The sequence below is a fragment of the Camarhynchus parvulus genome, chromosome 3, assembly GCF_901933205.1.
Source record: "Camarhynchus parvulus chromosome 3, STF_HiC, whole genome shotgun sequence".
NCBI classification, from domain to species: Eukaryota; Metazoa; Chordata; class Aves; order Passeriformes; family Thraupidae; genus Camarhynchus; species Camarhynchus parvulus.
In genome coordinates, this window is record NC_044573.1 from 111,287,638 (window position 1) to 111,515,027 (window position 227,390).

At 46.8% G+C, this 227,390-nt stretch overlaps 4 protein-coding genes across 5 annotated transcripts; 2 read left to right on the forward strand and 2 right to left on the reverse strand.

Moving 5' to 3' along the window:
• Nucleotides 1-2,114: 2,114 nt before the first annotated feature.
• Nucleotides 2,115-103,445, forward strand: ELP3 (elongator acetyltransferase complex subunit 3). Its single transcript, XM_030944790.1, is given in 15 exon segments — nt 2,115-2,178; nt 4,042-4,112; nt 11,901-11,964; nt 14,203-14,271; nt 15,120-15,274; nt 45,955-46,004; nt 46,007-46,042; nt 46,045-46,114; nt 52,267-52,393; nt 76,028-76,221; nt 91,135-91,225; nt 93,969-94,034; nt 100,330-100,557; nt 102,240-102,332; nt 103,359-103,445. Coding segments are annotated over 14 exon segments (1,383 nt in total). The 5' UTR covers nt 2,115-2,178; nt 4,042-4,059.
• A 16,164-nt stretch (nt 103,446-119,609) lies between these two features.
• LOC115901823 (serine/threonine-protein kinase pdik1l-B-like) lies at nt 119,610-136,537 on the reverse strand. The gene is made up of 5 exons (XM_030944791.1): nt 135,943-136,537; nt 130,530-130,595; nt 120,128-120,214; nt 119,980-120,070; nt 119,610-119,806 (listed from the first exon to the last, which is right to left on the reverse strand). Exons 1-5 carry the CDS (start codon nt 136,342-136,344, stop codon nt 119,610-119,612), a joined length of 843 nt encoding a protein of 280 aa, XP_030800651.1. The 5' UTR covers nt 136,345-136,537.
• A 21,808-nt stretch (nt 136,538-158,345) lies between these two features.
• PNOC (prepronociceptin) lies at nt 158,346-172,404 on the forward strand. Of its 2 annotated transcripts, XM_030945691.1 has the most exons (3): nt 158,346-158,465; nt 166,252-166,582; nt 170,724-172,404. In XM_030945691.1, exons 1-3 carry the CDS (start codon nt 158,346-158,348, stop codon nt 170,762-170,764), a joined length of 492 nt encoding a protein of 163 aa, XP_030801551.1. In that variant the 3' UTR covers nt 170,765-172,404. The 2 variants fall into 2 exon arrangements, with proteins under 2 accessions (XP_030801551.1, XP_030801549.1); XM_030945689.1 differs by lacking the exon at nt 170,724-172,404 and having other exon boundaries at nt 166,252-166,807.
• A 10,165-nt stretch (nt 172,405-182,569) lies between these two features.
• ZNF395 (zinc finger protein 395) lies at nt 182,570-189,715 on the reverse strand. The gene is made up of 6 exons (XM_030944792.1): nt 189,660-189,715; nt 188,666-188,764; nt 186,008-186,959; nt 183,402-183,485; nt 182,798-182,907; nt 182,570-182,714 (listed from the first exon to the last, which is right to left on the reverse strand). The coding sequence occupies exons 1-6, from the start codon at nt 189,713-189,715 to the stop codon at nt 182,603-182,605; spliced, it is 1,413 nt and encodes a 470-aa protein (XP_030800652.1). The 3' UTR covers nt 182,570-182,602.
• Nucleotides 189,716-227,390: the final 37,675 nt, after the last annotated feature.

Here is a 227,390-nt window from a genome sequence, read left to right on the forward strand (position 1 = left end):
ATTTGTTCTTTATAGAAATTTCTTCCTCCTTTATTTATTTGGAGTAAGAAATCTTGAATTTGTTGTTTTCAGAGATTTCTTACTCCTGTATTTATTTATGTGAAGTAAAAAAAGCTGAATTTGTTGTTTACAGAAATTTTTTCTTCCTTTATTTATTTATGTGGAGTAGGAAATCCTGAATTTGTTGTTTACAGAAACTTTTTCCTTCTTTATTTATGTGAAGTAAGAAAACCTGAATTTGTTCTTTACAGAAATTTCTTCCTCCTTTATTTATGTGGAGGAAGAAATTTCTATAAAGAACAAATTCAGGATTTCCTACTCCACATAAATAAATTTGTTATTTACAGAAACTTTTTCCTTCTTAATTTATGTGGAGCAGGAAATCCTGAATTTGTTCCTTATTGAAATTTCTTTCTCCATTATTTATTTGGAGTAATAAAACCTGAATTTGTTGTTTACAGAAACTTTTTCCTTCCTCCTTTATTTATTTATATGGAGTAAAAAGTCCTGAATTTGTTCTTTACAGAAAAAATTTCCTTCTTTAATTATGTGGAGTAATAAAACCTGAATTTGTTATTTACAGAAATTTCTCCTTCCATTATTTATGTGGAGCAAGAAAACCTGAATTTATTGTTTATAACAATTTCTTTTTCCTTTATTTATGTGGAGCAAGAAAACCTGAATTTATTGTTTATAAGAAATTTTTTTCTTTATTTATTTACGTGGAGTAGGAAATCCTGAATTTGTTGTTTACAGGAATTTTCTTCCTCCTTATTTATGTCGAGTAAAAAAATCCTGAATTTGTATTTCATAGAAATTTTATTTATGTGGAGTAAGAAATCCTGAATTTGATGTTTACAGGAATTTCTTATTTATTTATGTGGAGTGAGAAAACCTGAATTTGTTCTTTGTGGAAATTTCTTCCTCCTTTATTTATTTGGAGTAATAAAACCTGGATTTTTTTGTTTACAGAAATTTCTTACTCCTTTTATTTATTTATGTGGAGTAAGAAATCCTGAATTTGTTGTTTACAGAAATTCCTTCTTCCTTTATTTCTGTAGAGCAAGAAAACCTGAATTTCCCCCATTTTTCCCATTTTATTGACATAATTATGAACTTTTTCCTGGAAATTCCTGCCAGGAATTCCCTTGGAGGTGAACTCAGCTCCAGGCTGGCTGTGTAGGGTTAAATTAATCACATTAATTAATCACCCCCAGCAATTAACCATCAATCAGGAATTATCCCTGAAAATGGCAGGGATAAGCTCCCAGCAGGAGCTTTGCAAAAGTCAGGAAAAAACCAAATTTAGGGGAAAACACAGAAAATAAAAAACCATTGGCAGCTGTGAGTTGATTTTTGGTGTTTGCACACACACTGCAGCTGGTTGTGGAGCAGAACTGGAGGAGCCTACCTGGATCTGGGTGGCACAGATGGAATGGAGGGCAGATTTTGGTGATTTGGGGTGATTTGGGTGTTTTTTGGTGATTTTGGGTGTTTCTGGTTGCAGGCTGAAGACCAAAACCTGTCCCAGTATGATCAGCTGTGAGTTGATTTTTGGTGTTTCCCCACAAACTGCAGCTGGTTGTGTTTAATTCTTCTGCCTGGATCTGTGTGGCACAGATGGAAAAGAGGACAGATTTGGGTGATTTTGGGTGTTTTTTGGTGATTTTGGGTATTTCTGGTTGCAGGCTGAAGACCAAACCCTCAGCCAGGTACGGGCAGCTGTGAGTTGATTTTTGGTGTTTGCACACAAACTGCAGCTGGTTGTGTTTAATTCTTCTGCCAGGATCTGTGTGGCACAGGTGGAAAAGAGGACAGATTTTGGTGATTTGGGTGTTTTTTGGTGATTTTGGGTGTTTCTGGTTGCAGGCTGAAGACCAAACCCTCAGCCAGGCACGAGCAGCTGTGAGTTGATTTTTGGTGTTTGCACAGACTGTTTGTGTAGCAGAACTGAAGGAACCCGCCAGGATCTCTGTGTCACAGGTGGAAAGGAGGGCAGATTTTGGTGGTTTTTGGTGTTTTGGTTTTTTTGCTGGGTCCCACCCTGCAGCGCTGTGTTCTTCTGCCAGGACTGTGTGGCCGGTGACATCATGCGCGAGCAAACCTCAGCCCCGCCGGCAGTTCCGGAAGGTTCTGCTGCCAAAGCTCAAGGCCAAGCCCATCAGGACGGCCAGTGGGGTGAGACAAAAGGGATCTCCCCTCCTTCCCCCACCCCCTCCCTGCTCCCTGCCCAAAATTTGGGTTAAATCCCCACCCAAAAGCCGTGGTGGCGTTGCCTTTTCAACACAGGGAGAATTTTAGGGGAAAATTCCTTCCTTGGAGGTTTTCCTGTGGTTGCTGCATCCCTGGAGGTGTCCAGGGAAGGGTTGGAGCACCCTGAGATAGTGCAGGGTGTTGGGATTGGGATTTAAGGTCCTTCCAACCCAAAATATCCTGAGATCCCATGAGGAAAAAGGAGAATTGTGTCCTAGTCCCTGTGGGTCTTCTCAGCCGAGCAGTTAAATCAATTTCCTGTAAATCACCTAAATCCTCATATCAGACCCAGATTTGTACTGAAACCCCCTCAATCTCCATATCAGACTCCAGTTTATACTGAAACCACCTAAATCCTCATATCAGACCACAATTTATTCTGAAACCACCTAATTCTTCATATAGACCCAAATTGACACTGAAACCACCCAATTCTTTATATCAGACCCCAATTTATACTGAAATCTCCTAAATCTCCATCTCAGACCTCAATTTATACTGAAACCACCTAATTTTTTATATGAGACCTAATTCTTTATATCAAACCCCAATTTAACACCCCAAAACTGAAACACCTTAACAACAATTTGTATATCAGACCCCAGTTTATACTGAAACCATGTATTTTCATATAGACCCCAAGAACCATGTAATTCTCATATCATTATATCAAATTTAACTAACCACTCACCCCATTTATTCTAAATTTTTTATCAACCAATTTATTCTGAAACCACCTAATTCTTTATATCAGACCCCAGTTTATTCTGAAACCACCTAAATTTCCATATCAGACCCCAATTTATTCTGAAACCACCTAATTCTTTATATCAGACCCCAATTTACACTGAAACCACCTAAATCTCCACATCAGACCCCAATTTACACTGAAACCACTCAATTCTCCATATCAGACCCCAATTTATACTGAAACCACACAATTCTTTATATCAGATCCAATTCTTTATATCAGGCCCCAGTTTACACTGAAACCACCTAAATTTCCACATCAGACCCCAATTTATTCTGAAACCACCAAAATCTCCATATCAGACACCAATTTATACTGAAAACACCTAATTTTTTATATCAGACCTAATTCTTTATATCAGACCCCAATTTACACTGAAACCAGCTGATTCTGTATATCAGACCCCACTTTATACTGAAACCACCTAATTCTCCATATCAGACCCCAATTTATACTGAAACCACCTAATTCTTTATATCAGACCCCAATTTCTTCTGAAACCATCTAATTTTTTATATCAGACCCCAATTTACACTGAAACCACTGAATTCTTTGATATCAGACCCTATTTATACTGGAACCACTTAAATTTCCATATCAAACCCTAATTTATACTGAAACCACCTAATTTTTTCTATTAGACCTAATTCTTTATATCAGACCCCAATTTATACTGAAATCCCCTAATTCTCCATATCAGACCCCAGTTTTTACTAAAACCACATAAATCTCCTTATCAGACCCCAGTTTATACTGAAACCACTCAGTTCTCCATATCAGACCCCCAAAAATTTATCCATTCATTTATTACTTATCCATATTATGAAACCCAAGAACATTAAATAATATTTAATAGAATTCATTAAGCATTCCTATTTCTTTCTGGCTTTGTTTACCCCTTCAAAGCTTAACCCACATTAGTTTTATCACAGAACATCCCTAAAACAACCCCACAGATGCCCCCAGCACCCCCAGCCTTACAAGAAACGGTTGAATTTTGGTAATTTTGGGGGTAATTCCTGCAATTTCCCTGGCAGATCGCCGTGGTGGCCGTGATGTGCAAACCCCACCGGTGTCCCCACATCAACTTCACCGGGAACATCTGTGTGTGAGTACTGGGGGAAGCTCAGGTCTCGGTGGCTGTGCAAACAGAACTTCATTTGTACAAATTACAAACGGAATGGGGCTGCTGGGAACGTGGTTTTTTATTTTCTGAGCTGTTTTGTTTTCCACCATCAGTCCCATCCTGTGGTGATGGCAATGGGAAGATGCCAGCAGCTCACATCCCAGGCAGCGCACAAAGAATTTCATGTTACAGCTCAATTTAAAAGTTTTTTTCCAATATCACACAAAGCAAAAGCACATTGACAGCAGTTCCATCCAACCACTATCAGCACAGGTACCTTTGGTTAAAACAATGAATTATTTTCCTTATTTAGAATCCAATTCCTGCTTGTAATCCTTAAAACACAATGCACAGAGCTCCATTATTAAATTTAAAACTTCCTAATATCTCACCAGATAAACATTTCTTAGGGAATTATTCTAGACCAATATTCTAGATTATTATTGTTCCATTTGTCCTTACTTTTCTACATTTTACATCATTTTTCTGCTGATTTATCTCATGGTGCTGCTTAGCTCTGATCACAATTTTGTTGTTTCTGAGGTTGCTTTTTGCAGCTTTCCCAAAACTCTCTGATTTTATGCATTCCCACACTTTGAGCTGTTTGATTTTCCAGCATCAGTCCCATCCCATGGTTATCACAATGGGAAGATGCCAGCAGCTCACATCCCAGGCTGGAGACAAAGAATTTCATGTTACAACTCAATTTAAAAGTTTTTTGACCAATCACACAAAGCAAAAGCACATTGACAGCAGTTCCATCCAACCACTGTAAGCACAGGTACCTTTGGTTAAAACAATTAATTTATTTTGCTTATTTAGAATCCAATTCCTGCTCGTAATCCTTAAAACACAATGCACAGAGCTCCATTATTAAATTTAAAACTTCCTAATATCTCACCAGATAAACTTTTCTTAGGGAGTTATTCTAGACCAATATTCTAGATTATTATTGTTCCATTTGTCCTTACTTTTCTACATTTTACATCATTTTTCTGCTGATTTATCTCATGGCTGCTGCTGAGCTCCAACCACAGTTCTGAGCTTTCCCAAAACTCTCTGATTTTTGGATTCCCACAATTCCCCTTCTGGGTTCACCTAAAAAGAAACTTTCATAACCATGAGATTTATTCACTATTTTGTATTTCATGGCTTTACTATAAATATTTCTGCTTTTTACTTCCTTGAAGCATCTTTTTGTTTGCACTGATTCTTATATTACAGCCCAGGGTTTTTAATATTGTGAAAGCCCAGTCAGTTCATGTCCATGTAAAATAATTATTATTTCTAGAATAATGAAATGGACCCATCTGACATAGAAATAATATTAAATAAATAAGTAAATAATAATTAAATAATTATTAAATAATAATTAAATAATAATCATTAAATAAATAAATAGTAATCCAATAGATAAATAAAAATAATAATAATAAAAGGGACCTGTCTCACATATAATAATAATATTGAAATGGACCTATCATACATGCAATAAAAATTAATTAAATAAATCATAGTAATAATTAAATAATAATTTAATTAATAATAATAATATGGACCTATCTCACATATAATAACAATAATGAAATGGACCTATCATACATGTAATAATAATTAAATAAATATAAATAAATAATAATGATGATAATTTAATAATAAATAAATAATAATAATGATGACATGGACCTATCTCACATATAATAGTAATGAAATTGACCTATCATACATGTAATAATAATTAATTAAACAAATAATAAGAATAATTAAATAATAATTTCATAATAATAAATTAAGTATAATAATAATGAAATGGACCTATATCATAATTAAATAATTATTAATAATAAGCTACATGTAATAATTATCATGGTAAATACATTAATAATAATGAAATTGACCTATTTTACATGTAATAATAATTAAATGGAGCTGTCTCACATATAGTAGTAATAATAATAATCATTAAATTGACCTATCTTACATATAATAACAATAAATAAATAAATAAATAAATAAATAATTTAAGTTAATAGTAATATTAATTAAATGGACTTACATATAATAATAATTAAATGGACCTACCTTACATATAATAATAATAAAAAATAAATAATAATAAATAATAATTTAATTGGTAATTGCAATAACATAATAATAATAAATGGACTAATAATAATAATAATAATCATAATAATAACATTGACCTATCTTACATATAATAATAATTAAATGGAGCTATCTCACATATAATAATAATAATAATAATTAAATGGACCTATCTTATATATTTTAATAATAACTAACTAACTAAATAATTATTAAATAATAATTAAATAATAAATAAATAATAATCAAGTTAATAATAATAATAATTAAATGGACTTATCTTACATATAATAATTATTAAGTGGACATGCCTTACATATAATAATAATTAAATGGACCTACCTTGCACATAATAATAATAATAATTAAATAATTAAATAATAATGAAATAATAATTAAATTAATAATTAAAGTAATATTATAATAATAATAATAACAACAATAATAATAATATTAATAAAATAAATGCGCCTATCTTAATAATAATAGTAATAATACTATGGAGCTATCTCACATATAACAATGATTAAATGCACCTATCTTAATAATAATAATAATAATAATAATAATAATAATAGTAGTAGTAAAATGGACCTATCTCACATATAATAATAATTAAATGGGTCTGTCTTACATATAACAATAATAATAATAATAATAATAGTAATAATAATAGTAATAATAATAGTAGTAGTAGTAATAATAATAAATGGACCTCTCTCACATATAATAATAATAATAATAAATGGACCTCTCTCACATATAATAATAATAATAATAAATGGACCTCTCTCACAGAGTTCCCTTAGCCAAGGTGCAAAGTTTTATTTTTGGGGTCTGATGAATTCCCTTTTCTCTGCCGTGCTGTCTCCCTGGATTTTTCACATTTCCAGACTCTTTTCCCCCCTGTTTTCTGGGGAAGCTTCACCAGCAGCTTGGGGCTGAATTGTTGTGATTGATTGGAACCAAAACTGAGGAGAGGGAGCGGCCTCGAGCTGCACCAGGGCAGGTTCAGGTTGGATTTGGGAACAATTCCTGCCTGGAATGGTTTCCTAGGGAGCTTTGGAATCCCCATTCCTGAGGAATTCCAGTTCCTGTGGAAGTGGCTGCTGGGGACACAGGTCTGTCTGGGATTCCCTGGCAGGAGGGATTGGGATTTTTCCAGGGAAGAGCCAGAAGTTGTTCCAGGAGAAGTTCAGGTTGGATTTGGGAACAATTCCGTCCCCATTCCCAGAGGAATTCCCAATCCCCATGGAGGTGGCACCTGGGGACACGGATCTGGAATTCCCTGGCAGGAGGGATTGGGATTTCTCCCAAATTGTTCCAGGGGGAGTTCAGGTTGGATTTTGGGAACAATTCCTGCCCAGGGAGGTTGGGAATCCTCATTCCTGAGGAATTCCAAATCCCCATGGAAGTGGCACCTGGGGACATGGATCTGCAATTCCCTGGCAGGAGAAGTTGGGATTTCTCCCAGGGAAGAGCCAGAAGTTCTTCCAGGAGAAGTTCAGGTTGGATTTTGGGAATTCCTTAAGGGAAAGGGCTGTCCAGGGAGGTTGGGAATCTCCATTCCCAGAGGAATTCCAAATCCCTGTGGATGTGGCACTGGGAACGTGGAATTCCGTGGCAGGTGGGATTGGGATTTCTCCCAGATTGTTCCAGGTTAGTTCAGGTTGGATTTTGGGAACAATTCCCTCCCCAGTCCCAGAGGAATTCCAAACCACCTTGGAAGTCCCACCTGGGGACACGGATCTGGAATTCCCTGACAGGTGGGATTGGGATTTCTCCCAAATTGTCCCAGAGAGTTTCAGGTTGGATTTTGGGAACAATTCCTGCCCAGGGAGGGTGGGATTAATTCCTAGTCCCCATGGAAGTGGCACTTGGGGACACGGATCTGGAATTCCCTGATAGGAAAGAACTGGGATTTCTCCCAGATTGTTCCAGGGGGAGTTCAGGTTGGATTTTGGGAACAATTCTGTCCCCATTCCCAGAGGAATTCCCAATCCCCATGGAGGTGGCACCTGGGGACACGGATCTGGAATTCCCTGGCAGGAGGAATTGGGATTTGTCCCAGGAAATGGCCTCAAGTTGTTCCAGGAGAAGTTCAGGTTGGATTTTGGGAACAATTCCCTCCCCATTCCCAGAGGAATTCCAAATCACCTTGGAAGTCCCACCTGGGGACACGGATCTGGAATTCCCTGACAGGAGGGATTGGGATTTGTCCCAGATTGTTCCAGGTTGGATTTTGGGAACAATTCCTTCCCCACTTCTAGAGGAATTCCCAATCCCCATGGAAGTGGCGCTTGGGGACACGGATCTGGGATTCCCTGACAGGAGAAATTGGGATTTCTCCCAAATTGTTCCAGGGGGAGTTCAGGTTGGATTTTGGGAAAAATTCCTGCCCAGGGAGGTTGGGAATCCTCATTCCTGAGGAATTCCAAATCCCTGTGGAAGTGGCACTTGGGGGCGGATCTGGAATTCCCTGGCAGGAGAGAGTTGGGATTTCTCCCAGGGAATAGCCAGAAGTTCTTCCAGGAGAAGTTCAGGTTGGATTTTGGGAATTCCTTAAGGGAAAGGGCTGTCCAGGGTGATTGGGAATCCCCATTCCCAGAGGAATTCCAAATCCCTGTGGATGTGGCACTGGGAACGGGAATTGGAATTCGGGCAGGTGGGATTGGGATTTCTCCCAGATTGTCCCAGGTTAGTTCAGGTTGGATTTTTGGGAACAATTCCTCCCTAGTCCAGAGATTTCCAAACCACCTGGAAGTCCCACCTGGGACACGGATCTGGAATTCCCTGACAGGAGGGATTGGGATTTCTCCCAAATTGTCCCAGAGAGTTTCAGGTTGGATTTAGGGAACAATTCCTGCCCAGGGAGGGTGGGATGAATTCCTGGTCCCCATGGAAGTGGCACTTGGGGACACGGATCTGGAATTCCCTGATAGGAAAGAACTGGGATTTCTCCCAGATTGTTCCAGGTTAGTTCAAGTTGGATTTTGGGAACAATTCCCACCTGGAATGGGTTTTCCATCCCTGGCACAGCTGCCCAGGGAGGTTTGGAATCCCCACTTCCAGAGGAATTCCAAATCCCTGTGGATGTGGCACCTGGGGACACGGATCTGCAATTCCCTGATAGGAAAGAACTGGGATTTCACCCAAATTGTCCCAGGGAAGTTCAGGTTGGATTTTGGGAACAATTCCTGCCTGGGAAGGGTTTTCCATCCCTGGAGAGATCCCAAATCCCTGTGGAGGTGGCACTTGGGGACACAGGGCAGTGCTGGGGCTGGTGGCACCGGGTGCTCTCAGAGATCTTTCCCATCCTTTCTGGGATCCCATCACCCAAAGTTCCTTTTTCCATCATTTCTGAGATCCCATCACCCCAAAGTTCCTTTCCCATCATTTCTGGGATCCCATCACCCCAAAGTTCCTTTTCCCATCATTTCTGGGATCCCATCACCCCAAGGTTCCTTTTCCCATCATTTCTGGGATCCCACCACCCCAAAGTTCCTTTTTCCATCATTTCTGGGATCCCATCACCCCAAAGTTCCTTTTCCCATCATTTCTGGGATCCCATCACCCCAAAGTTCCTTTCCCATCATTTCTGGGATCCCATCACCCCAAAGTTCCTTTTCCCAGCACTCCTGGATAACCCCAGCCCTGCAGGAGCAGCCACACCACACCAAAATCTGATTTCTTTTCACCTTTTCCTCCTTTCATGGCCCAAACCCATCCTTGTGATTATTAATTTATTATTATTTTCTTTATTAATTTATATTGATTTACTCTTAATTTTAATATGTTATTCCCACCCTTGTGATTCTTAATTTATTATTATTTTCTTCATTAATTTCTATCAATTTATTATTAAATTTTTTTGGCCTCCAGCTGCCAAAATCTCCTGGAATCAGCTCAGTTTTATTCAAATTTTAAGATCAAGAACTTGGCTTATTTTGAATTTTCTTCCTCATTTCGACTCCATTCCCTTGAAATCTGATTTTGGTGATGCTTTTCTCATATTTTTATTTATTTCCAAACATTCCCTGCCGTGAATCCATGAAATTTTCCAGGTAATTCTGTGTCTAAACCAGCTTGGACTGCACAAATTGCCAGCAAATGAATGTGGGCGTGGTGATTTAATAATTAATTGATAATTAATTTGATAATGATGGTGGATGATGGGGTGAGCTGGCAGTGAGGAAATAAATCAATGATCAGGGAATAAAATCTCAATTATCCCCAAATCAATCAATCAATGATCAGGGAATAAAATCTCAATTATCCCAAAAATCAATGATCAGGGAATAAAATCTCACTTATCCCCAAATCAATCAATCAATGATCAGGGAATAAAATCTCAATTATCCCCAAACAACAACAGGGAATAAAATCTCAATACAAACAATCAATGATCAGGGAATAAAATAATTATCTGAAAATTAATATCAGGGAATAAAATCTCAATCTGAAATCAATAATAGGGATAAAATTCACTTATCCCAACAAAACAGGAATAAAATCTCAATTATCCCAAAAATCAATCAATAATCAGGGAATAAAATCTCAATTATCCCCAAAATCAATCAATCAATAATCAGGGAATAAAATCTCAATTATCCCCAAAATCAATCAATGATCAGGGAATAAAATCTCAATTATCGAAAAATCAATGATCAGGGAATAAAATCTCAATTATCCCCAAAATCAATCAATGATCAGGGAATAAAATCTCAATTATCCCAAAAAATCAATAATCAGGGAATAAAATCCAATACCGAAAAACAATCAATAATCAGGGAAAAAATCTCATTATAAAATCAATAATCAGGGATAAAATCATATCCAAAACAATCAATCATAATCAGGGATAAAATCTCAATTATCCCCAAAATCAATCAATCAATGATCAGGGGAATAAAACTCAATTATCCCCAAAATAATCTAATGATCAGGGAATAAAATTCAATTATAAAACAAGATCAGGGATAACAAAATAACAAAAACTCCAAACAATCCCCAAAATAAATAAAAATAACATAGGAAAACCAAAAAATAAAAAATAATCCCTAAAATAATGGAATAAAATTCAATTATCCCAAAATCAATAATCAGGGAATAATCAATACCCAAAAATCAATCAATGTCAGGGTAAAATCATCCTAAAAAATAAGGAATAAAAATACACAAGAAGGGAAATAAAGGAAAAAATATATGATCAGGGGATTTAAATAAAAAAAGAAAATCTCAATTATCCCCAAAATCAATCAATGATCAGGGAATAAAATCTCAATTATCCCCAAAATCAATCAATCAATGATCAGGGAATAAAATCTCAATTATCCCCAAAATCAATCAATCAATTATCAGTTTATTAAAGTGATGCTCTTGAGAGAATTCTAGAAAACACTCAAATTATGAAATTATTCTTTTTAAATCAATTAATTTGTGTGTAAATGTTGCCCCAAAACTTTTATGGCTGCTCCCTAAAACATAATGGAACATGCCAGGAATATTTTCATGGATTTTGCTTCCAGAAAGTCTCACTGGCTTGTTTCAGGTCTCATTCTCATTCAAATTCATTCAAAATCATTAAATTTTCAGCTACATGTCACAGCAATTATTGGAATTTTGAGTTTAATTCCTGGGTTTTTCTGGTTTTTTCTCCTTCAGGTACTGCCCAGGGGGCCCTGACTCTGATTTTGAATATTCCACCCAGTCCTACACAGGATATGAGGTTCTGATTTCTTCAGTTTTCTCTATTTTTTGTTTTCTTTTTTTTTTTTTATTTCTTTATTTTTCATTATATTTTTTGTTTTATTTATTTATTTTTTTATTTCTTTATTTTTCATTATTTTTTGTTTTATTTATTTAATTAATTTCTTTATTTTTAATTATTTTTTTGTTTTATTTATTTATTTTATTTCTTTATTTTTCTTTTTTTGTTTGTATTTTTCTTTTATTTATTTATTTTCTTTATTTTTCTTTTTTTGTTTGTATTTTTCATTTATTTATTTATTTTCTTTATTTTTCTTTTTTTTGTTTTATTTCTTTATTTATTTAATTTCTTTATTTTTCATGATACTTTTTGTTTTATTTATTTATTTAATTAATTTCTTTATTTTTCATTATTTTTTGTTTTATTTATTTATTTTTTAATTTCTTAATTTTTCTTTTTTTTTGGTTTTTTTTTATTTATTTATTTATTTATTTATTTTTATTTTCTTTATTTTCTTTTTTTTATTTATTTGTTTATTTATTTTATTTCTTTATTTTTCTTTTTTGTTTTATTTATTTTTATTTTTTTATTTCTTTATTTTTCATTATTTTTTGTTTTATTTATTTATTTATTTAATTTTTTTTTTTTTTTTATTTTTTTTTGTTTTTTTATTTTTTTATTTTTTTTTTTTTTTGTTTTATTTATTTTTATTTCTTTATTTTTCATTATTTTTTTGTTTTATTTATTTATTTAATTTCTTTATTTTCATTTTTTTGTTTTATTTATTTATTTACTTTATTTTTCATTATTTTTTTGTTTTATTTATTTTTTTATTTCTTTATTTTTCTTTTTTTTGTTTTATTTATTTATTTATTTTCTTTATTTTTCATTATTTTATTTATTTTTTTATATTTATTTTATTTCTTTATTTTTCATTATTTTTTGTTTTATTTATTTATTTTATTTTTTTATTTTTTTTTTTTTTTTTTTTTATTTATTTATGTAATTTCTTTATTTTTCATTATTTTTTGTTTTATTTATTTATTTATTTTTTAATTTCTTTATTTTTCATTATTTTTTTGTTTTATTTATTTATTTTTATTTCTTTATTTTTCTTTTTTTTTTTTTTTATTTTTTTTTTTTTTTTTTTTTTTTTTTTTTTTATTTATTTATTTATTTTCTTTATTTTCATTATTTTTTGTTTTATTTATTTATTTATTTAATTTCTTTTTTTTTTCTTTTTTTTGTTTTATTTATTTTTATTTCTTTATTTTTCATTATTTATTTATTTATTTATTTATTTATGTTTATTTCTTTATTTTTCATTATTTTTTGGGGTTTTTCCAGCATTTCCTTAAGCCTGGCTTTGCCTTAGGCTGGGTTTTATTGCTGCTGCTCTCTCCTGTTGCAGGAATAAAACAAAAAATAAAACACAAAAATCAAACCCAAAAAACCCAAAATAAACTTTGATAAACTTCAGCTTCCAAAGCAGCTCAGTTGCAATAATTGCAATAATTAATTCCCATGATTTCATTGTGTTATTTGTAATTATTCCAATGACAAGAATTTGAAATTCAAATTTTAAAAATTGTGTAAGAAAAGCCTTCAAACACAGAGCTATGGAGAGGTTCCTACAGCAGTAAAAAAATAGAAATTTTGATTAAAAAACCTCATTTTTAAATACCTCTGAAATTAAATGAATTCCCTTTTATCTGTGATAAAATGAAAAAATGGGAATTGTCAAGAGAATCCAGGGTACAAAAGGAGCTTGAAAATCTCCTTAAAATATTATTAATAAGCTTCCATCAGCTGCTGATTAAAAAAATGATTTCATTTTTAATTTTAATTGAAGGAATAAGTTGAATTTAGGAAGATGTGAAGCCCAGACTGAGTCTAAGAGTAATTTTAAAAACATTTTGGTAACATTTTTGTGACTCACTGTGGAAGTTTTTTTAGCTTGGAGAACGCTAAAAATATTGGAATAATTTGGAATATTCCAAAATGTTGGAATTTCATTGGAATGCAAACACTAAAAATGGAATAATTGTGGTGATGTTGCAATCTCAGGGTAAAAATGTTGGATTTTTTAAAGGATTTAAGGAGCCAAATTCGTATTTAAAATTTTACAGAATTCTGATTTGTGGGTTTGGTGGTTTTGGGTCAATGAGGATTTGAAGTTTTCAGCATTTTGGGGTTTTTTAAAGTGTTCTTTTTGGGAATAAAAGTTTCTAAAATGGATTTTTGGGTGTTTTTCAGCCAACATCCATGAGGGCCATCCGGGCTCGCTACGATCCCTTCCTGCAGACCAGGCACAGAGTGGAGCAGGTACAATTCCCCTGAAATTTGGGATGCAAAAAAAAATCAGAATTATTTCCATTGCTTGAACTGGTGGGCTGCAGAAATTAAAAATGAAAAAATGAATTAAAAAATCAAAAATTCAAAAATTCAAACATTCAAAAATTCAAAATCAAAAAATTTAAAAATTCAAAAAATTCAAAATTCAAAATTCAAAATTCCAAAATTCCAAAATCAAAAAAAATTTAAAGATTTTAAAATTTAAAATTAAAAAATTCAATTTCTAGAGTTAAATTGATACATTTTCAGCTGTCCAACTCTCATTTCCATGAAAGAAATGGTGAATTTTGAACCTTTCCTAAGGTCTGTGCTGTGCAAAACCTGATTTTTAATAATTATTCCAAAATGATTTTTATTTGGGGGTTTTTTGGAGAGTTGGGTGTGAAAAGTTTCTCAATCCTGTTCTGTTTTGATCAGGTTTTTCTGTATCTCTAAATCCATTGGGAAATTCTCCATGAATTCAGTATTTTCTCCCTCAGGATTTTGAGGATTAAAGGAAATTTTAAGGATTAAAGGAAATTCAAAGAATTTTTTGCCCAATTTAGGTCATTTAAAGTGGAACCTGCCACTCAAATAATTCTGATTTTTCAGGAAAAACCTCTTCAATACCTGCACTAAGTTCTTACAATAAAAAAACAACTTTTGAGGGTTTTTTTACAAAGAAAAGTGATTTTAAAAAACCTTTACAAAACCATCGATTTCACTCATAAAACAACCAAAAAACCCAAATGCAGCTTAAGAAAATCAAGAATTACAGAGAAATCCTTTGGAGAAATCCCTAACTGATGGTTTTTCCTGTGATATTTTGAATTTTTCAGCTGAAGCAGCTGGGCCACAGCGTGGACAAAGTGGAATTCATCGTCATGGGCGGAACGTTCATGGCCTTGCCGGAGGATTACAGAGATTATTTCATCAGGAACCTGCACGACGCCCTGACGGGCCACACGTCCAGCAGCGTGCCAGAGGCTGTCAGGTGAGGAGTTATTCCCAATTTAAATTATTTATTCTTTAAAAACAACGAGGAAAATATTATTTTTTTGAAAATATGTGGTTTTTGAGTACTGAATATTCCAATAACATGGCAGAGGCTGTCAGGTGAGGAGTTATTCCCAATTTAAGTTATTTATTCTTTAAAAACAACGAGGAAAATATTATTTTTTTGAAAATATGTGGTTTTTGAGTACTGAATATTCCAATAACATGGCAGAGGCTGTCAGGTGAGGAGTTATTCCCAGTTTAAATTGTTTATTCTTTGAAAACAATGAGAAAAATTTTTTATTTTTTTAAAAATCTGGTTTTGGGGCACTGAATATGCCAGTAATAGCAGAGGCTGTCAGGTGAGGAGATATCCACAGTTTAAATTATTTATTCTTTAAAAACAACGAGGAAAATCCGATTTTTTGGAGGTTTTTTTGAAAATATCTGGGTTTTGGGCACTGAATATTCCAATAACGTGGCAGAGGCTGTCAGGTGAACAATTATTCCCAGTTTAAATTGTTTATTCTTTGAAAACAATGAGGAAAATATTATTTTTGGAAAAAGTGTGGGTTTTGGGCACTGAATATTCCAACAATGTGGCAGAGGCTGTCAGGAGAGGAATTGTTCCCAGTTTAAATTATTTATTCTTTAAAAATAATGAGAAAAATTCTTTATTTTTTTTTAAATGTGGTTTTCGGGCGCTGAATATTCCAGTAATAGCCGAGGCTGTCAGGTGAGCAATTATCCCCAGTTCAAATTGTTTATTCTTTAAAGACAATGAGGAAAATCCTTATTTTTTTAAAAAGTGTGGGTTTTGGGCATTGAATATTCCAATAACATGGCAGAGGCTGTCAGGAGAGGAATTATTTCCAGTTTAAATTGTTTATTCTTTAAAAACAATGAGGAAAATATTATTTCTTGAAAAAGTGTGGTTTTTGGGCACTGAATATTCCAACAATGGGACAGAGGCTGGCAGGAGAGGAGATATTCCCAGTTTAAGTTATTTATTCTTTAAAAACAGTGAGGAAAATCCTTATTTTTTTTTAATATGTGTTTTGGGCACTGAATGCTCCAATAACATGGCAGAGGCTGTCAGGTGAGGAATTATTCCCAGTTTAAATTATTTATTCTTTGAAAACAATGAGGAAAATCCGATTTTTTTGGAGGTTTTTTTGAAAATATGTGGGTTTTGAGCACTGAATATTCCAACAACATAGCAGAGCCTGTCAGGAGAGGAATTATTTCCAGTTTAAATTGTTTATTCTTTAAAAACAATGAGGAAAATATTATTTTTTGAAAAAGTTTGGTTTTGAGCACTGAATATTCCAATAACATAGCAGAGGCTGTCAGGTGAGGAGTTATTCCCAGTTCAAATTATTTATTCTTTAAAAACAACGAGGAAAATCCGATTTTTTGGAGGTTTTTTTGAAAATATCTGGGTTTTGGGCACTGAATATTCCAATAATGTGGCAGAGGCTGTCAGGTGAACAGTTATTCCCAATTTAAATTATTTATTCTTTAAAAACAGTGAGGAAAATCCGATTTTTTTGGAGGTTTTTTGAAAACATGTGGTTTTTGAGCACTGACTATTCCAGTAACATAGCAGAGGCTGTCAGGTGAGGAATTGTCTCCAGTTTAAATTGTTTAGTCTTTGAAAACAATGAGGAAAATCCTTATTTTTTTTAATATGTGGGTTTTGGGCACTGAATATTCCAAAAACATGGCAGAGGCATTCAGGTGCGGAATTATTTCCAGTTTAAGTTATTTATTCTTTGAAAACAATGAGGAAAATTCTTTATTTTTTTAAAAATCTGGTTTTGGGGCACTGAATATTCCAATAACATAGCAGAGGCTGTCAGATGAACAATTATTCCCAGTTTAAATTATTTATTCTTTAAAAACAATGAGGAAAATCCTTATTTTTTAAAAAAAGTGTGGGTTTTGGGCACTGAATATTCCAATAATGTGGCAGAGACTGTCAGGTGAGGAGTTATTTCCAGTTTAAATTGTTTATTCTTTGAAAACAATGAGGAAAATCCTTATTTTTTGAAAAAGTTTGGTTTTGAGCAATGAATATTCCAATAACATGGCAGAGACTGTCAGATGAATAATTATTCCCAGTTTAAATTGTTTATTCTTTAAAAATAATGAGAAAAATTCTTTATTTTTTTTTAAATGTGGTTTTTGGGCACTGATAATTCCAATAATAGCAGAGGCTGTCAGGTGAGCAATTATCCCCAGTTCAAATTGTTTATTCTTTAAAGACAATGAGGAAAATCCTTATTTTTTAAAAAGTGTGGTTTTTGGGCACTGAATATTCCAATAACATGGCAGAGGCAGTCAGGAGAGGAATTATTTCCAGTTAAAGTTATTTATTCTTTGAAAACAATGAGGAAAATTCTTTATTTTTTTAAAAATCTGGTTTTGGGGCACTGAATATACCAGTAATAGCAGAGGCTGTCAGGTGAGGAGATATCCACAGTTTAAATTATTTATTCTTTGAAAACAACGAGGAAAATCCTATTTTTTGGAGGTTTTTTTGAAAATATGTGGTTTTTGAGCACTGAATATTCCAACAACATGGCAGAGGCTGTCAGGTGAGCAATTATTTCCAATTTAAATTGTTTATTCTTTAAAATCAATGAGGAAAATCCTATTTTTTTTTTTAAGTGTGGTTTTTGGGCACTGAATATTCCAGTAATAGCAGAGGCTGTCAGGTGAGCAATTATTCCCAGTTCAAATTGTTTATTCTTTGAAAACAATGAGGGAAATCCTTATTTTTTTTTAATATGTGGGTTTTGGGCACTGAATATTCCAAAAACATAGCAGAGGCTGTCAGGTGAGGAATTATTTCCAGTTTAAATTATTTATTCTTTAAAAATAATGAGGAAAATCCTATTTTTTTGAAAATATGTGGTTTTTGAGCACTGAATATTCCAACAATGTGACAGAGGCTGTCAGGAGAGGAGATATTCCCAGTTTAAGTTATTTATTCTTTAAAAACAATGAGGAAAATCCTTATTTTTTTTTAATATGTGGTTTTTGGGCACTGAATATTCCAACAACATAGCAGAGGCAGTCAGATGAACAATTATTCCCAGTTTAAATTGTTTATTCTTTAAAGACAATGAGGGAAATATTATTTTTTTAAAAAAGTGCGGTTTTTGGGCACTGAATATTCCAATAACATGGCAGAGGCTGTCAGGTGAGCAATTGCTCCCAGTTTAAATTGCTTATTCTTTAAAAACAATGAGGAAAATCCTTTTTTGTTTTAAAGATGTGATTTTTGAGCCCTGAATATTTCCAGCTCTGCAGAGCAGCTCCCCGGGAGCGCAGGAAAATCCAAATTTCCCTGATTGTTTTGCCACCCCAGGCAGCTCTGTCACGCTGCACCGCCCTGATCCGGGGCTGTGACGCCTGCCAGGGATTGATTCTTGATTGATTCTTGATTTGGTCTGGATTTATTTTTGATTTCTTGTTGATCTTTTTGTTAATTTTGCCTGCAGCTGGGGAGGGGGAGCTGCTCCTGCCTGGGACGTCAGGAATGACTCAGAGAGCGTCAGAGCTCCGGCCCCTCGCAGCCCCAAAACACCTCCTGGCCTGGCTCCTTCTCAAATTCTCACAGCCTGAGCATTCAGGAGCGAGAAATCCTCAATTTTCAATGCCAAAAAAAAAAAAAAAAAGAAAAATCGAGATTTGATTGTTTTGGAGTTGTTAAATAGCCGAGCGTCCCTTGGCTGTGCTGTTGTGGGTTTTTATTTGTGACATTATCCAGCTCAAGAAAAGTGATTTTAGGGCTGTCACCTCCAAGAGAAATTATTTTAGAGCTGTCACCTCCATCAGAAGTGATTTTAGAAGCGTAATTTCCAGCAGAAATGATTTTAAAACCAATCCTTTGTATCTCGAAGCTGCGACTTCGTTCGCTTTTTCCTCTGGAGGGCACCAAACACTTCAGCTCCTTTTATTTGCTTTATTTATTTTTTTTTTCCCCTCCCACTTCTCCTCGCTCAAAGACCAAACAAAAAGCACCCTGCTGCTCTTTCCAAGTGGGTTTTTATCGAGATAAAAGAAAAAACAAGTCGGGCAAAGAGTTTCTGAAGGACACAGCTCCTCAGGGATGGAGGAGGTTGTCCATTCACATTATTGCTGTGATTCATGCTGTGGGAAGCCCATTTTTTTTTTTTTTTTTTTTTTTTTTCCCTGCTGCAGGTGTCTTAGCTGATTTTATTGGGCCTAAAATAATTTTTCAAGCTGCCTGGCCTTTGCTGGGCAGATAATAAGGGAATTATTTCTGCCACAGCAATTTTAAAGGCAAAGTGACTCCGTGGAGCCAGAGCAGGGTGACAAAAATCCTGCCCTGGCAGCGTGGGGGCTCCTCAGCAGATAAGTCAAGGTTTATATTTTTAACATAAAACTCACTCTGAGTGCCTGGTAAATGGAGTTCTGTGGGAGTTGCTCCAGTTGCATTTGGAGAGGTGGAGAGAACGGGGCTGGAGATGAATCAGAGCTTTTGCTTTTTGTGCTTCTGGAGCTGGGCTGGTGCCCTGGGTCACTGCAGCGCTGCTTGGGATGGGCAGTGACCCTTGAGCTGAGCAGCCAAGGTTGAATTGATTTCTTTGTGTGGCCAGGATTCAGCTCCTTCAGGGGAAAAAACCCTTAAATTGCAGATAAACTGAAGGGAGATGCTGGCAGTGGCCACACGACTGCTGGGGGGATTTGTGGGATGGTCAGAATTGGAAAATCTCCCTGTGCAGGGGCTGCTGTGGGGGTTTTTGGCACCACTCTCATGGCTGGGGAGTTCTGAGGGTGTTTTCCCTGTTGTGAGCTGTGGGATCTGAATGGGATTCTGGAGGATTTATTTCTTGGGCAAATCTTTAAGTTTAGATTTTGTTCAGAGGTTCTTTCATGTGGGAAAGGACCTTCAGAATCCCAGAATCCTGGCATGGTTTGGGTTGGAAGGGACCTTAACTCATCCCTGCCACACACAGGGACATCTTCCACTCTCCCATCTTGCTGCAAACCCCAATTTTCCCCCTTTTCACCCAGCAATTGGTGATTTTTGTCCCAACCCCGTGCTCTGCTGTCACGCTGACACACCGACCTGAGGGATCATCACTCTGCCAACGTCATTTTCCATTTTCTTCTTGTGCTGCTTCATCTCCACCAGCCCTCTGAGGCTCCTGGTGCCAGCTAATCTGATAACAGGGATGTGATCCCAGCACAGCAGCACGACCACAGCTTGCCTTAGAGGTGCATCCTCTCCCTCACTGGGACAGGAGAAAGAAATTATCCCTCAAACCAGCTTGGATGTCGCCTGAATCTCCTGAAATTCTGGTTTTCTTACAGATAAATGGGTGAACTCATCGAGCAGAAGTTTGGTTTTTGCAAAGATAAACAGGGAAACTTCCAGAGGGGAGGAAGGAAATGAATTCCCTGGGTTTTAATATTTCTGCAGCACCTCCCTTTTGGGGTAATAAACAGAAATTCAGACAGAAACCTTTGCTCGAGGTGCTTGGCTGTGCTTGAGAAATGGCTTGGCTGAGGAGCGGGTAAAGAATTGCAGAGCCGGGGGGGATCTTTGTTTCTGAGAGTTCCGAGAAGTTTTAATTTTTCTCACTGAGAGCACCACTTCAGGATTTCTGGGTGCCTGTCAAGCCGGGCTGTGGGCTCGCCGATAAGCTCCCCTTCCTTAGCAGCAGGTTTGCAATTACTGAAATCATTCAGGATTTCACAATCGCCAAAAAAAAAACCTCGCTGCTGGATGGATTTTTTCCTCCCCTTGGAGCAACTCATCTTTCTCCCGGGAGCTGCTCCCATCACGGCCCCGAGTGTGGGGTTGATTGCGGCTCCTTTTTGCTCTTTGCCGAGGACGATGGGAGCAGGAGGAAGGTGCAGCAACGCTCATGCAAACGAGAATCGCTGCTCCTCTCACCTGACCCGTGAGTCATGAGCGGCGCTGGGCTCGCCTGAGTCACCGCGGCAGCGGCGGCAGCAGCTGACTCCTGATGAGGGAGCGGGGCCTGGGGAAGCGCAGCCCTGCACCTCCTGGGAGAGCAGCAGCAGCTCCCGGGCCACCCGGGGGCTCACGGGGGGAAAAAGGGACCCAGGGAGAGCTCAGAGCCTCAAGGGCTCCGGGAGAGCTGGACAGGGCTGGGGACGAGGCGTGGGGGGACAGGGAATGGCTGCACTCCGGGAAAAGCGAGGTTTAGATGGGATTTGGGAAGCGATTCCTGGCTGAATGGCATTCCCAGAGATCCCTGGCAGTGCCCAGGGCCAGGCTGGAGCAGCCTGAGCTCATGGAAGGTGCCTGCAGGTGCTGGGAATTGGATCATCTTGAAGGTCCCTTCCCACCCAAACCGTTCCATGATTTTCCCCACCCAAACCATCCCATGATTTTCATGATTTCTGTGGTTTCAGTGCCTTTCCCCGCTGGGAAAAGTGAGGTTTAGATGGGATTTGGGAAGCGATTCCTGGCTGAATGGCATTCCCAGAGATCCCTGGCAGTGCCCAGGGCCAGGCTGGAGCAGCCTGAGCTCATGGAAGGTTCCTGCAGGTGCTTGGAACCGTCCCTTCCCACCCAAACCATCCCATGATTTTCATGATTTCTGTGATTTCAGTATCTTTAGAGACACAGAAATAATTCATAATTTTTAATTTTTTCCTTCAAGAGCGCGGCGGGTTCTCTGATATTTGATAAGGCTGCATGTGGCAGTTCAAGTCTCTCCTGTACCTGATTTTCCTGACACAACATCCAGGTGCAAATTGGACACAAATATCCCCATGACAGACCCAAAACTGGGCCATCTCAAAAACCTCATTTTCCACATGGAATCCCAGAACCCTCGAGGAGGAATTGCTGCCTTTTTTTCCTCCTGACTCCGCCTTTTCCTTGGATTTCCATCGATTTTCTATGCCAGGAATTCTTTTGTGTTCCAGCATTATCTGTGTCCTCCCTGGAGCTGGGGAGCAGGCAGCACTTATCCACAATTATCCTGGTGGGGAGGGAAGTTTTCCTCCAGCCATCCCAAAAGCCAAATTGATTTTTTTTTTTGGGGGGGAACAGGACAAATCTGAGCTCTGCTGAAAAAGAAAACACAGAGGTTGTAAATAATCAGAGTTTAGGAGCTCGTAATCCATTGAGGGAGAACAACAAACCCTGGCAGTTCCTGCAGTGCTTGCTTTGGGATGTGGAGCTCCAGATTCCTTTTTAAATCCCAGCTGGAAATGTCTCCTGAAGAGGCCAGATCACAGGAAAATGCGATTATCAGGGGATGGGCTTTGTGGAAAGATCATTTTGTAGAAAAGGAAAAGCTTGGAGGATGACAGAGCAGAGAGGTTGTGGAGTCTGGAGATCCTCAAATCCCACCTGGATGTGATCCTGTGCCGCCTGCTCAAGGCTGGGTGGGCTCCAGAGACCTCTCAAACCCAACCATGCTCAGATTTCCACCTTAATTTCAGATATTTCAGCCAGAGAACTCTCCAACCTCAGCCATTCTCAGATTTCCACATGAATTTCAGATATTTCAGCCAGAGAACTCTCCAACCCCAACCATTCTCAGATTTCCACATGAATTTCAGATATTTCAGCCAGAGAACTCTCCAAACCCAGCCATTCTCAGATTCCCACCTTAATTTCAGATATTTCAGCCAGAGAAGTCTCCAAACCCCAGCCATTCTCAGATTTCCACATGAATTTCAGATATTTCAGCCAGAGAACTCTCCAAACTCAACCATTCTCAGATTCCCACATGAATTTCAGATATTTCAGCCAGAGAACTCTCCAACCTCAACCATGCTCAGATTCCCACCTTAATTTCAGATATTTGGGGCCCTTCCCACCCAAACCAGCCTGGAATTTTGGGATTCTGAAGGTTCAGCAACGCCTGAATTTGATTTTTAATATCGAGGAACAAACCTGCTTTTAAAAAATAGTGCTTTACAACGCTGAAGTCTGTTCTAAATAAGATTTTTGGACTTTTTCTGGGAGACAGCTTCCTGCAGGGCAGTCTGGTGCTGCATTTTAACCAAAATTCAGCCTTTTTGCTCAGCTTTTAGGACGGTGTGGAATCCTTGGGGTGACAGATGAGCACGTTGAGCCTGTGCCCGGATTCCCCCGAGCCCGGAGTGAGAAATCCTCCTGGCCAGAGGTCGGAGCAAACCCTTTCCACCTCGAGCCTCCTGCAGGCAGCCACGAAACCGCCCTGCAATTCCGGAGCTCGTTCCACTAATGTCCCTTAATTGAGCTTCCCGAGTTGCTAATTGTGATTCCAACAAAAAAAAACCCCAAAAAAACCCCGAGGCAGGCTTTGAGTCACTGTGCAGTGATTCATGCTGGGGCCATGGAGTGCTCGCTGTTCTCCTTTTTTCTCCTTTTATCTCCCTTGACCCTCTGCTCCAGGTGATGCTCCTCGCCCTTCATCTGCCGCAGCTCACCCAAATCCATGGAATTCTGGATTTAAGGAGCTCCATCTCTGCCCTTGGGGGGAGTGGGAAATCAAACATTGTGTTTGGCACTCAGCTGCCAGCCTCACCCTGCCCTGATGAGTGGGAGCAGTGACAGGGAGGCTCCCGAAGCTCCGGATTGCTGGGCGCAGCTCTGATCCCAGCAGCAGGTTTGGGGTGTGGGCACTCAGCTCTGACCCCAGCAGCAGGTTTGGGGTGTGGGCACTCAGCTCTGATCCCAGCAGCAGGTTTGGGGTGTGGGCGCTCAGCTCTGATCCCAGCAGCAGGTTTGGGGTGTGGGGCACAGCTCTGATCCCAGCAGCAGGTTTGGGGTGTGGGCACTCAGCTCTGATCCCAGCAGCAGGTTTGGGGTGTGGGCACTCAGCTCTGATCCCAGCAGCAGGTTTGGGATGTGGGGCACAGCTCTGATCCCAGCAGCAGGTTTGGGATGTGGGCACGCAGCTCTGATCCCAGCAGCAGGTTTGGGGTGTGGGCACTCAGCTCTGATCCCAGCAGCAGGTTTGGGGTGTGGGGCGCAGCTCTGATCCCAGCAGCAGGTTTGGGATGTGGGCACTCAGCTCTGACCCCAGCAGCAGGTTTGGGGTGTGGGCACTCAGCTCTGATCCCAGCAGCAGGTTTGGGGTGTGGGCACTCAGCTCTGATCCCAGCAGCAGGTTTGGGATGTGGGCACCAGCTCTGATCCCAGCAGCAGGTTTGGGATGTGGGCACTCAGCTCTGATCCCAGCAGCAGGTTTGGGATGTGGGCACTCAGCTCTGATCCCAGCAGCAGGTTTGGGGTGTGGGCACGCAGCTCTGATCCCAGCAGCAGGTTTGGGATGTGGGGCGCAGCTCTGATCCCAGCAGCAGGTTTGGGGTGTGGGCACTCAGCTCTGATCCCAGCAGCAGGTTTGGGATGTGGGCACTCAGCTCTGATCCCAGCAGCAGGTTTGGGGTGTGGGCACTCAGCTCTGATCCCAGCAGCAGGTTTGGGGTGTGGGCACTCAGCTCTGATCCCAGCAGCAGGTTTGGGGTGTGGGGCAGCAGCTCTGATCCCAGCAGCAGGTTTGGGATGTGGGCGCGCAGCTCTGATCCCCGCAGCAGGTTTGGGGTGTGGGCACTCAGCTCTGATCCCAGCAGCAGGTTTGGGATGTGGGGGCTCAGCTCTGATCCCAGCAGCAGGTTTGGGATGTGGGCACTCAGCTCTGATCCCAGCAGCAGATTTGGGGATGTGGGGCACTCAGCTCTGATCCCAGCAGCGGGTTTGGGATGTGGGCACTCAGCTCTGATCCCAGCAGCAGGTTTGGGATGGGGGGCCCCCCGATCCCAGCAGCAGGTTTGGGGTGGGGCGCAGCTCTGATCCCAGCAGCAGGTTTGGGATGTGGGCACTCAGCTCTGATCCCCGCAGCAGGTTTGGGGTGTGGGCACTCAGCTCTGATCCCAGCAGCAGGTTTGGGGTGTGGGCACTCAGCTCTGACCCCGCAGCAGGTTTGGGGTGTGGGCACTCAGCTCTGATCCCAGCAGCAGGTTTGGGATGTGGGGCACAGCTCTGATCCCAGCAGCAGGTTTGGGATGTGGGCACTCAGCTCTGATCCCAGCAGCAGGTTTGGGGTGTGGGCACTCAGCTCTGATCCCAGCAGCAGGTTTGGGATGTGGGCACTCAGCTCTGATCCCAGCAGCAGGTTTGGGATGTGGGGCACAGCTCTGATCCCAGCAGCAGGTTTGGGATGTGGGGCACAGCTCTGATCCCAGCAGCAGGTTTGGGGTGTGGGCACTCAGCTCTGATCCCAGCAGCAGGTTTGGGATGTGGGCACTCAGCTCTGATCCCAGCAGCAGGTTTGGGGTGTGGGCACTCAGCGGCCCCGTGTCCCCCGGCCGCCGTGCCTGGCTCCTGGCAGGGAGGAGGTGTGAAAAACGCCAATCGCTGGGTTTTAAAATGTTAAAAGTTTCATCGTCATCAAATGGTTGTAAAAATAGGAATACAATTAGAGTCGTAATAATTTGGACAATTTGAATTAGGACAATATGAGACAGTAGAGACAAAGAGTTACGGATGTCCGGGTACCTTTTCTGGGAAAAACGGACACGCGTTAACAAAGGATTAACTTTTAAAAACAACAGCCTGTTGCATATTCATGCACCTCATACATGATGCATAAATTCCATTCAAACACAGGATTCTGTCTGGTCATCCCCAACTTCTTCCTTCTAATCCTAACAGCGCCTCGAAGGCGGGAAGAAGTTCATTTCTTCTGATAAGAGAACAAAAAATTCTTTATCTCTGAAAGACTTAGGTGTCCTGGGGCTGCTATCTGGTGCATTCCTTTCTTAAAAAAATCCCACTAACATAGTTCTTATTTTAATACAAAAGTTGCCTTTTAATTACAAGACTATATTTATCATATTACTAAAATGTGAATACTACTAATCAATACATCCAAATACAGACGGGAGTTATCTGCCATGTAGGGCCATATAAATGCACTTTTCACGGAGGGGATAGCAGGAGGCAGCAGCAGCACTGGAAATTGGCTGGATCCATCCGAGCTTGTCTGTCAAATCCCTGCGGACATCCAGCAGGCCAGGCAGGAGATAAGTGGCTGTTGTTTTAGTGCCAGATCGTTTACAGCACAAAATCTGCCCAAATTCCCTTTTGTTCGCAGAGATTTGCAGCCTGGCTCCTAATAATTCTGGAAAAAACAGGCAGATTTTCTTTGTTTCCAAGCTTTGGATGTGCTGAGGCACCGGCACAGAATTCCCAGGCAGGTCGTGGTTGCTCATCCCTGGAAATGTCCAAGGCCAGGTTGGAGCAACCTGGAAGGTGTTGAGGTTGGAACAGGATGAGCTTTGAGGTCCCTTCCCACCCAAACCATTTTATATTTACCATTAAAACCTGTTTATCACTGAGTGTTAGTCCCTAAATGCCTTCAGAAGTCTTGCATTTTATTGCAAGACTTGTGGATATTATAAATATCTAGAATTTATGGATTTTTACCCCAAAGCTGTCTGGCCTTTGTTGCTGCTCATTTCCTAACTTTTAACTGCTGGAGTCGATGTTATTTGGAAGCTCTGTGAGCAAAAAGTCATTTCATCAGATCCTAATCTCGTGGCAGGGAGCTTTCCATCTCCTTTCCTTCCTTCCTCTGCCATGGATGTGCTGAGGCACCGGCACAGAATTCCCAGGCAGGTCGTGGTTCCTCATCCCTGGAAATGTCCAAGGTTGGAGCAACCTGGGGTAGGGGAAGGTGTTGAGGTTGGAACTGGATGAGCTTTGAGATCCCTTCCCACCCAAACAATTTTATTTTAACCTGTTTATCACTGAGTGCTAATCCCTAAATGCCTCCGTAAGTCTTGCAGAATTTATGGATTTTTACCCCAGAGCTGTCTGGCCTTTGTTGCTGCTCATTTCCCAACTTTTAACTGCTGTTCTTTGGAAGCTCTCAGAGCAAAAAGTCATTTCATCAGATCCTAATCTCGTGGCAGGGAGCTTTCCATCTCCTTTCCTTCCTCCCTCAGCCATGGAATGGGATTGCTTATCCCGTTATCTGCCCAATTACTGCGTGGCAAATATTCCAGTTTGGAATGGAACACGTGAAGGAACCAAACCCACACATGGTTTTTGGCCATGTGTGGTTTGGGGTTTCCCACTGGGGATGCTGCAACCAAACCCTTTTTCCTCCAAGAATCCCGAGGTGTTTCCTCAGGAATTGGAGCCACCCCAAAACCGGCAATATTTGTAAATCCACCTTTTTACCCCGCGCTGCTGGAAACAGCGTCAGCCTTAGCGGTCATGACATTGTCAGAGCTAAAGAATGAATTTTTCCTGTAGGTTTTCAGCAAATGACTGCTGAACACCTGCCAGAGGGAATACTTTGCTCCTTCTTGCTGCTGTGCCTGGGTAATTTGGCAAAGCACAACAAGTTCTCCAATGACCTGCACTAAAATGTTAATGGTGGGGTGGGATCCGAGCGGCCAGCGGGGCTTGGTGGCTGGAAATGGAGAAATGGAGATTTTTTTATTCAAGGTTTGGCCACCTGTGTGAGCGAGAACCCGGCCTGGTGCTGATTATAGGGTTTAAATTCCGATTGTGCCGCTGCTCCAGAGGTGATGTCACTGAGAGAATGGGGTTGTGAAAAACGCCAGTCACTTGGTTTTAAAATTGTAAAAGTTTCATAGTCATAAAATGGTTATAAAAATAGGAATACAATTAGAGTCATAATAATTTGGACAATTTGGATTAGGACAGTATGAGACAATAGAGACAAAGAGTTACGGACGTCAGGGTAACTTTTCTTGGCAAAATAAGCCCGAAAAAGGACACACATTAACAAAGGATTAACCCTTAAAAACAACAGCCTGTTGCATATTCATGCACCTCATACATGATGCATAAATTCCATTCAAACACAGGATTCTGTCTGGTCATCATCAACTTCTTCCTCTGAGTCCTGACAGCGCCTTCGAGGCGGGAAGAAGTTCGTTTCTCCTGATAGGAGGGCAATAAATTCATTTCTCTGAAAGATTTAGGTGTCCTGTGGCTGCTATCGGCTGCAAGTCCTTTCTTTACAAAAGAAGTATCCTACATAGCATCGTTTAAATTTTAACATTTTTTATAACCTAAAACTCGATTTAACACACTACTTAAGAGAATGAATCCAGCATTACTTTCTAACACAACACATACAATATTAATTTGAATATTTCCGAAAAGCCAATTATAAAATACACGCATTTTTCACAGGGTGCTGTGCACGAATAACATTTTTTGGGTTAATTCCCTCATTATTTACGCCATCCTGGGGTTAATCCCCTCCTCATTCACACCGCCCCCGCAGCTCGCAGGAGCGGTGCCTGTTGTATTCTGATTTTCCAAGCCGGCACAAACTCAACCACCACCAATTTCTGAGGTGAGAACGATCCGAGGCGATCATGCCATGCCCTGCAGCGCTGACAGGGGACCCGAACTCCCTTTTTCCAGCAGAGATTGCTTTGCAGCCGGGATGGAAATGAGCTGGTGAAATAGGGAAATGTGCTTTATGGTTCCCTCAGCTGCGCTCTGCTCGCCTCATTGACGCTGCAAACCCGGAGCCGCTCGCCTTTCAACGCCGCTAAATTAATTTGAAAGAAAACTCATTTTCTGGTGACATGGTGGGTGCAGTCGGTGTGGAACAAAGGAAAAAAGGAGGTTTGATTTTCATACTTTTGCAGGGGTTTTGTTGCAGCTTTGGGGAGCGCTGTGCCCAGCAGAACAGGAGCAGTTCCCACCTCCCATTTCTGGCTCCTTGAGCTCCTGCCAGTCCTTGCTTTATGGAAGATTCTCCTGTATCTTCCAGAATTTGGTTCCATTCTCTTCTCCAGATCATGGAATCATGGAATAATTAAGTTTAGAAGGGATCTTTTAGGTCATCAAGTCCATCAGCACTAAACCACAGCCGCAATGTGCCACATCATTTCATTGACACTAAATTAATTTGAAAGAAAACTCATTTTCTGGTGACATGGTGGGTGCAATCGGTGTGGAACAAAGGAAAAGAGGAGGTTTAATTTTCATACTTTTGCAGGGGTTTTGTTGAAGCGTTGGGGCTGTTTGGTTTGAAATCCGCGTGGCAGCCCCAGGAGCCTGCGCTTTCCATGGCTCAGGAGTTTGGGAAGTTGGATGCTCCAAAGCTGGAATTGCAGAGCTGGGAGGGTTTGTGCACCTTGGTTTGCTCTCCCTCTGTCTGGGCCTTGGGTTGTGCCACGACCTCGTTTTTAACTCTTTCTGTGCGACCCGAGACAGTTTGTGCGCCGCTCTGAAAGTTCAGCAATCCACGGGAATTTGTTCCTTGGGTAGGAAAATCCTCCCCTTCTTTCTCAGGCGGCTCCGGGGCAGGTGTGGGCTCAGCTGGTGGGTTCAGAGCTCTGCTCAGATGTTCCTGGAGGTGCAGTCAGAGGATCCCACCCGAGCCTTGGCTGCCCTGGGGGCTGGGACAGGAGCAGTTCCCACCTCCACTCCCATTTCTGGCTCCTTGAGCTCCTGCCAATCCTTGTTTTATGGAAGGTGCTCCTCTGTCTTCCAGAGTTTGATTCCATTCTCTGTTCCATATCATGGAATCATGGAATAATTCAAAGGGACCTTTAGGGTCATCAAGTCCAGCAGCACTAAAAAAAAAATACACATCCCCAAAGTGCCACGTCCCCAAAGTGCAACGTCCCCAGTGCCACGTCCCCAAAGTGCCACATCCCCAAAGTGCCACGTCCCCAAAGTGCCACATCCCCAAAGTACCACATCCCCAAAGTGCCACGTCCCCCAAGTGCCGCGTCCCCAAAGTGCCGCGTCCCCAAAGTGCCACACCCAAAGGCCACGCCCCAGTGCCCCCCAAAACCCCCAAAATGCCTCACCCCAAAGTGCCACATCCCCAAAGTGCCACATCCCCAAAGTGCCACGTCCCCAAAGTGCCACGTCCCAAAGGCCACTCCCCAAACCCCCCAGCCTAACGCCCCCAAAGGCCTCCCCAAAGGCCGGCGCCCCATGCCCCCCCCCCACCCAAAGGCCCAAAGTGCCCCCCAACATCCCTGTTTCTGAGCACTTCCAGCATGGTGGTGACTCCCCCACTGTTCCAGCCTTTCTCGGGATGGAATTATTCCCAATATCCAATCTAAACCACCCCTGGCACAACCTGGGGCCGTTCCCTGTCACTTGTTCCTTGGCAGGAGAGGCCAGCACCCACAATTTCAGCTTTTCCCCGCCTCTGGGAAGACCCAGGTGATCCTTGGCTGTCTCCCATCGGTGTGTTTCTGATTAAAACCCTTTCTGTGCCATTTGAGGGAATGTTTCACCTCGTGCCATGGCAGGAAGTTGCTCCTGGGGACAGCACATGGTCCCTGGAGCTGTGAGGGATGGCTGTGCCCGGGGATGATGCAGTTCTGAGCGACTGCAGCAGCTCCAAAGCTGAAATCATTTTGCAAACAATGACTCAACCACCATTAAAAGTTGAGTAAAACCATAAAATCGGCTCGGCCAGGCCCTTCAAGCTCAGCTCCTTCCAGCACCTTGGAGCTCTCCAGGAGGGAGCAGAGGCACCAGGAGCTCCTGCAGCTGCTGGAGCAGCAAACCCAGGAGCGTTTTTGTGGGGAAAACCAGGATTTGCACATTTTTCACTTTCTGGAGCGTGCTCTTTATAGGTGAGGGATTTGCTCTGTCAAGGGATGAGCTAAAGCACAGCTCTCACTGGCACTTCTGGCTGACGGCTGCTTTTTATTAGCTCTCTTTATAATTTTATGGATACAATTCCTTCGTTTCCTCAAAGCAGCAATCAAGCTGTTTTCCTTCCTCGAGCTAAATGTTTTCTCTGGTGGAGTCAGCTGGGGACGAGCTCAATCTCATTTTAGAGGTGGATAAAGAAACTCAGAAGCAAAGGGGCTGGGCTGGACACTTTCATGTATGCAGCAGCACTTTGAGTTTGTGGTGTTTTTCCTCAGGAACAGCTGAGAAGTTGTTTTTAAGAATATGCAGCTTTCCTTAGCATGCAGTGAGTCGATAGCAGAGCTGGAATTGGAGCTGGGTTTTTTCAGTCTCCGTGTCAGTCTCACCCAGCTCCGTCTCTCTCATCAAGCACAACAAGCAAAAACTCGAATTTCAGGGAGGATTTAATAAAAAGAGGTTGTCGTGTCGTTTCTTCCGTAATTTTAGATGTAAGGATTTTTTTTTTTAATCTTTTTTCTTCCTGCGTCCTTTGTTAGCCCACGCCTGCAACTCAGTATTGATTATTCCCTGGGAAACTTGTCTTTATGGTTATGACCTAATGGTTGATTGTATTGATTTGGCAACAGGCAGCAGAATGGGGTTGGTTTGTTTTTTTCAAGTTTTTCCTGAAGTAATTGCACGAAAAAATGAGAAAAATCAAGGATGAATCTTGGCCATCTCGTCATGGAAGTTTTCCACCGGGCTGAGAGTGTCACTGTGGTGAAGAACTGGGAGACCAAAATGAAAAATTGGCTTTAATGCTGCCCAAACCTCCTGCTTTTCACTTAAAGCAAAGAGACACTCGTGGATGTTCATCCTGGATTCCTGCACAGAAATTATTCCTTGCATTTGTCTTCCCTGGCAGGGGGGAGGGCCTGGCACAGTTTTCCCACAAAAGCTGTGGTTGAATTATCCCTAAAAATGTTCCAGGCCAGGCTGGACGGGGTTTGGGGCACCCTGGGACAGTGCAAGGGTGGGAACCTCAGAATGGATGAGGCCTGAAGCGTCTCTGAACTGAGCCACTTGTGCTCGTGCTGGGCTTTTGTTCAGAGGGTTTTTCGGTGGTAGAGTCATTCCTTGGGGTTCAAATGTGGTAAAGACATTGAGAAAGTGAAAAGAACTGGTGTGGTTTAGGTTTAGAATGGATGAGCCCTGAAGTGTATCTGAACTGAGCCCCTTGTGCTCGTGCTGGCCTTTTTTTCAGAGAGTTTTTCAGTGGCAGAGCCATTCCTTGGGGTTCAAATGTGGTAAAGACATTGAGAAAGTGAAAAGAACTGGTGTGGTTTAGGTTTTTTTACCTCAGAGTTGATTGGGCCTGAAGTGTCTCTGAACTGAGCCACTTGTGCTCGTGCTGGGCCTTTTTTCTTGGAGAGGGATTTTGGGTGGCAGAGCCATTCCTGGGGTTAAAATGTGGTAAAAATACTGAGAAAGGGTAGAAAACGGGTGTGTTTTAGAGTTTTTACCTCAGAGTAGATCAGGCCTGAAGCGTCTCTGAACTGAGCCCCTTGTGCTCATGCTGGGCCTTTTTTTCGAGAGGGTTTTTCAGTGATAGAACCATTGCTTGGTGTTAAAACGTGGTAAAGACATGAAAAAACAGAGTAAACAGGTATGTTTTATGGTTTTTTTACTTCAGAATGGATGGGGCCTACAGTGTGTCTAAACTGAGCCAGTTGTTCTCATGCTTTGCCTTTTTTTTACAGATGGATTTTGGGTGGTAGCACTACTCCTTGGGGTTAAAACGTGGTAAAAATATTGAGAAAGAAAGAAAGAAAGAAAATGGGGGTGTTTGATGGGTTAAACTGGGGCAAAAACATTGTGAAAGAGAAGCAAACCCCACGTGTTGTAGGGTTTTTACCTCAGAGTGGATGAGGCCTGAAGTGTGTCTGAACGGAGCCACTTGTGCTCATGCTGGGCCTTTTCTTCTTGGGAGGGATTTTGGGTGGCAGAGCCATTCCTTGGGGTTAAAATGTGGTGAAAATACTGAGAAAGAGAAGAGAAAAGAGAAGGAAATGTGTGTGTTTTATGGTTTTTACCTCAAGAGTGAATTAGGCCTGAAGTGTCTCTGAACTGAGCCACTTGTGCTCATGCTGGGCCTTTTTTCCAAGGGTTTTCAGTGGCAGAGCCATTCCTTGGTGTTAAAATGTGGGGAAAATACTGAGAAAGAGTAGAAATCTGGTGTGGTTTAGGTTTTTTACCTCAGAATGGATCAGGCCTGCAGTGTCTCTGAACTGAGCCCCTTGTGCTCATGCTGGGCCTTTTCTTCTTGGAAGGGATTTCAGGTGACAGAGCCATTGCTTGGGGGTTAAAATGTGGTAAAAATACTGAGAAAGAGAAAAAAACGGGTGTGTTTTATCATTTTTACCTCAAGAGTGAGTTAGGCCTGAAGTGTCTCTCAACTGAGCCACTTGTGCTCATGCTGGGCCTTTTTTCCAAGGCTTTTCAGTGGCAGAGTCATTCCTTGGGGTAAAAATGTGGGGAAAATGCAGAGAAACAGAAGAAAACAAGTGTGGTTTAGGGTTTCTTTACCTCAGAATGGATCAGGCCTGCAGTGTGTCTGAACAGAGCCACTTGTGCTCATGCTGTGTCTTTTCTTCTTGGAAGGGATTTCAGGTGGCAGAGCCATTCCTGGGGTTAAAATGTGGTAAAAACACTGAGAAAGTGAAAATAACTGGTGTGTTGTAGGGTTTTTACTTCAGGTTTTTCCTACAGTGGAAGGGTGGGAACAGGATGAGCTTTAAGGTCCTTTCCAACCCAGACTGCTCTGTGATTGTGTGATTCTGTGAAATCCCCAAATTGTTCCTGGGAAAGGCATTTGGTGGTTCTGTCTGAAACACCAGCACTCCAAACATCTCCAATTTTCTCTCTTTGTGCTCTCATTGCTTTGTTCCCAGCTTTTCCCTCTGCATCACAAGCCAGAAAGTGAGAAATCATCCTGGTTGGGGTTGTTATCCCTCATAAATGGGATTTTTCCCAGTTCAGTGTGGGCTTGGTAGCCTGGCAGGGCTGGTCATTACTTTTAAAAAGAAATCACTTTAGATTTCTTTTTAGTTCGGATTTCTTGGGACAGGGGTGAGTTCTGGGCTTGGCACTGCAGGTTGGGCTTAAAGTGCTTTTCTAGGCTTAAAAAATTCCCAATTCTGGGATTCTGGATCAGGGAGGAGCTTGAAAAATTCCCATTTCTAGGATTCTGAATCAGGGAGGAGCTTAAAAAAATCCCAATTCTAGGATTCTGGATCAGGGAGGAGCTGCAGGTTGGCACAGGAAACCTCACCCTCACCTCTAACAGGCTCAGATCTTCACAGAACTCCAAACTTCTGGTCCTCTGAACCTTTTTTATGGCTTTGTCACATCTTTCAGGGTGATTTTTTTAGTTTATTCTCTTTGGGTGTCATTGCCAAGTGCTGTTAGTGGGAGTTCAGGAGATGGGAAATTTCTGGGAGCAAGGACAGGAGCTTGGGGAAGGCTGGTTGAAACCATCCCATGGTTTTTATGCTTTCCCAAGCTTAAAAAATTCCCAATTCTGTGATTCTGGATCAGGGAGGAGCTTGAAAAATTCCCATTTCTGTGATTCTGGATCAGGGAGGAGCTGCAGGCTGGCACAGGAAACCTCACCCTCACCTCTGACAGGCTCAGATCTTCACAGAACTCCAAACTTCTGGTCCTCTGAACCTTTTTTATGGCTTTGTCACATCTTTCAGGGTGACTTTTTTGGTTTCTTTTCTTTGGGTGTCATTGCCAAGTGCTGCTGGTGGGAGTTCAAGGAGATGGGAAATTTCTGGGAGCACCCTGAAACCATCCCCTGGTTTCATCCCTGATCTCTTTGTCCAAGCTGGGATGATCAGTGGTGTGCTGCATTTCCCATTTCGGAGATGAATTGTTGGGGTTTTTTTCCCTGACATTCACATTTTGATGCGAGATTTAAACTCTGTGCCTCGTGGTGAAGCGAAGCCTGAGCCCCCCTCACCTGATAAATTGAATCTGGGACATTTTACAAGCTCTCTATGTGTTTTCCTCTCCCAGACATATTACAAAATGTGTTTAGCTGATGTGTCAGGGCTCAGTTGTATTTATCAGGACAAGATTTTGTTTTCTTCAGCTGCAAAAAGCCCAGAGCCACCTCCCTTTTTACGTAGATGGAGTACAGAGAGGTTCTTGTTCCCATCGTGTGGCAGATGAATTCCTGCCCTCTGGCTACCAGAAATGCTTTCAACAACACATCGGGCTTGCAGCTTTCTCTGAAGCATTTGATAAATCTCAGGGACTTTGCCTGATTTTCTTAAAACCTGGATTTCTAAAAACCTGCATTTCTTAAAACCCTTCACTGGGTTGTTGGAACAAGAGCGGAGGTTTTGCATGCAGAAATTACTGGAAGATATTAAGAGATGGATTAAATGATCAATTAACACAGCAGAGGGAGGTCATCGCTGGTATCTCTCTGCTGGAACAGGTTGTTTTGACCTGTTGTGAAAGGGCAGGAGAAAATCAGTTTAGATATAAAGCATTGATTATTAAAGAGATTTTTCCTGTTTTTTTTCCTACAGAACAACGATCTCCAAGTTGGCTGATGCCACTGAGGAATAAGATTTTAAAGTTTTAGTTGATAACTGTGAGAAACACAGCCCTAGTGCTTGGTGTTAGTTAAAAAACCAGCTCAGTGTGAGGAATTACAGTGATGGGAATAGAGAGGAAACTGGGAAATGGTGTCGTGGAGCTGCCTCGTTCACAGCTTGAGCCTTGCTCATTTCTTCCCTTTAAAAACCAGGGGGGGAGGAAAATGATGCTGTGGAAGCAGGGAAAAGATATTTGAGAGAGATATAATAGAGATTTATGAGGTCCTGAGTGGCACAGAGAAAAGAAGGATAAATGTTGATTTTTCTCTGACACAACAAGAGCTGTTGGTGAAATGGGAATTAAATCCAAAGGAATAATTTCCTTGTGCAGGCTGAGTGACCAAACACAATTCTTGGGAAAAATATCCAGTGGGAACTGCCTGATCCTGGAAGACACCACAACCACTAAAAACATCAGGGAGTGCAGTTCCAGACTCGGATCTCCCTAAATTTCAGTGTGAGGAATCTGGCACCTCGTGTTGCTGCTGGGAAAAACGTGAAGCTGTAATATCAAAACTGTAATTTGGCTCTGCTCACTGGGAAAAGCAGAGAGCTCACATAAGGGAGGAAGAGATAAGCACTGCCTTGCCTAAATTAGCCTTGTTTGGGTTTTTTTTTCCCCCCTCTAAACATTTATTTTTTTTATGAGGGTGGATAAAAAAAAAAAGAGCTCACAACTCAGCTCCTGTTCCAGCCACGCATTTTCCTTGTTGGAAATATTTCACTCCAGCATATGTTAATTAATCCTGGTGTTTGCAGTTACAGCTGGCTAATAATTTGTTGCTGCAAAAAAAAAAAAAAACCCAAATAATTCTGTAAATTGTTGTTGTTGTGAACTTGATGGATTGGAGCTCAGAAAACACCTCAGGCTCGAAAAACCCAGCAGTGTGAGAAGGTCTTGTCAGGGTTTTTGGTTTTTTTCTGTTCAATGTCCTTTTTTTTTTTTTTGGCTTCCTGAGCTAAGACAGGACCTGCTTGGATGTGTCTGAGAGCAGGCAGTGATTATGGCTTTTGGGATAATTACGCATTTATCAGCCCAGCATGGCAGGAGAGGAGCGTGGCTCTGGCCTGCTTGTCAGGAGTGCCAGGATCCCTCCAGACCTTGCCCAGAGGTCCTTGATGGAAGCTGTGAGGGAAATAAAAATAAACTAAAGCACTCTTCACTCTGCAGCAGCCTCTGTTCCTGCTCCTCGTTACAGCCAGGCGGTTAATTAGTCCATGCAAACATCCTGCCTGGATCAGGCCTGAAGTGGCTCTGAACTCAGCCACTTATGATCGTGCTGGGCAATTTTTCCAAGGATTTTTCAGTGGTAGAGTCATTCCTTGGGGTTAAAATGTGGTGAAAATACTGAGAAATAGAAGAAAACAAGTGTGGTTTAGGGTTTCTTTACCTCAGAATGGATCAGGCCTGCAGTGGCTCTGAACTGAGCCACTTGTACTTGTGCTGGGTGTTTTTTTCAGTGGTAGAACCATTCCTTGGGGTTAAAATGTGGGGAAAATACTGAGAAAGAGGAGAAATCTGGTGTGGTTTAGGTTTTTTACCTCAGAATGGATCAGGCCTGAGGCGTGGCTGAACTGAGTCACTTGTGCTCATTCTGGGCCTTTTCTTATTGGAAGGGATTTCAGGTGGCAGAGCCATTGCTTGGGGTTAAAATGAGGTTAAAATACCAAGAAAGAGAAGGAAAAAGAGAAGGAAACAGGTGTGTTTTATGGTTTTTACCTCAGAATGGATGAGGCCTGCAGTGGCTCTGAACTGAGCCACTTGTGCTCATGCTGGGCCTCTATTCCAAGGGTTTTCAGTGGCAGAGCCATTCCTTGGGGTTAAAATGTGGTAAAAACATTGAGAAAGAGAAGGAATCTGGTGTGTTTTATGGATTAAAATGTGATAAAAACATGGAGAAAGAGAAAATAACTGGTATGTTGTAGGTTTTTTACCTCAGAGTGGATGAGGCCTGAAGTGGCTCTGAAGTGTGACACTTGTGCTCATGCTGGGCATTTTTTCTGAGTCTTTTTGGGTGGCAGAGCCATTCCTTGGGGTTAAAATGTGGTAAAAACACTGAAAAAGAGAAGAAAACTGGTGCATTGTAGGGTTTTTACCTCAGAGTGGATTAGGCCTGAAATGTCTCTGAATTGAGCCACTTGTGCTCGTGCTGGGCCTTTTTTCTGAGGGTTTTTGGGTGGCAGAGCCATTCCTTGGTATTAAAACATGGTAAAAATACTAGGAAAGAGAAGGAAACTGGTGTGTTTTATGGATTAAAATGTGATAAAAACATGGAGAAAGAGAAAATAACTGGTGTGTTGTAGGTTTTTTACCTCAGAATGGATCAGGCCTGAAGTGGCTCTGAACTGAGCCACTTGTGCTCGTGCTGGGCCTTTTTTTCAAAGGAATTTTGGGTGGTAGAGCCATTCCTTGGTGTTAAAACGTGGTAAAGAAATGAAAAAAGAGAGTAAACAGGTATGTTTTAGGGTTTTTTACCTCAGAATGGATTAGGTCTGAAGTGTGTTTGAACGGAGCCACTTCCACTTATGCTTTGCCTTTTTTTCTGATTGTTTTTGTGTGGCAGAGCCATTCCTTGGGGGTTAAAATGTGGTAAAAATACTGAGAAAGAGAAGGAAACTGGTGTGTTTTATGGATCAAAATGTGATAAAAACATGGAGAAAGAGAAAATAATTGGTGTCTTGTAGGTTTTTACCTCAGAGTAGATCAGGCCTGAAGTGTCTCTGAACTGAGCCACTTGTGCTCATGCTGGGCCTTTTTCCAGGGATTTTCACTGTCAGAGCCATTCCTTGGGGTTAATATTTGGTAAAGACATGAAAAAAGAGAGTAAGCAGGTATGGCTTAGGGATTTTTACCTCAGAGTGGATTGGGCCTGATGTGTCTGTGAACGGAGCCAATTGTGCTCATGCTGAGCCTTTTTTTCAGAGGGTTTTTCAGTACTAGAACCATTGCTAGGGGTTAAAATGTGGTGAAAATACTGAGGAAGAGAAGGAAACTGGTTGTTTTATGGATTAAAATGTGATAAAAACATGGAGAAAGAGAAAATAATTGGTGTCTTGTAGGTTTTTACCTCAGAATAGATCAGGCCTGAAGTGTCTCTGAACTGAGCCACTTGTGCTCGTGCTGGGCCTTTTTTTAAAAGGAATTTTGGGTGGTAGAGCCATTCCTTGGTGTTAAAACGTGGTAAAGAAATGAAAAAAGAGAGTAAACAGGTATGTTTTAGGGTTTTTTACCTCAGAATGGATTAGGTCTAAAGTGTGTTTGAACGGAGCCACTTCCACTTATGCTTTGCCTTTTTTTCTGATTGTTTTCGTGTGGCAGAGCCATTCCTTGGGGGTTAAAATGTGGTAAAAACATCGAGAAAGAGTAGAAAACTGGCGTGTTGTAGGTTTTTTTGCCTCAGAAAGAATCCCATTGTGGATTTTGAAACAAGCGACACAGCAGGAGGGAGCAGAATTATCTGTTAGTGGTATCTCATGGAGGAAAAAAAGTTGTTCTCTCTTATCTTTTAGCAGGCATAGATACTGTTACCTTATCAAAATGGTGTTTTAGTCAGTAAATGGCTGTATTTTTAGTAACTTTGTTTCAGGATTTGAAAGCTTGAACCTTGGCTGCTAAGAAACCAAACCGCTCCGTGGTAGTGCCGGTGCCGGTGATAAAGAAAGCGCTGAAATGTTGTAATAAAAATGTTGTAATAAAAAAGGGAGCAGCATAAAGTCGAATAATTGGCGTTTGAGCTTTCAGAAATGCCTGCTCGGGGCAATCATCAAAACCTGCAGCTTTTGAGCCGTGTCAGCTGAGTAAGGTGCCACCTGCTTTGTCAGAATATTCCCTGATTCTGGGTTTATTCACAGGGAATTGTGGCTGCTGGATGAATTCTTGCTGGCTGCCTTTCGCAGGCTGCCCTGTGATAGAGCAGAGGTGGGAAAGATCAAGATCAAGGAGGTAATTTAAGTAATGGGGGAGGATGTGTTACAGGAGATCCTGGTGGTTATAGTGACAGTTTTCCCTTCAGAAACCCGTGGGGTCATTTTGGGGCTGAATTCTACATTTATGGCTGTCACTGAGCAGTGTCTCTGTGTGACACCCAGGCCTGCTGCTGCTGCTGCTGCTGCTGCTGCTGCTGCTGCTCAAGGGCACCAGGAAGGGTTTATTTATGGCATGTGCAATCTCTTTGAGGCGCTGGATCTGCCCAATCTTTGCTCTTCCCCAAGTGAAGACCGGGAACTGCCCAATTTTTTGGGGTGGGTGAGTTGGTTTAGATACCTCTTCGCAATTTTTGGTGTGGCTGAGTTGGTTTAGATCCCTCTTTCGCAATTTTTGGTGTGGCTGAGTTGGTTTAGATCGTGATTTCCAATTTTATGGAATGGCTGAGTTGGTTTAGATCCTGCTTTCCAATTTTTGAGGTGGCTGAGTTGGTTTAGATCCTTCTTTCCTGTTTTTGGGGTGGTTGGGTTGTTTTAGATCCCTTCCAGTTTTATGGGGTGGCTGAGTTGGTTTAGATCCTGCTTTCCAATTTTTTGGGGTGTTGAATTGGTTTAGATCCTGCTTTCCAATTTTATGGGGTGGCTGAGTTGATTTAGATCCTTCTTTCCAATTTTATGAGGTGGATGGGTTGGTTTAGATCCTTCTTTCCAGTTTTTGGGGTGGCTGAGTTGGTTTAGATCCTGCTTTCCAGTTTTTCAGGGTGGATGGGTTGGTTTAGATCCTGCTTTCCAGTTTTTCAGGGCTGGATGGGTTGGTTTAGATCCTTCTTTCCAGTTTTTTGGGCTGGGTGGGCTGGTTTGGATCCTTCTTTCCAAGTTTTTCAGTGGCTGATTTGTTTTAGATCCTTCTTTGCAATTTTTTTGGGGGGTGAGTTGTTTTAGATCCTTCTTTCCCAAACATTTTCTGGCGATCACTTCACTTCTCCCTTTGAGCCTCTTCTTGCAGCCTCTGCTGCTTCCTTCACCTCTTCCTGCTCCTTTTTTTTGCCTTTTTGTGTTCTCTGCTTCTCCAAACCCAGCAAACCAAAGAGGAAGGTTGAAGGTGTAACATTCTCAGAGCTCTCTGTGCTCCTCCTCCAGCTCCACCTGGCTCCTGGCCGTGCCCATCCCGGCCAGGGATTTGGGATTTGGGATTATTTGGGAAGCTGAATAATTGACTCTTGGATCTTCAGGACTCTCAGCTGACGAGGCTTTTGTTGGAGAGCAGAGTTGAATGGAGAGGTTTTGTTAACAGAGCTGGTTTTTCTCTGAGGGAGAAATGTTGGAGATCCTGTGTCTGGTGCAGGAGTAGCTGCAAAAAAAAATGAGTTTATTTGAGAGGCAGCTTGTGATTTAAAGGTCTGCTCCCTGCAGCAGCGTTCTGTGCAAATCCACTCCAGATTTGCCAGTGATTAAAATCAATTATCTCACCTTTATTTCCCTCTGTTTCAGCCAGCGCTGTAATAATCACTGACTTCACAAAAATCCGCCCGCACAAATCTTTTTCGAGGCTTCTGTGGATCTTAATTGGCACGACTTGGCAGCTGCCTCATTTGCATAATGAACCTCTGTGGTCAGGCCATTATTAAAATTGCCCCTCTCTCATCCCGTGCTGTTCTCTTGTCTGGATTCCTGATTATCCCTGGGATGGTGCGGGGCATCCTCAAACTCCAAATCCTTCTGTGCTCCAGGAGGAGAAATAATCCAAAGGGTTTGGTGGTGCTGGAGGAGGGAAAATTCCTCTCCTGTGGAGCCAGGCTGGGAGAGCTGGGAATGTTCACGTGGAAAAGGATCCAGGGAATCCTCAGAGGAACTTCCTGAGCCTAAAGGGGATCCAGGAATTTGGGAAAAGGGGTGGAGGGACAGGACACAGGGAATGGCTTCCCACTGGGAAAGGGGAGCTTGGGAAAGAATTCCTGGCTGAGATTCTGGGATCCAGGACACTCAGGATCCATGCCCAGGGATTTTATGGGATTTGGGGATGGAAAAGGGAAGGGAGACCCTTCCTGGAGTCCTGAATTCCCAGTGAAACCTCTTGATCCCGAAATTCCTTCCCAGAGAGGAGCTGGGATGGGGATGGATCCAGTGCCAGGTTGGGAATGGAGGGAATTCCCTGGGAAAGGGAAAATGGGATTTGGGAAGGAATTCCTGGCTGGGCTGGAATTCCCAGAGGATCCCTGGGAGTGTCCCAGGAAAGACTGGAAAATTCTGGAATTTTAGGGTTGGAATGGGATGGGATTGAAGGTCCATGGATCCCATCCAAAACCATTCCGGGATTCTGGGATCCAGGACACTCAGGATCCATCCCCAGGGATTTTTATGGAATTTGGAGATGGAAAAGAGAAGTGGAGTCCTGAATTCCCAGGGAATTCCCAAAATTCCTCACAGAGAGGAACTGGGATGGGGATGGATCCAAAGCCAGGCTGGGAGAGCTGGGAATGGAGGGAATTCCCTGGGAAAGGGGAAAATGGGATTTGGGAAGGAATTCCTGGGATATCCCGGTGATCCCAAAAATCCCCAAATCCCAGAAAAAGGATCCCAAATCCCCATCCCAAAAATATCCCCAAATCCCATAGAAAATGTCGAATCCCAAAAAAATTCCTAGAAACTTCCCAAAAAAACCCTTTAAATTTGGGAGGAATTTGGGAAGGAATTCCCAGAGAATCCCTGGGAGTGTCCCAGGAAAGGCTGGAAAATCCCGGAATTGTGGGGTGGGAATGGGATGGGATTGAAGCTCCAGGGATCCCATCCCAAAGCCATTCGGGATTCTGGGATCCCGGACACTCAGGATCCATCCGTGAGGGATTTTTATGGGATTTGGGGATGGAAAAGGGAAGGGAGACCCTTCCTGGAGTCCCCAATTCCCAGGGAATTCCCAAAATTCCTTCCCAGAGAAGAGTCAGACTTTGGAATGGGATGGGATTGAAGCTCCACGGATGCCATCCCAATGGACCATTCCGGGATTCTGGGATCCCGGACACTCAGGATCCATCCCAAGGGGTTTTTATGGGATTTGGGGATGGAAAAGAGAAGTGGAATCCTGAATTCCAGTGTTTCCAGCTCACCTCCAGCACTGAAAAATGTGAAAATTGAATACAAAACCAGCATCAGATCGATTTTCTTTTTTTTAATAAAATATCAAATATAATTTAGTTGTACAATGCAGCTTTGTGCTGGGTAATAATCCCCAGTTCAGCTTTTTGCGATAATTCCCTCCAGAACGTGTCAGGTTATGGAAATCCACTTTTAATTCAGCTTTTCATTCCTGTCCGCTTCTGACATTTCTTGTGTTTGCCTTCCAAAGCGATAAAATCCCCGCCTTGCTCGCGGGTCGTGAACGAAACAGATTTTCCTTTTGCAAGTAGGAGAAAGTGTTGAATATCTCTGAATTCAAGAGGGGAGAAAAACCACCACCAAAAAAATCAAATTTCTCTTTCTTTCTTCTGGAAACCACAGGGAATTCATTATTTTTATCTCCCCTCTGTATTTCCACCCTGATTTTTGGTGTTCATAGGAGCAGCTTCCCTTTGGCCCAAGGTAGCTGAAAACTTTTTTTTTTTGTCCTTTTTCACTCCAATTTTGGGGTTTTTTCCCTTTTTTTTTTTGTCCCTTTTTCACTCCAATTTTTGGGTTTTGCCTTTTTTCCTCCAGTTTTGGGTTTTCTTTTTGCTCCAATTTTTGGGGGGTTTTTCGCTCAATTTTTTGGGGTTTTTTTTGTCCTTTTTCACTCCATTTTTTTTTTTTGCCTTTTTTCACTCCAATTTTTTTTTTCCCTTTTTCACTCCAATTTTTGAGGTTTTTTTGCCCTTTTTCACTCCAATTTTTTGGGGGTTTTTTTGCCCTTTTTCACTCCATTTTTGGGGTTTTTTTGCCCTTTTTCCCTCCAATTTTGGGGGTTTTTTGCCCTTTTCACTCCAATTTTTTTTTTTTTTGCCCTTTTTCCCTCCAATTTTTGGATTTTTTTGCCCTTTTTCACTCCATTTTTCTTTTTTTGCCCTTTTTCACTCCAATTTTTGGGGGTTTTTTCCCTTTTCCCTCCTCCCATTTTTGGGGGCTTTTTTTCCCTTTTTCACTCCCAATTTTGGGGTTTTTTGCCCTTTTTCACTCCAATTTTGGGTTTTTTTGCTCTTTTTCCTTTTTGGGTTTTTTTTTTTTTTCCCCAATTTTTGGATTTTTTTGCCTTTTTTCACTCCAGTTTTTGGGGTTTTTTGCCCTTTTTCCCTCCAATTTTTGGGGTTTTTTTTGCCCTTTTTCACTCCAATTTTTTTGCCCTTTTTCACTCCATTTTTGGGGTTTTTTTTGCCCTTTTTCACTTCAATTTTTGGATTTTTTTGGCCTTTTTCACTCCAATTTTTGAGGTTTTTTTGCCCCTTTTCACTCCAATTTTTTCTTTTTTTGCCCTTTTTCACTCCAATTTTTGGGGTTTTTTTGTCCTTTTTCACTCCAATTTTTTTTTTTTGCCTTTTTACTCCAATTTTTGGGGTTTTTTTTGCCCTTTTTCCCTCCAATTTTTGAGGTTTTTTTGCCCCTTTTCACTCCATTTTTTGGGTTTTTTTGCCCTTTTTCACTCCAATTTTTTTTTTGCCCTTTTTCCCTCCAATTTTGGGGGTTTTTTGCCCTTTTTCACTCCAATTTTTTTTTGCCCTTTTTCCCTCCAATTTTTAGGGTTTTTTGCCCTTTTTCACCCCAATTTTTTTTTTTTTTCCCTTTTTCCCTCCAATTTTCATTTTCTCGTTTAATTTTTGCACCTCACGTCTCACCGAGCGGAGCCTGCTGCTCGTGGATCACGTTTGGCGACGTTTGCCCTGACGTGAGGAGCAGTCGCTGCTCTCGCCCTGTCAGATTAGTGAGCCACAAACTCGGAAATGCTTTTATTTGATTCATTTATTCATTTTTCAATTCCTCTTTTGACAGCCTGTCCCCCAAATCTCTCAGTATTTCTATAAATTTCAACACTTCGAAATGAGTTCATATTTTTTTAATGAATTTGAACCCACTTGGGGATTTTTTTTGTTGGTTTTTTTTTTGAAGTTTAAGGGATTTTGATCAGGGATTTTTTTTTTTCCCCTCTCTCACAGGTCACTGATTTCCCGTTTCTCATCAGGAATGGGATTTTTTTTACCAGCTGGAGTAATTAATTAATCTTCGTTAGACCTCCAGAGATAAAAAGCACAAAAGGAGGAAAAAATGTGGGTTTTGTGGGATTCCTTCAGTGAGGCTGGAAAAGGGATTTTTGGTGGGATTTTTCATGGCTATCCTGGCGAATCCCCTCCAGGCTGCCACGGTTCTTTGTGACCCAAAACAACGGCCAGACTGTGTTAATTACAACCCGAATTAATTAACACACCCCAGATTGGATTAATGCGCGTTCCTGTGCGTCGGTTCACCCACGGATCACCAAAACACCGCAGGAGATTTCACCTGTAATCCTTAAAAACTCTCACCTGGAAGATTCCAGAATCCTTTCCTGGGTTCACTTCAAACCCAAAACTGGGTTTTACCCAGGGATGGGTTTTTCTCCGGGGAAGAAAAAAATAATAAATTTTTTTTTCTACAATTAAAAAAAAAAAAACTCAAAAAAAAGAAACCAAAAAAACTTTCCTTAAAAAACAAAAAACAAAAAAGGGTTGAATAAAAAAAAAAAGGATATAATTAAAAAAAAAAAAAAAAAAATAAATTTTTTCCTTTTTTAACTCAAAAACCACAAAAAAAAAAAAAAAAAACACCTTCTAATTTCATTTAAAAAAAAAAAAAAGTGGGTTTTTAAAAAGGGGGGGAATTTTCTGTAAAAGAAAAAAAAAAAAAAAATTAACCTTTAAACTTAAAAAGAAAAAAAAAAACCCTCCAAATTCCCTTAGAACTGGTGGGTTTTAACCAGAAATGGGATTTTTCTCTACAGGTACTCGAAGAAGAATAAATGATAAATTTTACCCTTTAATCCTTAAAACCCTCACCTGGAACACACCAGAAACTTCACCCAAGTTCACTTAAAACCCAAAACTCAATGAATTTTTACTGAGGATGGGATTTTTCCATGCAGTAGAGGAATAAAGGGTAAATTTTAACATTTAATTCCTTAAAAGGACACCAGAAACTCTTCCTGAGTTCACTTAAACCCAAAACTGGTAGAATTTAACCAGAAACGGGGTTTTCCCTGCAGGTACTCTGAGAGAAATAAATGGTAAATTTTACCCTTTAATCCTTAAAAACTCTCACCTGGAGGATTCCAGAAACTCTTCCTGAGTTCACTTCAAACCCAAAACTGGTGGATTTTAACCAGGGATGGGATTTTTCTCTACAGGTACTCGGAGAGGAATAAATGATAAATTTATCCCTCTAATCATTAAAACCCTCATGTGGAACACACCAGAAACTCCTCCCAAGGTTACTTAAAGCCCAGAGCTGCTGGATTTTGAGCAGAGCTGTGTGTTCCTGCAGGTACTCGGAGCGGAGCCTGACGAGGTGCGTGGGGATCACCATCGAGACGCGGCGGACTATTGCCTGCGGCCTCACCTGAGCGCCATGCTGGCTACGGCTGCACGCGCCTGGAGATCGGCGTGCAGAGCGTCTACGAGGACGTGGCCAGGGACACCAACAGGTCAGGGACACATCCCAGGGCACCATTCCAGGGACACCATCCCGGGGCAGGGACACCATCCCAGGGACACCATCCCGGGCCAGGGACACCATTCCAGGGACACCAACAGGGCAGGGACACCATCCCGGGCCAGGGACACCATCCCAGGGACACCATCCCGGGCCAGGGACACCATCCCAGGTCTGGGACACCAACAGGGCAGGGACACATCCCAGGGACACCATTCCAGGGACACCATCCCGGGCCAGGGACACCATCCCAGGGACACCATCCCGGGCCAGGGACACCATTCCAGGGACACCATCCCGGGTCAGGGACACCATTCCAGGTCTGGGACACCAACAGGCCAGGGACACCAACAGGTCAGGGACACCATCCCGGGTCTGGGACACCATCCCAGGGCAGGGACACCAACAGGGCAGGGACACATCCTGGGGCAGGGACACCATCCCAGGGACAGCAACAGGGCAGGGACACCATTCCAGGGGCTCCAACAGGTCAGGGACACATCCCGGGGACACCATCCTGGGTCTGGGACACCATCCTGGGTCTGGGACACCATCCCGGGGCAGGGACACCAACAGTTCTGGGACACATCCCAGGGACACCCAGGGACACCAACAGGTCAGGGGCACCATCCCAGCTGGGCTACGGCTGCACGCGCCTGGAGATCGGCGTGCAGAGCGTCTACGAGGACGTGGCCAGGGACACCAACAGGTCAGGGACACATCCCGGGGACACCATTCCAGGGACACCATCCCGGGGCAGGGACACCATCCCAGGGACACCATCCCAGGGACACCATCCCGGGGCAGGGACACCATTCCAGGGACACCAACAGGGCAGGGACACCATCCCAGGGACACCATCCCGGGGCAGGGACACCAACAGGGCAGGGACACCATCCGGGCCAGGGACACCATCCCAGGTCTGGGACACCAACAGGGCAGGGACACATCCCAGGGACACCATTCCAGGGACACCATCCCGGGGCAGGGACACCATCCCAGGGACACCATCCCGGGGCAGGGACACCATTCCAGGGACACCAACAGGTCAGGGACACATCCCAGGGACACCATTCCAGGGACACCATCCTGGGCCAGGGACACCATTCCAGGGACACCATCCCGGGCCAGGGACACCATCCCAGGACTGGGACACCAACGGGGCAGGGACACCATCCCAGGGACACCATCCCGGGCCAGGGACACCATCCCAGGGACACCATCCCAGGGACACCATCCCGGGCAGGGACACCATTCCAGGGACACCAACAGGGCAGGGACACCATCCCAGGGACACCATCCCGGGGCAGGGACACCAACAGGGCAGGGACACCATCCGGGCCAGGGACACCATCCCAGGGACACCATCCCGGCCAGGGACACCATCCCAGGTCTGGGACACCAACAGGGCAGGGACACATCCCAGGGACACCAACAGGTCAGGGACACCATCCCAGGGACACCATTCCAGGGACACCATCCCGGGGCAGGGACACCATCCCAGGGACACCATCCCGGGGCAGGGACACCATTCCAGGGACACCAACAGGTCAGGGACACATCCCAGGGCCAGGGACACCACGGAGGACACCAGGGACACACCGGGCAGGGACACCACCCAGGCTGGGACACCAACGGCGGCCACACACACAGACACCATGGAGGACACAACACCACCGAGACACAGACACCATCGGCAGGGACACCATCCAGGTCTGGGACACCAACGGGCAGGGACACCATCCCAGGGACACCAACCGGGCCGGGACACATCCCGGGGCAGGGACACCATCGGGCAGGGACACCATCAGGGACACCATCGGGGCAGGGACACCATTCAGACACACATAGGCACATCAGTAGGGACACCATTGCAGGGACACCAGCGGGCAGGGACTACACCGGGCCAGGGACACCAACAGGTCAGGGACACATCCCAGGGACACCATCCCGGGGACACCAACAGGGCAGGGACACCATCCGGGACGACAACAAACAGGGCAGGGACACCAACAGGTCTGGGACACCAACGCAGGGACACCATCCCAGGGCAGGGAATCCATTTTTCCCCTCAATACCCATTTTTAAATCTTAAAATCCATTTTTCCCCAAAAATATCCATTTTTAAAACTTAAAATCCATTTTCCCCAAAAAATCCATTTTTAAATCTTAAAATCCATTTTCCCCTGAAAAAATCCATTTTAAAATCCATTTTTTCCCCAAATACCCATTTTTAAATCTTAAAATCCATTTTTCCCCAAAAAATCCATTTTAAATCTTAAATCCATTTTTCCCCCCAATACCCACTTTTAAATCTTAAAATCCATTTTTCCCCAAATATCCATTTTTAAATCTTAAAACCCATTTTTCCCCCAAAAATCCATTTTATAGTCTTAGACTCCATTTTTTTGCCAAAAAAATCAATTTTCAAATCTTAAAACCCATTTTCCCCCAAATACCCATTTTAAAATTTTAAAATCCATTTTCCCCTGAAAAAATCCATTTTAAAATCCATTTTTCCCCAAATACCCATTTTTAAATCTTAAAACCCATTTTCTTTTCCACCCCAAATTCCATTTTTTCCAGGCTCTTCCCAGAGCTCCTTGCTTTGAATTTTAGAATTCCTAAAAGGCTCCTCAATTTCTCCCAATTTTCAGAGCAGTGACTTGAAACCCACATTAAGAAAAAAAAGGTGATTCATGATTTTTTGGGGTTTTTTCCATTGAAACGACCTCGTTTTGCTCCTGTTGTGCTTTGTGTGTGTGTTGTTGGTTTTTTTTGTATTTTGGGCTCGAAACTTTTTAACATTTCCCCGGTAGCAAAATGTCAGATTCCAAGCAATTAGGGGGAACGTTTGGAAATGACTTTGGATGATGTTCCATAAGTCATTAGTGAGGTTTCTGAGTGCTGTGAGGCAGAAAAATATTCCAGAGCATCAAATAATCGAGTTATTGATGCAGCTCCAATTCCGCTCCTAATAAGAAAATCATTTTTATTTATGAGGCAGAGCTGCCGTTCGCTCCCCTCGGGCCGCTCGAGGTTCCTGAGTGATGCTGTCCTCGAAAACACTGGAATGGTCCTGGGAAAAAATCACCAGTGAAAATAAAAATAAAAATCACCAATAAAAATGGGGTTAAAGCTGCGTCTTCTGGCAGAGAGGGGGGAAAAGATCCTTAAAAAATTTTTAAAAATTAAATTAATTCTGGTAAACGGACACAGGGATGGCCAAAGGGAATTGGGGTTTTTAGGCAGAGGGGTTTGGAGGAGGGGGGGAAAAAAAATCACCTGGAGAGATCATCTGGGAGCCAGGAATTCCAGGGGTGGGGAGGAGTTGGAAAATTGGAAAATTGGAATTGGGAAATGGAATTGGGAAATGGAAATGGAAATGAAATTGGAATTGGAATTCCAGTAGGGAGGAATTGGAAATGGGAATTCGAAATGCAATTGGAATTGGGAAATGGAAATGGAATTGGAAATTGGGGAAATGGAATTGGAAATTGGGGAAATGGAATTGGAAATGGAAATGGAAATGGGAAATGAAATTGGAATTGGAATTCCGATAGGGAGGAATTGGAAATTGGAATTCAAAATGCAGTTGGAATTGGGAATTGGGAAATGGAATTGGAAATTGGGGAAATGGAAATGGGAATTGGAATTGGAATTCCAATAGGGAAGAAATGGAATTGGAATTGGAAATGGAATTGGGAATGGAAATGGAATTGGAATTGGATTTGGATTTGGATTTGTAGTTGGAATTGGAATTGGAATTGGAAATGGGAATTGGAATTGGAATTGGAATAGGAATTGGAATTGGAATTCCAATAGGGAGGAATTGGAATTGGAAATGGAAATTGAATTGGGAAATGGAAATGGAAATGGAAATGCAATTGGAATTCCAATAGGGAGGGAATGGGAATGGGAATTGGAAATGGAATTGGAAATGGAAATGGAAATGGAAATGGAAATGGAATTGGAAATGGGAATTGGGAAGTGGAATTGGAAATGGAAATGGAATTGGAAATGGGAAATGGAATTGGAATTGGAGTTGGAATAGGAATTGGAATTGGAATTCCAATAGGGAGGGATTGGAATTGGGAATTGGAAATGGAACTGGAATTGGAATTGGAAATGGAAATGGAATTCCAATAGGGAAGAATTGGAATTCCAGGAGTTGGGAGGAATTGGAATTGGAATTGGAAATGGAAATGGAAATGGAAATGGAATTGGAAATGGAATTGGAAATGGAAATGGAAATGGAAATGGAATTGGAAATGGAATTGGAGTTGGAATTGGAACTGGAAATTGGAATGGGAAGTGGAAATGGAAATGGAATTGAAATTGGAATTGAAATTGGAATTGGAATTGGAATTGGGAATTAAAAATAGAAATGTAATTGGAATTGGAATTCCAGTAGGAGGAACTGGGAGGAATTGGAATTCCAGGAGCTGGGAGGAGAAGAGCCCCGGGATGCCCAGGAATGTGGGACAGAGCCAGGATTGTGTGGGAAGAATTTTCTCCTGTGGTGGGAGCTCTGGAGCTGGGAGGAAAACGGGATTTTCTCCGGAGCTGTGGGAATTTCGGCCTTTTTTGGGCTCCAAATCCCCCCAGGCTCCTGCAGATCCAGGTTTGGGTTCTGTCAGTGCGGCAGAACATGGAACCCTCGGGAATCCCGAAATCTGGGGAGGTTCACCTTCCTCCAGAAGGGATTTTGGGGTGATTTTGGCTGATTTTCCTCATTCCCATCTCCTTTCCATTCCCATCCTCCTTTCCTGCTGTTTTTATTTCCTGTTGTATTTATATTTTTATTCCTGTTGTATTTATGTTTTTATTCCTGTTTTTTTCTGAGGGACACCAACCTGGATTTCCAACCCATCCCAAAATTTGGGAGGTTCATGTTTCTCCACAAGGGATTTTTGGGTGATTTTGGCTGCTTTTCCTCATTCCCATCCCTTCTCTCCTCTCCTGCTGTTTTTATTTCCTGTTGTATTTATGTTTTCATTCCCCTTTTTTTCTGAGTGACACCAACCTGGATTTCCAAACTGGATTCCAGCAGCTCTCCCAAATTTCTCTTTTTGTCTGGAACACCCAGAGCAGCTCTTTTTCTACAGAATTACCAATTTCAATAATAAAAACCCCTTTTTTAGGCTCCAAATCCCCCCAGGTTCTGCAGATCTGGGGTTTGGATTCTGTCAGTGTGGCAGAACATGGAACCCTCCTGGAATTTCCAACCCATCCCAAAATTTGGGGAGGTTCCTGTTTCTCCACAAGGGATTATGGGGTGATTTTCCTCATTTCCATCCCTTCTCCTTTCCTGCTGTTTTTCTTGTTGTATTTATATTTTATTCCTGTTTTTTTTTTTCTGAGGGACACCAACCTGGATTTCCAACCCATCCCAAAATTTGGGGAGGTTCATGTTTCTCCACAAGGGATTTTGGGGTGATTTTGGCTGATTTTCCTCATTCCCATCTCCTTTCCATTCCCATCCTCCTTTCCTGCTGTTTTTATTTCCTGTTGTATTTATATTTTTATTCCTGTTTTTTTCTGAGGGACACCAACCTGGATTTCCAACCCATCCCAAAATTTGGGGAGGTTCCCGTTTCTCCAGAAGAGATTTTGGGGTGATTTTGGCTGCTTTTCCTCATTCCCATCCCTTCTCCTCTCCTGCTGTTTTTATTCCCCTTTTTTTTCTGAGTGACACCAACCTGGATTTCCAACCCATCCCAAAATTTGGGGAGGTTCATGTTTTTCCAGAAGGGATTTTTGGGTGATTTTCCGATTGGCTGCTTTGCCTTGTTCCCATCCCTTCTCCTTTCCTGCTGTTTTTATTCCCCTTTTTTTTCTGAGTGACACCAACCTGGATTCCAGCAGCTCTCCCAAATTCCTCTCTTTGTCTGGAGCCTTGGGGCACCTTCTCTCCCGAAAAATTAAAATCAAACCAATTTCAGTACCCAACAAAACCAATTTCAATACCCAACAAAACCAATTTCAATACCCAACAAACCCCAATGAATCTCATTTTTCCCTCCATCCACACCCCAGCCTCACCCTCCCAAGGGGGACAATCCCAGCTGGACCCAGAAATGGCTTTTCCTGCTTTTCCTGCTTTTCCTGCCTTTTCCTGACCCTTTGTCCGTCTGTCCCCAGGGGCCACACGGTGAAGGCCGTCTGTGAGTCCTTCCACCTGGCCAAGGATGCTGGCTTCAAGGTCGTGGCCCACATGATGCCAGATTTACCCAACATGGGGCTGGAAAGAGACATGGATCAGTTTTTTGTGAGTATTCATTTTTTTTTTTTAATAAAAAACACCAATTCCCACTTTTTTTTTCCCCATGGAAAACTCCCTGCTCGGTTACCAGATTTGTTTCTAAAGGGCAAACAATTTAAAAATCTTTTTTTTTTGTTTAAAAAAAAAAAAAAGAGATTTGTTGGAGTACTTCATGCAGAAAATGGTATCAGTGTCTCATGCAAGCCTGAGTCACCGGGGTCCCTGTGGGAAACAGCTCTTCCCAAATTTGCTGCTTTTTTTCCAAGGTGCTTTTCCCTCTTGGATTTAGAGCAAGACACAATTCCAAGTTTCAAAACAAAAAAATCCTCTCCGGAAGGTAATTAATTGCAAATTAATTGCAAAATTAGAGAGAGAGTGTGTGTGTGTTTTATAAAAAAAGCATTTTGGCTCGGCGTTGTTTGGTTTCTTTGTCAGTGATGTAGAGGGAAATATCCAATTATTCCTGGGGAAAATTGCAATAAAGAGCAAACGGTGAGCGGTGCAATGATTGAACTACTTTGGGAGATTTTCAGGTTTTGGGATGTTGGTTTTTTTTTTTTCCTTATCTGAGTCAAAATTGGGTGGTTTTGGTTTTTCTTTTTTTAAATAGTGCAGAGATTGGAGTCGTGCTGGAGGAATCCCAGGGGAAGGTTGGGCTGGGTGCTGTCTGCCCCTAAAAAATATCACTGTAATGAAAGATATTGATTAAAAATGCACTTCTGGAAAATGCAGCTGCACAGGGCAGGAGGGGAATCCTGAAACCTGGGCCAGGAACCTTGTTTTGGGGGATTTTGTGCAGAATTCCTTGAGTTTCTCCCAAATAAAATCTCTTGGTTCTTGGCCAAGGTGAGACACTGGTAGTGACGAGCACAAAATTCCAAATTTCTGCTCCAGGGATTATTTTATTATTTATATTTACATTATTTATTTTATTATTTTTATTTTATTTTTTTATTTTATTTAATTTTATTTTATTTTTATTTTATTTTATTTTATTTTATTTTATTTTTATTTTATTTTTATTTTATTTTATTTTATTTTATTTTATTTTATTTTATTTTATTTTATTTTTATTTTATTTTATTTTATTTTATTTTATTTTATTTTAATTTAATTTTTTATTATTTTATTTATATTAATTATCCTGCCCCTGGATGATTTTTTTTTGCCATGCTCTGGGAAATGAAGTGTGGACATGAGAGAGAATTTTTGTGGAATTCTTTGTGATGCAGAACCCAGCAAAATCTTGAATCCTCCTTCCCTTGACATCTCATGGAATTGCAGCTGGAATTCTCTGGGATTGGGCTGGAAGTTGGGCTGGAAAAATGGGAATAATGGCCAAAAATGGGAATAATGACCAAAAAAATGGGAATAATGACCCCAAAAATGGGAAAAGCCAACCCTGGACAGGATTGAACAAAGAGGAGACCAAAATTGAGGTGGAAAGCTGAGAAAGGAGGAATTATTTCAATTTTTTGTAATTAATTTAATAATAATTATCCTTTGCTGCTTATTGGTGATGGTGGTTAAGAATTTCTGCTCCTGGAATTGTTCACTGTTCAGGAAATTTGGGAATCTGTTGGGAAAGTTGAATTTCTGGGCTCTGAGGGGAAGGGTGGTGCCATCCTGGGTTCCATTTGTGCATTAATGACAAATTTCCCAGAAACTGGGGAGGCAGGAGGTGGAAATTCTGGAACTGGGAGATGAGGAGGAGGCTGGAATTGGGAGAGGAGGAATTAAAATAAAAGTGGGGAGAAGAGTTGAGGATGGAAAAGGAGCAGAAGGAACAAAGATCATTGCTCCTGTCTCATCCTCATTTAAATGATTTATAATTCATTTTTAAAGAAATGCAGAGAATAAAATACCAAACCAAATGGATTGATTTGTTTTCTAAGCTCTGGGAAATAGCAGAAATATAATAATCAGAACATAACAGAAATGTATATATAAAAAATTATATATATATAATAAATAAAATAAAATAAAATAAAATAAAATAAAATAAAATAAAATAATATAATATAATATAATATAATATATATTTAATATATATAATAATATTTTTATGAAGAAAAATATTTATATAAATAAATATGAAAAAAATAAGAAAAAAATTAATATAATATAATATAATATAATATAATATAATATAATATAATATAATATAATATAATATAATATAATATAATATAATATAATATAATATAATATAATATAATATAATATAATATAATATAATAATCAGAACAGAAATATCCAGATAAATTCCTAAAATTCCTTAATTCCCAAGGATTCAGTCTCTGTTTCCTGACTTAAAATTTTATATCCTTGTTTTGAGTTGATAAAATTCAAAAAACTCAAAAAATTCAAAATTTCTTTGTGTGTGAATGTTAGTCCAGGCTGGTGAATATTTAACATTTAAACGTTTAAATTTTAAACATTTAAATTTAAATTTTAAATTTTAAATTCTAAAATTTAAACATTAACATTTTAACATTTCTGCTGCATAAAATTAGCGAGGAACCAAGTGGAGGTTGGTTCTTAAAATCCCAGAATCCCGGAACGGTTTGGGATGGGATCCCTGGAGCTTCAATCCCATCCCATTCCCACCCCACAATTCCGGGATTTTCCAGCCTTTCCTGGGACACTCCCAGGGATTCTCTGGGAATTCCTTCCCAAATCCCTCCCAAATTTAAAGGGTTTTTTTGGGATTTTTCCCTTTCCCAGGGAATTCCCTCCATTCCCAGCTCTCCCGGCCTGGGGTTGGATCCATCCCCATCCCAGCTCCTCTCCAGGAAGGAATTTTGGGAATTCCCTGGGAATTCTGGACTCCACTTCTCTTTTCCATCTCCAAATTCCATAAAAATCCCTGGGGATGGATCCTTGATCCCAGAATCCTGGATTTCTGGAGATGGGATCCACGGAGCTTCAATCCCATCCCATTCCAACCCTGACTCCTCCCTGGGAAAAGAAGATTCTGGGAAGGAATTTTGGGATCCAGGGGCTTCCTTGGGAATTGGGGACTCCAGGAAGGGTCTCCCTTCCCTTTCCATCCCCAAATCCCATAAAATTCCTGGGGATGGATCCTGAGTGTCCTGGATCCCAGAATCCCGGAATGGTTTGGGATGGGATCCATGGACCTTCAGTCCCATCCCAATCCCAGGCTGCTCCAGCCTTTCCTTGGACACTCCCAGGGATTCTCTGGGAATTCCAGCCCAGCCAGGAATTCCTTCCCAAATCCCATTTCCCCTTTCCCAGGGAATTCCCTCCATTCCCAGCTCTCCCAGCCTGGCATTGGATCCATCCCCATCCCAGCTCCTCTCTGGGAAGGAATTTTGGGAATTCCCTGGGAATTCGGGACTCCAGGAAGGGTCTCCCTTCCCTTTTCCATCCCAAATCCCATAAAAATCCCTTGGGATGGATTCTGAGTGTCCTGGATCCCAGAATCCCGGAATGGTTTGGGATGGGATCCATGGACCTTCAATCCCATCCCATTCCAACCTTGATCCCAGATTGCTCCGACCTTTTCTGGACACTCCCAGGGATTCTCTGGGAATTCCAGCCCAGCCAGGAATTCCTGTCCAAGATCCCATCTGAATCTCACTTTTCCCAGTGTGCAGCCATTCCCTGTGTCCTGTCCCTCCATCCCTTGTCCCCAGCCCCTCTCCAGCTCTCCTGGAGCCCCTTTGGGCTCTGGAAGGGGCTCTGAGCTCTCCATGGAGCCTTCTCCTCTCCAGGTGAGCATCCCCAGCTCTCCAATTCTTTCTCTTGTTGGGACAACAAACCCTTGGCTTTCCAGAGATCTTTATAAAGCTTCGATTTTGAGGCAGTTCTAATGAAATTTGAACAAAATCATTTCATTTTTTTGAGCCCTCCCCCTCTCCAGCCAATTCCCAGCTCAGCAGAAAGTCGGACACAAAGGAACCCGCTTGACTTCAGAAATCCTGAGCACCCTCGGTTGAAATAACAATAACAATGAATGCAGGGGTTTCTCCTGGGAGGGGAATATCTGCTGATGGTGCCAGGAAAACTCCGGCTGCTTCTTCACTCCGGGCAGGCGGTGACAGCTCCGGGAGGGACAGCGTCCCCTCTGTCCGTCCCTGCTGCCCGATCGATTCCCAGCTCCTGCTGCTGCTGCTGCTGCCGCGGCCGGCCCGAGCCCGGCGCTGCTCTGAGCCCTGGGGGGAGCAGCAGCTGCCTCTGCTCGCAGTAATTCACAGGGTTGGCATAGGGAGCGGTGGGCGCGCTGTCTGTGTCCTTGGGTGTGTTTATTTGTGCACGGAGAGGTCGTGGATTGTATCCCTGAGGGTCCCAGCCCTGTGGGTTCCATCCCTGTGGGTCCCATCCCTGAGGGTCCCATCCCTGTGGATTCCATCCCTGTGGATTCCATTGCTGTGGGTTCCATCCTTGGGAATTCCATCCCAGTAAATCCCATCCCCGAGGATTCCATCCCTGTGGATCTCATCCCTGTGGGTTCGGTCCCCGTGGATCCCATCCCCATGGATCCCATCCCCGGATCCCACCCATGGATCCATCCCCGTGGATCCCATCCCCGTGGATCCCATCCCTGTGGATTCCATCCCTGTGGATTCCATCCCTGTAAATGTCCCAGTCCAGCTTGGACATGACTTGGATCAAGCTGGGATAGTGGAGAGTGTCCCTGCGTGTGGGAATGGGATGAGCTTTAAGGTCCCTTCCAACCCAAATAATTCTGGGATCTTTTGCACTGAGATGTTGTGGGTTCCATCCCTGTGGGTTCCATCCCTGTGGGTTCCATCCCTGTGGATCCCATTCCTGTGGATTCCATCCCTGTGGATCCCATCCCTGTAAATTCCATCCCTATGGATCCCATCCCTGTGGGTCCCATCCCTGTGGGTTCCATCCCTATGGATCCCATCCCTGTGGGTCCCATCCCTGTGGATCCCATCCCTGTGGGTTCATCCCTGGAAGTGTCCCAGGCAGTTTGGATCAAGCTGGGATATGGGAGGCTGCCTGTGGGAATGGGATGAGCTTTAAGTCCCTTCCAACCCAAAATCCTGATCTTTTGCACTGGATGTTGTGGGTTCCATCTCTGTGGGTTCCATCCCTGTGGAACCCATCCCCATGGATCCCATCCCCGTGGATCCCATCCCTGTGGATTCCATCCCTGGGTCCATCCCAATATCCCATCCCTGTGGGTCCCACCTGTGGATCAGTGGTTCCCCAATGAATCCCATCCTGTGGGTCATCCTTTCCCTGAGGGCCCATCCTTAAATCCATCCCTGTGGGTCCATCCCCTGTAGTAAATTCCATCCCTCATCCCCCTGTGGGTCCCATCCCTGTGGGTTCCATCCCTGAGGGTCCCATCCCTGTGGATTCCATCCCTGTGGATCCCATCCCTGTGGGTCCCATCCCTGTGGTTTCCATCCCTGTGGGTTCCATCCCCGTGGATTCAATCCCTGTAAATTCCATCCCTGTGGATCCCATCCCTGTAAATCCCATCCCTGTGGATCCCATTCCTGTGGGTTGCATCCCTGGAAGTGTCCCAGGCCAGTTTGGATCAAGCTGGGATAGTGGAGAGTGTTCCTGCCTGTAGGAATGGGATGAGCTTTAAGGTCCCTTCCAACCCAAATAATTCTGGGATCTTTTGCACTGAGATGTTGTGGGTTCCATCCCTGTGGGATCCCATCCCTGTGGATCCCATCCCTGTGAGTTCCATCCCTGTGGATCCCATCCCTGTGGATCCCATCCCTGTGAATTCCATCCCTGTGGGTCCCATCCCTGTGGGTCCCATCCCTGTGGTTTCCATCCCAATGAATCCCATCCCTGTGGGTTCCATCCCTGTGGATCCCATCCCTGTGGATCCCATCTCTGTAATCTTCCATCCCTGTGGATCCCATCCCTGTGAATTCCATCCCTGTGGGTTCCATCCCTGTGGATTCCATCCCTGTGGATCCCATCCCCGTGGTTTCCATCCCAATGAATCCCATCCCTGTGGGTTCCATCCCTGTAAATTCCATCCCTGTGGGTTCCATCCCTGAGGGTTCCATCCCTGTGAGTTCCATCCCTGTGGATCCCATCCCTGTGGATCCCATCCCTGTGGGTCCCATCCCTGTGGATCCCATCCCCGTGGTTTCCATCCCAATGAATCCCATCCCTGTGGATCCCATCCCTGTGGGTCCCATCCCTGTGGATCCCATCCCCGTGGTTTCCATCCCAATGAATCCCATCCCTGTGGGTTCCATCCCTGTGGATCCCATCCCTGTGGATCCCATCTCTGTAATCTTCCATCCCTGTGGATCCCATCCCTGTGGGTTCCATCCCTGTGGATCCCATCCCTGTGGGTCCCATCCCTGTGGGTCCCATCCCCGTGGGTTCCATCCCTGGAATTGTCCCAGGCCAGCTTGGATCAAGCTGGGATAGTGGAGAATGTCCCTGCCCATAGGAATGGGATGAGCTTTAAGGTCCCTTCCAACCCAAATAATCCTGGGATTCTCCAATTCCATGATTTTTCACAGAAAGTGGCTTTTCCCTGCCTCCACTGCAAACTCTCACTCTGATCCCGTGTCCCACTTCCACTTTGCCTTTTTCTTCCCTCTTCCCCCACCTCGGATTCTTTTTATATCCTTGGAGGATTTCCTTCCTCCTCCAGGTTCTTCCCCACCCCATTCCACACTTGGGAAAACGCTCCAGAAAACCTCAATGACCACAAACGCTCCAAAAAAAAAAACCCCAAACCCCTCCCAAAACCAGGCAGAGCCCAGCAGAGCCTCACCAGGCAGGTGGTAGAGAAGATAATTAGAAAAACGGGCGGGAGAAATCAAGGGCTCAGCGGGAATAATGGAATTGTCACCGGAGCGGACACCTCATCCCAGCTCCGCCCCGGGGAGGGATGAGGCTGCTCTGGGGGGGAAATGCTTGGGAGCATCCGTGAATCACATTTGGCAAGCAGAACTTTGGATTGGAGCAAAAAAAACACCCAAAAAACCCCAAAACAAAACAAAAAAACCCACACACAAAAAAAAACAACAAGAAAACACACACACACACACACAAAAAAACCCAAAACAAAACAAAACCCAAACAACAAAAAAAACCAACCAAAAAACCCAAAATTGGAGAATCCCAGATTTGGCTGCTCTGGGGGGGAATGCTTGGGAGCATCCGTGAATCACATTTGGCAAGAGGAACTTTGGATTGAAGCAAAAAAAAACCCAAACAAACAAAAAAAACCATGCCAAAAAAAAAACCCAAACCCACAAAAAAAACCCCACAAAAAACAACAACAACAAAAAAACCAACCAAAAAACCCAAAATTGGAGAATCCCAGATTTGGCTGCTCTGGGGGAGAATGCTTGGGAGCATCCGTGAATCACATTTGGCAAGGAGAACTTTGGACTGGAGCAAAGAAATGGAAAAAAAAAATTAAAAAACCAAACCAACCAAACAAAAAAAAAAAAAACCCCAAAACAAAACCAACAAAAAAACCCAAAATTGGAGAATCCCAGATTTGGCTGCTCTGGGGGGGGAAATGCTTGGGAGGATCCATGAATCACGTTTGGCAAGCAGAATTTTGTATTGGAGAAAAAAAATAAAATAAATAAAATAAAACTAAAGTAAAATAAAAATTAAAAAATAAAATAAAATAACATAATATAAAATAATATAAAGAGAAAAGAGAAAAGAAAAAGAAGAGAAAAAGAAAAGAAAGAAAAGAAAAGAAAAGAAAAGAAAAGAAAAGAAAAGAAAAGAAAAAAAGAAAAGAAAAGAAAAGAAAAGAAAAGAAAAGAAAAGAAAAGAAAAGAAAAGAAAAGAAAAGAAAAGAAAAGAAAAGAAAAGAGAAAAGAAAGTTAAATAAAATCAAATAAGGTTTTGGGAGGCTGGAGAATTCCCGAGGTGTTAATTCCTCGCTCGGTGGAAATTGGAGAATCCCAGATTTGGCTGCTCTGGGGGAGAAATGCTCAGGAGGATCCGTGAATCACATTAAAAATAACATAAAATAAAATAAAATAAAATAAAATAAAATAATAAAATAAAATAAAATAAAATAAAATAAAATAAAATAAAATCATAATATAAATAAATATTTAAATAAATAGTCAAATGTAAAATAAAATAAATAAAATTATGAGGGTAAAAACACAGGCAGGGCCATTTCATGGGGACGAGTATTTAGCTAAAGAGATTTTTTTATTCCCATCTGCAGAGCTGCTCCTGTGTTCTTTAAATAAAACACAATCACTGAATGAGTTCAGCCTGAAAATTCCTTCTCTTAGTCATGTGTCAAGATGGGATTTTTATATATATATTTTTTTTTTTCTGGAGGAATTGCAAAATAAGCAATTTCCCAGAAATGAGCTAATTTTAGTGCCAGTACTGATGCATCTGGGATCCAAGTGATGCAGAGACCTCCTTGTGTTGAACATGAGGGGGAAAAGGAGGGGGAAATTATCTGAGGAGAAAAAAGAACATGGAATAATCTGAGGGGGAAAAATAGCATTAAATAATCTGAGGGGAAAAATAGCATTAAATTATCTGAGGAGAAAAAAGAACATGGAATAATCTGAGGGGGAAAAATAGCATTAAATTATCTGAAGGGGAAAAAATAGCATTAAATAATCTGAGGGGGAAAATGAGGGTGAAATAATCTGAGGAGAAAAATGAGGGTGAAATAATTTGAGAGAAAAATGAGGGTGAAATAATCTGAGGAAATAATCAGAAGGAATAATTACAGTGAAATTATCTGAGGGGGTAAATGAAAGTGAAATAATTTGAGAGGAAAATGAGGGTGAAATAATCTGAAGGGAATAATTATGGTGAAATTATTTGAGGAGGAAAATGAGGATTAATCTGAGGGGAGAAAATACGGGTGAAATACTATGAGGAGAAAAATGAGGGGGAAATAATCTGAGGAAATAATCAGAAGGAATAATTACAGTGAAATAATCTGAGGGGGAAATGGTGTTGAAATAGTTGGAGAGGAAAATGAGGGTGGAATAATCCAAGGGTGAAATAATCTGAGGAAAAAAATGATGGTGAAATAATCTGAGGGAATAATTATGGTAAAATGATTTGAGGGGGGAAATGAGGATTAAATAATCTGGGGGGGGAAATGAGGGTGAAATAATCTGAGGGGAAAAATCTGAGAGGAAAATGAGCGTGAAATTATCTGAGGGGGAAATTGAAAGTGAAATAATTTGAGAGAAAAATGAGGGTGAAATAATCTGAGGAAATAATCAGAAGGAATAATTACAGTGAAATTATCTGAGGGGGAAAATGAGAGTGAAATAATTTGAGAGGAAAATGAGGGTGAAATAATCTGAAGGGAATAATTATGGTGAAATTATTTGAGGAGGAAAATGAGGATTAATCTGAGGGGAGAAAATACGGGTGAAATACTATGAGGAGAAAAATGAGGGGGAAATAATCAGAGGGATAATTACAGTGAAATAATCTGAGGGGGAAAATGAGAGTGAAATGATTTGAGGGAAAAATGGTGGTGAAATCATTTGAGAGGAAAATGAGGGTGGAATAATCCAAGGGTGAAATAATCTGAGGAAAAAAATGATGGTGAAATAATCTGAAGGGAAAATGAGATTGAAATAATTTGAGGAGAAAATTAAGGTGAAAGAAACTCAGGGGGAAGATGTTGGTGAAATAATCTGAGGGGGAAAATGAGAGTAAAATGATTTGAGGAGAAAAAACAGAGTGAAATAATCTGAGGGGAAAATGAGGGTGAAATAATTTAAGGGTGAAATAATCTGAGAGGGGAAAATTTTGAGAGGAAAATGAGGGTGAAATTATCTGAGGGGAATAATTATGGTGAAATTATTTGAGGGGGAAAAATAAGGTGAAATAATCTGAGGGGGTAATTATGGTGAAATAATCTGAGGGGGAAATGAGGGTGAAATAATCTGAGGGAAAATTAAGGTAGAATAATCTGAGGAGAAAATAAGGATGGAGTAATCTGAAGGTGAAATAATCTGAGGGAATAATTATGTTGAAATGATCTCAGAGAAAATAAGGGTGAAATCATTTGAGGGAAAATGAGGGTGGAATAATCTGAGGGTAAAAAATAAGGTGAAATAATCTGAGAGGAAATGAGGATGAAATAATCTGTGGGGGAAATGAGACAAATAATCTGAGGGGAGAAATGGTGGTGACATAATCTAAGGGAATAATTATGGTGAAATGATCTGAGGGGAAAATGGGGGTGGGATAATCTGAGGGGAAAATGAGGGGAAAATGATCTGAGGGGAAAATAATCTGAGGGGGAAATGAGGGTGAAATTATCTGAGGGGAAAAATGAAGGTGAATAATTGGAGGAAATAATCTGAGGGAAAATGAGGGTGAAATAATCTGAGAGGAAATTGAGGGTGAAATGATCTGAGGGGGAAAATGAGGTTGGAATAATCTGAGGGAATAATTATGGTGAAATTATTTGAGGGGGAAAATGAGGTTGGAATAATCTGAGGGAATAATTATGGTGAAATGATCGGAGGGGGAAATGAGAGTGAAATTATCGGAGGGGGAAATAATCTGAGAGGGAAATGAGGGTTAAATAATCTGAAGGAAAAATGAAGGTGAAATAATCAGAGGGAATAATTATGGTGAAATTATATCAGGAAAAATGAGGATGAAATCATCTGAGGGAAAGTGAGGGTGAAATAATCTGATGGGAAATTGAGGGTGAAATAATCTGAAGGTGAAATAATCTGAGGGAATAATTATGATTAAATTATCTGAGGGGTAACTGAGGGAGAAATTATCTGAGGGGGAAATAAACTGGGAAAAATGAGGGGGAAATAACCCGAGGGAAAATGAGGGTGGAATGATCTGAGGGGAAAATGAGGATGAAATAATCTGAGGGATTCATTATGATTAAATGATCTGAGAGGTAACTGAGGGTGAAATGATCTGAGGGGAAAATAAACTGGGAAAATTAGGGGGAAATAATCTGAGGGATTAATTATGATTAAATTATCTGAGGGGTAACTGAGGGTGAAATGATCTGAGGGGAAAACAAGCTGGGAAAAATGAGGGGGAAATAATCCGAGGGAAAATGAGGGTGGAATGATCTGAGGGGAAAATGAGGATGAGAGAATAGGAGGAAAATGAGGATGAAAGGTTAGGAGGAAAATGAGGTTGAAATAATCTCAGTGTCCTTTGCTTTGTACAAAGTGGGTGACGTTACCGCCAAACATTTCCAGCTGTAAATAAGGAGCTTTTCCTGAGGGCTCTGGTTTGTCTCAAGGAGATGAAATCCATAATGAAACTGAAATATTGCACCTCTATCAGGGGCTTTTAATAACTGTAATAAAAGACAGCTGAAGTGCTGATCTGCATTGATTTTTGCTCCTCTGGGGAGACAGTTCCCTGTGTTTTTAAATAGAGCTCCGAAGTGTTTAGTGAGGTAAACGATTTTCCTTTCAGCTCCTTCTAAACATCTCACTGAAAAGCTGTGATTTGCAGTGGTTTTATATCTGAAAATGTGCCTTTTTCCCTTTTTTTTTCTTCTTTTTTTTTGAGGGCCACATCCATGAGAAGCTGTTTCATGCTCAGTCCTCAAGCTTCTCCTGGAATCTCAGGGAATATTCCTGCCCAAAAGCTGCCTCAGTTCAGAAATTCAGACGCATTGATGGCGCTGTGAGCTCAGAGCAAAGCTGGGGTGATTTTCGTGCCCATGAGGATGGTGGTAGTAAGGAGCAGGCTGTTTCTGGAAACTCTTTTCACCCCCAGTCACTCTCATATTTCTGTGGGTAAATCACCCGGTCTGTGCCCGCTGCTGCACAACTGCGGGCTCAGAAACTTCTAGGGTCGAGCTTGAAATCAGGGAAGGCCAAGGATGGGGTTTTGTTAGCATGGAGATCTTTGGTGTTGCAAAGAGGCAGAAAAATTTGGAATATTGTGGGGAGACCAGGCTGGGAGAGCTGGGAATGTTCACGTGGATCGGGGAGGGATCCAGGGAATCCTTGGAGCTGCTTTGAGGGGCTCCAGGAGAGCTGGAATTTGGGAAAGGGCTGGAGGATCCAGGGAATGGCTCCGAATGGGAAATTGGGGTGGAAATGGGAAATTCCACCCCTCAAAGATGGCTCCGAATGGGAAATTGGGGTGGAAATGGGCAATTCCACCCCTCAAAGATGGCTCCGAATGGGAAATTCCTCCCTGCGAGGGATCGGGGAGGAATTCCCGGAGAAGCTGCGGCTGCCCGTGGATCGCTGGGAATGTCCAAGGCCAGGCTGGAGCAGCCTGGAAAAGGTGTTGGGGTTGGAATGGGATCGTCTTTAAAGTCCCGTCCCACCCAAACCATTCCACGGTGTGGAAAATCTGCCTTCACTCTGCTCTCGCATCGCTGCCTTTGTCTCTGAAAATCGGGATTTTCCCCTCAGGAACCATCAGAGTTCGGACAATGCCAAGCACTGCCCGCCAGCAGCTCCCATTCACAGAAAGCTCCTGCTCGCTGGCAAGGAGCAGCTCAGAGCCTTTCTCCACCCGACCCAGGGGTGATTTCTGCACTTTGCAGCCCCCAGGCCCCGCGGGTTGCTCAGACTCGTTCAGCCGCTCTCAGTTCTGGGGCTTTTTACACCAGAAAAAGTCAGAATTTTTTTTTTCTTTCCTCTTCTTTTTTTTTTTTTTCCATTCACAAATCGGTGTTTTTTTGGTTTTGTGGGTTTTTTTTCACTGAGGCCCCTTGCTGCTGAAGTCAATAATGAACATATGGCTGGGAACAGGCAGAAAAAATAAAGGAATGAAGGGAGAGAGAGTGCAAATTTTCCAGGCAAAGACAGCATCACTCAGTAAAATACCAATTTTAGTGCAGATCACCATCAGCTACCGAGTGGAGAAACCACGAGGGCCAAATTAGATTTTTTGAGGGCTTAATTGTTGGTTGTGCGTGGGTTTGTATTTTTATTTTTGGAAATTCAAAAAGCAGAATGGTTTTACTGCAAGCATTTGGGGGGGTTGTATTTTTATTTTTTAATTCAAAAAGCAGAATGGTTTTGCTGCGAGCATTTGGGGAGGGGTTTATATTTTGATTTTCGAGAATTCAAAAAGCAGAATGGTTTTGCTGTGAGTATTTGATTAAAAAAAAAAAAACAATTTGAGATTGGGGTTGTTTTTATCAAAACCAGGATGGAGTTGCTGTGGATTTTTAGGGAGAGGAGATTTTTGAGGTATCCACACACGTCTGAGAGAATGAAAAATGCTTTATTTCCTGTGCTGAGCCCCAGGGGAACGCTGACCCTCCTAGAAAGGAGAAAAAAACCCAAGAGATGAAAGCAAAGGTGGAACTTGGGAGCAGATTGATGGAGGAATTCTCCCGGGTTTTTCCGGGATGGATGGAGGCAGGCTCGGAGCACCTGCACCGCTGAGCGCAAGCTGGACGCTCTGGGCCTCCAAGGTCAGCCTGGTCCTGCTCCAGCAATTCTCCGGGTTGATTTATCTGCAGCTCTCCTGGGCTGTGTCCCAGCAGGGCCAGGATCTCCTGGTTTGGGAGGGAAGAGCTCCCCAGCAGTGCTGGATCCCGATGTTCCAGGGGCAAGGCTGGGGTGGGAGGCAGGAGCGTCGTTCCTGTGGGGACATTCCTGGGTTTAATGTGGGGAATGTTCCTGGAGCTGGAGCTGGTGGGATTCACCTTGGAGCTTGGGAAAGCTCCCTTTGACCTGTGGCTTTGAGGGGTTTGGGGAAGGGAGGAGGTGGAGAAGCTTCCAAGGTCCTTCACAGAGCAGGGAATCCGCTTTTCTTACCCAAAATATGGGAAATTCTGGAACAATCTGAGGTGTTTCGGGTGTTGGTGACCCTTTTCTGTCACTCTTTCCTTGCTTTGGTTGTTTCCAGGTTGTTCTATCTCCAGCTCTCCTGGGCTGTGTCCCAGCAGGGCCAGGATCTCCTGGTTTGGGAGAGGAGAGCTCCCCAGCAGTGCTGGATCCCGATGTTCCAGGGGGAAACCAACCCTGGAAAGGCTGGGATGGGAGGCAGGAGCATTTCTTCTGGAAGTTTCCTGGTCTGTGGGGACATTCCTGGGTTTAATGTGGGAAATGTTCCTGGAGCTGGAGCTGGAGCTGGTGGGGATTCACCTTGGAGCTTGGGAAAGCTCCCTTTGACCTGTGGCTTTGAGGGGTTTGGGGAGGAAGGGTGGAGAAGCTTCCAAGGTCCTTCACAGAGCAGGGAATCCGCTTTTCTTACCCAAAATATGGGAAATTCCAAAACAATCTGAGATGTTTCGGGTGTTGGTGACCCTTTTCTGTCACTCTTCCCTTGCCTCGGTGGTTTCCATAACGGGAAATGTGGCAGCTTGCCCGTGCCAGGGGCTGGAAGGGTTTTGCTGTCTGGCTGTGGATGGCCAGGAGATCTGCAGCAATTCCCTGGAATATTGTCCTCCCTCCCTTGGTCACGGAACAGTTCACAGGAGAGGGAAATTTTTGGATCTGTGGGAGTTTCTCCCCTCGGTTCCATCCATGGGAGGTTTTACCGGGAGCGCAGACATTGAGAGGGAGCGATTTGGGATTGTGCAGGTTGGGAAAACCCCTGGAGATCATGGAATCCAACCATTCCCAGCACTGCCAGGGCCACCAAGGGTCCATGGATTGAAATCGCTCCAGGGATGGGGGTTCCACCATGGATCCACATCCCCCAAATCCACATGGATGTGAAATCCCTGCAGGGATGGGAGTTCCACCATGGATCCACATCCTTCCAAATCCACATGGATGTGAAATCCCTGCAGGGATGGGAGTTCCACCATGGATCCACATCCCCCAAATCCACATGGATGTGAAATCCCTGCAGGGATGGGAGTTCCACCATGGATCCACATGGATGTGAAATCCCTCCAGGGATGGGGGTTCCACCATGGATCCACATCCCCCAAATCCACATGGATTGAAATCCCTGCAGGGATGGGGGTTCCAGCATGGATCCACATCCCCCAAATCCACATGGATTGAAATCCCTCCAGGGATGGGGGTTCCACCATGGATTCACATCCCCCAAATCCACATGGATGTGAAATCCCTGCAGGGATGGGGGTTCCACCATGGATTCACATCCCCCCAAATCCACATGGATGTGAAATCCTGGTTCCACATCCCCCCAAATCCACGTGGATTTAAATCCTGGATCCACATGGATTTGAAATCCCTCTAAGGATGGGGACTCCACCAAGATCCAAATCCACATGGATTTGAAATCCCTCTAGGATTGGGGACTCCACCACGGATCCACGAGCCCCCAAATCCACATGGATTTGAAATCCCTCCAGGGATGGGGACACCACCGTGGATCCATGTCTCCCCAAATCCACATGGATTAAAATCCCTCCAGGGATGGAGACTCCACCACGGATCCGCATCTCTCCAAATCCATGTGGATTTTCAATCTTCCAGGGATGGGGACTCCACCATGGATCCACATCCTTCCAAATCCACATGGATTTAAATCCTGGATCCATGAGCCCCCAAATCCACATGGATTTAGATCCCTCCAGGAATGGGGACTCCACCAAGATCCACATCCCCCGAAATCCACATGGATGTGAAATCCCTCTGGGGATGGGGACTCCACCAAGACCAAATCCCCCCAAATCCACATGGATTGAAATCCCTCCAGGATTGGGGACTCCACCATGGATCTGCATCTCCCCAAATCCACATGGACTTAAATCCTGGATCCACATCCCCCCAAGTCCACATGGATTTAGATCCCTCCAGGGATGGGGACTCTACCACAGATCCGCGTCCCCCCAAGTCCACATGGATTTAGATCCCTCCAGGGATAGGGACTCCACCAAGGTCCACATCCCCCCAAATCCACGTGGATTTAGATCTCTCCAGGGATGGGGACACCACCATGGATCCTTGTTCCCCCAGATCCACATGGATTGAAATCCCGGATCCACATCCCCCAGATCCACATGGATTTAGACCTATCCAGGGATGGGGACACCACCATGGATCCACGTCTCCCCAAATCCACATGGATTGAAATCCCGGATCCACATCCCCCCAGATCCATGTGGATTTCAATCCTGGATCCGCATCCCCCCAGATCCATGTGGATTTTCAGTCCCTCCAGGGACGGGGACTCCACCACCGCCCAGGGCTGGAACGCCCTTTCCGAGCAGGAATTATTCCCGATACCCAACCTCCACCTCCCCATGCGTAGCTCGAGGCTTTTTCCCCTTTTGTGTCGCACTCCTGGAGGGAATTTTAGCAGGAACATTGGGATGGTCAGGACGCTCTTTGAGGGTGTAAATAAAGCTAAAACGCTACAAACCCAACCTCCCCATAAACCCGCCCCATAAATCCTCCGCTGTTCCGTTCTGAAAACCCCGGCTCGGGGGTGACATCCTTGCGAGATCCCGGAGCCGAGTGACTTTAAAATGTTTTGATTTAAATGATTTCAAGCGTCCATTTCCAGGCCGGCAGGTGCGGAGCGCTGCCCCAGGCCGGGGTGTTGCAGAGGCGCGGCAAAGGCACCCTGGAATCCGCGCTTCTCGGTCACTGGGCCATTGTCTGCGCCGCTGAATGCAGATCCTAATCGTTAGGGGTTTTTAATTAGCCCGGCATTGACGGGGGAGATGCAAATGAGGCCGGGGGAAAATGGAGGCACGAGCTGCTGTTAATGCACGTAATTAAAGCGCTAAGTGATTGTTCCTTCCCCGCCGAGCCGCGAGTGTCACTCAAGGCAGGAGCTTTCAAGCGCTATAAATAATCCGGCTGATGGAGATAAGGGATGGAGCGTGGAGAGCTCAGATAATGCTCGTCTTACTCACACCATTTGAATTTAATCATCTCTTTTCAGGCGGGAGGAGCCCATTCAAGGAGCGGGCTTGAAGGGCGCAGTTCGTCGTCCCAGTGGTTGAATTTTGAATCTCTGGTCATTCAAAAAAAATAGGTTTTTGGTGACCTTTACTCCGAGCGAATCCCGGCGTTTGAGTAAATTGCTTTCAGAAATTGCTGCTTTTATCCCCTTTTTATGTCCTATCTGCTGCAGCAGTTGGGCACCTGGAGAGCGAGGAGATTAGAGGTGGCCAGTGAGTCTCGGGGCTGGGAAATGTTCGAGTGGAATCCCGTGAAATTCACCTTGCTTTGCTCCTTTTGGGATTGTTTTGTTTGGTTTTTTTTGTTTATTTGTTTGTTTTTGTTTTTTGGGGGTTTTTTTTGAAGCTGGTTTCTCATTCATTGCGTGCCCAGCATGGTCAGGAAAATCCGATTATTAAAACCTCCAGGTGGAATCTTGGAATTTTGGCTGATGTTGAATTTGGGGATGGGGCCCAAATCCTTTCCCATGGGTTTTCTGACTTAAAAGGTTTTTGCAAGAGCACAGAAATGGGAAAATATTGAAATTCAGGGTGTCACCTCCTGATTCCATCTCCTGTTAGCTCCTTGGAATGAGAGGATCTTTCCCAGTTCACACAGTTCCAGATTCTGGGGTTATGTTCTAACAGAGACTGACCTTTGCTTTCCTGTAATCCCAGTTTTCCTGGACAACAGCTGCAATGTCACTGGAAGCTTTTGGTGGGAGTTGAAAACAAAAATTTCATTTATTATTTACTGCGGAAAAATCCTCAGGTTTTCTCTAATATCCCATAAATTGGAGAATGTTACAGGGAAATTATATTTTAAGGTTTGAACCTCCAGGTTTGAGTTTCAGCTGATCTGAGCTGACCTTTTTTCACTTTAATTAAATCGAAATTTAAATTTAAACTTTTAATTCAATTGCTGCCACAATCTCTCATATCCTGCCCATTGGCCACACCCCCAAATTTACATTTACCTTCAGTAAATCTTAATTATCTAAAACCCGTTAAACACCTCGAGGGGAGAAAACCTCGAGGAGGATTGGCTTAGCTTTGAAATTGGTGGTGCTTCCATTTGGAATATCCTCAGAAAATATTCCAGTGTATAAATTAATACATAATAATATTCCAATAAATAAATTTATAGCAATATTCCTCCCTGGGTCATCTGTAACCTGTCCCCGCGGAGCAGACGTGGATTAGCCCTGACTCAGCCCGGCGCTGATGGAAAACCTCCGGAGCTGCCATGGATGGTGGCCTCTGGAACAAATGTTCTCGGGATTCAATTTGTCTTGGCAGGAAACAGCTCCGGAGGGTTTTTATCAGCCCCAGACACCTTTTAAGGTGTCTAATTAAAAAAAAAATAAAATAAAATAAACACACAAGAAAAGGCTACGATTCCTCTTAAATCCCGGCACGTGTTGGCATTTTCTACTCCCTTTGTTTCAGGAGAAACTTAATCAAAAGCAGTTTGTGAATGGGGAAAAGTTAAACCTTTAAATATTGGGATTTACAGGGAAAAGGGGCTGGGGAGGAGCGGCTCCCTTATCTCGTTTGAAATTAATGACTTGGGGAATCAGCTCGGGGGAGTTTTGAGGAATTAACAGGGAAATCTGCGTGTTCTTAAAGGCCAGTGGGGAGCAGAATTATCAGAATTATTATTATTGTTATTATTATTCATGCTCGGACGTCAGAGGTGCAGAGGAGCGGAGGGACAGAACTGAGGGTGAGCTGGGCTTTGCTGGCTGCGTGGAAAAAACGGGAATGTTGGTGAATCGTTCCTGTGGAGAAAAACGCCAATCACTTGGTTTTAAAATTTTTAAAGTTTCATAGGAATCAAATGGTTATAAAAATAGGAATACAATTAGAGTCATAATAATGGGGACAATTTGAATTAGGACAATAGGAGACAATAGAGACAAAGAGTTACGGACGTCAGGGTAACTTTTCTGGGCAAAATAAGCCCGAAAAAGGACACACATTAACAAAGGATTAACCCTTAAAAACAACAGCCTGTTGCATATTCATGCACCTCATACATGATGCATAAATTCCATTCAAACACAGGATTCTGTCTGGTCATGTCAGCTTCTTCCTCTGAATCCTAACGGTGCCTTTAAGGTGGGAAAAAGTTCATTTCTTCTGATAAGGGAGCAATAAATTCATTTTCTCTGAAAGATTCAGGGGTCCTGGGGCTGCTGTCTCGCTGTGAGTCCTTTCTTTAAAAAAAGTATCCTACATTTTATTAGTTAGTTTCTATTAGTTAGTTTTTATTATTTTATATATATTTTTATATATTTATATATATATATTTTTATATATGTTATATATATAATATATATTATATATATTATATATATTATATATACTATATATATAAAGGTATAGATATATTATATCTATTATATATATTATATATTATATATTATATTTTATATTTTATATATTATATTTTATATTTTATATTTTATATTTTATATATATTATATATTATATATTATATATTTATTTATATTTATATATAATATATGATTTATATATATTTTAATTTATATATAATTATTATATATAATTTATATATAAAATTTCTTATATTTATATATATTAATATATATATTTAATTTATATATGATTTATATATATTTTAAATATTCTATTTTAGTTATTAGTTATTAGTTTATTAGTTATTTTTATTAATTAGTTTCTATTTTATTTATTATAACCTAAAACTCTATTTATTTAAGAGAATGAATCCAGCATTGCTCTCCAACACAACACATACAATATTCATGTGAATATTTGCCAAAAGCCAATCGTAAAACACGTGCATTTTTCACAGTTCCCGCTTTGGGATGACGGGGAATGTCAACCCAGGCCCTGCTCCTCACCTCAGCTCCTCCATCCTCCCCTGCCAGGACACTCAGCCCGCTCACATCTCCTTCCTTGTCCTCGTTTTCCACCAACCGCCCTCACAAACTGGAATTCAGTTGTTTGGGGTTGGCTGAGGACAGCCAGGATCGTTTTCCTGCCCCTTTGGGAGCTGGATTTGAAGGAGCTGTATTGATCCATCAATCCGGGAGAAGCCTTGGAGCTGCCCCTGGGGCGCTGGAGGTGTGCAGGGAAGGCTGGGTGGAGCGTGGAGCAGCCTGGCCTGGATGGTGGGAGCTGCTGGGGCTGGAATGGGATGAGCTCTGGGATCCCTTCCCACCCCAAGCCCTCGGATCCCACTGACTGTCCTGGCCCCAGCCCTTGTGCTGTCCCCAGGCTGTGTCTGAGGGCTGAGCTGCCTGGAAAATCAGATTGTGCACCTCTCGTTTCCCTGGAGGCTCCAGGCTGGATCCAGGCCTGGTTTAGGCAGGAATCAGCCAGGAAAAACCTGGATTATCACGATCCCTGACCTCCTTCCCATCCTGGAGCCGGGTCTGGTGCGCCTTGGAGCTGAGCTGATCCGCTCTGGGGGTTTGTCCTGGACACGTTTGGGGTTGGGAAGCTCAGAGCTGCTGGGAGAGCTGGGAATGGGCACCTGGAGAAGGGAAGGACCCTCAGAGCCCTTCCAGGGACCTTTCCAGGAGCTTTGGGTGTTCACCTGGACCCTCAGAGCCTTTCCAGGAGCTGGGAATGTTCACCTGGAGAAGAGAAGGATCCATGGAGAGCTCAGAGCCCCTTCCAGGGCCCAAAGGGGCTCCAGGAGAGCCGGAGAGGGACTGGGGACAAGGCATGGAGGGACAGGACACAGGGAATGGCTTCCTGCTGGGAAAAGTGAGATTCAGATGGGATCTTGGACAGGAATTCCTGGCTGGGCTGGAATTCCCAGAGAATCCCTGGGAGTGTCCAAGGAAAGGTCGGAGCAATCTGGGATCAAGGTTGGAATGGGATGGGATTGAAGGTCCATGGATCCCATCCCAAACCGTTCCAGGATTCTGGGATCCAGGACACTCAGGATCCATCCCCACGGATTTTTATGGGATTTGGGGATGGAGAAGGGAAGGGAGACCCTTCCTGGAGTCCCAAATTCCCAGTGAAACCTCTTGATCCTGAAATTCCTTCCCGGAGAGGAGCTGTGGTTGGGATGGATCCAGTGCCAGGTTGGGAATGGAGGGAATTCCCTGGGACAGGGGAGCTTGGGGTGGGATTTGGGAAGGAATTCCTGGCTGGGCTGGAATTCCCAGAGAATCCCTGGGAGTGTCCCAGGAAAAGCTGGAGCGCCCTGGGGTAGTGGGAAGTACTGGGCTTGGAATGGGATGGGATTTGAGGTCCCTTCCCACCCAAACCATTCCATAATTCCATGGTTCCATGATTCCATGACAATTTGTGTGACAGTTTGTCCCAGCAAAGCCCTGGGCAGCAGCTGGTGGGGCCACAGCAGCCACACCTGCTGCAGCTGGGAATTGCTGTTCCTGCAGGAACGCCCTGCTGGAGAGCGGTCGAGTGAGAACCAGGAACAAATCCAGGCTCTGACCCGGGATCCCATCTGAGTAACGAGGCCGAGTCCTGGCTTAAATCCGTTTAATCCTTGCCTGGTTCCTGACTGCACTTTCCCTTTAAATCAATTTAATCCTTGCCTGGTTCCTGATTTCACTTTTCCTTTAAATCAGTTTAATCCTTGCCTGGTTCCTGATTTCACTTTCCCTTTAAATCCATTAAATCCTTGCCTGGCTCCTGATTTTAGTTTTCCTTTAAATCCATTTAATCCTTGCTTGGTTCAGGGTTCCCTGCCTGGCTCCTGATTGCACTTTTTCCTTTAAATCCATTAAATCCTTGCCTGGCTCATGATTTCTCTTTTCCTTTAAATCCATTAAATCCTTGCCTGGCTCATGATTTCTCTTTTCCTTTAAATCCATTAAATCCTTGCCTGGCTCCTGATTTCACTTTCCCTTTAAATCCGTTTAATCCTTGCCTGGTTCCTGATTTCACTTTCCATTTAAATCAATTTAATCTTTGCCTGACTCCTGATTTCACTTTTCCTTTAAATCAATTTAATCCTCGCCTGGTTCCTGATTTCCCTTTTCCTTTAAATCAATTTAATCCTCGCCTGGTTCCTGATTTCACTTTTCCTTTAAATCAGTTTAATCCTTGCTTGGTTCCTGACTTCACTTTTCATTTAAATCCATTAAATCCTTGCCTGGCTCCTGATTTCTCTTTTCCTTTAAATCAATGTAATCCTTGTCTGGCTCCTGATTTATCTTTTCCTTTAAATCCATTAAATCCTCACCTGGCTCCTGATTTCACTTCTCCTTTGTCAGAATGATTTAACTTTAATCATCAATCCCAAAAATTAATCTGCATGAAACCCAACCTGGGCTGTGGGATCCAGGCAGGGAAATCGGAGCCGTCCTTTATCCTGCCATTCTCAGGGCTCGCTCAGAGTGGAGAATAACGCAGAAAAACAGAATAAATCTGTTTTCAACAGAGTTATTAATAACAGAAAAAGAGAATAAATCTGTTTTGAACAGAGTTATTAATAACAGAAAAAGAGAATAAATCTGTTTTAAGCAGAGTTATTAATAACAGAAGAACAGAAGGAATCTGTTTTTGTCCGTTGCTGTTCCAGCGCTGTGTCCCAGACACGCCGATTGATCTCGTCCCCATTGTTCTAACTCCGGGGTCTGGGACAATAAATGCTGCCATATCCACGGGATTCCCACTGGAAAATGCAAGGAAAGCACGGATTGGACTCGTTGTGGTGTTGTCTTTGTTCCTCCTGTGGCTTCCTCTTCAAATCTAGAACAGATTTTATATTTCCAGAAATACTCACAGCTCGCCCTAAGCCAGGAATTCTCAGTAATTCCCAAATTTACAGCCACAAAACCCCTCTGGAAACGAGTCCAGCCAAAGCTCCCAACCCCAGGCAATGTTCCCTTTCCCCTTTATTTTTTTTTACTTTTTTTTTTTGCCTCTTTTTGATCCAACTTGTTGGGGAGGATGATAAATCTATTATTATGATTATATTATTATGATATAATAATTATAGAAATGCATCGTTAAATAACTATAATATACTATTGATATATATTGTAATTAATATAATTATATACATATATAAATATGTTTAATATATTATAAATACAATTAATATATTATATATAATTAATATGTTGTAAATCTAGTTAATATATTATATAAATGCATTGTTATATATTATTGCTATAATTATATGAATATATTATTATGATTAAATCATTATGATATAGCTCTATTAGTCTGATACAATTATATAATTATTACATAATTATAATTATACCATAATATTATCATATTGTAATTATAATATTATAATTATCATAGTATAATTATATCATAATATTATCGTATTATAAATATGATTGCCTGGCAGAAAATTTTGAGAATATGGAAACCATCCATCCATCCATCCATCCATCCATCCATCCATCCATCCATCCATCCATCCATCATCCATCCATCCATCCATCCATCCATCCATCCATCCATCCATCATCCATCCATCATCCATCCATCCATCCATCCATCCATCCATCCATCCATCCATCATCCATCATCCATCCATCCATCCATCCATCCATCCATCCATCCATCCATCCATCCATCATCCATCCATCCATCCATCCATCCATCATCCATCCATCCATCCATCATCCATCCATCCATCCATCCATCCATCCATCCATCCATCATCCATCATCCATCCATCCATCCATCCATCCATCTGTCCATCCATCCATCATCCATCCATCCATCCATCCATCCATCATCCATCCATCCATCCATCCATCCATCCATCCATCCATCCATCCATCCATCATCCATCATCCATCCATCCCCACCATCCCAGCCCCGATTATCCCACACCAACTCCTCTTTTTTTGTTGTTGTTTCCCCAGGAGTTTTTCGAGAACCCGGCGTTCCGGCCCGACGGGCTGAAGCTGTACCCCACGCTGGTGATCCGCGGCACGGGGCTCTACGAGCTCTGGAAAACCGGGCGCTACCGGAGTTACCCCCCCAGCACCCTGGTGGACCTGGTGGCCCGGATCCTGGCCCTGGTGCCGCCCTGGACGCGCGTCTACCGTGTCCAGAGGTAATTCCCGGCTGGAGTCACCTCCGCGCTGCCCCGGGAGGGATTCCGGCTCCGAGTCGTTAATTACGGCCCCGTCTGACTCGGCCTTGGTTATCTCCCGGGATTTTCCAGCCTTTCCTTGGGCACTCCCAGGGATTCTCTGGGAATTCCAGCCCAGCCAGGAATTCCTTCCCAAATCCTTCCATTTTCCCAGGGAATTCCCTCCATTCCCAGCTCTCCCAGCCTGGCTTTGGATCCATCCCCATCCCAACTCCTCTCTGGGAAGGAATTTTGGGAATTCCCTGGGAATTGGGGATTCCAGGAAGGGTCTCCCTTCCCTTTTCCATCCCCAAATCCCATAAAAATCCCTGCGGATGGATCCTGAGTGTCCTGGATCCCAGAATCCCAAAATTCTCTGGGATGGGATCCATGGAGCTTCAATCCCATCCCATTCCAACCTTGATCGCAGATTGCTCCGACCTTTCCTTGGACACTCCCAGGGATTCTCTGGGAATTCCAGCCCAGCCAGGAATTCCTGTCCAAGATCCCATCTGAATCTCACTTTTCCCAGCAGGAAGCCATTCCCTGTGTCCTGTCCCTCCGTCCCTTGTCCCCAGTCCCTCTCCAGCTCTCCTGGAGCCCCTTTGGGCTCTGGAAGAGGCTCCAAGATTTCCCTGGATCCTTCCCTGATCCAGGTGCCCATTCCCAGCTCTCCCAGCAGCTCTGCTGGCTCCCTGAGCTTCCCAACCCCAAACGTGTCCAGAGGTAATTCCCGGCTGGAGTCACCTCCGCGCTGCCCCGGGAGGGATTCCGGCTCCGAGTCGTTAATTACGGCCCCGTCTGACTCGGCCTTCGTTATCTCCCGGCTTTAATTGCTAATTAAGCAAAGATTGTGGAGCTGCTCCATCTCTGTGCGGGTGGGAAAGGCCAGGCGGGATGGGGAGGTGGGAAATTGGGAAATGCACGGAAAATTCCGGAGGTGCCGCTGGCTGGGGGCAGCACTCAAGGCTGGGAGGGATAATGGATGGATGCTGTGGTGGATAATTAATGGGATGGATCCCGTGATGGATAATTAATGGGATGGATCCCGTGATGGGTGATTAATGGGATGGATCCTGTGATGGATAATTAATGGGATGGATCCCGTGATGGGTGATTAATGGGATGGATCCTGTGATGGATAATTAATGGGATGGATCCCGTGATGGATAATTAATGGGATGGATCCTGTGGTGGATAATTAATGGGATGGATCCCGTGGTGGATAATTAATGGGATGGATCCTGTGATAGATAATTAATGGGATGGATCCCATGATGGATAATTAATGGGGTGGATCCCATGATAGGTAATTAATGGGATGGATCCTGTGATGGGTAATTAATGGGATGGATTCCTTGATGGATGATTAATTGGATAGATCCCATGGTGGATAATGGGTGGATCCCGTGATAGATAATGAGATACATCCCATGATAGATAAGGGGATGGATCCCATGATGGATAACTAATTGGATTAATCTTGCGATGGATAATTGATTGGATGGATCCTGTGATGAATAATTGGATGGATACCATGATGGGTAATTAATTGGGATGGCTCCCATGATGGATAAATAATGGGATGGATAATGGTGGATCCCATTATGAATAATGGATGGATCCTGTGGCAGGTAATTAATGGGATGGATCCCGTGATGGATAATTAATGGGATGGATCCCGTGATGGGTAATTAATGGGATGGATCCTGTGATAGATAATTAATGGGATGGATCCCATGATGGATAATGGGATGGATCCCGTGATGGGTAATGAATGGGATGGATCCTGTGGTGGGTAATTAATGGGATGGATCCTGTGATGGGTAATGGGATGGATTCCTTGATGGATAATTAATGGGATGGATCCCATGATGGATAATGACATACATCCCATGATAGATAAGGGGATGGATCCCATGATGGATAATTAATTGGATTAATCTTGCGATGGATAATTGATTGGATGGATCCTGTGATGAATAACTGGATGGATCCCATGATGGATAATTAATTGGGATGGCTCCCATGATGGATAATTAATGGGATGGATAGTGGTGAATCCCATTATGAATAATGGGTGGATCCTGTGGCAGGTAATTAATTGGATGGATCCCGTGATGGATTATTAATTGGATGGATGCCATTAGATAATCAGTGGATCCCATGATGGATAATTGGGTGCATCCCATGATAGATAATGGGATAGATCTCATGATGGATAGTGGGATGGATCCCGTGATGGATCGTTAATTGGCTGGATCCCATGATGGATAATTGGCTGGATTCTGAGATGGATAATGGGATGGATCCCATGATGGATAATGAGTGCATCCCATGATGGAGAATTGGGTGGATCCCATGATGGGTAGTGGGATGGATCCTGTGAAGGATAATTAATTGGGTGGATCCTGTGATGGATAGTTAATTGGGTGGATCCCATGATGCATAGTGGGATGGATTCCTTGATGGATAATTGGATGGATCCGTGATGGATGATGAGTGGATTTCATGCTGGATAATTGGGTGGATCCCATTATGCCATGTGGGATGGATCCCATGATGGCTAATGGGTGGATCCCGTGATAGATAATTAATCGGATGGATCCTGTGGTGGATAATTGGGTGGATCCCATTATGGATAGTTGGGTGGATCCCATGATGCATAGTGTGATGGATCCCAAGATGGATAATGGGATGGATCCCATTATGGATAATGAATTGGATGGATCCTGTGATGGATAATTAATTGGGAGGATCCCGTGATGGATAATTGCATGGATCCCATGATGGATAATTAATTGGGGGGATCCCGTGATGGATAGATAATTGGATGGATCCTGTGATGAATAATTGGATGGATCCCATGGTGGATAATTGGATGCATCCCATGATAGATAATGGGATGGATCCCATGGTGGATAATTAATGGGATGGATGCCATGGTGGATAATTAATGGGATGGATGCCAATTATCCATCATGGATAATTAATTGGGTAGATGCCGTGATGGAGAGTGGGTGGATCCCATGATGGATAATTAATGGGATGGATCCCATGATGGACAGTGGGTAGATCCCATGGTGGATAATGAGTGGATCCCATGATGGATAATTAATTGGGTAGATGCCGTGATGGAGAGCGGGTGGATCCAGTGATGGATAATGGGATAGATTCCATTATGTATAATGGTGGATCCCATGGTGGATAATGAGTGGATCCCATGACGGATAATTAATGGGATGGATCCCGTGATGGATAATGGTGGATTCCATGATGGATAATGGGATGGATCCTGTGGTGGATAGCGGGTGGATAATTAATTGGGTGGATCCAGTGATGGATAATGGGATAGATCTCATGATGTATAATGGTGGATCCCATCATGGATAATTAATGGGATGGATCCCATGATGGATAATGGTGGATCCTGTGATGCATAATTAATTGGATGGATCCCATGGTGGATAACGGGATGGATCTTATGATAGATAATTGATTGGGTGCGTTCTGTGATGGATAATTGGGTGGATCCCATGATGGATAATGGGTGGATCCCCTGATGGTTAATTAATTGGATGGATCCCATGATGGATGATTGCATGGATCCCATGGTGGATAATGGGATAGATTCCATTATGGATGATTGGATGGATCCCATGATGGATGATTGGATGGATCCTGTGATGGATAATTGCATGGATCCCATGATGGATAATTAATTGGATGGATCCCATGATGGATAATAGGATAGATGCCATTATGGATAATTAATTAGATGGATCCTGTGATGGATGATTGCATGGATCCCATGATGGATAATTAATTGGATGGATCCCATGATGGATAATTGGGTGGATCCCATGATGGATAATGGGATAGATTCCATGATGGATAATTAATTGGATGGATCCCATGACAGGTAGTTAATTGGGTGGATCCCGTGATGGATAATGGGATAGATTCCATGATGGATAATTAATTGGATGGATCCCATGACAGGTAGTTAATTGGGTGGATCCCGTGATGGATAATTAAATGGATGGATGCAATGATGGATAATTGGGTGGATCCCACGATGGATAATTAATCAGCTGGATTCCGCGATGGATAGTGGGTGGATTTAATGATCCTCTCCTGGGATTCCTCACCTGCCTGGACTCTTTTCCTTGATTTTTCCCTGGAATTGTGGCAGGGTGGGGATGAGCAGAGGGAATTGGCACAGGAGGAAGCAGCTGAAGGCGAGAAACACCAGGAAACTTCAGCAAAAAAAAAAATAAATCAGGATTTAGGGATAAAAGCAGAGCTCTAAATTATTTAAAAATTAATTTTTGATCAAAATTCTGTTGATTTTCAAAGATAGAGAAAGGCCTGGGAAGCATCACTGGGAAAGAGGCAGGAAGTGAGAATGGGAGATGGGACGAGAGGGAGTTCAGGGAAGTTTGAGATCCGGAATGAGAGGGAATTCCAGGAAATTTGACATCTGGAATGGGAGGGAATTCCAGGAAGTTTGACATCTGGCAGGAGAGGGAATGCAGGGAAGTCTGAGATTAAGAGTAAAGGGGGAATCCAGGGAAGTTTGGCATCTGGAATGAGAGGGAATTCCAGGAAATTTGACATCTGGAATGAGAGATGGGAGGAGAGGGAATCCAGGGAGTTTCAACATCTGGAAGGAGAGGGAATTCCGGGAAGTTTGAAATCCAGAATAAGAGGGAAGCCAGGGAAGTTTGACATCTGGAATGAGAGGGAATTCCAGGAAATTCAACATCTGGAAGGAGAAGGAATCCAGGGAGTTTGAGATCCAGAAGGAGAGATGGGATGAGAGGGAATCCAAGGAAATTTAACATCTGGAAGAAGGCATCCAGGGAAGTTTAACATCTGGAATGGGAGGGAATTCCAGGAAGTTTGAAATCCAGAATAAGAGGGAATCCAGGGAAGTTTGGCATCTGGAAGGAGAGGAAATCCAGGGAAGTTGGAGATCTGGAGGGAATCCAGGGAAATTTGACATCTGGAATGAGGGGGAATCCAGGGAATTTTGAGATTCAGAGTGAGAGGGAATGCAGGGAAGTTTGACATCTGGAATGAGAGGGAATTCTGGGAAGTTGGAAATCCAGAATGAGAGGGAATTTTGGGAAATTTGGCATCTGGAATGAGAGGGAATCCAGGGAGTTTGAGATCCAGAATGAGAGATGGGAGGAGAGGGAATCCAAGGAAATTTAACATCTGGAAGGAGAAGGAATCCAGGGAAGTTTGAGATCTGGAAGGAGAGATGGGAGGAGAGGAAATCCAGGGAAATTTAACATCTGGAATGAGAGGGAATTCTGGGAAGTTTGAGATCCAGAATGAGAGGAAATCCAGGGACGTTTGAGATCCAGAATGAGAGGAAATCCAGGGACCTTTGGCAGCTGGAATGAGAGGGAATTTTGGAAAATTTGATGTCTGGAATGAGAGGGAATTCCAGGAAGTTTGAGATCCAGAATGAGAGGGAATTCCAGGAAATTTGACATCTGGAAGGAGAGGGAATTCCGGGAAGTTTGAGATCTGGAATGAGAGGAAATCCAGGGAAGTTTGACATCTGGAATGAGAGGAAATCTAGGGAACTTTGGCAGCTGGAATGAGAGGGAATTTTGGGAAATTTGACATCTGGAATGAGAGGGAATCCAGGGAGTTTTGACATCTGGAAGGAGGGATGGGAGGAGAGGGAATCCAGGGAAATTTAACATCTGGCAGGAGAAGGAATCCAGGGAAGTTTGACATCTGGAAGGAGAGGGAATTCCAGGAAGTTTGAGATCCAGAATGGAAGGAAATCCAGGGAAGTTTGAAATCCAGAATGAGAGGGAATGCAGGGAAGTTTGAGATCCAGAATGAGAGGAAATTCCAGGAAATTTGACATCTGGAATGGGAGGGAATCTAGGGAAGTTTGACATCTGGCAGGAGAGGGAATTCCAGGAAGTTGGAAATCCAGAATGAGAGGGAATTTTGGGAAATTTGAAATCCAGAATGAGAGGGAATGCAGGGAAGTTTGAGATCCAGAATGAGAGGAAATTCCAGGAAATTTGACATCTGGAAGGAGAGGAAATCTAGGGAACTTTGGCAGCTGGAATGAGAGGGAATTTTGGGAAATTTGACATCTGGAATGAGAGGGAATCCAGGGAGTTTTGACATCTGGAAGGAGGGATGGGAGGAGAGGGAATCCAGGGAAATTTAACATCTGGCAGGAGAAGGAATCCAGGGAAGTTTGACATCTGGAAGGAGAGGGAATTCCAGGAAGTTTGAGATCCAGAATGAGAGGAAATCCAGGGAAGTTTGAAATCCAGAATGAGAGGGAATGCAGGGAAGTTTGAGATCCAGAATGAGAGGAAATTCCAGGAAATTTGACATCTGGAATGGGAGGGAATCTAGGGAAGTTTGACATCTGGCAGGAGAGGGAATTCCAGGAAGTTGGAAATCCAGAATGAGAGGGAATTTTGGGAAATTTGAAATCCAGAATGAGAGGGAATGCAGGGAAGTTTGAGATCCAGAATGAGAGGAAATTCCAGGAAATTTGACATCTGGAAGGAGAGATGGGAGGAGAGGGAATCCAGAGAAATTCAACATCTGGATGGAGAAGGAATCCAGGGAAGTTTGACATCTGGAATGGGAGGGAATCTAGGGAAGTTTGAAATCCAGAATGAGAGGGAATTTTGGGAAATCTGGCATCTGGAATGAGAGGAAATCCAGGGAAGTTGGAAATCCAGAATGAGAGGAAATTTTGGGAAATTTGAAATCCAGAATGAGAGGGAATCCAAGGAAGTTTGAAATCTAGAATGAGAGGGAATGCAGGGAAATTTAACATCTGGCAGGAGAGGGAATCCAAGGAAGTTTGAGATCCAGAATGAGAGGGAATTTTGGGAAATTCAACATCTGGAGTGAGAGATGGGATGGGAGGGAAACCCACAGGAGGAGATCCCTCATCTCCAGGGGTTTTTATTTTTCCTTGGATTTCTCTGTTTTTATGGATTCCCTCATCTCCAGGGGTTTTAATTTTTCCTTGGATTTCTCTGTTTTTATGGATTCCCTCACCTCCAGGGGTTTTATTTTTCCTTGGATTTCGGTGTTTTTATGGATTCCCCTCTCACTCTGATGCTGGGGAGGTGGAAAAACGAGGAAATGAAATCTTTCCCTGGGAACGGGGCAGATCCCAAATTTCCCTGGAAATTCCCATCAGAGGAATCCCAAGGATTGGGAATGTCGGGAAACATTTCCCAAATGTTGGGGAAAGATTTTTGGATTTATGGGAAAAAACCAAATAATTTTGTGGATTTGTAGGAAAAAAAAACCAAATAATTTGAGGATTTATAGGAAAAACCCAAATAATTTTATAGGAAAAAACCAAATAATTTGTGGATTTATAGGGAAAAAACCAAATAATTTTATAGGAAAAAACCCAATAATTTTTGGATTTATAGGAAAAAACCCCAAAGAATTTGTGGATTTATAGGAAAAACCAAATAATTTTGTGGATTTATAGGAAAAAAACCAAATAACTTGTGGATTTATAAGAAAAACCAAATAATTTGTGGATTTGTAGGAAAAAAACCAAATAATTTTATAGGGAAAAAAACAAATAATTTGTGGATTTGTAGGAAAAAACCAAATAATTTGTGGATTTATAGGAAAAAAAACCAAATATTTTGTGGATGTATAGGAAAAAAATCAAATAATTTGTGAATTTACAGGAAAAAACCCGAATAATTTGTGGTTTTACAGGAAAAAAGCAAATAATTTGTGGATTTATAGGGAAAAAACCAAATAATTTATGGATTTATAGGAAAAAAACCAAATAATTTTATAGGAAAAAACCAAATAATTTGTGGATTTATAGGAGAAAAAACCAAATATTTTTGTGGATTTATAGGAAAACACGAAATAATTTGTGGATTTATAGGAAAAAAACCAAATAATTTGTGGATTTACAAGAAAAAACCAAATAATTTGTGGATTTATAGGAAAAAAAACAAATAATTTTATAGGAAAAAAACAAATGAATTGTGGATTTATAGGGAAAAAACCAAATAATTTTATAGGAAAAAACCCAATAATTTTTGGATTTATAGGAAAAAACCCCAAAGAATTTGTGGATTTATAGGAAAAAGCCAAATAATTTTTGGATTTATAGGAAAAAACAAAAAAATTTTGTGGATTTGTAGAAAAAAATGAAATAATTTTGTGGATTTATAGGAAAAAACCAAATAATTTATGGATTTGTAGGAAAAGAACCAAATTATTTTGTGGATTTATAGGAAAAAAACCAAATAATTTTATAGGAAAAAACCAAATAATTTGTGGATTTACAAGAAAAAAACCAAATAATTTGTGGATTTATTGGAAAAAAACCAAAAGAATTTGTGGATTTATAGGAAAAAAAAGCAAATAATTTTGTGGATTTATAGGAAAAAAAACCCCAAATAATTTTATAGGAAAAAAACCAAATAATTTGTGGATTTATAGGAAAAAAACCAAATAATTTATGGATTTGTAGGAAAAAAAACAAATTATTTTGTGGATTTATAGGAAAAAAACCAAATAATTTTATCGGAAAAAAAACCAAAAGAATTTGTGGATTTATAGGAAAAAAAAACCCAAATAATTTTATAGGAAAAAACCAAATAATTTGTGGATTTACAGGAAAAAACCAAATAATTTGTGGATTTGTAGGAAAAAAACCAAATGATTTTATAGGGAAAAACCCAAATAATTTGTGGATTTATAGGAAAAAACAAATAATTTTGTGGATTTAAGGAAAAAACCAAATAATTTTGTGGATTTATTAGAAAAAACCAAAATAATTTGAGGATTTATAGGAAAAAAACCCAATAATTTGTGGATTTACAGGAAAACAAAAATTTGTGGATGAAAATAATTTATAGAAAAACCAAATAATTTGTGGATTTACAGGAAAAAAAAAATATTTGTGGATTTTAGAAAAAATCAAATAATTTGGGGATTTAAGGACAAATAATTTTGTAGGAAAAACCAAATAATTTTGTGGATTTATAGGAAAAAAACCCAAATACTTGAGGATTTATAGGAAAAACCCAAATAATTTTATAGGAAAAAAAATAATTTTGTGGATTTATAGGAAAAACCAAATAATATTTGTGGATTTATAGGGAAAAACCAAATAATTTTGTGGATTTATAGGAAAAAAACAAATAATTTAGGGATTTATAGAAAAAAAACAAATAATTTGTGGATTTATAGGAAAATAACAAATAATTTTGTGGATTTATAGGAAAAAATCAAATAATTTTGAGGATTTAAGGAAAAAAACCAAATAATTTTGTGGATTTATAAGGAAAAAACCAAATAATTTAGGGATTTATAGGGAAAAAAAAATAATTTGTGGATTTTTAGGAAAAAAACCCAAATAATTTTATAGATAAAAACCAAATAATTTGTGGATTTATTGGAAAAAACCAATTAATTTTGTGGATTTGTAGGAAAAAACCAAATAATTTGTGGATTTGTAGGAAAAAAACCAAATAATTCTTGGATTTATAGGAAAAACCCAAATAATTCTGTGGATTTGTCGGAGAAAATCAAATAATTTGTGAATTTATAGGAAAAAACCAAATTTGTAGTTTTGTAGGAAAAAACCAAATAATTTGTGGATTTGTAGGAAAAAACGAATTAATTTTGTGGATTTGTAGGAAAAAACCAAATAATTTTATAGGAAAAAAACAAATAATTTGTGGATTTATAGGAAAAAAACAAATAATTTGTCAATTTATAGGAAAAAAACCAAATTTGTGGATTTATAGGAAAAAAACCAAAATAATTTTGTAGATTTTAATGAAAAAATCCAAATAATTTGTGGATTTTAATGAAAAAACCAAATAATTTTGTGGATTTATTGGAAAAAACCAAAATAATTTGAGGATTTATAGAAAAAAACCAAATAATTTGTGGATTTATAGGAAAAAAACAAATAATTTATGGATTTACAAGAAAAAACCCAAATAATTTGTGGAATTATAGGAAAAAAACCAAATAATTTAGGGATTTATAGGGAAAGCACCAAATAATTTGGCTTTGTAGGAAAAAAACCAAATAATTTTATAGGAAAAAGCCAAATAATTTTGGATTTATAGGAAAAAACCAAATAATTTGTGGATTTATAGGAAAAAATGAAATCATTTGTGGATTTGTAAGAAAAAAACCAAATTATTTTCTAGGAAAAAAACCAAATAATTTTGTGGATTTATAGGAAAAAAATAATTAATACCTTTATTTTTTTACAAAAATACGATTAATTAATTCCTTTATTTTTTAACCCATCTCCTGCCAAACCCGGGAATTATCCGGGAAAATCCCCCAGGAATTCTTCGCACGCTTCTGCTGGGTGGAGGGGGATGGAAAAGCAGCGTGGGTTAATTAATCAATTAATTAATTAATTAATTAATTTGGGGGATATTCAGATGAGAAAAAGGAAGGAAAACTCACCCGGGAATATTTGGGACCAACCTGGTGCAAAACTGAATTCCCTGTCCCTGATTTCCCTGGGAATCTGAGGGATTTGGGGTGAAATTTGGTGGAATTTTGTTGTAAATTTGAGGGATTTTGGTGAACAGGTGGGATTTTGATGGAAATCTGAGGGATTTTGGTGAAAATCTGAGTGATTTTGGTGGAAATCCAAAGGATTTTTGGGTAATTTTGAGGGATTTGGGTGAACAGGTGGAATTTTGGTGGAATTTTGGAGGAAATTTGGAATTTTGGTGGAACCGAAGGATTTTGGTGAACAGGTGGAATTTGAGGGATTTGGGGGTGAACAGGTGGTTTTTGGTGGAGAAAGGATTTTGGTGTAATTTTGGAGGATTTGGGGTGAAATTTGGTGGAATTTTGGATGAAATTTGGAATTTTGCTGTAAACCCAGATTTTTGGGGAACAGGTGGTTGAGGGATTTGGGTGAACAGGTGGAATTTTGGTGGAATTTTGGAGGAACATTTGGAATTTTGGTGGAAATCCAAGGGATTTTGGTGGAAATCAGAGATTTTGGTGAACTGGTGGAAATTTTGGTGGAAACGGAGGGATTTTGGTGGAAATCTGAGGGATTTTGGTGAACAGGAGAAATTTGGTGGAAATCCGAGGGATTTGGGGTGACATTTGGTGGAATTTTGGAGGAATTTTGGGTGAACATTTGGAATTTTGCTGTAAATCCGAGGGATTTTGGTGAACAGGTGGAATTTGAGGGATTTGGGGTGAACAGGAGGAATTTTGTTGTAAATTTGTGGGATTTTGGTGAAAATCTGAGGGATTTTGGTGGAATTTTGTTGGAAATTTGAGGGATTTTGGATGAACAGGAGAAATTTGGTGGAAATCCGAGAGATTTTGGTGAAAATCTGAGGAATTTTGGTGAACTGGTGGAATTTGAGGGATTTGGGATGAACAGGAGGAATTTTGGTGGAAATCTGAGGGATTTGGGGTGAAATTTGGTGGAATTTTGTTGTAAATTTGAGGGATTTTGGTGAACAGGTGGGATTTTGATGGAAATCTGAGGGATTTTGGTGAAAATCTGAGTGATTTTGGTGGAAATCCAAAGGATTTTGGTGTAATTTTGAGGGATTTGGGTGAACAGGTGGAATTTTGGTGGAATTTTGGAGGAACATTTGGAATTTTGGTGGAAATCCGAAGGATTTTGGTGAACAGGTGGAATTTGAGGGATTTGGGGTGAACAGGTGGAATTTTGGTGGAAATCGGAGGGGTTTTGGTGGAAATCTGAGGGTTTTTGGTGGAACAGGTGGAATTTTGGTGGAAATCCGAAGGATTTTGGTGTAATTTTGGAGGATTTGGGGTGAAATTTGGTGGAATTTTGGATGAACATTTGGAATTTTGCTGTAAACCCGAGGGATTTTGGGGAACAGGTGGAATTTGAGGGATTTGGGTGAACAGGTGGAATTTTGGTGGAATTTTGGAGGAACATTTGGAATTTTGGTGGAAATCCAAGGGATTTTGGTGGAAATCAGAGATTTTGGTGAACTGGTGGAATTTTGGTGGAAATCCGAGGGATTTTGGTGGAAATCTGAGGGATTTTGGATGAACAGGAGAAATTTGGTGGAAATCCGAGGGATTTGGGGTGACATTTGGTGCAATTTTGGAGGAAATCTGAGGAATTTTGGGTGAGCATTTGGAATTTTGCTGTAAATCCGAGGGATTTTGGTGAACAGGTGGAATTTGAGGGATTTGGGGTGAACAGGAGGAATTTTGTTGTAGATTTGTGGGATTTTGGTGAAAATCTGAGGGATTTTGGTGGAATTTTGGTGGAATTTTGTTGGAAATTTGAGGGATTTTGGATGAACAGGAGAAATTTGGTGGAAATCCGAGAGATTTTGGTGAAAATCTGAGGAATTTTTGGTGAACTGGTGGAATTTGAGGGATTTGGGGTGAACATTTGGAATTTTGGTGGAAATCTGAGGGATTTGGGGTGAAATTTGGTGGAATTTTGGTGGAAATCAGAGATTTTGGTGAACTGGTGGAATTTTGGTGGAATCCGAGGGATTTGGGATGAACAGGAGAAATTTGGTGGAAATCCGAGGGATTTTGGTGAAAATCTGAGGAATTTTGGGGAATTGGTGGAATTTGAGGGATTTGGGGTGAACAGTTGGAATTTTGGTGGAAATCTGAGGGATTTTGGTGAACAGGTGGAATCTGAGGGATTTGGGTGAACAGGAGGAATTTTGGCACAAATCTGAGGGATTTTGGGTGAAGAGGAGGAATTTTATTGTAAATTTGAGGGATTTTGGTGAACAGGAGGAATTTTGGTGGAAATCTGAGGAATGTTGGTGGAAATCTGAGGGATTTGGGGTGAAATTTGGTGGAATTTTGGTGAAAATCTGAGGGATTTGGGGGAAATCTGAGGGATTTTGGTGAACTGGTGGAAATTGAGAGATTTGGGGTGAACATTTGGAATTTGGGTGGAAATTTGAGGCATTTTGGTGAAAATCTGGGGAATTTTGCTGGAAATCTGAGGGATTTTGGGTCAAGAGGTGGAATTTTGGTGTAATTTTGAGGGATTTTGGTGAACAGTTGGAATTCTGGTGGAAATGTGAGAGATTTGGGATGAACAGGAGAAATTTGGTGGAAATCTGAGGGATTTTGGGTGAACATTTGGAATTTTGGTGGAAATTTGGGGTGAACAGGTGGAATTTTGGGGGAAATCTGAGGGATTTTGGGGGAAATCTGAGGGATTTTGGCGAACTGGTGGAATCTGAGGGATTTGGGGTGAACATTTGGGATTTTGGTGGAAATCTGAGGAATTTTTGGTGAACTGGTGGAATTTTGGTGGAAATCGAGGGATTTTGGTGAACAGGAGAAATTTGGTGGAAATCTGAGGGATTTTTGATGAACAGTTGGAATTTTGCTGTAAATTTGAGGGATTTGGGGTGAACAGGTGGAATTTGGGTGGAATTTTGGGTGAACAGGAGGAATTGTGGTGGACATCTGAGGGATTTTGGTGGAAATCTGACGGATTTTGGTGAACTGGTGGGATTTTGGTGGAAATCTGAGGCATTTTGTGTGAACATTTGGAATTTTGGTGGAATTTTGGTGGACATCTGAGGGATTTTGGTGGAAATCTGAGGGATTTGGGGTGAAGAGGTGGAATTTTGTTGTAAATTTGAGGGATTTTGGCTAAAATCTGAGAGATTTTGGGGGAAATCAGGGATTTTGGTGAACTGGTGGAAATTTGAGGGATTTGGGGGGAAATCTGAAGGATTTGGGGTGAACATTTGGGATTTTGGTGGAATTTTGGGTGAACAGGAGGAATTTTGGTGGAAATCTGAGGGAATTTGGTGGAAATCTGAGGGATTTTGGTGAAAATCTGAGGAATTTTTGGTGAACAGGAGGAATTTTGGTGTAATTTTGAGGGATTTTGGTGAACTGGTGGAATTTGAGGGATTTGGGGTGGACATTTGGAATTTTGGTGGAAATCGGAGGGATTTTGGTGGAAATCCAAAGGATTTTGGTGGAATTTTGAGGGATTTGGGGTGAAATTTGGTGGAATTTTGGAGGAAATATGAGGAATTTTGGATAAACATTTGGAATTTTGCTGTAAATTTGAAGGATTTTGGTGAAAATCTGAGGAATTTTGGTGGAAATCAGGGATTTTGGGGGAAATCTGAGGGATTTGGGATGAACAGTTGGAATTTTGGTGTAAATTTGGATGAACATTTGGAATTTGGGTGGAATTTTGGATGAACATTTGGAATTTGGGTGCACATCCGAGGCATTTTGGCCGAACAGTTCACCTTTTTAAGGGAAATTCCAAATCCCACCACGCAGAAGTCGTGATTCTGATGGATTTCCCCCAAACTCCCCAATTCCTGGGCTCCAGCAGCACACGATGAAGAACAGCCGGATGATCCCTTTTTTTAATTTATATCCCCAAGAACTGAGAGAAAAACCCCATTTTTAAATCTTTTTAAAGATTTCCATCCACATTTTTTTACTCTTAATAAAACCTCCGACTTCTTTTCGTTTTCCTTCATTTCTCATTTTCATTTTTCTTCTTTTCTCATTTTCATTTTTCTTCTTTTCTCATTTTTTCCTCATTTCTCATTTTCATTTTTCTTCATTTCTCATTTTTTCCTCATTTCTCATTTTCATTTTTCTTCATTTCTCATGTTCATTTTTCTTCATTATTTCTCATTTTCATTTTTCTTCATTTCTCATTTTCCCTTCTCCCTTCATTTCCCTGCTTTCCTTTGGTTGTTTTTGATTTCGAATTCAACCAAAGCCTCGAAACCAAAGGGGACTCAGCAAATCTGGGAATTCTTTTGGCCTGCTGATGTTTTTTGGGTGAATTTTCTGCTATTTAAGCTGTTTAAAATTTGGATTTTCCTCCTTTTTTTGGGGCAGGGATATCCCAATGCCTCTGGTGAGCTCCGGCGTGGAGCACGGCAACCTGAGGGAGCTCGCCCTGGCCAGGATGAAGGACCTGGGGACACAGGTAAATAATTTTTTTTAAAATTAAATAATAATTTTAAACTATTTATTAAATGTTGTAGCAATAATTTACATTTATTTGGAATAAAATATGTAATAGTTCATTTTTTAAAAGAATAAATAATGAAAAGAAAATCCTCGCCGGTTGTGGTGAGGGAGAGCGGATGGCTCTGCCCAAATTAGGAGATAAAAACCCCAAAAGGAGCAGATTTGGCTTTAAAAAAAAAAAACAAAAAAAAAGAAGCAGATTTGGTATAAAATAAACCCAAACAGATTTGGCTTTAAAAAAAACCCCAAAAGGAGCAGATTTGGCATAAAAAAAACAAAAAAAGAAGCAGATTTGGCTTAAAAAAAACCCCAAAAGAACCAAAATTGGATTTTAAAAACCCCAAAAGAACCAAAATAGGCTTAAAAAAAAACCCCAAAAGAACCAAAATTGGATTTTAAAAAACCCCAAAAGAACCAAAATTGGCTTAAAAAAAACCCCAAAAGAACCAAATTTGGATTTAAAAACCAAAAAGACCAAAAAAAGAAGCAGATTTGGCTCTACCAAAAAAAACCCCAAAATAATCAGAATTATCTTAAAAATAAAAAATCAGATTTGGCTTAAAAAACCCAAAATAACCTGATTTGGATTAAAAAAAACACCCGAAAGAAGCAGATTTGGCTGAAAAAAACAGAAACAAAACCAAAAATAAACAGATTTGGCTGTAAAAAAAAAAAAAAAAAGAACCAAATTTGGCTTTAAAAAAACCAGAAGAAGCCGATCTGTTTAAAAAAAAAACCCAAATGAACCAAATTTGGCTTAAAAGGCTCTAAAAAAACCCCAAAAAACCAAATTACTCCAAAGCACCTCGCCGAAAAGCTGCTTTCTTTAGGAAAAATTTCATTTTCCTCTTCCACCCCTCTCCTGGATGCACCTGGAAAGTGGGAGGTGAAATCCCAATTTTCCCCTTTTTTCCCCATTTTCCCCCTTTTTCCCCATTTTCCCCCTTTTTTCCCCATTTTCCCCCTTTTTCCCCATTTTCCCCCTTTTATCCCCATTTTCCCCCTTTTTCCCCCCTTTTCCCCCTTTTTTCCCCATTTTCCCCATTTCCCCCTTTTTTCCCAATTTTTCCCCTTTTTTTTCCCCATTTTCCCCCTTTTTTCCCCATTTCCCCCTTTTTTCCCAATTTTTCCCTTTTTTTTCCCCATTTTCCCCCTTTTTCCCCCATTTTCCCATTTTTTCCCCATTTTTCCCCTTTTTTCTCCATTTTCCCCCTTTTTTCCCCATTTTCCCCCTTTTTTCCCAATTTTGCCCTTTTTTCCCCATTTCCCCATTTTCCCCCATTTTCTCCTTTTTTCCCCATTTTCCCCCTTTTTTCCCCATTTTCCCCCCTTTTTCTCCATTTTCCCCCTTTTTTCCCCATTTTCCCCCTTTTTTCCCAATTTTCCCCCTTTTTTCCCCCATTTTCCCTTTTTTTCCCCATTTCCCCCCTCATTTTTTCTCCATTTTTCCCCTATTTTTTCCCCATTTTTTCCCATTTTTTGGAGCAGAACTGGAGCCCTGAAATCCGAGGGAAAAGGGAGAGAAAATTCCTTTGACAATTCTCCTCCGTTCCTCTTTTCCCCCCACGTTTCTCTGAGGGGAGAGCTGGAGAGGAACTGAATCTGAATCCCAAAGAATTCCGGGATTCCGGGATCCAGGATCCATCCTGAGGGGTTTTTATGGGATTTGGGATGGAAAAGAGAAGTGGAGTCCCGAATTCCCAGGGAATTCCCAAAATTCCTTCCCAGAGAGGATTTGGGATGGGGATGGATCCAGTGCCAGGTTGGGAATGGAGGGAATTCCCTGGGAAAGGGGAAATGGGATTTGGGAAGGAATTCCCGGGGTATCCCCCAAAAATCCCAAATCCCAGAAAAAGAACCCCAAATCTCCACCCCAAACCCCCACAAAATCCTGCAGAAAATGTCAAATCCTGAAGAAATTCCCAAAAATCCCAAAAAAACCTGTTCAGATTTGGGAGGGATTTGGGAAGGAATTCCCAGAGAATCCCTGGGAGTGTCCCAGGAAAGGCTGGAAAATCCCGGAATTGTGGGGTGGGAATGGGATGGGATTGAAGGTCCATGGATCCCATCCCAAACCATTCCGGGATTCTGGGATCCAGGACACTCAGGATCCATCCCGAGGGATTTTATGGGATTTGGGGATGGAAAAGGGAAGGGAGACCCTTCCTGGAGTCCTGAATTCCCAGGGAATTCCCAAAATTCCTTCCCATAGAGGAGCTGGGATGGGGATGGATCCAAAGCCAGGCTGGGAGAGCTGGGAATGGAGGGAATTCCCTGGGAAAAGGGGGAAATGGGATTTGGGAAGGAATTCTTGGGATATCCCAGGGTATCCCAAAAGAACCCCAAATCTCTAAGAAAATTAAAATCCCCAAATCCTGCAAAAAACATCAAATCCCCAAAAAATTGCCAAAAATCCCAAAAAAACCCTTTCAAATCTGGGAGGGATTTGGGAAGGAATTCCCAGAGAATCCCTGGGAGTGTCCCAGGAAAGGCTGGAAAATTCCGGAATTGTGGGGTGGGAATGGGATGGGATTGAAGCTCCAGGGATCCCATCCCAAACCATTCCGGGATTCTGGGATCCGGGACACTCAGGATCCATCCCCAAGGGTTTGGAACCCCAGAATTTCCTGGATTTTCCTGGAATTTTCTGGAATTTTCCGTGCTCAGAGCTTCCCTTCCTTCCCCTCGTTTTTCCGCAGTGACGCGACGTGCGGACTCGGGAGGTGGGAATTCAGGAGATCCACCACAAAGTGAGGCCCTACCAGGTAAAAATTCCAATTTTTTGTGAATTCCTGAGGAAATTCATGGATCTGCCGATGTGCACTGGGGTGGGGTCTCTGCGCTTCCATAAAACACACAGCTCCCCTTTTTTCCCCATAAAAATCGGGATTTTGGGGATTTGGGAAATCCCGGAGCAGCCCGTGTCTGTTGGGAGGAGGAGTGGTGAATTCAGAGCTTTTTTGGGGGAACTTACACAGGTTTTAGGCAAATAGTGTCTGGTTAAATATAGGGATTTATGGGGGGAAAAGTGTGGATTTAAATATAAATATAAATATAAATATAAATATAAATATAAATATAAATGTACCTATAAAAATGAATATAAATATAAATGGAAATATAAATATAAATATAAATATAAATATAAATATAAATATAAATATAAATATAAAGTATAGATATAAATATAAATATAAATATAAATATAAATATAAATATAAATATAAATATAAATGTACCTATAAAAATGAATATAAATATAAATGTAAATATAAATATAAATATATAAATAAGTATATATTCTATATTTCTATTTATGCATTTTATATATTATATATTGATATAACATATAAATATATATTATATGTTATATATAATGTATGTTATATATAATTCATTATATATAATATGATTATATATAATGTATTATATATAATATAATTATATATCATGTATTATATATAATATAATTATATATCATGTTATATATAATGTTATATGTAATGTATACTATATATATGCATAAAATATATATAAGATATAGATAATGTATAAAAAATGTGTTGTAAATATATATTATATATAATATATATTTTTATATATATTTATATATCTTATCCCAAATATATACAATATATAAATATATTGTAAATAGTTATATGTAAATATATATTTTATATTATATACAAATTATATAGTATATATTATGCATTTAGATATAAATACATAATATATATAAAATATATGATATATAATAAAATATATAATAAAGTGTATATATGTATTTTATATATATAAAATATATAATAAATATAAATATTTAATTTATATATTATATATTTTATTATATATTATATAATACAAATTACTATATAATTATATTATATTATATATAATGTATAATGTATAATATATAATACATAGCATAATATATATAATATATAATAAAATATACAACATACATATTTTTATATTTAAAATATATAATAAATATGAATATATATTTTATGTATTATATATTTTATTATATGTTATACATTATATATAATATTATGTATTTATATAGAAAATTATATTCTATAATATATAATAAAATATATAATACATAAAATACATCATATATAATATATAAATAATATTTATATTATATTGTATTATGTTGTATTATATTATATTATATTATATTATATTATATTATATTATATTATATTATATTATATTATATTATATATGACAAAATATAGAATACATAAAATACATTATATATAATATATAAATAGTATTTAAAATATATGTAATAGAATATAAATTTCTATGCAAATATATAATATTATATATAATGTATAATATATAAAATATAATAAAATATATAATAAAATATGTATTCTATATGTGTAATATATAATAAATATATATACGTTTTATATATTATATATTTTTTATATATATACATAAAAATGTATATTTATTTGTATAAATTCACGTTTCTATTTAAACACGCGTTTTTACGTGAATCCATTCATTTAGCTGACACTTTTGGGGGGGCTTTCCATCCCCAAAATCCCAAAACAATCCATGAAATGAGGCTTTGGCTCATGGCAGGGAAAGGAAAATGTGCTCTGCTGGATTGCAGCTTCCCAGTCCGGAAATTCCAGAATCCTGGAATGCTTTGGGCTGCAGGGAAATTCCCGTGCCCTGGGAATTCCCTTCTCCTAGGAATGGTCATATCCCAGGAATGTTCATATCCCAGGAATTTCCATGTCCTGGGAATTTCCATATCCATGGAACTCCCTTGGAATTTCCCTGTCCTGGAAATTTCTATATCCCGGGAATATCCATATTCTGGGAATTTCCATATCCCAGAAATTTCCATATCCTTGGCCTTCCCATATCTTGGAAATTTCCATATCCCAGGAATTTCCATATCCTGGGAATATCCATGTCCTGGGAATTTCCATGTCCATGGAACTCCCATATCCTGGGAATTTTCATATCCCAGAAATGTCCATATCCCGAGCATTTCCATGTCCTGGGAATTTCCATATCCATGAAACTCCCATATCCTGGGAATTCCCATATCCCAGGAATTTCCTTGTCCTGGAAATTCCCATATCCTGGAAATTTCCATCGCCTAGGAATTCCCTCTTCCTGGGAATTCCCATATCCTGGGAATATTCATATCCCAGAAATTTCCATATCCTTGGAATTCCCATCTCTTGGAAATTTCCATATCTTGGAAATTTCGGTATCCTGGGAATATCCATGTCCTGGGAATTTCCATATCCATGGAACTCCCATATCCTGGGAATTCCCATATCCCAGGAATTTCCTTGTCCTGGAAATTCTCATATCCTGGGAATTTCCGTATCGCAAGAATTTCCATATCCTGGGAATCTCCATACAATGGGAATATTCATATCCCAGGAATTTCCATATCCTGGGAATATTCTTATCCTGGAAATGTCCACATCCTAGGAATTCCCATATCCTGGGAATTCCCATATCCCAGGAATTTCCTTGTCCTGGAAATTCCCATATCCTGGAAATTTCCATCGCCTAGGAATTCCCTCTTCCTGGGAATTCCCATATCCTGGGAATATTCATATCCCAGAAATTTCCATATCCCGGGAATTTCCATGTCCCAGAAATTTCCGTGTCCTGGAAATTTCCATATCCAAGGAATTCCCGTATCCTGGAAATTCCTATATCCTGGAAATTTCCATATCCCAGGAATTTCCATATCCTGGGAATATCCATGTCCTGGGAATTTCCATATCCATGGAACTCCCATATCCTGGAAATGTCCACATCCTAGGAATTCCCGTATCCTGGAAATTTCCATATCCTGGGAATTCCCATATCCTAGGAATTCCTGTATCCCAGAAATTCCCATATCCCAGGAATTTCCATATCCAGGGAATTCCCATATCCTGGGAATTCCATATCCTGGGAATTCCCATATCCCAGAAATTTCCATATCCCGGGAATTTCCATGTCCCAGGAATTTCCACGTCCTGGAAATTTCCATATCCCAGGAATTTCCATATCCTGGGAATCTCCATATCCAAGTTCTCCTGCAAGTTTCCATGTCCGGGGAACTTCCATGTCCAGGGAATTTCCATTTCCCAGGCATTTCCATATCCCGGAAATGTCCATATCCTAGGAAATATCCCAGGAATTTCCATATCCCGGAAATTCCCATATCCCAGAAATTCCTTTTTCCTGTTCCTCTGCTGACGTTCAGGAAGGACCAAAGCAATTCTGGATTTTACTTCCAATGAATTTAATTCCAGCAGGAATTGTTGGGTTGCTGGGAAAAGCAGGATTTCCAAACCCCTCTCCCCATCCCAATTCCCAAACTGATCCACGAATTCCTAAAATTCCTCTTCATTCCTGCTTTGGAATTCCACCGATTCCTCAGACTTCGAGGCGTTTGGAGAACATTCCCTGAGTCCAGAAGACTTTTCCAGTCAGAGATTCCAGGGAATTTTATTCCCTTTTTTTTCCTTTATGACAAGTGAAATACTCAAATCAAAAATCCCCAAAAAAACCTCCAAAATCCCCCAAAAAATCTCCCGGTTCTTCCCGGATTCCCGTGGGATCCGAGGCTGCCCCGGCTCCCGGGAATCGGGGAATTTTTTCCCGCGTTTCTGGCGATCTCATTTGAATTGCAAATGAGGGGAGGGGGAGCTCATCCCGCGCTTTTCCAAGCGGAAAATTCCCTTTGTTCGGGGGAGCAGGAATCCCGGGAAAAGCGTTTGTCCATGGACGTCTGTGGGGCTTTGTAAACAGCCAACATCATCCCCCTGATGGGAAACGGGATCCTGGCACGGATTAATCAATTAATTAATTCATTAATCGTCGTCTCTAATTAACGGCTCCGGCACGGGGTTCCGTGTCAAAAATCTGAAATTTGGGATGGTTTTTCCAAGTCTGGGTTTTTATGGAGCTGCCTTTTCCATCAGGTGCAGTCGGGAGGGGTTGGGAAGGCGGAAAAATGGAATTGTCGGAGCGATGGATCCGAGAAGGGTCGGGTCCCGGTTCCCGGGAAACAGAGGGATTCTGTTGGGATAACGAGGAGTAAATAAAGCACATTTGTGGGGCTGGTTTGGGTCCAGGAGAATTCCAGATATTTAATGGGATTTGACAGGGAAAAGGGAAGGTTTGGGGGTAGGGAATTGTCCCTGAAGGGTTCAGGGACAGCCCGGACGGGGTTTGGAGCAATCTGGGATCGGGGGTGGGGATGGGATGGGATTGAAGCTCCATGGATCCCGTCCCAAACTGTTCCGGAATTCTGGGATCCAGGACACTCAGGATCCATCCTGAAGGATTTTTATGGAATTTGAGGATGGAAAAGGGGAGACCCTTCCTGGAGTCCCCAATTCCCAGAGAATTCCCAAAATTCCTTCCTGGAGAGGAGCTGGGATGGGGATGGATCCAGTGCCAGGCTGGGAGAGCTGGGAATGGAGGGAATTCCCTGGGAAAGGGGAGCTTGGGGCGGGATTTGGGAAGGAATTCCTGGCTGGGCTGGAATTCCCAGAGAATCCCTGGGAGTGTCCAGGGAAAGGCTGGAGCGCCATGGAATGGCAGAAGGTGTCCCAGGAGTGGGGTGGGATTTGAGGTCCCATCCCACCCAAACCATTCCATGAGTCTGTGCCGGAGGTGGGATTCCCATCTGGAATTCAGTTGGCTTCAGGGAATCCCTTCCCGTTTGCTCTGAGCCATATTTATAGATCCATGGAACTGGACTCGCTCTCCCATTTTCCATTTTCCCTCTTTTCCCTCCTCATCCACCGTAACAAATCTCTGAAAGCTGTCCCCTTTGTACCATGGGAGCTTTCACATTTTTTTTTTTCTCCTCATCCATCCCGTTCCCAGCTCAGGTGGGCTTGATCCATGGGGATCACATGGCTGATTCCAAATTCCCATCTGGAATTAAACTCACTTTATGGAATCCCCTCCTGTTTGCTCTGAGCCATATTTATAGATCCATGGAACTGGACTCGCTCTCACATTTTCCATTTTCCCTCTTTTCCCTCCTCATCCATCCCGCTCCCGGATCAGGTGGGGCTGATCCATGGGGATTACGTGGCCAATCCCAAATTCTCATCTGGAATCAAACTGGCTTTAGGGAATCCATTCCTGTTTGCTCATATTAATGGATCCACAGAATTGGCTTCGCTGTCACATTTTCCTTTTTCCGTCCTCATCCATCCCGCTCCCGGATCAGGTGGAGCTGATCCGTAGGGATCACGTGGCCAATCCCAAATTCCCATCTGGAATCAAGCTGGCTTCGGGGAATCCCTTCCTGTCTGCTCATACTTATGGATCCATGGAATGTGCCTCACTCCCACATTTTCCTTTCCCTCCTCGTCCATCCTGCTGCCAGATCAGGTGGGGTTGATCCATGGGGATTGCGTGACCAATTCCAAATTCCCATCTGGAATCAAACTGGCTTCGGGGAATCCCTTCCTGTTTGCTCTGAGCCGTATTTATGGATCCATGGAATTGGCTTCGCTGTCACATTTTCCTTTTTCCTCCACACCCCAGCCAGGTGGAGCTGACCATGGGACATGACCATCCAAATTCCCATCTGGAACAAACTCACATTAGGGAATTTTTTATAATGGATCCACAGAATTGGCTTCGCTGTCACATTTTCCTTTTTCCCTCCTCATCCATCCCGTTCCCAGCTCAGGTGGAGCTGATCCATGGGGATTACATGACCAATTCCAAATTCCCATCTGGAATCAAACTGGCTTCGGGGAATCCCTTCCTGTTTGCTCTGAGCCGTATTTATGGATCTATGGAATTGGCTTTGCTCTCACATTTTCCTTTTTCCCTCCTTTTTCTCCTCGTCCATCCCGTTCCCACCTCAGGTGGGGTTGATCCATGGGGATTGCGTGACCAATCCTAAGTTCCCATCTGGAATCAAACTGGCTTTGGGGAATCCCCTCCTGTTTGCTCTGAGCCGTATTTGTGGATCCACGGAACCGGCTTCCCTCTCACGTTTTCCATTTTCCCTCTTTTCCCTCCTCCTCCACCCCGCTCCCGGCCCAGGTGGAGCTGATCCGCCGGGATTACGTGGCCAACGGGGGCTGGGAGACGTTCCTGTCCTACGAGGACCCGGACCAGGACATCCTGGTGGGGCTGCTGCGCCTCCGCAAGAGCTCCCCGGAGTCCTTCCGCCCCGAGCTGCGCGGCGGCGTCTCCGTCGTCCGGGAATTGCACGTCTACGGCAGCGTGGTGCCCGTCAGCAGCCGGGATCCCTCCAAGTTCCAGCACCAGGTACTCCCAGCATTCCCGCATTTCCCTCCGCTCTCGCCTCCTCCCACCATTACATCTTTCCCCTCCACCAAAAAATTGGAGTTTTATTTAATTCTGCTCGTTTAGTCCGAGTTGGGATAGAGCCAGGATGGGATTTGAGCTCCTTTTTGCTGGAATTCTGTCGCTTCTCAGTTTTTGGGGTTTTTCCCCAATGGGATCCCGTTCCAGTCATAAAATTGGAGTTTTATTTAATTCCTCTCGTTTGCTCTGAGTTGGGATAGAGCCAGGATGGGATTTGAGCTCTTTTTTTCTGGAATTCTGTTGCTTCTCAGTTTTTGGGGTTTTTTCCCAATGGGATCCCATTCAGCAGCCGGGATCCCTCCAAATTCCAGCACCAGGTACTCCCAGCATTCCCACATTTCCCTCTGCTCTCGCCTCCTCCCACCATTCCATCTCCTTCCCTCACAAAAAAAATGGAATTATATTTAATTCCCCTTTGTTTGGAGTTGGGATAGCAGGATGGGATTTGAGCTCCTTTGTATCTGTGCTTTTAAACAATGCCCCATCCTCTTTCCTCCCAAAATAATTTAATTGCTCTGAGTTGGGAAGAGCCAGGATGGGATTTCCCAGTTTTTGGTTTTTTCCCCAATGGGATCACGTTCCAGCCATTGCAGGAGCTCTGAGATCCAACAGAATTCCTTCAGATTTCCAAAAATTCCATTCTGGACTTTAAATTTTTAAAATTTCCTTTCGGGATGCTCCCGGAGCTGCTTCATTCCCAGCCCTCAGGAGCCTTTGGATTTCCCATTGTTGTTAATTCCTGCTCAGGGGAGGAATTCCATTGGAATTTTCTGGAACCTGCAGCAATTCCCTCTGGGAAGGGGAGGTCGGGTTTGGTGCTGCCCGGGTTTATTCCAAAGGGAGTTTTGTGGGATGGGTTCTTCCTGCTGGATCAGAATTCCCAGGAATTGCCCCTGGATCCCTGGGAGCGTCCCAGGAAAGGTTGGAGCATCTTGGGATTGGGATTGGGATTGGGATTGGGATTGGGATTGAAGGTCCCTTCCCAAACCAGTCTGGAATCACAACACCCAAATTTCTGTCCTTGGACAATCCCAGGGATCCAGGGATTCTCTGGGAATTCCTTCCCAAATCCCACCCCAAGCTCCTTTTCCCAGGGAATTCCCTCCATTCCCAGCTCTCCCGGCCTGGCACCGGATCCATGCACATCCTGACTCTTCTCCAGGAAGGAATTTTGGGAATTCCCTGGGAATTTTGGAACTCCAGGAAGGGTCTCCCTTCCCTTTTCCATCCCCAAATCCCATAAAAATCCCTGGGGATGGATCCTGAGTGTCCTGGATCCCAGAATCCCGGAATTCCATTGATGGCATCCGTGGAGCTTCAATCCCATCCCATTCCAAAGTCTGACTCTTCTCTGGGAAGGAATTTTGGGAATTCCCTGGGAATTCAGGACTCCACTTCCCTTTTCCATCCCCAAATCCCATAAAAATCCCTGGGGATGGATCCTGAGTGTCCTGGATCCCAGAATCCCAGGATCATTGTTGACCTCAATCCCGCAATATTCCCAATCATTTTCCAAAAATCCAGAATTTGTTTGGAACCCATCTTCACATTCTGACCTCGCTCACAGCTTCTGCTTTGACCGAAATTCCCTTTTTTTTCCCCCGTTTTTTCTGCCATTCCAGGGATTTGGAATGCTGCTGATGGAGGAGGCGGAGAGGATCGCCAGGGAGGAGCACGGGGCTCGGAAAATCGCCGTGATTTCAGGTATTTCTGGGGTTTTTGGGAATTTCTTTTTAGGATATTTTTATCTTAATCCGAAAACAACCCCAGTGCTGGAAACATTCCTCAGGTCAGGGGGGATTAATCCGGAATTATCCCGGAAAAAGGAACTGGGAAAAAAACCTGGAGCTTTCCCTCCTTTCCTGTTTTTCCTGGGAAATTTGGGTCGGAATTGAGATTGGATCCAAAATTGGGATTTTGGGGAGCTCAGGGAGCTTTTTTCAGGTGGATGGAGCTGGGGAATATTATGAATCCTATATATTATGGGAATGTATTAGTAATTAGTAGCTGTTATACCTATGGTATATAAGGATTTAATATAAATTATCATTAATTATAAATTATATTATGTATTATATTATATTATTATGCAATATATTATATATTGTATATTACATTGTATAATAATTATATTCTGTATATTAATACTTTATTTATAGATTATTGTTTCTACATTACAATATATTAATTATAATTAATTATATAATTCTTGTTGCCATAAGAATTTTAGGGGATTTAGCAGCAGAGCTCTGATCCAGAAGGTTTTTTGGGGAAAAAATCCTCATTTTCTGCTTCTCCACAAAAAAACCCAAAAAGCAGAAATCCACAGCTTGGACCCGTGCTGCTGATCGGATCCAAAATCCTGGAATTTTCATGGATCATGGATGAGGGTCAGAGCTCTGTAATCCTGAGCTCTGGAATACAATAATTCAATATAAATTATAATTAATTATAAATTATAATTAATTATATAATTCTTGTTGCCATAAGAATTTTAGGGGATTTAGCAGCAGAGCTCTGATCCAGAGGGGGTTTTTTTGGGAAAAAAATCCTCATTTTTTGGGAAAAAAACCCAAAAATCAGAAATCCACAGCTTGGACCCGTGCTGCTGATCGGATCCAAAATCCTGGAATTTTCACAGATGAGGGTCGGGGTGAGAGTGGGGACAACGTGCAGGAGGAGCCGGGTGCTCCAAGGGAATTTTCTGGATTTTCTGGATTCCGTTTGCTGCTTGTTCCCAGAGCAGCTGTGGCCGCTCCACCCCTGGAAGTGCCCAAGGAAAATTGGGAACAATCTGGGATCGTGTCCTGGGAATGGGATGGGATTGAAGGTCCCTTGCCCCCCAAACCCTTCCAGAGTTCCAGGATTCCATCTCCCAGGGGTTTCCCTGTTTCTGGTGCTGTTTGGTGTCTGTCTGAACTGGGAATTCCACCTGGATTCTGGAATTCCATCATTCCGTCTCCCAGTGGTTTCCCTATTCCTGTTTGGTGTCAGTCTGAACTGGGAATGTTTTCCCTGGATTCTGTTTATCCTGGGATGCTGATATCCCTGAATGCTGATATCTCTGGATTCCATTTTCCCTGGATGCTGATATCCCTGAATCCCGTTATCCATGGATCCCATTATCCCTCGATGTTGTTTTCCCTGGATCCCATTATCCCTGGATGCGGCTATCCCTGGATCCCATTATCCCTCGATGTTGTTTTCCCTGGATGTTGTTTTCCCTGGATCCCGTTATCCCTGGATCCCGTTTTCCTTGGATCCCGCTATCCCTGGATCCCATTTTCCCTGGATGTTGTTTTCCCTGGATCCCGTTTTCCCTGGATGCTGATATCCCTGGATCCTGTTATCCCTGGATTTTGTTATCCCTGGATCCCATTATCCCTGAATGTTTTTTCCCTGGATGCTGATGTCCCTTGATCCTGTTTTCCCTGGATTTTTTTTTCCCTGGATCCCGTTATCCCTGGATCCCATTTTCCCTGGATGCTGATATCCCGGGATCCTGTTATCCATGGATTTTGTTTTCCTTGGATCCTGTTATCCCTGGATGTTTTTTTCCGTGGATCCCATTGTCCCTGAATCCCGTTATCCCTGGATCCCTTTATCCCTCGATGGATGGTTTTTTCCCTGGATCCCATTATCCCTGGATCCTGATATCCCTGGATCCTGTTATCCCTGGATCCCGTTATCCCTGGATCCCATTGTCCCTGGAACCCATTTTCCCTGGATTTTGTTTCCCCTGGATCCTGTTATCCCTGGATTTTGTTATCCCTGGATCCTGCTATCCCCGGATCCCATTATCCCTGGATCCCCTTTTCCCTAGATGTTGTTTTCCCTGGATGTTGTTTTCCCTGGATCCCATTTTCCCTGGATCCCATTACCCTTGGATCCCATTATCCCTGGATTTTGTTTTCCCTGGATTTTTTCCCTGGATCTCATTATCCTGGATCCCGTTATCCCTGGAGGTTGTTTTCCCTGGATCCCCTTTTCCCTGGATGTTGTTTTCCCTGGATCCCGTTATCCCTGGTTTCCATTATCCCCGAGTGTTTTTTCCCTGGATGCTGAAGTCCCTGGATCCCATTATCCCTGGATCCTGTTTTCCATGGATGTTTTCCCTGGATTTTGTTTTCCCTGGATCCCATTATCCCTGGTTTTTTCCCTGGATCCCATTATCCCTGGATCCCATTATCCCTGGATCCCATTATCCCTGGATTTTCCCTGGATCCCATTATCCCTGGCTGTTTCCCCTGGATTCCATTATCCCTGGCTTTTTATCCCCTGGATCCCGTTATCCCTGGCTGTTTTTCCCCTGGATCCCGTTATCCCTGGCTGTTTTTCCCCTGGATATTTTTAACCCCTTCATGCCCACCCCTGCCCCGAACACCCCCAGACCCCTCCCTGGCCCCTGGGGATGAACATTCCCAGCAAGGATTCCCCTTTTCCCGGGATTCCGAGCCGTTCCAGCGGGAAGCGGGACCTGCCCCTCCCCTCTCAGAAACAGCGATTTTTGTTCCTCTCTTTGCTCATTTCTGCTCATTTTCCGCTCCAGCGGCTCCTTTGTGCCCCCGGATCGAAATTCCAGCTGGGAACACCCCGGAGGCCTCCCTGCATTGTCCCGGCTCTGCAATCCCTGCTTTTCCATCTCCCTGGAATTGCTGCCGGCTCCCTCTGCCTTTTGTGGGGTTGGGTTTTTTTTGGGTGGTTTTTGGGGATGTTTTGGTTTTCTCGTCTCTGAATTTGCTCCTTTTTGCCCTTTTCAAAACCCCTCCCGAACCCCAATGAAACCATCCCAGAATTTGCTCCTCTGGTGTCCACGAGAGGATGGAAATACAGGGAATGTGGGGAATCCTTGTGGAATATGGAGAATTCCTCTTTCTTTCCTTTTTTCCTTCTTTCCTTCCTTCCACCACATCCATCTTTCTTTTCTTTTCTTTTCTTTTCTTTTCTTTTCTTTTCTTTTCTTTTCTTTTCTTTTCTTTTCTTTTCTTTTCTTTTCTTTCTTTTCTCTTCTCTTTTCTTTTCTTTTCTTTTCTTTTCTTTTCTTTTCTTTTCTTTTCTTTTTCTTTTCTTTCCTTTTCTTTTCTTTTCTTTTCTTTCCTTTCCTTTCCTTTTCCTTTTCTTTTCTTTGCTATCCCCTTTCCTTGAAATTTCCTTTCCTTGAAATTTCCTTTTCCTTTCCTTGAAATTTCCTTGCCTTTCCTTTCCTTGAAATTTCCTCCCTCCCAGAAACCCCCAAATCCACAATTTCTGATTGGTTGGGAATGATTTAGCAATCACATTCATTGTTTCCTTCCCGGGGATCTGAAATTCCCAGCGTTGGATCAGAGCTGCGAACATTTCCCAGGGATTTAGAAGGAAACGCTCTTCCCTTTCCTGGAGATATTGAATTCCGGGTTTAACCCTTGTTCTCCTCACCCTTTTCCATGAAATTCCGTGGATTTTCCACCTGGGGAGGAGGAAGGATGGGATGAGCTCGGGATCCTCTGTCCTGAGGACCTTTCCTGTCGCCTCCTGACGGCTCCTCTGGCTTGGCTCCGAGCCCTGACATCCCATAATTATCCCATCATTATCCCATCATTATCCCATCATGAGCCCTGTCCCACCCCAATCCCAAATCCCAAACAATTCCAGCTGCTCCCGTAAAGCAGCACCACTGGTGGGTGTAGGAGCGAGTTTGGGAATTCTGGGAACGCTGGCTCCCAAAAATCCCGATATTCCCGATCCTTCGGCGGTTCCGGTGTCATCCTGGAATTCCGGGAATCCAGAGAGGTCCAGGATTGCTTGAGAATTCCAGGAAATGACAAATCTGGTGCTTTTGGGGTGGTTTTTGAGGGATGCTGGTCCGTCCTTCCTGGGGGGGCTTGGTGAATCCAGACTGGGATTCTGCAAATCCAGACTGGGATTCAGCAATCCAAACTGGGATTCAGCAACTCCAAACTGGGATTCTGCAAATCCAAACTGGGATTCTGCAACTCCAAACTGGGATTCAGCAACTCCAAACTGGGATTCTGCAAATCCAAACTGGGATTCAGTAATCCAAACTGGGATTCTGCAACTCCAGACTGGGATTCAGCAAATCCAAACTGGGATTCAGTGAATCCAAACTGGGTCTGCAAACCACTGGGAAGCAGCAACCAAGGATATAACAAGGGAACAACAGCTCAACACGGCCAAACGGTAATCAACTGAGCGAACAGAACCCCAATCACGGCCAAAACATAGCACCCGGGATCCAAACGGATCACAACCAAATGGATACCAACGCTGATAGGGAACAAACGGAAGGAATCAGACTGGGACAGCATAATCCAAATTGGGATTCAGCAAATCCAAACTGGGATTCAGCCAATCCAAACTAGGATTCAGCCAATCCAAACTGGGATTCAGTGAATCCAAACTGGGATTCAGGGAATCCAGACTGGGATTCAGCAGCATAAGCTGCCGGGACTCCTCCATGTGCCAGGGACATTCCCAGGGCTGCCAATTCCTCCTCCGTCACCAAACCCAGCTCAGTAAATCCCGGGCAGGGCTCGGGGCCGCACTCCGTCTGTCTGTCCATGTCCGTCCATCCGTCCGTCAGCGTTATCAGTGCGCGCTGTCCCGCAGCTCTGTGTCAGCTCTGCGTCCTTATCTCCCACACCAGGGCCCGGACTGGATTCCCCTCCTCGCCCTCTGCTCTCCTTTCATCCCTGGAATCCAGGGCTGGAGCTCATTCCCATACCCGGGAGATGGAGCTCATTGCCATGCCTGCAGGGCTGGAGCTCATTCCCATACCCGGGAGATGGAGCTCATTGCCATGCCTGCAGGGATGGAGCTCATTCCCATACCCGGGGGGATGGAGCTCATTGCCATGCCCGGGGGCTGGAGCTCATTCCCATGCCTGCAGGGATGGAGCTCATTCCCATACCGGGCAGGGCCAGGGGTGGAGCTCATTCCCATGCCCCGGGGGATGGAGCTCATTCCCATACCCGGGGGCTGGAGCTCATTGCCATGCCCGCGGGGCTGGAGCTCATTCCCATGCCCGGGGGCTGGAGCTCATTCCCATAGCCGGGGGCTGGAGCTCATTGCCCTGCCCGAGGGATGGAGCTCATTCCCATGCCCGGGGGCTGGAGCTCATTCCCATACCCGGGGATGGAGCTCATTCCCATGCCCGGGGGCTGGAGCTCATTCCCATGCCTGCGGGGATGGAGCTCATTCCCATACCCGGGGGATGGAGCTCATTGCCATGCCCGGGGCTGGAGCTCATTCCCATAGCCGGGGGCTGGAGCTCATTGCCATGCCCGGGGGGATGGAGCTCATTGCCATGCCCGGGGGCTGGAGCTCATTGCCATGCCCGGGGGCTGGAGCTCATTGCCATGCCCGGGGGATGGAGCTCATTCCCATGCCCGGGAGATGGAGCTCATTCCCATACCCGGGAGATGGAGCTCATTCCCATGCCCGGGGATGGAGCTCATTCCCATACCCGGGAGATGGAGCTCATTCCCATACCCGGGGATGGAGCTCATTCCCATAGCCAGGGGATGGAGCTCATTCCCATGCCCGGGGATGGAGCTCATTCCCATGCCCGGGGATGGAGCTCATTCCCATACCGGGGGATGGAGCTCATTCCCATGCCCCCCGGGGATGGAGCTCATTCCCATACCCGGGAGATGGAGCTCATTCCCATGCCCAGGGGAGCGTGGCCGTGCGGGGCTCTCAGGGGGAAAAACATCCAGGAGCCGGGAAAAAACCATCCAGGGGCGGAGGAAAACCATCCAGGGTTGGGGTGCTCCCCACCAGAACAGAAATTTGGAAGAGCTGGGGTTGATGTGTTTTATTTCTCTGAATTCCTGGCGGTGTCAGGAGCTCCAGCTTGGGATCACCCCAGGAGCCAGGAAAAAACATCCAGGAGCTGGGAAAAAATATCCTTGTGCTGGGGAAGAAATATCCCTGTGCTGGGGAAAAAACATCCAGGAACTGGGAATTAAACACCCCAGGAGCTGGGAAAAAACATCCAGGGTTGGGGTGCTCCCCACCAGAACAGAAATTTGGAAGAGCTGGGATTGATTTATTTTAATTCTCTGAATTCCTGGTGGTGTCAGGAGCTCCCAGGAGATGGGAAAAAGCCACCCAAGACTGGGGTGCTCCCCACCAGAACAGAAATTTGGAAGAGCTGGGGTTGATGTGTTTTAACTCTGAATTCGTGGTGATGTCAGGAGCTGCAACTCGGGATCACCCCGGGAGATGGGGAAAAAATACCCAGGAGCTGGGGAAAAAATACTCAGGGCTGGGGAAAAACATCCAGGGCTGGGGAAAAACATCCAGGGCTGGGGAAAAACATCCAGGAGCTGGGGAAAAACATCCTTGTGCTGGGAAAAAAACATCCTTGTGCTGGGAACAAAATGTCCTTGTGCTGGGGAAGAAATATCCCTGTGCTGGGGAAAAAACATCCAGGGGCTGGGGAAAACCATCCAGGAGCTGGGAAAAAATTCCCAGGAGCTGGGAAAAAATACCCAGGGCTGGGAAAAAACATCCAGGAACTGGGAATGAAACACCCCAGGTGCTGGGGAAAAAACATCCAGGAGATGGGAAAAAACTACGCAGGGCTGGGTGCTGTGCTCAGAGCAGCAGAGCAGGGGAAATTTGGAAGAACTGGGATACTGGAGGACAATTCCAGGGCTCCATCCCATTTTTTCTCCCATGGATCAGGGCTTAGCACCGATCCCAACCCTGATTTCCACAGCCGCCGATGTTTTTCAGTTTTTGAGCTGATGGATGACGCCCAGACTCCCAAAATCTCCTTTTTTATCACAAATCCGTGTTCTAAATTACCCATCTGCGGGATCGTGGCTGCTCGGGGCCGTGCCGTGACAGAGCCAGACACAGGGGCTGTGAAAACATTAATTTAGAATCTCCAGGAAGCATTCCCAGCAGGAAAAAAGGGAAAAAAAACCCCAAACAAATCCCAACTTGCATTTTCCATTAAAAACCCGAGGATTTGGGGGCGGGTTCCTCCTGTAGGGAAGAGCTTCAGACCCCAGGTGAGGAAAAAATACCAAAATTCACTTCCAGAGCTCTGATTTAAAGCAGATTAAATGGGGTTTTAATTATCTTTGAAATAAATAATAGTGGATTCCTGTATTCTCAGAGGGAATGAGGCCCTGGCACAAGTTTCCCAGAATTTGGGAACCCCTGGCAGAGGTTTCCCAGAATTTGGGAACCCCTGGAAGTGTCCAAGGCCAGCCTGGAAAATCCCGGGATGGTGGGAGGTGTCCCTGCCCATGGATGGACCTGGATGAGCTTTGAGCTCCCTCCCAACCCAAACCATCCCGGAATACCGAGGAACATTCCCAAAATCCCCTCATTTTCCAAGGATTTTATCTCCTCAGGAACTTCCAGAGAACACATTCCCAATTCTCTGATTTAAAACAAAAACCTTTGCTGTGGGGATCGTTCCTTAAACTCAGGACTTTTCCAGGATTTCTCCAACGTGCTAAAAAGGGGGATTTTCCCCATTTCCTCGGTGCTGATAAGGCAGGCTGTGGTTATCTGGGATCCTTTGCTGGTTCCCGTTGTTGTTCCCGTTGCCGGCGGGGGATTTGTTGGGATTCACGCGGAGCAGCCTCGTGTTTTCCCTGGAGATGCATCCCAGCCGGGTGGGAAGCAGGAAATCACAGGAAAGCGCGGATGGAGCTGCTGAGCATTCCCAGCTCCAGTTCCCAAACTTCGGGGATTTTCCATCAGCATCCAGAACAAAACGCACAAGGGGAAAAAATCCTCCTTTCTCCTATTTTCCTACATTTCCATGGATTGAAAGTGTCCTTGTGGCCATCCCAAATTCCCGTGCCCATCCCAAATCCCCATGGCCATCCCAATTCCCTGGCCATCCCTCCGTGGCCATCCCAAATCCCTGTGCCCATCCCAAATCCCCGTGGCCATCCCAAATCCCCGTGGCCATCCCAAATTCCTGAAGCCATCCCAAATCTCCGTGGCCATCCCAAATCCCTGTGGCCATCCCAAATCCCCGTGGCCATCCCAAATCGCCCCAACCGTGTGGCCATCCCAGGCCCCCATTGAACCCCCAATCCTGAAGCCATCCCAAATCCCCGTGCCCATCCCAAACCCGTGTGGCCATCCCAAATCCCTGTGCCCATCCCAAATCCCCGTGGCCATCCCAAATCCCGTGCCCATCCCAAATCCCTGTGGCCATCCCAAATCCCCGTGGCCATCCCAAATCCCTGTGGCCATCCCAAATCCCCGTGCCCATCCCAAATCCCTGTGGCCATCCCAAATCCCTGTGGCCATCCCAAATCCCGTGCCCATCCCAAATCCCTGTGCCCATCCCAAATCCCTGTGCCCATCCCAAATCCCGTGCCCATCCCAAATCCCCGTGCCCATCCCAAATCCCTGTGCCCATCCCAAATCCCCGTGTCTGGCTTGAGCCTCGCTGCTCGTTCTGGGTGAAATCCATGGAATTTTGGTGAACGGTTCTTCCATAGAATTCCAGGATGGTTTGGTTGGGAAAATTCCTGAAATCCCACCCAGTTCCATGATCTGGGACACCTCCCACCATCCCAGCTTGCTCCAACCGTGTCCAAACCTGGCCTGGGACGTTTCCAGGGATGAGAATTCCTGGAAATGTCTCCAGAATTCCAGAGATTCTCTGGAAAAACCATTTCCTGTCCTGTTGTTGGCTGATCCTTGTCCCAGCACCTTTGAAGGACAACCTCACTCACCAAAGATCCCACAGATTATCCCGGTGTCCACCCGGGATGCCCAGGCTCCCTTTTCCACCCGATCCAGGTGGTTATTCCCAAAAAACCTGGAAAACCGCGGCTCCCGCCTCCACGGGGTGCAGCATCGGCTGAGCTCATCCAGCTCAGGTTATCCTGGAATATTTGGAGGGGGAAGGAACCTGCGAGTCAGGACGTGCCCGGATTCCACACGCCGGGAGAACATTCCGGGAAAACGCGGAGCCGGAGCCGCCGGAGCGTCCGGGCGAGTCCGTGCCGCGGGGATTTGATGAGCTCCCAGCGGGTCGTTAATGATGCCCAACAAATCCTCGTTCCCAGCCGCGGCCGAGGGATCCTGGAGGATGCTCGGGCTGAGTCACACACGGGGATTTGTGGATTTATTTGTGGATTTATTTGTGGATTTATTTATGGATTTTCCGGGCTGGTTCTGCCGCGGTCCCGTGCCCGTGTTTATCCCTGGGGCTTGAGCCGCTTCCCTCTGTGCCCTGCTCCAGGCACGCTTCCCAAATGGATTTCATTCATTTTCGGGATGTAAATTCCAGGTTTTGGGTTTTTTTTTTTATCAGCAGATTTTGCCACGATTCCGGCGCTCCCAAAGGGGATTAAATTCTCTGTACTCAGAGGATGTGTCACTCCAAGATTGAGGGGAGGGGACACTTCCAAAATACCTCCCCTGGCTCCTGGCCGTGGGTTTGCATCCAGGCAGGTGGGATTGGAGCCCCTGTCCTCCTGCTGGATCCGGATCCGGATGAATCCCGCTCTGCCGTGGTTGGATGTGGAATATTTAACAATATTTAACATCAAATCCTTCTCCTGAAGCTGCAGGGTGAGGAATTTGGCCAGTTCTGCCTCGGAAAGCCAAGGTTTTGGTCTTATCCTTCCAATCCTGCAGGAGAGTTCTTCTGGGATATTTCTTGGAGGGTTTCCTTTCCATGGAAACCTCACGTGTGGCTTGGAGCTCCAAGGTTCTGCCTGGACAGGCCCCACCAGCTCTGGGGCGTGTTTGGGATAAATCAGAATGGAAATTATTTGGGAAGAGATCCTGTGCCATGGAGACATTCCAGGAGTGCTCCTGGCCGTGGGTTTGCATCCAGGCAGGTGGGATTGGAGCCCCTGTCCTCCTGCTGGATCCGGATCGGATGAATCCCGCTCTGCCGTGGTTGGATGTGGAATATTTAACAATATTTAACATCAAATCTGGTGCAGGTGGTTTGGCGTCCCTCGAAAGAGTGGTCTTACCTCCTCCGCAGGAGAGTTCTCTGGGATTTCTTGAGTTTCCTCCTGGAAACCTCATGTGTTGAGCCAGGCTCCTGGACCCCACCACCTGGGTTTTGGGATAAATCAGATGGAAATTATTTGGGAAGAGATCCTGTGCCATGGAACTTCAGGAGTTCCTGGGTTTGCATCAGGCAGGTGGATTGGAGCCTCCCCTGCTGGATCCGGATCCGGATGAATCCCGCTCTGCCGTGGTTGGATGTGGAATATTTAACAATATTTAACATCAAATCCTTCTCCTGAAGCTGCAGGGTGAGGAATTTGGCCAGTTCTGCCTCGGAAAGCCAAGATTTTGGTCTTATCCTTCCAATCCTGCAGGAGAGTTCTTCTGGGATATTTCTTGGAGGGTTTCCTTTCCATGGAAACCTCACATGTGCCTTGGAGCAGTGGGAAGCTCCAAGGTTCTGCCTGGACAGGTCCCGCCGGCTCTGGGGCGTGTTTGGGGTAAATCTGAGCAGAAAAGATTTGGGAAGAGATCCTGTGCCATGGAGACCTTCCAGGAGTGTTGGGCATTCCAAGGATTTCTCCAGCTCTGGAATCGCTCTCTCCATGGGGACCCAGCTCCCTGCTCCAACCCAAGCTTCCCACAGGGCCTCAGCCTCCTTCGGGCATCTCCAGGGAAACCTCTGAAGGACATTTTGTGGGAGAAGTTCCTGCCCTGAGCGGGGCTGGGGTGACGATGGGGACGTTTGGAGCCTTGGGACACGGGGACACCTCAGTGTCATCGATGGCTTGGGCCCAGAGAGGAGGACCTGGCACCCTGAGAGCTCTGGGATCCATGGAAGCACCATGAGATGTTGCCTTCAAACCCCTCAGGTTTTCCAAGGATCAAAGGAAAAAGGGGAATCGTTTCAGAGCTCTGATGGAGGTGGTGTCAAACCATCGGTTGAATTATTTGGTTGTCCTTCAGTTCGAGGTGCTGCCGACCCTTTATCCAAGTTATGTGGGGCTGTGGATGATCTTTCAGAGCCAACACTCGTGTTTTGTACCCCAGCTGCTCTGCTGATGGTTTTTTGGGCAAGATGTTGGTTCAGGTCCTGGTTTAGTCCAAGGCAGAGGTCCCAACGCTTCCAGGCAGAGGGGAGTGGATGTGTTTGCAGCTTTGGGGCTTTGCCTTGGTTTCAGGCTCCAAAAGCAGAGTGAATTTGGGTCCCTTCGGGGTGTTCTCGGTCCCTGCTGTGCCCTCACAGGGGAGGGAATTTGCTCAGCTGTTCCCCACCTTGGGGCTCCTTGTGCTGGAATGGGGGCACGAGGACATTTCAGCTCTGGGCTTCAGGTGCCTTTTCCACATTTTAAATTCGGAATGGTGGTGGGATGAATCCAAGAGTGGTTGGGGTTGGAAGGGACCTTAAAGACCTTCCACGTCCAATCCCTGCCATGGGCATGCTGGATGGGAATTTGTTGGGATTTTAAACCGTTCAGGAACTCAAATTGCATTCAGGAAACAACTGAGGACATTTCAACCAAACCTGTGAGAGCAGCCACAGGGCACCACCATGGGCAGGAAAGGGTTACCAGGGTCATTCCCTGCCCCCCAGGGCATCACCATGGGCAGGAAAGGGTTACCAGGGTCATTCCCTGCCCCCCAGGGCACCACCATGGGCAGGAAAGGGTTACCAGGGGCATTCCCTGCCCCCCAGGGCACCACCATGGGCAGGAAAGGGTTACCAGGGTCATTCCCTGCCCCTTCCAGCGATTCCTGGAAAGCCCGGGAGGTTCCAGGAAGGCTGGAGAGGGATGAGAGGGAAGAGGGGCCGCGCTCAAGCCCTCTCCATCCTGTGCCCAACGCCTCCTCCCTCCCCGATGGGTAATTAGTGCACCTGGGAGTAATTAGCTGAGGTGGAAGGACAGAGCAGGGCCTGCCCTGCCTTTCATCCTCCCCTGGGCAGGAGAGCAAGGGCAGGGGAGAGGCTCCTGGAGAAAAATGGGAGCCGTCCTGCTCGAGGAGGAAATTGGATTGTGCCCACTCGAGCACCAGGAATGGAGCCGAGCTCATTCCTGGAGCCTTGGAGTGGAGCTGAGCTCATTCTCCTGGAGCCTTGGAGTGGAGCTGAGCTCATTCCTGGAGCTCTGGAGTGGAGCTGAGCTCTTACCTGGAGCTCTGGAGTGGAGCTGAGCTCATTCCTGGAGCCTTGGAGTGGAGCTGAGCTCATTCCCGGAGCTCTGGAGTGGAGCTGAGCTCATTCCCGAGCTCTGGAACAGCTCCTGGGGCTGTAGGGCTGGAGCTGAGCTCATTCCTGGAGCCTTGGAGTGGAGCTGAGCTCATTCCTGGAGCCTTGGAGTGGAGCTGAGCTCATTCCTGGAGCCTGGAGTGGAGCTGAGCTCATTCCAGAGCCCTGGAACAGCTCCGGGCTGGGGCTGGAGCTGAGCTCATTCCTGGAGCACCTGGAGTGGAGCTGAGCTCATTCCCAGAGCCCTGGAGTGGAGCTGAGCTCATTCCAGAGCCCTGGAACAGCTCCGGGGGCTGCAGGGCTGGAGCTGAGCTCATTCCAGAGCCCTGGAGTGGAGCTGAGTATTCAGAGCCGAAAAGCCGCGGGAGGGGGGGAGAGTGACTCCAGAGCCCGTGGAGCTGAGCTCATTCCAGAGCCCTGGAACAGCTCCAAGCCCCTGCCCAGGGCGCTCAGAGACCCTGGTACAGAGCCCAAGCCCCCCGTGCCTCTGATCTTGACCCATGGAAAAAATTACCCACCTTACATGAGGATCTACAAGCCACAGGAGTTTTAGTAGAATGACAGCAACGGGGTGAAAATTAGATTTTTGGGGTTTTTAGAATGGGGTCTCAGGGTCCCAAGATGGAGGAATCTGAGCGTGCCTTGTCCTTTCTCCTTCTTCTTCTCGGCCTCCATCTTCTGGGTGATTTTGGCACTTTTGGATGGGTTTAGAGTACTGTAGCTTTTATACAAAAAACCACGTGTACATTATTTACAATAATTTCCCAATACCTATCACTGTCTAACATGGGTGATGGGTATTGGGAAGTTATTGTAAATAATGCACGCGTGGTTTTTGGTATAAAAAGATAACACTGAGGTGGGCAGAGTGTTTCTGTCTGACCTGCTGGAGGGACCTTGGGAGGACAGAAGAATTTTATAGATAAGGAAAAATAAACAACCTTGAGAATGAGAAGTGAAGAGCTCTGACTCCTTCTTGGTGGGATGAATCCAAAATTGTTTGGGGTTGGAGGGACCTTCAAGACCCTCCAGGTCGAAGCCCCGCCGTGGTTGGGAAAAGAGATTTCCTGACTCATTTCTCTGACTCTTTTGGGTCGCTGTGACCCTGAGAGATGTTAAAATCTCTTTTCCCAGCCCGGCGCTTGAAGAAGGAGTCAGGGCTCTTCATTTCTTGGTCTCAAGGTTGTTTATTGTGTTTTATCTATAAAATTCTTTCTCCTGCCCTGCCGAGGTCCGTCCAGCAGGACAGTTCCAGGCACTCTGCCTGCCCCCGGGGCGGTGTTATGTCTTTATACCAAAAACCACGTGTGCATTATTTACAATAACTTCCCAATACCCATCACCTGTGTTAGACAGTGAGACCAATCCAAAAGTGCCACCATCACCCAGAAGATGGAGGCCACGAAGAAAACGGCTCTCCATACCCCACACTATTACATATCTTTTGCCTATAACACCCACACACTATCATCCTACTAACTTGTTTAACTTTAAAGTGTATTTGCCATGGTAAACCAAAAGTCCTAAGCAGAAATGGAGGCTGAGAAGAAGGAGGAGAAAGGACAAGGCATGCCCAGATCCCTCCATCTTGCCCCCTGAACCTCCATTCTAAAAACCCCAAAAATCTAATTTTCACCCGGTGATAAATTCACTTTTATTCTACCTAAACTGTCGTGGCTTGTAAATTGTCGTATAAAGTTGGTAATTTGCTCCACAGGTCATAACCCAAAAATCCTCCATCACAGCAGAAGATGGAGGCTGAGAAGAAGGAGAAGAAGGACAGGACACACCCAGATCCCTCCATCTTGCCTCCTGAACCCTCATTCTAAAAACCCCAAAAATCTAATTTTCACCCGGTGATAAATTCACTGTTATTCTACCTAAACTGTCGTGGCTTCTAAATTGTCGTATAAAGTTGGTCATTTGCTCCATGGGTCATAACCCAAAAATCCTCCATCACAGCAGAAGATGGAGGCTGAGAAGAAGAAGGAGAAAGGACAAGGCACATCCAGATCCCTCCATCTTGCCCCCTGAACCCCCATTCTAAAAACCCCAAAAACCGAATTTTCACCCCGTGATAACTTCACTATCATCCTACTCAGACTTTGGTGCCTTGTAAATCCTCATAAAGGGTTGGGAATTTTTGCCAGGCCTGGCTTTTCCAGCTGTGTCCCCAGGGAATTAAATTAAACCTCATTAATTAAAACCTCGTTAATTAAACCTCATTTTTCTCCTCCTGGCAGGTGTCGGCACCAGGAATTACTACAGGAAAATCGGCTACGAGCTGGAAGGGCCCTACATGGTGAAATGGCTGGAATGATGGTCCTGGAGATGCTCACCCTGGGAGGACACAATGCTCATCGTGGTGGAATGGTTGGAATGATGGTCCTGGAGATCCTCATCCTGGGAGGACACAACGCTCATCGTGGTGGAATGGTTGGAATGATGGTCCTGGAGATCCTCATCCTGGGAGGACACAACGCTCATCCCAGAAATAAATCCCAGGACTTGCTTCTGCCAAAGCCCACGGCTGCAAAGAGCTCCAGAGTTGGACTTGATGGTCCTGGTGGTCCCTCCTAATTCCATGATTTTTGGAAATAATGCATCGTCTCCTCTGGGAAGAGCAGCTCTGGGATCATGCCATTCCCACCGGAGAGGCTGGGGACATTCCAGGTGTCTCATCACCTGCTGCATCCTCAGGATGATGAAAATTCAGGATTTGGGGTGGCCTGGTGGGAAAAACGCCTTTTTTTCTGCTGCTGTCAGCTTTTCCTGGTTCTGCGTTAAAACTGGGCTTGGTTTTCTGGCCGGGAATAAATTCTGTGTTTATTTCATTTACACCGGGCTCGGCCGCTTCTGTCCATCCCCAGCAATTCCCAAATTTGATCCTTCTCCAGGAGGAGGAATTGAGATCAGGACCCGAGTTGTCCATCCCCAGCAATTCCCAAATCTGATCCTTCTCCAGGAGGAGGAATTGAGATCGGAACCCGAGTTGTCCCTCTGAGGTGACACAGCCAGGGAGGAGCTGAGGGTGGGAAGGATCTGCTGCCATCATCTCATCCCAGCGGGAATTGGGGCTGTTCTGGCACCTTCCATCCATCCCAAACAATTCCCAGATTTGATCTTTTCCGGGAGGAGGAATTGAGATCAGAACCCAAACTGTCCACCCCAAGCAATTCCCAAATTTGATCCTTTCCCAGGAGGAGGAATTGAGATCAGGACCCGAGTTGTCCATCCCCAGCAATTCCCAAAATTGATTCTTCTCCAGGAGGAGGAATTGAGATCAGAACCCGAGTTGTCCCTCTGAGGTGACACGAGCTGTCCACTCCAGGTGGATCCATGTGGGTTGGGATGGGGATCCCAGAGGATCTCCAGAGGTGCCACCATCATCTCATCCCAGTGGGAATTGGGGCTGTTCTGGCACCTTCCGTCCATCCCAAACAATTCCCAAATTTGATCCTTCTCCAGGAGGAGGAATTGAGATCAGAACCCAAGTGCAAGTTGTCCATCCCCAGCAATTCCCAAATTTGATCCTTTTCCAGGAGGAGGAATTGAGATCAGGACCCAAGTCCCTCTTGAGGTACACAGCCAGGGAGGAGCTGAGGGAAATCTGCTGCCATCATCTCATCCCAGCTGGAATTGGGGCTGTTCTGGCACTCCATCCCCAGCAATTCCCAAATCTGATCCTTCTCCAGGAGAAGGAATTGAGATCAGGACCCAAGTTGTCCATCCCAACCAATTCCCAAAATTGATCCTTTCCCAGGAGGAGGAATTGAGATCAGGACCCAAACTGTCCCTCTGCTTCCCAGATCATCCCGTTCTTCTTCCCATTGGGAGAAAAAAGAGGATGGGATTGAAGCTGCATGGATCTCATCCAAACCATTCCGGGATTCTGGGATCCGGGACACTCAGGATCCATCCCCAGGGATTTTTATGGAATTCAGGGGTGGAAAAGGGAAGGGAGACCCTTCCTGGAGTCCTGAATTCCCAGGGAATTCCCAAAATTCCTTCCTAGAGAAGAGTCAGGGGTTGGAATCGGATGGGATTGAAGGAAAAGAGATGGAAGGAAGGGAGAGCTGGAGAAGGACTTGGGAAGGAATTCCTGGCTGGGATGGAATTCCCAGAGATCCTGGGAGTGTCCCAGGGTGGATTTGGATCACCCTGGGATCGTGGGAAGTGTCCCTGGGATGGGGTTGAAGCTCCAGGGATCCCATCCCAAACCATTCCGGGATTCTGGGATCCAGGACACTCAGGGTCCATCCTGAGGGGTTTTTATGGGATTCAGGGGATGGAAAAGGGAAGGGAGACACTTCCTGGAGTCCCAAATTCCCCTGGATCCTGAAATTCCTTCCCAGATGGAGTCGGGATGGGGATGGATCCAGGGCCAGGCTGGGAGAGCTGGGAATGGAGGGAATTCCCTGGGAAAATGGGGAGCTTGAGGCGGGATTTGGGAACAGGAGAGTGGAAGAGAATTCCCAGAGAATCCCTGGGAGTGCCCAAGGAGCAGCTGGAGCACCTGGGGATGCTGGGATTGGAATGGGGCGGGATCTGGGGCCGTTGTCCCCCCAAACCACCCCAGCTCCGGGCAGGGGAAGGCGGATCCTGGAATTCCTCAGGTTCTCCTTCTGGATCTCCATGGAGATGGGCTGGAATTGCCTTTCCCACCAGGAATTATCCAATTAAACCAGCCCCGGGTGGGTGGCTGGGTGTCCTGGGACCTCCACAATCCCGGAATTCCAGGAGCCACATTCCCAACCCAGGAGCGAGAGCCCGGAGCTCCGACCTTTCCCGCCTCTTTTGGATGGGATTTCAATCAAAATCGGGGCGGAAACCCGGCGGGGACGGCGACGTTTCTGAGATTAATGGCTCTGTCAGGAAGCTTGGACGGCAGCAAGGGCTCGGACACGCCGGAAAAACCGGGAGGAGGAGGAGGAGGAGGAATTCCATGAGGAAGGGGGATTTTTCCACCTTCTGGAAAAATGGGTGGAACCTTCCGGAACATTCCTGGTCCTGTCAGGGGCATTGAGAGAAACCAAAATATCCAGGGATGAAGTTGGGATGACCCAAGGAAATCTGGTGTCCTTCTGGGAGGTTTAAACCAGTGTTGGATTTAAAACCGGATCTTGTTAAACCTGGATTTGTCAGGGTGGGATTTTTCCACCTTCTGGAAAAATGGGTGGAACCTTCCGGAACGTTCCTGGTCCTGTCAGGGGCATCAAGAGAAACCAAAATATCCAGGGATGAAGTTGGGATGATCCAAGGAAATCTGGTGCCCTGTGGGGAGGGAAAAATTAAAAACAACGGGGCTTTAAACCAGTGTGGGATACAAACCCAGATCTTGTCAAGCCTGGATTTGTCAGAGCGGGATTTTTCCACCTCCTGGAAAAATGGGCGGAACCTTCCGGAACATTCCTGGTCCTGTCAGGGGCATCAAGAGAAACCAAAATATCCAGGGAAAAAGTTGGGATGATCCAAGGAAATCTGGTGTCCTTCTGGGAGGTTTAAACCTGTGTTGGATTTAAAACCGGATCTTGTCAAACCTGGATTTGTCAGAGCAGGATTTTTCCACCTTCTGGAAAAATGGGTGGAACCTTCCGGAACGTTCCTGGTCCTGTCAGGGGCATCAAGAGAAACCAAAATATCCAGGGATGAAGTTGGGATGATCCAAGGAAATCTGGTGCCCTGTGGGGAGGATTTTTCACATCAAACCTCCCCCTCAACTCTGTAAAACATGAGGTGGTTTGGGCAGGTGAGGAATGGGGAAAAGGGGGAAAAAGGAAGGAAAGGGAAATGGGGAAGGAAAAAATGGGGAATGGAAAAAAAGGAAAGGGAAATGGAAATGGAAAATGGGAATGGGAAAGGAAAAAATGGGAATGGAAAAAAAGGAAAGGGAAATGGAAATGGAAAATGGGAATGGGAAAGGAAAAAATGGGAATGGAAAAAAAGGAAAGGGAAATGGAAATGGGAATGGGAATGGGAATGGGAAAGGAAAATGGGGAGGGAAAAATGGGAAAGGGAAAATGGGAATGGAAAAAAAGGAAAGGAAATGGAAATGGAAAATGGAAATGGGAAAAGGAAAAGGAAATGGGGAAGGAAAAAATGGGAAAGGAAAAAATGGGGAAGGAAAAAAATGGGGAAGGAAAAAAATGGGGAAGGAAAAAATGGGAAGGGAAAAAAAAGAAAGGAAATGGAAATGGGAAAGGAAAATGGGGAAGGAAAAAATGGGAAAGGAAAAAATGGGGGAAGAAAAAATGGGGAAGGAAAAAATTAGAATGGAAAAAAAGGAGAGGAAATGGAAATGGAAAATGGGAATGGAAAAGGAAAAAGAAATGGGGAAGGAAAAAATGGGGAAGGAAAAAATGGGGAAGGAAAAAATGGGGGAAGGAAAATGGGGAAGGAAAAAATTGGGGAGGGAAAAATGGGGAAGGAAAAATGGGAAGGAAAAATGGGAGGAAGAAAAAAATTGGAACGGAAAAAAAGGAAAGTAAAATGGAAATGGAAAATGGGAATGGAAAATGGGGAAGGAAAAAATGAGAAAGGAAAAATGGGAAAGGAAAAATGGGAAAGGAAAAAATGGGAAAGGGAAAAATGGGCAAGGAAAAAATGGGAATGGAAAAAAAGAAAAGTAAAATGGAAATGGAAAATGGAAATGGGAAAGGAAAATGGGGAAGGAAAAAATGGGGAAGGAAAAAATGAGGATGGAAAAAAAGGAAAGGAAATGGAAATGGAAAATGGGAATGGAAAAGGTAAAGGAAATGGGGAAGGAAATTAGAGAAGGAAAAAAATGGGGAAGGAAAAAAAATGAGGAAAGGAAAAAATGGGAAAGGAAAAAAGGTAAGGAAATGGAAATGGAAAATGGGAATGGAAAAGGAAAAGGAAATGGGGAAGGAAAAAATGGGGAAGGAAAAAAAGGAAAGTAAAATGGAAATGGAAAATGGGAATGGGAAAGGAAAATGGGAAAGGAAAAAATGAGAAAGGGAAAAAATGGGAAAGAAAAAAATGAGAAAGGGAAAAAATGGGAAGAAAAAAATGAGAAAGGGAAAAAATGGGAAAGGGAAGTGGGGAAGGAAAAAATGGGAAAGGGAAAATGGGAATGGAAAAAAGGGAAAGGAAAATGGGAAAAGGAAAAGAAAATGGGAAAGGAAAATGGGGAAGGAAAAAAATGGGGAAGGAAAAAGTTAAAATGGAAAAAAAGGAAAGGAAATGGAAATGGAAAATGAATGGAATGGAAAAGGAAATGGGAAAGGAAATTAGGGAAGGAAAAAAATGGGAATGGAAAAAAATGGGAATGGAAAAAATGGGGAAGGAGAAAAACAGTGAAAAAAGGAGAAGGAAAAGGGGAAGGGAAGGGGAAAGAGGAAGGGAAAGGGGAAGAAGGAAAACTAAAATGAAAATAGGGAAGGAAAGGAGAAAAAAGGGAAAGGAAAATGGGAAAGGAAAGGAAAGGAAAGGAAAATGGGGAAGGAAAGGAGAAAAAAGGGGAAGGGAAAGAGGAAGAAGGAAAATGGGAAAGGAAAAGGAGAAAAACAGGAAAAAAGGGGAAGGGAAAGGGGAAGAAGGAAAACAAAAAGGAAAATAGGAAAGAAAAAGGAAAATGGGGAAGAAAAGGAGAAAAAAGGGGAAAGAGGAAGAAGGAAAATGGAAAAGGAAAATGGGAAAATCCTCTCCACGGATTTGTGCCCCAGTGCTTCACCCAGAGCCTGCAGCAGGCAAAACCCAAATTGCCAAGCAGAGCTCCCCATTCCTGCCCTCCGCAGGGAATTTCGGGAGCAGCTCCTCCCTCCCCTCCCTTTGGAGCCTTCCCTCGAGGGAAACAAAATCCAACAAAATCCATCCAAAAATCCATCCAAAAATCCATCCAAAATTCATTCCAAAACCCATCAACAATCCATCCAAATCCATCTAAAATCCACCCAAAATCCATCCAAAAATCCACCCAAAATCCACCAAAAATCCACCCAAAATCCACCCAAAATCCACCCAAAAATCCATCCAAAATCCACCCAAAATCCACCCAAAATCCATCCAAAATCCACCCAAAAATCCACCCAAAATCCACCCAAAATCAATGCAAAAATCCATCCAAAATCCACCCAAAATCCACCCAAAAATCCACCCAAAATCCATCCAAAATCCACCCAAAATCCACCCAAAAATCCACCCAAAATCCACCCAAAATCAATGCAAAAATCCATCCAAAATCCATCCAAATCCCATCCAAATTCCTTCCAAAATTCCATCCAAATTCCCTCCAAAATCCACCGAAGATCCACCCAAAAATCCACCCCAAATCCACCCAAAATTTGCCCAGAACCATCCAAAATCCAAAATCCATTAAAAAATCCCTCCAAAAATCCATCCAAAATCCATCCAAAATTCATGCAAAAATCCATCCAAAAATCCAATCCACAGTCCATCCACAATCCACCCAATAATCCATCCAAAATCCATTAAAAATCCATCCCAAATCCATCCCAAAATATCCATTAAAATCCATCCAAAAATCCATCCAGAATCCATCCAAAATTCATTCAAAAATCCATCCAAAATCCACCCAAAATCCATCCAAAATACATCCAAAAATCCATCCAAAATCCACCAAAAATCCACCCCAAATCCATCCAAAATTCATTCAAAAATTCATCCCAAATCAACCCAAAAATCCATCCAAAAATCCATCCAAAAATCCATTAAAATTCCATCCAAACTCCATGCAAAATAGATCCAAAATTCATCAAAAATTCATCTAAATTCCATCTAAATTCCTTCCAAAAATCCATCCAAAATCCCTCCAAAATCCATCAAAATTCATCCAAAATCCACCCAAATTCCCTCCAAAATCCACCCAAAATCCACCCAAAAATGCATTAAAATCCATTAAAAATCCACCCAAAATCCATCCAAAAATCCACCCAAGATTCACCCAGAACCATACAAAATCCAAAATCCATTAAAAATCCTCAAAATCAAAAACCACCAAAAACCATCAAAATCACCAAAACATCAAAAATCCAAAATCCTTAAAATCCATTAAAAACCATCAAAATCCCCAAATCCATCAAAATCCATCCAAAATCACCCAAAATCCATCCAAAACCACAAAATCCATCCGAAATCCATCCAAAATCCACCCTAAATCCATCCAAAATATCCATTAAAATCCATCCAAAAATTCATCTAAATTCCATCCAAATTCCTTCCAAAAACCATCAAAATCAATCCAAAAATCATTAAAAACATCCAAATCCATCAAAAATTCATTCAAAAACATCAAAATCCACCAAAAACCCCAAACACAAAACCAAAAACACCAAAATCAAAATACCAATCCATAATAAAACACAAAACATCAAAACCAAACACAAAACACAAAACAAAAATATCATAAATCATAAACCAAACACAACCCATCAAAATCCAAAACCACAACATTAAATCACCCAATGCCCAAAACCACAAAACCATCCAAAACACCAAAGACCAAACCATCAAACACAAACCCAAAAAAACACCAAAAACAATCAAACCAAATCACCCAAACCATTAATCATCCAAAAACCAAAATCACCACACATCAAACACAAATCAAAATCATTCTAAACCCATCACACCATCCAAAACCCAAACATCCAAAATCCATCAAAAAATCCAAAATCCACCAAATCCATCAAAAATCCATCCAAAAACACCAAAAATCACCCAAATCCATCCAAATCACCAAAATCCATCAAAATCACACAATCCATCCAAATCCATCAAAAATCCATCCAAAAATCCATCCAAAAATCCACCCCAAATCCATCCAAAATATCCATTAAAATCCATCCAAAATCCATCCAAAATCCATTATAAATCCATTAAAATGCATCCAAAATCCATTCAAAAATCCATTCAAAACCACCCAAAATCCATCCAAAATCCATAAAATCGTTCAAAATCCATCCAAAATCCATCCAAAATTCATTCCAAAACCCATCAAAAATCCAGCCAAATTCCTTCCAGAAATCCATCCAAATTCCCACCAAAATCCATCCCAAATCCACCCAAAATCCATCCAAATCCATCCAAATCCATCAAAAATTCATCAAAAACCCCCACACCAACAAAACATAAACCACCAAAATCACCAAAAATCCACCCCAAACACAAAAACAAAAAAACCCAAACAAAATAACAAAACACCTACCCCAACCACACCAAATCCATCCAAAATCCACAAATCCATCCAAATAAAAAAAAAAATCAATCTAATCAAACAAAACACAACTAAAAAACAACCCACACCCCAAAACAAACAACAACAAACAAACAAAAAACAAAACCAACACCAAATCAAAATCATTACAAATCAAAAACACCAAATATCCCAAAATCCATCCAAAATCCATCCAAAATCCATCCAAAAATATCCATTAAAAATCCATCCAAATCCATCCAAACTCCATGCAAAATAGATTCAAAATTCATCCAAAAATTCATCTAAATTCCACCCAAATGCCTTCCAAAAATCCATCCAAATTCCATCCAAAATCCATCCAAAATCCACCCCAAAATCCATCCAAAATCCATCCAAAATTCATTCAAAATTCCATCCAAAATTCATTAAAAATCCACCCAAAATATCCATTAAAATCCATCCAAAATCCACCAAAAATTCACTCAGAAATCCATCCAAACTCCATCCAAATCCATCCAAAATTCATTCTAAACCCCATCAACAATCCATCCAAAATCCACCCCAAATCCATCCAAATCCATCCAAAAATCCATCCAAAATCCATCCAAATCCATCCAAATCCATCCAAATCCATCCAAATCCATCAAAAATCCATCCAAAAATCCACCCCAAATCCATCCAAAATATCCATTCAAATCCATCCAAAATCCACCCAAAATCCATCCAAAATATCCATTAAAAATCCATCCAAATCCATTTAAAATCCATCCAGAAATCCACCCAAAAGCCATCCAAAATCCACCCAAAAATCCATCCAAAATCCATCCAAAATCCATCCAAAAATATCCATTAAAAATCCATCCAAATCCATCCAAACTCCATGCAAAATAGATCAAAAATCCATCCAAAAATTCATCTAAATTCCACCCAAATTCCTTCCAAAAATCCATCCAAATTCCATCCAAAATCCATCAAAATCCATCCAAAATTCATTCAAAATTCCATCCAAAATCCACCCAAAATCCACCCAAAATATCCATTAAAATCCATCCAAAATCCATGCAAAATAGATCCAAAATCCATCCAAAAATTCATCTAAATTCCACCCATATGCCTTCCAAAAATCCATCCAAAATCCGTCCAAATCCATCAAAATCCATCCAAAATTCATTCAAAATTCCATCCAAAATCCACCCAAAATCCACCCAAAATATCCATTAAAATCCATCCAAAATCCACCAAAAATTCACTCAGAAATCCATCCAAACTCCATCAAAATCCATCCAAATCCATCCAAAATTCATTCTAAACCCCATCAACAATCCATCCAAACTCCACCCCAAATCCATCCAAATCCATCCAAAATCCATGCACAATCCATCCAAATCCATCAAAAATCCATCCAAAAATCCACCAAAAAATCCACCCCAAATCCATCCAAAATATCCATTAAAATCCATCCAAAATCCATCCAAAATCCATTAAAAATCCATCCAAAATCCATTTAAAAATCCATTCAAAACCCACCCAATAATCCATCCAAAATCCATTAAAAATCTGTTTAAAATCCATCCAAAATCCATCCAAAATTCATTCCAAAACCCATCAAAAATCCATCCAAATTCCCACCAAAATCCATCCCAAATCCATCCAAATCCATCCAAAATCCATCAAAATTCATTCAAACTCCATCCAAAATCCATCCAAATCCATCAAAAATTCATTCAAAAATCCATCCCAAATCCATCCAAAAATCCATCCACAAACCATTATAAATCCATTAAAAATCCATCCAAAATCCACCAAAAAATCCACCCCAAATCCATCCAAAATATCCATTAAAATCCATCCAAAATCCGTCCAAATCCATCCAAAATTCAGCCAGAAACCATCCAAAATCCACCCGAAATGCAAAATCCATTAAAAATCCATCCAAAATCCACCCTAAATTCACCCAGAACCATCCAAAATCCAAAATCCATTCAAAATTCCTCCAAAAATCCATCCAAAATCCATCAAAAATCCATCCAAAAATATCCATTAAAATCCACCCCAAATCCATTAAAAATCCATTAAAAATCCACCCAAATCCACCCAAAATCCATCCAAAATCCTTCCAAAATATCCATTAAAATCCATCCAAAATCCATCCACAATCCATGCAAAATAGATCCAAAATCCATCCAAAATCCACCCAAAATCCATTATAAATCCATTCAAAACCCACCCAATAATCCATCCAAAATCCATTAAAAATCCGTTCAAAAATCCGTTCAAAATCCATCCAAAATTCATTCCAAAACCCATCAACAATCCATCCAAAAATCATCCCAAACATCCAAATCACCAAAAATTCAAACTCCATCCAAATCCATCCAAAATTCATTCAAAAATCCATCCCAAATCCATCCAAAAATCCATCCAAAAACCATTAAAAATCCATTAAAAATCCATCCAAAATCCACCCAAAAATCCACCCCAAATCCATCCAAAATATCCATTAAAATCCATCCAAAATCCATCCAAATCCATCCAAAATTCAGCCAGAAACCATCCAAAATCCACCCGAAATCCAAAATCCATTAAAAATCCATCCAAAATCCACCCTAAATTCACCCAGAACCATCCAAAATCCAAAATCCATTCAAAATTCCTCCAAAAATCCATCCAAAATCCATCAAAAAATCCATCCAAAAATATCCATTAAAATCCACCCCAAATCCATTAAAAATCCATTAAAAATCCACCCAAATCCACCCAAAAATCCATCCAAAATCCTTCCAAAATATCCATTAAAATCCATCCAAAATCCATCCAAAATCCATGCAAAATACATCCAAAATCCATCCAAAATCCATCCAAAATCCATGAAAAATTCAACCCAAAAATCCACCCAATAATCCATCCAAATCCATCAAAATCCATCCAAAAATCCATCAAAATCCAATACAAAATCCATCCAAATCCATCAAAAATTCATCCAAAAATCCATCCAAAATCCATCCAAATCCATCCAAAATCCATTACAATTCCATTAAAAATCCACCCAAAATCCACCCAAAATCCATCCAAAATCCATTATAAATCCATTAAAAATCTATCCAAAATCCATTCAAAAATCCATTCAAAATCAATCCAAAAATCCACCCAAAATCCATCAAAAATCCATCCAAAAATATCCATTAAAATCCATCCAAATCCATCCAAACTCCATGCAAAATAGATCCAAAATCCATCCAAAAATTCATCTAAATTCCACCCAAATGGCTTCCAAAAATCCATCCAAAATCCATCCCAAATCCATCCCAAATCCACCCCAAAATCCATCCAAAATTCATTAAAAATCCGTTCAAAATCCATCCCAAATCCACCCCAAAATCCATCCAAAATCCATCCCAAATCCATCCCAAATCCACCCCAAAATCCATCCAAAATCCACCCAAAATATCCATTAAAATCCATCCAAAATCCACCAAAAATTCACTCAGAAATCCATCCAAACTCCATCAAAATCCATCCAAATCCATCCAAAATACATTCTAAACCCCATCAACAATCCATCCAAAATTCATTCTAAACCCCATCAACAATCCATCCAAAATCCACCCAAAATCCATCCAAAAATCCACCAAAAAATCCATCCAAAAATCCATCCAAAATCCACCCCAAATCCATCCAAAATCCATCCAAAATCCATCCAAATCCATCAAAAATCCATCCAAAAATCCACCAAAAAATCCACCCCAAATCCATCCAAAATATCCATTCAAATCCATCCAAAATCCGTCCAAATCCATCCAAAATTCAGCCACAAACCATCCAAAATCCATTAAAAATCCACCTAAAATCCATCCAAAATCCACCCAAAATCCATCCAAAATCCACCCAAAATCCATCCAAAATCCATCCAAAATCCACCCAAAATCCACCCAAAATCCATCCAAAATCCACCCAAAATCCATTAAAAATCCATCCAAAATCCATTAAAAATCCACCCAAAATCCACCCAAAATCCACCCAAAATCCATTAAAAATCCATCCAAAATCCATTAAAAATCCACCTAAAATCCATCCAAAATCCACCCAAAATCCATCCAAAATCCATCCAAAATCCACCCAAAATCCACCCAAAATCCATCCAAAATCCACCCAAAATCCACCCAAAATCCACCCAAAATCCACCCAAAATCCATTAAAAATCCATCCAAAATCCATCCAAAATCCATTCAAAAATCCATTCAAAATCCACCCAAAAATCCACCCACAATCCATCCAAAATCCATCCAAAATCCATCCAAAAATATCCATTAAAAATCCATCCAAATCCATCCAAACTCCATGCAAAATAGATCCAAAATCCATCCAAAAATCATCTAAATTCCACCCAAATGCCTTCCAAAAATCCATCCAAATTCCCACCAAAATCCACCAAAATCCATCAAAATCCATCAAAATCCACCCAAAATCCATCCAAAATCCATCCAAAATCCATCCAAATCCATCAAAAATCCATCCAAAAATCCACCCCAAATCCATCCAAAATATCCATTAAAATCCATCAAAATCCATCCAAAATTCATTCAAAACTCCAATCCAAAATCCATCCAAAATCCACCCAAAATCCATCCAAAATCCCAAATCCATCCAAAATCCATCCAAATCCATGCAAAATCCGTCCAAAATACATCTGAAAATCCACCCCAAAATCCGTTCAAAATCCATCCAAAAATCCATCCCAAATATCCATCCAAATCCATCCCAAATCCATTAAAAATCCATCAAAATCCACCCAAAATCCACCCCAAAATGCATCCAAAACCCCAAAAAAACTCCAACTGAACACTGAAAAATTCCTATTGTACACTGGAAAAAATTCCAATTAAACACCAAAAAATTCTGATTAAACACCAAAAAAATTCTGATTAAACACCAAAAAAATTCTGATTAAACACCAAAAAAACTCCAGTTAAACACCAAAAAATTCCCATTAAACACCGAAAAAAATTCCGATTAAACATCAAAAAAACTCCACTTTAATACCAAAAAATTCCCATTAAACACCGAAAAAATCCGATTAAACACCAAAAAAATTCTGATTAAATACCAAAAAAACTCCAATTAAATACCAAAAAATTCCCATTAAACACTGAAAAAAATTCAGATTAAATACCAAAAATAATCTGATTAAATACCAAAAAAAATCTGATTAAACACCAAAAAAATTCTGATTAAACACCAAAAAAAATTCTGATTAAATACCAAAAAAACTCCAATTAAACACCAAAAAATTCCCATTAAACACCGAAAAAAATTCAGATTAAATACCAAAAATAATCTGATTAAATACAAAAAAAATCTGATTAAATACCAAAAAAATTCTGATTAAACACCAAAAAAAACCCAATTAAACACCAAAAAAACCCCAATTAAAAGGAACAGAAATTAAAAAACCACCAAAAGTTGGGATAAAATCTGATTTTGTTTTGGGGAGTTCCCCTCTGATTGTACAAATAAATCAAATTTTTGAAATCAGAGCAAAGAAACAAAATTTCTCACCAAAAAAAAATCTCCGGATTTTCGGGTGGAGAATTCCAAATTCCAGGTCCTGGTGGGATTGCAGCCCTGCAGGGGGAAAAGAAATTTAAAAGGAAAAATGAAAAATTTAAAAATTTAAGTTTTATTATCCCATGGAAATGCAGGGAAAAACCCAGGGAGATTTACTTGGGAAAAATTCCAATTTTTTAACCCAAATCCCAGGGTTTAAAATAATGGAAAAATCCCATTTTAAGGGGTTTTAATTCAATTTTTGGGGGTTATTCCATTTAATTTAACACTAAAAGTTTTACCCTCATTTTTAAGTTTTAATTCAATTAGTTTAATCATATACCAAAACGTTTTATTTATTTTTATTAACATTTTATTTTAATCCATTTTAGTGGGGTTTTAATCCCATTTAGGGTTTTAATCCCATTTTAGGGGATTTAAACCAATAGTTTTATTTAGTATTTATTTTATGGGGATTCTTAAGGTTTAATTCCTAGGGGTTTTAATATTTTTAGTGGGGTTTATAATCCCATTTTTAAGGGGATTTGATCCCATTTTTAGGAAGTGTTCATCCCATTTTTGGGGGTTTTAATTCGATTTTTAAGGGGTTTGAATTCCACTTTTAGGAGGTTTAATTTTTGGGGTTTAAATCCATTTAGAAATTTTATTAAACCAATAACTAAATATCCCATTTATGGGGATTTAATTCGATTTTTAAGGGGTTTGGATTCCATTTTAAGGGGTTTTAATCTCATTTTAAGGGGGTTTATAATCCCATTTTTAGGAGGTTTTAATTCCATTTTTAGGGGGTTTTAATCCCATTTTATGGGGGTTTATTCCCATTTTTAGGGGGGTTTTAATCCATTTTAGGGCAATCTGATCCCATTTTTAGTGGGGGTTTTAATTCGATTTTTAAGGGGTTTGAATTCTATTTTTAAGGGGTTTATAATTCAATTTTTAGGGGATTTAATCCCATTTTAGCGGGGGTTTATTGCCATTTTTAGGATGTTTTAATTCAATTTTTAGGGGGTTTTAATCCCATTTTCAGGGGGTTTATTCCCATTTTTAGTGGGGGTTTAATCCCATTTTTAGGGGGTTTTAATTCGATTTTTAGGAGATTTTAATCCAATTTTAGGGAGTTTTACCCTCATTTTTAAGGGGTTTTAATCCCATTTTCAGGGGGTTTATTCCCATTTTTAGTGGGGATTTGATCCCATTTTTAGGGGGCTTTAATTCGATTTTTAAGGGGTTTATAATTCCTTTTTTAGGAGGTTTTAATCCCATTTTTAGGGGGTTTTAATCCCATTTTAGGAGGATTTGATCCCATTTTTAGTGGGGATTTAAATTCCATTTTTAAGGGTTTTGAATTCCATTTTTAGGAGGTTTTAATCCCATTTTAGAGGGGGCTTATTCCCATTTTTAGGATGTTTCAATTCAATTTTTTGGGGGTTTTAATCCCATTTTTAGGGGATTTTAATCCAATTTTAGGGAGTATTACCCTCATTTTTTAAGGGGTTTTAATTCAATTTTTAGGGGGTTTTAATCCCATTTTCAGCGGGTTTATTCCCATTTTTAGGGGGTTTTAATTGGACTTTTAGGGAGTTTTAATCTCATTTTTAGGGGGTTTTAATTCAATTTTTAAGGGGTTTTAATCCCACTTTAGGAGGATTTGATCCCATTTTTAGTGGGGGATTTAATTCCATTTTTAAGGGGTTTGGATTCCATTTTTAGGGATTTTAATCCCATTTTAAGCAATTTGATCCCGTTTTTAGTGGGGGTTTTATTCCATTTTTAGGATGTTTTAATTCAATTTTTAAGGGGGTTTAATCCCATTTTTAGGGGGATTTGATCCCATTTTTAGTGGGGTTTTAATCCCATTTTTAGACGGTTTTAATTTGATTTTTAAGGGGTTTGAATTCCATTTTTAGGCGGTTTTAATCCCATTTTAGGGTGATTTGATCCCATTTTTAAGGGGTTTGAATTCCATTTTTAGGGGCTTTTAATCCCATTTTTAGTGGGGTTTTAATCCCATTTTCAGGGGGTTTATTCCCATTTTTAGGGGATTTTAATTCAACTTTTAGGGGGTTTTAATCCCATTTTAGGAGGATCTGATCCCATTTTTAGTGGGGGATTTAATTCGATTTTTAAGGGGTTTTAATTCCATTTTTAGGGGGTTTTAATCCCATTTTCAGGGGGTTTATTCCCATTTTTAGGGGGTTTTAATTCCATTTTTAAGGGGTTTGAATTCCATTTTTAGGGGGTTTTAATCTCATTTTAAGGGGGTTTATAATTAAATTTTTAGGGGGTTTTAATCCCATTTTAGGGGGATTTGATCCCATTTTTAGTGGGGGTTTAATTCCATTTTTAGGGGGTTTTAATTCAATTTTAAGGGGTTTGAATTCCATTTATAGGGGGTTTATAATCCCATTTTTAGAGGGGGTTTTAATTCGATTTTTAAGGGGTTTTAATCTCATTTTAAGGAGGTTTATAATCCCATTTTTAGTGGGGGTTTAATCCCATTTTTAGGGGGTTTTAATTCAATTTTAAGTGGTTTATAATTCCATTTTTAGGAGGTTTTAATTCCATTTTAGGGGGATTTGATCCCATTTTTAGAGGGGGTTTTAATTCCATTTTTAAGGGGTTTGAATTCCATTTTTAGGAAGTGTTAATCCCATTTTTAGGGGGTTTATAATTCCATTTTTAGGAGGTTTTAATCCCATTTTTAGGGGGTATAAATCCCATTTTTAGGGGGTTTTAATTCAATTTTTAGGGGCTTTTAATCCCTTTTTAGGAGGATTTGATCCCATTTTGAGTGGGGGATTTAATTCCATTTTTAGGAGGTATAAATCCCATTTTTAGGGGGTATAAATCCCATTTTTAGGGGTATAAATCCCATTTTTAGGGGGTTTATTCCCATTTTCCAAGACATCCTTCAAGAGCTTTCCATGGCAGAGAATTCCAGAGGGAAGCTGCAAACACTGGGAGCGCTTTAATTAAAATAATCAAATGGAATTAATTAAAACCAATCAATCCACTGGAGTTGTTGTCACACCAGAATTGGGGTGAACGGCTGCAAATCGTCCGGAATTTTTTCCTCCCATTCCAACTTTTCTTCACCCAATAAAAAGGTAAAAAAATTCTCAAATCTCGACCAAAGTTTGGTCAAAAATTCTCAAAATTCCACCAAAGTTTGGTCCAAAATTCCTTAAAACTCAACCAAAGTTTGGTCCAAAATTCCTAAAACTCAACCAAACCCTTGTCAAAAATTCCTTAAAACTCAACCAAACCCTTGTCAAAAATTCCTTAAAACTCAACCAAATTTTTGTCAAAAATCTTTAAATCTTGATCAAACTTTGGTCAAAAATTCTCAAAATTCGACCAAACTTTCTTCAAAAATCCTTAAAAACTCAGTCCAAAAATTTGTCCAAAAATTCTCAAAACTCAACTAAACCTTTGGTCAAAAATTCCTTAAAACTCAACCAAAGTTTGGTCAAAAATCCTTAAAACTCAACCAAGTTTTTGTCCAAAATCCTCAAAATTCAACCAAATTTTGGTCAAAAATTATTAAAATTTACCAAAGTTTGGTCAAAAATCCTCAAAACTGAATCAAACTTCGGTCCAAAATCCTCTAAATCTTGATCCAACTTTCATCAAAAATTCTTAAAACTCAACCAAAGTTTTGGTCAAAAAAATCCTCAAAACTCAACCAAACTTTTGTTAAGAATTCTCAAAACTCGACCGAACCTTTTGTCAAAAATTCCTTAAAACTCAACCAAACTTTCTTTTAAAATCCTCAAAACTCAACCAAATTTTGTCCAAAATCCTTAAAACTCAACCAAACCCTTGCCAAAAATTCCTAAAATTCGACAAAAGTTTGGTCCAAAATCCTCAAAACTCAATCAAATTTTGGTCAAAAATGCTTAAAACGCAACCAAAATCCCTTCAAAAATCCTTAAAACTCAACTGAAATTTTGTCAAAACATCCTCAAAACTCAACCAAACCTTTGGTCAAAAATTCCTTAAAACTCAACCAAAGTTTGGACAAAAATTCTCAAAATTCCACCAAACTCTGGTCAAAAATCCTCTAAATCTTGATCCAACTTTCATCAAAAATTCTTAAAACTCAACCAAAGTTTGGTCAAAAATTTCTTAAAACACAACCAAACCCTTGTCAAAAATTCTTACAATTGGACCAAAGTTTGGTCAAAAAAATCCTCAAAACTCAACCAAACTCTCTTCAAAAATCCTTAAAACTCAACTGAAATTTTGTCAAAACATCCTCAAAACTCAACTAAACCTTTGGTCAAAAATTCCTTAAAACTCAATCAAACTTTGGCCAAAAATTCTCAAAACTCAACCAAAGTTTGGTCAAAAATTTCCTAAAACTTAACAAATTTTTGTTCAAAATCCTCAAAACTCAACCAGACTTTGATCAAAAATCCTCAAAACTCAACCAAAATTCTGTCCAAAATCCTCAAATCTCGACCAAACTTTAGTCAAAAATCCACCAAAGTTTTATCCAAAATCCTCAAAATTCAACCAAAGTTTGGTCAAAATCCTCAAAATTCAACCAAAGTTTGGCCAATAATTCTTAAAACTTCACTAATTTTTGTCCAAAATCCTCAAAACTCAACCAGATTTTTGTCCAAAATCCTTAAAATTCAGCCAAAATTCTGTCCAAAATCCTCGAAACTCAACCAAACTTTTGTCCAAACCTTTTCTGCTGGTTTGTTTTCTTCCCAGGGTGGGAATTTTGCTGGGCTGGGGAGGGGTTGAGAGTTGAACACAAAATTTGCTCAATTCCTTGGCTGATGTAAATTCCTGCACACACAGATGGGATAGGATGGGAAAATCCACCTAAAAAATCAAAAATTTGGGGAAAAAAATTGGGAATTTTGCTGGGTTGGGGAGGGGTTGAGAGTTGAACACAAAATTTGCTCAATTTAAATAATTCCCAAGTGAAGCTCGGCACAATTTCTCCTCCCGGGCCAGAATTCAGAGGGACCTGGAGCTCCAGGTTGGGATTGTCCAGCGGGATCAGCTCCTTGCCTTGGCTGATGGAAGCTCCTGAGATGGGATAGGATGGGAGAATCCACCCAAAAAATCAAAAATTTCACCCAAAAAAAAATCCACCCAAAAAATCAAAGGGCTCTGAGTTCTTGCATCCTTCCCTTCACCAAGTTGGACACCCCCAGCCCGTGGAAGGAGCTCTGAGGAGTTCCTGAATCCTTCTCTTCTCCAGGTGAACATTCCTAAGGCCCTCAGAAGGGCTCTGAGGAGTTCCTAGATCCTTCCCTTCACCAAGCTGCACACCTCCAGCTCCTGGAAGGGCTCTGAGGAGTCCCTGCATCCTTCCCTTCTCCAAGCCGGACACCCCCACCCCTCAGCCCACATCTCCATCACCTCCCAGCCCATCCCCACCCACCTCGACCAGGGGCCCGGCAGGACCGTGAGCCACCAGGACGCTGTCGGCGCTGAGGTCGCGGTGCACGATGCGCCGGCGGTGCAGGAAGGCCGCGGTGCTGCTGAGCTGCCGCACGAAGCGGCCATTGAGGCGCGCGTCGGGGCTGCGTGCCAGCAGGAGCTCGTTCACAGTGCTGCCCTCGCACAGCTCCGTGACGAACCACAGCGAGCAGCCCCAGGGCGGCAGCTCCACCGCGCAGCTCCGGTCCTTCAGGCACATCTCCACCAGCAGCAGGTGCCCGCTGGAGCCACGTGCCAGCAGGAACTCATTCATGGTGCCACCCTCACACAGCTCCGTCACGAACCACAGCGAGCAGCCCGAGCGTGGAGGCTCCACCACGCAGCTCCGGCCCTTCAGGTGCATCTCCCCAGCAGCAGGTGCCCGCTGGAGCCGCGTGCCAGCAGGAACTCGTTCACAGTGCCGCCCTCGCACAGCTCCGTGACAAACCACAGCGAGCAGCCCAAGCACAGCGGCTCCACCGCGCAGCTCCGGCCCTTCAGGCGCATCTCCACCAGCAGCAGCAGGTGCCCGCTGGAGCCGCACGCCAGCAGGAACTCCTTCATGGTGCCACCCTCACACAGCTCCGTGACAAACCACAGCGAGCAGCCCGAGCACAGCAGCTCCACCACGCAGCTCTGGCCCTTCAGGTCTCCACACCCAGCAGGCCGCTGGACCGCGACGCAGCCGTTCAACGCGAGTCCGTACAAGCAGCAGCAGCCCGACCGAGCAAGCATTCACATCCACACCACAACACTCGTGTACCTAAACCACCCCAGCACAGCATCCGCCAGCAGGAACTCATCATGGTGACTCACACAGCTCGTGACAAACCACAGCGAAGCAGCCCCAGCGCGGGCCCCCCCCCCCCCCCCGCCCTTCAGGCGCGTCTCCACCAGCAGCAGCAGGTGCCCGCTGGAGCCCACGTACCAGCAGGAACTTGTTCACAGTGCCGCCCTCGCACAGCTCCGTGACAAACCACAGCGAGCAGCCGGCGAGCAGCTCCGGCCTCAGCGGCTCTCCACCAGCAGCAGCAGGTCCGCTGGAGCCAGTGCCAGCAGGAACTGTTCACAGTGCTGCCCTAAAATAAAAAAAAAAAAGCACGAGCACAGCGGCTCCACCGCGCTCCGGCCCTTCAGGCACGTCTCCACCAGCAGCAGCAGGTGCCCGCCTGAGCTTCTCCAGGGGCTGGAAGAGGCGGCCCCGCTGCAGGACGCGCTCCTCAGCTGGAGCACGTGCTGGTGCTGGACGCTCTGCAGGGCCCAGAGCTCCTGCAGGGCCAGCTCCGCGTGCTCGGGGACGTCACAGGGCATCCTCTCGGCGGCCACGCGGCGCTTGGTGCGGCTGGCGACGGCCTCGCAGACCGCGCCGTAGCTGCCGCGTCTCACCTGGCGCAGGAGGCTGTGCTTGGCCTCCTCCTCTGCCGCGCCAGGAATCACGGCTGGTTGGGAGTCATGGCAGCAAAACCTGGCAGAGGACAAAAAGAAATCAGCTTTGAAACTTGTTCCGGATTGTGAGGCAAGATGTTTTCCATCCCCATCTGTGTGGCAGATTATCTTTGTCAAGGGGGCAGTTTGCCTTATCTCTCTCTCTGAGTGACCACAATCACTCCTCCCTCGGGAGGGGACATTGCTGATAACAGCCATTGAATGTCACTGCGTGGCTGATAAGAACTACAGCGTCCCATTGGGAGATGTGAGCCCAGAGGGAGGAGCCGGGCATCGCTACCCCGATATAATCCAGAGGTTTTGAGACACCAGCACGGGTTTCCCCACGGCATTCCCCAGAGGAACAGCAGCTGCCTCTTCCTCCTGGATCTCCAGAGGAAGGACACATCCTTCTCTACAGATCCTCCTTGCTCCAGCAGAACCACCCCTGACACTGCAGGAGGGCTGCAGCCACAATTCCAATGGCACTGCCACCCACACCCTGACCCACAGGGTGTCAGGTTGGGTTCTGACTCTGTCAGTGTTGGTTTCGTTTACTGTATTGTTTATTTTATCATTTTATTTATTTCCTTCCCTATTAAAGAACTGTTATTTCGTGCTCCCAGATTTTTGCCTGAGAGCCCCTTAATTTAAAATTTATAGCAATTCGGAGGGGTGGGGAGGGTTCACATTCTCCATTTCAGGGGAGGCTCCTGCCTCCCTTAGCAGGCTCCTGTCTTCCCAAACCAAGACAAAACTCAAACTCTCCTCCCAGGCTCTCAGGAGGTTGCAGTTTATTGCAGCCCCAAGTCACGTGGGAAGTCTCAGTTTCGGAGACTCTGTTTCTCGGAGTTCTTCAGTTCTTGGTCTCAGAGTTGTTTATATCTTAGAGATATCTATATCTTATTATATCTTATCTATAAAAAATTTATATATTTCTATATCTTATTATATCTTATCTATAAAAATTTTTCTCCTGCCCTGCCGAGGTCCGTCCAGCAGGACAGTTCCAGGCACTCTGCCTGCCCCCGGGGCGGTGTTAGCTTTTTATACTAAAAACCACGTGTGCATTATCTACAATAACTTCCCAATACCCATCACCTGTGTTAGACAGTGAGCTTCTACTCTAAACCCATCCAAAAGTGCCACCATCACAGCAGAAGATGGAGGCTGAGAAGAAGAAAGAGAAGAAGAAAAGAAAGGAAGAAGACGAAAAAGAAGAAGACAAAGAAGAAGATGAAAAGAACAAGAAGACGAAGAAGAAGAGAAGAGAAGAGAAGAGAAGAGAAGAGAAGAGAAGAGAAGAGAAGAGAAGAGAAGAGAAGAGAAGAGAAGAGAAGAGAAGAGAAGAGAAGAGAAGAGAAGAGAAGAGAAGAGAAGAGAAGAGAAGAGAAGAGGAAGAAGAAAAGAAGAAGAAAAAAGGAGAAGAAAAGGAGAAAAGGAGAAGAAAAGAAGAAAAGGAGAAGAAAAAAGAAGAAAAAGAAGAAAAAAAGAAGAAAAGGAGAAGAAAAGAAGAAAAGGAGAAGAAAAAAGAAGAAAAGAAAAAAAGAAGAAAAAGAAGAAGAAAAAAAGAAGAAAAAGAAGAAGAAAAAAAGAAGAAAAAGAAGAAGAAAAAAAAGAAGAAAAAGAAGAAGAAAAAAAGAAGAAAAAGAAGAAGAAAAAAAGAAGGAAAGGAGAAAAGAAGAAGAAGAAAAGAAGAAGAAAAGAAGAAGAAAAAAGAAGAAGAAAAAAAAGAAGAAGAAGAAAAGAAGAAGAAAAAAAGAAGAAGAAAAGGAGAAGAAGAAAAGGAGAAGAAGAAAAGGAGAAGAAGAAAAGGAGAAGAAGAAAAGGAGAAGAAGAAAAGGAGAAGAAGAGAAAAAGAGAAGAAGAAAAGGAGAAGAAAAGGAGAAGAAAAGGAGAAGAAAAGGAGAAGAAAAGAAGAAGCCCGCCCAAGTCCCTCCATCTTGTCCCCAAAACCCCTGTTCTAAAAACCCCAAAATCTGCTTTTTCACCGAGTGATCATTTTATCATTATGCCACTCAAACTTCCGTGCCTCTCAGCTCTCCACACGAAGCCGGTAATTTGCTCCAGGGGCCACAATCGAACCCGCAGGTGCTCTGGGCTGCGTGCCAGGGTCTCCGAGCGCCCTGGCAGCTCTGGCCGCCCCGAGGGATGTCCTGAGGAGAGGCAGCCGCAGCCATATCCATGGTAACTCCATGGGGCCGCGCTGCGGGATCCCGGGAAGCGCCATCGATCCGGCCGCGGGCGCGGAGCCGGGCAAGGAAGGAGCAGAGCTCCGCGGGCACGTTCCTGCTCTGCGCCCTGCACGGGGGGCAGAGGCAAGGCCAGACCCCCTGGGCCACCAGAATCGACTTTTCAATCAACCAACGTGGCCACGAGCGCTGCCTGGGCTCCGCAGCTTTCCCTGCTCTGGAGTGTCCTGGCCAGCGATGGCTGCGTCACGGCCCTGCGCTTCCAGCAGCAATTCCCTGCTCCTCATCCCTGTCCCCAGCCCTTCACAAGCTCACCCTGACCTTCACCTTCCTGCTCCCAGACCCCCCACTGCAGGTCATTCCTCTCTCCATTATCCACTGCAATCCTTCCTTCCCTGCCTCCTTTCAGCCCCTCGTACCCCTTCTCCTCGGTATGAACCCACATTTATCCCTAAAACCCCATTAGTTCCTTCCCCAGTCCCTCAATCCTTCCCCTCTTGAACTCTCTCCATTATCCACTGCAATCCCTCCTTCCCTGCCTCCTTTCAGCCCCTCATTCCCCTTCTCCTCGGCACGAACCCACATTTATCCCTAAAACCCCATTAGTTCCTTCCCCAGTCCCTCAATCCTTCCCCTCTTGAACTCTCTCCATTATCCACTGCAATCCCTCCTTCCCTGCCTCCTCCTCAGCCCCTCATTCCCCTTCTCCCTGTGCTCCTCAACACCATCCCAAATGTATCCCTAAAACCCCATTAGTTCCTTCCCCAGTCCCTCAATCCTTCCCCTCTTGAACTTCCTACCCCACCTGCTGCTGCTGATGCATTCAAAGCCCCCATTCCCAAACCCCCCTCCCGCCCCAAAGCTCCTTTCCCAAATCCCATTTTTCCACTCAGCGCTCTCCCAGCTGATTCCCAGCTCTCAGCCCCTCACTCCTTTCCAGGATCTCACCTAAAACCCAAACCCCCTCCCCAGCCAAGCCGCCGTCCCTTTCCCCACCTCAGCCCCTTCTCCCTATTATTTAGAAATAATTCCTACTCCTAAATAGGAAATTTGCTATTTCTCCAGCAGCCCCTCAGGCCCAGCTCCCCCCAGGATTTAACCCAAAACCCCCTCCCCAGCCAAGCCCCTATCCCCTTCCCCCTAATATTTAGAAACAATTGCTATGTCTACATAGGAAATTTGCTATTTCTCCAGCAGCCCCTCAGGTCTAGCTCCCCCAGGATCTCACCTAAACCCCTCCCCAGCCAAGCCCCCGTCCCATTCCCCATCTCGCCCCCTTTTCCCAGCTCCAGCAGCTCCTCAAGCCCAGCTCCCCCCAGGATCTCACCTAATCCCCCTCCCCTTCCCCACCTCAGCCCCTTTTCCCACTCCTTCCCCCGCTCCCTTCCATCATTCCCTCACTCCCAGCTTTTCCCTGCCTCTTGCCTCAGGCTCCCCCGCCTCGGAGCTTTCTCCACACCCTCAGGCGGAGCGGCTGGGCCGCCTCAGCCCCTTCGCAGCCCCACCGTGCCCTCAGCCCCGGCACTCGCAGCTGCTCGGGCCGGTTCCCCTCAGTCCGGGCCGGTTCCCCTCAGCCCGGGCCGGTTCCCTTCAGCCCGGTTCCCCTCAGCCCGGGCCGGTTCCCCTCAGCCCGCTTCCCCTCAGTCCAGTTCCCCTCAGCCCGGTTCCTCAGTCCGGGCCGGTTCCCCTCAGCCCGGTTCCCCTCAGCCGGTTCCCCTCAGTCCGGGCCGGTTCCCCTCAGCCCGGTTCCCCTCAGTCCCAGCACTCACAGCCGCTGGCCCGGCAGCCGCTGGGGCCGGTTCCGGTCACTCCAGTTCCCCTCGGGCTGGGCCGGTTCCCACCGGGCCGGCTCCCCTCAGTGCGGACCGGTTCTGCTCACCTCGGTTCCCCTGGGCCGGTTCCGGTCACACCAGTTCCCTTGGGCCGGTTCCGCTCTCTCCGGTTACCCTGGAGCTGGGCCGGTTCTGCCGGTTCCGCTCACTCCGGTTCCCCTCGGACCGGGCCGGTTCCGCTCACTCCGGTTACCCTGGGGCCGGGCCGGTTCCGCTCACTCCGGTTACCCTGGGGCCGGGCCGGTTCCGCCGGTTCCGCTCCCTCCAGTTGCCCCGCCCCCTCTCACCGGTGCCACTCGCGCCGAGTTCTCCGACCGCCGCAATTCCCGCCACGGCCTCTAACCCCGCCCACTGCCTGCCTCTCAGCCAATCAGCGAGCGCCTCTTCCTCCGCGCTCCGGCCGGAGGGAATGTTGCGCGTGCGCAATAGTTGTGCTAAGTGGGAAAACTACAACTCCCAGCAGCCTCTGCGGCCGGCGGCGGATGCACGCTGAGGACAAATCTCGCAAAATGCGCGGTGTGCGGGGGCGCCGGGCTGTGATTTCCGCGTCTGTCCGTCTGTCCGTCTGTCCGTCCTTCTGTCCCTCTGTCCCTTTGTCCGGCGACGCGAATGGACAAGGCAGGGGAATGCAGCCTCTTCCCTGCCTTGGCTCTGCAGCGTCGGTTTATTGAAACAAAAATTTAAATAATTTTATTAAAAAATGGAACTATTATAAAAATAGATATAAATATAAATATAACTATATTTATAAATACAAATATAAATATATAAGGATAAAGATAAGGATAAAGATAAGGATAAAGATAAGTAATATAAATATAAACATAAATAATAAAATACAAATATAAATTCCTATTTATAAATTAATATAATTCTGGCAGATAACCCTGCAGCCCCCCGAGGCATCAAACACCTGGAAAAAAAACCATAAAATCCTGGAATTTTGGGGTGTTTGGGGTTAGAAGAGACTTAAATTCCATCTCGTTCCAACCCCAGCATTTTCCACGATCCCAGAATTCGGGATCCCGTCCCTCATTTCCAGCCCTGGGGAATTTCCAGCTCTTTTCCTAATCCCCAGGATTTTGGGGCAGTGGAAATGTGATTATTTTTTCCACCCAGTTTCCTATTTCCCGAAATTTTATATCCAGGAAAGGAGCGGGGTCCCCACCACATCTGCAAAAACCAATAAAAAAACCAAATTTTAATTTTGATTTTCCCAGAAATCGGGGCAATTTTCTGATATTCCATCGGCGACCATTCCTGGACCCCTCCCCTCTCAGGGCTAAAATAATTTACCCAATTTGGGTAAAAACAAGAATTAATTCAGATTAAAATGCTAATTAATTTGGCTTAAATTATCATCAAATTTGGTTTAAATGATCATTAAATTGGGTTAAAATTTTCGTTCTCAAAAAGCACAAAAAATTCTGATTTTGGGGGATTTTCTTTTTTATTATTGTGGTTTTTTTCCTTGTTTTTTTGTGGATTGCTGGAAGCCTTTCCTGAAAATCCCGGCTCTTCTTCCCGGTGTGATCCCAGAGGGATCCAGGGAGGGATCCTGGGATCCTTTGGAGCTGAATCCCAGGGGATTCGTGCGCTGGGAAATCCCAACCTGGAGCTCCGGGGGATCCCAGAATCCCGGAATTCTTGGGATGGGATCCATGCAGCTTCCCTCCCATCCCATTCCCACCCCTGGCTCCTCTCTGTGAGGAATTTTGGGAATTCCCTGGGAATTCGGGACTCCAGGAAGTGTCTCCCTTCCCTTTTCCATCCCAAATCCCATAAAAATCCCTGGGGATGGATCCTGAGTGTCCTGGGTCCCAGAATCCCGGAATTTTGGGATGGGATCCCTGGAGCTTCAATCCCATCCCACATTCCAATCCCAGGGTGATCCAAACCCGTGGCACCATTCCCAATTCCCAGTTCCCAATTCTCTATTTCCCTATTCCCAATTCCCAATTCCTTTTTCCCAATTTGCCATTCCCCATTCCCTATTCCCGATTCCTAATTCCCAATTCCCTATTCCCTATTCCCAATCCCCTATTCCCTATTCCCTATTCCCTATTCCTTATTCCCCATGCACAATCCCCTATTCCCAATTCCCAACTCTCAATTCCCAGTTCCCTATTCCCTATTCCCAATTCCCAAATCCCTGTTCCTAATTCTGCATTCCCTATTCCCAATCCCCACAATTCCCTAGTCCTCATTCCCAGTTCCCAATTCCTTTTTCCAGATCCCCCTTTCCCAATTCCCTAAAGCTATTTTCCAGTTTCCCCATTCCCAGTTCCCAATTCCTTATTCCTTATTCCCAATTCCCAATTCCCTATTCCCTATTCCAAATTCCCTGTTCCCAACTCCCAATTCCCAAATCCCAATGCCCAATTCCCTATTCCTAATTACCAATTCCCAATTCCTTTTTCCCAATACGCAGTTCCCGATTCCCCATTCCCAGTTCCCAATTCCCAGTCCCCTATTTCCTATTTCCAATTCCCAGTTCCCAATTCCCCTTTTCAGTTCCCAATTCCCCATTTCCCTATTTCCAATTCCCAATTCTTAGTTCCCGATTCCCAATTCCAGTTCCCTATTCCCAATTCCCAAATCCCAATTCCCAAATCCTAATTTCCAATTTCCCCATTCCCAGTTCCCAATTCCCTATTCCCAATTCCCTGTTCCCAATTCCCAATTCCCAAATCCCAATTCCCTACTCCCTATTCCCAGTTCCCAATTCCGCATTCCTGATTCCCCATTCCCAATTCCCCATTCCCAGTTCCCCATTCCCAGTTCCCTCTATTTCCCTATTTCCAGTTGCCTATTCCCTATTCCCTATTCCCAAGTCCAATTCCCAGTTCCCAGATCCTTATTCCCAATTCCCAGTCCCCTATTCCCTATTTCCAATTCCCAGTTCCCAATTCCCTTTTCAGTTCCCAATCCCTATTTCCCTATTCCCAATTCCCAATTCCTTTTTCCAGATTCCCAATTTCCCTATTCCCAAATCCTAATTCCCAATTCCCAAATCCTAATTTCCAATTTCCCCATTCCCAGTTCCCAATTCCCTATTCCTTATTCTTTATTCCCAATTCCCAGTTCCCAACTCCCAAATCCCAAATCCCAATTCCCTACTCCCCTTTCCCTCTTCCCAATTCCCTCTTCCCTATTCCCAGTTCCCAATTCCATATTCCTGATTCCCAATTCCCAATTCCCCATTCCCAATTCCCAATTCCCCGTTCCCAGTTCTCTATTTCCCTATTCCCAGTTCCCTATTCCTGATTCCCAATTCCCAATTCCCAAATCCTATTTCCCAATTCACAGTTCTCAATTCCCCATTCCCAGTTCCCAATTCCCTATTTCCCAATTCCCAATTCCTCATCCCCAGTTCTCGATTCCCCATTCCCAGTTCCCTATTCCCCCTTCCCTATTCCCAAGTTCCCAATTCCATATTCCCCATTCCCAGTTCCCAGTTCCCAGTTCCCTATTCCTTATTCCCAATTCCTTTTTCCCAGTTTGCAGTTCCAAATTCCCAAATGCCAAGTCCCCTATTCCCTATTCCCAATTCCCAGTTCCCAGTTCCCATTTCCCCATTCCCAATTCCCAGTTCCCTATTTCCCCATTCCCAGCTCCCAATTCCCCATTCCCACTTCCCAGTTCCCAATTCCCAATTCCTGGAGCCAGAGTGGGCAGATCCCAATTCCACCTCGTGCCGGGCATTTCCATCCCCCCTGGAATTCCCAGGTTGGAATTTTGTGCTCCCCCAGCCAATCCCAAATCCCTGATTCCCACCCTGACGCTCAGGAGCGGGGTGGGCGCGGGATCTGTGGGGTCCGAGGTGGGAAAATTCCCTTTGGGAAGAGTTTGGGATTGATCCCGGCCGCTCCAGATCCGGGACATGGCGGGAAGCAGCTCCGCTGGGTTCGGGATGCGGGGAGGAGGCGGGATGCAGGGTTTGGGATTTGGGATGTGGGGTTTGGGATTTGGGATGTGGGGTTTGGGATGAGGGATGTGGGGTTTGGGATGTGGGGTTTGGGATGTGGGGTTTGGGATTTGGAATGGATGGTTTGGGATTTGGGATGTGGGGTTTGGGATTTGGGGTGTGGGGTTTGGGGTGTGGGGTTTGGGATGTGGGGTTTGGGATTTGGATGCGGGTTTGGGATTTGGGATGTGGGGTTTGGGATTTGGGATGTGGGGTTTGGGATTTGGGATGTGGGGTTTGGGATTTGGGATGTGGGGTTTGGGATTTGGGATTTGGGATGGGGTTTGGGATTTGGGTTGTGGGGTTTGGGATTTGGGGTGTGGGATTTGGGGTGTGGGGTTTGGGATGTGGGGTTTGGGATGGTGGGGTTTGGGATGAGGGATGTGGGGTTTGGGATTTGGGATGTGGGGTTTGGGATGAGGGATGTGGGGTTTGGGATGAGGGATGTGGGGTTTGGGATTTGGGGTGTGGGGTTTGGGGTGTGGGGTTTGGGGTGTGGGGTTTGGGATGTGGGGTTTGGGATTTGGGATGCAGGGTTTGGGATGAGGGATGTGGGGAGGATGAGGAATGAGGGATGTGGGATGTGGGGTTTGGGATGTGGGGTTTGGGATGAGGGATGGGGGATTTGGGATGAGGGATGCAGGAAGGATGCAGGATGTGGGATGAGGGATGTGGGGTTTGAGATGCAGGATGTGGGGTTTGGGATGAGGGATGTGGGGAGGTTGCAGGATTTGGGATATGGGATGCAAGGAGGATGTGGGATGTGGGGTTTGGGATGAGGGATGTGGGGAAGATGCAGGATTTGGGGTTTGGGATGTAGAATGTGGGATTTGGGATGCGGGGAGGATGCGGGTTTTGGGATTTGGGATGAGGGACACGGGGAGGATGCGGGATGTGGGGTTTGCAATGAGGGATGCAGGATGTGGAATGAGGGATGCGAGATGGGGGATTTGGGATGAGGGACGTGGGGTTTGGGATGAGGGATGGGGGATTTGTGATGAGGGATGCGGGAAGGATGCAGGATTTGGGATGAGGGATGTGGGGTTTGGGATGAGGGATGGCAGGATTTGCGGGATGTAGAAGGAGGGAGGTGGGGTTTGGGATGAAGGATGTGGGATTTGGGGTTTGGGATGAGGGATGTGGGATTTGGGACATGGGATGCAAGGAGGATGCGGGATGTGGGATAAGGGATGCGGGACGAGGAGAAGATGCCGGATGCGGGATGGGGAATGCGGGACGTGAGGAGGATGTGGGGTACGAGTATGGGAAAGGTGCGGGATGCAGGGAAGGTGTGGGATGTGGGATGCGGAGTGCGGGATGCGGGATGAGGGATATGGGGTGCGGGATGCGGGATTTTGGATTTGGGATGCGGGGAAGATGCGGGATGGGGAGAAGGATGTGGGGTGTGGGAAGAGTGCGGGATACGGAGAGGATGCGGGGTGCAGGATGAGGGATGTGGGGTGGATGAGGGGTGGATGGGGGTGCGGGGTGCGGGATGTGGCGTGGATGGGGGGGATGGGGTGCGGGGTGCGGGATGTGGGGAGGGTGCGGGACAGGGGTGCGGGGAGGATGCGGGATGTGGGATATGGGATATGGGATAAGGGATATGGGATGCGGGATATGGGATGCGGGATATGGGATAAGGGATGCGGGATGTGGGATATGGGATGTGGGATATGGGATAAGGGATGAGGGATGAGGGATGAGGGATGGGATGTGGGATGAGGGATGAGGGATGAGGGATACGGATGCGGGGAAGATGCGGGATTCAGGATGAGGGATGAGGAGTGCGGGACGTGTGGAGGCTGCGGGGTGCGGGGAAGATGCAGCGTGAGGGGAACGTGCGGGATGTGAGACGCAGGAAAACGCGGGATGTGGGGAAGATGCAGGATGCGGGATTCGGGATTCGGGATGTGGGGAAGATGCAGGATGCGGGATTCGGGATTCGGGATGTGGGGAACCTGCGGGGCTGGGCGCACCCCGTCCGGTCCCCGCTCCCGCCCGCCGGCAGCGCCGGGGGTGGGCTCAGCCCGGTCTGTCTGTCTGGATGTCTGGCTGTCCGTCGGTCCTGCCGGTGGGGCCCCTGCGGGGCTGGGCTCAGCCCGGTCTGTCTGTCTGTCGGTCTGTCTGTCCGTCGGCCCTGCCGGCCGGTGGGCTCAGCCCGGTCTGTCTGTCTGTCCGTCGGTCTGTCTGTCCGTCGGTCCCTCCCGGCAGGGCCGGGGGTGGGCTCAGCCCGGTCTGTCTGTCTGTCCGTCGGTCTGTCTGTCCGTCGGTCCCTCCCGGCAGCCCCCGGGGGTGGGCTCAGCCCGGTCTCTCTGTCGGTCTGTCTGTCCGTCGGTCCCTCCCGGCAGCCCCGCCGGGGGTGGGCTCAGCCCGGTCTGTCTGTCGGTCTGTCTGTCCGTCGGTCCCTCCCGGCAGCCCCGCCGGGGGTGGGCTCAGCCGCGCACGTGGCCGGGGCGGGGGTGCGATCCCGGCCATAAAACCGGAGCGGCTCCGCCGGAGCGGGGCCAGTCCGGGAGCCGCGCAGCCGCCGCCAGCTCCGCTCAGCGCAGGTAGGAATTCCTCCTCTCCCCGCCTCGCTTTTCCCAATCATTCCATATTTTTTTAAATTAATTTCCCAGCTTTTCCTGCCTTTTTCCCCCCCTTTCATCCACGGCCGCTCCCCACCGAGCGTCCCCCCGAGCCTCGCCCCGGAGGGAGCCGGTGCCGCTCTCCCGGCGGAGGAAAAGTTTCGCTCTCCAGCCCCAAAATTCAGCGAGCGGAGCCGCGGCGATGCAACAAGAGGCGGCGTGGCCTGCCCGGAGCCGGGGGCGCTGCCCCGGGACCACCGGGGAATTTTCATTTTTTGGGATTTTTTCAGCGGGAGCAGCCACGCCGGGATTTTGCCCATCCCGCATTCCCGCTCCTTCCCCTTCCAGTCGCGACTTCCTCGGGATATTCCCGGCTGAGCCACCCCAAAAACCACACACACAAAAAAAGGACGAGCGTGGGTTTTTTTTTTCTTTAATTGTCCTTTTTTATTATTATTTTGTCGGTGCTTTGTTCGGTTTGGAGCCCCCCAAAAAAGCAGGAAAGGAGCGGATGAGGAGACGAGGATTGGGGGGAAAAAATAAATTGTTATTCCCGATTTTTTTCCACCTCCCAGCAGCGTTTTCCCGGCTCCCATCTGCCTTTCCAGTCACACCGCGGCGCCTCATTTTGGCCAATTATGGCCAATTACCTGATTGAGGGGCACGGCGAGAAGGCAGCGCTGATTTTTCCGCCGAGGATCTGGAACCGCCACCCCCTCCTCTCTCCATCATTCCCAAATCCCTCCGATTTTCCCTCAAATCCCCCACAAAAAAATCCGCCGGGATTTGGGGGAGCCGGGCAGGTGCTAGCGGTGCTGGCGGGGGGGACACTTTTGGATAATAATTTGATTAATTTTTTTTTTTAATTGGGAAAAGATTTTCCTCCTTCTCGGCCGCCTCTGGATCATCCTCTGGATCAGGCCTTGGCTGGGAAAAAAAAGAGGAAAAAAAAATGGGATTTTTGGGTTTTTTTTGCTGCGGGATGATCCCGAAGCGGAGCTGCTTTTTGGGGTGTCGGGGGCCGGGATAATCCCACGGGAAGAGGGGCTGGGAACGGCCTCAAATGGAGCGGATCAAATCCCATCTGAGGCAGCACCTGCTGCCCCTTCCAGCGCCTCTCCCGCCGCTCCCACAATGGATTTTCCCACCTCATCCCATCCAAACCCGCCCCGAGCTGGATTTCCATCCGAAAAAACGACCAAAAAAAAAAAAAAACAACCAACCAACCAACCCGAACGCATTTATTTTTATTTTTTAATTTATTATTCTCCAGCGAAATGAATGAGGGTAATTCCAACCGCGTGGGGAAAAAAAAAATAATAATAAAAAAAAAAAACCCAACTGGGATTTTCAGCCTCGGGGTGGATGGGGTTGGGTTTTTGGGGAGGAAAAGGAAGATTTTGGGTCCGGGAGGAGGCGCGGGGGTGGCTGTGACGGCAGCGGGACCGGCCCGAGAATCCTGCGGGAAAGAGGGGCCGGGCTGGGCTGTGCCAGAGGGAAAAATAATTATTTGTAATGGGGAAAAATGGGGGGAAAATGTTGGGGGGAAAAGGGGAAAGAATGAGGGAAAAAATGTCAGGAAATGGGGAAGAATGAGGCGGGGGGGAAGGTGGGAAAATGGGAAAGAATGAGAGAAAAAATGTGAGGGAAATGGGGAAAAATGAGAGAAAAAATGTGAGGGAAATGGGAAAGAATAGAGAGAGAAATGGGGAGAAAGGGGAAAGAATGGGGGGGGAAGGTGGGAAAATGGGAAAGAATGAGAGAAAAAAGGTGGGGAAAGGGAAAAAAATGAGAGAAAAAATGTGAGGGGAAAAGGGGAAAGAATGAGAGAAAAAGGGGGAGAGAATGAGAGAGAAATGGGGAGAAAAAGGGAAAGAATGAGAGAAAAAATGTGGGGGAAAGAATGAGAGAAAAAGGTGGGGAAAAGGGGAAAGAATGAGAGAGAAATGGGGAGAAAAGGGAAAAAATGAGAGAAAAATTGGGAGAAAAATGGAAAGAATGAGAGAAAAAATGTGGGGGAAAGGGAAAGAATGAGAGAGAAATGGGGGGGAAGGGGAAAGAATGAGAGAAAAAGGTGGGAAAAAGGGGAAAGAATGAGAGGGAAAATGGGAAAGAATGAGAGAGAAATGGGGAGGAAAAGGGAAAGAATGAGAGAAAAACCAGGGGGGAAAGGGAAAGAATGAGAGAAAAAACGCAGAGAAATGGGAAAAATAGGGAAAACAAATATTGGGGAAATAGGAAAAAAACGCGTCCTTTTTTTTTTTTTAAGGATTTATGGCTGGGAAACTCAAGAGGGGCTTGGAGACGTCACCACCACCCCCCCCCCCAAAAAAAAATCCTAAAAAACCCTAAAAGCGTCCAGGTTGAATTTTGGGGCGGGGGCTGCACAAAGCGGGATCCGCTCCCGCTTTTCCCCCCCTGCCCCATCCCGATCCCGTTTTCCCGCGGATCTCCCGCGCTCGGAGCCTCTTGGGGACACGGGGACAGGGACAGGGGGTGGCAGCGTCGCGGTGGTTTTGGGGTTTCTGGCGTCTCCCGGGAGCTGTGACTCAGCCCGGATTGAAGCTCCGTTCCGGCTCCGCGAGTGTCACCGGCGCTGGCGGTCACCGCCCGCCCGCGGCGACAAAAGGTGACAGCGGTGACCGTCATGGCCGGCAGGGACCCTGCGGGGCGGGGGCGGCCTTGGCAAGGGGGGGTTTGGGATCTCCTGAAGCCGGTGTCACCTCTGTCACCTCTGTCGCCTCTGTCTGATCCCTGAGTTGGCCCCGAAACCCGGTGCCACATCCCCATCCTGTCCGTGTCTCTGTCCCTCTCTGTCACCGCTCTCTGGTCCCCTCAGTGTCCCCTAAACCCGGTGCCACATCCCCATCCTGTCCGTGTCTCTGTCCCTCTCTGGCACCGCTCTCTGGTCCCCTCAGTGTCCCCTAAACCCGGTGCCACATCGCCACCTGTCTGGTCCCCTCATTGTCCCCTTCCCTGGTGCCACATGCCCATCCTTGTCCCCTCTGTCACATGGTCTCCTAAACCCGGTGCCACATCCTCCTCTGTTGTCCCTCTGTGTCACCTCTGTGTGGTCCCTGAATTGTCCCTCCCCTGGTGCCACATCCCCACCTCTGTCACCTCTGTCTGATCCCATCATTGTCCCCTAAGCCTGGTGCCACTGTCACTCTGTCTGGACGGTGAATTGTCCCCAAAACCCAGTGCCACATCCCCATCCTGTCACCTCCCTCCGGTCCCCTCATTGTCCCCTATACCCAGTGCCACATCCCCATCTCTTGTCACCTCTGTGTGGCCCCTGAATTGTCCCCTAAACCTGGTGCCACATCCCCATCCTGTCCCCTCTCTCTGGTCCCCCCATGGTCTCCTAAACCCGGTGCCACATCTCCCTCTGTTGTCCCTCTCTGTCACCTCTGTGGTCCTTTAATTGTCCCCTCCCCTGGTGCCATATCCCCATTCTGTCACCTCTCTCTGGTCCCCTCATTGTCCCTTCCGTGGTGCCACATCGCCATCCTTGTCCCCTCTGTCACCTGTCCCTGTCCCCTCAGTGTCTCCCAAACCCGGTGCCACATCGCCACCTGTCTGGTCCCCTCATTGTCCCCTACACCCAGTGCCACATCCTCATCTCTGTCACCTCTTTCTGGTCCCCTCAGTGTCCCCTAAACCCGGTGTCACATCCCCATCCTGTCCCTCCTTGTCACCTCTTTGTGGTCCCTTCTGTCACCTCCCTCTGGTGCCCAGTTTGTCCCCTTCCCTAGTGCCACCTGCCCATCTCTGTCCCTCTCCGTCACCTCTCTGGTCCTTTCATTGTCCCATCCCCTGATGCCACCTCCCCATCCTGTCCCATCTCTCTGGACACTGAATTGTCCCCTAAACCCGGTGCCATCATCCCCATCATTTCTGTCCCCACTGTCACCTCTGCCTGGTACCGTCATTGTCCCCTCCCCTGGTGCCACATCCCCACCTCTGTCACCTCTGCCTGCTCCCCTCATTGTCCCCTAAACCCAGTGCCACATCCCCATCCTTTCTGTCCCCTCTGTCACCTCTCTCTGGTCCCCTCATTGTCCCCTCCCCCGGTGCCACATCCCCACCTGTCACATTTCTGGTCCCTGGATTGTCCCCTAAACCCGGTGCCACATCTTCCTCTGTTTTCCCTCTCTGTCACCTCTGTGTGGTCCCTGGATTGTCCCCTAAACCTGGTGCCATGTCCCCTCTTTCTGTCCCCTCTCTCTGGTCCTTTCATGGTCCCCTTAGCCTGGTGCCACATCCCCATCCTGTCCCCTCTCTCTGGTCCCTTCATTGTCCCTAACCCTGGTGCCACATCTCCCTCTGTTGTCCCTCTCTGTCACCTCTGTGTGGTCCCTGAATTGTCCCTAAACCCGGTGCCACATCCCCATTTCTGTCCCTCTCTGTCATCTCGCTCTTGTCCCCAAATTGTCCCCTAAACCTGGTGCCACGTCCCCATCTCTGTCACCTCTCTGTTCCTGTCTGCCGCTCTCTGTCACCTCTCTCTGGTCCCTGGATTATCCCCTTCCCCGGTGCCACGTCTCCCTCTGTCGTCCCTCTCTGTCACTTCTGTCTGATCCTGAATTGTCCCTAAATCCGGTGCCACATCTCCATCCTGTCATCTCTCTGTCACCTCTGCCTGGTCCTCTCATTGTCCCCTAAACCCAGTGTCACATCCCCATCTCTGTCACATCTGTCACCTCTGCCTGGTCCTCTCATTGTCCCCTAAACCCAGTGTCACATCCCCATCTCTGTCACATCTGTCCCTTCTCTCTGGTCCCCTCATTGTCCCCTTCCCTGGTGCCACATCTCCCTCTGTTGTCCCTCTCTGTCACCTCTGTGTGGTCCCTGAATTGTCCCTAAACCCGGTGCCACATCCCCATCCTGTCCCCTCTGTCACCTCTCTCTGGTCCCTTTATTGTCCCCTGTGCCCAGTGCCACATCCCCACCTCTGCCACCTCTGCCTGGTCCCTGAATTGTCCCCTACACCCGGTGCCACATCCCATCCTGTCACCTCTGTCACTTCTGTCCCTGAATTGTCCGCTAAACCTGGTGCCATGTCCCCATCTCTGTCACCTCTCTGTCCCTGTCTGCCACTCTCTGTCACCTCACTCTGGTCCCCTCATTTTCCCCTAGACCCAGTGCCACATCTCCCGCTGTTGTCCCTCTCTGTCACCTCTCTCTGGTCCCCTCATTGTCCCCTTCCCTGGTGCCACATCTCCCTCTGTTGTCCCTCTCTGTCACCTCTGTCTGGTCCCATCATTGTCCCCTAAACCTAATGCCACATCCCCATCTCTGTCACCTCTCTGTCCCGTCTCTGGTCCCTGAATTGTCCCCTTCCCTGGTGCCACATCCCCCTCTGTTGTCCCTCTCTGTCACCTCTGTGTGGTCCCTGAATTGTCCCTAAACCTGGTGTCACATCTCCCTCTGTTGTCCCTGTCTGTCTCTTCCTGTCACCTCTCTCTGGTCCCCTGATTGTCCCCTAAACCCGGTGCCACATCCCCATCCTGTCACCTCTGTGTTGTCCCTGAATTGTCCCCTAAACCCGGTGCCACATCCCCATCCTGTCCTTCTCCATCACCTCTGCCTGGACCGTGAATTGTCCCATAAACTCGGTGTCACATCCCCATACCTTGTCACCTCTCTGGTCCTTGTCACCTTGTCACCTCTCTGGTCCCCTCATTGTCCCCTTCCCTGGTGCCACACCCTCACCTCTGCCACCTCTCTGTCACATCTCTCTGGTCCCTGAATTGTCCCCTACACCCGGTGCCACATCCCGATTTCTGTCACCTCTGTCCTGTCCCCTCATTGTCCCCTAAACCTGTTGGCCAGGCCAGCTGGGACACGGAATTCTGTGGGAATTCTGTGGGATTTCTGTGGGAATTCTGTGGGATTTCTGTGGGAATTCTCCGGGCCTCGCACTCCCATTCCAGCAATCCGTGCTGGACCCCCCAGGACAGGGACAGGGACAGTGCCAGGGACACTGACAGTGACAGTGTCAGGGACAGTGACAGTGCCAGTGCCAGGGACAGTGTCAGGGACAGTGACAGTGTCAGGGACAGTGACGGTGATAGGGACAGGGACAGTGACAATGTCAGGGACAGTGTCAGGGACAGTGACAGTGACAGGGACAGTGACAATGTCAGGGACAGTGCCAGTGCCAGGGACAGTGACAGTGTCAGGGACAGTGACAATGTCAGGGACAGGGACAGTGACAATGTCAGGGACAGTGCCAGTGCCAGGGACAGTGACAGTGTCAGGGACAGGGACGGTGACAATGTCAGGGACAGTGACAGTGATAGTGACAGTGACAGGGACAGTGACAGTGTCAGGGACAGGGACAGTGACAATGTCAGGGACAGGGTGACAATGTCAGGGACAGTGTCAGGGACAGGGACAGGGCTGGCACGTCCCCAGGGCCACCTCGGAGCAGGGACTGGGAGTTGTCCCCGTGTGGGAACAGCTGGGAATGCGCTGCCGGTCCCGGCTCGAATAAGCCCGGAGCCGGCCCGGGACAGCCGGGAACGGGACCGGGACAGGGACCGGGACAGCCGGGAAAGGGACCGGGACAGCCGGGAAAGGGACCGGGACAGCCCGGGAAAGGGACCGGGACAGCCGGGAAAGGGACCGGGACAGCCGGGAAAGGGACCGGGACAGGGACAGCCGGGAAAGGACAGGGACCGGGACAGCCGGGAAAGGGACCGGGACAGCCAGGACAGGGACCGGGACAGCCCGGGAAAGGGACCGGGACAGCCGGGAACGGGACGGGACAGGGACCGGGACAGCCCGGGAAAGGGACCGGGACAGCCGGGACAGGGACCGGGAATGGGGCCGGGCCAGGCGGAAAAGGGACCAGGAATGGGGCCGGGACAGGCCGGAGCCATACCGGGAACGGGACCAGGACCGGGACAGGCGGGAAAGGGAGCGGGAATGGGGCCGGGACAGGTCGGAGCCATCGGGAACGGGACCGGGACCGGGACAGCCGGGAAAGGGACCGGGACAGCCCGGAGCCATCCCGGGAACGGGACCAGGAACGGGACCGGGCCCGGCGGGAAAGGGACCGGGAAAGGGACCGGGACAGGCCGGAGCCATCCCGGGAACGGGACCGGGAACGGGACCGGGCCAGGCCGGAGCCGGCCCGGGATCGGCTCCTCTCTCCGCTGGGGCGTTTGGGGTTTGGGGGGTTTGTGGGGTTTCGCAGGGTTTGTGGGGTTTTGCAGGGGTTTTGTGGGGTTTTTGTGGGGATTTAGTGGGATTTAGTGGGGGTTTTGGGATTTTGTGGGGTTTTGTGGGGATTTTGTGGGGGGTTTTTTGTGGGATTTAGTGGAGTTTTTGTGGGGTTTGGGGTTTTAGTGGGGGTTTTTTGTGGGGTTTTTCTGTGGGTTTTGTGGGGTTTGATGGGATTTTTTGGGATTTTTGTGGGGATTTAGTGGGATTTTTGTGGGGATTTAGTGGGATTTTTGTGGGGATTTAGTGGGGTTTTGCAGGGGTTTTTTTTGTGGGATTTAGCGGGATTTCTGTGGGGATTTAGTGGGGTTTTGGGGATTTAGCGGGGTTTTGGGGATTTTTGTGGGGATTTAGTGGGGTTTTGGGGATTTAGGGGGGTTTTGCAGGGGGTTTTGGTTTTTTTTTTGTGGGATTTAGTGGGGTTTAGTGGGGTTTTTCTGTGGGTTTTGGTGGGTTTTGGGGATTTTTTGGGGATTTCCTGTGGGATTTAGTGGGATTTTTGTGGGGATTTAGTGGGATTTTTGTGGGGATTTAGTGGGGTTTTTGGGATTTAGTGGGGTTGTGCAGGGGTTTTATGGGGTTTTTTGTGGGATTTAGTGGGGTTTTTGTGGGGTTTGAGCCGGGCCAGCCCGGGCTTGTGGGGTTTTGCAGGGTTTTGGGATTTCACAGGGTTTTGTGGGGTTTTGCAGGGATTTAATGGGATTTAGTGGGATTTTTGGGATTTAGTGGGATTTTTTGTGGGGTTTTGCAGGGCTCTTTTTGGATTCTGTGGGGATTTGTGGGATTTTGCAGGGGTTTTGTGGTTTTTTTTTTGTGGGTTTTTTTTGGGTTTTTGTGGGGGTTTTGTGGGTTTTGGGGGGAATTTTGTGGGATTTTTGGAGTTTTTTTGGGATTTTGCAAGTGTTTTGGGGGGGAGGTCGTGGGATTTTTTTGGGATTTTGTGAGTTTTTTTGAGTGTTTTGGGATTTTTTTTTTTATTTTGTGAGTTTTTTAGATTTTTTTTAAATTTTTATGGAATTTTGCGGGATTTTTTAGGTTTTGCCAGGATTTCTTGGGATTTTGAGGGGTTTTTTTGAGATTTTGTGGGATTTTTTTGAATTTTCCTGTTTTTTTTGGTTCTGTGGGGTTTCCCGGGATTTTTATTGGGTTTCCGCTGGATTTTTTGTGATTTTGTGGGATTTTTGTGGGGTTTCTTTTTTGGGAATTTGTGGGATTTTTGTGGATTTTTTTTATATTTTGTGGGATTTTTTTTTATTTGGGGGGATTTTTTTTGGATTTTGTGGGGGTTTTTTTGGGATTTTGTGGGATTATTTAGGATTTTTTTTTTAAATTTTGTGGGATTTTTTTTGGATTCTGCGGGATGTTTTTTTTATTCTGCGAGATTTTTTGGGGTTCTGCAGGAATTTTTTGGGATTCTGCAGGAATTTTTTGGGATTTTGTGGAGTTTTGCAGGATTTTTGTGATATTTCATGAGATTTTTTGGGGGGGAGTGGGATTTCATGGGATTTCTTGCATTTTTGCAGAGTTTTGTGGGATTTGGGGGGATTTTTTTTTGTATTCCAAAGGATTTTTTGGGGCTTCCTTGGTTCTTTGGGATATTTTGGTGTCCTGATGTCCCCATGTGTCCCCTCAGGCGCTGCTGTCGCCATGCGGGCCGTGCTCTGGGGTTTTTGGGATTTCTTGGGTCTCTTTTGGGTTTTTAGTGGTTCTGATGTCCCCATGTCCCTGCAGTGGCGGTGTCACCAGGTGTATTTGGATTTTGGGTTCTATTCCCCAGTGTACCATGCGGCCTGCTCTGGGGAATTTTGGGATTTCTTGGGTCTCTTTTGGGTTTTAGCGGTTCTGATGTCCCCATGTCCCTGCAGTGGCGGTGTCACCATGCGGGCCGTGCTCTGGGGTTTTCTGGGATCTCTTTGGGATTTTTGGGTGTCCTGATGTCCCCGTGTGTCCGTCAGGCCGGCAGTGTCACCATGTGGGCCGTGCTCTGGGGTTTTTTGGGATTTCTTGGGTCTCTTTGGGATGTTTTGGTGTCCTGATGTCCCCGTGTGTCCCCTCAGGCGCTGCTGTCACCATGCGGGCCATGCTCTGAGATTTTTTAAATTTCACAGGATTTTTTGGGATTTCTTGTGTCTCTCTGTGATGTTTTGGTGTCCTGATGTCCCCGTGTCCCTGCAGTGGCGGTGTCACCATGCGGGCCGTGCTCTGGGATTTTCTGTGATTTTCTGGGATCTCTTTGGGATATTTCTGTGTCCTGATGTCCCCGTGTGTCCCCTCAGGCGCTGCTGTCACCATACGGGCCGTGCTCTGGGGTTTTTTAAATTTCACAGGATTTTTTGGGATTTCTTGGATCTCTTTTGGATGTTTTGGTGTCCTGATGTCCCCGTGTGTCCCCTCAGGCCGGCGCTGTCACCATGCGGGCCGTGCTCTGGGGTGTTTTGGGGGATTCCTGGGATATTTTATGGTTTTCTGTGTCCTGATGTCCCCGTGTGTCCCTCAGGCCAGCAGTGTCACCATGCGGGCCGTGCTCTGGGGATTTTTGGGATTTCTTGGGTCTCTTTTGGGTTTTAGTGGTTCTGATGTCCCCATGTCCCTGCAGTGGCGGTGTCACCATGCGGGCCATGCTCTGGGGTTTTCTGTGATTTTCTGGGATCTCTTTGGGATATTTCTGTGTCCTGATGTCCCCGTGTGTCCCCTCAGGGCAGCGCTGTCACCATGCGGGCCGTGCTCTGGGATTTTCTGGGATCTCTCTGTGATGCTTTGATGTCCTGATGTCCCCGTGTGTCCCCTCAGGGCGGTGTCACCATGCGGGCCGTGCTCTGGGGTTTCTTGGGATTTCTTGGGCCACTTTGTGATTTTCTGTGTCCTGATGTCCCCGTGTGTCCCCGCAGGCGGCACTGTCACCATGCGGGCCGTGCTCTGGGGTTTCTTGTGTCTCTCTGTGATGTTTCTGTGTCCTGATGTCCCCGTGTGTCCCTCAGGGCAGCGCTGTCACCATGCGGGCCGTGCTCTGGGACATTTTATGGTTTTTGATGTCCTGATGTCCCCGTGTCCCCTCAGGGCAGCGCTGTCACCATGCGGGCCGTGCTCTGGGACATTTTATGGTTTTCTGTGTCCTGATGTCCCCGTGTGTCCCTCAGGGCGGTGTCACCATGCGGGCCGTGCTCTGGGACCTGCTGCTGCTGTGGCTCTGCGCCCGCGCGCGCGGCGACTGCCGGGGGGACTGCCTGCACTGCGAGCGCCTGCCGCAGCGCCACCGCCTCGACCTGCTCGTGAGTGACACCTGGGACATCCTGGGGGGCTGGGGACACCCTGGGGACATCCTGGGGGGCTGGGGACATCCTGAGGGACAGCAGGGACACCTGGGGACATCCTGAGGGACAGCAGGGACACCTCTGGGCCTGGGGACATCCTGAGTGACACCTGAGGGACACCTCTGGGGCTGGGGACATCCTGAGGGACAGCAGGGACACCTGGGGGGGCTGGGGGACATCCTGAGTGCCACCACTGCTGTCCCTTGTCCCCACACCTGAGGGATTGGGAGCCCCTTTCCTTCTGCTGGGATTCGGGGGACACCGGGAGTGACACCAGTGTCACCTGCTGGGGACATCCTGAGTGACACGGTGTCATGGGACACCGGGATGACACCAGTGTCATCTGGGACAGGGGTGACACGTTCTGAATGGGAGGACACCAGTGTCACTGCTGGGGACATCCTGAGTACACCAGTTACTGCTGGGGACATGGGGAGTGACACCAGTGTCACCTGCTGGGGACATCCTGAGTGACACCGGTGTCACCTGCTGGGGACACCGGGAGTGACACCAGTGTCACCTGCTGGGGACATGGGGAGTGACACCAGTGTCACCTGCTGGGGACATCCTGAGTGACACCAGTGTCACCTGCTGGGGACACCGGGAGTGACACCAGTGTCACCTGCTGGGGACATGGGGAGTGACACCGGTGTCACCTGCTGGGGACATCCTGAGTGACACCAGTGTCACCTGCTGGGGACACCGGGAGTGACACCGGTGTCACCTGGGGGGGACATGGGGAGTGACACCAGTGTCACCTGCTGGGGACATGGGGAGTGACACCGGTGTCCCTTGTCCCCACCCCTGGGGTGTCTGGGTGCCCTTTTCCTTCTCCTGGGGAATTTGGGGACATTTGGGGTTTGGGGAGAAGGTGCCACCCCCTGCCACTGTCACTGTCACTGTCACCGTCATTGTCACCGTCATTGTCACCGTCACCGTCACTGTCACTGTCACTGTTGCTGTCACCGTCATTGTCACTGTCACTGCCACTGCCACTGTCACCGTCACTGTCATTGTCACTGTCATTGTCACTGCCACTGCCACTGTCACCGTCACTGTCATTGTCACTGTCACCGTCACTGTCACCGTCACTGTCACCGTCACCGTCACCGTCACTGTCATTGTCACTGTCATTGTCACTGTCACTGCCATTGTCACTGTCACTGTCATTGTCACGGTCACTGTCGCTGTCACTGTCACTGTCGCTGTCACTGTCATTGTCACCGTCACTGTCACTGCCATTGTCACTGTCACTGTCGCTGTCACCGTCATTGTCACTGTCACTGCCACTGTCCCTGCCACTGTCCCTGCCACTGTCCCTGCCACTGTCCCTGCCACTGTCACTGTCCCTGCCGCTGTCACTTTGGGATTTGGGATCTCCTGGGCTCTCCTGGTGGGATTTGGGATCTCCTGGTGGGATTTGGGCTCTCCTGGTGGGATTTGGGATCTCCTGGGCTCTCCTGGTGGGATTTGGGATCTCCTGGTGGGATTTGGGATCTCCTGGGCTCTCCTGGTGGGATTTGGGATCTCCTGGGCTCTCCTGGTGGGATTCAGCGCCGCCTTGCACTGTTCCCCAAGCGAGGTCCAAGGGAGTCCCACCAGCTCCATGGAGCAGGAGGTCCCTGAGTTCCCCAGGCCAGGCAGGGACAGGGTGGGGGTGACCCAGCCCTGCCCTGGTCCCCAAGGCCACCAAAGCCACCAACCAAGGGTGGGCAAGAACCTGCCCGGGCGGTTTGGGGCGCTCTTCACCGAGGATTCCCAACCTTCTCCGAGCTGGGGACAATTCCAGGAGAATTGTCACCTCGGGAGCCCGGGATGTCCCTGCCAGGACTGGGAGCTGTCACCGCCATGGGATCCATCACCTCCAGCAGCTCAGATCCTCCCAAAGCCCTGGAGATGCCAGCAGAGGACACCCAGATCCTCCCAAAGCCCTGGAGATGCCAGCACAGGACACCCAGACCTTCCAAAGCCCTGGAGATGCCAGCAGAGGACACCCAGACCTTCCAAAGCCCTGGAGATGCCAGCAGAGGACACCCAGACCTTCCAAAGCCCTGGAAATGCCAGCAGAGGACACCCAGAGCCTCCCAAAGCCCTGGAGATGCCAGCACAGGACACCCAGACCTTCCAAAGCCCTGGAGATGCCAGCACAGGACACCCAGAGCCTTCCAAAGCCCTGGAGATGCCAGCAGAGGACACCCAGAGCCTTCCAAAGCCCTGGAGATGCCAGCAGAGGACACCCAGAGCCTCCCAAAGCCCTGGAGATGCCAGCAGAGGACACCCAGAGCCTCCCAAAGCCCTGGAGATGCCAGCAGAGGACACCCAGAGCCTCCCAAAGCCCTGGAGATGCCAGCAGAGGACACCCAGATCCTCCCAAAGCCCTGGAGATGCCAGCACAGGACACCCAGACCTTCCAAAGCCCTGGAGATGCCAGCAGAGGACACCCAGAGCCTTCCAAAGCCCTGGAGATGCCAGCAGAGGACACCCAGAGCCTCCCAAAGCCCTGGAGATGCCAGCACAGGACACCCAGACCTTCCAAAGCCCTGGAGATGCCAGCAGAGGACACCCAGACCTTCCAAAGCCCTGGAGATGCCAGCACAGGACACCCTCGGTGTCTCCACGAGGTCCCATCCCACCGCCCCATTTGGGGCCAGTTCTCCCAGTTTTGGGTTTTTGGAGGAGCCCTCGGGGGAGGCTGGGAAGAGCCGGTGGAGCTCCAGCCCTGAGTGACCACGGTGGGAGCGGTGGCACCGAGGTGGTGGTGCCAAGGTGCAGAGAGGTTCTGCAGGGGCCATGAGACCTCCAGATGTGCCCCAGCCATGGGAATTCCTGGGGTTTTCGGGGCAAAACAAGGAGGTTTTGGTGCATCTCCTGGAGTAAATCCCGAACTCGTCCTTGGGTGGAGGAACCACGGGGAGGATGGACCTGCTGTGAGGAACGGGATGGAGCCAGAGGTGGTTTGGGGGCAAAAAGGATAAAAAATGGATTGGAGGGTTTGAGGAGAGGATGGGAATGCCCACGTGGCTCGCGTGAACCCAGCCGGAAGGATCTCACCAGCATGGAGACGTCGGGATGGAGATGAGGACAACCCTTCCCTCCTGGGCCATCCACCCACGGCTCCTCCGGGAGGTCATCGAGTTTGGGTCTTCCACGGTTTTCTCCTGGATGGTTTTCCCTGGTGCTGGGGTTGGTGGCACCAAAAATGGAATTTCCATGTCCTGTCCAACCTGGAAGGGGATGGGACACAACCATGGTGGGGTTGGTGGCACCAACAATGGAATTTCCATGTCATGTCCAGCCTGGAAAGGGATGGGACACAACCCTGGTGGGGTTGGTGACACCAAAAATGGAATTTCCATGTCATGTCCAACCTGGAAAGGGATGGGACACAACCCTGGTGGGGTTGGTGACACCAAAAACGGACTTTGTGTGTCCTGTCTGGCCTGGAAAGGGACAAGACACAACCATGGTGGGTTTGGTGGCACCAAAACCCCTCAGCAGGGACAGGGCCATGTCTGGCCTGGAAAGGGATGGGACACAACCGTGGTGGGTTTGGTGGCACCAAAAAACGAATTTCCATGTCCTGTCCAGCCTGGAAAGGAACGAGATCCCTGGTGGGTTTGGTGGCACCAAAATCCCACAGCAGGAACAGGGCCATGTCCATGTCCTGTCTGGCTTGGAAAGGGACAGGACACAACCATGGTGGGTTTGGTGGCACCAAAACCCCTCAGCAGGGACAGGGCCATGTCCATGTCCTGTCTGGCCTGGAAAGAGTTGACCCAACCCTGGTGGGTTTGGTGGCACCAAAACCCCACAGCAGGGACAGGGCCGTGTCCATATCCTGTCTGGCCTGTAAAGGGACAGGACCCAACCATGGGGAGTTTGGTGGAACCAAAAAAGGACTTTGCATGCTCTATCTGGCCTGGAAAGGGACAGGACCCAACCCTGGTGGGTTTGGTGGCACCAAAAAGGACTTTCCATGTCCTGTCCAGCTTGGAAAGGAACGAGACACAACCCTGGTGGGTTTGGTGGCACCAAAACCCCTCAGCAGGGACAGGGCCGTGTCCATGTCCTGTCCAGCCTGGAAAGAGTTGACCCAACCCTGGTGGGGTTGGTGGCACCAAAAAGGACTTTCCATGTTCCATCTGGCCTGGAAAGGGATGGGACACAACCCTGGTGGGTTTGGTGACACCAAAAAGGACTTTCCATGTTCCATCTGGCTTGGAAAGGAACGAGACCCAACCCTGGTGGGCTTGGTGGCACCAAAACCCCACAGCAGGGACAGGGCCGTGTCCATGTCCTGTCTGGCCTGGAAAGGGACAGGACCCAACCATGGGGAGTTTGGTGGAACCAAAAAAGGACTTTGTGTGTCCTGTCTGGGCTGGAAAGGAACGAGACCCAACCCTGGTGGGTTTGGTGGCACCAAAACCTCTCAGCAGGGACAGGGCCATGTCTGGCCTGGAAAGGGATGGGACCCAACCCTGGTGGGATGAACCTGGTGGCCAAAGGACGCCGGTGCCAAAGGGACGCGTTGGGATCGGCCGTTCCTGGGGGCTGGAGGAGCTGGAGGTCGCCCTGCCCAGGAGGAAGGATGGAGGAGGATCTGGGAGGCTTCCCACGAATCTCTGGAGAGGTCTTGGAGCTTTTCCATCTCCATCCCGTGGAGCTGCTCCGAAGGCGTGGAGCACGGGAAGGTCACTGGGAGCTGCCAGCGTGGATGGATGGAGGAGCAGCTGGGCCTGACCTTCATCCTGGTGACACCCTTGAGGACAATCCTGGATGGACAAGCCTGGATGACCAGCCCTGAGGCTGGGCCTGACCTTCATCCTGGTGACATCCTCGAGGACAATCCTGGATGGACAAGCCTGGATGACCAGCCCTGAGGCTGGGCCTCACCTTCATCCTGGTGACATCCTCAAGGACAATCCTGGATGGACAAGCCTGGATGACCAGCCCTGAGGCTGGGCCTGACCTTCATCCCGGTGACATCCTCGAGGACAATCCTGGATGGACAAACCTGGATGACCAGCCCTGAGGCTGGGCCTGACCTTCATCCCGGTGACATCCTCGAGGACAATCCTGGATGGACAAGCCTGGAGCAGCAGGACCCTGAAGGATAACGGGACAGGAGAACTCAGCAGAGCTGGGAGGGCTGGTGGGACCCACAGGGTTCTGCTGCCATCCAGAGGAACATTCCCAGCTGGAGAAACCTCGGGAAGAGCAAAGTTCTGTCCATGGGGAGGAACCACTCCAGGCACCAGGAGCTGCCATGGGAATGGGCCAGAGACCCCTGCCCACCTCCGCTGTCCCTTCCTACGCCCATTCTTCTGTCCCTCCTCTGCCACCCCTTCCCACTTCCACCATCTCTTTCCATCTCCATCCCAGACCCTGCCACCTCCACCATCCCTGTCCCACTTCCATCATGTCCCACCTCCACCATCCCTTCCCACCTCCACCATCCCTTCCCAACTCCACCATCCCTGTCCCACCTCCATCCCAGACCCTGCCACCTCCACCATCCCTGTCCCACCTCCACCATCCCTGTCCCACCTCCACCATCCCTGTCCCACCTCCACTGTCCCTTCCCAACCTCCACCATCCCTTCCCACCTCCATCCCGTCCCACCTCCACCACCCCTTCACACCTCCATCATGTCCCACCTTCATCATGTCCCACCTCCGCCATCCCTGTCCCACCTGCACTGTCCCACCCCAGTTCCATTGTGTCCCTCCTCCATCCTGTCCCACCTCCACCATCCCTTCCCACCTCCATCTCAGACCCTGCCACCTCCACCGTCCCTTCCCACCTCCACCCTTCCTTCCCACCTCCACCATCCCTTCCCACCTCCACCGTCCCTTCCCACCTCCACCCTTCCTTCCCACCTCCACCGTCCCTTCCCACCTCCATCCTGTCCCACCTCCACCATCCCTTCCCACCTCCATCCCAGACCCTGCCACCTCCACCCTTCCTTCCCACTTCCACCATCCCTTCCCACCTCCACTGTCCCTTCCCACCTCCATCCTGTCCCACCTCCACTCTTCCTTGCCAACTCCACCATCCCTGTCCCACCTCCATCCCAGACCCTGCCACCTCCACCATCCCTTCCTACCTCCATCCCTTCCCATCTCCACTGTCCCTGTCCCACCTTCATCCTGTCCCACCTCCACCCTTCCTTCCCAACCTCCACCATCCTGTCCCACCTGCATGGTCCCACCCCAGTTCCATTGTGTCCCACTTCCATCCTGTCCCACCTCCACCGTCCCTTCCCACCTCCCTCCTGTCCCACTTCCATCTCTTCCCACCCTCCATCCCATCCCACCTCCACCATCCCATCCTACCTCCAGCCTGTCCCACCTCTACCGTCCCTTCCCACCTCCACCATCCCTGTCCCACCTCCATCCTTTCCCACCATAATCCCTTCCCAGCTCCATCCTGTCTCACCTCCACCGTCCCGCCTCCACCATCCCGGGTCGATGATTTCTGTGCTGTGGGACCCAGCAGAGCTCAGAGTGGTGGAGCAGAGCTCCGGAATTCCATGGGACAGCGTGGGGCAGGGCTGGGGGAGCTTGGAGAGCATCTCCAGAACCTTCCACCCCTCTGGGACAGCGTGGGGCAGAGCTGGGGGAGCTTGGAGAGCATCTCCAGAACATTCCACCCCTCTGGGACAGTGTGGGGCTGGGGGAGCTTGGAGAGCATCTCCAGAACCTTCCACCCCTCTGGCAGTGTCAGTGTCAGGATGGGTGTTGGGTTGGGTGTTGGGATGGGTGACAGTGTTGGGTTGGGTGTCAGTGTTGGGTTGGGTGTCAGGTTGAGGTTCAGGATGGGTGTTGAGATGGGTGTCGGGTTGGGTGTTCAGCTGGGTGTCAGCGTTGGGTGCTGGTGTCAGGAGGGGTGTTGGGTTGGGTGTCAGGTTGAGGTTCAGGATTGGTGTTGGGATGGGTGTCAGTGTCAGGATGGGTGTCAGGTTGGGTGTTCAGTTGGGTGTCAGCGTTGGGTGTTGGCATCAGGAGGGGTGTTGGGTTGGGTGTCAGGCTGAGGTTCAGGACAGGTGTCAGTGTCAGGTTGGGTGTCAGGTTGGGTGTTGGTGTTGGTGTTGGTATGGGTGTCAGTGTTGGGTTGGGTGTCAGGTTGAGGTTCAGGATGGGTGTTGGGTTGGGTGTCAATGATGGATGTCAGTGTCGGGATGGGTGTCAGGATAGGTGTCGGTGTTGGGTTGGGTGTCAATGATGGGTGTCAGTGTTGGGTTGGGTGTCACTGTTGGGATCCGTATCAGGTTGGATGTCAGGTTGCTCCAGCATTGCATTGACGCCACCATTCCCCCAACCCCTCCCCACCCCCTGCCACCACCCGAGGGTCACCGTGTCCCCTGACCGTGTCCCCGTGTCCCCTCAGATCTGCATCCTGGAGCGCCAAGGCCGCCCCCCCGCCCCCCCCCCCCGCCACCTGGGAGCTGTGCGCTGCCACCACCCGAGGGTCACCGTGTCCCCTGACCGTGTCCCCCCCTTGTCCCCTCAGATCTGCATCCTGGAGCGCCAAGGCCAAGCCGTGCCCCGCGCCACCTGGGAGCTGTGCGCTGCCACCACCCGAGGGTCACCGTGTCCCCTGACCCTGTCCCCCCCTTGTCCCCTCAGATCTGCATCCTGGAGTGCGAAGGCCAAGCCGTGCCCCGCGCCACCTGGGAGCTGTGCGCTGCCACCACCCGAGGGTCACCGTGTCCCCTGACCCTGTCCCCCCCTTGTCCCCTCAGATCTGCATCCTGGAGTGCGAAGGCCAAGCCGTGCCCCGCGCCACCTGGGAGCTGTGCGCTGCCGCCATCCGAGGGGCGCCGCGGCCCCGCCGCCTCTCCGGCCGGCCCTGGCCCTCGGGCACGTCGCCCTGGGCACAGCCCCAGCACGAGGAGGAGGAGGAGGAAGAGCAGGAGGACATTTCCCGGCGGCCGGGAGAGCTCCGGGCGGCCAAGGGGGTGCAGAAGAGGTACGGGGGCTTCATCGGGGTGCGCAAGTCGGCGCGGAAGTGGAACAACCAGAAGAGGTTTAGCGAGTTCCTGAAGCAGTACCTGGGCATGGCGCCGCGCTCCAGTGAGTACGGCCGCGGCGGCGGCGCCGGCGACGCCAACGAGATCTAAACGGGATCCAACCATGGGATCCAACCTTGGGATCCAACCTTGGGATCCAACCCTCCTCACCCCGCCCGCCACATCCCATGGGTGCCATCCTACAAGGGGGCCATCACCAAGAGAAACAATCCCATTCGGAAACACGGCTCGGAAACGCCGGCGCCGGCCACAGGGAGGGACACGGCGGGGACACGGCGGGGACACGGCGGGAGGGAGCGCGGGGACACCGGGGGCAGCTTGGGGTCACCTTCAAGTCACCTACAGGTCACCCTAGGGGTCACTTTGGGGGCACCTTTGGGTCACCTTCAGGTCACCCTAGGGGTCACTTTGGGGGCACCTTTGGGTCACCCTCAGGGTCCCCTGTGGGGACACCTTTGGGGTCACCTTAGGGGTGCCTTTGGGGGCACCTTGGGGGCACCTTTGGGTCACCTTCAGGTCACCCTCGGGGTCACTTTGGGGGCACCTTTGGGTCACCCTCAGGTCACCCTCAGGGTCACCTTTGTGGTCACTGTGGGGCACCTTTGGGGGCACTTTGGGTCATCTTCAGGTCACCCTTGGGGTCACCTTCAGGTCACCCTTGAGGGTGCCTTTGGGGGCACCTTTGGGGGCACCTTTGGGGTCACCTTTGAGTCACCTTCAGGTCACCCTTGGGGTCACCTTGGGTACACTTTGGGGGTGCCTTTGGGTCATTTTCAGGTCACCCTTGGGGCCTTGGGGGCACCCTCAGGGTCACCTTTGGGGGCACCTTTCGGGCACCTTGAGGTGACCTTCAGATCACCCTCGGGGTCACCTTGGGGGTGCCTTTGGGGGCAACTTTGGGGCACCTTGGGGGCACCTTTGGGGTCCCTTCAGATCACCCTCAGGGCCACCCTGGGGGCGCCTTTCAGGCACCTTGGGGTCACCCTCGGGGTCACCTTTGGGGTCACCCTTGGAGTCACCCCTGTGGTCACCGCTGGGGACACCTTTGTGGTCACCTCTGGGGTGACCCCGCCTGCGAGATTGCCCTCAATGTCACCTTTGGGGGCGCCTTCAATGTGACCTTTGGGGGCACCTTTGGGTTGCGCTTGTGGTCACCCTGGGTGTCACCTCCAGGATCACCTTTGGGGTGACCCTGCCTTTGAGGTCGCCTTTGTTGTCACCTTTGGGTGGCCCTCGGGGTCACCTCTGAATTCACCTTCAGGGTCATCTTTGGGGTTACCACTGGGGTCACCCTTGGTGTCACTTTGGGGTCACTTTGGGGTCACCTTTAGGTCGCCCCCAGGGTGCCCTCAGTGTCACCCTTGGGGTCACCTTTGGAGTCACCTCCCAGGTCACCACTGGGGTCACCTTCAGTGTCACTCTGGGGTCTCACCTTTGGTGTCACCTTCCAGGTCACTTCAGTGTCACCCCCAGGCTGCCCTCGGGGTCACCTTCGAGGTCACCCTTGGGGTCACCTTCGGGGTCACCGTCAGGGTCACCTTTGGGTCATTCCCAGGGCTGCCCTCAGTGTCACCTTTGGGGTCACCCCTGGTGTCACCTTTGGGGTCACTTCAGAATCACCTTTGGGGTCACCCCTGGTGTCACCACTGGGGTCACCTTCAGTGTCACCACTGGGGTCATCCCTGGTGTCACCTTTGGGGTCACTTCAGAATCACCTTTGGGGTCACCCCTGGTGTCACCTTTGGGGTCACCCCTGGTGTCACCTTTGGGGTCACCTTCAGAGTCACCACTGGTGTCACCACTGGTGTCACCTTCAGTGTCACCTTTGGGGTCACTTTCAGTGTCACCACTGGGGTCACCCATGGTGTCACCACTGGTGTCACCTTCAGTGTCACCTTTGGGGTCACCCCTGGTGTCACCTTTGGGGTCACCTTCAGTGTCACCTTTGGGGTCACCCCTGGTGTCACCCCTGCTGTCACCACTGGGGTCACCTTCAGTGTCACCTTTGGCGTCACCTTAAGTGTTACCTTTGGGGTCACTTCAGAGTCACCACTGGTGTCACCTTCAGTGTCACCTTTGGGGTCCTCCTTGGTGTCACTCTCAGGTCCCCTCGGTGTCCCCTCAGTGTCCCCTCGGTGTCCCCTCAGTGTCCCCTGCCAGGGCTGCTGCTCCAGGTCCAGCAGGGGTCGGTTCCCCCAATAAAAAATTGGGAAAAAAAATCATCAAAATTCCAAAGAAATGTTTTAAAAAAAAGAGGAGTTTTTTATCAATGAAATTGAAAAATTTTAAAAAAATTAATTTAAAAAATTAAAATTCCAATTTAAAACAGAATTTCCAAATAATTTTCAATAAAGAAGAAAAATGCAAATTTCAAGGCATGAAAAGAAAATAATTCCAAGAGGCTTCAAAAGGATGAATGGAAAATATTGAAAAGAAATCAAAATCAGTTTAAAAGAATTGAAAAGAAATTAAAAATAAATTTTAAAAATTTTAAAAGAAATAAAGGGTAAATTTCAAAAATATTGTAAAGAAATAAAGGACAAATTACAAAAATATTTTCAAAGGAATAAAAAGAGATTTCAAAAATATTCTAAGAAATAAAAGCAAATGTTTAAAATATTTAAAAGGAATAAAGAATGGAATTATTTAAAAGAAATTTAAAAAATCAAAATTATTTAAAAGATGTTTAAAAAATGAATTCAAATATTTAAATTAAATGGAAGAAAAGAATTTTAAAAAAGTTTAAAGGTGAATAAAATCCTAATGAAATTCAATTCAATTAAAAAGAAATATTCCGAAAAAATTGGAATACATTTTAAAAAATGAAATAATAAAAAGAAAATCAAGAAAAAGAAAAGGAAGAGAAATGAAAATAAGTTAAAAATAAAAAGAAATTAAAAATAAAAATAAATTTAAAATAAAAATAAATTTAAAATAAAAGAAATAAAATAAAAATAAATGAAAATAAAAGAAATAAAAATAAAAATAAATGAAAATAAATGAAATAAAAATAAAAATAAATGAAAATAAAAGAAATAAAAGGACTAAAAATAAAATTTCAATCAATCAAAGCAGAACCCCATTTCAAATGAAGCAATTCCTGCCCAGAACTCTCCAGTCCCACGCTGCAATTTCCCCAAAAACAATTTCCCAAATTTGGGAGAATTTTCACATTTTTTCCACTTTTTTAAATCAAATTTTTTCCTTTTTTTGTCCTCCCCACTTGGAATCTCCCCAAACTCCAAAATTCTCCTCCACCGCTCTTGGCTCAGCTGCTTTGGCCTTTTCCTTCTTTTTTTACCATTTTCCCCCCTTTTTTACATTTTTTTCTCTTTTTTGCCCTTTTATTCCTGACTTTGAAATTTTTTTCTCTTTTTTTCCCTTTTTTCCTCCCTCTTTTACATTTTTTTCCTCTTTTTTCCCCTCTTCATTTCCCATTTTCCACCACTTTTTAAATTCTTTTTTTCTCTTTTACCCCACTTTTTACATTTTTCCTTTTTTCCCTTTTCCCCCCACTTTTAAAACTTTTTTCTCTTTATTTTCCTTTTTCCCTCCCTTTCTTTCCTCTATTTAATTTCATTTTCCCTTCCTTTTCCCCATTTTATATATTTTATTTTATTTTATTTATTTTCCCCCTTCCTTTTCCATTTTATTTTGTATTTTTTTCCCTTTTCCCCTTCATTTTCCCCAATTTTTTTTAATTTTCCCTCTCTTTCCCCATTTCACTTCCCCCTTTTTAAAAATTTCCCTTCCTTAATTTAATTTAATTTAATTTTATTTAATTTTATTTTATTTTTCCCCTTCCTTTCCCCAATTTTTTTTAATTTTCCCTCTCACTTTCCCCCATTTCACTTCCCCCTTTTTTAAACTTTCCCTTCCTTTTCCTTAATTTAATTTAATTTTATTTTTTTTTATCTTTCCGTTCCTTTTCCCTATTTCATTTTACATTTTTTTCCTTTTCCCCTTCTTTTTCCCCAATTTTTTTTACATTTCCCTCTCTCTTCCCCCCATTTCACTTCCTCCTTTTTTAAACTTTCCCTTCCTTTTCCTTAATTTAATTTAATTTAATTTAATTTACTTTAATTTAATTTTTAATTTTCCCCTTCCTTTTCCCTGTTTCATTTTACATTTGTTTTTTCCTTTTCCCCTTTCTTTTCCCCGCTTTTATTTGATATTTTCTGTAGCGTTCCGGCACCGCCTCCCGGCCCGGCCGAGGCCCAATTAACCCAAGCCCGCCTCGGGCCCGGCCGCGCGCGCTCCCGGCGGGACCCGAAGCGCTTCGGCTCCGGAGCCCCGAGGCCGCCAAAGCTCCGCCCGCCACGAGCCGACGGCTCCCGAGCGCTCCCGAAGGCTCCCGAGCGCTCCCCCGAAGGCTCCCGAGCGCACCCGAGGGCTCTCCTGACGTTTCCCGGGCTCCCCCGACGGTTCCTGACGGTTCCCGAGGGCTCCCCACACGGTTCCCGTCAGATCCCACCGGTTCCCGAGGGCTCCCCCGACAGTTCCCGCCGGCTCTCGAGCGCTCCTGAGGGATCCCCAGACGGTTCCTGCCGGTTCCCGACGGTTCCCGAGGGCTTCCGAGGGCACTCCCCGCCAGATCCCGACCGCTCCCGAGCATTCCCCTGACGGTTCCTGAGGGCTCCCCCAACGGTTCCCGCCGGTTCCCGAGGGCGGCCCCTACCGGTTCCCGATGGGCTCTACCAGTTCCTGAGGGCTCCCCCGCCGGTTCCCGAGGGCTCCCGACAATTCCTGAGGGCTCCCCCGACGGTTTCTGCCGGCTCCCCGAGAGTTCCTGAGGGCTCCCCCGCCGCTTCCCGAGGGCTCTCCCACCGCTTCCCGAGGGCTCCTGAGGGCTCTTCCGACGGCTCCCGCCAGATCCCGACGGCTCCTGAGGGCTCCCGCCGATTACCGGGCGCTGCTCCTACCGGTTCCCAAGGACTCCCCCGACGGTTCCTGACGGTTCCCGAGGGCTCCCCCGCCGGTTTCCGAGGACTCCTGAGGGCTCTCCCGACGGTTTCCGACGGTTCCCGAGGGCTCCCCCGAGGGCTCCTGAGAGCTTTTCCGACGGTTTCCGAGGGCTCCTGAGGGCTTCCGCCGGTTACCGAGCGCTGCCCCTACCGGTTCCCGAGGACTCCCCCGACGGTTCCTGACGGCTCCCGAGGGCTCCCCCGCCGGTTCCTGAGGGCTCCCCCGCCCGTTTCCGAGGATTCCTGAGGGCTCTCCCGACGGTTTCCGACGGTTCCCGAGGCCTGCCCCGCCGGCGCCCGAGGGCTCCTGAGGGCTCCCGCCGATTACCGAGCGCTGCCCCTACCGGTTCCCGAGGGCTCCCCCGGCGGCTCCTGAGGGCTCTGCCGACGGTTTCCGACGGTTCCTGAGGCCTCCCCCGGCGGCTCCCGGCGGCTCCTGAGGGCTCTCCCGACGGTTTCCGACGCTTCCCGAGGGCTCCCGCGCCGGCTCCCGAGCGTTTCCGAGGGCTTCCCCGAGAGGTCCCGAAGGTTTCCGAGGGTTCCCGAAGGTTTCCGAGGGTTTCCGAAGGTTTCCGAGGGTTGCCGAGGCCGCCGTGAGGGCGGGAGGATCCGCGCGGAACCGGCGCCGAACGCGAGGGGAGGAAAATGGGAATTTTGCCCCCCAAAATTGGGATTTTTGCTGAAAAAAATTGGGATTTTTGTGGGGAAAAATGAATTTTTTCTGGAAAAAAAATTGAATTTTTGCGCCCCCTCCAAAATTCTGAATTTTTGCAAAAAAGAGAGGAATTTTTGCCCCAAAAAAGTGGAATTTTTACCAAAAAAAAAATCAAAATTTTGCCCCCAAACCGCCAGACATTTTGCCAGAAAAAAATAGAATTTTTGCAAAAACCAAAAATCGGAATTTTTGCAAAAAACCCTGAATTTTTGCAAAAAAGTGGCATTTTTGAAAAAAAAAAATGAATTTTTGTGGAAAAAAATTGAATTTTGGCCAATAAAAGATGAATTTTTACAAAAAAATTTGGAATTTTTGCCCAAGAAAAGGAATTTTTGCCAGAAAAAATTGAAATTTTTGCCCCAAAAATAGAGGATTTTTTGTCAAAACGAAATTGGAATTTTTACCCCAAAATCTTGAATTTTGCCCCCAAAAAATGGAATATTTGCCAAAAATTGAATTTTTGCCCACAAAAAAAGGAATTTTTGCCCAGAAAAGGAGGATTTTTTGCCAAAAAGAGGGGAATTTTGCAGAAATAAATTGAATTTTTGCTGAAAGAATTTGAATATTTTCAAAAAAATGTGAATTTTTGTCAAAAAATTGAATTTTTTGCCCCCCCCAAAAAAGGAATTTTTGAAAAAAACCCTGAATTTATGCCCAAAAAAATGGAATTTTTGCCCAATAAAAAAAGGATTTTTTGCCAAAAATAGAGGAATTTTTGCATTAAAAAATTGAATTTTTTGTCAAAAAAAAATAGAATTTACCAAAATTTCCCCCAAAACTCTGGAAATTTTCATTTCTTTTCATTCCCCTTTAATTTTTTGAATTCCAAAAATAAAAATTCCAAACCCTCGGAGCTGTTCCCGAGCCGATCCCAAAAAAAAATCCCAAAAAACCCCAAAGAAATCCTAAAAAAATCCCCCCAAAATCCCCAAAAAAATGAGAATATTTTGGTAATTCCGATGGGAAAATGTAAAAAAAAAAACCAAAAAAAAAGGGAAATTCCAGGATGAGCCCGAAATTTTGATTTTGTTTTTTTTTTTTGGTCGTTTCTGAGATTTCTCATTAAAGTTGTACAGAGCAAAAAAAATCCCAAATAAAAATCCATTTATGGTTTCTAGGAGCTGATTGCCGCTCGTGCCGGGGGAAACCTGGGGGATTTGTGGGATTTGGGGATTCTGAGGGATCGGGGAATTTGTGGGATTTGGGAATTCTGGGGTATCAGGGATTTGTGGGATTTGTGGGATTTGGGGATTCTGAGGGATCGGGGAATTTGTGGGATTTGTGGGATTTGGGAATTCTGAGGGATTTGGGAATTGTGAGGGATCGGGGATTTGTGGGATTTGGGAATTCTGGGGGATTGGGGATTTGTGGGATTTGTGGGATTTGGGAATTCTGGGGGATTGGGAATCTGTGGGATTTGTGGGATTTGGGAATTCTGAGGGATTTGGGATTTCCAGAGGGATCGGGGAATTTGTGGGATTTATGGGATTTGGGAATTCTGAGGGATCGGGGATTTGTGGGATTTGGGAATTCTGGGGGATTTGGGAATTCTGAGGGATTGGGGATTTGTGGGATTTGTGGGATTTGGGAATTCTGGGGGATTTGGGAATTCTGAGGGATCGGGCATTTGTGGGATTTGGGAATTCTGATGGGATTTGGGATTTCCAGAGGGATCGGGGATTTGTGGGATCCGTGGGATTTGGGAATTCTGAGGGATTGGGGAATTTGTGGGATTTGTGGGATTTGGGAATTCTGGGGGATTGGGACAGGTTGGATCCGTGGGATTTGGGAATTCCAGAGGGATTGGGAAATTTGTGGGATTTATGGGATTTGGGAATTCTGGGGGATTTGGGAATTTTGAGGGATCAGGGATTTGTGGGATTTGTGGGATTTGGGAATTTTGAGGGATCGGAACAGGTTGGATCCGTGGGATTGGGAATTTGTGGGATTTGGGAATTCTGAGGGATCGGGGATTTATGGGATTTGGGAATTCCAGGGGATCGGGGATTCGTGGGATTTGTGAGATTTGTGGGATTTGGGAATTCTGGGGGATTTGGGGATTCTGAGGGATCGGGGATTTATGGGAATTGGGAATTCTGATGGGATTTGGGATTTCCAGAGGGATCGGGGATTTGTGGGATCCGTGGGATTTGGGAATTCTGAGGGATCGGGGATTTGTGGGATTTGTGGGATTTGTGGGGTTTGGGAATTCTGAGGGATCGGGACAGGTCGGATCCATGGGATTTGGGAATTCTGATGGGATTTGGGATTTCCAGAGGGTTCAGGGATTTGTGGGATTTGTGGGATTTGGGAATTCTGGGGGATCGGCGATTCGTGGGATCTGTGGGATTTGGAAATTCTGAGGGATTTGGGAATTATGAGGGATGAGGGATTTGTGGGATTTGGGAATTCTGGGGGATTGGGAATCTGTGGGATTTGTGGGATTTGGGAATTCTGATGGGATTTGGGATTTCCAGAGGGATCGGGGATTTGTGGGATCCGTGGGATTTGGGAATTCTGAGGGATCGGGACAGCTCAGATTTGTGGGATTTGGGAATTCCAGAGGGATTGGGACAGGTCAGATCTGTGGGATTTGGGAATTCTGAAGGATCAGGACAGCTCAGATCCATGGGATGAACTCAGCAATGCGACGTTTCCAAGGCCAAATCCCGGATTTCTGTCCCCCAAATCCCATGGATTGGGGATGGAAACCCGGGATTTTTGTCCCCACAAGCCCATGGAATTCTCGGGGATGGAAAGCCGGGAAAAGCCCTGGAGCTGGAGGAGCTGAGCCCGGAGAAAACCGGGAATTTTCCTCCCTGGAATTCCCAAATTCCCGGCAGCGGGGTCGGGATTCCCGCTCGGGATGAGCGGGAACGGCCTCGGATTTGGGGCGGATTTTGGAGAATTCCTGCCCGGAAAGGGAATGGAGCAGCGAGCCCAATCATTGCGGGATTCCCGGTTCGGAGCGGGGGGGATTTGGGGTTTTTTGGGAAAAGGAAGGGCGGGAAGGGGCGGAGGGACAGACGGACGGACAGACGGACACTGCGGCCTGGCGGTGGCAGCGGTGATGGCAGAATTGCCCAGGGAAGATGGGGAAAAAAGAGGAAAAGGAGGGGAAAAAAGTGGGGGGAAAAGGAGGAGAGAAAGGGGAAAAAAAAGGGGAAAAAAGGAGGAGAAAGGGAAGGGAAATGGAGGAAAAGGAGAGGAAAAATGGAGGACATGGGGGAAGGAAATGGGGAAAAACAGGAGGAGAAAAGGAGAAAAAAAGGGAAGAAAAAAGGAGGAAAAGGGGGAAGAAAAGGAGGGAAAAGGAGGGGGAAGGGGGAATGGAAGGAAAAAAAGGGGGAAAGGAGGGAGAAAAAGGAAGGGGAAAGGGAGGGGAAAGCAGGAAAAAAGGAGGAAAAAAGGGGAAAGGAGGGGGAGAGGAGAGGAAAAGGAAGAAAAAAATGAGGGGAAATGAGGGGGAAAAAGGAGGAAAAAAGGAAGAGAAAGGGAAGGAAAATGGAGGAAAAATGGGGAAAGGAGGAAAAAAGGAGGGGAAAAGAAAGGGGAAAAGGGGGGAAAGGGAAAGGAAAGGGAAAGGGAGGGGAAAGGGAAAGGGGGAAATGAGGAAAGGAGGGAAAAGAGGGAGAAAATGAGGGAAAAGGAGGGGAAACAGGAGGAGAGAAAAGGGAAAAGGAGGAAAAAGGGAAAAGAAATGGAGGAAAAGGAGAGGGAAAGAATGGGGGACATGGGGGGAAGGAAAGGGGGAAAATAAGAGGAGAAAAGGAGAAAAAAAGGGAAGAAAAAAGGAGGAAAAGGGGGAAGAAAAGGAGGGAAAAGGGGAAGGGGAAAGGGGGAATGGAAGGAAAAAAAGGAGGAAAGGAGGGAGAAAAAGGAAGGGAAAAGGGAGGGGAAAAGCAGAAAAAAGGAGAAACAAAGGGGGAAAGGAGGGGGAGAGGAGAGGAAAAGGGAGGGGAAAAAAGGGGGGAAGTGGGGAGGGAAAGGAGGGAAAAAAGGAGGAAAAAAGGAGGAGAAATGGAAGGGGAAAGGAGAAAGAAAAGGAGGGGAAAAGAAAGGGGAAAAAGGGGGAAAGGGAGGGGAAAGGGGGAAATGAGGAAAGGAGGGAAAAGAGGGAGAAAATGAGGGGAAAAGGAGGAAAACGGGAAAAGAAATGGAGGAAAAGGAGAGGAAAAATGGGGGACATGGGGGAAGGAAAGGGGGAAAAACAGGAGGAGAAAAGGAGAAAAAGGGAAGAAAAAAGGAGGAAAAGGGGGAAGAAAAGGAGGGAAAAGGGGAAGGGGAAAGGGGGAAATGGAAGAAAGAAAAGGAGGAAAGGAGGGAGAAAAAGGAAGGGGAAAGGGAGGGGAAAAGCAGGAAAAAAGGAGAAAAAAGGGGGGAAAGGAGGGGAAGAGGAGAGGGAAAGGAAGAAAAAAATGAGGGGAAAGGAGGGGAAAAGGAGGAAAAAAGGAGGAGAAAGGGAAGGAAAAAGGAGGAAAAAACAGGGAAAAGAAATGGGAAAAAGGGGGAAAGGGAGAGGAAAGGGAAAGGGAAAGGGGGAAATGAGGAAAGCAGGGAAAAGAGGTAGAAAATGAAGGGAAAAGGAGGGGAAACAGGAGGAGAGAAAAGGGAAAAGGAGGAAAAAGGGAAGGGAAATGGAGGAAAAGGAGAGGAAAAAATGGGGGAGATGGGGGAAGGAAAGGGGGAAAATAAGAGGAGGAAAAGAGAAAAAAGGGAAGAAAAAAGGAGGAAAAGGGGGAAGAAAAGGAGGAAAAAGGGGGAGAAAAGAAGGGGAAAAGGAAGGAGAAAGAGAGAAATGGAAGGAAAAAGGAGGGGAAAGGAGGGGAAAAGCAGGAAAAAAGGAGAAAACGGGGAAAGGAGGGGGAGAGGAGAGGAAAAGGAAGAAAAAAAGGAGGGGAAAGGAGGGGAAAAAAGGAGGAGAAAGGGAAGGAAAAATGATGGAAAGGGATTGGGAAAGGAGGGGAAAAAGAGGGAAAGGAAGGAAAAAGGAAGGAAGGAAAAAGGAGGGGAAAGGAGGGGAAAATGAGAGGAGAGAAGGGGAAACCAGGAGGAGAAAAGGCGGGAAAAAGTGGGGAAACGAGAAGGGGAAAGGAGGAAATGGAAGAAAAAACAGGAGGTGAGGAGAGAGAAAAAGGAGATAAGGAGGGAATGAGGGAAAAGGAGATAAAAAGGAGGAAATGAGGAAAAAGGAAGGAAAAAAGGAGGAAATGAGGAGGGGAAAGGTAGAAAAAGGAGAGGGAAAAGGAGGAAAAAGGAGGAAAACAAGGAGGAAAAAAGGAGGGAAAAAGAGGAATTCAGGAGGGAGAAGCAGGGGGAAAGGAGAGAGGAAAAAGGGAAATGAGGAGGGGAAAGGAGGAAAAGGAGGGAAATGGAGGGAAAATGAAGGAAAAAATAGGAAAAAAGGAAGAAATGAGGAGGGGAAATGGAGGGGAAGAGGGGAGGGAAAAAAGGAGGGAATTATAAGGAAAAAGGAGGAAAAAAGGAGAAAAAAATTTAAAATTAGGGAGAAAGAAGAGAAAAAAGAGGGGAAAATGAAGGAAAAATGAAGGAAAAATGGGGGGGAAAGGAAGAAAAAAAATAAGGAGAAAAGAGGGAAAAGGAGGGAAAAAAGGAGAAAAATAGGGAGGGGAAAATGAGGAAAAAAATTTTTAAAAGGGAAAAAAGAAGGAAAAAATGAGGAAAAACTGAGGGGAAAAGGAGGAAAAAAGAAGAAAAAAGGAGGGGGAAATTAGGAGGGAAAAGGAGGGAAAAGGAGGAAAAAATTTAAAATTAAGGAGAAAGAAAAGAAAAAAGAGGGGGAAAAAGAAGGAAAAGGAGGGAAAAAATGAAGGAAAAAATGAAGGAAAAATGAGGGGAAAGGAAAAAAAGGAGAAAAGAGGGAAAAGGAAGAGAAGGGAGGGGAAAATGAGAAAAAAATTTAAAAGGGAAAAAGAAGGAAAAAAACTGAGGAAAAACTGAGGGGGAAAGGAGGAAAAAAGAAGACAAAAGGAGGGGGAAAGGAGGAAATTAGGAGGGAAAAGGAGGAAGAAAAAAGAGGAAAAAAAATTAAAATTAGGGGGAAAAAAGAGGGAGAAAAAAGAAGGAAAAGGAGGAAAAATGAAGGAAAAAATGAAGGGAAAAATGGGGAGAAAGGAAGAAAAAAATGAGGGGAAAAGGAAGGAAAAAGGAGGAGAAAGGAGGGAAAAAGGAGAAAAATAGGGAGGGAAAAATGAGGAAAAAAATTTAAAGGGAAAGAGAAAAAATGAGGAAAAACTGAGGGGGAAAGGAGGGGGAAAGAAGAAAAAAGGAGGGGGAAAGGAGGGAATTAGGAGGGAAAAAGAGGAAAAAAGAAGGAAAAAAGGAGGGAAAAGGAGGAAAAAAGTGAAGAAAAAAGGAGGAAAAAGGAGAAAAAAAGAAGGAAAAAGGAAAAAGAGAAAAAAGGAGGGAAAAGGAGGAAAAAAGCAGGAAAAAGAGGGGAAAAGGAGGGAAAAGGAGGAAAAAGGACCAAAAAATGAGGGAAAAAGGAGGGAAAAATGAGGGAAAAAGGAGGGAAAAATGAGGGAAAAATGAGAGAAAAAGGAGGAAAAATGAGAGAAAAAGGAGGAAAAAAGAAGAAAAAAGGAGAAAAAAAGGAAGAAAAAAAAGGAAGCCAAGGCACCCAGAGCCCCTCCCATCCCCCACCCGCCAGAATCAAGGCCAGAGCCGGGAGGGGTCAGGCAAAATTCCTTTATTTTTATTTCACTAAAAATCGACCAAAGAACACCTCTTACCTTCGTTTTCTGGATTTTTAAAAATTATTTTTAACGATAAAAATAATGTTTGGGGGACGGAGAAGAGGGGGTGGGAAAGGGAGGGAGAATTGCTCAGGAATGAGGGGGAACTGAGGGGGAAATTTCGAAGGAATTCCCAGATTTCCTGAGGGGATTTCCCGATTTTCTGAGGGGATTCCCAGATTCTTGAGGAAATTCCTGGATTTCTGAGGGAATTTCCCGATTTTCTGAGGGAATTTCTGAGGGAATTTCCAGATTTCCCTGAGGGAATTCCCAGATTCTTGAGGAAAGTCCCGGATTTCTGAGGAAATCCTCAAATTTCTGAGGGGATTTCCAGATCTCCCTGAGGGAATTCCCAGATTTCTGAGAAAATTCCCAGATTTCTGAGAAAATTCCCAAATTTCTGAGGGAATTTCTGAGGGAATTTCTGAGGGAATTTCCGATCCTGAGTCCGTTCTAGGAAATTCCCAATTTCGGAGGGAACTCCCAAATTTCTGAGGGAATTTCTGAGGGAATTTCCAGATTTCCCTGAGGGAATTCCCAGATTCTTAAGGAAATTCCCGGATTTCTCAGGGAATTCCCAAATTTCTGAGGGAATTTCTGAGGGAATTTCTGAGGGAATTTCCAGATTTCCCTGAGGGAATTCCCAGATTCTTGAGGAAATTCCTGGATTTCTCAGGGAACTCCCAATTTTCTGAGGGAATTTCTGAGGGAATTCCCAAATTTCTGAGGGAATTTCTGAGGGAATTTCCAGATTTCTGAGGGAATTTCCAGATCTCCCTGAGGGAATTTCCAGATTCTTGAGGAAATTCCCAAATTTCTGAGGGAACTCCAAATTTTCTGAGGGAATTTCTGAGGGAATTTCTGAGGGAATTTCCAGATTTCCCTGAGAGAACTCCCAGATTCTTGAGGAAATTCCCGGATTTCTCAGGGAAGTCCCAAATTTCTGAGGGAATTTCTGAGGGAATTCCCAAATTTCTGAGGGAATTCTAACTGAGGGAATTTCTGAGGGAATTCCAGATTTTCCCTGAGGGAATTCCCAGATTCTTGAGGAAAGTCCCGGATTTCTGAGGAAATCCTCAAATTTCTGAGGGGATTTCCAGATTTCCCTGAGGGAATTCCCAAATTTCTGAGGGAATTCCCAAATTTCTGAGGGAATTTCTGAGGGAATTTCCAGATTTCCCTGAGAGAACTCCCAGATTCTTGAGGAAATTCCCGGATTTCTCATGGAAGTCCCAAATTTCTGAGGGAATTTCTGAGGGAATTCCCAAATTTCTGAGGGAATTTCTGAGGGAATTTCCAGATTTCTGAGGGAATTTCCAGATTTCCCTGAGGGAATTCCCAGATTCTTGAGGAAATTCCCAAATTTCTGAGGGAATTCCCAAATTTCTGAGGGAATTTCTGAGGGAATTTCTGAGGGAATTTCCAGATTTCCCTGAGGGAATTCCCAGATTCTTGAGGAAATTCCCGGATTTCTCAGGGAAGTCCCAAATTTCTGAGGGAATTTCTGAGGGAATTCCCAAATTTCTGAGGGAATTCCCAAATTTCTGAGGGAATTTCTGAGGGAATTTCTGAGGGAATTTCCAGATTTCCCTGAGGGAATTCCCAGATTCTTGAGGAAAATTTCTGAGGATCCCGAAATCCTCAAATTTCTGAGATTTCCCTGAGGGAATTCCCAAATTTCTGAGGGAATTCCCAGATTTCTGAGAAAATTCCCAAATTTCTGAGGGAATTTCTGAGGGAATTTCCAGATTTCCCTGAGGGAATTCCCAGATTCTTGAGGAAAGTCCCGGATTTCTGAGGGAATTCCCAGATTCCTGAGGAAATTTCCAAGTTCCTGAGGGAATTCAGATGGGAAAAGGAGAACATGGCGGCAAAATTCAGCCCCCACTTGCAGCAATGTGAAAGTTCCCAAATTTCCAAGGAAATTCCCAAATTCCTGAGGAAATTCCCAGATTTCTCAGGGAACTCCCAAATTTCTGAGGGAATTTCTGAGGGAATTTCCAGATTTCTGAGGGAATTTCCAGATTTCCCTGAGGGAATTCCCAGATTCTTGAGGAAATTCCTGGATTTCTCAGGGAACTCCCAATTTTCTGAGGGAATTTCTGAGGGAATTCCCAAATTTCTGAGGAAATTCCCAAATTTTGGAGGGAATTTCTGAGGGAATTTCCATTTCCCTAGATCCATTCTTGGATCCCGATTTCGAGGGTTCTGATTTCCAATTTCTGAATTCTGAGTTCATTTCTGAGATTCCAATTTTCCTAAAATTCTTGAAAATTTCTGAGAAAATCCCAAATTTCTAGGGATTTCTGAGGGAATTCCACTTGAGGAATTTCCCGAATTCTCAACTTGAGACCCATCTGAGGGCCAATTTCTGAGATTCCAACGATATCCTGTCCATTTGTTACACTGATTATTTCTGGGGATTTCCAGATCTCCCTGAGGGAATTCCCAGATTTCTGAGAAAATTCCCAGATTTCTGAGAAAATTCCCAAATTTCTGAGAGAATTTCTGAGGGAATTCCAGATTCCTTTTGAGGGAATTCCCAGATTCTTGAGGAAATCGGATTCGGACCCATAATTAGAATTCAAAATTTCTGAGGGAATTTCTGAGGGAATTTCTGAGGGAATTCCCAGTTTTCCCTGAGGGAATTCCCAGATTCTTGAGGAAAGTCCCGGATTTCTGAGGAAATCCTCAAATTTCTGAGGGAATTTCCAGATTTCTGAGGGGATTTCCAGATCTCCCTGAGGGAATTCCCAGATTTCTGAGAAAATTCCCAAATTTCTGAGGGAATTTCTGAGGGAATTCCCAAATTTCTGAGGGAATTTCCAGATTTCCCTGAGGGAATTCCCAGATTCTTGAGGAAAGTCCCGGATTTCTGAGGGAACTCCCAAATTCCTGAGGAAATTTCCAAGTTCCTGAGGGAATTCAGATGGGAAAAGGAGAACATGGCGGCAAAATTCAGCCCCCACTTGCAGCAATGTGAAAGTTCCCAAAATTCCAAGGAAATTCCCAAATTCCTGAGGAAATTCGCAAATTTCTGAAGGAATTCCTGGATTTCTGAAGGAATTCCCAGATTTCTGAGGGAATTGAGGTGGGAAAAGGGGAATATGGAGGTGGAATGCAGTCCCTGCTTGCAGCAACAAGGGATTTCCCATATTTCTGAAGAAATTCCCAAATTTCTGAGGGAATTCCCAGATTTCTGAGAAAATTTCCAACTTTCTGAGGGAATTCCCGGATTTCTGAGCGAATTCCAGGTGGGAAAAGCAAAGGATGGGGTTTGAATTCAGTCCCTGCTTGCAGCAATGAAGGATTCCCAAATTCCTGAGGGAATTTCCAACTTTCTGAGGGGATTCCCAGATTTCTGAGGGAATTCCAGGTGGGAAAAGGGGAATGTGGGGTTGGAATTCAGTCCCTGCTTGCAGCAATGAGGGAATTCCCAAATCCCTGAGGGAATTCAGGTGGGAAAAGGGGAATACGGCGGCAAAATTCAGTTCCTGCTTGCAGCAATGAAGAAATTCCTGGACTTGTGAGGGAATTCCTGGATTTGTAAGGGAACTCCCAAATTCCTGAGGGAATTCCCAAATTCCTGAGGGGATTTCCAAATTCCTGAGGGAATTCCAGGTGGGAATTCAGTCCAGGAAGCGCTGGCAGGCCTTTTTCCAGCGGCACGCCGTGCACCACTGCTCCCGGTGCTCGATGCCGTAAACCTTGCGGCATTTCTTGGCCTCGCCGCGGATTTTTCTGGGAAAATGCGAAAATTTTGGGGGTTTTCCCGCTGGTGGGGTGAAGATTTTGGGGGGTTTGGGGGTTTTTTGGGGTCTTACCTGGTGGCGAGGGAGGCGCGGGGCGGGGAGGCCACGAGGAGCTGGGGCTGCAGCAATGGTGGCGGCTGAGGGGGCTGAGGGTCGCTGAGGCTGAGGGAGCGGCTCCGAGCCTGAGGGGGGAAAAGGGGCAAAAAGGGCAAAAAAGGGGAGAAAAAGGGGGAAAATGGGGTTAAAAAGGGGGAAAAAGGGGATTAAAAGGGGAAAAAAAGGTCGAGGTGAGGGGTTTTGAGGGGTGTATGCAAAAGGGTGCTTGGTTGGAAGGGGGGAAAAGGGCGGGAAAAAAGGGCGGGAAAAAAAGGGCGGGAAAAAAAGGGCGGGAAACAAAGGGCGGGAAGGGAGGGGAAATAGGGGGAAAAAGGAGAAAAAAGGGAAAAAATGAGGGAAAATGAGGGGAAAGTAGAGGAAAAAGGAAGGATAAAGGAGGGGAGGTGGCACTCAGGGAAGGGCAGGTGGCACTCAGGGAGGTGGCACTCAGGGAAGGGCAGGTGGCACTCAGGGAGGTGGCACTCAGGGAGGTGGCACCCAGACAGGGGGGAGGTGGCACTCAGGGAGGTGACAGGGGCAGGTGGCACTCAGGGAGGTGACAGGGCAAGGTGGCACTCACCGGTGGCAGGGGCGAGGTGGCAGCGGCCCAGCTGATGCTGGTGAAGATGTGAGGGGACACCGGGATCTGGATGGAGGGCAGAGCCTGGGGACACAAACGGGGACAGGCTCAGCTCTGGGAATGTCCCAGTCCATGGGAATGTCCCAGTGCATGGGAATGTCCCAGCCCATGGAAATCCCCCATTCCCTAAAAATCCTTCATTGCCTGGGAATCCCCCATTCCATGGAAATCCCTCATTCCATGGAAATCCCCCATTCCCAGGAATCCCCCATTCCTGTGGGAATCCTATTCCCTGGGAATCCTCCACTCCTGTGGGCATCCCTCATTCCATGGAAATCCCCCATTCCTGGGAATCCCCCATTCCCAGCAATCTCCCATTCCATGGAAATCCCCCATTCCCAGGAATCCCCCATTCCATGGGAATCCCCCATTCCCGGGAATCCCCCATTCCCTGGGAATCCCCTATTCCTGTGGGAATCTCCCATTCCATGGAAACCCCCCATTCCCAGGAATCCCCCATTCCTGTGGGAATCCTATTCCCTGGGAATCCTCCACTCCTGTGGGCATCCCTCATTCCATGGAAATCCCCCATTCCCCTGGGCATCCCCCATTCCCAGGAATCCCCCATTCCATGGAAATGCCCCATTCCCTGGGAATGCCCCATTCTCTGGGAATGCCCCATTCCTGTGGGAATCCCCCATTGCCTGGGAATCCCCCATTCCCAGGAATCCCCCATTCCCGGGAATCCCCCATTCCATGGAAATGCCCCATTCCTGGGAATCCCCCATTCCATGGGAATCCCCCATTCCTGTGGGTATGCCCCATTCCATGGAAATACCCCATGGTAACCTCCTACTCCTGTGGGAATCCCCCATTCCCTGGGAATCCCCTATTCCTGTGGGAAACCCCCCATTCCTGGGAATTCCCCATTCCTGTGGGAATCCCCCATTCCTGGGAATCCCCCATTCCTGTGGGAATCCCCCATTCCCAGGAATCTCCCATTCCATGGAAATCCCCCATTCCCAGGAATCCCCCATTCCCTGGGAATCCCCCATTCCCGGGAATCCCCCATTCCTGTGGGAATCCCCCATTCCCGGGAATCCCCCATTCCCTGGGAATCCCCCATTCCATGGGAATCCCCCATTCCTGTGGGAATCCCCCATTCCTGTGGGAATCCCCCATGTCCCGGGAATCCCCCATTCCCAGGAATCCCCCATTCCCAGGAATCTCCCATTCCATGGGAATCCCCCATTCCCAGGAATCTCCCATTCCATGGAAACCCCCCATTCCTGGGAATCCCCCATTCCTGGGAATCCCCCATTCCCTGGGAATCCCCCATTCCCGGGAATCCCCCATTCCCAGGAATCCCCCATTCCCTGGGAATCCCCCATTCCCGGGAATCCCCCATTCCCAGGAATCCCCCATTCCATGGGAATCCCCCATTCCCGGGAATCCGCCATTCCTTGACTTAGGGACAGGGACACCAATCCCTGAGCTGGGCACAGGGACGGGACAGGGACACAAACCCCGGCATGTCCCCAGGGACATCCCCAGCCAGCTCCCAGCTCCATCCCCAGCTGTGTCCCCACAATGTCCCCAACGTCCCCATGGACGTCCCCAGCTCTGTCCCCAGCCGTGTCCCCATGGATGTCCCCGTGACACGGCCAGCTCTGTCCCCAGAGATGTCCCCAGCCATGTCCCAGCTCGCCCATAGCTCTGTCCCCATGGATGTCCCCATGGATGTCCCAGCTCTGCCCCCATGGATGTCCCCAGCTCTGCCCCCATGGATGTCCCCAGCTCTGTCCCCATGGATGTCCCTGCTGTCCCCAGCTCTGCCCCCAGCTGCGTCCCTGCTGTCCCCAGCTCTGTCCCCATGGATGTCCCCAGCTGTGTCCCAGCTCTGTCCCCAGCCGTGTCCCCATGGATGTCCCCATGGATGTCCCCAGAGATGTCCCAGCTCTGTCCCCATGGATGTCCCCAGCCGTGTCCCAGCTCTGTCCCCATGGATGTCCCCAGCCATGTCCCAGCTCTGTCCCCAGCCGTGTCCCCATGGATGCCCTCGTGCTGTCCCCAGCCGGGTCCCAGCTCTGTCCCCACGGATGTCCCCAGCTGTTCCCCCATGATGTCCCCATGGATGTCCCTGCTGTCCCAGCTCTGTCCCCAGCCGTATCCCCACCATGTCCCCAGCTCCATCCCCAGGTGTCCCCAGTTCTGTCCCCAGCCGTGTCCCCATGGATGCCCTCGTGCTGTCCCCAGCCATGTCCCAGCTCTGTCCCCATGCTGTCCCCAGCTGTCCCCATGGATCCCCAGCTCGCACTGTCCCCAGCTCTGTCCCAGCTCTGTCCCCACGGATGTCCCCAGCTGTTCCCCCCATGCACTCTGTCCCCATGGATGTCCCCGCTGTTCCCCCCATGATGTCCCCATGGATGCCCTGTCCCCAGCTCTGTCCCCAGCCGTACCCCCACCATGTCCCCAGCTCCATCCCCAGGTGTCCCCAGTTCTGTCCCCAGCCGGGTCCCCATAGATGTCCCCGCTGTCCCAGCTCTGTCCCCAGCTCCATCCCCAGGTGTCCCCAGCTCTGTCCCCAGGTGTCCCCGTGCTGTCACCTGGTAGGCGTGGTCGGCCTGGATGTGCCACAAGGAGCCGGGCGGGGCCGAGTGGCTCAGGCCGGGCTGGGTGACACCGGGGACAGGGCAGGACACGGCCCTGCTGGCACCGGGGACAGGGCAGGACACGGCCCTGGGGCTGGGCTGGGTGACACCGGGGACAGGGCAGGACACGGCCCTGCTGGCACCGGGGACAGGGCAGGACACGGCCCTGGGGCTGGGCTGGGTGACAGCGGGGACAGGCCAGGACACGGCGCCGGGGCCGGGCTGGGTGACACCGGGGACAGGGCAGGACACGGCCCCGCTGGCACCGGGGACAGGGCAGGACACGGCCCTGGGGCTGGGCTGGGTGACACCGGGGACAGGGCAGGACACGGCCCTGCTGGCACCGGGGACAGTGGTGACACCGGGGACAGCAGGGACAGCTCCGGGGACAGTGGTGACACCGGGGGCAGCAGGGACAGCCCCGGGGACAGCGCTGGGAACAGTCGTGGTGACAGCCGTGGGGACAGCCGTGGGGACAGCAGGGACAGCCATGGGGACATCCGTGGGGACAGCCGTGGTGACAGCCATGGGGACATCCGTGAGGACAGCCGTGGGGACAGCAGGGACAGCCATGGGGACATCCGTGGGGATAGCCGTGGTGACAGCCATGGGGACATCCGTGAGGACAGCCGTGGTGACAGCCGTGGGGACAGCAGGGACAGCCATGGGGACATCCGTGGGGATAGCCGTGGTGACAGCCATGGGGACAGCAGGGACAGCCGTGGTGACAGCCGTGGGGACAGCAGGGACAGCCCCGGTGACAGCCGCGGGGACAGCAGGGACAGCAGGGACAGCCCCGGGGACAGCCGCGGGGCCAGCGGGCGGTGGCAGCTCCGGGGGCGGCGGCTCCTGCCGGGGCAGGCGCAGCTCCGTGACATAGAAACCGCCCTGCCGCTCGGAGCCGGCCCTGCTGGGGACACGGGGACACGGGGACATGGGGACAGCGACACGGGGACACGGGGGGGACACGGGGACATGGGGACACGGGGACAGCAACACGGGGACACAGGGACAGCAACACGGGGACATGGGGACACGGGGACAGCAACACGGGGACACAGGGACAGCAACACGGGGACATGGGGACAGCAACACAGGGACAGCACAGGGACACGGGGACATGGGGACACGGGGACAGCAGCACAGGGACACGGGGACAGCAGCAGGGGGACAGCAACACAGGGACACCAGTGACAACAGAGGGACACAGGGACACGGGGACATGGGGACAGCAACACAGGGACACCAGTGACAACAGAGGGACACGGGTGACAGCAAAGGGACACAGGGACACGGGTGACAACAACAGAGGCACACAGGAACCAAGGTGACAACACAGGGACAGAGGGACACAGGGGACAACAACACAGGGACACGGGTGACAACAACAGAGGTGACAGCAAAGGGACAGAGGTGACAAGAGGGAGACACAGGGACACGGGTGACAAGAGAGGGACACGGGTGACAGCAAAGGGACACGGGTGACAACAACAAAGGGACACGGGTGACAAGAGAGGGACGATGGCTTCAGTGACACGGAAGCACCCGTTTCCCGCAGGAACTGGGAATTCCAGAGGGACCAATCCCCGGGATTCTGGGATGGGGAATTCTGGGAATTCAGGGAATGTTGGGAATTCAGGGAACGCTGGGAATTCTGGGATGAGGAATGTTGGGAATGTTGGGAATTCAGGGAATGGTGGGAATGGTGGCAATTCTGGGAATGGTGGGAATTCTGGGAATGTTGGGAATTCAGGGAATTCAGGGAACGTTGGGAATTTAGGGAATGTTGGGAATTCAGGGAATGGTGGGAATTCAGGGAATGTTGGGAATTCTGGGATGGGAAATATTGGGAATTTGGGGAATGTTGGGAATTCGGGGAATGTTGGGAATTCAGGGAATGTTGGGAATTCTGGGATGGGAAATATTGGGAATTCAGGGAACGCTGGGAATTTTGGGAATGTTGGGAATTCAGGGAACATTGGGAATTCAGGGAATGTTGAGAATTCTGGGATGGGGAACATTGGGAATTCAGGGAACGTTGGGAATTCTGCGAACGTTGGGAATTCATGGAATTCAGGGAATGTTGGGAATTCAGGGAATGCTGGGAATTGTGGGAATTCGGGGAATGTTGGGAATTCAGGGACGGGGAACATTGGGAATCCTGGGAACGTTGGGAATTGAGGGAATCCAGGGAATCCCGGGAATCCTGGGAACGTTGGGAATGTTGGGAATTGAGGGAATCCAGGGAATCCTGGGAACATTGGGAATCCCGGGAAGGTTGGGAATGCAGGGAATCCCGGGAATGTTGGGAATGCCGGGAATGTTGGGAATCCAGGGAATCCCAGGAATGCTGGGAATGCAGGGAATGTTGGGAATGCAGGGAATCCCGGGAACATTGGGAATGCAGGGAATGCCGGGAATGCAGGGAATGCCGGGAATGTTGGGAATGCAGGGAATGCCGGGAATCCCGGGAATGTTGGGAATGCAGGGAATGCAGGGAATGACGGCGGTGCCGGGAATGTTGGGAATGTTGGGAATGTTGGGAATGCCGGCAATGCCGGGAATGTTGGGAATGTTGGGAATGTTGGGAATGCCGGCGGTGCCGGGGCTCACCGCAGGTGCCGGGCGCGCAGGGGGCGCCGCAGGCCGAGGCCGGGCGCAGCACGCTGGCACAGCCGGGCCACGGGCACGGGACACGCCGCCGCACGCGCCCTGGGGACAGCGCCGTGTCACCGCCGGGGACACCGACGGGACACTGGGGACACCGCCGTGGACACGCGGGACAGCGCCGTGTCACCGCCCGGGGACACCGCCTGGGACACTGGGACAGCGCCGTGTCACTGCCCGGGGACAGCGACCGGGACACTGGGACAGCGCCGTGTCACCGCCCGGGGACAGCGCCGTGTCACTGCCCGGGGACACGAACCGGGACACTGGGACACGGCCGTGTCACCGGACCCGGGGACAGCGCCGTGTCACCGCCCGGGGACACCGACTGGGACACTGGGACACTGACTGGGACACTGGGACACTGACTGGGGACACTGACACCCGCCCGGGGACACTGACACCCTGACTGGGACACTGACACCCGCATGGGGACACTGACACCTGACTGGGACACTGACACCTGACTGGGACACTGTCACCCTGCCCGGTGGCACTGTCACCCCTCCCCACTGGCACTGTCCCCCACCCGCTAGCACTGTCCTCTCCCCGGTGTCACCCCTGCCCGCCGGCACTGTCCCCACCCCGGTGTCACTGTCCCCTCCCCGGTGTCACTGTCCCCTCCCCGGTGGCACTGTCCCCACTCCGGTGGCACTGTCCCCTCCCTGGTGACACTGTCCCCTGCTGGGGACACTGTCACCCCTGCCTGGTGACATTGTCCCCTGCCCAGTGGCACTGTCACCTCCGCCTGCTGTCACTGTCCCCTGCCCGCTGTCACCCCTCCCCAGTGACACCGTCCCCTGCCCGCTGGCACTGTCCCCTCCCCGGTGGCACTGTCCCCTGCCCGCTGTCACCCCTCCCCGGTGTCACCCCTCCCCGGTGGCACTGTCCCCTGCCCGCTGTCACCCCTCGCCGCTGGCACGGTGTCACTGTCACCCACCTTCCTCCGTCGCGGCGCGGGCACCGAGGGCTCGGGGTCGGTGTCACAGCTGCCATCGCTCACGGGGGACACGGGGACACTGCCAGCACCGCGGGGAGGGGACACGGGGACAGGGCAGGGACAGCGGGGAGGGGACACGGTGACACTGGCAGGGCAGTAAGGAGGGGACACGGTGACACTGCTGGGACAGTGGGCAGGGGACGTGGTGGCACTGCTGGGACAATGAGGAGGGGACACGGTGACACTGCCAAGACAATGAGGAGGGGACACGGTGACACTGGCAGGGCAGTAAGGAGGGGACACAGTGACACTGCCAGCATGGTGAGGAGGGGACACAGTGACACTGCTGGGACAATGAGGAGGGGACACGGTGACACTGCCAGCATGGTGAGGAGGGGACACAGTGACACTGCCAGGGCCATGGGGAGGGGACGCAGTGGCAACGTCAGGGTAGTACGGAGGGGATGGGGTGACACTGCTGGGACAGTGGGCAGGGGATGGGGTGACACTGCTGGGACAGTGAGGAGGGGACGCGGTGGCATTGCCAGGACAGTGAGGAGGGGACGCGGTGGCACTGCCAGGGCCATGGGGAGGGGACACGGTGACACTGCTGGGACAGTGAGGAGGGGACCCAGTGGCATTGCCAGGACAGTGAGGAGGGGACGCGGTGGCACTGCCGGGACAGTGGGCAGGGGACGCGGTGGCACTCCTGGGACAGTGGGCAGGGGACGCGGTGGCACTGCCAGGGCCATGGGCAGGGGACGCGGTGGCACTCCTGGGACAGTGGGCAGGGGACGCGGTGGCACTGCCAGGGCCATGGGCAGGGGACGCGGTGGCACTGCTGGGACAGTGAGGAGGGGACGCGGTGGCACTGCCAGCGCTGCTCCAGGGGCCGCTGGCGCTGCTGCCGCTGTCCGAGATGTCCCCGCTGTCCCTCCAGGGGACGGCCACCGGCGCGGCCGCCATGTACGAGGCCGCCATTGTCACCGAGGGGACATGGTGGGATTGTCACCGAAGGGACACGGCGCCATTGTCACCGAAGGGACACAGCGCCATTGTCACTGAGGGGACACGGTGCCACTGTCACCGAAGGGACACGGCGCCATTGTCACCTAGGGGACACGGTGCCATTGTCACCGAGGGGACACGGCGCCATTGTCACTGAGGGGACACGGCGCCATTGTCACTGAGGGGACACGGTGCCACTGTCACCGAGGGGACACGGCGACATTGTCACTGAGGGGACACGGCGCCATTGTCACTGAGGGGACACGGTGCCACTGTCACCGAGGGGACATGGCGCCATTGTCACCGAGGGGACACGGCGCCATTGTCACCGAGGGGACACGGTGCCATTGTCACTGAGGGGACACGGTGCCACTGTCACCGAGGGGACACGGTGCCACTGTCAGTGAGGGGACACGGTGCCATTGTCACTGAGGGGACATGGTGGGATTGTCACCGAGGGGACACGGTGCCACTGTCACCAAGGGGACACGGCGCCATTGTCACCGAGGGGACACGGTGCCACTGTCACCGAAGGGACACGGCGCCACTGTCACCGAGGGGACACGGCGCCATTGTCACCGAGGGGACATGGCGCCATTGTCACTGAGGGGACACGGCGACATTGTCACCGAAGGGACACGGTGCCATTGTCACCAAAGGGACACGGTGGGATTGGGATTTCTCCCAGGAAACGGCCTCAGGTTGTTCCAGGAGAAGTCCGGGTTGGATTTGGGAACAATTCCTGCCCAGGGGGTTTGGAATCCCCATTCCTGAGGAATTCCCAAATCCCCGTGGAAGTCCCACCTGGGGACACGGATCTGGAATTCCCTGGCAGGCGGGATTGGGATTTCTCCCAAATTGTTCCAGGAGAAGTTCAGGTTGGATTTTGGGGACAATTCCTGCCTGGAAAGGGTTTTCCATCCCTGGAGAGATCCCAAATCCCCATGGAAGTCCCACTTGGGGACACGGATCTGGAATTCCCGGGCAGGTGGAATTGGGATTTCTCCCAGATTGTTCCAGAATAAGTTCAGGTTGGATTTTGGGAACAATTCCTTCCCCATTCCCGAGGAATTCCAAATCCCTGTGGAGGTGGTGCTTGGGGACACGGATCTGGAATTCCCGGACAGGTGGAATTGGGATTTCTCCCAAATTGTCCCAGGGAAGTTCAAGTTGGATTTTGGGAACAATTCCCACCTGGAATGGGTTTTCCAACCCTGGCACAGCTGCCCAGGGATTTTTGGAATCCCCATTCCCACAGGAATTCCCAAATCCCCATGGAAGTGACACTTGGGGACACGGATCTGGAATTCCCTGGCAGGAGGAACTGGGATTTCTCCCAGATTGTCCCACAGAAGTTCAATTTGGATTTTGGGAACAATTCCTTCCCCATTTCTGAGGAATTCCCAATCCCCGTGGAGGTGGCACTTGGGGACACGGATCTGCAATTCCCTGGCAGGTGGGATTGGGATTTCTCCCAAATTGTTCCAGGTTGGATTTTGGAAACAATTCCTGCCTGGAGAGGCTTTTCCAGGGATTTTTGGAATCCCCATTCCTGAGGAATTCCAAATCCCTGTGGAACTGGCACTTGGGGACACGGATCTGGAATTCCCTGGCAGGAGAAATTGGGATTTTTCCAGGGAAGAGCCAGAAGTTGTTCCAGGAGAAGTTCAGGTTGGATTTTGGGAATTTCTTCATGGAAAGGGCTGCCCAGGGAGGTTTGGAATCCCCATTCCCAGAGGAATTCCAAATCCCTGTGGGTTTGTCTCTTGGGGACACAGATCTGGAATTCCCTAAAAAGTGGGATTGGGATTTCTCCCAGATTGTTCCAGGTTAGTTCAGGTTGGATTTTGGGAACAATTCCTTCCCCATTCCCAGAGGAATCCTAAATCCCCGTGGATCTGTCTCTTGGGGACACGGATCTGGAATTCCCTAAAAAGTGGGATTGGGATTTCTCCCAGGGAAGAGCCAGAAGTTGTTCCAGGAGAAGTTCAGGTTGGATTTTGGCAACAATTCCCTCCCCACTCCCAGCAGAATTCCCAAATCCCCATAAAGCAGCACCTGGGGACACGGATTCGGAATTCCCTGAATTCTGAAAATTGGGATTTCTCCCACATTTTTCCAGGCTGCATTTCGGCAACAATTCCCTCCCCACTCCCAGCAGAATTCCCAAATCCCCCCCCCCACACCATTCCCAGATCCCACCCCACAATTCCCCACATTCCCGGGCTGTTCTGGGATGGATTTTTTTGGGAATTTTTTTTGGGGGGGGATATTTTTTTGGGAATTTTTTTGGGGGGGATTTTTTTGGGAATGACTCACGGGGGCTGCAGCGCTGCAGGCTGGTCAGCGCCAGCGCCGCCACCATCTCGTCCATCGGCTCCGGCCTCCTGATCCCGGAAAAACATCCGGGAAAAAAGGAAAAACCTCGGGAATCACCCCCGGAGAGCCGGAATGGGGGTCTGGGAAGGAGGGCAGGGAAAAGGAAGGGAAAATCCCAGGAATCCCGAGCGGGAGAGGCCGAAGGGGGAAGGGGGAGCTGGCCCTGGGATTTGGGATGGAAATTGGGGAATTCTGGGATTTGGGGTGGAAATTGGGGAATTCCGGGATTCGGAATGGAAACTGCGGAATTTTGGGATTTGGGGATTGAAATTGGAGAATTCTGGGATTTGGGATGGAAATTGGGGAATTCTGGGATTTGGGATTGAAATTGGGGAATTTTGGGATTTGGGGATTGAAATTGGGGAATTCTGGAATTGGGGATTGAAATTGGGGAATTTTGGGATTTGGGGTGGAAATTGGGGAATTCCAGGATTGGGGATCCAAATCGGGGAATCTCAGGCGGAGAACCTCTGGGATATCCCAGGATTTGGGATTCAAATCAGAGAATTCCAGGATCTGGGATCCAAATCAGGGATATCTCGGGATCTGTGACCCCAAACTGGGGAATTACGGGATCTGGGACCCCAAACTGGGGAATTCCGGGATTTGGGATCCAAATTGAGGAATTCCAGGATTTGGGATGCAAATTGGGGAATCTCAGGATCTGGGATCCAAAAAGGGGAATTCCAGGCACTGAATTCCAGAAACTCTGGGATATCCCAGGATTTGGGATCCAAATCAGGGACATCTCGGGGTTTGGGACCCAAATTGAGGAATTCCAGGCTTTGGGATCCAAACTGGGGAATCGCAGGATTTGGGATGGAAATTGGGGAATCTCAGGTGCAGAAACTCTGGGATATCCCAGGATCTGGGATCCAAATCAGGGATATCTCGGGATCTGGGACCCCAAACTGGGGAATTCCGGGATCTGGGACCCCAAACTGGGGAATTCCGGGATCTGGGATCCCGGGAGCGGGCACTGACCTGGCTCTCTGGGCGGCGCCGGGCAGGGCCGGGGCCCGGAGCGGCTCCCGCTCCCTGCAGTGCGCCGGGAACGCCGGGAACGCCGGGAACGCCGGGAACGCTGGGAACGCTGGGAACGCCGGGATCGGCTCGTCCGGGGGGCTCGGGAGCACCTGGAAAAGGGTTGGGATGGGTTTGGGGTCACCGCCGATCCCACGGGATCCTCCCTTTGGGATCAGGGATCGTCCCGCCCCGCAGGGATCGGATCGCACGTTCCCGAGGGGATCCCGAAAAATCTGCTCTGCCCACGCCCCCAGCAATCCCAAATCCAGGGATTTCCACCCTCAGCACTTCCCAGACTGGACAATCCCGGGAATTCCAGCAATTCCCAGCCCCGGGATCCAACTGGAATGGAAAATTCCCAGATTTTTGGGGTGTATTCATGAATTTCCAGGGATTTCCTGGCCATTGGGATTTCCCACCCTCAGCAATTCCCAGACTGGACAATCCCAGGAATTCCAGCAATTCCCACCCCTGGGATCCAACTGGAACGGCAAATTCCCAGATTTTTGGGGCGTATCCATGAATTTTTCTGGAATTTGCTGATCCCATGGGATCCTCATTTGGGAGGAAGGTTGATCCTGTCCTTGGATTTCAGATTCCCATGGAATTTTTAATCCTAATCCAAAAAATCTGCTCTCTCCATGCTCAGGAATCCCAAATCCAGGGATTTCCTGACCATTGGGATTTTCCACCCACAACAATTCCCAGACTGGACAATCCCAGGAATTCCAGCAATTCCCACCCCTGGGATCCAACTGGAATGGAAAATTCCCAGATTTTTGGGGTGTATCCATGAATTTTCCTTAACTGGAACCCTTGCTGATCCCATGGGATCCATGGAATTTTGGTTACAAATTTTTGCTGACCTAGGAGGAAGGTTGATCCTGCCCTTGGATTTCAGATTCCCATGGAATTTTTAATCCCAACCCAAGCCATCCCAAAAAACCTGCTCTCCTCAGCCCCAGCAATCCCAAATCCTTGGGATTGGAATGTGGGGGATTTGATTCCCTCAGGATTGGGAGACTGAATTCCTTTGGGATTGGAATTGGGACATTGAATTCCTTTGGGATTGGAATTGGGACATTGAATTCCCTTGGGATTGGAATGGGAAGATTGAATTCCCTTGGGACTGGGAGATTTGATTCCCTTGGGATTGGAATGTGGGAACTTTAATTCCTTTGGGATTGGAGTTGGGGGATTTGAATCCCTTGGGATTGGGAGACTGAATTCCCTTGGGATTGAAATGGGTGAACTTGAATTCCCTTGGGGATTGGAATTGGGAGACTGAATTTCTTTGGGATTGGAATGTGGGGGATTTGATTCCCTTGGGATTGGGAGACTGAACTCCATTGGGATTGGAACTGGGAGACTGAATTCCCTTGGGATTGGAATTGGGAGACTGAATTCCCTTGGGATTGGAATGTGGTGCATTGAATTCCTTTGGGACTGGGAGACTGAATTTCCTTGGGATTGGAATGTGGGAACTTTGATTCATTCGGGATTGTGTTGTGGGGGATTTGATTCCTTCGGGATTGGGAAATTGAATTCCTTCAGGATTGGAATGGGGAAATTGAATTCCCTTGAGATTGGAACGTAGGAACTTTAATTCCCTTGGGATTGAAATGTGGGGGATTTGATTCCCTTGGGATTGGAATGCGGGGCACTGGATTCCCTTGGGATTGGGAGATTGAATTCCCTTGGGATTGGGATGTGGGAAATTTGATTCCTTCGGGACTGGAATTGCGGGATTTGATTCCTTTGGGATTGGGATTGGGAGACTGAATTCCCTTGGGTTGAAATGGGGGAGCTTGAATTCCTTTGGGATTGGAATGTGGGAACTTTGATTCCCTTGGGATTGGAATTGTGGGATTTGATTCCCTTGGGATTGGGAGACTGAATTCCCTTGGGGTTGGAATGGGGGAGCTTGAATTCCTTTGGGATTGGAATGTGGGAACTTTGATTCCCTTGGGATTGCAATAGGGGGATTGAATTCCCTTGGGATTGGGATGCGGGAAATTTGATTCCTTTGGGATTGGGAGATTGAATTCCCTTGGGACTGAAATGTGGGAACTTTAATTCCTCCATGATTGAATTGTGAGAGATTTGATTCCCGTGGGATTGGGATGTGGGAACTTTAATTCCCTTGGGACTGGGATGTAGGGAACTTGAATTCCTTTGGGATTGGAACTGGGGGATTTGATTCCCTCGGGACTGGGAGACTGAATTCCCTTGGGATTGGAATGTGGGAACTTTGATTCGTTCGGGATTGTGTTGTGGGGGATTTGATTCCTTCGGGATTGGGAAATCGAATTCCTTCAGGATTGGAATGGGGAGACTGAATTCCCTTGGGATTGGAATGTAGGAACAGTAATTCCATTGGGATTGGGACTGGGAGACTGAATTTCTTTGGGATTGGAATTGGGGGATTTGATTCCCTCGGGATTGGGAGACTGAATTCCCTTGGGGTTGGAATGGGGGAACTTGAATTCCCTTGAGGATTGGAATTGGGAGAGTGAATTTCTTTGGGATTGAAATGGGGATTTGATTCCCTTGGGATTGGAATGTGGGACATTGAATTCCTTTGGGATTGGGATTGGGAGCTTGAGTTTCTTTGGGATTGGAATGTGCGAACTTTGATTCCTTTGGGATTGGAATTGGGGGATTTGATTCCCTCGGGATTGGAATTGGGAGATTGGATTCCCTTGGGATTGGAATGTGGGAACCATAATTCCTTTAGGATTGGGATGTGGGCACTTCAGTTCCTTTGGGATTGGAATTGTGGGATTTGATTCCCTTGGGATTGGGATGTGGGAACTTGAATTCCTTTTGGGATTGGAATTGGGAGATTGAATTCCTTTGGGATTGGAATTGGGAGACTGAATTCCTTTGGGATTGGAATGTGGGAACCCGAATTCCTTTGGGATTGGGATGCAAACCCAGCAGCATCTCCTGGCAGGGAATTCCCCGGGATGTTCCCAAACCCTCCCCAGCAGTGCCGAGCGCACACTTTGGACCCTTTTCCCGGATAAAACCCCACACTTTTCCCTGGAATTCCGGATTCCTCGGAAAGAAATGATTTGGGGATTGCACCAAAACCCCGGAGAGCCACAGATCCCCGAGGATTTGGGGGAAATCCCGGGGATTTTGGGGGAAATCCCCGGAGTTTTGTCTCCCAGCAGGTACCTGCGGCCGCTGCCTCCGGAGGGATCCGGGATCAGGGGATCCGGGATCGGGGGATCCGGGCGGCGGAACTCCGGGATCGGGGGATCCGGGATGGGGAATTCCGGGATGGCGGAGCGCGGAAGGTTCCGGAAGGCGGGCGCCCAGCAGGGAGCGCTTGCCCAGGCGGCGCGGCAGCACCGGGGCCATGGCCGGGGACGGACGGACGGACACACCTGCCGACGGACGGACAGACGGACGGACGCCGTGAGGGCGGCACCCGGAGCTGGACGGACACGGGGGAGGCACCGGGGATGTGGGGACAGACGGACGGACACGGGGGAGGCACCGGGGATGTGGGGACAGACGGACGGACACGGGGGTGGCATTGGGGGTGTGGGGACAGACACACGGACATGAGGGCGGCATTGGGGATGTGGGGACAGATGGATAGACATGGGGGTGGCATTGGGACAGACAGACAGACAGACAGACACGGGAATGGCACTGGGGACGAGGGGAGAGACAGACACAGTGGCATTGGGGACGGACAGACGGACACGGGGGTGGCACTGGGGATGTGGGGACAGACGGACGGACACGGGGTGGCACTGGGGACGTGGGGACAGACAGACGGACATGGGAGTGGCACTGGGGACAGACAGACAGACATGAGGGTGGCACTGGGGACTTGGGGACAGACAGATGGACACGGGAATGGCACTGGGGACGTGGGGACAGACAGACGGACATGGGGGTGGCACTGGGGACACAGGGACAGACGGACAGACATGGGGGTGGCACTGGGGACAGACAGACAGACAGACACAGGCGCGGCACTGGGGATACGGGGGACAGACATCTGTCAGATGGACAGACGGACACGGGGGTGGCACTGGGGATGGGGGGACAGACAGATGGACGTGGGGGCGGCATCCGGAGCCGGCATTGGGCACAGAAACCCTGGGATATGCCAGGGTTTGGGATCCAAACGGGGAATTCCAGGATTTGGGATCCAAACGGGGAATTCCAGGCACAGGAACTTTGGGATATTCCAGGGTCTGGGATCCAAACAGGGAATCCCAGGATTTGGGATCCAAATTGGGGAATCCCAGGGTTTGGGATCCAAACAGGGAATTCCAGGATTTGGGATCCAAAGCAGGGAATTCCAGGATTTGGGACACAAATTGGGGAATTCCAAGATTCGGGATCCAAACGGGGAATCTCAGGATCTGGGATCCAAAGCAGGGAATTCCAGGATCTGGGATCCAAACGGGGAATTCCAGGATTTGGGATCCAAACAGGAATTCCAGGCACGGAACCCGCCGGCCCCAAACCCTCTCGGCCGCTCCCCATTCCCTCCGGGATCTCGTTGTCCCTCCTGCCCTTCTCCAGCCCCGGCGGCCAGAGCGGAGGGGAAAAGGGGAAAAAAGGGAAAAAAAGGGGAAAAGGAAAAAGGGGAAAAACGGGGAAAAAGGGGAAAAAAGAGGAAAAGGGAAATAAGGAAAAAAGGAAAAAACGGAAAGAAGGAAAAAAAATGAAAAAATGAAAAAAAAGGAAGAAAGGGGGAAAAGGGGAAAAAAGGAGGAAAAAGGGAAAAAAAGGAAAAAGGGAAAAAGGGGAAAAAGGAAAAATAAGGGAAAAAAGGTAAAAAGGGAAAAGGGGAAAAAGGGGGAAAAGGGAAAAAAGGATAAAAAGGAAAAAGGGAAAATAAAAAAAGCAGAAAAGAAAAAAGGAAAAAAAGGAAAAAAGGAAAAAAGGAAAAGAGGAAAAAAGGGGAAAAAGGAGAAAAAGGGAAAAAGGGAAAAAAGGGAAAAAGGGAAAAAAAGGGGGAAAAGGGGAAAAATGAAAAAGGAAAAAAAGGGAAAAAAGTCAAAAGGAAAAAAGGAAAAAGGGAAAAAAGGGGGAAAAGGAAAAAAGGAAAAGAGGAAAAAATGGGAAAAAAGGGGGAAAAGGGAAAAAAGGGAAAAAGGGAAAAAAGGGAAAAAAAGGGGAAAAAAGGGAAAAAGGGAAAAAAGGAAAACAAAGGAAAAAAAGGAAAAAAGGGGAAAAAGGGGGAAAAGGAAAAATGGGAAAAAAGGAAAAAAAGGGGAAAAAGGAAAAAAGAGGGAAAAATGAAAAGGGAAAAAAAATGAAAAAGGGGGAAAAAGGAAAAGGGGAAAAAGGGGAAAAAGGGGGGAAAAGGAAAAAAGGGGAAAAAGGGGGAAAAAGGGAAAAAAAGGAAAAAAAGGAAAAGAGGAAAAAAGGGAAAAAGGGGGAAAAAGGGGGAAAAAGGGGGAAAAAGGGAAAAAAAGGAAAAAAAAGGAAAAAAGAAAAAGGAAAAAAAAAAGGAAAAAAAGGAAAAAGGGGAAAAAGGAAAAAAGGAAAACCCTGCCCCCAGCCAAATTCCCGGAGTTCCCAGCGGGTTTTCCGAGGCTGGATCCCATTCCTGACAGGGCTGTGCCAAGAAATCCCCGCCCCAAATCCCAAAAATCCCCAAAATCCCAAAAATCCCAAAAATCCCGGATTTGGGACCCCAGAGGCCCCGGAGCCCCGTCCCAGCCGTCCCCAATCCATCAGATCCCAAATTATTATTATGGCTTTGGGACCGAGTTTTTCCCAAAACAAAACCCCGGCAGCGCCTCGGGGAGGTTTGGGAAAGGCGAGTATGGAAAACGAGGAATGGAGAGAGGGAATCTCCTGGTGGTTTTTGGGAATAAACCCCAAATTTTTGGCACAAATCCCGCTCTGGGGAACACCAAAATCCCGTTTTTCCTAATTTTTTTCAGCCCACGACCGAACCCACTTTGCCTCTCACGCTTCCCAAAAAAAAATCCCTCCTCATCCCAAAATATCCCAAAAAAAAATTCCCAAAAAATCCAGCGGCGCACGGGAGCGGGGAGCGAGGTCTCCGCCGGTTTTGCGGAATTTGGGGTTTTTTAAAGAAAAAAATCAAAGACCCCAAAAGTGAACAGAACTCCCCGGGAGCGAGTCAAAGCTCCCGGAACAGGAGATTCCAAAAGTTTCCAGGGATTCCTGGATCTGTGGATTCCTGAATTCCTGCATCCATGGATTCCTGGATCCGTGAATTCCTGAATTCCTGGATCTGTGGATTCCCGAACTCCTGGATCCGTGAATTCCTGGATCCACGAATTCCTGGATTCCCGGATTCCTGGATCCGTGGATCCGTGAATTCCTGGAACCCTGGATTCCTGAATTTCTGGATCCCTGAATTCCTGGATCCATGGATTCCCGGATTCCTGGATCCGTGGATCCGCTGAATTCCTGGATCCGCGAATTCCTGGATTCGCGAATTCCTGAATTCCTGGATCTGCGAATTCCTGAGTTCCTGGATTCCTGGATCCGTGGATTCCTGAATTTCTGGATCTGTGGATTCCCAAATTCCTGGATCCCTGAATTCCTGGATCCATGGATTCATGAATTCCTGGATCCCTGAATTCCTGGATCCCTGAATTCCTGAATTCCTGGATCCATGGATTCATGAATTCCTGGATCCGTGGATTCCTGGATCCGTGGATTCCCGGATTCCTGGATCCGCGAATTCCTGAGTTCCTGAATTCCTGGATCTGTGAATTCCTGAATTCCTGGATCTGTGAATTCCTGGACTCCAGGATCCATGGATTCCTGAATTCCTGGATCCATGGATTCCCGGATTCCCAGATCCGTGAATTCCTGAATTCCTGGATCCGCAAATTCCTGAGTTCCTGAATTCCTGGCTCTGTGAATTCCTGAATTCCTGGAGCTGTGAATTCCTGGAGCTGTGAATTCCTGAATTTCTGGATCCGTGAATTCCCGAATTCCTGGATCCGTGGATTCCTGGATCCAAAGATTCCTCAATTCCTGGATCCGTGAATTCCTGGATCCTTGAATTCCTGGATCTGTGGATTCCTGAATTCCTGCATCCATGGATTCCTGGATCCGTGAATTCCTGAATTCCTGGATCTGTGAATTCCTGAATTTCTGGATCCGTGAATTCCTGGATCCATGGATTGCGCGTACTCCCGACCGCGGGGCACGTGGGGAAGGCGGCAAATGAGGAGGAGGAGGAGGAGGAGGAGGAAAGAGGAAGAAGAGGAAGAAGAGGAGGAGGAAAGAGGAGCAGCAGCGGGAGAGCGGCCGGGGCCGGGCCGGGCGCGCAGGGAGGCGGCACCGGGCAGGGCACGTGCGCGGGGCGGGGGACACGGACGGACGGACGGACGGACAGACGGACGGACGGACAGACGGAGGGAGGGACGGACGGACGGAGGGACGGACACACGGACCGGGCGAACCGGGGCGAGGGACACGGACGGACGGAGGGACGGACGGAGGGACGGACGGAGGGACGGACGGACGGACAGACGGAGGGAGGGACGGACGGACAGACGGAGGGACGGACACACGGACCGGGCGAACCGGGGCGAGGGACACGGACGGACGGACGGAGGGACGGAGGGGCGGACGGACGGACGGACGGACAGACGGAGGGACGGACACACGGACCGGGCGAACCGGGGCGAGGGACACGGAGCCGGACCGGGAGCGGGGCGGGAGAGGGGAAAACGGACAGCGGGGAGGGGACCGGGACTGGGGGGACAGACGGACAGCGGGGCTGGGGGACAGACAGACAGCGGGGCTGGGGGGATGGACGACAGGCAGGGAATGCCGGGGGAGGGACACGGACACCGGGAAAAGGGGACACGGACACCGGGGCGGGAGTACCGGGGGGGGGACACGGACACCAGGAAAAGGGGACACGGACATGGGGCAGGGAGTGCCCCGAGACATGGGGGGGACACGGACACCGGATGGGAATGCCCGGGGGGGACCGAGGGACACGGACACCGGGCGGGAATGCCCGGGTGGGGGACACAGACACCGGGACGGGAATGCCCCGGGATAAGGGGACACAGACACCGGGACGGGAATGCCCCGGGATGGGGGGACACAGACACCGGGATAAGGGGACACGAACACCGGGATGGGAATGCCCCGGGATGGGGTGGGGGACACAGACACCGGGATGGGAATGCCCCGGGATAAGGGGACACAGACACCGGGATGGGAATGACACCGGGATGGGGGGGGAATGACCCCGGGATAAGGGGACACGGACACCGGGATGGGAATGCCCCGGGATGGGGGGGGGACACAGACACCGGGCAGGATGCCCCGGGATAAGGGGACACGGACACCGGGATAAGGGGACACGAACACCGGGCAGGGAATGCCCCGGGATGGGGGGACACGAACACCGGGATGGGAATGCCCCGGGATGCGGGGGACACGGACACCGGGCAGGCCCCCCGAGGATGCCCCGGGGAAGGCGCTGCGCTCACCGGGACCGGCAGAACCCTGCTCGGCAGAACCGGCTGCCCCCCACCGCACGCCGGCCCGGCCGGGTCCCCGCTCACCTGCGGCTGTTGTGAATCGCTGCCGGTTCCCGGTTGCCGGCCCCGGGCCGGAGCCGCGCCGGGCGGGGCGGGGGCGGAGCCGCGGCCGGGCGGGAACCGCCGCTCCCGCGCGCGGGGTTTTTTTTTTTAATTATTAATTTTTTCCCCAAATTTTTTTTCCTTCCCCCCCCCCTCCCCGCTCAGCCAGGAAGGGAAGGAGGAGGAGGAAGAAGAAGGAGGATGAGGGGAGGAAGCCGAGCCCGCCGGCACTCACCGAGCCGCGCTGCGAGCCTCGCCGAGCCGCCGGCCGGGTTAAAGCTCCCGGGGCCGGGCTGGTGTAAACAAACCTCTCCCCACATGCTCGGCCCCTTCCTGCGCATTGGCTGCGCCGCTGCCTCTCCGTGCAACGCCCCCGGCCCCGGCCCCGGCCCCGGCCCCGGCCCCGGCCCCGGCCCCGGCCCGGGATGGCCGCGGGGTCAGGAGGGGGAGCCGGGAGGGGCTGCGGGCCCTCGTTCTCTTCTCCCCTCGTTCTCTTCTCCCCTCGTTCTCTTCTCCCCTCGTTCTCTTCTCCCCTCGTTCTCCCGTCCGTCCGCTCCTTCCCCTCCTCCTTCTCCCCCGGCTCTCCCCTCACTCTCCCTTCGTTCTCCCCCCTCGTTCTCCCCCTGCTTCTCTTCCCTCGCTCTCCTTTCCTCCCCCCGTTTCTCTTTCCGCTCACTCTCCCCTCGTTCTCCCCTCACTCTCCCCTCGTTCCCCCCTCATTCTCCCCTCGTTCTCCCCTCGTTCCCCCCTCGTTCCCCCCTCATTCTCCCCTCACTCTCCCCTCGTTCCCCCTTCCCCCCCTCATTCTCCCCTCACTCTCCCCTCGTTCCCCCAGCTCTCCCCTCGCTTTCTCCCCTCCTCCCACCCCCTCGTTCCCCCCTCATTCTCCCCTCACTCTCCCCTCACTCTCCCCTCGTTCCCCCCTCATTCTCCCCTCACTCTCCCCTCGTTCCCCTTCTCCTCCCCTCCTCTCCCCTCGTTCTCCCCTCGTTATCCCCTCGTTCCCCCCTCGTTCCCCCCTCATTCTCCCCTCATTCTCCCCTCACTCTCCCCTCGTTCCCCCTCCTCCTCTCCCCTCGTTCCCCCTCACTCTCCCCTCGTTCCCCCCTCGTTCCCCCCGTTCTCTCCCCTCGTTCTCCCCAGCTTCCCTTCGCTCACTCTCCCTTCCTCCCACCCCTCGTTCTCCCGCTGGTCTCCCCTCACTCTCCCCTCACTCTCCCCTCGTTCTCCCCCTCACTCTCCCCCTGCTTCTCTTCCCGCTTCTCCGCCTCGTTCTCCCCTTGCTCTCCCGTCGTTCCCCCCTCATTCTCCCCCTCATTTCCCCCTCTCTCTCCCCCATTTCTCCCCCTCTCTCTCCCCTCTCTCTCCCCCGTTTCCCCCCCTCACTCTCCCCCGGTTCTCCCTGGTTCTCCCCCGTCTCTCCCCCGATTCTCCCCCTCTCTCTCCCCGTTTTCCCCCTCATTCTCCCCCTGCTCCTCCCTGTTTCTCCCCTTTTTTCCCCGTTTCTTTTCTCCCCTCTCTCCCCCCTTTCTCCCCTCTCTCCCCCGTTTCCCCCCCTGCTCTCCCCCGTTTCTCCCCCGGTTCTTCCCCTCTAGTCGCCCCTGGTCTGACCCCGTTTCTCCCTCATTCTCCGCTCTCTCACCCAGGGCTCCGCGCCCGTTCTCTCCCGCTTCCCGCGTTGGTCCGCTTTTCCCCCTCGGTTTCTCGCCGGTTTAAGTTTGGGCCCTCCAGGCTATTTTCCCTGCGTGGGGCTGGGATTCCTCCTGTACCCCTTCCCAAGGGGTTCTCCCCGTTTCTCCCCCGTCTCTCCTCCCAGGTTCTCCCCTCCTTCCCCCGGGTTTGGGCTCCTTCCGTTCCCCCGCCCAAGGGACCGGGGATGACCCTTTCCGGATTCGGATCTTCCTGCAGCTCCTTTACCCCAAAGAATCGATGATCCCATTCCCTGTCGCTTCCTGGGTTCCCTTTCCCCATTCCCACAGGGATTTGGGCTCCCCATTCCCATTCCCAGGTTTGGGCCCCCCATTCCCCCTCCGTGGGATTTGGGATTCCTCCTGTACCCCTTCCCAAGGGATTTGGGCTCCCCCACTTCCCGAGGATTCCCGGGATCTTCGGGCTCCGGATCCCATTCCCAAGGGATTGGGCTCTCCCTGTACCCCACTCCCATCTGGGCTCCCCATGACCCCATTCCCAAGGATTTGGGCTCTTCCTTGACCCCATTACCCAAAGATTGGGCTCCCCATTCCCCATTCCCAAGGGATTTGGGCTCCCCCTTTACCCCATTCCCATCTGGGCTCCCCCTTTACCCCATTCCCAAGGGATTTGGGCTCCCCTTGACCCCATTCCCAAGGGATTTGGGCTCCCCCATTCCCCATTCCCAATTTGGGCTCCCCCTTTACCCCATTCCCAGGGATTTGGGCTCCCCCATACCCCATTCCCAAGGGATTTGGGCTCCCCCATTACCCCATTCCCAAGGATTTGGGCTCCCCTTTACCCCATTCCCGATTTGGGCTCCCCCATTCCCCATTCCCAAGGATCTGGGCTCCCCTTTACCCCATTCCCAAGGATTTGGGCTCCCCCTTTACCCCATTCCCAAGGGATTTGGGCTCCCCCTTTACCCCATTCCCATCTGGGCTCCCCCATTCCCCATTCCCAAGGGATTTGGGCTCCCCCATTCCCCATTCCCAAGGGATTTGGGCTCCCCCATTCCCCAGGGATTTGGGCTCCCCCCATTTACCCCATTCCCAAGGGATCTGGGCTCCCCCATTCCTCATTCCCATCTGGGCTCCCCCTTTACCCCATCACCCCTCTGTTTTTATCTATTTTTCACCAGCAATTCACTTTTTGGGGTTTATTTCACTTTGGGCCGTGGCTTTTCCCCTCCCTTCAAACCCTTCATTTTTTTTGTCACCGTGACAAAAATCCCTAATTTTGGCGTTTGCCCCTTTACAGCGTGTTCAGGCAGAGCTGCTGTGCAAACCCTGGGCCTGTGCCAGCCTCTAAAATAATGTTTATTTTTACCACCAAGGAATTTGCACAGCCCAGGTGGGGTTTTACTACCGTTGTCCGAGGTAAAATGCTGGGACGGGAAAGGGTTTTCACCCAGTCGTGATATAAAACATGAAACCTGATGTGATTTCCCAACGAAATATCTGTATTTTTTAATTTCTAACATCAAATAACTTTCTCCAGCGCATCCAAGCAGGAGCCAAAAAATTCTATTTCCAGAAACGCTCTTAAATTTCCTCCCAAGCTCCTCAGGCCTGGGTTTCTCAGTCAGCTCATTACGTGCTGAAATGAAAATTAAAATGAAAAGTGAGTAATTACGTATGCAGAGGAGGTGAAATCCATCGCCTGGAGATTTCACCTTGGGAGGCAGCTGGTTCTGCTGCCACACCCGAGGAGAAATATTCCAAAACAGCAGGATGGGCTGCTCCTCATCTTCCTCCATGATCTCCCCTCATGGCTGCCCTCATCTCCTCCATGATCTCCCCTCATGGCTGCCCTCATCTCCTCCTCCATGATCTCCCCTCATGGCTGCCCTCATCTCCTCCATGATCTCCCCTCATCTTCCTCCATCATCTCCCCTCATGGCTGCCCCTCAGGTCCCATGGCTGCCCCTCATCTCCTCCATGATCTCCCCTCATGGCCGCCCCTCATCTTCCTCCATGATCTCCCCTCATGGCTGCCCCTCATCTTCCTCCATCATCTCCCCTCATGGCTGCCCCTCATCTCCTCCATCATCTTCCCTCATGGCTGCCCCTCATCTCCTCCATGATCTCCCCTCATGGCTGCCCCTTCATCTTCCTCCATCATCTCCCCTCATGGCTGCCCTTCATCTTCCTCCATCATCTCCCCTCATGGACACCCCTCATCTCCTCCTCCATCATCTCCCCTCACAAACACGGACCCTCATGCCCCCTCCATGGTCCCCAAAACATGGCCCCCTCATCTCCCCACAAACATGGACACCCATCTCCCCCACATGGACGCCCCTCATCTCCTCCGCCAGGTCCCCCTACAACATGGGCACCATTTATCCTCCCCCATGATGTCCTGTCATGATCTCCCCTCATTTCCTCCATCATCCCCCCTCATGGACCGCCCTCATCTCCTCCATCATCTCCCTCACAAACATGGACACCCCCATCTCCTCCATGATCTCCCTCACAAACATGGACACCCCTCATCTCCTCCATGATCTCCCCTCACAGCTGCTCCTCACAAACATGGACACCCCTCATCTTCCCCATGATCTCCCCCCTCACAAACATGGACACCACCCATCTCCCCCAAGATTTCCCTTCAAAAACATGGACACCCTCATCTCCTCCATGATGTCCTCTCATGTACACCCCTCATCTCCTCCATGATCTCCCCTCACAGACACCCCACTGCTCCTCCATGATCTCCCCACATGGACACCCCTGATCCTCCCCCATGGTCTCCCCTCACAAACACAGACACCCCTCATCTCCTCCATGATCTCCCCTCACAGCTGGTCCTCACAAACATGGACACCCCTGATCTCTCCCCCATGATCTCCCCTCACAAACACTGACACCCCTCATCTCCATGATCTCCCCTCATGGACACGGACACCCCTCATCTCCTCCATGATCTCCCCTCACAAACACGGACACCCCTCATCTCCTCCACGATCTCCCCTCATGGACACCCCCGATCTCTCTCCCCCATGATCTCCCCTCACAAACACGGACACTCCCCATCTCCTCCACGATCTCCCCTCATGAACACCCCCATCTCCTCCATGATCCCCCCTCATGGACACCCCTCATCTCCTCCATGATCTCCCTCACAAACATGGACACCCCTCATCTCCTCCATGATCTCCCCTCATGACACACACCCTCCTCCCCAATCCCCCTCATGGACACCCCCATCTCCTCCACATCCCTCATGGACACCCCCGCTCTCTCCCGCATGATCTCCCCTCTCTCTCCCTCTCCCCTCCCGCCCCTCACGTTCCTGACGTGCCCCCCCCCCCCCCCCGGCGCTGGCGGGAACGGCGCGTGCCCTGCCCGCCCTGGCTACGTGCAGTTCCCCACGAGGCGCCGCGCGCGCCCCCCGCCCGCGGGAACGGCCCGCGCCGCACGTTTGCGCCCCGCCCCCCGCTCGCCCGCCGGGGGAGGCGGGGCGGCACCGGCCAATGGCGGCGGGCGGCGCCGCGCCGGCGGCCAATGGCGACGCGAGCTGCGGGGAAAGTCCCGCTCCCCCCGCAGGCGCCCATGGTGGCGTCAGAGGTGGGCGGTGCTTCCCCCCGCTTTAACGGCGGCCTCGGTCCCTCGGCGGCCTCAGTTCCTCAGTGCCTGCGGTTTTCATAGTCTGTGGTTCTTCTGTGCCCGCAGTTCTTCCGCGGCCTCAGTGGCCTCGGTTTTTAACCGCCCGCGGTTCTTCAGCGCCCTCAGTGCCTCAGCGCCCTCGGCCCCTCAGCAGCCTCAGTCCCTCAGCGGCCTCTGCCCCTCAGGGCCCGCGGTTCTTCAGCGCCCTCGGTTTTTAACCGCCCGCGGTTCTTCAGCGCCCACAGTGCCTCAGCGGCCCCGGGTCTTCACCGCCCGTGGGTGTTCAGTGCCTCAGCGGCCTCAGTCCCTCAGAGCCCTCGGTTCTTCACCAGCCGCGGTTCTTCAGCGGCCTCAGTCCCTCCGAGCCCGCGGTTCTTCACCGCCCGCGGTTCCTCAGCGCCCTCAGCGGCCTCAGTTTTTAACCGCCCTCGGTTCTTCACCGTCTTCAGTGCCTCAGCGGCCTCAGTTCCTCACAGCCCTGTTTCTTCACCGCCCGCGGTTCTTTAGCGCCCTCAGTGCCTCAGCGGCCTCTGCCCCTCAGAGCCCGCGGTTCTTCACCGCCCGTTCTTAGCGCCCTCAGTCCCTCCGCCGTCTCAGTTTTTAACCACCCGCGGTTCTTCAGCGCCCTCAGTCCCTCAGAGCTCGCGGTTCTTCAGCGCCCTCAGCGGCCTCACTCCCTCAGCGGCCTCGGTTCTTCACCGCCCGCGGTTCTTCAGCGCCCTCAGCGCCTCAGAAGCCCCCGGTCCCTCGGGGCTTTTGGCCTCCTCAGTCCCTGGGCACCCTCAATCTTTCAGCCCCTCAGCCCCTTCATTCCCATATTCCCTTCAACCACCTTATTCCTTTCATTTCCTTATTCCCCTCATCCCCCTCAGCCCCTTAATTCCCTTACTGCCCTCATGCCCCTTATTCCCTTCATCCCCCCCAGTCCCTTCATTTCCTTCATTTCCTTCATTTCCTTCATTCCCTCATTCCCTCCATCCTGTTCAGGCCCTTCTATTCCTTATTCCCTTCATCCCCTTATCCCCCTCAATCCTTTCATTCCCTGAGTTCCCCTTATCCCCCTTTCATTCCCTGATTCCCCTCATCCCACCCAGTTCCCTCTTTTCCTGAGTTGCCTCAGTGCCTTCACTCCCTTACTCTCCTCATCCCCCTCAGTTCCTTCATTTTCTTCATTCCTGTATTCCCCTAATCCTGCTCAATCTTTTTATTCCCTCAGTCCCTTTGTTCCCTTATCCCTCAGCCCCTCAATCCTTTTATTCCTTTTTTTCCCTTATCCCCCTCATTCTCTCATCCCCTCATTCCATAATTTCCCTAATTCCCTAATTTCCCTCCTCCGCATTCCCTAATTTCCTTCATTCCCTCATCCCAATTCTGTAATTTGCCTAATTCCCCTCATTCCCTAATTCCCCTCATTCCCCCCTCATTCCCTAATTTCCATCATCTGAATTCCCTAATTTCTCTTATTCCCTCATGCTAATTCTCTAATCCCCCATTCCCTAATTTCTTACTCCCCAATTCCCCATTCCTCTCATTCTCATTCCCCCATCCCCTCATTCCCCTCATTCCCAAAATTCCCTCATCCCAATTTACTAATTCCCCTCATCCCCTAATTCCCCTCATCCCCTAATTCCCATCATTCCCCTCATCCCCTAATTCCCCTCATCCCCTAATTCCCCTCATCCCCTAATTTCCCTCTTTCCCCTCATTCCCCATACCCCAATCCCCCAAATTCCCTCATTTCCCTAAACCCCCTCATCCCCTCTTTCCACTTTTCCCTAATTCCCCGCATCCCCTAATTCCCATCGTTCCCTAATTCCCCAAATTCCCAAATTTCCCTCACCCCCTAATTCCCCTCATTCCCCTCATTCCCTCATTTCCCCCATTCCCTCATCCCCTAATTCCCCAAATTCCCAAATTTCCCTCATCCCAATTCCTTCATTCCCTTCATCCTCTAATTCCCCTCATCCCCTATTTCCCCTCATTCCCCTCATCCCCTAAATCCCCTCATTCCCAAATTTCCCTCACCCCAATTCCTTAATTTCCCTCATTCCCTAATTCCCCTCATTCCCCTCATCCCCTAATTCCCCCATTCCCTCATCCCCTAATTCCCCAAATTCCCAAATTTCCCAAACCCCAATTCCCTAATTTCCCTCATTCCCCTCATCCCTTCATCCCCTAATTCCCCAAATTCCCAAATTTGTCTCATCCCCTAATTCCCTTATTCCCCTCATCCCCTAATTCCCCAAATTCCCAAATTTCCCTCATCCCAATTCCCTCATTCCCTTCATCCCCTAATTCCCTTCACCCCCTAATTCTCATCATTCCCTATTTCCCCTCGTTCCCCTCATGCCCTAATTCCCCAAATTCCCAAATTTCCCCCATCCCAATTCCCTCATTCCCTTCATCCCCCAATTCCCATCATTCCCTAATTGCCCTCTTTCCCCTCATTCCCCAATTTCCCAGATTTCCTAATTTCCCTAAACCCCCTCATTCCCCTCATCCCCCTAATCCCCTCATTCCCTCTTTCCACTTTTCCCTAATTCCTCTCATCTCCTAATTCCCATCGTTCCCTAATTCCCCAAATTCCCAAATTTCCCTCACCCGCTAAATCCCCTCATTCCCCTCATCCCCTAATTCCCCAAATTCCCAAATTTCCCAAACCCCCTAATTCCCCTCATTCCCTTCATCCCCTAATTCCCCAAATTCCCAAATTTCCCAAACCCCAATTCCCTAATTTCCCTCATTCCCCTAATTCCCTCATCCCCTAATTCCCTAAATCCCAAATTTCCCTCATCCCCTAAATCCCTAATTCCCCTCATTCCCAGCAATCCGGCATCACTTCCATGTGGGGTTTTATTGAAAAGGAAAAACTCAGGAAAATTCCAGAACATTCCAGAAAAACCATCCCAGGTTTTCCTCTTCCCATTCCCGCGTCCATCCCACCCGGAAACCCCAAAACTTCCCGAGGATTTCCCCCTTTTCCCGCTTTCCCCCAAAATCCTGGAGTTTTCATTGGGATGGGAACCACGAGGAATTCTTGATCCCGGAATGGTTTGGGATGGGATCCACGGACCTTCCATGCCATGGGAGGAGAATTTGGGGATCCACGAAGGAATTTTGGGAATTCCCTGGGAATTTGGGACTCCAGGAAGGGTCTCCCTTCCCTTTTCCATCCCCAAATCCCATAAAAACCCCTCGGGATGGATCCTGGATCCCAAAATCCCAAAATTCTCTGGATGGGATCCCTGGAGCTTCAATCCCATCCCATTCCTACCCCTGACTCCTCTCTAGGAGGAGAATTTTGGGATCCAGGAAGGAATTTTGGGAATTCCCTGGGAATTGGGGACTCCAGGAAGGGTCTCCCTTCCCTTTCCATCCCAAATCCCATAAAAATCCCTGGGGATGGATCCTGAGTGTCCTGGATCCCGGAATCCCGGAATGGTTTGGGATGGGATCCATGGACCTTCAATCCCATCCCATCCCCACCCCTTCTCCACTCCGGGAAGGAATTTTGGGAATTCCCTGGGAATTCAGGGCTCCACTTCCCTTTTCCATCCCCAAATCCCATAAAACCCCTCGGGATGGATCCTGGATCCCAAAATCCCAAAATTCTCTGGATGGGATCCCTGGAGCTTCAATCCCATCCCATTCCCACCCCACAGTTCCGGGATTTTCCAGCCTTTCCTGGGACACTCCCAGGGATTCTCTGGGAATTCCTTCCCAAATCCCTCCCAGATTTGAAGGGTTTTTTGGGGAACTTTCTGGGAATTTTTTGGGGGGATTTGACATTTTCTGTGGGATTTGGGGATTTTTGGGATCACCGGGATATCCCAAGAATTCCTTCCCAAATCCCATTTCCCTTTCCCAGGGAATTCCCTCCATTCCCAGCCTGGCACTGGATCCATCCCCATCCCAGCTCCTCTCCCCTGGGAAGGAATTTTGGGAATTCCCTGGGAATTTTAAAAAATTATCATTAATATTTTAATTTTAATTTTAGTTTATTATTGTGTGTGAAAGTAAATTTTATTTTAATTTATTAATTATTAATATTTATTAATTGGTTTATTTATATATTTATTTAATTGGGGGGAAAATGAGGAAAAATTGGGGGGAAAAATCAGGAAAAAAAAGCAGAAAAATCTGGGCAAAAGTCAGGGAAAAAATCGGGAAAAAAAAGAGGAAAAATCAGAAAAAAAAAAGAGGAAAAATCAGGGGGAAAATGGAAAAAGGAGGAAAAATTCGGGGGGAAAATTGGGAAAAAAATTAGGAAAAAAGCAGAAAAATCTGGAAAAATCCGGAAAAATCCAGGGGAAAAAAAAATCAGGAAAATATCAGGAAAAATTTGGAAAAAATCAGGAAAAATTTGAGAAAAATCCGGGGAAAAATTTGGGAAAAATGAGGAAAAATTGGGGAAAAAATCGGAAAAAATCAGAAAAATCTGGAGAAATCCAGGGAAAAAAATCAGGAAAAATTGGGAAAAAAGAGGAAAAATTGGGGAAAATTCAGGAGAAATTTGAAAAAAATCGGGGGAAAAATCAGGGAAAAAAATGGAAAAATGAGGAAAAATTCGGGGGGAAATTGAGGAAAAATTGGGAAAAAAGTCAGGGAAAAAACGAGAAAAATCTGGAAAAATCCAGGGGAAAAATCGGGAGAATCTCAGGAAAAATCGGGAAAACTTTGGGAAAAAATCAGGAAAAATAAATCAGGAAAAAATCAGGAAAAAGGGAAAAATGGGGAAAAATTGGGGGAAAAAATCAGGAAAACCCCAGAAAAATCAGGAAAAATCCCGCGGAAAAAATCAGAAAAAAATCAGAAAAAAAACCAGAAAAAAATCAGGAAAAATGAGGAAAAATTAAGGAAAATTTTGAGAAAAATCCGTGGAAAAATGGAAAAATGAGGAAAAATTCGGGGGGGGAAATGAGGAAAACTTGGGGAAAAAATCAGGAAAAAATCAGAAAAATCTGGAAAAATCCAGGGGAAGAAAATCAGGAGAAAATCAGGAGAAATTGGGAAAATTCAGGAAAAATCGGGAACAATCCGGGGAAATATCGGGGAAAAAAATGGAAAAATGAGGAAAAAAATTGGGGGGAAAATGAGGAAAAATTGGGGAAAAAAATCAGGAAAAAAATCAGAAAAATCTGGAAAAATCCAGGGGAAAAAAATCAGGAAAAAAAGAGGAAAAATCAGAAAAAAATCAGGAAAAATTGAGAAAAAACAGAGGAAAAATCAGGAGAAAAAATGGAAAAATGAGGAAAAAAATCGGGGGGGGGGAAATGAGGAAAACTTGGGGAAAAAATCAGGAAAAAATCAGAAAAATCTGGAAAAATCCAGGGGAAAAATCAGGAAAAAAATCAGGAAAAATTGGGGAAAATTTGGGAAAAATGAGGAAAAATAAATCAGGAAAAATCGGGAAAATATCAGGAAAAATTTGAGAAAAATCCGGGAAAAATCAGGAGAAAAATGAGGAAAAATTTGGGGGGAAAATGAGGAAAAATTGGGGGAAAAAATCAGGAAAAAAAAGCAGAAAAATCTGGGCAAAAGTCAGGAAAAATCGGAAAAAAAGAGGAAAAATCAGAAAAAAAAAAGAGGAAAAATCAGGGGAAAAATGGAAAAAGGAGGAAAAATTCGGGGGGAAAATTGGGAAAAAAATTAGGAAAAAAGCAGAAAAATCTGGAAAAATCCGGAAAAATCCAGGGGAAAAAAAAATCAGGAAAATATCAGGAAAAATTTGGAAAAAATCAGGAAAAATTTGAGAAAAATCCGGGGAAAAATTTGGGAAAAATGAGGAAAAATTGGGGAAAAAATCGGAAAAAATCAGAAAAATCTGGAGAAATCCAGGGAAAAAATCAGGAAAAATTGGGAAAAAAGAGGAAGAATTGGGGAAAATTCAGGAGAAATTTGAAAAAAATCGGGGGAAAAATCAGGGAAAAAATGGAAAAATGAGGAAAAATTCGGGGGGAAATTGAGGAAAAATTGGGAAAAAAATCAGGGAAAAAACGAGAAAAATCTGGAAAAATCCAGGGGAAAAATCAGGAAAAAAAGAGGAAAAATCAGAAAAAAATCAGGAGAAATTTGAGAAAAATCAGGGGAAAAATCAGGAAAAATTGGGAAAAAATTGGGCAAAAATCAGAAAAAATAAATCAGGAAAAATCAGGGGGAAAATAGAAAAATGAGGAAAAAAATCGGGGGGAAAATGAGGAAAATTTGCAGGAAAAAATCAGGAAAAAAGCAGAAAAATCTGGAAAAATCCAGGGGAAAAAAATCAGGAAAAAATCAGGAAAAATTGGGAAAAATTTGGGAAAAATGAGGAAAAATAAATCAGGAAAAAATCAGAAAAAATCGGGAAAAATTTGGGAAAAATGAGGAAAAATAAATCAGGAAAAAATCAGAAAAAATCGGGAAAAATCAGGAAAAATTTGAGAAAAATCCGGGGAAAAATTTGGGAAAAATGAGGAAAAATTGGGGAAAAAATCGGAAAAAATCAGAAAAATCTGGAGAAATCCAGGAAAAAAATCAGGAAAAATTGGGAAAAAAGAGGAAAAATTGGGGAAAATTCAGGAGAAATTTGAAAAAAATCGGGGGAAAAATCAGGGAAAAAAATGGAAAAATGAGGAAAAATTCGGGGGGAAATTGAGGAAAAATTGGGAAAAAAGTCAGGGAAAAAACGAGAAAAATCTGGAAAAATCCAGGGGAAAAATCGGGAGAATCTCAGGAAAAATCGGGAAAACTTTGGGAAAAAATCAGGAAAAATAAATCAGGAAAAAATCAGGAAAAAGGGAAAAATGGGGAAAAATTGGGGGAAAAAATCAGGAAAACCCCAGAAAAATCAGGAAAAATCCAGGGGAAAAAATCAGAAAAAAATCAGAAAAAAAACCAGAAAAAAATCAGGAAAAATGAGGAAAAATTAAGGAAAATTTTGAGAAAAATCCGTGGAAAAATGGAAAAATGAGGAAAAATTCGGGGGAAATGAGGAAAACTTGGGGAAAAAATCAGGAAAAAAGCAGAAAAATCTGGAAAAATCCAGGGGAAAAATCAGGAAAAAAAGAGGAAAATATCAGAAAAAAATCGGGAAAAATTTGAGTAAAATCAGGAGAAAAATCAGGAAAATCTTGGGCAAAATCAGGAAAAATAAATCAGGAAAAATCCGGGGAAAAATGGAAAAATGAGGAAAAAATTTGGGGGGAAATGAGGAAAAATTGGGGGGAAAAATCAGGAAAAATCAGGAAAATTTGGAAAAATCCAGGGGGAAAATGAGGAAAAAATCAGGAAAAATTGGGAAAAATTTGGGAAAAATGAGAAAAAATAAATCAGGAAAATTTCAGGAAAATTTTGAGAAAAATCAGGGGAAAAAATGGCGAAAAATTTGGGGGGAAAATGAGGAAAAATTGGGGAAAAATAAGGAAAAAAATCAGAAAAATCTGGAAAAATCCAGGGGGGAAAATCAGGAAAAAAAGAGGAAAATATCAGGAAAAAATCAGGAAAAATTCGGGGGAAAATTCAGGAAAAATTGGAGAAAAATCCGGAGAAAAATCAGGAAAAATGAGGAAAAAATCGGGGGGAAAATGAGGAAAAATTGGGGAAAAAATCAGGAGAAAAGCAGGAAAAATTGGGAAAAATTTGGGAAAAAACAGGAAAAATAAATCAGGAAAAAATCAGGAAAAATTTGAGAAAAATCAGGGGGAAAATGGAAAAATGAGGAAAAATTTGGGGGGAAAATCAGGAAAAAAGCAGAAAAATCTGGAAAAATCCAGGGGAAAAATCAGGAGAAAATCAGGAAAAAATGGGAAAAATTTGGGAAAAATAAATCAGGAAAAAATCAGAAAAAATCGGGAAAAAATCAGGAAAAATTTGAGAAAAATCCGGGGGAAAATCAGGAAAAAATGATGAAAAATCAGGAAAAATTAGGAAAATTTTGAGAAAAATCAGAAAAAAGAAATCAGGAAAAATCGGAAAAAAATCAGGAATTTCCTCTATTTTCCCTGCTCTTTTCCCCTAATTTTTTTTTGAGTGGAAAAATCCCCAAATTTCCTTTTTTTCCAGAAAAAAAAGGGAAAAATCAGATTTTTTTTTTGGCTGGAGAATCAGAGCCGGGATGGATTTTTTTTCCATGGAATTCAAATTTTTATGGAATTCAGGAAATGAAAATCGGGGTTGTGAATGGGAAAATATTGGGGGCTAATTTGGGATTTTTGGGCTGGATTTGGGGGAAAAATTTGGGATTTTTTCCTGGATTTGGGGAATAAATTTGGGATTTTTTTCCTGGATTTTGGAGATAAATTTGGGATTTCCATGGTGGATTTTGGGAATAAATTTGGGGTTTCTGTGCTGGATTTTGAGGATAATTTTGGGATTTTTATTCTGGATTTTAGGGATTTTTTTGGGATTTTTCTGCTGGGTTTGGGGAATAAATTTGGGATTTTTCTGCTGGATTTTGGGAATAATTTGGGGATTTTTATTCTGGATTTTGGGGAGAACTCAGGGATTTTTAGGGTGGATTTTGGGGAATAAATTTGGGATTTCTGTGCTGGATTTGGGGAATAAATTTGGGAATTCTGTGCTCAATTTTGGGGAATAAATTTGGGATTTTTCTGCTGGATTTTGGGAATAAATTTGGGATTTCTGTGCTGGATTTTGAGGATAATTTTGGGATTTTTATTCTTGATTTTCGGGATTTTTTGGGGATTTTTCTGCTGGATTTGGGGAATAAATTTGGGATTTTTCTGTTGGATTTTGAGGATAATTTTGGGATTTCCATGATGGATTTGGGGAATAAATTTGGGAATTTTTTGCTGAATTTTGGGGATAAATTTGGGATTTTTATTCTGGATTTTAGGGTCTTTTTTGGGATTTTTGTGCTGGATTTTGGGGAATAAATTTGGGATTTTTTTCCTGGATTTTGAGGATAATTTTGGGATTTCCATGATGGATTTGGGGAATAATTTTGGGAATTTTTTGCTGCATTTTGGGGAATAATTTGGGATTTCTGTGCTGGATTTTGAGGATAATTTGGGGATTTTTCTGCTGGATTTTGAGGATAAATTTGGGATTTTTATTCTGGATTTTAGGGATTTTTGGGGGATTTTTCTGTTGGATTTTGGAAATAAATTTGGGAATTCTGTGCTGGATTTTGGGAATAAATTTGGGATTTTTGTGCCGCATTTTGGGGATAATTTTGGCGGTTTTGTGCTGGATTTTTGGGAATAATTTTAGGAGTCCCGGGCTGGATTTTGGGGATAAATTTGGGATTTCTGTGATGGATTTTGGGGAGAATTTTGGGATTTTTCTGCTGAATTTTGGGAATAAATTTGGGAGTTTTGTGCTGAATTTTGGGGATTTTTCTGCTGGATTTGGGGAATAAATTTGGGATTTCTGTGCTGGATTTGAGGATAATTTTGGGTTTTTTACTCCTGGATTTTAGGGATTTTTTGGGGATTTTTCTGCTGGATTTGGGGAATAAATTTGGGATTTCTGTGCTGGATTTTGGTGAATAATTTGGGGAATTTTTTCCTGGATTTTGGAGATAATTCTGGGATTTCTGTGCTGAATTTTGGGGAAAATTTTGGGATTTCTGTGCTGGATTTTGGGGAATAAATTTGGGATTTCTGTGCTGGATTTTGTGGAAAATTTTAGGATTATTGTGCTCGAGTTTTGGGAATAAATTTAGGATTTGGCCCCATTTGGGTTCAGCCCCAGCTCCATTTGGGGTTCAGAGGTTCAGTCTTGGCCCCTTTTGGGGTTCAAGGGTTGGGTCCCAGCCCCGTTTGGGGTTCAACCCCATTTGGGGTTCAGGGCCTATGGGGTTTGGCCCCATTTGGGGTTCAGGGCCTATGGGGTTCAGCCCCATTTGGGATTCTGGGGTGCAGATCCAGCCCCATTTGGGGTTCAGAGATTCAGCCCCATTTGGGGTTCAGCCCCGGCCCCGTTTGGGGTTCAGGGGTTCAGCCCCAGCCCCATTTGGGATTCAGCACCCTTTGGGGTTCAGGGGCTATGGGGTTTCGCCCCATTTGGGATTCAGGGGTTCGGCCCCTGCCCCATTTGGGGTTTGACCCTATTTGGGGTTCACGGTTCAGTTCTGGCCCCATTTGGGGTTCAGCCCCATTTGGGGTTCAGCCCCAGCTCCATTTGGGGTTCAGGGTTCAGTTCTGGCCCCGTTTGGGGTTCGGAGGTTCAGCCCCAGCCCCATTTGGGGTTCAGGAGTTTGGCCCCATTTGGGATTCTGGGGTGCAGTTCCAGCCCCATTTGGGGTTCAGAGGTTCAGCCCCATTTGGGGTTCATGGATTCAGCCCCAGCCCCATTTGGGATTCAGGGGTTCAACCCCAGCCCCATTTGGGATTCAGGGGTTCAGTTCTGGCCCCATTTGGGGTTCAGGGGTTCAGTTCTGGCCCTGTTTGGGGCTCGGCCCCATTTGGGGTTCAGGGTTCAGTCCCGGCCCCATTTGGGGTTCAGGGGTTCAGCCCTGGCCCCATTTGGGGTTCAGAGGTTCAGTCCCATTTGGGGTTCAGCCCCAGCCCCATTTGGGGTTTGGCCCCATTTGGGGTTCAGCCCCTGCCCCATTTGGGGTTCAGCTCCATTTGGGGTTCAGAGGTTCAGTCTTGGCCCCATTTGGGGTTCAGGGGTTTGGCCCCATTTGGTGTCAGGGGTTCAGTCCCAGGCCCTTTGGGGTTCAGCCCCATTTGGGGTTCGGCCCCATTTGGGGTTCAGCCCCATTTGGGGTTCATTTCTGGCCCCATTTGGGGTTCGGCCCCATTTGGGGTTCGGCCCCATTTGGGGTTCGGCCCCATTTGGGGTTTGGCCCCATTTAGGGTTCGGCCCCATTTGGGGTTCGGCCCCATTTGGGATTCATTTCTGGCCCCATTTGGGGTTCAGGGGTTCCACCCCAGCCCCATTTGGGGTTCGGCCCCATTTGGGGTTCCGGGGTTCAGCCTCAGCCCCATTTGGGGTTCAGGGGTTCGGTCCCATTTGGGGTTCCGGGGTTCAGCCTCAGCCCCATTTGGGGTTCAGGGGTTCGGTCCCATTTGGGGTTCAGCCCCAGCCCCATTTGGGGTTCATTTCTGGCCCCATTTGGGGTTCAGGGGTTCGGCCCCATTTGGGGTTCATTTCTGGCCCCATTTGGGGTTCAGGGGTTCCACCCCAGCCCCATTTGGGGTTCGGCCCCATTTGGGGTTCCGGGGTTGGACCCCAGCCCCATTTGGGGTTCATTTCTGGCTTCATTTGGGGTTCAGGGGTTTGGCCCCATTTGGTGTCAGGGGTTCAGTCCCGGGCCCTTTGGGGTTCGGCCCCATTTGGGGTTCGGCCCCATTTGGGGTTCGGGGTTGGGTCCAAGCTCCATTTGGGGTTCATTTCTGGCCCCATTTGGGGTCCGGGGTTCGGCCCCATTTGGGGTTCATTTCTGGCCCCATTTGGGGTCCGGGCTTGGCCCCGCCCGCACCGCGCCCATCCCGGCTCAAAGTCCCGCGGGCTCCCCGAGCTCGGCCCCGCGGCATTCCCGGGAATCATTAACGGGAACGGGGGCGGGGCCCTGGGAATTCCCGGGAATCATTAACGGGAACGGGGGCGGGGCCCGGGGGCATCCCGGGAATCATTAACGGGAACGGGGGTGGGGCCGGGCGGGGCCGGGACCTTCGGACCCCACACGGGAACGGGGCTGTTCTGATGGGAACGGGGTCATCCCAATGGGAACGGGGTCGTCCCGATGGGAATGGGATCATCCCAACAGGAATGGGATCATCCCAATGGGAATGGGGTCATCCCCATGGGAACGGGGCTGTCCTGATGGGAACGGGGTTGTCCCGATGGGAATGGGATCATCCCAACGGGAATGGGATCGTCCCCATGGGAATGGGGTCATCCCAATGGGAACGGGGTTATCCCAATGGGAACGGGGTCGTCCCGATGGGAATGGGGTCATCCCAATGGGAATGGGATCATCCCAATGGGAATGGGGTCATCCCAACAAGAATGGGATCATCCCAACGGGAATGGGATTGTCCCCATGGGAATGGGGTCGTCCCAATGGGAACAGGATCATCCCAATGGGAACGGGGCCGTCCTGATGGGAACGGGGTCATCCCAATGGGAATGGGATCATCCTACAGGGAACGGGGTCATCCCGACGGGAATAGGGTTATCCCAATGGGAATGGGATCGTCCTACAGAGAATGGGATCATCCCAGTGGGAACGGGCCGTCCTGATGGGAACGGGGTCATCCAATGGGAACGGGGCCATCCCGATGGGAATAAGATTGTCCTACAGAGAACGGGGTCATCCCAACGGGAATGGGATCGTCCCAATGGGAATGGGGTCGTCCTACAGAGAATGGGGTTATCCCGACAGGAATGGGATTGTCTTACAGGGAACGGGGCCATCCCGATGGGAATGGGGTCATCCAATGGGAATGGAGTCATCCCAGTGGGAATGGGATCATCCCACAGGGAACAGGGTCATCCCAACGGGAATAGGGTCATCCCATGGAGAATGGGATCATCCCGCCAGGAATGGGATCATCCCGATGGGAACGGGGTCATCCCAATGGGAATGGGATCGTCCTACAAAGAATGGGGTCATCCCAATGGGAATGGGATCATCCCAACGGGAATAGGGTCATCCCTATGGGAATAAGATTGTCCTACAGAGAACGGGGTCATCCCAATGGGAATGGGATCGTCCCAATGGGAACGGGATTGTCCTGATGGGAATGGGATCATCCCGAAGGGAACGGGATTGTCCTGATGGGAATGGGATCATCCCAACAGGAATTGGATTGTCCTGCAGAGAATGGGGTCATCCCAATAGGAATGGGATCATCCCAACGGGAATGGGATCGTCCCCATGGAAATGGGGTCATCCCAATGGGAACGGGATCATCCCAACAGGAATGGGATCATCCCAATGGGAACGGGGTCGTCCCGATGGGAATGGGATCATCCCAATGGGAATGGGGTCATCCCAATGGGAATGGGGTCATCCCGAAGGGAACGGGATTGTCCTGATGGGAACGGGGTCATCCCAATGGGAATGGGATCGTCCTACAGGGGATGGGGTCATCCCACAGGAAACGGGATTGTCCTACAGAGAATGGGGTTATCCCAACGGGAATGGGATTGTCTTACAGGGAACGGGGCCATCCGGACGGGAACGGGGTCATCCTACAGGGAATGGGGTCATCCCAGTGGGAACGGGATCATCCCACAGGGAACGGGGTCATCCCAACAGGAATAGGGTCATCCCATGGAGAATGGGATCATCCCACCAGGAATGGGATCATCCCGATGGGAACGGAGTCATCCCACAGGGAATGGGATCGTCCTACAAAGAATGGGGTCATCCCAATGGGAATGGGATCATCCCAATGGGACTGGGGTCATCTTACAGGGAACGGGATCATCCCAATGGGAATGGGGCCGTCCTGATGGGAATGGGGTCATCCTACAGGGAATGGGATCAGGATGGGATTTGGGGTGGGATTGGATTGGGATTCCCACCCCATTCCCACTGGGATCCCCCAAATCCACGTCCCTTCGAGGAAATCCCGTAATTCCAGCTCCTCCTCCCTCCCAAGCCCCTTTTCCCAAACTTTGGGATCTCCAATCCCGAAATTCCCGCTCTGCATTCCCGGGGTTCTTTCGGGATATTTGGGATCCCCCCAGCCCCGTGACCCCCCCCAGCATTGGGATTTGGCCTCGAAATCCCAAATAAACCCGGGATTCTTCCTGAATTCCCAAATTCCCAGCGGGAATTCCCACTCAGTGAATTCCTGCTCACAAAAGGGGATCCTGCACCCCAAAAAGGGGAAATGTTCACCCTCAAATCTGCGCCCCAAAAAAGGGATCCTGCACCCCAAAAAGGAGGAATTCTCACCCCTCAAATCGGCACCCCAAAAAGAGGATCCTACACCCCAAAAAGGGGGAATGGTCACCCCAAAATCGGCACCCCAAAAAAGGGATCCTGCACCCCAAAAATGGGGCCCCGCACCCCCTCAATTGGCACCCCAAAAAAGGGATCCGGCACCCCAAAAAGGGACCCCAAACCCGCAAAATTGGCACCCCAAAAATCAGCACCCCTAAATCTGTGTCCCCAAATCTGTACCCCAAAAATGGGATCTGGCACCCCAAAATCGGCACCCCAAAAATGGGGAACCCCTACCCTCGAAATCGGCACCCCAAAAAGGGACCGGGAACCCCAAAAGGAGATCCTGAGAGGGGATCCTGCACCCCAAAAATGGGGAATCCGCAGCCTTGAAACCGGCACCCCAAAAGGGGATCCTGCACCCCAAAAAGGAAGCCCAGGTACCCCAAAAATGGGATCAGGCACCCCAAAATCAGCACCCAAAAAAGGGGATCCTGCACCCCAAAAAGGGGGAACTTTCACTCTCAAATCGGCACCCCAAAAAGGGATCCTGCACCCCAAAAAGGGATCTGGCAACCCCAAAATTGGCACCCCAAAAGGGGATCCTGCACCCCGAAAAGGGGGAATTGTCACCCCAAAATCGGCACCCCAAAAAGGGATCCTGCACCCCAAAAATGATCTGGCACCCCAAAATCTGCACCCCAGAAAGAGGACACGGAACCCCCCAACTTGAGACCCCCAAAAAAGGGGAATTGTCACCGCAAAATTGGCACCCCAAAAAGGGGATCCTGCACCCCAAAAAGGGGGAACTTTCACTCTCAAATCGGCACCCCAAAAAGGGATCCTGCACCCCAAAAAGGGATCTGGCAACCCCGAAATTGGCACCCCAAAAAGGGGATCATATACCCCCAAATCTGCACCCCAAAAAGGGGATCCTGCACCCTGTAAAGAGATCTGGCACCCTTGAAATCTGCACCCCTAAAAAGGGGACCCTGCACCCCAAATCTGCACCCCAAAAAGGGATCATACACCCCAAAAATGGGAAACCCACACCCTCAAAAATCGGCACCCCAAAAGGGGATCCTGCACCCCAAAGGGCGCCCTGAGAGGGGATCCTGCGCCCCAAATCTGTGTCCCCAAATCAGCACCCAAAAAGGGGATCAGGCACCCAAGAAAGGATCTGGGACCCCCAAATTGGCACCCCAAAACCGGATCCAGCACCCTAAAAAGGGGATCCTCCACCCCAAATCTGTGTCCCCAAATCTGCACCCCAAAAAGGACCCGGAACCCCCAAAATCTGCACCCCAAAAAGGGATCTGGCACCCCCAAATCTGCACCCCAAAAGGAGATCCAGGATGGATCAGGGCCTGGGATGGACGGGAATTTGGGATGGGGATCTGGGATGGGGATCTGGGATGGGGATCTCAGAGAGCTGGGAATTCGGGATGGGATCTGGGATGGATGGGATTTTGGGATGGGAATCTGGGAGAGATGGGAATTCAGGATGGGGATCTGGGATGGACGGGAATTTGGGATCGGGATCTGGGAGAGAATTGTGGGATGGGGATCTCAGACAGCTGGGAATTTGGCATGGGAATCTGGGATGGATGGAAATTTGGGATGGGGATCTGGGATGGGGATCCGGGATTGTCAGGGATCCAAGATGGACAGGAATTTGGGATGGGGATCTGGGAAGGACGGGAATTCAGGATTGGGATCTGGGAGGGAATTCAGGATGGGATCTGGGATGGGGATTTGGGATGGGCGGGAATTTGGGATGGGGATCTGAGAGAGAATTAGGGATGGGAATTTGGGAGAGCTGGGAATTTGGGATGGGGATCCAGGAGAGATGGGAGTGCGGGATGGGGATCTGGGACCTGGGATGGGAATTCAGGATCAGGATCTGGGAGAGAATTTGGGATGGGAGCTGGGAGAGATGGGAGTTCGGAATGGGAATTTGGGATGGGGATCTGGGATGGGGATCTCGGAGAGATGGGAATTTGGGATGGATGGGAATTTGGGATGGGATCTGGGAGATCTGGGAATTCGGGATGGGATCTGGGATGGGGATATGGGATGGGCAGGAATTTGGGATGGGATCTGGGAGAGATGGGAATTTGGGATGGATGGGAATTTGGGATGGGGATCTGGGATGGATGGGAATTCGGGATGGGGATCTGAGATGGATGGGAATTCGGGATGGGGATCTGGGATTGACAGGGATCCGAGATGGACAGGAATTCGGGATGGGGATCTGGGATGGATGGGAATTTGGGATGGGAATTCGGGATGGGCGGGAATTTGTGATGGGGATCTGGGATGGGGATCTGGGATTGACAGGGATCCGAGATGGATGGACGGGAATTCGGGATGGGGATCCGGGAAGGAGGGGAACTCAGGATGGATGGGAGTTTGGGATGGGAGTTTGGGATGGGAGTTTGGGATGGGAGTTTGGGATGGGAGTTTGGCATGGAGGGGAGCCCAGGACAGGGAGAGATCCAGGGTGGATCGAGGTCCCGGAGAGGGAGATCGGGGATGGATCAGGATCCAGCATGGACGGGACCCGGGATGGATCGGGATCCGGGATGGATCGGGATCCAGGACGGGGATCTGGGGTGGTGCCGGATCCAGGATGGATGGGAATTCAGGATGGGAGATGCAGGATGGATCAGGGTCTGGGACATGAATGGGGATCGAGGATGGATCGGGATTGAGGATGGATCGGGATCTGGATGGATGAGGATCAGGGACAGGGATCTGGGACAGGGATCAGGGACAGGGATCCAGCATGTATCGGAATCCCGGATGGATTAGAGTCCAGGACAGGCAAGGGTCTGGGATGGATCGGGATCTAGGACAGGGATCCAGGATCATGGACAGGGATCAGGGATCAGGGATCAGGGACAGGGATCTGGGATAAGGGATCAGGGATCAGGGATCTGGGACAGGGATCTGGGATCAGGGATCAGGGACAGGGATCAGGGACAGGGATCTGGGACAGGGATCAGGGACAGGGATCTGGGATCAGGGACAGGGATCAGGGATCAGGGATCAGGGACAGGGATCAGGGACAGGGATCTGGGACAGGGATCAGGGACCAGGGATCAGGGATCTGGGACAGGGATCAGGGATCAGGGACAGGGATCAGGGACCAGGGATCAGGGATCTGGGACAGGGATCTGGGACAGGGATCAGGGACAGGGATCAGGGATCAGGGATCAGGGATCAGGGATCAGGGACAGGGATCAGGGATCCGGGACAAGGATCAGGGACAGGGATCTGGGACAGGGATCAGGGACAGGGATCCGCAACAGGGATCAGGGATCTGGGACAGGGATCAGGGACAGGGATTTGGAGGTGCAGGATCCCCTTTTGGGGTGCCAATTTCGGGGGTGCCAAATCCCTTTTCGGGATGCAGGATCTGGTTGTGGCGTGCAGATTTTGGGGGTACCAAATCCCCTTTTTGGGGTGCCGATTTTGGGGGTTCCGGGTCCCTTTTTGGGGTGCCCGATCCCCTTTTTTGGGTGCTGATTTAGGGGTCCAAATTTTGGAGATGCGGGGTACACTTTTGGGGTATAGGATCCCCTTTTTGGGGTGCCAATTTTGGGGATGCTGATGCCTTTTTGGGGTGCAGATTTGGGGGTTCCGAATCCCCCTTTTTGGGGTTCCCATTTCGGGTTGCCAGATCCCTTTTTGGGGTGCAGGATCCCCTTTTTTGGGTGCTGATTTTGGGGTGCCCGATCCCCTTTTTGGGGTACCTGGGCTTCCTTTTTGGGGTGCAGGATCCCCTTTTGGGGCGCCGATTTCGAGGGTGCGGGTTCCTCATTTTTGGGGTGCAGGATCCCCATTTTGGGGTGCAATGTCCATTTTTGGGGTGTAGAATCCCCTTCTGGGGTCTCTTTTTGGGGTGCAGGATCCCATTTTGGGGTGCCGATTTTGGGGTGCCAATTTTGGGGACGCTGGGTGCCTTTTGGGGTGCAGGATCCATTTTTGGGGTGCAGATTTTGGGGTGCCGGATCCCCTTGTTTGGGCGCTGATTTCCAAGGAGCAGGTTCCCCATTTTTGGGGTGCAGGATCCCGATTTTGGGGTGCAGATTTTGGGGGTGCGGATCTCATTTCTGGGGGTGCCGGATCCTCTTTTTAGGGTGCGGGATCCCCTTTCCAGGGAGCCTTTTTGGGGTGCAGGATCTGGGGTTTTGGGGTGCACACCTGGGGATGCCAATTTGGGGGTGCCGGTTCCTTTTGGGGTGCGGATTTGGGGGTTCTGGATCCCCAAATTTGGGGTGCCCGATCCCATTTTGGGGTGCAAATTTTGGGGTGCCCGGTCCCATTTTGGGGTGCAGATTTTGGGGTGCCATTTTTGGGGGTGCTGGGTACACTTTTGGGGTGCCAAATCCCCTTTTTGGGTGCAGATTTGGGGGTTCCCGATCCCCTTTTTGGGGTGCCCATTTCGGGTTGCCAGATCCCTTTTTGGGGTGCAGGATCCCCTTTTTTGGGTGCTGATTTTGGGGTGCCCGATCCCCTTTTTGGGGTACCTGGGCTTCCTTTTTGGGGTGCAGGATCCCCTTTTGGGGCGCCGATTTCGAGGGTGCGGGTTCCTCATTTTTGGGGTGCAGGATCCCCATTTTGGGGTGCAATGTCCATTTTTGGGGTGTAGAATCCCCTTCTGGGGTCTCTTTTTGGGGTGCAGGATCCCATTTTGGGGTGCAGATTTTGGGGTGCCAATTTTGGGGACGCTGGGTGCCTTTTTGGGGTGCAGGATCCCATTTTGGGGTGCAGATTTTGGGGTGCCCGATCCCTTGTTTTGGCGCGCCGATTTGCAGGGCAGGTTCCCCATTTTTTGGGGTGCAGGATCCCGATTTTGGGGTGCAGATTTGGGGGTGCGGATCTCATTTTGGGGGTGCCGGATCCTCTTTTTAGGGTGCAGGATCCCCTTTCCAGGGAGCCTTTTGGGGGTGCCGGATCTGGGGTTTTGGGGTGCACACCTGGGGAGGTGCCATTTGGGGGTGCAGGTCCTTTGGGGGTGCGGATTTGGGGGTTCTGGATCCCCAAATTTGGGGTGCCCGATCCCATTTTGGGGTGCAGATTTGGGGGGTGCCTTTTGGTCCCCTTTTGGGGTGCAGATTTTGGGGTGCCATTTTGGGATGCTGGGTGCCTTTTGGGGTGCCAAATCCTCCCCTTTGGGGGTGCTGGATCCCCAAATTTGGGGGTTCCCTTGGGGGTGCAGATTTTGGGGTGCCCGGTCCCATTTTGGGGTGCAGATTTTGGGGTGCCATTTTTGGAGATGCTGGTGCCTTTTTGGGGTGCCAAATCCCCTTTTTGGGGTGCAGATTTGGGGGTTCCGGATCCCCCTTTTTGGGGTTCCCATTTCGGGTTGTCAGATCCCTTTTTGGGGTGCAGGATCCCCTTTTTTGGGTGCTGATTTTGGGGTGCCCGATCCCCTTTTTGGGGTACCTGGGCTTCCTTTTTGGGGTGCAGGATCCCCTTTTTGGGGTGCCGATTTTGGGAGACCTGGCTCCTTTTTTCCTTTCCTCCTCCCCCTTCCCCACTTTTTTTCCCTTTTTCCCCCCTTTTTCCCCCCCTTTTTTTCCCTCCCTTTTCC

Coding starts and splice junctions, on each gene's coding strand:
- LOC115901823 (XM_030944791.1), bottom strand. CDS start 136,344: ATGCACCTGAAGGGCCGGAGCTGCGTGGTGGAGCCTCCACGCTCGGGC. Junction 120,215..130,529: donor AATCCGGAGATTTTTTTTTG/GTGAGAAATTTT, acceptor TGCCCCTGACAG/GACCAGGAATGTTCCGGAAG. Junction 119,807..119,979: donor GACCAGGAACGTTCCGGAAG/GTTCCACCCATT, acceptor TGCCCCTGACAG/GACCAGGAATGTTCCGGAAG.
- PNOC (XM_030945689.1), top strand. CDS start 158,346: ATGCGGGCCGTGCTCTGGGACCTGCTGCTGCTGTGGCTCTGCGCCCGC. Junction 158,466..166,251: donor GCCACCGCCTCGACCTGCTC/GTGAGTGACACC, acceptor TTGTCCCCTCAG/ATCTGCATCCTGGAGTGCGA.
- ZNF395 (XM_030944792.1), bottom strand. CDS start 189,715: ATGGCAGCTGTGACACCGACCCCGAGCCCTCGGTGCCCGCGCCGCGAC. Junction 186,960..188,665: donor CTGCGCGCCCGGCACCTGCG/GTGAGCCCCGGC, acceptor TGTCCCCAGCAG/GGCCGGCTCCGAGCGGCAGG. Junction 183,486..186,007: donor AGGCCGACCACGCCTACCAG/GTGACAGCACGG, acceptor TTGTGTCCCCAG/GCTCTGCCCTCCATCCAGAT.